This window comes from Drosophila obscura, unplaced genomic scaffold (genome assembly GCF_018151105.1).
Source record: "Drosophila obscura isolate BZ-5 IFL unplaced genomic scaffold, ASM1815110v1 contig_46, whole genome shotgun sequence".
Lineage (NCBI taxonomy): Eukaryota > Metazoa > Arthropoda > Insecta > Diptera > Drosophilidae > Drosophila > Drosophila obscura.
Window position 1 is genome coordinate 2,096,401 of NW_024542835.1, and position 243,800 is coordinate 2,340,200.

The window sequence follows — 243,800 nt, forward strand, 5'->3', positions numbered from 1 at the left end:
GAAGTTGTAGGTGTTTCAGTGGATGTTGTCTCTTCAGAAGTTGTAGGTGTTTCAGTGGATGTTGTCTCTTCAGAAGTTGTAGGTGTTTCAGTGGATGTTGTCTCTTCAGAAGTTGTAGGTGTTTCGGTGGATGTTGTTTCTTCAGAAGTTGTAGGTGTTTCAGTGGATGTTGTCTCTTCAGAAGTTGTAGGTGTTTCAGTGGATGTTGTCTCTTCAGAAGTTGTAGGTGTTTCAGTGGATGTTGTCTCTTCAGAAGTTGTAGGTGTTTCAGTGGATGTTGTCTCTTCAGAAGTTGTAGGTGTTTCAGTGGATGTTGTCTCTTCAGAAGTTGTAGGTGTTTCAGTGGATGTTGTCTCTTCAGAAGTTGTAGGTGTTTCGGTGGTGGTTTTCATTGGTAAGTGTGGAATAAATGTAAGCCTCCTCGAGTTGTAGGTTCAGTGGTTGTTTGAGTTGTAGGTGCTTCAGTGGTTGTTGTCTCTTCAGAAGTTGTAGGTGTTTCAGTGGATGTTGTATCTTCAGAAGTTGTAGGTGTTTTAGTGGATGTTGTCTCTTCAGAAGTTGTAGGTGTTTCAGTGGATGTTGTCTCTTCAGAAGTTGTAGGTGTTTCAGTGGATGTTGTCTCTTCAGAAGTTGTAGGTGTTTCAGTGGATGTTGTCTCTTCAGAAGTTGTAGGTGTTTCAGTGGATGTTGTCTCTTCAGAAGTTTTAGGTGTTTCAGTGGATGTTGTCTCTTCAGAAGTTGTAGGTGTTTCAGTGGATGTTGTCTCTTCAGAAGTTGTAGGTGTTTCAGTGGATGTTGTCTCTTCAGAAGTTGTAGGTGTTTCAGTGGATGTTGTCTCTTCAGAAGTTGTAGGTGTTTCAGTGGATGTTGTCTCTTCGGTAGTTGTGGGGGCTTCAGTGCTGAAAGTTACAGCCGTTTCTGTGCTAATCGGTTCTGTAGTAGTTATTTCTGAAGTTACGGTAGTGGTTTTGCATATTGGTAAGTGTGGAAATATAATGCATAAGCCTGATGCTTCTGTTGTTTGCGTTCTTATGGTGGTAGCCAGAAGTACAATCCACAACGCAACAATCACAAAGAAACGCCAGATCTGAAATAAGAAATTCGTTAAGTATAAAAAGAACTTCCCGACCATTCAGCTCCTACCATCTTGGCCTTCCAGAACGCACTGATGCAACATCGATGGGGAAATTATTTAAGTACTTTCTTTCTCGATATTTCTTTTGTATAATTTGGAGTAAAGGCACGAAAAACCACCTTAATTTACGTAAAAAGCTTTTAGATAAGGAATATACATTTTGGGTTGAAATATTTCTGCACTTTGTTTGATGGGTCTGAAATTGTTGTTCAAAAGAACACACAAATGCTGAAACTATACTTATGGTGATAACATTCAACTTTGTTTGGAACTTTGAACCCAAAGATACAAATCCATGGGGAAACTTTTTTACCTGCAGATGTTTCACAGTTGATCGCAATAGTCTGCTGTAAACCAAAGTGCTGTCAGTCGTTTTTCTAAATGCCCACCTCAATCCCGTAAAATTGTCCGCGCAGATAAGCATAGGGGAGCTGCTGAGGAACTCTGCTTGTAAATAAGTTTGGTGCGTTCAGGAAACTCATTAGTGTAATAACAAGAAGGTTAAGAAAATAAATTGAAAAACTCTAAACAAAACATTTTATAGCTGTCGATAAGCTCACATTCTTTACGCTTTGAAGTGAAGCTAAACTTCTAACGATAGAATCTCGGAATCAAGAAAAGCCAACTACGAGTACAACGACTACGACTTCGAGAACAAGCTATAATTAGAATCTAGAGGATCGTTTTGGTGGTTAGCGTGTTTGCACATGACACAAATTAAATTGTTGTGCAACAGTTACATTTTATTTTGAAATTAAACTATCATGGACCAACCAACCCAAAACCAACCCAAGACCACATGAAACATATTTTATGCGTCATGCAAATCATTGCTAATTCAATGGTGTTTGAGGCTACTTACATTTGCATCTAATCAATAATTTGTTTAAACAAAAAGAGTATCCATTTTTGTACTTAACTATATTTTGTTTATTTTACAGAATTTTGTAAATTAATTTGCATTTAATGTAATGCCAAAATAATAAATTAGATATGAACTTAGATTAGATCCCATTCTGTTTCCATACTCTTGGTTTTTACACATTTTTTCTCTTCTCTTAAATTGAACTATTTGTAATGACTGTTTTATGAAGGCGAAAAAGAAAAATACAGGAAAGTTCATGGAAGCACCAAATCTTTGTGTACATCTTCTTTGTCTCTTTGTGGATTTGCACCAGTTTTCGAAAGACGGCAATTTTTTCGGTCCTCCCAAGGCGTTGGCAAGATTTCACTAACAATTTTTGATGTGGTTGATGAAGACTCCTTCTCTTCCTCGCTTAATCTAACTCTTAAGGCTAAACGAAAAACTGCTATAACAAGGCCGATATAATCTCCTTAGACAGTTTTTAATCTCTTCACGCAAGAACGCCGTCCAGGGCATGGATCACTCCATTGGTGGCGGGGATGTTCGATGTGACCATCTGGGCATCGTTGACCTTGATCTTGCCAGCAGACGTCTTCTGCAGAATCACGGTCTTGCCCGTGTACAGCGAGTCCTTAACCTGGTAGAAGCGCATACCGGCGGAGAAGAGAGCTCCAGGCACTATGTGCTTCATGGCAAACTGCTCAGCGGCTTCCTTGTCGTTGTAGAGCTTCTCCAGCGTGTCCGAGTCCAATTCGCTGAAGCTCTTGTCCACAGGAGCGAAAACAGTGTACGTTTTTACACCTTGAGTTGAAGATGATATTCAATGTCAATTATGGATTAAATTCAATAATCCTTACCCTTGCTCTGCAGCTTCTCGGATAGCCCAGAGGTGTATAGGATCTTGAGGAAGTTGCTAAAGCGACCCTCGCGATCAGATTGCAGAGTCTGCAGAAGATCCCCCACCGGCAGTGGGAACATAACACGATCCACGGCATGCGCCACTCCCTGTGGGATCTTGATATCCTTTTTGTTCAGCACAACCATGGCCCCATTGATGGTAGTGAGCTGCATTGGGCGAAATAATCGTTACAGCTAACCAGCTTGGGGAAAGGCATTTAGGGTTCTCTTACAGTGACATCGTTCCACTCCTGGTCGTGCATGTTATACTGATTGACGCGGAGCTGCGTTCCAGCCAGAGACACGCCCGTCATCTCGTCTTGCAGCGTGGCAATTTCAAAGGCTCCGGGGATCACATGGTGCAGCAATAGCTACAAAAGGGCAAATGAGTGACTTGTCTCGGCATGAAGTGTAGTCTTCCCCCACTTACCCCACTCAGCAGCCTTGGATTGGACTGGAATTTCTCCTCGGCGCGCTCGGGTCCACCCAATTGTACTAGGAGATTTTTAAAGGCCTTGTCAGTGGGCACAAAGATGGTGTATGGTCCGGTCTCGTTCAGAATGCTGTCCAAGCCCGACTGGCGGAGGTACTTGGCCATGGCGAAGAGGCCATTCGACTTCAATATCTGCAGCAGATCCTCACTCGGATTGGACAGGACGGAGGACACACCCGGACCAGCCTGGGCTGCCTTCTCTGTGTTCTCGGTCTCCTGGACAAGGGCGTCCGCATACTGAGGCACAGGTGGCAGCAGATCCTGTGTGTGGGCCAGATCCGAGAGACGTTCGGTGACCACCGGCAGGTGGGTGGAGACGGAGCCGCCTCCCAGGTACGAAGAAGCAGTCACCGGCAAGTGGGTGGAGACCGAGCCACCTCCCAGGTACGAAGCAGCGGTCACCGGCGAAGAGCTGTACACTGGAGCGGGCGTGGTGCGGATCAGGCTCGCAGCTGCCGCATTGGCGGTGCTGCTCTCATAAATGGGGCTGTGGCGGGGTGTGTAGGGTGCACTGGTGGTTGTGCTGGTGGTCGATGTCCTGGAGGGATGGTACTGACGATGATTGCTGGGCGTGCCGCGGGATACGAATGGAGCCGGTGTGGTCGTTGTGGTGGTAGTTGTGCTGCTGCTCGTTGTGAGTGGGGCACGGGTGGTCTGGATGATCTTTCCGCTCTTGATCTCCACCAGCTCGTCGTTGGGCAGCGTCAGGCGGGACACAGAAGGTGGCAGCTTGATCTCACCGCTCCTGATCCTCTCCAAAATGCTCTCGACTTCCGCTCCAGTCTGCTTGGTCTCCTTCTCGCCATTGGCCTTGACTCCCTGGATCTTGAAGCTGCCGTCGGCCTGCTCCTCGAGGTACACGTAGGTGGCCTTCTTCTTGGCCGGCAATGCCGCCGGTGCAGGCGTTGCCTTGGGCTCGGACTTTGGGCTCAGACCCTCGATCTCATAGCCATCGGGGATGAGTCCGCGCTGGGCCAGCTCCGCCAAGGAGGGTGGCTCATCCGAATCTGAAGTGATAACGGCCGAGCTGGCGATGCTGTTGGCTCCACTGCTAATTCCCTGTATGTCCCCGGCACCACCACCATATAGAGCTGCCAGACTGGACAGATCCACACCTCCGGGCAGCGATCCGGTTGGGAGGGTGTCGGACTCCTGGGGATCTGGAGAACGCAGGATTTGCACCTTACCACCACCGGGCAGTTCCAGATCCTTACTCTTGCTGGGCGCCACATCGCTGAGGCTCAGCTTGGCCTCAGATCCGAGCGCCTGTTGGGCCAGCAGAGTCTGCAGCTGCTCCTGGGAATATGCTTTCTGGCCCTGCACGAGGTTGGGGTCCGTGGTGCGGATCACCTGGACTCTCTGGCCGTTGGGCAGCAAAAGATCCATTTCGTCGTAGGTATTATTGCCGGTCAGGGGTTGCTGCGGGGCCTCTGAGAGGGCTGCCTTCAGCTGCTTCAACAGATCATCCCGGGCAAAGGTCTTGACTGGCTTCTTGGCAGTTCCCTTCTGGCTGGGAAACTTTCCGAGCTCCGACTTGACCTGGGCGTAGATGTTCTTCTTGGGCGTGGTGGTGGCCTCGGTGGTTGTTGTCGTTGTCGTGGTCGTTGTCGTGGTTGGATGCTCCTTGTAGTACTGCTGGAGGGCGCTGCTGAACTGGTTGTAATCGGTGGGATGGGCCACCGGACGTCCACGTGGCGGTCCGCCGCCATAGGGCGAGTGCTGATAGTTGCCGTTATGCTGGGTGATGATCGTCGGCAGGATGTGCTGCTTGATCTGGTGCTGCTTGTTGAGGAAGTCCTCATGCTGTTGGCGCACCTTGTGCTGCGACTTCTCGTACTGCTTGGCCACAAACTGCTCGTGCTTCTGGATGAGCTTTTGCTTGTACTCCTGATCTGCTGGCTGGGGCTGAGCGGGAGCATTCACAAATTGGTGCTGGAATTGCTGACCTTGGGGCTGCTGCTGCTGCTGCTGCGGCTGCTGTTGGAAGGCTTCTCTCGTGGGCTGCGCTGGGAAGGGTGTGGATTGCAAGGTGCTGAAGAGAGGTGGTACAGGCAGACCCAGCTGGGGTGTCAACTGGTACTGCGGCAGGGCTGGCTGTTGCTGATAGTTGAACTGGCCAGCTGCTGCTGCTGTTGCTGAATGGGATGTGGTGTCTGTTGTGGAATGGTCTGGAAGGTGGGGACGGGCGCCTGGCTGGGCAGCTTCTGTGTGGTCTGAGGCAGAACTTGGGATCCGAACTGCTGGGGCTGCTGGAAGGCAAACTGCTGTTGGGTTTGCTGTTGCTGCAACTGCTGTTGCTGGTAGGTCTCCCTCGAGGGCTGTGGTGGAAAGGCTGTGGACTGCAAGCGGGAATCTGAAAGATAGAGCATAAGATTCGCCAAGGTTTAATTAGGGAAAACTTTGAAACAGTCCTGTAGTTCTATTCTCGATAGATCTTACCAAATTGCTTGTGGCGTTGGGGCAACTGTTGTTGTTGTTGGTGTTGCTGTTGCTGCTGTTGATGGGGGTGCTGTTGCTGCTGGGAACCAGCGTAGTTACGCAAGTCCAAGAAGTTCTGATGATGCAGATCCAGATTGCTGGAAGCCGAGGGAAGCTGCTGCTGCGTCTGTTGCTGTTGCTGCTGCTGCTGCTGAGGGAATTGAGGAGCCGTTTGCAGTTGGCTTTGAGTGGACCGTTGGAACTGTTGATTGCCATGGGGCTGCTGCTGGGTGGGGGACGGTGGCTGCTGCTGCTGGTGCTGCTGCTGTGGGAACTGGCCGAAACGATGCTGCTGCGGTGCCTGGTGGTGCAGATGGGTGTGTTGCTGCTGCTGCTGCTGCTGCTGGCGGTGGGGAATGGGCAACTCGACGCCCGCCTGGACAAAGTTTTGCTGATTGTACTGCTGCAGATTCAGCTGGCGGCGATGCGAGTTGTGAAAGGGCGGCTGCAATGGGAGCAAGAGAAGGCAAAATGTGAGATTACTCGTACAACTTTCCATCACCATTGCATCATCGTGCACTGCTGAAAACCAGCTTCAGATCCATCATCAGCTGGTTTCTCCTTCGCGGGCATGCAATGAAAACTGACACAGAAAAAAGTAAAAGCCCCTCGACTCGCCCCAAAATAGACATGAACCAGTTTCAAGCGGCTGTAACAGCAATCTCTGCTCCATTTTTTTGATGCCAAAAACGAGATAATGCGTCTCCGGATTGGTTGGAGGCTAATGCTCTGGGGTCCTTTTTGGGGGCCACTCGGTCAAGTTGAAGTCCACACGAATGGCACAGTGGCGGAACTTGTTTGCAAAGAGATCACGTAATGATAGACCACAGATCAGGATAACCTAAATTTGCGAACATGCCCCTGCAACCCATCGTGTTTATGGCTAATTTAAAGTTAAATCATCTTTGATTTGTCCTCATATGTAAGTTTTCTTCCTCCCAATTGAACTCTTCCCCATTCGCATGGTAGCCCATTTCCATTGTCTGCCATCTGCAATTGTCATTAGCGAATATCTCCCATAGGGCAAGCCGCTTATACAATCATCCAGGCAAGCACGCCCCTTGAACTGCCTGTCATACAGTACGTATACGCATTGCGCTTGGCCAAGAGAAGACCCAGTCGGACATCGGACAATGATTATCCAACACAGCAGAAGGAGGAGCAGAGATGCGTTGCACAGCGGCGGGCTTAGATCTTGTTTGTTTTGTCGCTTTTTGGCTTATGGCTAAACTGCTGTATGTACAAATTAATTGCACGGGTCATAAATCTTCTGTTTTTGCTGGGCTCCCTCTCCGTCGATGCGAGATTGAGGCGCTATCGGGCTCTCCCCAGACCATCCACAGCTCTTTCTTTTCGCATGGTAATTATGTTGTTGCCGCTAATGCCGCGCCTCATCATGCCGCGGCTGATGTTGTGGATGATGATGATGATGCTGCTGCTGTCAGTGGGGCGGCGTTTGATTATGCAATCTAATCGCAGTCCAATGATGAGCTTGGAGAAAAGTTCAATGTGTTTGGTGGAGGACACAGGTGAACGGGAGAGTTTGGCTGCCTAACATGATTGTATTACTTATATATTTTATCTATAGCTGGCCAGCAAGTATTTTCTGTGCTTGTGGCTTTGGCTTGTCCCATCCAACCTTCGTTGGCGAGTTTTTCAGCTCGTACAATGGCTTGTCATGCATCTGTATCATCAATTTTTGTTTTTCTGAATTCACAATTTTCTTTCTCCTTAAACATGACTTTTCTTTACAAATTGCTCGTCTGGTGAAAACCTCAATCAATCATCCATCAACTGCCAATGGCGATGCCCAGGCAATCAACATCCCAGCCCCAAAGCCACCGAACCCTGTCCTCATAGGGTTTGTCATATTTCTTTTCCCTTTCTTTCAATCCCAGCCTCTCTTTGTGGGTCCGCATGTGTTCGACATGTCAATTTCATGGTTTAGCGTAATCATTCAACATTTTCACGGCACTTGTACTCGTAGGCAAAGCGCTTTCGTTTTTAAATGCCAGTGCGAGCCAAGCCACCAATCAATGACCAGCTAATGCGCTGCGCATGCCCAGTCCCATCGAAGGCACTGGCTGGCTGGCAGGCTGGCAGTTTTTGTGGTTGTTGCTGTCACCAAATGCCACCACAACCCACGCTGGTGATGCCTCACTGTTCACTACTGGAGTTGAATGTGTCAAGTGATTGACGACTAGAGTGTTGGCGTTGTAGCAACTGAGTGTCGGATATCAAAGAGACTATCCAAACATTGGGAAAAACTATAAATCACCATAGCCAAATTATGTTGTATGTATGCATCTTTGGGGGTTTGTCTTCTCGGGGGTTTGTCTAGGATCAAATGGAAATGACTCATTGATAAGACAATATTTTTGCATTTCTTATTGATTGAATATCAGAAGCGAGGGTCACACGCAGTCGAATCTGTTCAAAACTTGCATTAAAATCCGTGGAATGGCCTTCATTGATTAACAACTCATAGTTTTCTTTGGTTGTACAAAGAAAGTCCGTTCCCAAGATGCAGCCAGAAGGGGTTTGGTCAATAGTCATTTAGCCGTCTACAAACACTAATTCATGTCAAATACGTTTTCATTGGAGGGCCGTCAAGTCGAATGGGCATTATGCTAATGAGAGAAGATACGGCGTGCGATTGCCGGCAACAGGTAGAAGAAGTAGTGATGGCAAACCAGTTTATAGATCCCGCCGAAAGCAACATTTTTCACAAGTTTGATGGGGCGTTGTGATCCGTGATGTACCTGTCAGTTACATGACTCGAACTCCCAGCTAATTTGTTAATAATTCATAATTGATTTCACATCACACATCGGGTCCATAGCCTCCTCTGGATGGGATACAAAATGAAAGCGAATTTTGGAAATTTCTTTTCGTTTTCAGTCTCGGTGTTGGTTTTGGTTTTGGTTTTGTTTTTGGTTTCAGTTTCGTTTCGTTTCGCAGTGAAAGTGATTTGTTAGACATTTAGTCAGCAGTTAAGTTGTTTATGCTAATTAGAATTTAATAGTTTAAATCAGAAGATCTGCCACACGCGCCCCAAGAGATATTTCGCTCAATTAAGAGTTACCCAAAAGCCGATGCCGTAAATTCTTCAAGTCCCCAGTTGCGCAACGGCATCGCGGCCTCTTACAACTCGCAAGTTTTCCAGTTTTTTCGGTCATGTCGATGGCGAATGGCCTCCGATTTGGCCCCGTTTCCCCATTGCCTCTCGGATTTCCTGACTGCCCCGCATCCAACCAAGAAACGCATGCCCCAGCTGCATTTGCCTTTACGTTCTGCGCTGAACTGAATTTGAGCTTGTAGAGTTTTTCCCGCTGGCTGTTTGTCTTCTTTGAGATGTTTTTTGGTGGCCTGTGAAGTTTCAAGGTTGTTTTTGGTCAGTCGGCTCTAAAGATCTGAGAATCATTTTGGAGGCGCTTGCAGACGTGTTTTGCAATTTGTGTTCTGGCCATAAAAAGAGATGCACATGTCAGATGTCAGTTTTGGCATCAATTCCAGCTGCTGGCTAATGGGGCACTACTCCACTCGTATGCCGTTGTGGGCTGCTCTTGTATTTTGTTTGTTTGTTTGTCTGTTTGAACAACTGGGCCAATTAAAATTAACTTTTTGTTCTCGGGCTAGTCGAAAAATAAGAATCTGTTTTATGCTTAGTATTTGTCACTGCAGCACCATGAATACACTGTAATTGAATTGATTCGTGCCTGCCTTTGGATTCTCTGCCACATTTCAACATCTGCATAAGTAGGCAATCGTTTACCAAATCTAGGCTAGATCGTTTCCCGAAAATTGATTTATTATTGTGCTGCAATCGGCATTTAACGGCTCATTAAATTGTCTTGCCTATCATCGCAGGGCATCATCTCAATCTAAGTCTGATCTGCGAGATCGTGCTCACATCATTTCAACATCAACATCAGCGTTAGCTATAGCGTTAGCTTCAGCATCGCATCGATCCCATCTGAATACAGTTCAGAACTGACTGTGCATTTTGGGTATGGGTACACGACCACAGCTTCGGTCTTCTATCAACTGCCAGAACTGGTTAGCCCCTCGACAGTGACTGTTGACAGTTTCCACACGGCATAAAATGTGCATAATAAGCTTTTGATGGCATTTGATGGCTTAGTTTTTTGAGAGTTGCTGCCTCATTTCGGGTTCCATTCAGACTGTTGGTCAATCCGAATATTTGGCAATTCCCTTTCACTTTTCCCGACTATCGACAAATGACTGCAGTTGGCACAGAGATCCCCCCAAAAAAGAAACAAATATTTTTGTGGATTTCCTAAAGGCATTTTAATTGCCAACAAAATTGCTTAGCGGCTAAGCAAATAAGTAATTAATTTGCGGCCGCACAAAAGAATGCCCAGCAACAATAGCCCCAGAAGAAGCAGCAGCAACAGCAACAGCAATAGCAAAAAGTGAAATTTACATAAAATTGTGTAATTAACTGAGGTAAGTAAGAAATTGCCTCAAGCGAGGCTTTGGCCAACACCTACAACTACGAGTAGTAGCTACCCAGGGAAAGGGAAAGGGGTATGCTATGGCATGTATCCACTGGCCGCATGGAAGCAAAAGAAGCCGCCCGACAGCAACAATGAAAGGTTCCAGGCAAATGCCGCCAGCACTACAATAAAAGCAGAAACAAGCACAAATGTTATTTAACAATCGCTTTGCACAAAACAAGAAGGGGCCAAAAGAAACTTGGTCAGCTCCGTACTCGTACTCGTACTCGTACTCGCACTCCTCGTTTTTACTGGAGATGCTATCGCTGCCCCAACTCCCAACCTAGCTCACAAAAAGAGAGGGAAACTGCTTGTAAAACTGTTTATAAATTAGCGCGATTTGTCTGCCAGACCCCGAAATCGGCCGAGTATGAGGCTGATGGGGGCTGTATGATTGTGCCTGCCATTTTGGTCAGCTTAAAAGCTTTAAGATCTCCGATACTCCACAAATGTGGGCTAATAAAATAATAGTAGTTATGTTGTATAATGTTTTTGGCAGCGCTTGAAGGAACTCAAATGGAGTATTTTATGAAGATGGTCTCATAAAATTACTATTGGTGTGATGTAACATTGTTTTGAACATAATCTATAGATTAGGCACTATTTTAAGGTATTTATTTTTAGGCTCAGGAATGTAAATTACTGTTAGGAAAGCATTGTGTCTAGGAATACAAATTATGATGTTATAAAATATAATATAAAATATTTATCCAGCCTGAAAATAAAGAACTGGATTCGAGTCTTGTGGAAACTTGTTTAATCATTGCCATATTTTTGTTTCCCAACTTGTGCCACTGTTAATTACATCTCTTGCATCCACAAATCTCCACAAAGATTGCATAATCACATGCATATCCAACTGAGTGGAGAGTTGGTGCAATCTTGACTGTTTTAGCACTTCAAACTGGAGTGACACACAAACTCAACGTGCGGGTAATTGAGTTCGCGAATTAAGCAGAGTGCCAATGGCAAAAGTTGCACAAACTGACTTCCTGGCAGATGCACTTCCACCTACATACATACATGTACATGTATCACAACACCCACGCGACCCACACAGGTAGCTGCTATTTGGCCCACGGAGTGTGGAGCACCTGCAGCGGGCTGTCGACTCTCGAGAAGATTTGTGCATGGAAGCTGCTCTCATATACGTTTAATTTGACACACTCTGACACTTTTTACGAGCCTCGAAGATTTATTGTATCATTAGCACTGTCAGGGGCAGGCGCCTGCTGATGAGCAGCCATGATGCTGTGTCTCGCAGATGCTCGTACTAAACTGATTCGAGCAATTGTAATTTGAATAAACCCACTTCTTTTTTCGGCTTTGGCTTGGTTTTGGGCATGAGAAATTTGGGTTTATGGGCCAGTTGTTTTTTGGACAATTAACATGTTCATATGGCTAATTGCAAATGGTTTTTTAAGTCAATACTTAAACAGAGCTTCGTTGTGCTTTTCGGATGTTAGTCTCGAGGGTAATGGACAAGATGAGAAATCTGTCCGAAAAGGGGAAGGTCAGCACTAGACTAGAGAACTTCAAATAGAAAGTGAGTGAAGAAAAGAAGTCCGATGGGAAATTCAGACAAAGATGCGAACAATACATACGAGTGTGCATGAGCACTCGCACCTATGCCCCTCTCGACCATTATTTCCAGTGATTAGGTGCGTCAATCCATCACCACCAAGACCTTAATCATCTTCCCAAACAAACGACTCAATTTTCAACCTCAACACACTTTCAATTTCCAAACCACGTTAAGCGTATCAGCCAAACAATATCATAACACAATTATTATTTCGCCGACAATCGTCTGAAAGATCCTCATAATTATTAAACCCGAATTGCGTGTCAGTACAACATAAAATACAAACCTCTAAAAATTATATTATTGCTGGAAATAAATTTAAATACGCTGCAATTTTACTTTCCAATTCAATAAATTTGGCGCACGCAGCTAAGCGAATTGCGTGCCACAATATATCTTTGTACGAGTATCTCTGCCTTGTCTGGGCTTCGGCTTCTCCCCGATCCGGGGATTTATTTGCTTGGGTCGGTCTGTTGATGGACAGTAGTAAACAATCGGGAGAACCATCAAAAGTATTGTAGTTTCGCTTTCATTGCAATTTTGGCTTGCTCAAGAGATGAGTGCCCGAGAGATTTGCATTCATCGGATTTCGTAACTCAATTTCGCCGTGAAACTCCATTGACGGAGCCCCGACACGCCCAGTCCTTTCCACGCTCATCAACATCAACCCGCCGCCGTTTTTAACGGCCAAGTTTCGGACCTTTGTTACACGAGTGCCCATCATCCCAGTCGCTTGTCGCTTGTAGCTTGTAATTTCTGTGTGCAATTTTTTTCTCCATTCATCCAACTGCCTGCCTTGTCACTGGGAATTTCAATGGCGCGATATGCGGAGCACAACATCTTAGATATTTCTCCAAAACCAAAACCAAGACCAACTCGAACGCGTATTTACTTTAGTGACTTCGGAGCCATTGAGTTGGGACTGTTTGTCTTCTCATTTTCATGGGCTGTCACTTGAATTGATGCCCCTCGATTGCAATTGATGCGAAGTATTAAGCTTTTGTCGCGTTCGGCGTTCCGAGATATGTACGAGTATGTGGGTCAGGCAGTTGTTTCGTTAGGGGTCTACGTTTATGTGGGTTTCGACCTTGGCTAACATTTCGACTTGGCGAATTGTGGGAAAAGTGTGAAGGTGTAAGGTCGAGGTGTGTGTGATCATGGTGGCAGTTCTCCTACGAGTTAAGTATTTGTCTGTGAGTTTGGCTCGTCCTACAACGTCTGGCCTAAGCTCTAAGATACTCATCCTTCTTGGCTATCTCAACTCGAATAAACCCATTTGGGCATTCCTCGATGCAACAGTTTCACCCACTCACCGCTGTCTGTACCCCACTGTTCGTATCAGATCTTTCTTGGGAGTCCGTTTTAGAGTCTGTCTAGTGCATTAATTACATATTAGCAATTCCTCGGCAATGCTGATGCATTGGAAGCTCTCAGGCATGCAACTGCATTTGGAAATGTGCCCCCTCCGGGCATATCATTTGTCAAATGGGCCGCCGCCATTGTTCGGAGTGGAGCGGAATGAAAAACCTTTTCATATTCAGCTGGAATTCATAATTTATGGGTTAGCAGTGCGCCACCGCCAGCGCTAACTGACTCGGATTCGAAAGTGAAGTTCTTTTAATTATACCTACTCCGCCCCGCTCCCTGAATTTCATAGGAACCAATTAAGTCGTTTTTGAGATTATATCCGCTGCCCCATCGGAGCTGAGCTGAGCTGCCTCGTTGGTCTTGATTCGCCAAATGCTCACATTGCTGGCTTCCAGGCTGGTCTCGTGCCCGTTTCTGTGTCTGGTCACGCAAGCTCTGCGCCAGGTCCGCCGTTCCGCGAAAGAAGTCTCTCAGAGGTCTGTACATGCAAATTACGGAGGGTCTCTGGCCTCCGGCCTCCGGTCTCCGGTCTCAGGTCCCTGGTCTAAGGTCTTGGGGTCTATGGTCTGACAAATGTTTCGAGTTGCCACCGCGGTACCCAGAGCTCGGAACGGGAGTCAGTCGGAGTCAGTAAACTGTTTTGCTGCAGTTCGTGACAGTTTTAAGCAATTACCCGCATAGGACGGAACGCGACAATGTCGTTAGACCCATCTGGCCGGCTCGCTGACCATTGTTCAGCGGTTACTAACCCCAGCCGGCGCTGGAACTTGAGGTTGGACGCCAGTTAGCCGTCGGATGGGAGCCCCATACATATGTCAGTAATCTGAGAATATTGCTAAGCGTTTATCGGTTTCTGAAATCTCCGTAGCTAGTTCTCCGGCTGATCAACTCTTGCGGAGCGCTGCTCCGCTCACTAGATCGATACACATTCGAGATTTCTTCACCCCAGACTCATTTGAGTTTATGAAATCGAAAGCCGAATGCATCTTGCCTCGCATGCCCAAGTGATGCACTCAAATGCGCAGCCGAAGCCGCAGCGAAATGAGAAGAAGAGGAGAACCGCACAGCAAATTAAATTTTATTATTTGCAACAAAACGAAACACTTTGGGGTGCCGAAGAAGACGAATAAGACGCCGCCAGCGAATGGAAAATGCAACTGAAATGCCAGCTCTGGAACTTCTGCGGTGCTCAAAATCAGCGAAGCTTGCGAAAAGTGTTTTTCTTTTTCTTTTGATTTTGATGTTGCTTTTGTTTTTGTTGTGTTTTCTTCAATCCACTCCAATCCACTCCAGTGCAGTGCAGTGCAGTGCAACAATAAACTGAAAGTGGCAGACTGAGGCTGCGGGAGTGGGGCCAAAGTTTTGGGGTATTCGGTCGGCCGCTGGCGATAATGTGCCATGAAGGAGCCGCGAGGGCGGACGGACGCTGGCTGCACCAGAGTGTGAAGTGGGTTGCAGCTTGTTGCAAGTTGGGGGCGTGTTTGGACCTGACAGGTACTAACCAGAGTATCTCCTCTCGAGGGCTTTGACTTCCCCGATGCGGAGTTGCATCAGCACTGCTGCATCCACTGTTGCTATGATCTTTCACTTTGCCCTATAATTTTTGTCTTTTTTCCTCACCAAAGAAAGTCCTGCGATTATCAAGCATGCTAAAATATAACGTAATTCCAATAATATTTTTCATATGCAATGACCCAACCCGAATTTGAAATGCGATCCTTGTTCAATTAATTTTTGCACAATTCACAGACGAAAGTTAGTGCTGCTTTTCAACAGTAATCCGTTGCACCACGAAAACCACAAAAATGCCATTAAATAATTTCTTTTGTAAATTTTCTACGCTCAAAACAGAAATAAAGTGCAAATCAATGGACAAGTTTTTAGTTGTTTTAGGCACGGCGAACGAACCCCACAAAACTTTGACTCCCACCAAACAGCCAAGAGGAAAACAAACAAATTATGCAACTCGTCGTCGACTTGCAACATCTCTCGGCAGACCAGGCCAGACCAGACCCAACCAGACCCAACCAGGCCCCAGCAGCAGTTGCAGATGCCATTGCAGTTGGAGGCTGCCACTGCCACACCACCACCACCATCATCATCAGCAGCATCATCAGCATCATCAGCAGCAGCGGGCTATTTGAAATCTTGTTTTGGAACTCTGTGCCAGCAACAAACGCTTCTTCATTTTCGCGCAATAAACTTTTCACCCAGACAAAAGGCAGAGCCACAATAAGAAAAACGAAAGTGCAACAGCATCGGGCAATAACGGGTTGCCCAGCTTGAGCTGCCTCGGGAGGCTCGGAGGCTCGGGACGATCCCGGTCCCTGTCCGGGCAAGATCTTTGGGCTTGGCTATTGCATTACGTGTGGGGTAAGCGAAGCCTCGACGAGGATCGTTTGACTTTTGGCCATATTCGTGTTGAGTTATGGCGAGAAAGAAGATGCAGCTGAGGCTGCCACCGCCGCCAAACCCGTTTCACGTGTCGTATGAGTAATGCGGAAGTTGACACTTGCTGCACTGGGTACTGGGTATTGGATACTGCTGCCTGTTGCCTGCTGCATGGTGGGTGAAAATTGCCTTGATATATTTACTGCGCATAGCACATCCAATTGCGGCATTCATCGGGTGACTCCGATTTCCAATTCCTATTTGTCGTAATTCGTAATTAGGCAACAATAACTATGAGAAAACCGATTTTGCTTGAACATTATCTGACATTGCTGCTTTTGGGAAATCCAAGCGACTTTTAATGACCCCAAAGAAGAGAAGCTGCTCGGCCGCCTGTCAATAACAGGCGATGAGTTATGTCGCCGAGCCCTTTTACTTTCTTTTCCCTTCCCTTCCCTTCCCTTCCCGTCCCGTCCCATCTGACAGATGCTGTGCTTCATTTTAATGGCAGAAAGGTTTGCCCGCAATTGGCATGTGAAATTATTGTTTCCCCAGATAATGCCACCGATCGTTTCCATTAAATTACGCGGAACAGACGCTCCGTTTGGGAGAGATCACAGTTCATGTTAATGACTTAATAATTGAGAAGTCGGAAGAGTAATGGGGAACCATACACGTGTCCCCCAGTCTGCGGGAGATCCGCGATTCGCCTTCAAAGTTTTCCCAGCCAATGTTGCGACGTTCTATTTAGGCTCCCCTGTAGGTCACGGACTGGTGAAACTCATTTGAACATAAAGGATTTCATAATCAAAGTTATATCACAATTCCAATTACATTTTACATTCGTTTCCTGGGCAGCCCATTCCCCTTTCCGCTTGCTCCTCTGCCCAATCAGGCATGACATTCACTATTCGAACCATTTTCCTCTCATTCAAAAGCGAAATTGATTTAATTCTCAATCAGTTGGAAACCAGTTGGAAGCACAGCAAATCAAATTAAATCAGACCGCACGGCGTCCAACGAAAATAAATAAAATTGAGAAAGAAGTAACTAATGGTGGGGCAGACCCAGACCCAAACCCACCAGACCCCAATTGGGCCTCCTCTCAGTGTGTGATTAGCGTTCAATTATTTTATTTGTTTGTGGTTGGCAGCTGAAAGGCGATCTCAATGGGATTTGTTTGATGCGAATCGATTTAGTGTGGCGCCTGGCTAATGGCAGCTTGTTACTTTCCTCAAGTGGAAAACTGCAGAGACGCCATCAAAGGCGATTGAGGTGCGATGATTGGGCCCTAAGCGTGATTAGCTCTCGAGCCCTGGCAAGTGCCATCATCCTCTCTCTTTCGATCGGACACCTTCCTGTGCCCCAACAAAACAACTTTCATTTTTCAAGCCAAATCCATTAACAGTTTGTCACTTTACCGAAATATCTTTCAGATAAATATGCAACCGAACCACAATATTTATAAAGATCTCTCGATTGACCCACTTTCCATGCCATGAAAACGACCAGAACCAAACTCGCAAAAAGAAATTACAATGAAATGCGGCGACTTGTTATGATTGTTACTGTGGATGTGGCTGTGGCTGTGGCTGTTGCTGTTGCTGGTGGTGCTGCGACAACAAAAGCGAACCGACAATGAACAGGTTGTAGGGCCGGACCGAGGGCCTGTCAGATATATAAAATGATTGCCAACCAGTTTCCGTGAATGCCATGCCCCCAAGTAAATCAATGGGAAATGTCTGTCATATTTTTGGCTTCAGGCCACATTTAATCGAAATTGATAAGCTATCCCATTAATAGGTAAAATTTTAAATGTAAGATCGGTTGTATAATATAATGTATGCCAATATTGGCTCATTTGGATCGGTTATCTATTAAAGATAACGAATCATGATTGTTGCACTATATAGTTTAAAGCGTTTTTAAAGAAATATTTTGTATCCATGTTAGACTATGTGCAGCTAATGGAATCTTTCTTTTCTGCTTTGAATTTTTTTATCTTCTAGTCAAGCATTTATCTCTTGCTTCTGTTTATATGTGTTTATATGTGTACTCCACAAAAGTGAAAGCCCAAGAAGAAATAAATAAAAAAATCTGTTAAATAAACGCAAAATATACGACGAAACAAAAAACTTTTGCAAACAATTTGGCAGGCGGGCAGAGGCAGGCCCAGCAAAACATGTTCGGCGACAGCAAATTGTTGTATCTGTCTGGATGCGGATTTCTGTATTGGGGACCGCGACTGGGACTGGGACTGGGACTGGCACTGGCACTGGAGCGCATGCGCAGTGAACTCTGGACTGAATGGACATGGACGCTGGGCAACAGATGTTGCTGAGCAGACGATTGCCATGGCCTGGCTGCCAAGTTGGCGGCAATTTCTGTTTACACGACACAGCAGCCCAACTGCAAATGCTACGTGAGGCAATATAAATGTACAAAATAATAAAAGTTAAAATAAAATTAAGCAATAGCAAAAACAAAAACCGAATCGCATAAAGGAAATTGCAGAGCCACCGAAAAGATTCCAAGTCCCAAAAGCAAAACAAAGCAAAACAAAAGCTCTTAAGACAGGCAATGCAGCTTCGAATCCAACTTTGGCTTCGACCAGTTCCTGTTCACTGCCAGACTGCCAGACAAAAGGAAGATGATGATACGGCTGAAAAGCACTTTTTCCCTCTTTGTATTCGGCTAAGCCTTTGCTGCTGTTGCAACCGCAATCGCAATCGCAGGCCATTGGCATAGCAAACTTATGTCAATGGTGAGAGATGATGCTGGCAGCTATCTGGTCCAAGACACGTTTTTCCAACGCTTTGGAAAAATTTTAAAGTTATTGAAAAGGAAATCGGCAAGTCAATGGCTGCGTCGAAAGGTTAAGGACAATTCAGTCCGGGATGGGATTCATCTGAAGAAATTTGTGGAGGGTTAAAGAAATTCAAGGGATACAAAAGAGAGTCTGAATTAAAATGATACACGTATTTGTCTTCTTTTGTTTATCGTACATGCAGTCAAAAGCCACCTCAGCCCTGATGATCAATGTCTCTTCATCTTTCTTTACTTTTACCTTCAGCTCCAGCTCCAGCCCATCATAATCGCGTATCAAAATATTGCCTGCAGCTTCAACGATATCGAAATTAATCTTTTTATGTAATCCAAGTCTCAATTATAGGCATTAGTTCATCCTAACATAAAACTTAGGCAACCAAAAAAAAGAGGAGACAACAAAACTGATGATTTCACATCGTAAATTGTTGTGGCTTTTGGCCAAAAGTTTTCGGACTAAGCCATGAAAGTGAAACTGTAGCAGCGGATGCCAAACATGATCGGCTTACATCAACATGAGCTTGAAGCCGAGATCAACTCCCAATCAAACTTAAAGATAATCAATTATCTAGGTGATAACATAAATATCTTCAGAGACCTTCAACTTTGCTCAGCCCCCAGAGTTACTCCATAGGAAATTCTCAAACATTCACATGACTGTGCAGTTTGCGGTTCATCCGCTGTCGAAAGAGGGTTTTCTTTTTGTATTCAGTTTCTTGACCACTCCAAGCGAACAGGTTTACTCAGGTCTACACCGGCGATGCCTTAAACGTTGTCTCATGCCTTTATGGCTCTTACTCTCAGCCAGCCCGATTCGTGGCGCTTTGCTTCCTTTGCATCTTCATTTAATCAAGATCCGTACCCCCCGTACATCTCGCCAGGCCGATCAAAATATTTTTGTGAAAAGGGAAAGTTCATTGAGGCGTTGAAAATCGTTTTCGTTTTCGTTTACAATGCTGCCAGCACACATTCTTCCACAATTAATATTGAAATCTGAATACAAATATTTGAATAATTGAATTGTTAAATAGCCGCTTAAGATCGGACCTCAAACTGGGCCTCAGTTGGGCTGCGTCTCGTCTATTGATAGAAAGTCTTATGCAAGTCTGTGGAATTTTTAGACTGGGATTTAGGCGCAGTCTCTGAAAACTTGTCCCACCGAAAAAGTGTTTGGTGTTTGACATATTTATGTACGTATGAGTACTACCCAGCGGCAGGGCAGGAAACTTTCTTTGGGATTCCATTTTGGCCAAGAGTCTGAGCGAACAAAATAAAAACTGTGTCAATTTGGTGTCCACAATAAATATTTGCATAACATTCAATGGATATGCAAATTCTGTGTTAAATATTTCTTTCTTTTATTTATATGATTGCTTGGCACACATTTGGCCTGGGTTGTTTGGGATGAATGACGTTTATGAAGCACAGCCATTGTCAGTGGCAGCCAATGTGGAACATCGTCTGAACTGACACAGATTTGATAGATTAACGAGACTCGAAAACTGATAAATAATGTTGAATTTTAACGTTACATAAACAAGGATGTATTTGTTCCGAATGCAAGACTTACCGCATTATGAAGCCCCGCATTGGGTGGCGGAATAAATCCCTGTGCATTCGCCGTGACCACCCACAGGCACAGAGTGCCCCACAGTGCCAATGAGACTCGCATGATTCACCGAAACACCGAGTCCAATATATTTTATGTTGGATCAATCCAATATCGTTGCACTATTTTCTTATAAAACAAACACGATGGAAGGGCGCGCGAGAAATGTCTGTCTGATATGCGACAGGGAAACGACAAGACAACCAAACGAAACACAAAATCAAAATCCAATTCAACTTTTGCCAGAGTTATTTTCGTTTCGAATCGTTTTCTATTTGCTTTATGCAAATGATGCAGTTTCTGTTTCTTTTTTCGGATCTGTTTAAAATTCCGTTAACGTTTGAGGCGCGCTGAGGAACTGGGAGCTGCAGGTGGAAGCCACAGACACGACTGGTCCGGTAAAAGTTCGAAGACTAACTGAAGATCATTAAACGTTTGGTAACAATTTAAGCCAAGCTCGCGACGAAGATGCCAAAACGAAGACTGCGACTCAGACGCTGACGCTGACGATGGGGCTGGCGCATCGATCGCACACCGGCAACATGTTGCCAGAGTCGAAGAGGGAATGAGCCTCGGCCTCGGCTACGTTTTGGCCTGGCAAATACCGAAGAGAAAGCAAAGAGCGCAGATGAGCGCTCGAAAGAGAAAGTGTTGCCGAGCAGAGTCGGCAACATGAGGAAATGCCATGCAGAGAGCTTGGATTTTTCGCGTGAATCATTGTCGGAGCGTCGGAGCGCTTATCGAACCCAGAAGTGGCCCATCCACATCTAAAAGCCATCTTCTGCGATTGCCATTGCCAGCCATCACGTAGCCGACTCGGAAGTGCAGTTAAGCACTCGGATGGGGGCGTCCGAGAATTCGAGTTCGCGCCAAAAAAATTGTGTACTTACACCGTTTAAAGCAGCATCGTGGCCCACAGACGTGTGTCTATCAGCTCTGCCCTGTCGCCGTCCACAGTAGCCCCTGAAAGCTGAATTCCATGCTCATTGCCGCATTAATTATGACTTTATGGCACTTTTGTTGAACAAACAATTCATCTGCAGACTGATTCATATATTTATGATGTGGCCATGATTAATGCTCTGTTTCCAGTTCGGTTGTGTGTGGCTCCGGGTATCCCGCTGCGAACGCAGAAGGCGATCACTACCTACTTACATCACAGCACATCAAATCTGGTTGGAAGGGGATCAGCATGTCATTATGCTTGATTTGATCACTTAATGGATGGTCACGCCATGAGTAGTTCGGGGATTTGTTTGCGGATGGAATTGATTGAGCAGGAACTAAAAGTATTAAATTTTGTATCAGAAATAGCCCTGACTATTACCTGCTCATCCTCCTATTCAAGCTCTTAAGAATATTTCAGTTTTCCCATATGATATTTAACCATCCAAACCAACGTTGAATGTCTCTTTCGTTTGCACTTATATTTTTCCCTTTGACTCGGGAATTCGGTCATTTTCCCTCGCGATAATCTCTGTAAAACTTTCCCAATTCTTCTGACCTAGCCAACCGATCGAGTAAGTTTAATTATTAAATTGATTTCCTCTTGTATAACAAGTCATTCACAGTTTCAGACACAGAAAAACGCATTTCTTATCAGAAAACATCGTTCAACAAATTATTGCATTTCCAGCTTTCCACCCAATTACCGCAGCAATTTTCCCAGATCCCCAAACATTTCAGTGGCGGGTACAACGTCTAATCAACTAATCCATCAATCAGTTTATCAAATGCCCATTTCATCGCCGGCTTCAAAAATAACATTTCACTTTCCGACCCCAAACGGCCAATTATCTGAAGCCCCAAATGCAATTCTAGAAAATACTCGTAGTCGAGCTCCATTCAAGTAGCGATTGCATAATCAGCAAGCGCCAGAGAGCTTATCAGGTTCGGCTTTGTGCCCAAACAGACAATGATAATGGCCCATGATGATACTGGGGTTTCGATTCGGGTCCCTCTCGCCGGTCGGTTGTCCAAGTCATTGACTGACTGCCGTCCGGCTCTCCTCGGGTCTTTTGTAGCTTTTGTGTGCTTAAACTTTATTTGATGGCTTTCTTTGTTGACCGATCGGGCTGTGAGAAAAACCTTTACACAATATCCAAATCGGTGGAAAATATTTTCACCTGCTAGCGGGCTGGATTGAATTGTTTGCACAATCCCAAGAGATGTACGGGTATTCAGGAAGTTAACCCCTTGTCAAATCAATTTCTAATTACTCGATTTTTAATTTCTTTTTTCATAGTTTCTTCGTGTTTATTTATCCCTCTCTCTCTGTCTTTCCCACTTTGTATATTCAGGTTCGGGTTTTTGTAATTACTTCCCACACACAGCGCCAGTTTTGATTGATAATTGCCAATTTCGCTGTTTTTTTAATGGGATGCCATCAACATTGGCTCCCAGGGTCACACGCAAATAGATACAAATGTCCAGTGGCAGTTGGGATGTTGTCTGCCATCAATTACATCCATCCGAGGGTAACTGTGTTGCGGCTCCAAATTGGTAGTGCCTCCCAGCATCTGTCTGCCCTTGTGGACAGTCATCTAAGTTTCTTTATATGATCTGCAAAGCCTTGCCCTCACTACATACTAAGCAGCCGGGCTGGCCTCTGGCAAAGACATTTATGTCTAGCTGCAATTTATTTTACGGCAAACGATATAAAATATTTTTCGAGCCGCCGCTCCCTCTCACAAAAAGTGAGGGTAGGTGCCATGAATGACCTCATGGATAATTCCACGAAAGAAAGGAAATATCATAAATGTAACCCACTGAAAAGCCATACGCGAAGATCAGCGAGAAAAGTTCTCAAGCTGCGAATAAATGACCTTAGATTAGAGCATGAATAATTTGCACTTTCGAAGACTAGCTCCAAATAATGATGAATGGGTAACCAATGGACAGTCATATATCTGCCGAAGATTAACCGAACAACAAAAGCCAGTTGGCACTGGCCAGATAGCCAGATAGCCAGACAGCCAGACAACAAAAACTGAAACACCGAAAAAGACTAAATGCTTTACAAATAGCAACAACAAACTGCTTGAGGGAGAAAGACTTTCACCTTGCGACGAATAATCACAAGAAGAAAGAAAAAATATAAAAACACAAGCCGCAGAGAAGAGGCAGACGAAGTCGAAGCAGAAGCGGCCTTCGAGAGAGGAGAGCCTCCATCTCCATGCCACGGACCCGAAACTCCCAACCAAACCGAACACAGCCGAGCCGATTCGAGCCCGGCCTGCGATGGCCTCACCTGGCAACAAGTGGGCAGGCAGGCAGGCAGGCAGGCACCAGTCGACGACAACTGTGAGGGAGGGGATCATGATCGCCGGCAGAAGACGAAGAAGGCGCTGAAGAAGCCACCGCAGCCGTACGTCAATAAACCTTTGACTCAATGACGCTTACGGCCTGGGCTTATCACTCGCGCGGCCCGAGCCCCTCATGGGGAATCGGTTCGGTGTGAACGATCATCGCGGGATCGTGAGCTGGCAACTTTTACTTTTCATTCAAGAATGAGGCGGGCTCTTCGACGCATCTGGGGATTAAGTCATATGGCGGATCCGAAGCGCGTACTTAGAATTCTACTTTCCCCGACATCTTGCGCCTTTTTAAGCCCCACGCAGCACTTAGGAGTCAAAAGTGAAAACAAAACGCTGCGCATTTGAAGCTGTCAAGCTGATGACAGGCCGAAGATTTTCTGGTACGCCACAGTACAGTAGGTCTGTGTGTTTCTAGCTGGTCTCCAGCCGATTGCTCCGAGTTCGAAGTCATTTTGGATAATTGTCTAATCGTTAAAGTTTATTGAATATCTTGTCAAATGATCCCCAAAAGTAATTACTAAGTCCAAACCAAAACATAAGAAATATACAAGTCTTAACTTCACACTGAAACTGGCAACTCTGTTTAGACCCTGTCGGAAATTGCATAATAATTCACGCAAACATCAAAAAAGATACAACAAATATCAGCAAACCAATAACAGCTTTTTCCCCCCCCCCCCCCCCCCCCCCGCGGGTTTTTTTCCCCCCCCCCCCCCGGGCGGGCGGGGGGGCTCCCTTTCCCCCCCCCCCCCCCCCCCCCCCCCCCCCCCCCCCCCCCCCCCCCCCCCCCCTTTTTTTTTTTTTTTTTTTTTTTCTTTTCCCCCCCCCCCCTTCCCCCCCAAAAAAAACTAAATGAGCCAACGCGAAGAGCCCTCCCGGGCATCCCAAATGGTGTCACGTGGAATCATTATTACCGACACCATCGTTGGGAAAGAAGAAGCGGCGCTGACACAATGGAAGAAAAATGAATAATAATTTGTGATAACCTATTATTGCTTCCGTTTGAATTAGATTGATTGCGTAGATGGAGATTTAACAAACAATGCACGAAATAAATGTAGCCAGGGTACCCTACATCAGGTACTTACTGGAGGTAAATAGGAATCGATTAATGTTTATTTAAAAAGTATGGAAAATTACTTTGTTCATTATTGTTTTCAGTTTTAGTGGAAAACTTTTCTTTACACTGAGAAGCCGACTGTTAGTTGCATCTGTAAAGTATTCGTTTGGCAGAAGATTTCCTACATGCGCAAGCCAGAAAGTATGCAAACGGAATGGATGTATTTTATATGTAGAGTACGTGTACTCCTACATCGACATCTACATCTGTACACAACACAGTGCACTGTGGGCGGAAATGCCGTTTCTTTTGGCATATCCCTCAAAATTTGTGGACAAGAATGTTCTGGGTTTTACCACAGTTTTGAAATTTTAGCTATTACCCTCTTTTGCTGGCAATTTCAATCAATATCAATTTCAAGTGGATCATTAATTGTTTATCCGTATACCTACCTAATATGTGGGTATAAAGCCGTTTCCCGGCATTCCATTAAAACTTGATATTTTGAGTACATAATTTTTTCATTTATTCCTTTTTTTGTTGTAATTGTAATTGATTACATGTCGCTTTCTCGATTTATACAATTAATATGCTTCATTAATTTAAAATTGATATTTATGTACGTATGTATATGTGTATTTTGTAATTATAAGTAAGTTTCCATTCGCATGGTCTGCTTCATTTAGTTTAAATTTAATACTAAACGTTAAATTCGAACACACTTTGTAAATCAAGTTTTGCTGTTGGTTTTGCTGCTGTCAAAATCCATAATAAAACACATAATACATTGAAGAAAGTTCATATCGGATATACATACGAGTTACGACGAGTGGCAGAGAAAACATTTATAAATAATACGAAACAAGCTCCAGGGATCGCAGCTCTGTGTATGGGGGGGTATGGTATGGGCATGGGGTATGGGTATACATACTATACGAGTCGGGTGAGTACATGCTAGTATATTGTAAATATTAGATATTGGAGTCTAGTGCATTATATATCCAAAAGTCATGAGCAAAAGTTGCAATTTGTTTACAGTGTTATCTAAACTTACGGTAGTTTTTACGGATTACAAACATCGCTCTGGCGACAGTCTAGACTCGGTTAACACACTTTTAGCCAGCTTTTAGCCAGCTGGCTGCCGTTTACCGTTCACTTTGTTGAGTGTCTATTTTAAAATGAACAAACTGTAATTTGAATAAAATTGTATTTATTTGCTCGATTTGCATCCACTAATACGGTTTACATATATGTAAAGGTGGCGCTCTATAATTATTGTACGGGTATTCGTTTCTGTTCTGTTCTGTTTGTTATATTCTTCTGAATTCTCTAATTATTGTGATATTGGCCAGTTTTGTTGGTTTATCTGCACAAAATGATTCTATGCCTAGAGTTATAGTAAATCTAAGGTTTATTTAATATGCGTTTTCGTTAAATTATGACATGTATTCCGTGCGGATGGGCCAGACTCCTTGTGTACATACTCGTACATAGGTAGTGGTAGTGGTACTTCATTCATTCTCATGCACAAGTTTATCATGCAACTGCATGCTGATTGGGGGTTCGCTGTGATGTGTGGGTTTTCCATCGAACCCACCCCCGAGCTCCTAACTTACGAATACAATTACAGTTAAAGATATATAGATACATTTCTGTTTTGCATATGTAACTAATAACAGCCTTGATACTGTTGCAAAAGACATGGAAGCTGTATGAAATTGTTACACATTTGAGTCGCACGCAAGTGACCCTAAAAATACGAGTATGTTATGTATGTGTGTTAATGTATGTATGTATGTATGCATATCTGTGTGGGGTGGGGGATTGGGAGATTGGGAGATTAGGGGATGCGTTGGGTGAATCGTTACTTCTATGTTTAGTATATGCCATATCTTATACACTATATCTAGGGTATGTTGTTCCTTTGAGCTGGCTTCTGATTTCGTTTTCTGTCCGAAGGTTTGTTTTGTTCATGTTGAACACACTTTTCGTGTGTAGCAGACACCTGGCAACACCTTGCCGCGGGTCTGTTCTAAAATGGAGGGAAGAGAATACTTTCGGGGGAGGTTTGGAGAATACGATTGGTGTTGTGTGGTAGGGTGGGGTGGGGGGAATACATTTGGCTATGGCAGTAGCGAAATAAGATAGTTTGGGGAAACTTAGAGAATACTGCAAAGTGCTGCAAGGACCGCAAGGGGACGACTATCCTAGATGTACCTACATACGTATTTCGAGTGGGGGATGGTGTTTGGGAGGAAGTGGGAGTACAACAGCATTGCGCTCACAGACAAATACAATACGCACAATTACATCTTCCTATGTGGCTTATATGACAGATACTATAACTAGCTAGGCCAGGACTGGATCTTAGTCCCTTTCCTGCTCCTGCTCCTGCTCCCGCTCCTGCTATTGCTACTGCTCCTGCTCCTCCTCGCGCTCCTTGACAGCAGCGCACTGCTGCGGACGCCACTTCTAGCTCCAGAAGTCCATCATGTTGACCAGCTTGCACTTTTTGAGCTCCAGCTTGGTGGGGCGGGCTCGGAGTCAAGCCCTCCCAAAGATGGCTCTGTCGGAGACATCGCCAGTGGACTGAGAGTGCGACATGGCGCCACTGGCCGTTCCGTTGATCACCGGCTGATTGACGCCCGTGTGGTGGTGGTGATGGTGAGTGGCCGTGGCAATCGTGGCCGTCGACGCGTTGTGGTGGCTCACATTGTGATGATTGTGCGCCAGTGTCGAGCTGCCGTACTTGGAAGACGCGCCCACATTGCTGACTCCGTTCAGATGCTTCCTGGTGGCCGCCGAGGAGACGTGGTGGGTGCTGCCGCTGCCCACGCCCCCGTAGATGCGGTGCAGCGAGTACTGTTGCACGGACTCCAGGTCGGAGACGCTCGAGGTGATCTTGGAGCGCACCGCCACCTTCTGCATGCTGTTGTACTTATCGCCGGCGCTCAGCTTGATGTCGGGCAGGTGCCCGTTCGACTGGGCGTGACTGTGGCTCGTGTGGTTGATGTGGTTGCTGTGGCTGTGACTCTGCTGCTGCTGCTGCTGCAGCTGCGGCTGTCTCGACTTGGTGGTGGTGATGGCCGCATTGCTCACTGCTGTGGTGCTGGTGATGGAGGCCACCACGGGCCCACCGCTGCCCGGCGAGATCTCTGCAAAGTTGTAGCAGGAGGACTTCTGGGAGACGCTGTTCAGGCCCGAGCTGGAGGAGCTGCTCGACATGCGGCAGCTGCGATGGCGACTGGAGGTGGAGGGCTGTAGGAATTCGTGGTGGGCCGCCTCGTCGGGCGTCATCCGCTCCGCGGGATCCCACTCCAGGCAGCGCTGCAGGAAGTCAATGAAGTACCTATCCTGGCAGTGCAAGATCTGGGCCAGCGACTTGCTGCCCGGCGCCCTCTTCCGCCCCTTGGTGTTTGTGATGCAGCGCGGCGCGTCCCTCGAGTCAAAGAACAATCGCCGACGCCTGGCCACCGAGATGAGCACCTTGGGCGGCAACCCCAGCACTTCCATGATGCAGGCCAGCTGCTCCACCTCGTTCTCGCCGGGGAAGAGCGGGAATCCCGTGTACAGCTCGGCCAGAATGCAGCCTGCAAGAGGGAAAGAGAGTCCAATTAGTATTGATTTTGGGTGCGGGCCATTCTCTGGGGTGGGTCTGCCGCAGTTCGCAGTTTTCGGGCGGTCAGACAAGCGCATTGACCTTGACTCTGTGCCGGACACGTGTCCTGTCCCTGTCCCTGTCCCCTATTCATGTGCCCCCACTGACATTATTTATTTCCACTGCACTTTCTAATGGACTGCCTCGACCGACACTCATTGACGGAGGCTGCGGAGGCTGACTCATGGGGCGAGATGTCACACAGCAAAATTGCTAAATGAATGAGTTTGGTTCTTTCTGTACCTTCTGACTCAACCATTTTATTTGGAACGCTATTGCCAGTCAATCCATTGAAGATGTAATTGATGTCGATTGCCTTTCGAGCTATTTTCATGGCTGCGCAAGACAAGAGGGAATCATTTTCTGCTTTAGTCAGTAAACTGGCTTTGAGGGCAGACCTACTGAAGCTCTTCCCTGTGCAAACAGAGCGGCATAGTCTGTGAGTTTACCTCAGCCTGCGACCTCATTTATCTAATGAAGCTGAAAGCAATCAAAACCCACACGGACGCTCGCTTCACTCTGTTACAGTTGCTTCAATGGACCCAGAGACCAGATAAAAGAGGAGCTCAGAACTGAGACCACTTGGAATTTGTTAAGAGCTGACATTATTCAACACGTAACCCATTTCCCTTCGCCACTCCGCTGGACACGGGTGTATGCTCAGTGCACAGCAACTCAAATAAGTAAGCAGACGGCCACACCACACACGTGAAGAAGCCCAAGACAGTGGATAAAAATAAACCGAGCTGGCTTTTATTAGGCCCCGGCTTCAGCCGTTCAACCTCTAGCCAACCTCGCTGCCCACGTCCAACGTCCCACGTCCTGCGCACATTTAATGAGTCTTTTGTTCTCTCTCTCTCTCTCTCTCTCACTTGCTCTCTGGCAGGAGTCCACGATGTTCTCTAACGCTGACCGGACGTGGTTGTGGTCGGAAATGGGCGCTAAAAGGATGTGCGGGGTGGCCAGGAAGTGCCATTCGAAGTGGCCAAGAGCGGGGCTGGGCTGGTGAAAATTATTGTATACATAAACTTCAAGTGGGGCACTTGTTGAGTGTCCATGCGGCCCTTTCTGCCGCCACCTTTGCCGATATCTCTTTGTTCCGTCTGGAGGTCCTTTACAGCCGTTGCCTGTTGCTGCTAATTGGCATAGTGCGTGTTTCTACACTCGACTCAGCTCTGAGCGGGTTTCGGCCGGCCAGGTCGATTGAACGGACGGAAATTCGTAGTGGGAGTGGGAGCCACCTCGTGACCCATAAACCCACAGCCATAGAAGCGCTCAGCCACGTGCAGTGGCAATGGGACCATGGAATGCTTAATATTTAATCCGTTTGCCACAATATCCACGGATATTTATAGGGCCAGAGTGTGTGCAATAAATTTGACTGCCAAATGCCGAACAGCGCTTAAAATTTCATGACGTTTCTCCCCCGAAGCAGAATGTTTTTAATTAAAAGTGGACCCAGGTCCCGTCCACGGTCCCACACACTCACCCAAGCTCCACATGTCAATGGCCGTGCCATATTGCAGGCCCAGAATCACCTCCGGGGAGCGATAGAACCTCGATTGGATGTACGTATAGATTTTGCGATCCACATAGCAGGAGCTGCCAAAGTCGATGACTTTGATGGAGCTGCTGCCGCGCTGTTTGAGCAAGATGTTTTCCTACAGAATGAAAAGGATTTTTCGTCAGTCCGGGGACATCCAAAGATTACCCAGTGATTGTATACTTACCGGCTTGAGATCACAGTGAATGATGTTTTCCTTGTAGAGCAGTCGCAGGCACTTCACAATCGAATTGCAGAAGCGTCGGATCAGACTCATGCTGAATCCATTGTAGTTGTTCTTCTTGATCAGCTCGTACAGGTTCAAGCTGCAAAGACAGAGCGAAGCGAAAGGGAGAGAGAGAGATTGGGAGTTAGTGGAGTCCGTCCCTTGTTATGGTGCAATCTCCTCTCCCCGACCGAGCATGGAGGCAAGTGAAATGCCGGCTGTGCCGCTTAAAGCCCGCCCCGGAGCACCGACGACACGGGGCAACATGCATTGAATTAATTTCCATTGCATGTCGGGCACAAATTTAGGCATTCAACGTTTAGCCGTTCAGCGTCAGCAGGTGAGGCAGGAACAACCTTATGGACAATGTCGGAGCAGCCGGTACACAACGACAGAACCCACGACAGATATGGTGGCAATCGAGCCAAAAAGAGCTGCCACAATACTGACGGCTAACGCACACTGGCACAAGCCATCGATTGCAGATTTAATTCCACGTAAATTGGGCAAAAAAAAAAAGATTAGGAAATCGCAAATTAAACATATCCTCCAGCAATAAATTATTGACAGAATAATGATATCCCCCGATTATGTGCAAAGAATTCCATTTGTAAGACGTTTCAACCACGGTGCCTGCCCTCCCGTCTGGGCCGAAATGTATCTTGTTTTGTCAACCCATTTGCTGTGTTTTCTGAATGGGTTTTGCATTCGCAGTTACTGCGATTTCTGGCGATTAATTAACTGATAACAAAGGAGTTTCTTTCGGCTCCCCCCAATGTCAATGCAACCACCAAATAGACAACCAACCCACCACTCACCACCCACCTGGGTGGGATAACCAAAGTTGATCAATGGGAAAGTTTGGTCAATTTATGGCATATAATAAGGCAAGGGCCAAGGATGATTGATGAGTTTCTGTGGCAACCACAGAACTCATCTCCTTTCCCACAAACACCAAATATTGCTACAGATTTCCCTTCATTCGTCCTGTCCCCCTGCTAATCTGAACTCTTGAAGTCGCCTTCATTTCCGATTCCCCTCGAGCTGCGCATCTTATCCGAGTGACTGAAACTGCCATCAATAAGTTCATCGCCTGTTCGTGAGTGCTCCTTTGACAGGCTTGACCCATATACTGTGTGCAGAGAGATTGCGAATGCCGAAAGTAATAACTGGCGATGGCATGAAAGGCGGATGTGTGTGGGTGGGAGGTCAAAGTTGATGAATGCGAAAGGTTAAAGTTGCTGTTAAAGAGAACACACTGAACATCCCACGCAAATATACTCGTATATTTGTTACACATGTATTGCAGACATTGAGGCTTAAAGCCCTGTTCTACAACTGGTTCATGGGGTAATCCAATTAAAATTTATGTCAGCCGACACTCAGCACTTTTCCTTTCCCCCCACCCCCCGCCTCACACAGCACACATGTGTATCTACATACGAGCTGCTAAGTGCGCCTAAAAGCCTGCTAAGCTGATTGGGTTTAAAAGAGGCGTCAAGGCCGTGAGTCGTCCCCCTTAAGCCACATAATGGCATGGCATGGATGGCTGCCGAGAGTTTGAGGGGGGAAATAGAGTAACGGGAGCGCACCCCAGACCGCAAAGGTCACGGGGCTTTTAATTTGAAAACTTTCCCCAATGCACTGGCGCCTGAAAGTAGGCAATGCGAAATGCCAAAATGGCAAGGCTTAAAGTGCCGCCCGGCCGGCTTTAAAGCATGGACTTGGACTTGCCATTGATTTTACGAGGAGCGGAGCGGTTATTGCCGGCCCCACTATTGGCAGACAGACAGACAGGTAGGTTCGGCTCGGCTCGGGTCGGGCCTATAACAAACCAATAAGAAAATCATCAAAATGTCATAATTTCAATCGGCAAATCGGGGTCCCAGTACATGCTCGTATGTGGGCGGACTGCTCGGTGGAATGCACCTTATTACTGCATTATGACATGCCACATAGAACCAATGTCAAAAGTCCGTGAGTCTGCCATGAACTTGAGAATTGCTGGGGCCCCAACTGGGGCGGGCTGGGCGCTTTTTTTCGTGCCGAAATTCCGTTGGTAATTTGATTGATTTGCTCGAGCGCCCTGCCCCCTGCCGCGATGCTACTGCAGCTGCAACATGCAACTGTAACGAGCCACTAATGCCTGCATTTAGCACACACCAGGGGGGGGGAACAGAGAGGAAGCCCCCACATGAGGGGCGGAGAGAGTGAAAGTGAGCAGAATGGATAATACGCCCACCATAAACAACATCAAGTTCGAAGGTCTATCCAATATCTCTTCCCCAATCTGCACGGCGAGTATCTGTGTATCTGTGTATATGTCACCGTCGCGCCGGTTTGGGTCTGACTGCGGATACTCGTGGGAGCATAACACATTTTTCATGGCTCATGGCTCATGGCTCAGGGCTGTCAATTGGCCACAAATGAACTTGTCGCCGCACCGAGAACTGTGTCACCTTTTGTGCGGTTCGGCAGGGAAAGGAAAACTTTTTGGCAAGTTTCAGCATAAATTCGAAATTGGTTTTCTTGGGGAAAGTGAAAAGATTGCCTTGAAATTGATTGACAAGCGAAGACTGGGACCGGACGGGGCGCCTCAATCTCTGCTGTTGTCCTGATTTGCATAGCAAATTCCAGCGCCTGAATGGAGCAGTAGGTGGAATACATTAGGGGATACGTCCATGTCCTCAGGACGGGCCATATCGATTGCCAGCGAAATTTCATTAAATATTAAGGAATTTTTCTGCAAAAAGATTGAAAATAAATCCTATTTCAATTCATTTCCACTTAAATATCCATAAATATTCGAGTTAAGCAGCTTAAAAACGGAACCACTGGCAAAAAGCCTCCTGAATTAATGATGCTCTGTCCCTGAGACTGTGCGACTGTGGGACTCTGTGCCGTGGCTCGACCTTGGCTCGGCGGCCCAAGGCCTTAATCCCAAACAAAATATCTCTCGTTTCTATTCGTTGTGTGGCATTTTAATTAGTCGACGGTCCTGTGACAGTCGGGCGAACCGAACCATTAATAATCACAGAACTGTAAGAAACATTCCACCAGAGAGAGAAAGAGAGAGAGAGCAGGGGAAAGGGAAGAAGAGTCTACTTTACCTTTCATCAGATGGCAGATAGCTTGGCCTTGGCCCTGCTCCTGTTCCTGTTCCTGCGCCCCTCCCGACGGACGCGCAAACAAACAGAAACAAACCCTATGCTCGGGAAATGTCAATTAGCAGTAATTACTGTGCCATGGCACGGCATAATAATAACCTACATCAACATCTGCGTATACAGCCGTGCTGGCCGGCAGGAAGAGTGCGACGAGCATGTTTACTCTCTTGGTAACTCAATACACAGGATCCCTGTCTCTCTCTGTCCTCAGTCTCCTCTAATTGCAATTTACACGCGTACTAAGTGCAAAAATTAATTTAAAAAAGAGACTTGCAGGACTCTGCTTATTTGCATGACCACGCCCCAGCACAGGCCGGGCACACCGACACACGCTGCACGCTGCACGCCCCACGCCAAACGCCCTACGCCGCATGTTGCATTTTAATTAAAAATCATTTCAGTTGGTGCATTTCGTTATCCCTTGGCTGGATCCGTAGTGCCAGCGATGACGCGTCCTCGTCTCCCGTCAGTTGTGGATGTCACTGCCACACGCAGTGAGGCAGGCTGTCAGAACTAGTCAATTACATGGGCGACGACAGGACCACAACCAGGACCAGGGTTAGGGCAGCATGTGGCTGCATCTGTTTGCTATTGATCGGCTCTGAGGCTTATGGACTGCTAGTGCCATTGGCAGTGACAGTGGGTGTGCGGCACCCATAAAATGGGTCACAAAACGCAAAAAAAAAAAAGGAAAGGAAATTTTCAATTTAATTTAAATGTTCACTTTGATTCTGCATATGGTGCAGATGCATTCAATACGAGTACAAGCGCAGGTGTTGTCAGCACTTTGGAACCACAGGAGGCCCATTCCGAGGCTGCTGAAAGCCTTTCAATCGTTTAATTAACTTTGAATTATGCCACGAATTTAAAAAGACTTTTCGAGGAATTTATAATTTAATTGCCATTTCCATTTAATGGCAAATGTTTCATTGCATTGAAAAACTCATAAATAAGAGCAAAATGTAAGGCTTTAGTTTTCATACGGGGAAACCTGAAGGATTGTTTCTGGACTTAAGGGCACACTGAGCAGAGATTTATTCACCTTTAAAATGGCAATTCTTGGGCATTATCTTTTGTAGCATTCGCTTGTGCGGATCTTAGGGCTGTATCCACCGTTTAACAAGGAATATTCTCCTACAGAATGGGTACCCACAAGGGAGCCATCTGCCAAAATACCTTTCGCTGTATTTATATTTAATTTCGTAGCTAAAACGGTTTTCGAAAGCAAACAAAATTAATTCCCCGATGATTATCCCTCTCCCGATCTCGTTATGGTTCATAAAATGGAAATTAAATCTTGACACATGACATGGCCAACAACCAACGAACAACAACCGCCAGGAGCGCCGAGAGCGGGTATGGGCTCTTCTCTCGTTTCGCCCCTCCCCCAGGCAACATTAGGCTGCAATTTATGTGCCTTCAGGCACACACCCACACACCCACACAGTGTCAGGGCCAGAAACTTGGCCACATCCACAGGGCAGCAGAGGCATGTTCTTGGCCAGAAACACAAACGAGTGAGCTGCGTCATCGTCATTGGGACAATATGCTGCATAGTTATGGGCGCTCCGTGGGGTGTGTGGTGTCTGCCGCCCTCTGCTCGCTGTCTTTGGCACTTTGGCAGCTCCTATTTTATCGCTGTCGCTGTGAATTATGTGGCTCATAATGCTAAAACAAGTCCCAGACGGGCCTGAAACTGCCACCTGCCAGGGTCGAATGGAAGGAAAACCATCCAAATGTTTCCCAGACATTGTGTGTGTGCGAAAATGTGTCACTTGGCGTCAATTTAGTTTTTACCATCTTCTCCTCTCCTCTCCTCTCCGCTGCGCTGTGCTGCGCTACGGTGCGCTGCGGTACGGTGCTGCTGCTTATGACACTCACTGTCCTTTTTGCGAAATTAAGTCCTTGAATGAGTGGGCGTGTGTGTGTCACTTTGGGGCCACAGTCACAGATTAGGTTTCATATTTGCAGAGACCCTCTGCACAGACCTCGTGTAAGGGCCGTCAGCTAATTAGCTAATCAGCTTGGAGGAGCTTCCTTGCCATTTAGGGATTTCCACAAAACGTGAATTAGCTTTTGTTAGCCGAAAAACAATGCCTACACCCGGTATTCACAGAGTACAGGGGGGTTATATTACACTCGTGTAGATCAGAGCTGGGCAGTCAAGCATCAACTCAACTCAGTGAGTCTCGAATTAAGCACTTTGTGCATTCTCCTGCATTCTCTTCTTAACTTTTCGCTTGTGCGTCTGCCTGGTGCCTGTATAGAGCAGCCATTGGCTCTGAGAGAGCCAATAACAAAAGGAGAGATCAGCTATTGAGTTCTAAGCTTAGCTAGCTTAGAGCTAAGCTTCATTTAGTTCAACAAACTCATAAATAACTGTTAATAAATTGCCATGAAGCAAATAAAAGTAACACATCAATGCCAGAGGAACGCGCTCTCCAGTGCATACTTTTAGGCAGCATACGCAGAAAGAGCTTCGACGTATGTACATAAAGTAGTTCCTGCATATACATACATAGTATCTGAGTGCCAAGTACCTACTATTCTAGTGTCAAGGCACGCCTGCCGCTACTGCAAGCGTTGATTTTTCTTCTTTTTTACCCAGAGCTCCGAAAATATGTTGCTCATGCTGTAGCATTTTGAATGATTCATTGCTTGGATTTATTTTCATTTACATTCCTTAGCTCAGGTGCGCCTTGAACATTTGTAGCCTTTCCTATCCAAGAATTGTTTCTTGTGTCCTAAACCACTAATCCAATAACCCAAACTCAATCCCTTTGGCTATGGGAATTTTCCGTGAGGGGCATGCAAATTAAATTGCGTGCACGTAAATTTAATTACGTAAAACTTACGATACAATTTGTTTACTCGTTCAAAACAAACTTTAAAACTTGCCGCCGGGTTGTCAATGCGGTTCCCTCTACCCAACTCCTGTATTGCCGCTCGGACGTCACTCGGACAAAGTTTTCCCATTGCGGGAAAACTTCTTTAGGGCAAAAGTAGACAAAAAAAAAAAAAAGAACAAGTGCGCCCTCGAAGAAACAAACAAAAACAGCGATTTTGCGGCTAATTAGTCGCAAGGCAAATAATTAATTAAATTTCCGTCCAGGGAATGGATGATGGGTAAACGATTCAATTCGGTTGCCCCATCGATGTGCCGAGTGTTGTCTGCAATTAGGAGAAGATGTAGCGGGGAAGGGAAGGGGGGGGGGGGGGGGGGCCACTATCTCCGATGGCGTGCCACTAACCCATTCGAATTTAGAGACCCCCCAAAATCCCCCAAATCAGTGCTCTAAAATGTCAACTGGATGGAGCCTCAAAATGCAAAAAGCGAAAAACTTTCGTAGGCTGGCAATTAAGACAAATTAGTCACCGGCGACTGACGGAAATGTCAGAGGCTCCGGAGAGGGAAACACAACAGCAACAACAACAAAAACAAGAAAAACAGGACGACCTTCGACGTTCGCTTTGCACCAACTATGGCTGTTGCATCGCGTGCTGCTCACAATGTATTTGCAACGAGCATTATTTTTACCATATTTGCGTTGCTCGCTGTCTAAACTTTGACATGCCCGTGTGTGCAGTGGGTTCCGGTGCCAGTACTAGGGCTCAGTTCCAGTCCTGCTACAATATCAACACCTGAGGTTCCCCGTTCAGGTTCAGGCATGCCAATCAATTAGATTTCTACGCCACGCCAGCAGGGATATACATATACGTATACGTATACCCCTGCTGATCCATCTGATCCATCAAAGAACATACCCACTGCAAGGGTGCAACAACAGGTCGGACCTACATGTGGCACACACACTCGTATGCCCGAAGGAGGCGTGCCACACGTTCCTGCGCCTGCAAGTAGGCCACACACAGCACACAGCACACAACATTCAACACTCAAATTGAAATTGATAGCCGAGCGACGCCTGCGGTGGGTGCACCACTTGATTCAGATTGTGTCTGCGTCTGGCGCTTGTTTGCGCTTTTGTGGCATGTAAAATTACGAGGCAGGAGCAGGGGCAGGAGCAGGAAATTAAATAGAAATGTATATTGTTTACACGGAAAATGATGAAAATGGTGGGAGGAAAGCGCATTAGTGCGGAAATTGCGATCTGAGGTAAAGCCAAATCTGGTGACTCCCAATAATTCTGTAAATGAGTTGAATACACTCGTAAAACAAATTATGAATGCCACTTGTGAGCATTTATACGGTGACCATAAACAAACAGTCAAAATTTATGGGCCAAACAAACCAAACCTAAACAGAACCGAACCGTATGGTACGTATACGACACGTATACGTATACGATACCAATAAAACTTAACTGGAGAACAATGAAGCTGAGGAGACATCGGTTATACACATGTGAATATGCTGCAGGCAAAAGGACTTTGTTCAAGTTGGAGCCAACATCCATTCGACTGCGTGCTAGGCACTTGGAAGCATGGAAATTAATAATAGCCACAATTTTATGGCCAGCCAACACGCAACGAAAGTTGCCACAAATAATTGGCAGAATGTTAATAGAAATGCGAGTTATACGCGCTTTTAATTGAAGACTCAACCAGAGTCGTAAGCGACTCTGATATACGAGTATTGTGTAGTGTTTCGTGACTGGCAGCCGAAAAGCCGAATGCAAAGGCTAATCTGCATTGACGTCAGACATGGATGGTCTGTCCCCAGATGGTCTTGACAATGGGGAAGGAGCGTGTCTGGCACTCGACTCACCTCATCAGCTCGAAGGTAATGCACAAATGTTTGCGGAAATATGTGTAGTCCAGCATGTGGATGACATTGTGAGATCCATCCGCATCCTTCTCGCGCAGCTCATCGAGGATGTTCAGCTCGACGACGGCCTGGTTGAGGAAGCGCTTCTTGTTCCTAATGATCTTGATGGCCACGTGTGTGTTGGTCTTGTGGTCCAGGGCCCGGATCACCTGCCCGAAGCTGCCCTTGCCGATCACCTCCAGAATCTCGTAACGAAAGGCTATGTGATCGTGTTCGATCTGTGAATAAAGAAAAATCTAGTCAGTAATTGAATAATTGTAGTTGTGGAACCCACTTACGATCTTGTAGTTGCCATTATCATCGTCATAGCCCAGATTCGTGGTGTTGGCTGTGGGGGCGGGCTTGTTGTAGTTCTTGCTGGCGTGCTGTCCGAAGTACCAGACCTCCTTGTACACCTTGAGCTCCTCGAACTCCAGATCCGTAAGGTAGTTGCGGAACTTCTTCACCAGCTCTGTGTTCCCCACGCAATCCATCAAGTAATGAAAGAAATATATACAAATATTAGAAATATGTTTGTTTGTTTTGTGGCACAGGCCAAGCCTGATCGATCAATGACGAAAATTAAAATAATGCCAGAACTATATACGCGCAAAATGAGCTTTAGTTAAGTGAAACTTTCCCTGCTTTTCCATGCATTTTTCTGCCGAAATGCCATTCCCTTTTCGCACTTGCGACTAAGTGAAAAGAAAAAGGTAATTGAGAATTTTCCCATGTGGCAAACGCCGCACTCCAAAATCCCCCATTGACCCTGACCTCAATGCCAGTTTTATTTTCTAAAAAATTATATAAAATTAATTAGTGAGCAGAAGAGGAGAGGCGGGTGGAGCAGAGCGTATCAAATGGCTGTAGGGCATCCTCATCCTTTACTAATTGGCATTGAGCTTCAGCCAGGCATTCGGAGACCCCCGAGTCCCATCCCCAGATGGCTTCTTCCGCACTCCCCATTGGAGGTTATCCTCCCACACTCTGGCACTCCCCATTTGGGGGTTTTTGCTTTACTTACCAGATGGCGTCATGGGCGTGTTGCACTTGAGCTCGGCGCTGCCAGTGCTGCTGGCCGAGTTGCCGGAGCTGCCGCTGCCGCTGCTGCTGTTGGACTTGGTGGAGGAGCCGCGCTCGTTGCCACCGTTGCTGCTGTTGGTGGTCGACGAGGAGACGGGGGAGCCAATGTTGTTGTTGTTGTTGTTGTTGTTGCTGTTGCCATTGAGGGACGTCGTTGTGGTGACCGCCTCATTCACTGCCACATGGTTGTTGTGGCCATCCAGGCCACGCCGCGACCCATTGCAGAGCTGAGGCAGGTCCAGGCGGGAGCTCGAGAGCCGCACATCGCGTCGCAGCTTCTCGTTGTCCAGCTGGATCTGTGGAGCACACGAAGCGAGTCTCATGAAACATTTGCATTCTCTCGAACAGCAGGTATTAAGATCTTCCTCTTGCAGCAAATCGTAGCCCGAGAATCGATGCCACAAATGGAGGCGCATAAAGCGTTTCCTTTTCATACGCTTTCGATTCGATTTCCACTTCATTTTACAATTGAAATGAATATATTTATTGTACATATGAAAGAAAATTCAAATTTTGTCCCTGATCCGAGTTTTATTCTACAATTGTTTTTGAATGGCAAGTTTGATCTGTTGCAGAGGAAGTTTTAGCTCGAATGTGAACTGGGGATACACAGGGAACACATTTTACATTTTATTCTTGGATATTTAACATTTCAGAAGCTTTTAGATGGAGGAGATCTGTTATACCGGATGCTGAATATGAGTAAAATCCACTCACCGGCATTTCGCATCGATCCAACATTGTGGTGACTTTTGTGTGTGGTCGATTCTATCCAGAAGAAGATACTTATCCAAGTATTGTAGCCCGCTTAACCGCTTAACCGGTTGAGTTCGCTCCACTCTCCACTTCGCCACTCCTCCAATGTTCTACGATTGATAACTTTCGGGGTGATACGTCTCTGGGGCGCACATTTGCATTTGTTTTGGTTGTTGGGGCCAACTGCAAAGAAGAAGAACAAAAGAAGAAAATTTATTAAAATACGGTCTCAAAACAAAAGATTGTTGAATGGACGGAATCCGGAGGCACGATTTAAGCCCTTGACTCTTAACCCTTAAAGCGCCGCGGGGGGTGCACCGGTAACCAGCCAACCAACCAGCCACAACGGGAAGTCAGAGAAATATCATTATAATAAATAATAAAGCATCGGCGAGCAGTGCGCATTCCAAGTGCACACCATAAGTAAAACCCAAAGCACTGTTCGATAAATGGCAGCGAGAAACGCCCCCGAAATATCAATGACATGTCAGGGCACAGCACAGACCATAAAACGAACCCAGCCCAAACACCACACCAGACAAGACCAGACCAGTCTGTCAGTCGGAGCGACAGCCAGAGTCCATGGCAGTTAGCAGATTTCATTGTCAAGGCAGTGGGTTGTGGGTTGTGGGAAACGCGACGCGACGAAAAGCGGCGTCATCAAAAGCCCAACAACTTTGTTCATATTTTCTTCAAAGGGGTCGTATAGAGTCTTCCAGGTGTAACCCCTCTGGAACAAGAACCAATTGTAGACCCCCAAAAAAGACCCACAAACCATGCCGTTCCCTGTTCCCATTCCTGCAAGTGCAACGGCTGACAGGCATAAAAACTTGGAAACCAAAGTCATGGCCAATTATGAACCCTTTTACGTCCCCTCACCCCTGCTCACCTGCCTGCCTCGTTGTGCATTTGCCTGTCGACTCGCACTCGCACTGCACTCCCGCTCCCACTCGCATTCAATATGCATAATAATCCTCCCTAAACCCTTTCGACAGACTACACTCGTGGAGCCACCCCTGCGGGAGGGTAAGTGCAGCAGAAAGTTAAGTTTGTTTGATAAGTTCCCTCATGAATAGAGGCATAATGAAAGCGTACACTGTACGGTACTGTACAGTGTGGATGGATAGTAGGCAGACTCGTAGATGGATCGCTCGCAATTAGTCGATGGTTGAATAGTTTCTCTCAGTGCACCGCGAACAGGTTCCCACATTTCAAGGTACGAGCACCATCGACAGTTGTAAACCACTCGCCTAGTTCCTATATTGCTATATTCCTATACCATTTTCTTTTCCATTACTTTTTCTTCATGTTTCTTGGCTGGCCTGGGGTTTTCCACCCGCAGTTAAATTTATTGGCTTTTAAAACTTTTCTGTCATAAAATGATAATTTACAGCATTCGCTTTCCTCATCAAGCTCGACAGTTGCCGGTTCACGGCAGTGGGAGTGGAGTGGAGTTTGGCTCCGTTCAAGTTAGAGTTCAGTTTGGGGCTTTTTTAGAGTTTTCCCATATTTCATAAAGTATTTCGGCGTTGTCTGCTTGTTAAGTCGTTAGCTTTGCCCTTCTTTTTGCTGCAGACTCGGGCAAAGTTAGCTCTTAACTCGGTTTCAGAGTTGTGTTGTCGCTGGTTGGTTTCTGTCACTCAGTCAGTCAGTCAGTCAGTCAGTCAGTCAGTCAGCCTGTCTGACTGTCATTTAATGCACTTTTTGGGTTTGCCATTTCTCTGTCTGTTTGACTCTTGCAATTTGCGTAGAAAGCCAAGAGAGTTGAGAGACAGAGGACCCAATGAGTCGGGCCACGTCTCGGGTTAGGTCTGGGTTTGGGCGTAATTTGATAAGCGAAAGTTTTTTGAACCCACCAAAGCCCCCTGCAAGGCTGTGACTAAATTTAGACCTTAGCGTTGCAAAGGTGTCGCTGCTGACGGCCACCATTCCGTATTGTTCTCTTTCAGATTTAAATGACAAATCAATTGAGACGCAGATTCAGATACAATTGGCGACTGTGCGCTTGGCGTCAATTGTATTGTAATTCATTCCAACAATTACACGCCTCGGAAAGCGATTGCTTGGTTTTGCATTGATTTCAATTGAAAAAACCCCCAAGATCTTTTGGATCGTTTGTCATTGCTGTGACACCCACCCGATATCTTAGATATAAATATATCTGCAATTTCTATTAATGACATTGAAACACAAATGTCAGACTCAATGCTGTGTGTGTCTTTTGGCTCTCAAGTTTACGAAGATGTCTTTGGCCGAGCTCTGTTTGGGTTGCTCTGGCCTCGAGATGGCTTTCGTGATTTTGCCCTGAATAATTGTGCTGTGGGTAAGGCAAGTATCGTACTGGAAAACCTCCAAATAGCAGCTCAATATCATATCACATTTCAAATCGAAGTAGCTGTCTGAATCGCACTGACTCACAGAGGCGCAAACTAGAGAGGATTGTTTGGCAATGCCAAGGGAATCATTCTCACCGTTCCAAGAACATACAAACACCTATTTATTGTATAGGAAATAATTGTCAGTGTACACTCAGATAAAGAGGACCTTCACCGAGAGTTAAAATTGTAAAAAGAAGAAGGTTTTCGTTTAAATTGTTCCATTAATATCAAAATAATTGATTTAAAATTTAAATATATATTTTAGATTTAAGATAAATATATTTAAAATTAAAATTAATTATTTGCATACTTAGATAAATAATATTTCCTAGAATTGTAGTAAAAATATTATATTTAATTAAAAAACAAATATTTTATTTCTAGTTATCTGCTTTGGGCTCCATTACTTTGCGGACAATTATTTTTGTCATTTGCCTTTCCTTTGTTATGCCGGACTCCGGCTGGGTGGAAAAAAGTGCGAATTGAGATACTCTCTCAGAGAGGATCGATCGTAAGAGGCGTTAAGAGCGAACTATCGTCGAATGTGGTCCTTGGTGTTGCTAAGTGCAAGTGAGAGGGAAAATGTATGCCCGTGGATTGCGTTGCTTACAAATTTGGCGGAAGAAGGTGTAAAGGGAAGGGAGTAATGGATGATTATGAGTTATAGAAACCCGACACACATACACTGAGCACAAAAGGTATGTATTTAAGTGCGAGTGTGTTCTGCTGTCGCCATGTAATCAAATTAATTCGCATTACGTCCGAGGTCCGGTCCGAATGAAAGTCGACCCCAGTGAACTTTAAAAACCAGTAATTTAGTTACCGTTTTTTATTGCTCGCCATTGCATAATCCAACCCACTCGAGCTGACTGCTCTGCTGACCCTCCGCATTAAAACACAAAATATGAAGCCATTAATTTGAAATTTCTACGTCAAGTGTCGGCAGACCCCCAAACCTACTACAGAAGAAGGAGAAGAAAATTGGCCACTCAAAGTAATTGAGTTGCACTAAACAGAAATTTCGTTGCTTGTCTTCGGAATTAATGATCCCCAGATGAGAGGAGCAGAGGAGGGAGATGCGATGCGATGGCAATGGCAATAAAAGTGTCGAGAAATTTATGGGAATAATTTGTCAATTTATGGGCCAGTGTCTTATTTTGACAAGCGCGAGAGAATTATTTCAATCTACAGCAACAATAGCAACAACAACAACAACAAAAAGCGTCCGAAATAGTATCCAAATTTGTGCATTTATTCCGTCAAGTGCACTCCTCCAAAAGTTTTTTAAGGTCTGTCTCTCTGTCTGTCTTTTTTGTTGTTTAATAAATGTCAATTGCTTACTGAGGCGGCGAATTTGTTTGTGCTTCTCTTTTCGTTATTGAAGAGGGAGGGTTGGCGGGGGGAAACTCAGAAATAAATAAAATAAAATAAAAACAAAACAACAAAACGTGACATTTGGTTGTTGACTTTTGACACTTGCCATCATTTTGGGCAGACCCGATGCAAGATTTATGTGCGAGTACGTACGAGAGCCGCTGACTCGACAGATCTTCGTGTAAATAAACTTATTTTTTCCGCTTTTTGTTTATTTGCATTATACTTATTTTGCATAGGAAAATGCACCCTCGACTACATCTGCAAAATGTCAGACATTGTCGGATGAAGGAGTGCTGCTGTTGCTGCTGCTGCTGCTGTTGCCATTTGTACGTGTCGTCGGTCTGCAGGGAAGTGTCATCTCCGAGCCCCAAATTTGGGCATTCACCAGCAGCGAAATGCCAAGAGGAGAGATTCCATTTGGTATTCTCGATGGCCTCAACGTGTCAATAAGCTGTCCAGAACTCGATTGGGCATCTCATTGTCCGGCTTGATTTATTATTGAAATGTTTCCTTTTGATTTCTTGACGCCTCAAGTGCCGTCGGCCTGCCAACAGTCCGAAACTCCGAAATCGTACATTACTCGTTAAAATTATTCATATTTTTCGATCGCACGTCTAGGGTTTTTATTCAATAGATTTACAAGCGGCACATGCATGAAATTGAAAACGTTTCCAGCCTATTGTTTGATCGGTTTTATTGATATGCCTGCCCGCGGCCCAAAAATGCCAAACAATTTTTGACACTTTGATGCGTTTGGGGGTAGAAAAACACTTAACAGAACTTTGAGCTTTTTTTTGATTTTATGATTTTGAGGAATGCCAGACAGAATCGGAATTTGATGGGGGATCGACAGAAACAGACGAGAACCTGGCTAGGGTCCTTTTTGATACCAATCGAATTCCATTCCTCCGTATTTTGCATTGTTCTGCCATCCGTGAGATGCAATTCCACTTGCAATGGCACCTCTGTGGCACACTCCACCTCCGCGCGACACGAGTGTCTACCCAGCCATAACCAATTTCATAATCGCTTAACACATAAAGAGCCCCAACCATTTGCATGCTTTCTTTGCCCTCCCCGCCACCACCCACCATAATATGCAGTAATTTTTGAGCACTGACAGTGATATGCATGTTGGGGGCAAATTTCTCATGCAAATGGCACCATTCCGATTCGCGGGGGGAGGGACATTTGGCACACGTGACCCACTTTCAGAGCTCCGGCCAAGGAGGGGGGGGGAGCGGGTTACTCCATTTAATTATAGGGCATGGCACACCCGAGAAAGGGGCAAATAAAGCATCATTTGTCACAAAATTTCGGTTAACTATTAGCTCGCGTGGCCCAGAAGCGAGCGAGCCCCCCACGAAAATAGAAAATAAATAGAAAATGAGCACAAAGAGAGTGCCAGCCATGAGCCAAGCCGAACCGGGCCAGGCGACATGCTATAAACATTTTTGCTACATTTAATTTCGCGCAGACATGAAACATAAGTGAAATTCATTTATTTTTCATTATTACGATTATTTTCGTATGCCAACAGCAGGCCGAGTCAGAGGCAGAAGCAGAAGCAGGCCAGCACCAATCGACGGGGCATTAACCAGCTAACTAAATGCACGATCCGGCCAGAGCCCCCGCCGCCCCTCAAAGGTGACCCCATAAACCATTGACCCACTAACCCCAACCCTAAGTAATGACCCCAGGCACAAAATGTCAGCTAATCCCCCCATACATATGTATATATTCCAGCATGAGGGAAGCCCAAAATGGGGAGCGGAAGTAAGCAACGTTCGGCTGTGGATTCGAGTGCCGCTGACCGCTGACCGCTGCCCACCGCGAAAATTGTTGAGCTGTGGCATGCTACAGTTGGGCTAGGTCGATGCCAGATGGCATTTTATGTGCTCCAGTACTTCCAGCCAAAGCAAATATGAATGCAGGAGCACTCCCTGAAAGCTATAGATCCCAAATGCCCCATCACCCATGGAAGAGAATCTAGAGAGCCGCCAACAGGCAACAGATGTCACTCGGTCGTCGCCTGACATAGAAACCCTAATACCGAAACACCGACAAAATACCGTGGCGCGAAAAGCGTTTTCCATCCCCAGCCGTGGCATGGGGCAACGGTGCGTATGTGTAATGGTGGTCAATGCACTGCTTAAGTCCGAATACGAGTAGTAGCTTCCCCTGCCGAAAGCTAGGAAAAAACAATAACAATTTTAATAACTTCCGTTCTAGAAACACTTTTCACTGCCTATCGAGCGTTTGTTCGGTTCGGCTGCACAAAGACAATGGGGAGAGATGGTTCGGATGGGGAGGGAGGGTGCCTTTGCCTGTAACAAGTGCAGCAGGTTAGCGGTTGCTGTTGCAGGGGCAACTACGAGTGCTAGTACGAGTACTGGAACTGGAACTGGATCTGGTAATGGAACTCTCGTATATGCATTATAAATCGCATAAAAATCGTAAAATACGTACCCCGCCGTTTTGGGATGAAATGAAGTGCAGTTGAGTTGTCGCTTTTGTTGTCGGAAAATGACAATTAGCTGTCTCTTCCCCTGCTTCGGCTCACGGCTCACTCATTTGACAGTTGACTGCATTTCTCTTTGCCCCCACAAACACAGACACAAATGAAAATTACAAATGAAAAACACACAAATGTAAGTGGAAATGGAACACACAAAGGAAACAACAAGCTCGAATATAGATGCAATGCATCGTCGCGGAAGTCTTCCACTGTGATTTCAGATTGAGTAATAAATACCCAAAGTACTCGCAGTCGTAGTATCTGTGCAACAGCTGCAGGCAGGCAGGCGCATTGTATTGCAAATTTTGGTTAATGGGTCTGTCGACTGTCTGTCTGGGGGAAATGCAGGAAGCGAACCCAAACGAAACTGTTACGATCTGCATCGAAATTAGCCCCCGGCCTCCTATTTGTTTTCAAAATAGAGTCAACGACAATGATGAGAGTGAACCCGCAGTACGACGGGCGAGACGCGGAGGGAAACGCTTAGATGGCAGAATGGGGGTGGAGATCCCAAGTAAACTTTCGACTTTGATTGATACGAGTACAGGTGAGAGGTGCAGTCGGCCTCTCTTCTCTCTCTCTCTCTCTCTTTTGCTTCGATGAACGTCCAGCGTTGGCTGATATTTATTTTTCTATCTGCTGTCTCTGTATACTCTCTCTGATATGTGCTATCTGCTCTCTCTACTGGCTATTTCAGGATAAGGAAGAGCATCCGCATGTCATCCGCAATTTCTTTTTACATACAAATGTACTTATTTGAAAAGCCACCCTTTTCTGCTAAGTCACACTGGGAGAGAGAGGCAGAGAGAGAGAGAGAGAGATGTTCCAGTACTTATAAAAACTTCTAAACCGCAAACTTCGTTAAATTTAAATCAATTTATATAGCAGCTGAACTAAATACATAAGTATGATAGGTTATGGTGATCTTACATAAATACAAGAAGCCTATCAGAGATGTGCGATAGAACTTCTGTACAATTTTAAAATACCCTCTGGAAGGGTATAATACTCGTATAGTAGACCGAAGTTCAAGGGAACCCACTTGAAACCCAAAGTAAGTAAATTGACTCAATTCTTGTCATATCACAATATTTTTATAGCCCTTTGATGGCCATAAAAGCACACACACACACACACACTCTTTATTACATTCTTCAGTTACATTGTATGTACATACCCACATACCCATGTATGGGTTGAAAACAAAATCTTTGCCACTTATTCAATTGGCGGTTAATAGTCTGCGCAACCTTGATGTTCATTAACCCACCGCTAGAGCGCCTCAAGTTCAATCACAAAAGTCTCAGGGAACAGCAACCACTACGAAAAAGTATCAACTAATCAAAATGTCACACTTTCCATACAGAAAGTGGAGAAAAAACACCCGACAAAATCTGCTGACAGCTGACAAAACCAAAGCATCCAAAACCAAACAAGAAATAAAAAGTAAACTTCGTGAGCCGAATCGTGGAATACTCTCACAGGTCGATGAAACCATAAAAGTTTTTACAACTGGAGGACTCGACAGAGATGACTATATCATAGACGCCTGTTGATTATTCACATTTGTTTATCCGTAGCTAAAACAGAGTTGTAGCCTCTTCGAGGGTATAGCAAACGGGGCCTGGAAGGGGCGTTGGCACTTTACAATAAGCCATGGAATACGTATGTATACCCGGAGCAGTTGCCAGCTACAACATGAGACAGCCACAACGCTCAGATTACAGCAGAAAGCGGAGGAGGAGAGCAGGCAGGCGCAGAGCGACGTTGACGACTCGCGCGACAATTGCCTCAACTTTGGCGTTAATGAACATGAGCACACTTTGCCACAGCCACAGACAAGATGAGAGCTTTTCACGGCTCAAGCCCCATCTCCCATCCCCATTCCAGCCCGATTCCAAAGCGGCATAATGAATTGATGTGGCCACTGATGGGAAGCGATGCTGGGGGATGGAGGAAGTCGTACATAAATTGTGAAGGAAGCGAACAAAAAACATTTTAACATATAATAATATGAAAATAATTGAAGCAATTAACAAAAGAGCGGCACAGTCTGGCGCAGAGTGTCAGAGTGCCAGAGTGAACGCACGATCAATGCAATTAATGATATTATATTTTCTTTATGACCATCTGAGCATATGTGTGACAATAGTTATATAAAGCCAAGCAACACAGTGACAGAGACGGAGAGAGTTAAGCAGAGAGGGATTGTAAAAGGAATTAGATACCAAAGACACTAAAGACCGCTGAAAGTGAGCTTCATTGGTTTATGCATCTTGAGTATGTTTGTATTAATTTTGTTAGGTATATTTTTGGTGGGTATATTTCTAAATTTGGAATATATGTACTATATTTTCGGTATATTGTGGTATATTTCTTTCAGTATTATTGTTATCTGAGTTATCCATTATCACTATTGAAATTCTCAGTTTTCAGATAGAAATTTAACCCTTACTTATTTTTTATTATTGATTATTCCCTTTCTGTAATTGATATCCCAGTACCCCATAGTTCCAGCTCAACTTTCCATTTCTGTTCGGTTAATACTACTCTTGGCTCTTCTTGGCACTTGTTCTTGCGGTCGATTAGTTACCCGACTCGTCTTACCTTTCCATAACTACGAATATAGTAGGTTGCTGGCTGCCAGACTGTTGCCCTTTGGCGTCTTTACCGCAGAACAAGCAGTGGAAGAGAGGAGAAAACCAACAGCTGAGTAAAACAATTGACATTTGATTGACTGACAGTTGTTTGTCAGTTTTTTGACAATGAGGCGCCAAAGTGAAATTGCTTTCGATTTCATACGAATACGAGTACGAGTATGAGACCCATTGATTGAGGAAGAGACAAATGCCCTACAATTGCCTTGAAAATTGATTGGGAAATTGTGGAGGGGGACAACAAAAAGACGAGCATTCAATGGCCATGGAACTATTTTTAACAGGAGACGAGACAGTTTAATACTATTTTTGCTTCAAGCTTGCTCCGAGCCGAACCAAACCGAAGCCGATGGAGAAAGACATTTCAGAGAGAATGCTTGCCGAAATTGGGTCAAAACTCTCCCACTTGGCATGGGAAATGATGGGGCAGAAACCCCAGCGAAGAAGAGGGAACAAATGCTTTAAATTTGAATATGAAACTTATTAGAGGGTTGCGCAAAATAATTTCTAATGATATTATCAAGTGGTAGCAGTGGCATGGCATCCCTTCCGTCATCATCATCATCATCATTGCAGATCACTTTTTGTGGATGTGGATGCCCCATGTTTGATAGCTCAGCGGGCGACGAACGGCAGGCAGCAGGGGCTCTCGGGAGACCACTTTTCATGTAAATTTCTATGGCTTTGAACCAGTTTTTGTTGCTGTATCGTGGATGGAAGATAAACACATCAATTGGCCAAGTTTTATGGCGTTTATTTGGTCATCGCATACATATTTTTATTGCTAATTTTCACAGCTTGTGCTTGGATGACACACAACAATTTGCGGTTCACTGAACTCCCACATACAGAGAGGGCTAATTAGTGATGGATGATGCGATTATGGGTTGTAGAATGAATCGATCTAGATGTCCCCCCCTTCTATCCATCCATCCAATCAAGCTAGGAGCCTCACTCAATAAATGAGATACAGATACAGATCCCCACATGAGATTTAACTTCAAATCCATTGACTACGTGCCTGGCACACAATCCACAGTCAAAGTGGAAGCCACAAATTGCACTAAAACCCATTCACTGCACACTGCGCCCGGCACAGAGAAACTCTCAAGTGGTTTTGGGTGGTTTCGGTGGGTGTTGCGGTGCAGCATCAGCGCAAAACATCTTCTCAAGTGTTGCTCGTACCTGAATAAAATCCCCCCACATGAAAAAACTATTTGGAAATGTATTTTATTACACTCTTCAAGGCACACACACCACTCCACACCGCACCGCACCGCTCCTTCCAGTAAGCTCAGGGACAAATAAAATTGCTTTTAAGGGTCTTTATTTCGGGGGCTTCTTGGGGCATGGCATAGCATCCATTGTTTCAGATGTGTATTTTCTCCGTAAACATTTGCCACCATTAAAAATGCTCTTTTTATCGCGCTTTTTATGGCTTGGTTTGGTTTGGTTTGGTTTGCTTTAGCCTGGCGTTTGAATATCTGGTCCATTGCGAGAGGCTTTTTTCGTTGAGGCTGGGCAAGGTTTCTGCTAAGTTTTTTTTTTTGGGAGAGAACAAGCGAATTTCTTTGTTTGCATTTTGTGTGCACAAGCTAAAGGAATCATTAAAAACTTGACCCACTTTGGGGCGAGTCGAACGCGTGCCAATTTCTTGAACTTTGGCTATTGCATAACCCGCACCTGGCGTGCACCATTCACCCGCCCCGATTACGATGCCGATAACCGCCATTTGCCATTGCGATGGCGATTTCTATTCCGATTCCGATGACCAAGCCCCCAAGTGCTGGGTCGTACATGCTGCAGCTGGAAAAACGTTAGCCAAAACGTTAGCCAAGGCTGTAACAAATCCATTCACTCGTCTTACCCTCAGTGCCAGCACCAAACCAACTCCAGTTGCAGTTTCGATTTCGGTTTCGCCTTTTGGTTCATCTCTTGAACAATGAAAAATTGCCAATAGTCATGAAAACTAAAAGCTAAAAGCCGAAAGCCGAACGTTGAACACCGAAAGCACCGCGAAGCGCACAGCAATTAGACATGCAATTCTCGAAAGTATTGTACAAGTAATGTCAAAGTTGTAATTAAAACACGTCGTCCATAAAGCTGTTCACTTTTCAACAGTTCAGCCATCGCGGCCATCGCAGGAGGAGGTTCATCTTCGTTACACAACTCCATCGCAAAGTGACGGTCATATGCCGCATTATGTATGCAAACTATCCATCCATTTATCCATTTTGCGCCCATACATATATCATTTTAAGCGACTCAACAGCATCATCAGCATCAAAAACCAAAGCACCGACAAACCAAAAGTCACAAAAGAAATGGGAAAACTCGTAAATAAGAAATGTCACACAGCATTTCCATATGAAAGGCTTTCCTGGCGCAAGCAGAAAGTGGAAGTCAAGGTCTGTCTCTGTCTCTGTCTATCTGGGCTTTTGGGGGAACAACTCTTGCGAGTGAAATAAATAAATTATAAACCAATTGAAAGAAAAGCTAGACGAAAATGGAAAGTAAATGACTCAGAAATGACAGTCGACTCCAAGGAAAGTGCAAGTCTTTCCCCCGCTCGATCAATATTGATGCAGTCAAGATCTATCAAAATCTTTCCACATTTCTTCCAACGAAATCTCATTATGAAGTTGTCAATCAATGCGGGGGGTATGCGGCATGCAGTATTGGGGAATTTGGTATTTGGTATGGGGTATTGGGCATGGGGTATTGGGCATGGGGTACACGGAAAGTAACAGAGAGAAACCTTTCCAAACTTGGTAAATCAGCTATGGCTCCACTAATTGTACTTGAGACACGGCTAAAAACCCTAACAAGCCGCCAAGTCGGTCCCCGACTTGAGGCTGGTGCTGTCTGGGGTCCGAAACTTGCTAAACTGGCTTTCGAGGCTTTTGCTTCTTTCACATGGAATGGACATGGCCTGGACCTGGACCTGGGACCTGGACCTGAGCACTCTTCGGTTGCAGGTTTTTGAAGATCATGGTCCATGGTCCAACTTGTTGCTGTTGCTGCTGTTGCTGTCGCCAAACGCAATGCCTAGTTTCTGGTGTTGGCGATGCACTTAGCCTGGCTAAAGATTGCCAGGGTTAATGCACTTGAGTTCGTTGTCGCTTCTTTCCTGACCAAACATGGTTGCACGACGCTGTTTCTGTTGCTGCTGCTTTTGTTGCTGTTGACTTGCTTTTGGCTTGTTTTTGTTGTTGTTTGCTGCTACTCCTATCGTGATCTTGTCGCAATTTACATTTTCATGCACCAATAAATGCGTAAATAATAATTACCCGTTAGGCTCTGCTCTGCACATAAATTGCCATCAATTTTCTTTGGTTTCTTTTGCGGTTTTCACTTTGCTCTCCCTCTCTCTCTCTGCATCTGTCTCTGTGTCTCTGCATCTCTCATTTTTTAGATGTTTATTTGTTGATTTTGACAAATATTACGCATACGCAGCGATGCACGCCGCGACATCTGCAGCTTGCAGCTTGCAGTCTGGCACTTTCACTTTCCCCACTTCGGATGCTTAATTTAGGAGACAGATTACCTAACCGACTAATTCGTTACGGCTCTCTGGACAGCGGGCGCTGGAAAGTTAAGCAAAGTTTATCGACTTGTCTGCATTTTGATGCAGAAAAAAAACGGCAGGGCATCTAAAAAATGGGAGAACTCCCTTCTTGAATGTCAATCCAATGTTGAATGCATGCGACTGTGCCACTGATCGATAAGGAAGCATCTCCACAGCCTACGCATTTTGATAGGAAGCCAGTCGGAAAATTTTATAAACTCCAAATACATTTCATTGATTTTTCGTGTAAAGTTTATAATTTAAATATATATTCCTGCACAATTTCATTTTATAGACCCCATTTGACCTCATCGCTATCTAGAGGGATTATTCATGATGTCAAATAGAAAACTTTCGTCTGAATTCTGCATGATTTCCGTTTGTTTATTCATACATATCTTTTAGATTCAAAAACCACCAAAACGTGAATAAAAATGTGTTGAATTTTTAGTGGTCGATTGGCCAAATGGGTCAGTGTTGTCGTCGTTTACCGATTTGGGTCAAATGTGCCCAGAATACAAACAACCCAAAGAACGAATAAAAAAAAAAAAAAAACAGAAATAATGATGATAATAATTATTACCATTCGCATGGCAATAAAAAGCAAAACACAAGAAGTGTAGAAGCAGAAACGGGGCCCGAGAGGATGTCGTTAATTAATACCCGAGACAAGAGAGCTGGAAAAACTTCTGGGGATCGAGTCTGGTTTTTTTTTCTAATTAAAAACTGGTAGCCGTAGCCATAGCCGTAGCCATAGCCGTAGCCATAGCCGTAGCCATCCGTTCTGTCTGGGCCACAATTTTTTTTATGCACGAGTGAGATTCGGTTACTGCTCCGTCGAGGGTCATTTTGGGGGCTGGAAGTGGCTTACCCTAGGCTGCCCCTAAAAAAAGCGCGGGATCCCCAAAAATATATGTATAAAAATCTGGTTGGAATGGCACGTGCATTTTATCATCTATTACTTACAGCTTAGGAAATCATTCAAGTCTCATTCCTTTTGCCCGATTTGCTTACCTGCAAAAGAAGATAAATAATTTGGATTAATTTAAGTGTTTTATTTCAATCGAAAGACTTTCTTTTACAATGGGAAATAAGATGCAGAATCTGCCAACTTCTTGTCTTGAACGAATCATTAGGAAGTTGTTTTTCGAGATACTTTCTATTGATTAACCCGATCTGCGGGAAACTTCCGCCCATTTCCTGTCTTGTGGCATCGTTTATCTGGCAAGTGTCTCCCCATCGCGATGGTCTGTCCGTCTGTGTGCCGATTAGGGGCCTGTCCCGCTGCCTGCCCAACAGTCTGGCCGCATAACTCGAACACCTCCGAGAAGCCAACCAGAGCGTACTGCCGGCAGCATTTTAAGGGCACCCAGGGTCGTCTTGGCTATTTATAAGAATCTGTGGCTGTGCCGAGCTGTGCGTACGCGTCCACTTTTTTGTGTGCTCTTTTGTTTGAATTGGGTTTTTGGCATGCAATAAATTTTGTGTGTGTTTTCTGGTCACTTGTAGAGCACCGCACTGAGACCTGACAGCTGTCACTGTCTGTATCTGTATCTCAAAGATAGCCAGTCGAAGCGTGAGATTCGCACTTAAAGCAGCAGATACAAGCAAACATTGATTTTCCTGCTCTTCCAGCGAATGCGACAAATGTTTTCACTTTCCATTTCACAGAAGAAACATTTAACAGGCACGCCCCTTTCCTTGCCAATCAACTTCAGCTTCAATCTCAATTGATTGATTGCCTGGGACCGGGATAATCAATTACCTTTTAACTGCCATTGTCAATCAGTCGCACTTACATCATCGTACACATCGTACATCGGACATCGGGACAGAGCTGCATTAATTAGCAAGACGAGCCGTCAATCAGGTTGCAGCCTGATGCAACAAGCAACCATCAGTACGCCCAAAGTCAATGAACCAGCAGCAAACCCCCAACCGGGACCCCCCCCCCACCCAATGACAGACCCAATTTCCCATCAATTGGTTGGCTCTGACTGTTTTCCTACGACAAGAAACTCTTTTAATATACAACGAACCAGAGATCGATCGGCTTGGAAAAACAACAAACCCAATGAAAAAAAAATTGATGCTTTTGACTTAACAATCGCCTGCAGGCCACAACAAAACACAACACACAACAGCCATGGCCAATCAATTTAAGTTTCTTGTTTGAAGCTGAAACTGAAGCTAGAGCTGGGACTGGGGCTGGGGCTGGGGCTGACCATTGACCAGCACCTCGACATTATCGATTTGGAGTCGCTGCTTAATCATAGTGGAGCACAGTCCAAGGCGAAGGAGGCCAGACCCCTTTCCCCATAATCCGCCACTATACATCCATCTTTCTCTCTTTGTTTCTATGCATCTTGTATCTGTTTGTGGTGTGCCGCTTTCAGTTCGATTCGCTGTCTCTGACCTACGATAAGTCGCGCTCTCCGCCTGATTATACCCGCAAGACCCAAGAGAAGGCATTTTGGGTAGAAGAAAAAGGTCTCTGTTTTCTGTGGAGGTCGCTATGGTTCAGTGCTTCGGATGTGGCTGATATTTTCAGAATTTATAATTGCAATTGAATGCAAAACGTTGTTAGAGCGGCGATCGTTCAACTAAAAAGTCTCATGTTCGAGGGATATTGCTACTATTCGAATTTCCCATTCCATCGCACTGCAGTTGTGGCACACACCTCTAAAACCGTCATCAGCATACTCAATTGGCCCACTTAGGCGCTGCCACCTGTTGGCCACAAGCCACACAAACATTTCCCAATAATCTAGGAGGTGAGGCATCTCCGGATAAGCACAAACAGATACAAATCAGGGGCGGACTGGATTTTTCAGCGAGAAAAGCAAGCAAATTAGGCAACAATCAGAGAGGTGGTGGGGGAAAGTGGACGTGGGGTTACCTGATGTCTAAGTAAATAAACAAAAAATCAGGAGAAATGCGGCAACAAGAACAGCAGGGAATCGCAGCAGTCTGGGATCGTGCGGTGGTGGCCCCCAAAAGATCAGATCGGAGATCCAGACAGAACCAGACGCCAGCGAGACCGACCCAGTGACCAAGATATGGCAGACAACCAGTGGATGATGATGATGATGGTGATGGGGAAGAACATGTGGAGAAAGGAATTCACATTCCCCGCAGAGGAAGCGAGGCTGGAATTCATGAGAAATGTATTTCTTCGTTTTGTGTGCCAGAACACGTAACGCGAATATAATGGAACGATCATCGCTCATACCAGAGGCGGGGAGAGTGATATAGATATAGCTGGATAGATAGATATAACAGATTTAGATACTGCGAGAATCCTCCAACTAGAACGATCGCTTGGGGTTTGGGGTCTGGGCTTTGTGGCATGAGGAGGTATGGGGGCCTGGGCCTGGGGACCTGGGGCCGAATTGTCATTGCATTGAAAATGAAAAGCGCAGAAGCGCGCGAACCAGTTTCCACCACGGCTTTTCCGCTGCGGAGCTGTTGCTTTCCTATTTTCGCAGTGAAATCGATATCATCGATGGGGATATGTGTGTGCACGTTTTATATATTTTTGCTTTGGTTTGTATTTTCCCAGTGAAATTTCGCTCGCTGCAGATACGAATACAAGTAGCAGATGCATCTTCGAATCGTTCATATTTCGCTTTGTTTTCGCTCTGTTCGTTAATTAGCGCTTCTACTGTCTAACCCGTGCCTCTGTCTGTCTGTCCGTGTGTCTGTATCTGAACTGCTTTCCAATTGAATCTTATTTCGCTATTTTTTCTCTTCATCAAACGAAACAATTTTCACGCGCCAATTCCTGGCATATCTTCGGTTCGTTTCGAATCGTTTTAATCGGCACGTAAGTAAAAAAGTGATTTTTATTTTTAGAAAATAAAAACAAATACTGAAGAAGTATTCAGGCACTTAAGGGATTGCAGGAGACGCGACACTACACCCATACACCCAATTTAGTAGATGGCAATTCGTGGTATTGTGACGCTCGATTCAAGCAGCGATCGCACACTGCATGTACAGTTTTTTTTTCGAAAGATAACTCCCTGAACAGTGGGAGAAATGGAAGCAGAGTCGTGGGCCCCACCGCTACTTTAGAGGATGTTCTGTTTCGCTTCAAACATTAAACATCAGCAGCACCGCCTTCTTTGGGGGGAGTCGTCCGAACATCTGGTCTTTATGTTTCCCCAAAATGTTCAACACGAGTTCAATCCATCAGCAAGTCGTTCCATCAATTTACAACGAATTTGTCCAAAATGCCATTAAATTATTTAAGACACCCGAAACACATTCACATCTGAAGTGAGAGTAGACCAAAAAGCAAAAGAAATCTCCGAGATGGGGGCCACACAGCAGCAGCAGCAGCCGAAACATTCGAGTAAACAAAACCGCCGCCAATTTATGACACTCCACAGAACAAACAAAAAAAAACGGAGAAAAAAGCAGAGAACCCCCAAACTAATTGCATTTCCTGTCGTCAGTGGAGGCGGGGAGCAAAACGCATAAATTAACAGAAAAAAAAAAAAACACAACTTCCGATCGGCAATAGAATACAGCATAACATGGAATAAAACGGAACAAATGAAGCGTACGAGGAGCATACAATGGAAATGGCAGGGGCATGGTTCGAGGTGGGGGACAGGGTAGGGTTGTCAAAGGGTCCAACTTGAATTTCATTTATCCCATTTATACTGTACAGGAGGGGTAGTGGGGGTACTGGAGAGTTCTATTTGGAACAAATTCCATTCTTTTCGAGAGTAGAGTGGAGGAGCCGTCAAAGCGTAGCGAAACTGCAGTTCCCATTCCCTCACTGACCGTCAGTCAGTGGTGTAGTCAGGGGGGAAACCACGGGGGTTTGGGTTTGGCTTCCCCAGAAGTGAGTGTTGGGTCCGGTTGATTTTGGAGATGAGATTAACCAGAAACTGTCCCATTTGAAATCTTCTAAACCCCCTTCCGCGGATAATTCTGCCTACGCTCCAGCACAGAATCGTCAACTCCTCTGGACTCCATCGCGTGAGGGGACGGGACTCGAGGAGGGGAGGGAATGTTAATTAGTTCTGCTGGCTGCTGGCTGCTGTGGCTTGTTTATGCTGCTGCTGTCAGTTGCCTGTTGTCTGCAGTTTATGTTCCCTAATTTTTATGCCCAGTGTAATTAAATTCCTGGACACTGCAGTGTGGAACCTCTGGCAGCTGGCCTCCTCCTTCGCAGCAATAAAAAGAAAGTCGAAAGTCTCAGGAAAACTCCATCAAACATACATTATTTTATGGCCCTGGCGACATGGCTAATCAACGACATGGCATCCAGGAAGCCCTTAAGGGGATGCTTTTCCAGTTAAAAATCCATAAAGTGGAATATCATTTCGAGTTAGAAGCTAGAAAGTCGCTGAAGCGTACCAAACTCAGAATTTTGCATAAATTACAACTATTAGTTGGGGGAGTGCGAGGGAGATTCATTAAGATCTGGTTATGCGCTTACTCAACCGCATCCCACGATGGCGGGAGGAGGGGACTGTTGACTTTTCGTCTTTATGGCAGTATTTAATATATAAACATCACTTTGTGGCATTCAACAATAAGTATTGTAGTTATTGCAAGTACTTATGATTTTCCTTATGTAGTTTTCCATTTAGTACGCAAACATATCCGCAGTATAATTTTCAATCGCTACGAATCGGACGCCACCACTTGCCACCGCGCAAGACCTTCGAATGCAATTGCAACGTCACTTTTTCAACTATTAGCTAACAATTGCAAATCTCTCTGTCTTCCTCTCTCTTTCTGTATCTTCTGCTCTGCGATTACCTAATCTCGGGTCGGTCCCTCCCATCTGTTCTATATAGAATTACGCGTGCCACAGATCCACAGCAGACGTAACGTACGAGTACGAGTATTTCGTATTTCGTAATCTTCTGACAATAGACCCAGCCATCAGTGGGGCGGTGGGTTGGGAGGAGATTGAGTAGTACTGTTGGTCCGCCTTCTGCCTTCTATCTTCTATCTTTTGTTCAGTGTGTCAGTCTAAATATACAATATATTCGCCCGTTCCTTCATTGTTTCGTTGCATTTCAATTGTAAATTTCATTAGAGCATTACAATCTCAAGAGATCTATGCCAATTGATCAAGTGTTGGCGTTGGCGTTGTCGCTGTCACTGTCGTTGGTGCAACCAGTGCCTCAAACAAACGTCGAACTCTTTGAGTAATGTGTCTATGGGGGGGAGATGGTCCCATGTGGATTTAGATCAACTTGTGGGAATAAAACTGAATAGAGTGAATCCATTTCGATCCATTCCGATCCATCCTATCCCTCATGATCTTTACAGCTTCCACGAGTACCCACACACACATAACCCCCACAGAAATGAAGATAGTTTCCATGTGGATATCTTTAGCTTAATTGTTGCTACGTGTATTTTTAGATAAATGTTTGCTGTCTTGAAGATAATTGTTGCTTATTTGCCTGCCTGCCTGCCTGACTGCTCGACTGCCTGCCTGCTCGTTTGACCGATTCTCTGAAGCACACGGCCGTTCCGTTGTATAATGTCAATTACTTGTGATTTACGACAGTTTAATGATAGACGGCGATGCCTTTAGGTTGATTTGACTGTCTTCTGGCATGCATGCGTTGTGCGGGATCTCGATGTCGGGGAGCACTGCATTCACATAATAGTCGGCACATGATGCGGACTTCGCATGTGATGGATGTGATATTTGAAGCTCAATGTTCTCGGGCCCACTCTTGCATGTAATTGGCTCATAAAACTTTTCCAATTTGCCAAACCAAAGAGGAGGGCATATCCTCTTCTACTAATTCAGAAAAGGGCAGATGAACATCGATTCTCAAGAACTATGCTCATTAACTGCCAGTCAAAGTGCCTGTGTGTGACGTAACCTGAACCTGAACCTCAACTTTCAACTTTTAGGTAGATATGGTCCATAATTTGATTATTCATGAGAGAGGTCCAAAAGTGCAGGTGTTTGGAGTTGGTGGCTCTTTCGGGCGCACTAAATAACAATTAGCTATAAAAGGAAAAATGAGTTCGGTGGCTTTTTCTTCTTTCTTCTTTGTTTTACTCGAGTTTTCTTTTTGTGTTTTTTACCCTTGGGCTGAGAGCTAAGCCAAGCCATTCATTTGGATAACGAGTTTTTGAACTGGTGAAGAGGTGCGAGACATGAATGGATAGGTCAAGTCGATAAATAATCGAAAAAGTTTAGTTGCTAATCAAGTGGAAAATTAAATGCCATTTTGTGGAATAGGAAATTAAAAGAGTAAGGCTCTCATATCGAGTTATCGAAAATTAAAAAATCGATAGCATTAATATCGATTAGACATGCGTAAAAAACATAGACGTTTCAAAGAAAATAGGTAAAACACTATTTATGAGAACAGGATAAAATCGATTAATAATCGATATTCTTTCGATTTATATATTTGTTATATATATGTATATATATTTGTCATTTTATTTGGTAAAATAAATCTGATGCTTTTACCAAAGATGAACCGATTCTTTGCCAACAATTCTTCAGTTTTCGCCCATTGTGCGAGATTTAAAGCTCCATTTTTTTAGATCACAACAGAATGAGTAACCCAACAGGTTCTGCTTTAAATGCCTGCATGATATTCCCACTCTTCTGTGTGTCTTTCTTGTCTAAGCTGAGACACCGACACCGCCACCGCCACCGAAAGAGCGAACAAACCACCGAATGACTACCGAAAGGGAAACGAACTCATTGAAATTCTTGACAGGTTAGGCCCGCGAATTGTGTGGAATAACAAAAGAAATACATAAAATAGAGATAGAATAGATAGGAAAGAGAGGCGAAGAAAGACGTCAGTTGTTCCCTGTTTTGGGATGAGTTCTGGGGGGTAGGCAGACCACATGTGGCGAGTTCTACGTTGAGCCCCTACGCTGCCACACTTCCAGGGCTTTCCCTCTTTTCCATTTAAGACGGCGCCAAGCGGAAAAACTCGCTAAACCAAGTTCATTTCCAACTGCCCTCACAGTGGGCGACTAATAATCACAGGCGAGAAAAGGCTTTAAGAAGCAACGGAGGACAAGGACCTGCAACAAAGGCAAGGGCTCAATGGCAGCGGCCATAGAAGCAAGCGAGTACGAGTATCTACAGTTAGGAGACAATAAGGTTGACACATATTGGAGTGCATCCATTGTTTATCGCATACAGGAAGCCGGGAACTCGTCTCGTCTCGGGGTTATTACACTCCCCAGCAGACAGCTTCTGTCAGGGAGGGCACTGATTTGTAATTGTTTCCACTTCAATCTGCAATCTGTTTGGTTTTATTTGTTTTCTCGTGCATTTAGCATTTATCAAGCCGCAAAGTTTATGTCTGATTAGAGAGTCGCGTCGCGTTGTCGCTGCGGCGGTGCCACTGCTGTGCAAGTGGGTCACAGAGCTGTTGTTGACTCAAAAGCGGCACTATACAGAGTCTCTGTTCGAGGCACATATTGATAAGTTTCTGTTTCGTTTCTGTTGCAGTTGCATTATGCATTTGCCGAACGATTGAGTGTTGGCGGATGGTTTTGTGAAAGAATTTACGATAGCTGTGGGTGCGGCGGCGGCCACTATCAATCAGTAGTTTTGGGTTAGAAAAATGTAGGTTAGTGGCGCACTTCAGGTGATATATTCCCCGATAAAGTTCGCTTCGAATGGGGCTAACAGACAAATCTCTGAGCAGCTATCCGTCCAATGACCTGTGGCTGCTGGTCATTGCTGGTCATTTCGAAACACGCTCTTGCATAAGAACACTTATCCGGAATTCGATACGCCCCGCAACCAAAGTCAATTAATTATTTTGTTCGATGTTACCTTTCAGGTGGCAACATGAGACGGAGCTCGACTCACCTTTTCCAAAACAGAAATGTTTACGCAACTCTTGGGACGTCTGCAAAGACCAGAGACAATGGTTAGATAAATGCCAGACAGTACTCGTTTACGTACATATAAAACTCGTAATAATTATTAATTATCAATTATTGCCAGGGAGACAGACACAACTTGTTCTGGGGGCAGGAAGGCTATTAAAATTAATCAAAGTCGTTGCATTACAACCCATAGCCATGTAGGAGCTAATAAATTGTGGTACTTATTGTACCTGAACCACATAAATACTCGCAAACAGCCGCGGAACTCCCACTACCCTACCCTACCCAGCAGAACCAGAACCAGAACTTGTCAACTGTAACGCAGACAATCAACCAAAAATGCATAAATTAATAAGAGAAAATGTTGCAAAGCAAAGCAAAGCAAAGTAAAGTAAAGCAAAAGTAACAAGCTGTAATGATATCCAAATGCGATGACGGGCACAACAACTGAACGAACGTCAGGGTTAGTCCACAAGAGGGGGATGGTGGTGGTGTGCGCACATGTGCGTCGAGAGAGGGAGCCCAGAGACAGGGCCAGGGAAGACTTTTGTCTGCTGCACGCAGCTAATTTCATGCCCAGTGGCGCAGTACCTCTCATAATTGATAGTCCCTGCCCTGAAGTGGTTACACGATATGACAACAAAGCAAACTAAAGCCGACTCTGTCCAAGGACAAAGGAATAATCACGAAGAGGCAGGAGCAAGAACCAAGAACAAAGTTTGAAAACTTCTACCAATTAACTTTGAAACTGCAAACGCGAACATTAGAGAAGGTTAACACGACATGGGTTGGTGGCTCTGTCGGACCGCGAGATTATGCTCAATGTACTGCGAAATTATTCTCAGTGTATGATATTCGGTTCTGCTTTTGGGCTCCGTTCATTTGCTGGCCGTTCTTTGTGTCATTTGCCTATTTCATTGTTGTGGCTGCACTTGCTTCGGTAAGAGAGTGCTTAAGTCAGAGACTCGCCTCAGAGAGGATCGAAGGAGCGAAGCGATAAGTGCGCCAAGGTGCTCCTGAGTGCGAGTGAGAGTGCAAAATCAAGTAGAAAGGAGGTGTCAAGGGATAAATTGATGAGAACCTATCAGATGATAATCTAAACCGGACAAATACCCTGGGAAATCCAAATAAAATCAAAACCTGAGTAGTAAATCATTCTTCATTGACACATTTAGTTTGGTTGAAAAACCCGTCTTAAGTTATATCTTTATGGCGAATATAAAACAATCTATGGGCTAGTTTATACACTTTCATGATGCCTGAGTACATTTTTAATAGCCGGAATTTTTTATGGAAAAACCAAACCAGGAATACCTTGATAAAATACCCAATATGCATCATAGTTTACCCTTTCATTTGTTCTCTCTTTGTGCAGAACACACCCAAAGCCCACTCCCATCAAGATATCTATTTTATGGACTCCATAACAATTTCTTGCGCATTATCACTCCCCTACCCACACGCCTTCCTTGGTACCTATAACCATCCGTATCCTCAAGTTCATTAGCACCCATAGACTCGTAGAGGGGTCTACCCTTATTCAACTACTCGAAATGCTCTGGTAGTTACTACAACAAATTGCCAATCAACATTCAGTCTTTGTCGTTTGTCGTCTGTGACGTTGTAGTTGTCCTCGTCCTAGTCGTAGTCGTTCGTTGGCCCCACCCAGGCGGGGGCATAACCTCTGGTCCCTGTCTCCTTGCGTCCCTGGTGTAACAGCTGATGACACGCACTTTGCGTGTTTATTTAATAAATAAAAATTTGCATAAATTTGCCAATGTGCGCGGCACAAATTGAAGAAACTCTCTTCAGCTCTGTTGATATTTCCTCCCGCTCTGCCGCCCAGCAGAATCTGCGCTTGAGAGGCGTTGAGGCGCTATGTAGAGTGGAAATGCAAACAAATTTATTCAGCCATTTGTTACGGTGGCCCTGGAAAAGGGATTCGTTGTGGCAGAAAATAAAAGGGATTATAAATTGCGATAAATGGAAAATTTTGTCATCCTTTGTGTAATAGTCAACGTCTTCTACTTGAACTACTCATTCTCCAGGCATTCTCCAAAGTACATAATGTGGAATTATCCATTATCTCAGCTTAGTGTAGAGCACTTCCCACAAAATCTAAGCTGTTCTCGAGCACTCCCCGAAAGCACGCGGCAGTTGCCTTGAACCTAATCCTCAGTCCAATCCACAGCCCAGCCTTATGTCAGACACTCATCATGTAAGCCATCCATCCATCCATCCATCCATCCATCCATTCCACTGTTTTGCATCATAACTCTGGCAAACTAATAACCCAACATCAGATTTCTGGGCGCCCCGCTAAAGTGTAACTAATATGCGAGCGGAGCACCCGAGAGAGCTGGTGGAGTGCCTTTTGATTAATGGATGCCGCTACTGTTTTGGAGGGGCAGCAGCCGTAGGGAGAGGAGATTAACAAAAGCATAGAAATTTATGCGCGTTTTGATTCGAGACGCACGACGATCGGATAGCATCGAATAGCATCGAATAGCATGAGATGGGATCGGATGGGATCGGATGGGATCGGATAGCATCGAAATAAGAGTCACAGAGCTAGAGGCGCCAAGTACGAAATTATAGAAGTCGCGATCTTCGGCTCTCGGGGCTCGGTGTGGGCTTTCGCATGGCTATGGAGTTAATCGACTTTAAGTGATTGGTCAGCGGTCTATTGGCTTCAACATTGAGCATATCATTTATCTTTTCTCGATATCTAAACATAGAACCAGAACAAAGCGGGTTGGTTTCCTTCTCTGCCTCTCCTACTCCATTCTCTCCGACCAGTCGCCAGCAATTAGCGGCAATCATTTTTCATTTGTCAGCCATAACATACACCGAACACACACATCTGTATCAGTATCTGTGTCTGTGTCTGTGTCTGCGTCTTATGTGCAACTGGTTATCCGCGTTCATTATCCGCGACTCTCAATGTCAGCTCTCGGTCCGAACTTCGAGCCACTTCCCAAGTTTCAGTTCTGCTTTTTTGGGGCCGATTCTCAGTGCATTCTCGTACTACAAGTAATAATTTGCGTTTGTCCGCTTGTGAAATATTCGTTATTATAAAAAAAGGGGCGAGGGGACATAATTATGCCAAATATTCAAATAAATTATCAAGCAGAACAAAAACGACTGCGGAGTGCAGCGTCGAACAGCTGCACAGTAGCCGCGACTTTCAGGCTTTTGTTGTTCGCATTGTTGCACAAAAGTTTTACATGATAATAAATTTGTGTGTTCTATTGCCAGAGAGAAAGAGGGAGATAGATAGAGAGAGAGAGAGAGATAGAGGGCGTATGTATCTGTATCTATGTGCTGCTTCTGGAGGGGGCTTGAGATTCTTTTGTTTGGATGCTTTGGCTTACAACAGAGTTAGACTGCACATTGCGGAGGGTGTTCCAGTGCCTGTCAACCCAAACAAAAGCGAACAGTGTATGTAAGTAGTAATGGATATAAATTGGATTCTATCAAAGGAATGGCAAAGCCTTAGAAAGATGCATTTCTTTCAGTTTTTAGTCAGTTTTATACACTACCTCTCTCGCAGTGTGGCTTAGCAGTCGAGAGTGAGGTGTACGCGAAGACAGCGCAGCAACTGTCTTGCTTTTATCTATCTATACAAATATTAATATCTCAACTTTGGAAAAGTTAACAAGTAGCTCAGATTAAATGAATGAATATAGTCTTAAGAGGCTTAAGGGAAGCTCTCTTTTATGAAAACACCATGTTAACTTTTCTAATTATTTCTCATGTGCATAACAAACCCAAAACAAACCCGTCTAAAGATGTTCAACCCATCGCCATTTCCGCACAATATCTTTTGCCTTCAAGCCTGGGGCATAAGCGTAGATAATTATGCATATTCATTATGGACATTAGCCATAATGCTGGGTGAATGGAATAGTTTGCTCTTGCCGTGTCTATCCTTCGATTTCCCCATTTGCGGCCAGGCATTTTCCGAGTGTGACCAAAAGAAAATGCAACGCGTTTGAATGCAAATGCCAGCCTTGAGATGGGAATTGTGGACTGGGAGACTTGGCGACTGGGGAATTGTTGTCTTGGCACTAATTTAATATGCAAAGTATAGCCATAAGTACGGCTGCAACTACGATTAATCAGTGCTATACTTGTGATATATCTTAAAGCAAACTTGTGCGGAAGTTTCACTTTATTTAACACTCCGCTTGGCGGAGAGCGGAGGGTGTGGTCCACTGTCACAGCTCTGAGATATCCACGCCATATTGCAGCCATGTTCCTACCTTTCGCAAACCTCACTCTGTGGTCCTGCTTTTTGTAGATTGCCGACCAGCTGACATATCAAATATTTAATCATCGCATGCTGTTTTTTCTACCTTAAAATGATTATTCTTTTGCGGTTTGTTTTGTGAGTCTGCGGGCACTTCTCGTGTGCAATAACCTTGCCAGAGCAAAAGCTCAACAAACTTGACATGGCAGCCTTTTACATACGACCAAAAATACATACATATGCATGTATCTCCCTCCACATCATACAAAAACGGAGCGCAACATCTTAGATAAGTCGAAACTGACGGCTTTTTTTGGGCAGTCTTCGCGTCAGGCATTAAAAGTGGCTCATTGAATGCGCTGTTTTGGCTTGGCTTGTTTTATGTATCGTATACTCGCACATGTCGTATATATCGCATATACATATCGTATATAGTATGTGCAAATGTACTTTATGATGTTTACATTTCACTTTGTTTGCTCGCTTGTGATTTATTTCACTTCCTTCCTTCCCCGCAGCCCAAGGCTGAGGCTGAGGTCGACTTTCACGCATCATGACGGCACGGCGTCTCCAGTTGGAATCACTTCCCCTCCATTCGCAGCTCTGTAATATTTTGTAATTGGAAATCGATTTCGATTTGCGATTCGCGATGTTTGTGCAAGTGGCGGAGCAGCAGCAAGGTTGTCTGTCCGTCCACTCATCGGGTGGTTTTTCAGCTTTGTTTTCTACCACAAAAGTATCTTATCGCGCAGGGGTATCAACTGACACAAACGGGAAATTTCAAAATGTTGGCAAAGGTTGCAGATAATTTAGAGTCTCTCAGTGCGATTCTCAGGGAATGGATTTCAGATTGGAGCAAAAGTCTGGGTTGAGGCATTGGATTCGCCTCATCATGCACATGACATGTATTGCATTTTTGTATTCTTGGGACCGAAACTATGTCCCAGTCTCGAGTCGAGCTGCAATTTTCCTGGTCATGCACAAGACATGTATTTTGTTTTTTTATTATCTTTTCGCTTGTACGTATGGCTTCACTCGGATGTGGAAGAATAAATCTCGGAGTAATGTGAGCAGTTGCCCACCTCTGGATCAGAGAATGATTAGATGCGATGCTAAGATTGCTCAAGTGGAGAATCTTGTAGGCTGCAAGAGCCATTTAATGTAGCGTATTTTTTAGGGTTTTTTACAATTTGAATGTTTAAACACTTATTATTATTCCTGCGAACTTACATTTGTTCCATCTTGCAACACTTTATGGAAATTGTATAAAACACTTCCAACAAATAGATTTCCGCTTCAGTGGACAGCACGCTTATCAAAGCGACACCCAATGAAACACTGCCCTGTGTGATATCCAGAAATAGTCGCAGTAGAAAAGCATTTACAAAGCTGTGATTCAACCTCCTCCAAGGGTGCTATCATCCGAGAACCGAGAGAACCGCAGTTCCCTAACTGCGACGCAGTCGAATAAACCAGCGAAATGCGTCTCTAATTTAATATTCCTACGGATTATTCATAAACATTTGAATGACTGAGATGAATGAGTGTAGAAGGGGACTGAATTTTCACTTGTTATTCAATTCGAAAGCTGTTTGCATTTCATTATGGAGTGCATCTTAATGGGTTGCTCAGGAATTTGCATAAAGAATGTGGATACGCACCAGAAACATTTAGAAATTCCATTGGAATGGTAAACAAATTGGAATTCTCTACTGAATCATTAGGTCTACGATAGAACACTCAAGGCAGAAACTTACCTAGAAATCCTTGATGTTTAAGAGCTCTAGTTTCTTCGATTTGTTTTGATAACAAACGTACAGATCTCTGCAATGAAATAAATTGATAAAAAATATAATTAGAGCTGTCAAATGTTGAGACCTCCTTCCATTTATCGATAATTCCATCGATAGTTTAACAGAGCGAGCCACTTGATATTACAAAATCAATCAAATCGAAATCTCTATTAATTCCTCTCGAAGTAGTAGCCTCAATATTTGACCCACATTTCAAACCACCCACAAGATGACCCATTTCCCACATTACGAACCGCTCCATCTTATCTGTAATTTACACAATTTACGCGGTATTGTCCCTCATCTAGCCGAAAGTAAACAACAGCCGAAGGAATCCTAACATTCAGAGCGTAAATATCGGTCGAATTTCCACATTCTCGCACTCTGGATCCATCTCCTTATCGCGGTGCGTGTCTGCAACAGCGTAAATAAAATAATATTCCACTGATAAGCCACCCAACATTCCTAATCAGCAATTTGGGGGCGTCTGTGAGTCAGTGCCTGATGATAAAATGGTGGGAATCCAGTAAGGTCTTGTCCATAAAAGTGCTTTATTTTCGGATACATTTTTGTGTGCGGAATGAGTTTGATTTGAGCTATATTTATCTACAATAAATCACGTTGATTAGGAAACTATGTTGTAGAACATAGCAGATATTTAATTCTAAGCAACACTGCGAGAGAATAAAGCAAGGAAGAGAAAACCTAGGGGTCCTGCATGTGGCATTGAGCAGAAAGAATTCTGAAGTGCAGAAATGATTTTATTTGCCTTCAGTATTACGAGTATGCTGATATATTCCTATCATAACATTCGATCCATTCACAATGCCTCAATATGAACTGATATCTTAGAGATGATGTATCCGTCGAATAAACACTTCTTCTCACATATTTCATCTTTTGAACATTCAAATCGATTCATAAATTCAGCGAAAACAAAAGCTAATGACAAAGCGATATATTAAGAGATTAACTGCAGATATGGCCCCTCCTTATGCGTCGCAGAAATCGAAAGGTTCGCAGGTCTTGGGATCGTGTTTTCTTAGCCGTGAATCACGTCCCAGATGCAATAAATACATTTTGCTTTGTTTCGTTTAATAATTTGCATGGTTGGGCAATTTTTCACTGAGTATCGAATGGGGGCTTCCTGGGTTTCTTCGTTTCCGCGAACAATCCCCCGAAAACGGGGCTCTAGCCATTTAATTTATGATCTCCTGAAAGTATTTATGCTTTTCCTCAGTTTAATATACTTTTAAATTGCATAAAACAATTAAGACTCTTTTGGTTTCCACTCGTCAAGTAAACAGACAGCAGGCAAAAGAAAATCACAAAATGTTGGCAAGTGAAAGCGTCAGAGAAATAAAAAAAATAAAAAAACTTTAATGCTGTTCTGCTGGTCAAACATTTTGCAGCTGTTTCGTAGCTTTTATTGATTCCCGAATGGTTTTTTGGAGACTTAAGTGGGCCACGAAAACAAATTCAATGTTTGTGGAGCATCAAAATAATAATAATAATAAAACCATCGGCATCCATCGTAGACGTAACCAAAGACACTTTTTAAAGTAGCCTGGATCATTAAATTAATATTATTATTGGGGATTTCAATTAGTTGCCGTCACACCCGCACTTCGCCCCCCACCTCACCACCTTTTCCCATAAATATCTGTTACGAAGCAGTTCTCAAATCCAATTGACACTATTGACAATGCCCGAATCAGAGCGTGGACGGGAAAACAATGTGTGCTAGACGGAAAATCCAATTAGGAGCGACCCCCACAATGCCCCTAGAAGAGGCGGCTATTCGACTTATCTGCAGCCCCACAGGCGGCATGGCACCAAACCAAAAGCTGGCGAAAATCTCCTTCATCCTGAGAGCAAGAGCCACAAAAAAGATTGCTATGTGCAGCTGCTAATTTAACTGAGAGACAGACAGACGGCCGAGACGACAGCGAAATATGATTAACCGCACGAGTAACGAGCCAACGGGCCAGCGAAAGATACAAAATGGGTGTTGCAACCCGGCAATCCGCGTATCCAAGTGTGCAACTGTCAGATGCAAGCCGAGGCCTAAGCCAGGCTGCCGTTGCATGATTTTCCACTCATAATGAAACCGAAAGCAGACAACGGCACCACCACAGCGAAATCTACGAGTATTCAACAGTTTTGGCGTAAATTAACGTAAATACTCGAAAACAGTTACCCCAAACAGTCCCAGCACCAGCCACAGCCCCAGCCAGACACCCGAATGGAGAGTGGAGATAGGTCCAATGGTCCACCCGTCCGAGCGCACCTTGATTTACCTGCACAGCGCACAGTAGTCAGGCATGCGCTGATCTCAGTCTTCATCTGAGGCTCAGGCTCACAGCCAATCCCCCAAATCTGTGCAACACGATCATTATGAGGCATATGGGACAGCACCTAAACGGTTATGGTTATGGCCTATGGCTATGCCACTGGGGTATCTATAAGGCTTCCTTAGGTGTTTCCTATACGAATTTCACAAAGATGGAGATTGATCTTTATGGAGGATGAGAAGTATAAGTTACTTTGAAAAAAAAACTCCCGTTTTCTGGCATAAATATTTATTATTTCCCTTTAAAAATATTATCAATAATATTTTTATGATCTTTCAGAGTGAACTAATTTAGCGTGTCGATAGACGGTAACGTGAACGTCAGATGGAACAGATTTTAGCTAAATCAGATGTCTATTATTCATTGAATCGTCTCTCTGCTCATGAGAGGAAGTACCTTTAACGTTTTGCAACCCATCTCTTGCATAATTGTGGCTGAAAAATGCCTGAAAGCTACCATGCTTACCATATAAAAAATATATAACATACGGAGTGGTTGGATGCTCATTAGTCGAGTATTTGATTCCTCATTACTGACCGACCAGCAAACCCGAAAGAAAAAAAGATTGCCGAAAAGAGTTTCGAAACACATTATCAGCAAATAAAAGTGTAATATTTTGTGTAATTATTTTATAGTTTGAATTTCTCTTCCACTCCAGTCCAGACCTCCACTCCACTCTTCGCCCACTCTCCACCCACTTCGACGCCTTTCGATCGGTGGCGGGGGCGGTGCGGGGCCTACTTTTTACATCATTTATTATGTGGGCAATCGAATAATGGACCTACGCTTCGACCTGAGGACAGGAGGGGGAGCAGGAGGAGGAGGAGGCGGCATGTGTTGCATGTGGCTGGTGTGGCACGCTCCGTTGAGTGCTCCCTGCGTTTGTCGAATCACTCGGCTGCAACCGAATATTAAAATGCTGGCCCAAGCAGCCATAGATATTCGCACACAGCATAGCATTCTTCTTGCAGATACCTTTGTATCTGGCCGTGGGCGTTGCGCTTGCGCCCCCTCTGCCCATTCCACTCACACTGCGAGTGAGTGTCAAGAACTTGTCTTGGCCATAAAGAGAAACCGGCAGAAATGTGCACCAAATGCAGCAGACAGTCAAACATTTTGATTTGAGAGTTTTTTTTTAACCAGTTTCCACCACCGCCTGCCGCCGACAGTGGCAGGTCCACTTGCAAGTCTTTTTATGGCAACCTGCAGAATGAGTAGTAATCTCAGAGGCCACCAGAGAAAGAGAGAGAGAGAGAAGGAGAGATCATGGACAATGCATCCATGAGATACTCTTGAAGACAAAGTCAATAAACTCTTGATCGTCAGGGGTTAGGGTTAGCCATCCCACAATCAAAACAGGTCCAAACAAGTTTAATTTATAACTGATTCTGTTCCATACTGTTCCGAGAGATAACTAACCCTCACAATGCCACAAACTGCAAGTAAAGTAAGTTCTAAAACAAGAAGTGCAACAAAATACGCGAGAGACCAGAGAGAGAGAGAGAGAGAGGGAGAGAGGAATCGCCTATGAACCTGGCAACCGGTTTCCTCCTCTACGACAAACAAATATCAACCTCTCAGGCCATAAACCAAACAAGTCTCAAAGGGCAGTCAGCAGAGAGATACTCGCACTCGCACTCGCACTTTTGGGGTAGATACAAAATCAAGTTTCCAGCCAAAGTCTTCTTCGAAATCATCGAGAATATCCAGGAGCCAGAAGCCAGTAGACAGTAGGAAGGCGCTTTTTGGTCAATGACTGTCTCTGCGGAGGGAGCACTCTCCAGTCGCCACTCGCCACTCTCCACTATCCCCTCCCCTCTGACTGAAACATCATCATCATCATTCATTTTTCATGGCTGAGTGCCTGGCAGGCAGTTGGCTCTGATTGTTTACAGCTGCCGTAGGTACAAGTTGAGATCTAAACGGGTTTCGTACCTCCAGACGCAGACGCAGGCACACAGCTGTTTGCTGTAGATCCAGAAACTTAATATTCCCCACAACACAGGATGCAGACGACAGACGACAAGCGACTGACCGACAGACACTCAAGTGGCTTGGCCAGTCCAAGGAGTCACTGAGCCCAGGCACAGACCAGGGCACAGACCAGGTCCCAGGCGGGTGCGGTTTGACCTAAAACGTTCCTCGAAGAACACGTCTGCCGCCTGACAGACGCGACGCGACGCTTCGTATCCGATAAAATGATGAAATTCTCTCTTGGCCCAAAGCTTGTCTTTGGTCTTTGTTTTTTTTTTTTTTTTTTTTTCGCCAGAGTTCTCTTTCTTCTTGGGGCCTGGTTTTTTAGTACTGTTGCAACTCATTATTTTGCGGTTGAGGCAACAACTTTTGTTGTGGCTTTCAAGTGCATAAATATCTCCTCCTTTTTAAACGGTAAATGATATACGCTGTTGTTGGGGCTGCAGTTGTTACTGATGCTGTTGTCATGGGCATAATCTCTGAGGCATTAATACCACTCCAGTCCAGTCTCAATACGAAGAAGTCTGAGTCTCAGATCTCTCCCGCGATAAGCGCTGAAAGGCGGTTGCTGGTGGGAGGGGGTTCTTGTGCGGGTGGGTGATGAAATGCGATGATTCTTTTTGCGGTCAGCGCAGAAGAAGGAGAACGAGGAGTAGGAGAATCGGAAGACTAACGGAACACCCGCTTCGTGTATAATTTATGGATAAGGATACGTGTGCAAGAAGAGGAACGGAAGAAGACACAGTGCCTGTCAGAACTAGCAATCAGACAGGGGAAAGTGGGAAGCGATAAACGATGTAACTGTTATCGTTTCTATTTACCACTAACTTATCACTAACTGTATATATCAGTTGTCGAAGGCAATCGGCCATTAACTGCGATAAACTATCGATTACTTCGAGCGATATTTGATCGATTTTTTACGCAAGAAGTAAATTTAATTCGATTTATTTTAGATGTTTGGAATTTCCGATTTTTAGTGTTTCACCAAATTATCGATTTGAGTCATTTATCTAAGCATAAAGAGGAATACGATTGGTTTATACTCTTCCAATCCTCTCAGTTTTCATTTCAATCTGTGGCTGCAACAGCTTTATCATTTTGAAACGTACTGTACTTCAATTATATTCTCATATATTCCAGGGGAATGGAGTTTCTTTTCAATTGAAGTTTGGGTCAAGCCAGGAATCGCTTGTGCAGCATCATCACATTATAACCATAATGCCCATTTCCATTTCTGTCAGTTTCAATTAAATTTAATTTCACTACCAACCACACGAAATATCAAGAAGAGAGGTTAATTAATTATGAAACGTGTGGATAGTGAATCAGAATGAATGTGTAATTTCCCAATCAAGCCATCCACTCACAACGCCGAGTCATGGAGGAGGAGTTTCTCCATCGTTTGGGAAATACTAATTAAATTTCTTGAAGAAATCTCGCTGTGTAAATCAAATCCAGACCGGGCGCTCACTCGTATCGAGTCAAGCCCACGAACTTTGTAAAAATATGCAATTTTTCAATTTGTTTTCTGCACTTTCCATATTCTCTGGGTCTCTGTGTGCCTCTGTGGCAAAGGCAAAGCCTCAGTCTCAGCTGCAACGACATGCACAAAACTTAATTAGGCGTCTCTCTTGCGTCTCTGGTGCGCGAATGCAGGTGGGCTGGCAGCCCCTCCATCGATAACGCCTCGTTGAGTGTTTGTTGGCCCGGCTATCAGCCCCCGGCCAGGTTGTGTAATCTTCTGAGCCAAACTAAAAACGAACTTGGGCCTGACACTGCACTTTTGTTTGTCTGCCACTAATGCCAATTTGCACAGACAGGACAGAAAAGCAGCAAAAAAACCAAGGAAAATCAATACAAAAAAATCAACAATATTTCTAACTACATATCTGAGAGCTTCGTGAAACCTCTACTCTGGGAATCTAACAATGGATGTGATTTAAAATTTCTATAACTATAAATAATACTGAATTCTCGTTCTCTCCCAGTGTGGCTGAGCAGAAAAAAAGTTCCCTGACTGACTCTTCCGCTCTCTCTCTCTCTCTTCCAGAGTGCCTTAGCAGCAAGGAGGAAGTGGTTTTCGTGCAGGGAATGCACTCGGAACACAACACAAACACCCAGTGAGAATAAATATTTTGGAATCAAATAATATTAGTTGAAATCAGATGCGTACACATTTCCGAAATATTCACATCTTCAAAAGGCATTCGTAGCTCTTTTATCAAAGCCAAAATCAAAGTTTCTACCCAGTCATTGAGTAGGTATTCCTCGCCTGCCGTCTAGACAGATCGCCCCAATGCCAATATCTCCATTAGCCACTTGTCAAGGTGTTAGCACTCGTGATAGAGAGAAACAACTTATAAATATAAATAATTAAACTCTAATTACGACATCCGATGGAGCGACGGGGAATGACAGAAACATAAACAGAAAATGCAAATGACAGATGGAGGAAAAATGCTGGCTAATTGCACAGAATCTTGCGACAAAAGTGCAAGTGATAATTCGAGAGGGAGATGCAAAAGAGAGAGAGAGAGAGATGCCAACACGAATCAAAGAAGAACGAACAAAACGCCGATGATTAAGAGTTAATTACAGCTTTTAAATTAAAATAAAAAAGACTTTGCGATTTCACTTTTTCTAAGGCAGAAAAAGAAACAGAAGTTGCCTTCCAATTTGGACTTGACCCACATATCAAGAGAGCGGCAGAGCGACAGAGAATTGAGAATTTTTGAAAATTTGAAAACGAAAATAACGAAAGAGATTGCTCATCAAGTGCGTTACGCCCCCGTGCGTGGCGTGTGGCTGTCTATGGTCTCACGACCAAGACCCAATTCGCGATGACAAAAGGAAAACGAATTCTCATTGAGGCAGCAGCGTATTGAATGTCTTTTGAATGCGTGGTCTCCATTACCGGAGGCAGATACAAAGATACAGAGATACAAAGCTGCAGAACAGAAATCTAGCCACGACAGTTATAGCCACATGCTCGCTGGCTGTGGGCAGTGCACTTGTCACTGTCTTGGCGGCGGCACCCACGAAAAGCGGAAAGTCCGATAGCCAAAGCGAAGGTCTCCTTTCTCTGACAGGGAAATTCCTACAAACCCATTCAGCATTGAGATTTGTATGCCCGAAGCTCTGCTCCAAACATAATTGGTCGTCAAGTGAAGATCTCTGCTTGTTTCGGCCTTGTTTTACCCGTACTCAAAAAGAGTTAAGGGGTATATTAGATTTGTGGTAAAAGTGGATGTGTGTAACGCACAGAAGGAAACGTTTCCGACCCCATCACCCCCACCCAGCATCAATAGCCGAGTCAAAATAGCTATGTCTCTCAGTCCGTCTGTCCGTCTTGGTGAGCGCCTAGTTCTCAGGGACTATAAAAGCTGGAGCAACCAAATTTTGTTTCCAGACCCAGACCCTCTACATTGTGAATGTAGAATCTGCATTTTAAATGTAAAATATTTTAAAATTCTACATTAATCATAAGCTAACAAATTTATATACTGACTGAGTACGGGTATAAAAGTACAGTCGCGTCCAAAGAAGCGACTCACACGTTCCTTTTCGTGTTTTCGTACAAAAGTATATCGCGTTAATTAAGGCAGTGCGTGGATGAGATGATGTCGTCTCCATAATCAATTTCAATTGAAGGTGTCATGCTTAATTGTTTAACAGCTCGAAGAGGCTGAGTGCAGAAGATTGTGTTGTCCCCCAAGAGGTTAAGCCATAGAGTGGATCAATGGATATCGGAGACCTTGTGAAAAACTCCTTTCTATTGTAATTGTAATCGTATCTGGATTGTTATTTAAACAGAAATTCGATTATGCACTGATTCTGTTACCATTTTTAAAACAAATAACGAAAAAAATAAACAGAACCTTTTCCAGCACATCCCTCGGATAAACATTCGCCTGCTGTGACTGGATAAAACCTCATAGAAAATATAATTAGTTGACCAAATAACTCTTACATTTAAATCCTCGATGAATATTCCAATGCCAAAAATTATATCTGATCAGCGTAGTATCTATGTATCTCATTTACGTATCTAAACATGCTCAGAAATCAGAAATCTCATGTTGATTAAACGTTTCATTTGCATAGCCAGTTCCCAAATGGGGGTCGGGCCTCTATCTAATATATTCGCAGCGAAACTTCCCAGCGACACATGCCGCCAGAAATTAGCTAATTTCCGAGTGTCTTTTATCAGTGCCACAAGCAAAAAGATAAAGGGAACATTCTGGCTGATAAGAATAATGAATGGTCAAGAGAGAGAGGAGATAGGGGCAGCACCTCGTATCAGCTGATATTTCCAGCTGTAGTTTCGTTGATTCGCAGCTTAGGCTAGATCAAGAAACCCTACAAATACCCGCGCACTCATACGAGTACTCGTGCTCGTGCGACGTATCTCTAGACGTATCTGTAGAGAGACAATGTGACGCACTTGACGGCTTTAGCCTATAGATCTGTCGCTCTCTATAGCATTGCCTGATCTGATGCTAAATTTAACAATACAAAAAACCACATTTGGCGGGCATCAATTATTGTCTAGCTGGAGAGTATTTGTTGCTGAGACAGATACTATACTCTACTCTCTACTCTCACAGAAGCACCTGCTCTTTCTGTCTTTTTGTCTCCATCTTCGTGGGGTCTCAGTGGGGACTCTCACCTGGCATTTCGTTGGAAGCGCAGTATTTGTCATCATATTTAGGAGGAAGTTATTCACGACTTTACCATCGCAGCATAGCTATCATTTTATTTCGCGATAATACACAAACTTGATTCCTCATCAATGACGTAGAGATCCGTCGTAATCGGAGGTTTCATTGCGGCTGATAAGCACCGCTGTATGCCTATCTACCCAGCGTATCTTTCCACACAAAGTTGTACGAGTAGTTCTATAACACGATGTTAGCTAGAACTTTGGCACTCGAGTTCAGTCTTGGGTTTTCGTTCCGTTCTGATAATTCTGATAATACTCGGAAAAGAGTAGACAATCATTTACTGGAGGACTGCTGTTCGATTTGAACTTGAGTCTAACTATAGAATATTCTCTTCTGTTTATTTTAGGGGATACAAAATACTCAAGTGTTTCGATCAGGTGAAGGCAATGACCTTAGTGTTGAGTGGCAGGGAAGGGGGAAAAGTAATTATATTCTTTGGGTAGGTCTGTTTGTGTAAAGAATAAGATTGTGGGAATAGTTTCAGCCACACAAAAACACAATTTAATACAAGCGTAAAATTCTGAAAATTATAAAAATTAAAACAAAAATTATCTTAAATAAAAAGAGGGCCCTCGGCAGCTAACTATTGAAATCTCTTATGTTGATACTACGATACTACAGGGTAGGTTTGATCCGAGAGATGTTCTGATAGTTGCCACATTTCATGCAAATTGAATGGGTGGTGGGGGGCTCATCTAACGGCGCTTTTATTGCTGTTTATTTACTCGGACCGACCCACCGAAAAAAACTCCACTCCACACGACGAACGACTCCCCTGACGACTCCTCTCGAGACGAGGCCGCACCAACACAAAACTTTTGCACACTTCATAGAAAGATTGCGCAAAGCAGAGCAAACAAATGAGAAAACTACAAAATAAATACTTATAGTAATAACTTTTCGGGTCCGTTAGGAAAGCCAAAGCCCCCAAACCTAACCCCAAGTGGGGGCCAATGTGGGTTACTCTTTTACGACTCTTCACCCGAAGCCCGCGAGCGGGGTATGAGAGATACTTTTTGTATGAAGATCCCATATGCAAATTACGAGCCGAGCCGAGCCAAGCCAGCTACACCTGAGGGCATCGCATAATTGTGTCACTGTGAGTGAATTTCATTAGAATTTTATTTGTTGGAGCAGCAGCAGGAATGTAGACTGAAACAGCCAGCTGGCGCTGTTTTCCTAGATATATTATTTCGTTAATATTTTACTGATCTGTAGTTTCATAGTTTTAAAAGTGAGTAGATCCCATAGTTCCACAGTTAGTCAGAGGTTTGAGACTTAATTAATTGCATTTCATAACCCAATTAACACCCAAAACAAACTTTCGAATGTTGAAATGCCCAAGATTGCTCCTCGATGGATACCCTTCTCATGGATATGAGAGCTGAAATGGAAGCCCCCAGGGGGGAGGATGAGGCAGAACACGAGTCAATCGAGTGAAATGGAAAGCGGACGAAAGACACAAAAGACAAGACAAAAAACGTGTTGCAAATTGTATGCAGGCCAGAAAAAAAAAACGACAACAGAAAACTCAAAGATTAACCGAAAGCCGAAAAGATTAATAACAATAGGGGCAAACGGCTGGAGGGACAACCTCGCGTTGATTAGAGCCGGCCCTGAGGCCCCGAGGCAGATCTGTAGAGAAAAGTATCTTCGAAATACATTGTCTTTCGTTTATCTGCGGCTGTGAGTGCAAAGAAATTCGATTCATCGTTCATTGGAATTGATTTTGGCAATCGAATCGATACGTAACATTTTCCCTCAGTTTCATTCACTCATTAGCTATTATTTTTCTCTTTTTTCTATGGATTGTTCTTGAAACATGTTCGACTTTGAAAAGAAGAAACAACAAACTACAAATCGGTTTATGTCTGTCCTCGGAACAATATCATTGAGTGGATGGATGGTCAGGGCAATAAAAAGCCATGCAAATTCATCTTCTGTCTTGTTTTGGGTCGATACAGAAAGAATTCATATGTTAAGAAATAAAACCTAATCGGTATTCAATCAAAAATATCATAGATTCTTCCTATACATGCCTCCTGTTCTACATATGTACATATATACCTAATCTCTATCTACCATTCAATAAACTATGAATAATCTCATTCGCCGGTTCTATGCCTGAAACAATTGGTATTTGTTTATAAACAAATGAGAGAAATCCTCACATGGGAGAAAGAGAGAGAGAGAGAGAGAGAGTTTGTGTGTGACAAAGTGTCTAAAAGTGTGATATAATACATGATTATACAATGTTTTCAGGCGATTATTCGTACAAAAAGTCATTGTACTCGACTGACACTCACTCGTACAACAGAATTAATTGAGAGAATAAAATGAAATAAATCAAAACAGAATCAGCTGAGATTCTTCCTGATAACGAAATATAAATTACAAAACGGATTGTAATTGTAGTCCTATACAAAACAAAAATAGTAAAAAAATAAAAGAATTATACGAAATTTTCTCATGTGTGTGGGAATTCTGAGGAATACTGCGGACCTAATACTTTGTGGTACAATTAATTCGGGCTAGTGGAATACTTTGTACTTTGGCTGGAATAGGAAATAAAAATCTCAATCTACTACTTAAAGATCAGTGGGTTACATTTCTGTAAGAGGTAGATCCATCTTTACTACCACTCGTACATATGTAAATATGATTTTTTGAAGGCGATTTATACAGCTAGGTATCCACATTTAATGGAATAAGTAAAATAAAATAAAAATATCTGTTAATCCTACTACACATTTACGTAAATCTTTTGAATTATTTGGCATTTTATATTTATTTATCACTGTAATCGCGTTCAAATCCAAACGATCTATCTGTTCCATTGATATAATGATTTATCTATAATTCGTGATCTACAAATAATTTTATTTTATACCTCTCTCAGTTTTCTATCCACACAAATCCATCGTATTCATTTCAACCAGTAACCTCTCTACCTGGCCTATAAAAGAGGTAGATCTTTACATGGTACTCATTCAATTGAAACTCAATATTTTATCCACTCACTCCATCGCCTTTCCTCCTGTACTCTCTCACACAACTTCAGTTGAGAAGGACAAGGAAGGAAGGATGGCAAAATTTCTGCAAAAACACACACACACACACAGGCAGGCACATGGGATGCTGCACAAAAACAACTTCTAACTTCTGCTCAACTCTGGCTCTCACGTACTCTCATTCTCTCTTCCAGCAACAACAGACTTCGTTTTGGGAGTTTTGGCTCATGGAAATATCTCTCTCTCTCTCTCTCTCTCACTCTGTCTCTGTCTTTTTGTTGTTGCATACAAGCCCCACTGCTGCAGCATCATGGGGGGGATTGTGAGTGGGGGCAGCGACGAATGTGTATACCTTTATGCCAGACCAAAAATTTACACCGTTTTGCGTACCTTGATTCAACAATATTGAATGTTTTCCGGCTCTCAATAGTATTGCACACCGAATCACCTGGATTCTTGATTATGATTAATTCTTTAGGGTTGTTGTTAAACTGTTAAACACTTTAGCATCGATATAATACTAATTATGAATTGCCTTTAATTGGTAGATTGATTTGTGATTGGATTGAATTTGTTTCTCTTTTACTTTACTTCTCCATTCAAAAAATCACCTTGCACGTCGTCGCGTTGTGTTTGGTTCACCGTTCCACGAATTTCACTTTCGATTTTGAGCGTGGATTGGATTCGATTTCTATATCCGATTATTCCGACTCTTTGGATAACATAACCCGTCGTCGTCCCGAATATTCAACAAAACGCCAAGAACGCGGAAAACAAAAACTGAGTTTTGCCTCGAATTTGGATAATTTGAATTTATATCGAATCAAAACGGGCACGGCGTCCGCTACACAACCGCTCTGCGTGAACAAATTTGTGTTTTTGCTTTTTCTGGACAAGTCTCGACATGTTCGTGCTCATGTCGGTGCTCATTTTTGCGTTACACTGCTGAGTTTCGCGTAAATATTCGTTGAATATTCTCAGCAAAGTTGAACACCCTTAATAATTGTCGAGTGCACTATTATTTATGTAAACTATTATATTATATTTATTTAAATTATATCAATGTACCTATAAGGGTAGACTCAGTGCAGTTTATCATCTCCCATGAGCGAAAGCAAAGCAACTCCACCTTGCTGCGCTAACATACCCTGCAAATCCAAGTAAAACCAGAAAACAAACGCACCACAGGAACAACAATGGCTGGAGAGAGAGAGAGCAAAGTAAATAACAGAGCAGACAACATAATTGAGCTGGTCGTAAAAAGCAAAAGAAACGAGGGAGGAAGACAGAGAGAGAAGGCGAATATGAGAGACAGAGAGAGCAGCAGAGTTTAGAGCTGTTGCAGGCACAGTGGTTCGGAAAGGGCAAATAATTGAAATTTTTTTTTCGTACAAAATATAAACCAAACATAGGCCAGGATTAAAAAAAAAAAGTGTTATCTTTGATGACATGAAATTACTGAATCGATTTAGGTACACCAAAAAAATAACATCGATAACTTATTATTGATTTATTCAAATTAACTTTATTACATTATAAAATAATATTAATATTAATTATGTTGATCGTTGGCATCTGGGACTTCGGCTCCATCGATAACTAAATTCCATAGTGAAAAAGAAAACTCTGGAGCATAAAATAATAACTAACATAAATGAAAAAATACCCTAATAAAATCAAATCACCAAAAATGTTCCATAATAACCCACCATTTATCATGAATTTCATCTGTGAAAGTTCTCACAAGCTAATATTCCACCCCGAGTCGAAATTTATTTCGATTGCTGCCAACAACAAGCCCAAGCCCACATTAAATACACATTACCATTATACAGATCGATCATGTTGCATGCTACAATAAAAGCACCCTCAAGGGCTCGTTATGAGACATCTGGCGAGTGCGAAACATGAAACACTTCAAACAAGGCCCGCATATGACCGATGGCCATCGAGACTGCATTGGCGGTCCTTATTTTACAGGGGTACCATCTCGGTAGAATTCAACACCCTCCAACTGATGACAAATTGGCAGTTTCCACTGACGATCAATGATCTTGGCATATTCATGGAGTGCACCAGTCTGGCAGAAGAAAAGAAAGAAAAGAAAATGAATGCAAGAAAGGTACTTATTAAGAATCAACACTCCGACTATAAAATACCCTCTATTAATAATGACAATAAATTCTGAATAAATGTTAATTGAAGTTCGACAGGGGCATAGCTAAACAGTTTTGTTTGATATGTGCCTGCGTGTGCTGATGATATTTCCAAGTGTTCGTGTTACATACATCTACAATTCTAAAATATATACTCAATACGAGCACTAGTACCCAGTACTGAGTTTCTTCTGCACACGTGCGCCTCTTTATATTTGGCTCTCGTGCAGCTGGCTGGCGCTCTTTTCACTTCCAAAAACAAACACAAAAGTAAAAGCAAACTCATTCGCTCTCTCGGTGCCGCTCTTGTGTTTGCCGTTTACGCTGCGTGTGGTTGTCTGTCATAACAGAGCACTGTTAACTTAACATTAGCCTAGGCACAATAAAGCATAATTTAATTAAGGAATTAAGAGTACTTTACTCTGACTTTAGCAATCGCCTCCATAATGGTGATAATGTGTCAACCAGACAAAGACGCAGTCCGACTCTGAGGCAATCTTCTGCGGGCACATTCCACCAGCTCTTATCAGCCCACAAAAGGCACAGCAGAAACAACAAAAAGCAACACATGCCACAGCTGTGGCCACACAGCAAAGACAACAACAAAGCCAGCAAAAACAAAAGTAAAAGAGCAAAGCCCCAAGAAAACAAGAAATGAAAACAAGCTCAGAAATCCAGAGGAAATAAAGAGGCCAGACCAGACCCGCTTCGATCCGATGGAAATTGTCGTTTGGGGCTGTGTCTGGAATATTTATCGATGATAATACGCGATGGAGACACACGGGCTCCGGCGACTCCCAAATGGTGTCGACATGGGTGGAACGCCCACCAACAAACGCAAGATCTGCCTGGGGAGAAGAGAGACTGAAGATCGCTTACCATAGTGGTTGTGCAAGAAGAAATGGTTGCAGATTTCATGAGGGAGGGATATGGGGAAGAAAATATAAGAGTCATTTCTGATATATTTCATACCCACTAATTTCTTTGATACTTCCACAATTTATTAGTTCCAAATACATCTACAGATGCACAGTTGAATGGCTATGTCCCGAGAAGATACACAAATGGCAATAGATTTGATTTATTTAAATTTCTTAACTTAACTGATGTGCCGGATCTAAAAGAACAATCCAGCTATGACTTGACCTAACTAAATCATTTCAGATGACACATTTCTCACGCATTTTTCCTGCTCCGAAAGCAACCCACATCCCCAATAGAGCCGCATTCTTTCCAGAACTCTCCCACACTGCATATACCGCCTCGCCACCACGATTTTCCGATTTGCTTATCCACAACCCAGCATCTATTTTACCACATTCACCCGGACCGAAAACGCATCTTGAATGATAAGTCAAAGCTGCGAAAAACCAGAAAAACTTCCATTACGGAGACAGAGTCGGGGGCCGGCTCCGGCCCCTACAGCAATGCTGAACGTTTTGGACATATCTTTTGCTTACAACATTTACGACAGGAAGAAATCCATCAACACGATTCTTTGGGCCGGGCCGGGCCGCGCCGGGTTGGGCCAAGCGGGCCAGGCCAGCCTAGGCCTGCCTTCGGGCCAAAAGACTTTCCAACAGAAAAAAACAGCGAGGCGGAGAGGGAAAAACATGGAAAAAGTTGCATTCAACACTCGCTTTCTTTGCGAGTCATGTCGTAATGGTCGCCCGCGGCCGTGTAGACGACTAGCCAGTCGACCCTTCAGCATTAGTTGGATGGTGTAAGTCCCTGCTCTCCCCCATTCTCCACGCCACGGTTCCCTTCCCCATCTTTAAACACATTTTACACTGTCACGGGAAATTGTTTGTTTAACATGCGCGGCGCGTTTAAAATTACATGATGAGCAGCATTTATCAAAAACCATAAAGAAATCAAAACAGCCACATACATGGGACGAAGGCGATAGCTGCTTTGTCTGGGCTCTCGATCTTGCAGATCCTACGCAAGTCTCTTCTGTTGCTACTTCTGCTGCAATATTTTCATTTTCTTTTCTGTTTTCTTGATTGCAAGTAAGTATATTTAGCTGCCTGTCTCTGAGGTCGTCGACGGGGTCTTGATTCAATCGAACGAAACGACGAGACAACGACCACCAGCTCCAGCTCCAGGTCCAGCTCCCTCTTCCAAGAGCAGCCCCTCCTCGGTGTCTGGGCAATCATTGGGCTTTGGTCGCTGGTCTCTTGTCTGCCTGATCTGTCTGGCGACCTATGCTGATTTCTTGGAAAGAAATTATGATATTTCTTGTGGTCATCCGATGATGAGTGGCCGTTGTCTCATCTTTGTTGAAGAAAAGAACTTCTGGTTTCTTCTGGCTCTACCACCCACACCACACTCGCTGAAATGCTGGTAGCCATGGGAATGATTACTTAATTGGACCGATTCGGGCGTGCATTTTGCTTATGGGAGTGAGAACACAATGTATAATTGACTAGAACGAACTGACGTCGGAAATAATTGGAAAGGAAGCTCAAGGTTCGGCCAGATATAGTAGAGCATGAGGCAAGACTGATCTTTGAACTGTGCAACGAAAGAATATACCCTTATATGTTTCCTAAATTGATTCGTACCAGTTCAAAAATGTATTCCCTAAAGATCTTCAGATTTCATAATCTGAATGTGTGGTGCGTCATAATGGGGCTTAAACAATTCCTAATTGAAGGCATAGTCTTAGCACTTATCGTTTTAATTGTAGCTTTATATATTTTAATACATTTTTTAAATAAAATATATATAATAAATATTTCTTTTGGTTCAAAAAAGTTTTAAATATCAATACAGTGCTAAGACTCGTACACATTTTATTGTGAGTTATGCGAAATGAAATGTACATTTTTAAATTTTAAACGATCATAACCTAAAACGAATGTAAAACGGAAAATATTTTATCTTGTTAAGTGTGGCCGAATCTACGCATTTTATTCTATTTTTGATTTAAGATAAGTTGGCAGTCATGATCAGTCAATGAAAAGAAAAGACTAGAATAAAAAGTTTCATAAAAATAACTTGTCGATATACAATTAGATTTACTGATCGCTGAAAGGTGTAACATGCCCCATTTTAGAAAAAAAAAAAATTTTTTTTTTTTTTTTTTTTTTTTCTTTTCTTTTCTTCTTCTTTTTTTTTTTTTTTTTTTTTTTTTTTTTTTTTTTTTTTTTTTTTTTTTTTTACCCCCCGGCCCCCCGCCCCACGCCCCGCCCCCCCCCCCCCCCCCCCCCCCCCCCCCCGCCCCCCACACTGATGGCCGGACGTTCGTACCGGATAACTAACCCACTGCCTCTGCAGTAGGTGAATAAATATAATATAAAACAAACATGAACAGTGATAATTACGAAAAAGCAAAAGAGAATGAGTTTGCCAAAAGAGTCCGCCTGTGGTCCACTTCCTTGGACGTGGGTCCATAAATATCCATGCCATGCCGGTCGCCAGCTTAAGCTGTAAATCTTCATTTGGAATCGTTTGTTCCCAACTTTCCCTTTCCTCTTCCTCATTCGAAAAGCTACGCCCCACGTGAACGGATAGTTGCTTGGGCAGACAGAAGTGCAGTGCTACCCGTGCCAATCCACAAATGTTGACAATTAATCACAATGAGTACCGAGTATTGTAATATGTGCAGATAAAGTGCGTTTCATAGGTTTAAGCGAGATTGATTTTATAACTCCATTACAAAAACAAATAACAAAACAATTTACAAATACGATTTTGTTTTTTTTTTTTTTAGCAAATCATTCAATACTCTGTTTAATAATACATATATGAACTGTTAATTCCGCAATTTCGCAATTCCACAATTTTTTACCTTCGATTATTGATATGTATCGTTTGTGTAAGAAGATTTCGTGATCTTCATCTGTTTTCAATCTACGGATGGTATTTTTCGAATAATATTCGACAAATGTGCTTGAAGCTGCCTTAGTGGGAAAGGAGTATAAATTTATTCATATATGATAGTTAATAACCTGAACTCAAAATTTATATAGTCGAAAACTGATCGATTAATTCGCGAACACTTCCTTATATTCATTTGATACCTTTGATTGCAATTGCAGTTTGAGGTTTAGTGGTTTTATATATCTGCACCGCACTGTACAGTTTCTGGGGCTCAGACCAGACCATAATTACCAGACTGGACTGGCTCCCATTCCCCCTTCACACTTTGCCCTCCATCCACACAATCCCTTGCTATCCCCCACCCCACGCTGCCACACCCTGCCTCCAGGCCCGCGCACTTGAAGACTCAAAGTTAATCGGCTTTCACAGACCCCCAAAGATAAGAGTTGCCAATGCAGCACACCACACCACACTCCGCGCCCGCACTGCCTGCCGGGCCCCCGCTGGCTCATTATCAAGTAACGGTTGATGCACGCATAAATTAATTACTGCACAGGGCGATCCACGAATCGAACTCGAAACCCGAACGCGGACAGAATGTTAATTACGAGTCCAGAACCAAGACCAAAATAGAAGTTGGAATGGAAATGGAAAGAAATGTTGTGGGCAATGTAAGCAACTGATCAACTACTAAACGATAAGATTTTCGACTCTTGAATCTGGGTTCGGTCCCCTCCGCTTCTCAAGTACTCGGAACCGGTTCTGAGTCCGCGGTTCGTAAGAGCAACCCAACCCATCAAACCCCCACCAGAATTCGGTCAAAGTCCATCCATCTAGCCAGCCGTCCATCCGGCAGTGTGAAATTAGTCGAATAAATCAAATTGGAAAATGGTTTTTAGGTTGATATATGGAATTGCTCTGTGGGGTAATGAGTAGGCTCCCCCCTACGTCAAAGTGGTGTGAACTCTCTCAAGTGGAAGACCGGGGTAGACTCCGTTATGTGTGGCAGGGGGCTGATTAGTACGGAGTCAAGTCTGTGGCATGGCCCCTCTTAAGAAACAGCAATCAAAACGCTCCAACTCTGTCTTTGTCTGCTGTTCAAGAGCTATGCAACAAGTAATTCGATATGACGCCTTGCCACACACAACGTGGGGAAGCAATTGTGGCAGAGGGAAAGGGGAAGGCCATGCGCTAGAATCCCTAAATGAAAATTGTTCTTCAGCTTCTAGTCAGCGTTGATATGATTTTCTTACGACTCGTTGCCATTTTAAATTGAGCGAAATAAGAATAAGAAATGTAAAAGTTGTTATGTGCAAAAATGAGTTAATGGATGTCCAGAAGTGTGGGGCTACAAGGGAGTGGGATAAGAGGTGTGCCAGCTAGTTGGAGATGAAGCAATGAAGATGATAGCATGAGTAACCAAAAATCTCCTCAAACTAGACTGAATATAGGGACACAAATGTTTACTTGCAGGCAAAAGTAGTAGGAACAGATTTAATACTTGCTCAGACAAGTTGAATTCATCCTTACAATGAATGAGAGTGCTGTTAGGGACAACTACATACGAAAGAAATTGATGTAAGAGTACGTTTAATAAATACTTTAGAAAGTCAATGTCAAAGAATGTTTTTTAAAAATGCGGAAGCTAATTTATTTATATTTTCAAAATAATTTTGGAATAATATGTAAATAATTTGCATCTTTTTCGAAAAAAAGATCAGCTACAAAAAATGGTCTATAGTAAACATTTGCTTATCTTAAGCTATGTATAAGTAACTACGTACAGATAGGAAGTTGCCTAAGAAAACTATAAAAATCCCAATAGCTTTATTAATCAGGAATGATTGAAATTCACAAGTGGAACTCCCAACAATAATTTAGTAATATACACATTAACTTTAAAAATAGATTTGAATGCAATTTTCTGTAATGGAATTTCCATCGCAAATCGCAGATCGCAGACCTTGAAATCGTTCCTGATCTTGACTAATACAGAAATTCGTGCACATGTATACTCGTATGGGAAAATAGAAAAACCAGCTTCCCCCACTTGACCTACTCTCCATGCAATTGCCGTAATTAAAACCTTCAAATAGAGGTCTTCGCATTGCCGTACTCATAGTTTACAGTCCAGAAGGCACGAACAACCAATGTGAGCGAGTGGAAATAGCGACCCAGGCATAGACCTTGCACAACCACCGAACCAACGGCGAGATCAACCAACCGATCCCCAGCGACGACCCACATGCCACATAAAAGGCCGAAAATATGAAAATGGGAAAAATTACTACATTTTTGCCGGCACAAGTACTGTAATCGCGAGGTAAGTGAAATTTTTTAGTCTGCCCAAGACGATTTGCGTCATATAAAGGTCGCTTTCTGCACACCCTAATGGGTTAATTACTCGTACAGTGCAAGGGCTAAGCTCGAAAAGGTTTTTGTTGGCCTATGTTGATGGAAATTTGTTCACTTACTTGGAAATTGTTCAATCCTTACAGCTTCAACGGACTGCATTCCCCCGTCTGACTGGCATAAACAAACGCAAAATAGAACGCCAGTCATAAATATCCACACTTTTTGTTTGCGTTCTCTTGCGCTGGAGAAAACAGCATGAAATTTGCCCAAAAGTGCAGGGAAGTCTTTTCTTACTCGGCAACTGAAAAACTATAAAATGCACGAGCTGCAATCCACCCAAAGCGGAAAAAGGGAAACGAATTTTCCTTTCGCTGCTCGGGGAGGGGGAGTGAAAACAGTGAAGGCAAAATACAATTTTGAGGCACGCACTGGTCTATGCCAGATGGTTCGGGAAAAGTTTTCCCAAGCAGGAAAAGTGAGAAACTAATGGCGCCATATATGGGGAGGGACTGCAAAGATCTACACAATCTCTGCGGAAAATTTATTTAGGGGCTAAAACGTACCAAACATATAAATAAAGAAATGCTTCTTTTTAATTTTAAATTTTTTGAACTGTTAATAAGAGAAAATCCAGGACTTTTTACAATAAGGGCTTAGTTAGATCTAACAATTTGTTGCTCGCGTATTCCAGGCAGAAGTGTAAATCGGGCGAGGTGCGCTGCCGCATGACGCGAGAAACATATAACCGAGCATATTCTGAAAAGGATAGAAATTAGGCTAACAAGAAAATCAAGAAAAATTATAGCTAAATTGATCTAAAAGAGGATATATATGAATTACAAATATTTACGGTGTAGGTGCGTATGTATCAGTATTTTAAGAACAGAAAGATATTTTGTAGAATTAAAGGGGGCAAATTGAAGAGCAGACAGCGGCGATGGCTGCGACTTCCCTTGGGCTTCATCTGTCCAAAGGAGTCCTAGGCGGGGATTTCAAAATGTGCTAAGATATGTCAAGTCACATGTTAAATGATTGATGCGAAAGTAAAGAAGGATTATCTTAAATGTAGGCGAAAACTGGTTTAATCCCTAGGATTCGTATCCCAATTCAGTGCCGATTCAATTAAAAGAATGTCTTGTATATGGAAGCCATCGACTTGGAATATTTAAAGTATAATACATTCCATTTCCATAGCACCACAGCCTTAATTGAAACGAGAAGGAACGTGTGAGTCGCTTCTGGGGACGCGACTCTACTTATACCCGTACTCAGTCAGCATATACATTTTTGAGCATATAATTATTTAGAATTTAAAAAACAAAATTTTACATTTTACATTTTTTTGCTACATCTGTTATCTACATCTACATATACTATTTATATTATACATCTAACATGTATATTCTATATGTACCATTTAGATTCTACATCTCCTCCGCTAGGGGTTGCTCGTGCACTGAACGCGGCAGAGTGTGCGAGCGAGAAGGAAAATGAGTTGCGTTGTTGTTTCCCGGAGGGGGCAGGGAAAGCATCTAAAAATTAATTTCTTCATTCTGGCTATAATTATGATCCGATCTGATTCAGATTCGGCAGTCTGGTAGATATGGATATTCTCTACGATACTGCGTTTTTGGTTTTATCGTATCTTAAAAATTGTGCCTGCCACAGATTTTCGTCCTTTGTGGGGGCGAAAGGGGGCGGGGCGAAATTTTGAAATACACTTGTAGCAGTGTGATATCACATGAGTCTGAGAAACCAAATTTGGTTACCCTAACTCTTATAGTCTCGGAGATCCAGGCGCTCAACAAGACGGTCAGACGGACAGACGGACGGACGGACGGAAGGACAGACAGACATGGCTATATCGACTCGGCTATTGATGCTGATCAAGAATATATATACTTTATGGGGTCGGAAACGTTTCCTTCTCTGCGTTACACACATCCACTTTTACCACAAATCTAATATACCCCTTAACTCTTTTTTGAGTACGGGTATACAAATAATTCCGCTGTTAACATCCGTGTAATGTTACATTATCCACAAATTATAAGAAATTAGCATTGATATGGATTGGTGACTGTTGACAGTTGACTGGAGGGCATAAGTGTGATCAGATATGGAAATGTTGCAGCCCCGACTTTGGCTGGTTGCCTTGGGGACTATCTATATGCCAGTCCTAGTACACGGCGGTGCTAATCGATGCTTTCCAGTTGTAACAACCGAATGCCAGGATACAAAAATTGACAATGAGAATGGTATACCCCCAGAGGATAATCATGTTGTGCCCCCGTCAGAGGATGTATTCTATGAACAACCCCAAGAGGATCAGCATGGTGTACACCCATCAGAGAATATAAATCATTTACAGCCACCAAACGATAAACAGTGTGTTATTGCGAAATTCCAAAATAACTTTAAAGATCCACCAAATTATCCGGAATATTATATGTCCTCTGATGAAAGAGCCAACTATGGCAAACCTGTTCAGATGCCAATGCCACTCTACCCTTCGATTGGGCAGCCAATACGCCATTCAAATGTGAAAAGGCCAAAGCGAGACCAAAGAAGGCACACCATCGGCAAAAGGAAACTTAGGAAAAGAAAGATAACCCATAGACTAAGAAGCACGAAGTCACAAAGAAAATCCAAACTAAGCAAGCTTCTAGTAAGATAGGTTGATCCCACGGAAATATATTATCTAGCTACGCTGATCAATAAAATAAAAAACACAAAGAAACACAAACAGAATGGTAAAGCATCACTTTTTGGCAACGGGGCGAATAAAGACCTCAAAATATTCTGAACTATTTATTCTTGGTCTGTTTGCCCCGCCGGGGGGGGTTTACGTTTTTGTATATGTATCATAATGAAAATAAATACATATTTACATGTATATGCAAATATTTTAACAACTATCAGTTCTTCGAAAATGTTTAAGGGACATCCACATCTTCCCATATATAATATATTTTCCACTGAATTTTAAGACACGCATTTATTTCAACGTCTCATTTCTGTGGAAATCTCCTGTATGTTTAATTTTCAGCGAATTTATATATTGACAAATTGTTTTAACAGTCTCTTAATTGAGTCACTTTCAGTGCGGCAAAGAGTATTTCGTGGAATGCCCCTTACACCTGAAAAACTGTGAGAGCAACGAAAATACAACAAATCCATTGTGAAATAAATGAAAAGCCGAAAGAAATTTCTATAAATTTGTGCAAATATTGCCTTTTGTTTGCGTTCAGTATACCGGAAGCCGGTTTCAGATGGAAATAGCCAACAGAGAATGATATCGGACGGGTATATTTGGCATGAAATAATTCGCATTACCCAATTAATTTGGCGGAGAACTGTACAGGGGGAACGGTACAGAGTCGGAGACAAAGCACGAGGAAATGGGAAAATACGGGAAGGTCAGCAACCTGAACCGGGTGCTGGAGAGAGACTTCTCTCTCGCCTATTAATCAACAAGTGTCTGTGACAGGTCCAGACAGGCGTGGCCTGGCCTACACATTGCGAATCGACAGCATTGTGAGTAATATGCTATATATTACATATTTCACTCCATGTAAGTACAACTCTCACATGAGATTTCTCAAGTCACGCAAATGGTTTGTTCAAGGCGGAAATCGCACAGAGCTCGATGCAAAACGGAAGTCCCCGCGTAGCAAAGGATAGCAAGTAAAAGTCTCTTATGTACAGATTGCATGCTAGGCAACTACTGCAAGAAAAATGCCTTGTCCAGGAGTAAGAAATGAGGATTGGATAATGGGATGATCGGACGATGGCGTAGACTTGCGTGTTCGATTTTCACAGCAAAATTAAATTATTAAACGAAAGGAGCTCGCTTGTGGAATATTAAACATAAACACACGCCGAAGAGGGGATGCACTTTTTGAATATATTTACAATTACTTGGCACTTGTGCAGTAACATAACTTGACATATATTCCAGACAATAGATGGGGTTAAATTGATGTCTTATAGTGTCATTTCTAATCTCAGACTGAAAAGGGTTACAATTGTAATCGAGAAATATATTGAACAGAGGTTCAATGAAAATTTATCTACCCAAAACTGCTGATCAGCTTTATTAAATCACTTGTAACAAAGTCAACATACTCGAAAGTCTTCCCTGAAAAATGTTAACTAACTTTTGGTTTTAATTGTCCGGCAGCCAAATATATTTAATGGCCAAAATTGCCCGAACAGCGTTTATAAAAGTTATTAGAGTGCGTCAACGCCAACAAACGCAAACGCAAGCCCGAACCAAAACAACAACAAAAAACCCAAATGATTGCTGGCTGTGGGACGGACCCGATAGATGATCAAATTTGCTGTTGCCGCCGCAGTCGTTGCCCAAAAGTGATCATTGACCGTCACGCCTAACGCCCGAAAGCGCTTTCCAAATTCGTGGGCCGCCAGATGAGTGGGTGGGTGGGTGAGTCCAAAGTGGTGCACGGACAGGGGGTGATACACGAGATGATCGCTTTCATCGAATGATATGTACATGCATGTGTATGTACTATGAGCGGGTTACACAGAGACTGAAACGGATAGAAACGTTCGCCCGATGGGAGTGCGCCGTGGAAAATTAGATTATGGAACAAGAACAAGAACGAAACCGAACAAAATCGGCCGTGGTGTGAATAAACTTTTGCTTTGCATGGGTGGTGGAGCAGCAGCAGCACACGGCACGGGGCAGGGGGCCTATGAGTGACGATGCTGCTCGGCTATGTTTAGATTAAAATAAATTGTTGGAGGTCGGCGTTGGGGAACACGCTTCCGAATGGTTGCCATGTGTGTGAATTTACGGCCACGTTAATAGATTGCCTTCAAAATATATCACGAAAATACGCGCAACGGTGTTTAGTGTATTCGATTTTGATGGATTACAATAGGAATATACGGCAATGGGTAATGATTTCAGTGTGGATCATAATTGAGATACAGTTACTACTCAAATAGAACTACATAGTATCCGATTATCGTTAGGTATCGAATAAAGTAATAAACTAATGGAGATAATTAACAAACAAAATATGGCACCAATGCGAAGTATATAGTATATCCTATAGATTGTAGATTGTTAAATAGCTATTGAATATATGACAATTTAAGCCCACAATTGAGAATTCTTGGCGTATGTGTTTGGATTGTGAGCAGATGATTTACTGATTTAATCAGTTGTTCTTTCAAAGCACTTCTTTGTACTGTTTATCATTATCTCTTCTTATCAGTTATTTTCCTAGATAATTCAACAGTTTAAAGTCCTTACTTTTAGTTCGAAAAGTAACCCTCATATATTTGTAACATTTGCACTCCAAAAAGTTGAATAGACTGTTGCCACGCATCAAGCAATTACCCCAGGCTCAACTCAACCAAACCAAAGTCCTGCACAGTCAGAAGCCATTCCAGAAATATATATATATATATGCATGTATTACTTATGTGCCTATAAACTGGTGTTTTATGTATCACTTTCTCTTGCTTGAGACTGAGTCTCTTTCTATGTATCCACAGGCACAGCCAGCACATAAACGGGCAACAGGAAAGGGAGGAAAAGCCTGTCGGAAAGCCTCCGTCAACAGCATCCAGGCAGACAGACAGACAGACGGGTGCCTGAATGAGTCATCATCACCGCCATTCGTTTTCAAACAGGATAAAGAAACAGTCCCAGACAAGTCATCCTCCAAAATGTGCTTTGCCTTTCGCTTGTGATACAACATTTTAGCCTAATTATGCACTTACTTGGCAACACTCTCCGGTTTACCATGCAACATCTAGCTAAAGAAATGAGAAACGGAAACGGGAAGGCCATTTTCAATGTTTCCATTTGGCCAAAACCACAAATTCGTTGCCTTTTCCCTTTTGCATTTTAGCTGTTGATGCTTTTTCGAGGTTTTCCCTCTGTCTCTTTCTCTCTCCCTCTGCCTGTTTGCATGGACTCCCTTTGGTATCCTCTGTGGACTGCAGTCTCTTAATTTTATCGATTTCCATCTGCCGAAATGTTGTTCTTGCTTCGCTCGTTTGGCGGCCGTTGCCAAATGGGTTTGGCGAGAGGTTGAGGTAGGGAGAGGCTGTTAGACCATACAATGTGTTTTTTATTGGTCAGGCGTGGTAAGAAAGAGAGATAGGGAGAGAGTGCGGAATATCCTTGACAACGTGCAGATGATGGTGGAAGGGATACTCGACTGAGGCTGTTCAGGTTTGGCATTTTATGTAGAGATTTTCCAAAGACCAAAATATGTGTTTAAATGGATTCTGTTTGATTGGATGGGATTGAAATTATTACAAAATTCTACTGCATCCTTGGAATGTTTTTTACTTAACTTATTCCGTTAAGATGAACACTTTTAGCTATCCCAAGTCCATTTCCTAAAGCTTATCATTTAAGAAAGTATTCGTTGGTAAGTTGGGCCAGCTGATGCAGAGCAGTTGGCCACGTGCAGAGGCTTGACCTTTAGTGGGTTGGTAAATATTTAAGCATTAACGAACGAAGGAAAGCGCAGAGCGTCAGCCGACATAGTGGGTGGGCAGGGACAGACAAACCATGATAAAAGAACCATTTCTATAGTCCACAGACGAGTAGAGTGGGAGCATGGAATAGCACACAAATATGTACATACAAGTATGTACATATGTTTGTATACTGTATACAGACAGGATGCCTGTATCTATGTATCTGCCATTCTCTCTGTCCAATGGCGAACAGCATTGGCCACGATGGCCTCCACAAATGTTGAGTTCAAGGAGACGTCACCGATGGAGTTGTAGCGGCAGCAGCATCCACATAACAGCTGTTGGCCAAGAGCGAAAGACACCAGCGCCTCTCACTGACAATGCGCAGTACTGACTCTCCATCTCAATTTATCTCTACGCGTACATCTCTATGGGAGCTGCATCTGCAACACTCAACAGTTATGCAATGCTACCCGGATTTGGGGCTGCTAAGAACCGAAACTCTGTAGCAGTCATCAACAGTCCCCGCTCTTATATTCACCTCACCTCCTCGACGATGACGTCAAATGGAGACTGTTATACGAGTAGACTGTTGTACACAACACAATGACGTCAATATGAGGCGACGCCACTGTTGGTGCTTTCCTTCCTGAGTAGAGGTGCCACCCCAGCATCAGTTGGCCAGGACTTGGATGGGAAGTTTATGGCAGCCCTTAGTGTGGCAGGGGTTTTGATGAGGCTGAAAGAGCCTCGAAGCGAAATTGAAATAGTATAATAAGAAGTGAAACCGATTGAGCAACTCTTGATGGGAATCACCCATAGAAAAAAGCTATGAAATTTTAATATTTTCACTTAGATTTAAATATTTATGCCATTGATTTTCATCCAAGAGTGGTTGTATTAAAATTGATAATTTTTTACTTACGTTTTGATATTATTATGAAAATATTTAAATTTAATATATTTCATATTTCAATTTAATATATTTCCTACGTGCATACGGGTTTAATAAATAATGTTAGATTTAATATATTTCATATTTAATTTTTAAATTAATTAGTTATTATTTTTCCTAAGCGGACCACATTTCATGTCCTCTTGGAGTGAATTGGCTAAAGTTTGCAACTAGCAATAATGTGCAAAAATAACTTCACTGCCCCTGGAAAACTGGAGGGACATCAAATATAATATGGTAATAATGTAATATTTAAATTAAACAGTTTTTCCATTTGATTTCAAAATAAAAATGTTCAAGTTAAGTCCTAATAATATTCAATATGAATATGAAACATATTAAACTACAAATTTTAAATATTATAGTTATTTTAAAGTTTTTTATGTAGATTAAATATGACCGTATTAAAAAATACATGTATGTATATTTGAATCAAAGTGAATTGTTTTTAATTTTACTCTATTTGCATTTAAAAATCACTTTTTAAATTCAAATATAGTGTAGTTTTTTTCTATCTATTTTTTTTTTAAATCAGTGATTAAGCATTTTCAAAACTAAAATAATATTCAATGCCCTTAACGAAATATCTTTTTTCTAATAATAGCCACAGAAGGTACATACATACATATATTCCTGTTTCCCTTATAAGCATCCTTCTGTGCTTTTATTATGCCTCTATGCAACCGAGTTCCTAGCATTAAAGATATTTGCCATTGCACAGAATCATCTTTATGCTATGAACTGGTAAATAGTTTGAAATCTGTTTGGGGGATTTTCATCAGCCTAGGAGATACGGATGTACGACAAGTTACCCTATAAATAGTGATATTATTATGACCCGTCAAAATTTTCCGCATTTAATCATTATCGGTAAGGGTTAGGGGGAAAATCAATAATCCGTTTCTGATTATGCAGGCTTGTATGACTTCCACTTTCATTTCGATCTGCTTCGTGAGCGCGCTGTTCCGCTCCCAAATCGAAAAGAGATTTCGCTGCGTTATGTTTATTTGTTGTTTAGACTTTCCTGGGGCTGGTTTCGTTCGAATCAAATCAAATCGTTAAAATACAAAAATATATTTTTGGATGTCTTTATCGCTGGATCTGTAGATAGGCGCCATTTCGGAGTCGATTTTATTTTCGATCGTGTAAACAAAAAACGCATGCAACACAGCGAGATCGAAATTCAATTTAAACTGAAGTAGCAGCCTTGTTTCAGAGTTCAGCCATAGACATAGACTAGTCGAAGCGATTGTATAGTGGCAAAGGTTCATGAATATCTAAATATTCATGCAATCGTTATACTGAAGATGTGGGCGGCTTCTGATAGGGCGATTTGAATTGCAAGGCAGTGCCTGAGGTTGGAGCTATGTGAAGCTCATGGACTGGTTTGATCGGGTCAAATAATCACAAGCTAATGAGGGCATTGAAATGCAGTTCAATCTGTCTATAAGAGATTCGATAAGATAACGTTTTCGATTTGGTAAACACATAAACAGATACGTGAATATCTATTATTACTATCATATTACATAATACATAAATGTATGCATTAAAGCTTCCAGATACTAACGAATGAGCAAAGCTCTTCCCATATGTATTTACGGGGGAAGCACGTAGGAGGTATGGGGACTAGAGCTGCACATTATTATTTACCTTAAATTATATATCTGATTATAATAATTAATGCCTACCCCTCATATGTAAATGAAGTCGAGAACCAATCATTTCTTGGATTATTTGCTGTTGAATAGTTCTTCTGTTCACTTTATTATTATATTATACTAGTAGAACCGCGCGCTTCGCTGTTTACTAAATGCATAAAATATTTAGGAATTTATCGAAATTAAAAAATCATAGTCCAAAGTAGCAAGTGTACTAACACAAATTGCTATTTTTTTTAGAAAACAATTTTTCATACAAAATGGTATAAAAACAAAATTTATCATAAAGTGTTCCGTTCTACAGAATGGCACAAAATGAAATTAAATAGGCGTTCAAACACACATTTTTTGACCAAATTGGGTATATTTTTGACTAATTTTTAATATTTGAGGAACCTATTTATAAGTCCACACACCTCGTCCACGCAAGGCGAGGCACACACACACAAGCGGAGCTGCTGCATAAATCCGAAGCAATTTGCCATGGGATGGGTTGCCTTTATTTCTGTTTATTGCATTACTGGTTAAACAATAATAAATACAAGTCAGGGCTCACAGCAGCGTGTACATGGAAAAGAAACCTTGCAAATGGAATATAAATTTCACAGTGCAATCAACATGTTCTGCCATTCCACACTCACATGGGATGGATGCCGATGTCGTGCGGCAGGAGTATTAGTATGTGCATCCATTTGAGCATCTGTGCGCCACATGCCGCTACCTTGGCCCCCGTTGGCCAACTGGCGGCATCTGCATCCGAATGTCAGCGCAATGAAGTCAAATGGCTTTAAATGCAAATCTCTCAGATTTTTTTCTGACAGCCTCCTCCTTGATTATTAGCCAATCTATTTATTAACTACGAGTATATAGAAACATTTCCAGTATATTTGCGAAATCTTTTCTCCCAGCTCAATAATCAATTTTTGTCCAAATGCAAGTGCAACCTCCCCTCATGGACAGCCGAAGAGCACTCCAAGTGTTTCTGTCAGGTCGGAATTGACTAATGGGCTGCTCTACGCATCGGGGCTAACGATTTATGTGGGGGCGTGGCAGCTGTCAAACGGCAGCGTGTGAAATTTGTTAACAAATTGCGGCGTCGAAAAGTTTTAGGAACCGAAATTTCATTGATTTTATATTTAGAAAATATTTATAAATATTTTTGTTTCGTTTTTCTTTTGCTTTGGGATGCATTGGGTCGGTGCACTCAAAAGTGAAATGTGTGAAAAATTGGTGTTAATTTTTCAAAATTTTTGTTGCTGCTGCTGCTTTTTTAGCCTTTTTCACTTGGGTTTTTCAGTGTGGGTGGAAATGGGGATTTAATTGACAATTTACTTGGCTCCGATTGACTAATGGGCTGTGTTCCTGATATTCTAAATAAGTGCAGATGGAATAAGCGCATTTTGTGTGAGTTTATCAGAGCGACAGCGATAGTAAAAAATAATATTATAATATATTATTTTCAATATAAAATGTTTAATTGAGGATAAGCAAGCTAGGTGTGCTAGGTGATGTAACTTCTTTCATTTCCATTCTATCGCAATGACAAAATATGTAAATATCAACTTTGGCGAGAGCCGCTGGAGTCATGCCTCATCACCATAATCATTAACGCGATTAATGATGGATCAGCAAACGAATTCTGCCTGCTCATTGAGCCGCATTTGGGTCACCCTCTGCCGAAAATTGATTGCAATTCACACCTGAATCTGAATATGGAACACATTTCGAGCAATTAACCCACTTTGGAGGCAGCTATCTCTGTGCCTGGAGGAGCCATCCTCCTGCAAATCATTGCCAATTGGGATAATTTCTTTAAATTACTGCCCCATCAGTCGAGTCATTTTATTGTCGTCGCTTTTGGTATTACGAGTACATATATTGTAGTAATACTTTCGCTTTGCTGTGCTCTCTTTTTGTGTGTTTCCCAGCATGGCTTTGTGTTTAATTTCGCATTCTACTCACACGCACTTTCTTTTATGGCAAGAGCAAACCACATTAAGAAGTCAACACCGTTGCTTTACATACCCTTACAGATTGGTCTTTGGCATTTATTTATTTCAGCTAAATCTTTGTTTATTGGGTTCCCTTCTGTCAGCTCCAAAGAAGGAATAAGCTGCAGCTGGGGAATGCAGATTAGTATCCCCCCATTAGCTGCCCCTACTTAACCTACTTCTCTCCTGTTCAAGCATCTGAACAAAATCAAAACACCCAATGCCAGTGTATGGCAACAATCTTGACTTGGATTCAAGTGCAGAAACGAGACCCATTACAAGACATGCGCCACTTCACTCCGCCTCGCACCACAATCATCTTCCGCTCTCTCCCCCTGTGGGGTGTGCTGTAATTTCGCAAGATTTTGTAATTTGTGCGCATGCGTCAGGGCGCTGGGACCAGTCCGTCCGTCCGAACCGAACTGAGCCGTTAGGCGGCTGAATGTGCTGCTAAATTCAAAAATAAACAGCAAATGCGCACACGGTTTGCGTAAAGCATTTCGCGCCCAATGAGTAATGGCAAACTGATTCATAAGGCCACAGTGGCCTGTCAATTTTGACAGCTTGGCCCATTGTTTGGCTCTCTGTCTCTGTCGCTCGACCGCTTTGTGGAGCAAGGACGTAAAAGCCTCCGATTTGGCCAGACCTTGTATTTCCTGCTTTCACCCGCCTTCGGGCCCACGCCCACGACCACGACCACCCCCACGTGCGCAAGACGCCCAAATACGGTTAGGCAACGCGAGAGTGGTTCGCGGGTCTGACCAAAAGAAAGCTCCATTAAAATAAATCACCTCTTTTATATGCCCATGCCCGTGAGGTGTGTCTGTCTGGCTGGCAACAGACGGGAGGTGTCGTGTGGGGAGGGGGATAGGTTGGCGCCCATGGCTGGTAGTTGGGGCTGCCAAAATCAATTTGCATTGAAATGCAGCGAACCAATCTGGTGATCTCTCATGGAAGGAACTGTAACAGATTTCAGGGTCAATAACTTCTACCGTATAATTATAATGGCAATGTATTCTAATTCCAGCAAATAGACGGAAAGCATTCTTGGGTACAATAGCCTATCGATTTCGTCAGGGCGGCGGGCGAAAACAGTTTCCAGACAAAGACACTTGGACGAAGCCTCCGACTGCAAACTCGAAATAATCCGCTTAAGAGACTCGATTTCCAGCCAGAAGCAGGAACAGAGACCAGTCAAACAGAACCAGAAACAGACACTAAAACTGAGCCCAGACGACAATTTAAACGTCGCCCAGTCATTTGCCGTTGAGAACTAAGCTGCAGCCATGTGGGATTTGAATAGATATTGATTTTCACCTGTGCAAATAGACGAAAGCCACTAAGATAAGAAGATGGAAAAGGGGCTGCAGACAGGGCCGGGACGAGACGGACACGTGACAAGGCAGGTGCCAGACATGTGATTGCAGCTGAGTGGCTGAGGCCTAATGTGACTATTTTTATCCCCACAGCGGGTACACAGCGGGTACACAGCGGGTACACAGTAGCCTGGCCAAAGTGGCCAAAGACACCGGCTAATCAAGCCCAAAGCCAAGTGAAGTGCAGTGTAGTAACCGTGCCCCACCCATCTGTCCAGCCCACCCTACAGAGGTGACCCACTTGAACATGCACCGCTCGTGACATTCGACTGGAAAACGTGCAGAAGCGACGGGAAATCGACAAACGCGAAACAAAGCTGCAGCAGAGACAAACAAAACGTCGAAACGTGCAGAACGTCACTTTTGGCCACCTCAGAGCGACAACAGTCGGGCCCGAACGGAGATGCGTCACAGCGGAAAAGCAGCGTCAGCCAACAACCGACAACCGACAGCAACCAGCAACCGACAACGGCGAAAAGTGTTAAGAAAGAAATGCACTGCACAGAAATAATATGGGAAATCAGGAAATGTAACTAGCGAGAAATGCGCATCGAGGCAACCGGCAACACGCACCACAGACAACACCAAAGGCACCACCAACAACAACAAACTGTACACGAAACAAGCGCAAACTTTTGGGTCGAAGCTCCAAATACCCTTGCGATAAAACTTGCCAGTTATACATATGATATTTAGATCTATCACTCCACGTAGCGATTGCACCGGGCCTGTTTTTAATCACAAGCAATAAAATAATGCACATCGACGGACGTATAGAATAAAGTAGCTCTATAGAAGAAAGAGCTGCTTGAAGAGCTGTTCTTTGGTTGGCAAACATATCGTAGAAAACGTAATCCCCTATGGGTGTACAGTGTACACAGGGTATACATTCAAATAACAATGTTGACAGCTGCTGAAACTGACAGTTTGACGTTTCGACTCACGCGCCAAACGTCATTCAGCAGCAGCAGCAGAAATCCAAGCGATTCCCGCTGCCGCAAACAATAGACAACTCAATGATGACTTTTGATAGACGACAAATAAATAATATCTGACATATGCTTGCTTAATATGCTTGATTTCTTCAGCGTTAACAAATCGGAGACGAAATCATTTGTGAGACTTTCAACATATAATAATCGCAGAAATCAGAGGTCATCTACATATGTTAAGCTGTCAACTGGAATCGGAAATAGTTGTAAATATTTGATATAAGTATTTTAAGCTTATATTTTGCCTTCTAAAGAAATCTTCTGACAAAAGATTCTATTATAATTAAGTTACTGTACATCCAAGAGTATAATAAATATATGATGGCAGAATCTGGTAGATTGGCTAAGATAAGTAGATCATGGGGAACTTTTGGGACTTTCCATTTTCGGGTGGTCTCGTATCTTACAAATGATGTGAACTCCAAAAGAAAGTTCGAAGTTTGAGCTCTGTCTGTTATAGAATAAGTGGGTCCCAGAAGACTACTTTACAAGTGCAAGACGTACCCCATTTCGCCCAGTCACACAGAATCATAAAGAACTAGCAGACCAGCGCGCTTCACTGCTTACAAAATAAATTGAATGTTGAGGAATTCATCGAAATTAAAAAATTAAATTAAACAATTAAACAACACTTTTGGACCAAATTTATAATTTTTTTGATTAATTTTTAGTTCTTAAGGAACCTATTTATAGAAAAGTACAAATTCGTTTGGACAAACCAAGCTACATTCTCTGGCTACGCTCAGATTTTTTTCTACAAATTTATAGTATGGATAACCATATCTAACAGATTGCATAATCTGTATCAGATCGGATCATTATAATGGCCAGAACGAATAAATTAATTTGCCATGGTTAACCTACCCCTTCCCCTACCCTTCAAATCATACGCACACAACCTCTGAACTAGGGTGTTGGTGTGAAAAGAGAGATGTATAATAAGATGAAAAATGTAGCAAAAAAACGGAAACAGATAAAATACTTTTAAGCTCCACATAAAACATAAGCTCAGATACAATATATACTGACTGAGTACCGGGTATAAGAGGAGAGGCGCGGCCACTGCAGCGGCTCACAGCGTTCCTGTTTGTTTTCAATTAAATTGGGAAAACTGGAAAGTCACGCGTAAATGTAACGTCCATGTGAAACGAAATTCATTATCAAATTCGGACATGGTGCCAATCGCCAGATTTTACAGTTTTCTGTGCTTTAGTTTAAATTCAATATTATACATTGTACATCTATTAATTTAGAATATGCTGAAATTTCTTGTTTCATGTCCTTTATTGGCACAAGGCTATATTGTAAAAGTTTTTAATTTCATTTTATAACCATAAAATTTAAGCCGAAGACGTATTCTGATCTACTTCCATACAACGATCGAAATTGTCTCTGGATTCGGTGTCTCACATATAAACTGAAATAAACTGCGATTATCCTCGTTGGCGCAGGGACGATCACCCAGTTCAAACCCTATGGAGTCTTTAAATATGTATCCCAAGTGAATGCAATGCTCTCTTCGCCTAAAGTTGTCGGGCTGTCCTCGGGCCCATCTCAGACTGTTTATCCGCTGGGCATTGGTGAACCATTTGTGGGTACCAGTCATGACCAGATCATTCCCTGAGGTCCAGTAGTCGCCACGCTCCTGATTGGAATTTAGATAGTTGGCAATTTCATCGATTTCTTCGTCTGTCTCGAAGGTAATCAATTCCGCGTCCAGCTCCCGGCATTTCTCGTAGGCCACATACCAGTTTACTCTCTCGCTACCAAAGAAGTAGTATCCTTTGTTGATCTTGGTAAATGGTTCCAACTTTAGGGCATCACCGATGAGATTACCTGGTGATTAGCACAAAAATGAATTATTTCACTCCGTTTTCGTAGTTTACTTTAGGTCCATTACCATCATTCACCTTAAATGTAAACTTATCCCGGCACCAGCCTTCTCTTGAACTGAATATTAAAACGATGAATAGAACCGTATACTTCAGCATTTCTCTGAACAATGATTCAAAACGTGACATGAAGGCTGCTTTTAAGAATTTCTGTTGAATGTATTTGTTTGCTCTAGCCGGTAATAGAAGAGTTTAGGGATATATTACATTTTTAGTCAAAGTGGATGTGTGTAATGTATAAAATGAAACGTTTTCGACCCCATAAAGTATACATATATAACGAACGTTTTGGTGTAAGAAGAGAAATGTAGATGACAGATGTAGCGATCAAATGGAAACAGATAAAACATAAAATTCTTCATGAATCATGAACTCATGCAATGCCCTCTTCGCCTAAAGTTGTCGCGCTGTCCTCGGGCCCATCTCAGACTGTTTATCCGCTGGGCATTGGTAAACCATTTGTGATACCTCGTAATGGCATCGAATTCCTGGTCTGTCTCGAACGTAGCTAGTTCGGCGTCCAATTCACGACTCTCGTAGGCCACATACCAGTTTACTTTTTCCCTACCATTGTTGATATTGGTGAATGGATCTGATTTTAGGACAGCACCGGTGCGATTACCTGGTGATTAGCATAGAGATTTATTATTTCTCTCCGTTTTGGTAGTTTACTTAAGGAATTTACGATAATTCACCTTAATTGTGAACCTTTCCCGGCCCCAGCCTTCTCTTGAACTGGATATCAAAACTATGAATAAAAACGTATACTTTAGCATTTTTCTAAGCAATAATTCACCCGAGACATGCTTATAAGCTTTTACAAATTTATTTTCTATCTATTTTTAATAATTGCAAAAGATCTTATTGACACACGCATTATCACGGAAACTCAAGATATGCAATCTCGGGTTTTATACCATTGGCCTTGGTTAAATTCAGTACACATTACTGAAAGAGTACGTATTCTGGAAGATAAACTCTGGGTTGTCGTAAACTCTACAAAAGTATTCCCGGACCTTAAAGGTAATTAATTCCAGTTCAAGTATAAATTGTAAACTATTACAAGAAAAATTTGCCATATTTTGAACGTACAAAAATCAAATTTTGTAAATGTCTATTTAGTGTTCGGCTGTACCGATAGTCTTTCCCCTGAACCCTCTTGACAGCGAGAATATCGAACTATTAGCATTAAAGGGAAATGCATTTGGAATGCAGTACTGCCCAGTTGACCCAGCTTTGATCATCAATAAGTGAGCCACCACCAGGAATGGGGCAGAAGCATGCAAGTATCTTGTACGAAGAATTTGACATCAGGCGCGTGCGATTCATGTTGCTGATGTGCAGTAGGTTTTTATCTTTATATACATACGTATGTATGTATGAGGTTGGCAGGCAACTGACACTCTCAGCCCAGAGCCCACAAATTAATAGCAATTGGCGCAATATGCAGCTGTAAATTGCTGTTGACCAGCAGAGAAAAGATCGAAAGAAAGAAAGATGCAACGACCCGATCTCTGTGTGGGTTGGCTGACTGTCGCGTCCCCATAAATAGAGGAATGACATGGGATAGAAAGGCATGCGCTTCAGCACTTGAATACACATACTCGTACATTCATATAAGTAGTTAGAAAGAAAGTCGAGTGCAAATTAGTTGGACAATAAATGTCCCGAGTGTGTGTGTGTGTGTGTGTAAGTGTGACCAGGAAGAAAAGTCTAGCACTTTGTCATGCTCGGGGCTTAAATTATTTAATGGGTTCTATGGCTAGAGTCGGAACGTTTTGCGATGTGCAGAGGAAACTTTCCTTATTGCCGTATCTGAGGCAATTTAATGTCTAATTACTCGTACCTTTTGGTTGTTGTATTTCAAAGATGACTCTTTAATGTAGATTTTTGACAAAGACAAAGAAAAAAACTGAACAAAATTTTACTAGCCTCCTTTTGGCTTGCCTACGCGCATGACACTGAAGTTGAAGCAACTGGAGACCAGACCACAATTAGCTGCATAAATATATAGACACAGTTATGCACTACTGTTATGCGAATTTTTTGGGTTCGTAGGGCTATGACGACAGCAGCGACCTAGAACAAAACAAACATATTCCATGTTACTTTGCAAGCGTGTTATTTATTACATCACACAACAAAATTTGCATACGAAAGGAAGGTGGTACAGCATGGTAGAAGGAACAACAAGTTTCCCAAGTACATATTTCTCGTACCATCCTATGGGGATATTCCAGGCAGCGCTGATGGAAAAGAGCAAAGAAAATGTTGTGCGTGCGCCAGCAAAATTTAATTTGATTTATTTTTCATAGCGTGGAGGTGTGCTCAACGTCGCAGAAGAATATTTTCCAATAACCTGAATCAACGCAGAGCCCAAAGGAGGGAAAACTCGGACTACAATTTGGTGACAATTCCTTTGTCCACCGATGACAGCACGGGGATTTGGAGTGCCGAAGCCAGATCCGGGTTTAATGCAGAGGGGAAGAGGAAGCCACATGACTCCGGACTCTGAAGCTTCTACATATAGTAGTCTTGAGGAATTGGTTTTACAAATTCAATCGTGTCTCTGACAAGGGCAGACCATGCCGGTGGCTACAGGTGGCACACACACGCTAAGATATCGTTTCCTTTATGTGTGGTTTTTCCAGACGTTTTTCCCCACACCCCCACCCACAAGCAACATTCAAACACAACACTCAGTTTGGAACGCAGTCGTTTGCCGGCAGGTGGCTCAATTTGACCAGTTTGGAACAGTTTAATTTGTGGCATACTTTTGGGGCTATTGAAAAATGTATTTTTATGTAGAATGTGTGTACAAATATCAAAATTTCATATACGTTTAAATTAATTTTTAATGAAATTATTATTATTTTTAATTAATATAATAAAATTTAAATTTTATATTTTTTAAGTTTCAAATTTTGTACTACTCTTTTTGGTCAAATGTCTCTGCTCCTTATTTCTTAAGCGTGCCATGATTCTTTCTGGGTCGAAAGGATCTCTATGATGCATTTTGTATAGTGTATCCATATTGCAATAATTGTTGGAGTTTAAATGGAAAGTTATCTTTGCTTCATGGCGCTATCAGCTCTAGTAGTAAGTATCTTCGTCCAGTGGCTTTCAAACTGTATACGTTGACGTAATCGACTCTTTTCTACTATTTATTTATTCATTTTTTCCTACAATCACTTGCGTCATGGAGTACACAAAAAGTAACAGTCATTTTCTCACCTAATTTGCATGTAATTTGTTGTGGTGGCATCCCAGCCCAGCCCTCGGTCCCCTCTTATGCATATTTCACTGCATCCATAAGAGACCGAAGCACAGTCAATATTTCGTAGCCTGCCCTGTGCCTGAAAGATGCTTATCGAGGTGACAACAACAACTGAGCCAAATTGGGCTGCGACTGGTGTTGGTGGTTGGAACGGGGATCCTGGACAACACTTTGCATACACACGTACACATACGAGTATTCCTGTACTCCTGCACAAACAAATACATATCATGTTCATGCTGTGCTCTGTTTTGGGTAAGGTAACCCGATCAGCATTGTTGTTGCTGCTGGTCTCTGGGATCATGTCTTCTTTTGGGCAAGCCAAATGCAAGATCATTGGCCCAGTTGGCAACTGTTTGACTCGTTTGCCAGAGCTTCTGGGATGAGCCTGAGCTCGTCTTGGCTCTTGCAGTGCCCCGATCTGGTTTTTGTAACGCGGAAGCTTCTCTTGGCTTCTGCCTGTGGAGGTGTCATTGTTTGCATTTTGGCCATGATTGATTGGATGCTGTCAGAAGCTGTTTATTTGTGTTTTCCTTTGTCCCAACTAATGCGAAATCTTTGTTGTTTGTTAGGGTAATGAGGATAGAACTTGTGGGAGCAGCTATGCAGCAGAAGAATGATGTGTCGGGGATCTGTAATCTGTCATCTATCAGCTGCAGAAAGCCTTTATTTCCATGGCCTTCTATTTGAGTAAGAAAAGCTCCAACCACTTTTGAGTAGCTTTTGCACCAATTTCTCTCGGACTTCTTTCTTATCGATGGCAACACTCTCCGCTTTCTCCACCTACTTCACACTAGTCGAACCGTTCGATCACACCAGCCCACGTCTTAAGTCTCGGCTCGGAGAGTAAACGGCCTCGCTTTCGGCCGACACTTTAATACCTTTAATTACGCCCCAAAATATTACGGTTCAGACTGCAGCTACAGACTGCAGCTCTTCATACCCGACACACGATATGATCTGGTGTTTAATCAGAAATGTAAAGAAAATAAAGTGTGCCCAACGGGAGAGGAGGATACGGGAGCCCCTGCGAAGAAGACTGGAATGTTATCAGAGGCGAGGGATCAGTGGCCAGCATGCAGCAGCCACTGCAAAAGCAATTACTTGCCACATATGTACACCAGTTTAGCCAGCTTGTGCCCGCATTACACCTGACAATGTTGCATGCTACACACCCTCCGTTACCCTCCCCCACCCCCACCTGCTGTGTCTCAGCTTACCTTGAACTTCTGCCAGCGACTGCTTCTGTTTCGACAAACTCAGCGCCGCATGCAAATTGTTTGGTTAATAGGCGATAATGTACGAGTACGCATACTTAGTGATAATTTACGGCTTACATTTCGCAGCTACTTACAAATGCTGTCCCCGGTACCCAATCATAACCAAACCCCAGCCATATCGAATATATTTTTACGCTTTTGTAATGGTTCACTTTATGGGCAGCTGGGCTGTAATTTGTTTTTCCTCTGATACGTGCGTTGCCTGTAAATATTTAACATACTGCTGACTACACTGCCCATATGCATGTCTGAAGAACTAAAGAAATGACAAAACCATTAAATTCAAACCATAATCGTCTTTACATGTTGCCACCTTTGAGTATAAATTATGCAACTGGTCGTACTGAGAGATCTCCTATTGAATTTCGTATTCTTACAATGGAATTCTGTTGCTCAAACATCTCCACTCTCATCGCTCCCTCAGCTATAAATGATCTCTCAATTACTATTTGCATCTCGCTGTCTTCCCATCCAACTGCAGTCTCAGATATTCGAACCGTGCAAAAGCGAGAAATGGGGAAAAGCAAATGTTAACCCATTTATGACCCCCTTTCTTTATTGGTGTGTCTAACAATGGCAATTAATGGACATGCAATACAGCGAGCAACATTTTCTATGGCATACCGAACAGCACACAGTACAGAGCACAGAGCAGACTCAGAACAGAGAACAGACAACTTTATTAGCTTAATTAAAACTCTTCAAAAGGTTCATCAAAGCCTAGGGGGCCAGAACCGAACCAAAACGAACCGATCCAAGCTGAACGGAGGTCCATTGGTTGCGCTTCTCTTGGAAAGAAAATGTGCGTTGAATGCTGGCAATTTAGCAAGTTTACAGCTGTCCCGCTCTCCGACCAGACCTTGCAGCAAATAATGGAAGCCAATCCCCAGCACCCCAGCACCAATCCAGTCCCAACTCCCCAGTTGAATGACGTTTTACTTGATTGCAGTTAATTTTTTTCTCTCTTTCTCAGCGGTCTGCTGTCCCCCGGTCCGAATGCAAATTCCCCATTTCTAGGCTCCCTTCCAAGTGGCTTTGTGGTCGGTCTTGGTCTTGTGGCGCTGAAGCATCTCAAATCCAATTGAAGCCACAAACTTTTGATTGTTTGTCCCTGGCCAAGTTGGACCGTGGATTAGAGGGAAGTCGTAATAAAAAAGAATTAAGTTGTAAAACGTTGGGAAAAGCGTGTTGAAAGATGTTTGGGTCTAAACGAATTCCTTGGTTTGCTACAATTTGCATGTGTTTCTGTGGGGTATGGAAATTGTATGGATTTTTAATGGGGAATTTGTTAAATCATGGCTAATGGAATTTTTATCGTTTGCGTCTGAGTCAGTATCTGTTCCTAGGTTTCTTTATAATTGGATTACGTAGAGATTAAATGGAGAAAATTAAGTAAAATATTGATTTTATGGAGAAGGAACGTGGTAGTCGCTTCTTTGCACGCGACTCTACTTTTATATCCGTAATCAGTCGGTATATAAATTTATGAGCTAGTGTTTTATGTAGAATTTTAACATTTTTTTTCTACGTCTGTTATCTACATCTACAATGTCGATTACACATATAAAATGTAGATTCTACATACACGTTCTCTGCGAAAGGTCGCGCACTGCATAGGGCAGAGTGTGTGCGAGCGAGAAAGAGAATGCGTAGCATCAGCAGCGCCGGAGGAAGTGGGGGAAGCAATTGAAAATTAATTTCTTTATTCTGGCTGTAATAATGAGAAACGATTCCTTCTTCCTTTTACCAAAAATACAATATACCCCTTAACTCTTTTTGAGTACGGGTATAAAAATGCATTCGGTCCTTTCAGAACAAACGAATAAACCCAAAGTTGCATAGGGCAATGGGAAATGTAACTCTCATGACTCTTCTATTGTGGCCTCCTTCACCGTTCACAGTTCACCGTTGAACTGTTGACCTGAATAGTTTCACAAACTGCCCACGAAGTCGTCATTTGAATGACGTCGATGCTGACGATGCGGTTGATGATGACTTGTGTTTGATTTGGGCAGTCCCAATCGCCTTCCCCCGGCATGCCTGTGGATTGAAACATTTCGCCAATTGCCAGGGGCAAAGGTTGCAGTAAAGGTCAGCCAGGCGAATGAATGGAGTATGAAAATTGCTCGCTGATAAACCAGCCAGTCTCAGAGTCTCTTAGCCATTGAATACGGCAATTAGATGGAATGACAACTTCCGCGCAGAGGAGCCAACTCGTTCGCTGGGGCCATGACAAAAGGAAAACTTGTTCTTTCCGACCAAAATCAATTACACAATGTGTGGGCTTGTTTAAAATGTTGTTCAATATCGGTGGCATGGAGGAGCAAATGGGCCGAGTCGCTTATCTAATAGAGTCATAAAATACCCACACATATGTGTCATGAGTGACTTTTCCAGCTCTTTTTCACAGATTTAATAATAATGCTAAAGGGGAAAAATAAAAACTTGAGTGCCATTTATGGACGACAGCATTTTTGTGGCAATTAACAGCGTCAGTTTGGTGCACAATTAAACGAAACTGTCAACAATTTATCTTCAACGACGTGACTTCCCAGGAAGACTTTTGCGCCTCCTTAACGGGGCCTAGACGCGGTGGCAATGAGTCGCTTCGACTCGAATGGAGGTGGACTGCATCTGCAACTGCAATTGGAACTGCAACTGGAACTGCAACTGGCACTGCCACTGTCACTGCCACTGCCACTGAAAAGTAAAAGGGTCTCTGTCGTCTCGTCTCTTGCCATCTCTCTAATTGGCACCAAATAAGGTGCCAGGGAGCTTGGAACTAAATGTCGGCTCAAGGCTGAAGGAATTTCCCTTGTCCATATGAGTTATGTCAAAATGTGACAAAATGCGTGTAGTTGAGCCTTTCTCCTTTCCCGATAAATCCGCAGCACATTCCGACGAGTCCGGGGCACTGATCACCATTTAAGGTGTTCATTAGTCGCAGGTCGCGCTCGAGAAGGGACCTAGAGGCCAAAAATGGTTATAAAATCTCATCAGCTGAAGATCACAAGGCAAAGATCATCATTATCTTCGCCATCGGGATCATCACGATGGGGCACAATGATGAACGCATTGATAATGTCTGGGTCTGGAGCATCGACCGACCATCCATCCATTCCATCCATCGATCAGAGAGGCCAATCAACTGGATCTATATGTACATATGTGCATACATATGTATGTATGGTTCTTTGTCTCCTTTTGTTGTCGCTTTCGGTGAGCATAACTGTAACTTTTTGTGTACCTTTAAATGCCAAAAGTAGCCCGAAACTTGTCCTGTTTTGGGAACAAAAATGAAGCGATTTTCGCGCAACATTTAAATTTTGAACTGAATTTCGATTATTGTCTCTCGATTGGGTATTCCTGGAGGTGTTATGCCCAAAAAGAAATCCGATAACCGACAAGCAACTTTCACTTGTCTGGCAGTTGACATGGGGCCAGGAATGGCCCAAGGAGCTGCTCCCAGAGCTGCTGGTATCTTCTACTCTGGTACTCTGGAATTAAGTGATTTGTCTGTAATTAAAGATACATATCCAAAGGTATATTGATTGCCAAAGCTCCAAATGAAACTGAGAAATTAATGATCTTTCGGTAGCCAAAAGGAGGGAGGCGCATGTCCATGCGTCGGTGTAGGAGATGCACACTCGCGTTGCAAGTGGCGTCTGGTTAATCAAAATATTCAAAACAGCTTCCCTTGGGGCACAAGACTGGACGTATAAACAAGTCGAAGGCTATAAATAGCTAGCAAAGGCAACGGCAAAGGCAAAGGCAAAGGATGAGCCGCGGCGTCCAGCTGGCTTCATCAATTATGAACAGAGAAGAAACTCGAATGGGTTCTACTCCTCCGCTCACTCCTCTGCATTGCATTCTCCTTCTCTCTCTCTCTTGTGACCATTTCATAATATTGCATTAAACAATATGCAACTTAACGAATGCGCTTAATCATTGCAAGTAGGGGGAGAGCCCTGGGGAGAGGGAGTGGGAATGGCTTTGTAATTGCGCATGCGCGACATGCCCCAAGCGGCGACAACAACGAGATGGCGGCCCCTTTATATCTGACTCGAGCTCGCATTATTCGTATTGATAATGCCTTTTACGCGAGCTGCATTGATTGGCCTCCAATCACAGCTCCCCTCAGACACATCTCGGACCAGAGCTGGGCGACGGTGACCTACTAAACGCAAAAAGGTTGCCCGCTCTCGTCACGCAACGGCGAACAGTTCTGGGCGTGATCTGGCATTTCCCTTTCGTTGGACGGAGTGGAGCCGAAGCAAGCAGGAAAGTGTATCTTGGCTACAAAGAATATATATACACATATATTTCTGGAATTAATGGCTGTGCTAGAGTGTGCTAATCTCTGTGTTTAGCGGGAAGATTAGCTGAACCAATGAAATCATGGGGTAATTGAATGGCCAAGGCACAGACCCGACAACGGACAACAGACAACAGACAACCGACGACCTGAGATGGCAGCCTTGCGGATACTGTAATTGAATTTTAATGAAATGATATTAGAAATAACTGTTTGTACGATGTGGAAAAGGATCTGAGGAATTCTAAATGAAATTAATATGTTCTTTTGTCTGCATTCTCTCCAAATGTTCCTTGTTATATCACTCGCTGAGTCCGAAAGAAACATTCTCAATACGAGAATGCGTGACCTCAGAAGAAAATATTTAAAAATCCACTACCAAATCTCCGACTTCAGGCACTTGTGCCCCGCCACATGACTGTGCATACCAAGCATCTCTTACGATGTTGTAACCCCATAAAAAACGAATAACGAAACTCCTTCAATCCAGTTCAATGTATTATGCGCAGACGCAACCTGCCCCAAAACTTCTTCTCAGAATTTCCTTCGAAATGACAAAATTATGCGAACCGAATTCCTAATCAACTGGGGGAAGACGCAGACACTTCTTAAGCAGACACTCGAGTCGTCAGGCTCTGGAACAACAGAAAACCCCGACCACCCTGTGAGATGAAAATGTATTTACTAATTTCTCACTGCCTCCACAATAAGAAGATGTTAACGCCCCTTTTTACCCAACCGAAAAAGGGTTCAGTTCATCCAAAGTTTATGACCTTTTAAGTGTTATGCAGCGCATTTGGATATTGACACTTGGCTCAGTGCGGTTCTGTTTGGTGCGGCGGGGAATGGACTTATAGCCACCAGCTGTGCCCCCAAGCGGCGCTTTGAATGGAGCTACTAATTAGGGAATTTTATGGGAAATTAATTTGACTACGCCCCTTGAAAAATGTTGTAAAATTAAGTTATAATTGTGGGTTTGTTTTCTGGTTTCCAGGGGTTTTCGGACAGCCGGAGACAGAGCGCACAGTCGGGAAATCAGAGTCAGGGGCGTCACTTAAGGTAATTTAATTAGGCAATCCAATTCGAAGGGGAAGAAGTTCGAAACGATGCATGTTCAGCATGGGTAAGGATAGGATAATGCTAAGGAAGCAAACATTTGGGAAATGGGAGAAACCATCTACAAATTTAAAGTCTTTCAAAGGCATTTCTTTCTTTTAACATATTTATTTTATGTTTATTCATTAAGAAACTACCACAAATGTGCATTTTTGTGTTTAATAGATACATCATCTCCGAAGCAAAACAATTAATTGCCCCCAAAGGATATGTTCCCACGCCGTAACCATTAATTTTCAGAGAAAATGCATAAAAAATCCTGCCAAGCATTTCCATTTAACCAAAACCACCGGCAGCACTAGGCTATGGTCTTGATCGTACTTGACTTGCCTTGTTAGCACTTGGACAACACTTCACCCACGAGACCGAGACCGAAACTCGTCGGCAATTTACATAACAAGACCAGTTCCCAAGGCAGTCCCAGCCAGATAGACAGACAGACAGACAGACACACAACGGGGAAAGACAATCAGTGGCGCTCCACAAAACTCCCGAAGCCTGTCAACGCATAATCCATCAAAAACACAAACAATCCGAGGGACATGTGAGAGTTAACAAACCGGGAATTGTGTGGTGGCAACTACTAGAAATAAACATTAAGAGGGGGCTGCGGCTGGGGCTGGGGCCGGGACGAGAGAAGACCCCCTCTGGGCGATCGAAATCAATTTGGCGCTTTACCACACGAACATGCCCCACACATGACACGCCCACCCGTCCGTCCGTACGTCCGCCTGTTCGTCTGTCCAACTCCACTCGGAGTTAGTCGCACAAATGCCCCACAGGAATTGCTCGAACCAGGCCTAGTCGAGACTGAAAAGCGTATCCCCAGCTACATTCACAGCTACAGCTACAGCTGCAGCTACAGAGCCCCAGTCCGATTGAGAGTCAGAGACAGAGCAAGCACCTAGCTCTAATTGGGCATAATTTAAATTCCGCTCGTGAGCGCCATGAATTGTATTTAACGTTTTGGCGCTTCCCCAACTTGGACTGCGACTCTCTTCGGGCTTTTGGCATTGGCGGTAAATTTCATTTGATTTTATTTGGTTTTGCTCAGTGTGGCTACCGGCGCAACGCGCACAGCGTAAGGAGCAGAGATCGCAGACGATGATCCTCATGAATACTTCCTTATTTGTTTCCAGCTTCTTGTGGCCTGGCTCAATGTGTGTTTGTTTTCAGCTCTCTGCTTAATTGGTTTTGCGCCTCGAGCTGCCCGAGACACACACAGACACAGTAACAGACACAGACACAGACAGAGAAACAAGAACAGAACCAGAGAAGATATAGAGAAAACGTTTTGGATAAAGTTTCGATGCCTTAGTTTTGATTAGGAGGCGGCTATTAGAAAATTGAATATATAAATGTGTGTGGGCTTGGTTCTGTTCTGTGCTTGCAGTGTGTGAAAGGTTGGGAATGCGATTTTATCCAGTGAATGGTATGCCAGCCAGCAGAAACTGGCCATGGTCGTGCAGCTCTCGCAGTGGGTCGTGTGGGGAGTGGATGGGTGGGTCATTCATTGGAAAACAATTACCGAGCATGCCGCTAGTACTTGTAATTTTCGCTGTATTCGACATTTTCTTAGGAAGAGTTTAATTGCAGACTGATAAGACTTAAATTGCAGACCCGTTAAAATAAACTGAGCTCTGAATATGAGAAGAAGGACGAGCAAGGATCAATGAAAACCTACCACACACTTAAATAAAATTCGAATTTCTTTGATTCACATGTCCTCCATTTAACAGATTATTTCTCAATAATTCGTACAACATTCCAACACTTAAGGAGCAATTTCATTGGAACTGCCAGCAGGAAGTCCTGCTCCACTCTTTGAAAGCCCAAGACAACCCTTTCATTCGAAGATATCCTCCTCTATTGGCATCCCAAGGCCAGAAGTGTCCTCTCACCATCTCTTTCGGGGGCTGCCTCTTCGTGTCCGTCTCTTCCTGTTGCGCACTTGCGCCAAACAATTTGTAAGCCATCATTTCAATTAAGATGCATAAATCACGCCGAAATCAGCAGCCTCATCCGCGGCAACAGCAACAGCAACAGCAACAGGAACAGCAACATCATCATCCCCGTCATGGCTATCCTCTGCGTACACATCGTTATCCTCAAGTACGTTGGGCACTTAAACCAGCGCTGGGCATGCGCACAGCCTCCAGAAACCCATACATGCTGAGAGACCTTTTTCCTTCTCTGCAATCGCGTTCGAGCTCGTTTCATTTGATGCCGCCTTGGGTTTGGTTCTCGTTTTTGGTAAACGAACCAATTTAAACGGCGCAACGACAACGGATGAGTGAGGCAAGGAGTGGGCGGCAGGTTAGTTCAATCCTTGTCATGGGCCAAGGGATTGGGATTGGGATTGGGACTGGGACTGGGCTTGCCGATCCCCGGCATTTCCAATTGCAGCTCTTTTAGCGGGCTCGTGAAACTGCTGTTTCACGCTTCGACAAATGCCCTTTGTGCCGAAGTGCAGCAGGCAGCGGCAACAACAAATTGCATCAGATACAAAAGGGCCTCTGCTCCGCTCTGCTCCGTTCACTTGCAGATAATCGTACATTCGACAAGGAATGGAACGTTAACTTATTAGGAGCAACGAGGTATTTATGTAAGTGCCACACGATTGGGCTGCAAATAGCCGCGGGCAACATGAAACGTGCGCCACCGTAAAACGGCGCAGGATGAGCCCTGGCATGAGTGCAGCAGTCGGCATTTGTATCTTTCAGATACGAGTACGAGTGCATTCGAGCTGGCGTTAAGTGCCGCAATTCGATGCGCACCTTGAGGGCCTGGCTCTTCACCTGCTGCTACGCCGACGAAGACAACAGAATCACCGCAAGGATAATCAGAAATGACCGTGCCACATGCAGAGTCGAGGCAGCTCCAGGGCCGTTCAGACCCTCGAACTCCGCTAAACTGTCAAATCGCAATGCCCGACAAACAATACATTGTACAAGAAGTGACGAAGGCAGGCAGAGAAAACAAGGAGCCGACAACAAAGACAAGGGCTTCAAGGACCACAAATATTTTCTTTAACGCACCGGGAGTTTCCCCACGGTTGAGTGCCGGATTTGTTCCCTAGTTAGCCGACACCATACCCCGGGTAAATTCAAACGAATTGGTCATAATTTCTCGAAGAAACAGGTAAAAAAATTGAAAGACCAGAACTTAAGAGAACTGGCACTGACTCTCTGAAGAGAGTGTGACGGCTTTGAAAGAGAATGAAAATATGAGTGGATCTTAGGCTGGTTTTAAATGTTTGCAAATGGAAAGACGAACCCAAAGCTGAAAATAAAGAATAAGTAGATTAATTTAAATCATTTAAGTAACTTATTCCAAAGTTGGTGTTTTTCGTTTATCATTATTTGTATAGCTTAGTCCCCAGCTATGTTCTTTCCCAGCAGTTCTGCGGACTAGCCCTTGCCTAGCTATCTGACTAGCCCAGCCGGTCCATCACTGGCCCAAAGACTAGCCCGACTCCATGTAAAATCCTATACCATTTTCTCATTGCATGTCATTGGGGTTGATGTGTCGGCAGGCATTGCATCAGCGTAGTCTAGACCACTGGCTAGGCTGGGTAGACCGACCATGGACTGGACCACCTGGCCTAGACACCGGGCTAGGCTGAGTATACCAGACCATTGACTGGCCCACGTTGCCTAGACACCGGGCTAGGCTGAGTATACCAGACCATGGACTGGTCCACGTTACCTAGACCACGGCTAGGCTGGCTGGGCAGCGAATGGTCTAGGCTCAATAAAACACCTTTTTTATTTTATTTTCTTTTCATTTTATATTTATAATAAGACAACTTAAAAAAAAAAACAAAACATTCAGTGGCATTAAACTTAAATTTAAATTAAAGAAAGAAAGAAACAAAAAAAACCTTCAGTGGCGAAAAAAAACAACAAATTCCTTCCTGGCTTAAATCTAAATCTTAATAACTATTGACAATTATTCGTATCTTTATTTTTATTATTTTTGGAATCACCCGCTTCTTTTGAAGGTGTAAAGCATGGCGCAGGTGTGTGACCCCTGGTCCAGGCTCTCCCATTTCAAGTGATGCTGAAAATATAGTTAAAGAAATATTTTAAATATTGTTATTTAAAATTGGATTTTGCTTATTACTTACCGATGACGGCCTGCCGCTCAAAAAAAGGCGCAAAGGCACAAAATGTACAGCGGAGCCTCAAAAATATTTCACTCCTTTTTATTTAGCTGAGCACTGTTTTTTAATATGCCCTACATGTATATACATATGCATTTTATAAATAAACACTTTGTCTATGCATTAGCATGCTAATAATTAATTTAGATTAGATTTATGAATATTTTTGATTACCTAGCTCCAGAAACTTCCACTCGCGACAACGAAAAAATTTGTATGCACGCGCTCGAATAAGAAGATGGCAGAAGAATGGAGAGAAAAAGAAGAAAAATTACACTAGTAAAATGCACAAGGCCTCAATTTTTTTTTTGCATTTTCTTTGTCTCTTTTTTGTTTTTCAGTTGAGTCCGAAGCTGTTCCTTCTTTTTCTCTCTTTTCTGCTTATGCATCAGTCCATGCATCAGCGTAGGCCAACCATGGGCTAGCAGTGGCATGACTTTGCATCAGCTTGGGTCAACCATGGGCTAGGCAAACCAGCAAAGTGCTGCAGGCAGTGGCATTTCTTTGCATCAACCTTTTCTGACCCTTTGACTAAACCGTGAGAGCTAGGCATGGGCTACGTGTGTCCCTTGCCGTGTATTTCTTTGCACCAGCTTCGCCTAGCCCGCGACTAGTCCAGCGGGACTAGACAGTAGTCAAGCCCGTATGGGACACTGGCCCGCACCAGAACTGCTGGGTTGTTCACTGTTTTAAATCCTGGGTTCCTGGGTTCCTATTATAATTTTTATCCGCGAGAAAACAACATGTATCCGTGCATCTATCCGTATTTCCATTTTCAGTTAGCAGCAGATCACATTATAACACTTCTTCGGGAAGATCAATGGCCTACCCAATTATGATCAGAGGTGTAAGATTTCTCAAAACCTTTCGATGTGTGTTTATTCTTTCGAATTAGAACTAAAGATACCAGTCACAAAAATAGAGGTTAAAGTCCGCTGCACTCACTACAATTCGACATTCTGGCAATCTTGTTAAATAAATAAAAAAAAGTCGTAGGATCTCTGTCGTTGCGGATCCGCTATCCTCGGAGAATACAGTGGCAAAGGACTCTCAGACAAATCACCAGTATTTACTCTCTACTCTGTAGCATGGCTGGCCATCCGACTCGCCGTCTGTTTCGTCTTCTCTCCTCCAGTAAGTACGGTGCATTTCGAGTGCAACTCTTCCCGAATGCGATCGTGTCGATCCCCTGCAGTACGGGTAAGCGATGTGTAAGCAACCACACATCGATGGCAACGTCATGCAGCTCGATGACATAAGCGATGACCTGCCATACGATGGGCTGTTTACTTTAACACAGGGATGTCCTAGGAGCATAATCGATGACATAGTAAGCGAGAATTAGCCGAAAGTCAGGCCTTAATAAGCGATGAATTTCCTTTAAAAAGTAAGGCCTTAATAAGTGATGAATTTCCCTTGAAAAGTAAGGCCTTAATAAGCGATGAATTTCCCTTGAAAAGTAAGGCCTTAATAAGCGATGAATTTCCCTTAAAAAGTAAGGCCCTAATAAGTGATGTATTTAAGTAAAAAATTTTGATATTTTGATGAAAAAGGCATGGGTAAATTCTGTTTTAAAATATTAAATTTCTTTTATTTATTGCTTTCTTATAAAATTGTATGCATATTCACATTTTTGTGCTGTGTGTTCTTTTTTCCACAGAACCTTTTTAGTTTTTTTGATTTGCTCATGTTCGTAAGGCCGTCGTGGTCATTCCGGGCACTTCAACTGAATCGCCTTTAAAATAAGATGGGTTAATTAAAATATATTTCAATATGTTAACAATGCTCTCAGTAGATCAGCAGTGCATTTGCGCAAAAAACAAAACACCCGCTTAGATATGTACCTGTTCGACTCAAGACTCGTTTTTTTTCTGTTTTCGTTGTTGTAAATGAAAAATTTCGTCCAAAACGCGTTAATTTCGCAATATCACATTTTCTTCATTTTTTACAACGCACAATAGACTATTTTTAATTAAATGAAACACTGCACTTACCTGATAATAATTTTCCCAAAATAAACAAAACCTGCGTCTCACTTTTCACCGCACAATTCTAACAACGTTGTCGACGCCGACGGCAAAACCGAATTCTGTTACGGCACGCGTCGTAAAAGAAAGAAACAAAGAAAAAAAGAGTGGGAGTTTGGTCTGAACGATCGCGACGTCGACGTCATATTCTACTCCTCTGTTGCAGCGGCAGAGACAAAATCCTGAATGACGCGTAGTTGACATTTGTCATCGCTCACTTCTGGTACTGCAGGGTCTTCACGAGACACACACACAAGCACACTCGCGCAGAAACGAGCGAGCGATCGTTTCGTTCGGCCCGAAGTGCAAGCATTCGAATGAACGAACGGCATCAGTTCGAATTTGACGGTCGTTTGCGTAGGACGGAGAGACACGCGCCGGCTGCGCCTACTTATGGTTACGTTCCGTTCCGGTTGTGATTGGTTAATTCTGTTTGATAGTGCTGAGAGCTCTGTGCCATATATGAGAGTGCAATAAAGTAAAATGTAAATAGGGCGATAAGCCACTGCAAATAATCATAAAGTAATGAATGCAAAAGTAATTTATGCAATTTCCGAGGGCCTGCCACAAGATCGAAAGTGCTGCTGTTGAGTTTCGTTTCGTTTCGATTAGTTTCGCTTTTTTTCCGCCGCGCCCGACCATCGAGGAGCAGAGGAGGAGAGGATACCGAAATAGCTGCAGAAGAAATTTGTGCCTGTCGCCGAGCAGGAAAGTGTAAATGTGTCTGAAACCAAAATAAAATTAAATAGCGCAAAAATGTTCAAGTAGCGAAGTTGCAGCAAAATAAAAGTGAGAAATTCGCAAGAGCAAATGTGCCAGAAAAATCGAAACACAAAAAAAAATCAAGCGGAAATCGTAAATGAGTTGCAAGCAAATAATACAACAAAATTACAATCAGTGTGGTGCGGTGCATATGTACATACTGGCAAATCAGATTATGAATGAAAAGATCAAGCAATGTGAAGCTTGAGGCTGAATAGCTTTCTGTCGAAGAAGGAAAAATCAAATTGAAATAATTGAAAATAGTTCCAAGTTCAAAGTCGAAAGTGGTGAAATGTGTTGTTAGCTCGTCGAGAGTAGAGTGTTGTGCCTTCAAAAGATTTAACATGCAAATCAGACGTCACCATATCCGGGGGTCGCTGGGCTTGGTCCTGATCCTGATCCTGGTCCTGTTGGCCATCGACTGCCAGGCCAAGCGTCCGGGCAAGCGACTGCATGGCCTGTCGCCCGCCCAAATGCTCAAGGAATACGATCTGCCACTCAACGACAGCTCCCAGGAGCTGCCGCAGAGCATTGTCTCCTGGACAGGAGCGCGCATCCAGCAGAGGAGCCAGAGGAAGCAATCGACGCAATCACTGCGGCGGCGGAAAACCAAGAGTGGCCTCCTCATAGAAAGTAACATTACAGAGGAGGAGTCTACGGTGACTTCATCTTCATCATCCTCATCGGAGTCCCTCGCCAAGAAAAAGTCATCGCAGCGTCGCCGCAACGGGCGACTGCAGAGGCCAGGAGGAGCCGCCAGGCCGAATGCCAATGGTAAGTGCCCATAACTATGGTCAAGTCTTCTAAATATGGTTCTCTGATCGATTTGCTCGAGTTGCTCGCGTTTGGCTTCCTGGTCTCCGATCTCCGATCTCCGATCTGGTCGTGTGCAGCGTGTCTCGGCTCCATATTTGGTCGCTCAAGTTGAAAGAACTTTCATGTGAAAGTTGTGACAGGAGGAGGAAGAGATTCTTTAATTTTTTGCTTTTTTGCTTTTTGTCTTTCTTTATACTTTTTGTAATTCTATACGTTATTACGTGAGAGGTCCAGTTATGGTCCAGCAATGTTGTTGTCGTCGTCGTCGTCGCCCCGGTCTTGGCTTGTTAACTGCCCCGGCCCTGTGTTGTCTTTGCCTTTGCCGTTGCCGTTGCCAATGCCGCTCGCAGCAGCTCCATGGAACGGAGGAGCTTTGCTTTGCTTTGTGCTATGTGCTATGTGAACTTTGCCTATTAGGCGGTAATATGAAATGCATGCTCTGGCCTGGCTTGGCCTGGCCAACAACTGGGGATGGGATGCAGATCGATCTCTGGTCATGGCACTGTGAACTCTGTAACCGTTTGAGGGTTCGAGGGTAACAGTTGTGGTCTAGGGAAGATGTTTCTAAGAGCAATATTCCGAAATGCGCTCAAATGTGGATAGAAAATATTAAAATACTCGTTTCACATCCCATTAAGGCGGTTCAAAATCCCAGCAGATTCCAGCAGTCAAAACAATTTACAGTCCTACCTCCGTACAACAATTGGTATGGCAATTGAATGGCAATTCCAGTACAAAAGCGATCCACAAAGATGAATAGAGGAACATTCTACAGACGAGTAGATTGAACAACGGACAAAATGTGTACTCTGACGATTAGATGTTCTATGCAGCCGCCCTTGGAGACTGTCTGCGAGACCGAGACGAGCCTGTGTGGGTTTTGAGCACTTTCAGCCAGCATTTGTTGTGTTGCACACATGACCCCGTGCTGCAGGAGGAGGAGGAGGAGGAGGAGGAGTGAGAGAACAGATTGAGGACAACAATAGCGCCAGGGACCACAGTTGTTGTCGCCGTAATTGTGGTCGGGAGAGTCTGAGAGGTGGAGGCGCTGGGAGACGCCGTAACTAGGCAGCAACAACAATGGACAATTGTTAGGTAGGTCGTCTCTGGAGAGCCTCTAGAGAGGATAATTGATGGAGGCATGCGTATCGCATACGGGAAAACCTCACGCGCTAATAGGAACATATGTTCTCAGGCCCCTTTCCGACGCGTCGGAGCGGGGATGGCGGGAGGGATCGACCATAACATAACCCACACACATGCATGCACATGGCCTGAGAAAGGGTTTATTAAAATATCTTCCCTTCTCGACGACGTATGTGAATGGTTATAAAAACTAAGTGGCTTATCGTGTCTGCTGCGGAAAAGTTTTGTCATAAAAATTTAGTTTAGAATCGAAAATTTGTTCCGCCTTGAATGTTGGTATTCCTAACGAATAAAAGTAGGGAGCTTCCAGGTTGCGTGTCGAAATATTTGGAGAAATTTCATTGTTGGGTTATTATGATAATCACTCTTTAATGCCAGAGTCTGCCAGAGTTAATACAAATGGCTGATGGTTAGCCCACAAAGATGGGAATTAATATTATGAGAGAAAGAGCTTAAGAAGTCAAAGCACCTCTGGTACGGAATAGTATTCACAAGCATTCCAAAATTCATGCAGCTACTCTCGAGTATTATGCATTCACATCCATAGACTAACACAACTCCTGGAAAAGTGTTTATGAAGTGGCAAAATACCTCCACACTGGGGCAACTTTTTAATTCCGATTGATTTCCGATTCGATAATGATTGCAAATCAATTCCAAATCATTAAACGGTAAGTCGATTCAACGTTCATCGTTCATCGTTTAAGCCTTGAAGACATGAATGCGAATCGATAGAGCAAATTACGAGTATTGGCGATTACTTCGAGCTGCGTTGAAACGCATTTATAACGCCCAAACGAGACTACTTATTGGCATTAATTGATTGATTGATTGGCCCGCTCCGTCTGGTGCTTGGAGTTGGATTAGAGAGAAAACGAAAGTTTCCCCATGACGAAATGGGTCACAGATACAGATACAGATACCCGCCCGAACAGACGAGATAGATACAAAAGATACGAGTGGATTGACCCACGCTGCATTTCCGCTCTGCTCCGCACATATCGGTTCGGGTGTTGTTTGGTTGTGCTGTCCATTAAGCCATGCCCAATCAAGCACACAGATAGATGCCGCACACACACACACTTTATCAGCTCATTAAGCATCTTGTGGATACATTCTTAACACTGGCAGCCATAAGTCATGGCCATGTGCATACATACTCGGACATAGTTATGTACATATGGCCAGCCAGAGGCTGTTGGCTGTTGGCTGTTGGCTGTTCGCTTGGAGAAGAAGTTTGAAGAGTGTTTGGGAAGAGTGCATTCTTCATTGATTTTCCCTCATTTCGCTTCGCTTCGCTTTGCCATGTTTCTGTTTGTTTCTTGTTAACTGCATTACACAATGCCCAGCGCTGGAGGCAGAGCTCCTTCTGTTGCTGCTGCTTCTGGAAATTTAGATTTGTGGGAAAAATGTTCGGCGGTAGAGCTCGTCCCCCCTCCCTCCCCCTGCAGGGGCCTGGTGACTGACCCCTGCTTGTCATTCAGTTTTATTTGCTTTTAATGTTTTATTGACATGTGAAGTTCGTAAAAGTTGAGTGAACTCAGCTTTATGGTCGCTTTTCTATTGCTTCTTTCCAATGCGGATTCGGCCAGTGCGTGAAAAACAAAAGTTTTTAACCTGAAGAGGCTTCCCATAGCTCAAATCGATGGCAAAAGATGCATCAGTGTGTTTATGATGGAATTAATGGAAATGATGTGCTAAGATGGGAGAGTGTTTCACCGAATTGCGGCTGCTTCTGACCATGATCAATGGCTCATATACGCGCATCGCTCCCTTTGTAACTCGGTCTTGTTTATCGCTTATAAATCTCTCATCTCTCACCTGCCCAGGCCCCGACACTAGCCCTTTGTTGTAATCATTTATTTAAATGCACTTTATAGATCTGTCGAGTGAGCCACACCTGGCGGCCTGGTTCCCGTTCCCGTTCCCCCCTGCACACCCCAGCGGATGTGCACAGAATGATGGATGCCGAAGACAGCTGGCAAGCAAAATAAATGCAACAGTTGATGGAAAAAGTGCACTGGAAGAAATTCCATATCCTTTCATATCCAAGTCCCCGACGTCCCCGGAACACATGTCAAAACTTGCCCCAGAACAAAAGGGCAGATTCCCATGATGGGAAAACAATTCAATTGCCGAACTCATTAAAAACAAACAATAGGCCCTGCTCTTGGATTGTTCTTGTTCCTCGGGTAATTCGATATCGAAACTCAATATATCTCTGAACTGAAACGGTTCTGACAAAGCCTTTTGAAGTCCCTCTGTAAATCAAGCACTCCCGCCGCCACATAAAACTAGAATTGAGGAGCATTAAAATATTTTTATAGACCACAAAACCGAACAGAATAGAACCAGAATGGAACAGAACAGAACAGAAGGCTAAGGCTAGGGCTAGGGCTAAGAAGCACAAAACTCCACATGTACTCGTAAATATCCAAAACAAAATATCAACGGGGGGAGTGGCTGAGGGCGTTTGTAAACAAACAGTTCTGCTCTGTGGACCAAACAATAGCAACTTTAACACTAACTTCGGCTGACCAACAGACGCCACAAATGATCTATGGAAATTCCTCAACATCAACATCAACATCAGCAATAGCAACAGCAACAGCATTAGCAACAGGCGAAACAAAACGAATCGGAGTTTACACAAATGAGAACATTTGCCCCGTTTTATGCTTAATTGCGGGACCGAGGTTTTTGATGGTGGCTGGCCCATGCATCCCATGGGATACCAGGTATCCCCGAAGGGACTGGACTTACTTTGAAGTGGCCTGGAAACGACTCTCCACTACTAGAACCCCAACTCTTCTGCCGACCAGCTGGTCCCTGGTTTCGTTCGTCCGTCCGTCCGTCCGTCCACGTGTGTGTGTGTTTGCATTGGCTATAAATTAATGTTATAGACCAAGTTTTGATAAGACATTGACGCCGTCTGCTCGGCGGCGACGACAACCGCCACAGCAACAACAACAGCAACAACCACGATGACGGCCACCGGAACATTTAACGGGTCAGCGGCTGTTGATGTGCAGTCAGAGTCGGAGTCGGAGTCGTTGGTGGGTTAAACGTACGGGTAATGCTGGGGGGCATTCTACAGCACGGACGGACGGACGGACGGACGGGCCCAGAGAGTGTATAACAAATTCGAAGCTCGTTAGTGCAGACACTTGAGATAAGAGATGGGAGAGCGAATAAATTGTTTCTAGTTTCCAGATTGTTTTCTTCCCAAGAAGTGGGTCACCATTTGGGAAAGAAACCATTGTGCGGGGAGCAGCTGTCGCTGGTGGAGTTTATATAGAAAGGAAAGGTTTTGACAGAGATACCAATTGAATAAATGTGGAATGAAAAGCTCATAGAGATGGGCAATTGGAATTGATTTTGTTCTCCTTTGGATTTGCAGATCATATCCCCTAAAAACTTCAATATTCTTCACTTTTGTCACCTTTTCCACGCATTTTTCCGCCACTTACTCCGAAATTCTCTCAATTAAGCTGAGTATTTTTTGTGTTAATATAACAAGATACATTCAAAAAGTGATCCTTAATTATCTAAATATATTAATTTGCAACTAGGGGGTTCGTGTCTGCCATGCAGCTATAAATACTGACAGCTCTTTGATGACTAGCCCTACGGTGTCCCCTTCCCCCCCCCCCCCCCGCGGGGGCCCGGCCCCACCCGGTAGTATACCCATCCTCCTGATACTGACACTGAGTGTCGGGCTCAGCTGGAAGTCCTTCGAGTCGAGTCGACGTAATAAATATAAATATAAAATATAAATCAATGATATCCAGCAAAATACTTGCAATGCTTGCACACATTTTAGTGTATAACTTCGATCACCGTTCGATTTCATCGTACGAGTTGTATGCCGACAACTTCTTTGCGTTTATCATTCACAAATAAACTTCTCAGCGCCTCAGCCGTATCGCAGTGTCACCCAATCCCACAATATATCCCCACATGATCAACAGGTTGAATGGAACATTTTCATGTTCCACTTGCTACGATATCTCGTAACCTCTGCCAAGAGCGGTCGTTGTCTTTATCAGGCAGTTTGTCAATATTCTTCGGTCTGATAAACGATCGTTGATCGAATGCCTCGACAACTGTCATTGAACTTCATTGATAAATGCCCGAGGACTGGAGGACTGGAATGGACTGCTTTGGAGAGAGACCAATCAACTGCCGAAAAATATCGACTTGCGATCCAAGTGATAAACTAAACACATACAATCCCTCCAGTCCAGCCCCAGCCCCAGTGTCGGTGTCGGGTTACAGTTTCTACCTGTTGTGGCCATTGGGATCGGGGATCGACACTGTGTCTGTTGTCAGTCGTCAGTCGTCGGACGTAATGACCTTAAATCGTGGCAAATATATCAACATCACAAGCCTCTGCATGTCAGCACATCCAACTCCTGCACTCCCCCCCCCACTATGGAAGATAAAACGCTTTGGTTTTCTTGAAAGGGAAATTCATGATTTCTTTCGCCGGAATCGGTTCTCCACGAACGGCGGAAAGCACTCGAAAGTGTTGTGTAAATATTATAGGAAGTAAATCGAGGGAGCTGTCAGGGCCGTGGACTAATTATGCTTTATGTTCGCGCTGAAAGAAGTTCTTCCGTTCTTCCGTTGAGGTGTGGAATGCTCTTTGGTGATTTCCTTAGCTGTGGGGTCTTTAAAGCGATTTTCCACAAACTAATCAAACTGATGAAAGCTTTCTATGCAGAATAGCGGCCTGCTTGATCTTCCTGATCTTTTTCTAGGAATTGTGGCACAGGATGTGGTAGCCATCTGATTTATGAAGATGCAGTGGAAGTTTTGGTGTTCCCAAGACAGCTATTGATACTCATACTCCTCTGCCCAGATCAAGGCTAGTGATGAAAGTGTTGTGCTGATCATTCTTGTCGATATATTACCGCACTGACTCATCCGTCCCTCAGGCAGACCCAGACGACCTCCACACGATTGTGTTGCAAGTTGCAACATCTTCCTTGTCACTTGTCTGTGTGCGAGTATCTTTTACCCACTTACGAGGCGAGTACAAGAGCGCCGACAATCAGCGACAACTTTTGGCCAATCTATTTTGAATGTGGTAGACGACATGCGAGTGAAGGCGCAACGGTGGCTCATCCATCAACAGACAATGCCCAGGGGCTGGAGATAGTGGTACATGGAGGATGGAAGATGGTGGCTGCAGGATGGGGAGAGGGGAGAAGACTGGCTGGCAGACCAACTGACAGACAGCTGCCGAAACGTGCCTCCGAACATGAGTCACGCATAGAGTGTGAAAATCTGGAGGCCTCTCCTGACGATGCCCACTTGGCCCACAAGGGAGGGAATGATGTACCCCCTGGAAATTGCGGTGACGCCCACGCGGAGTTGGTGCAAAATGTTTTCAGCGGACATGAGTAATGGAAAAGTGCTGCCTGGAAAATAGGTTTGCACAAACACAAGCAAACACACACACACACACGCACAGTTTTCCCCATTAAAATGCCAAAATCAAGTTGGAGTCTGAAAAGTAATGAAACGACAAAACAAATTGTCGGCAGACACGCGTTCCCAACACGCTGAAGGCCGGTAGAACCGAAAGCCGTCCGGGAACGGAGTGGACCCCAGAAGATCAGGTTCAGGCTCTGGCTCAGGCTCTGGCTCAGGCTCAAGCTCCGGGTTCAGGTTCAAGTCTAGCTGTCGCCTGCCGTTGGCGGCCTGTCTTCTGGCTTACGGCCTCCTGACAGCTCTGGGCAGCATCTCCGCTGGCATCGATTGAAACATTTGGTATTGCCAGTGATTAGTGTTCTAAATAACGCAACTGTCGTGTAGCCGTGGCGAATTGACACGGCGCATGCAAAGTGATCGGGAGATGAGATTTGAGGGTTGGGGTCCGATTTGGTGGGGATTGGGATCAGAGAGACGACCGACGCTACTCCGCTCGACACGACGCCTGACAAATTGCTTAATTAATACGACTCGAAGGCTATTTGTTGCCAAAACCAGTTATTGACATTTCTTTAATGAACATTCAAGTTCCCCAGAAAATACTTTTTGTGCTTTTTTTTTGCAAGAATTACTCTTAACTTATCTGCCTGTCTCGCCTAATGATTTTGCGGTTTTTTGAGGCATCCTTGAAATATTTACATTTGTTTTTGTGAGATGCTGGAAAGGTTTACCCAACAATTTTTGGAATAAGTTCATTGGCAAGTCAATCAAAATGGTGCTTAGATTCCCATTAACTCCATCAAGTTTTCGTGAGCAAAACTGTTGACTTTTATAGCCAACGTCTCATTGGCTTAACAGTTAGCCCGCTCAATTTGGCTTGGAAATGCTTCAAGCATTTTCGTATTCAACTTAGGAGATAATTCCCCCACAGCTTGTTCAATAAAATCGTTAATTGCCACTCAAATGGACAACATTTCTGTGACGCGGACGCGACAGGATAAAGGCTTATCAAATTGCAATAACAAAAACCAACAGCATTGGGGTGGAGTGGGGGCAAAACTGGTTAGACAGGGCGATAAAAAAGAGAGATACGAATCATCAACAGCGTCAGGCGACATGCGACAGGCGACGTAAACAAGCCAAATTAATGCAATTTCTTCAATGTATGCAGTTTGAACAATTAACCAACTCCTTAGTGGCGGTGATGGTGGCAGAGAAGGAGTTGCCTGCCTGGTGGTGTGGGGGGCCCGGCCCGGACAATTGGCCAACATTTGGCGGCGCCATCAAATGGTTCAAATGGCGCCTACAGCGCGATCGTGGGCCAACTCCCCGGCTTCGTCGGCGCCTTTTTACAACCAAAACTAACGCGCTTACGGACCATGTGCTAATTAAATAGTTTACAAGTCAACTCTGATTGCGGGAGGTTTGAGTGCACAGGCACTGGCACAGGCACAGGCCCAGGCAAACACCGCCAAGATTTATTGAAGTCTGCCCGAAAGTCGGAAAGTTACGGGGCGGGCCAATGGGTTTATAAACTTGTCCCCGACAACTCTCTTGCGGGTAAATGATTTGTTTATTGCCGATCGCATATAGCGTGTGCCAGTAATGGCTGCCGTTTCGGATTAACAGCAGTTCCAGTCCCAGTCCCAGTTGCAGTCCCAGTTGCAGTCCCAGTGGCAGTCCCAGCGGCAGTGGCAGTCGGAGATGACCGAGCGACCCAGTTAATGTTGACTGAATTGCCGGTTAACTCGTTAAAAACCCCACAAAACATCGAACACACTCGTAAATGTAATGCTTTTATGGAGCAATTTAAGATTCGGTTAAGGAATACTAAAGATTGTTGTGTCCGTTTGTACACACTCGTAGTTTCGCGGAAGTTCAGGCTTCCTTTGGATCTCTTTTATTTCAATTGAAATTCGATTATGAATACAGATTTGGATAGATTTGATTATGGTGGTAATTCTGGTGGGCCACCAAGTGGTTCGTTCATACGAGTATACCCATCACATATTCTACCTCACATAAAGCACATACATAGCTGAAGATTTTTATAATAATCTTACGTCATCTTGCAGTCAGACTTATGTGTGTGTGTGTGGTGTGTGTGTGTGTGTGTGTGTGTGTGAGTATCATATCTCGTTTCGTTTCCTTTCTGCGCGACCAAGAAATTCCTTCACTTCGCTTCAATCTCTTTTAGTTTCCCTTTCTTCTTATGGCTTTTCCTGTGACTGTGACCCATCCGCAGACATAATCTCAGCCTGTCTAGACAGACCACAATGTCGGCGACACAACTTGTCAGCCCCTGTCCGGGCCTCAGACCGGGGGAGATGACTCAGATTTTATAAATTTAATTATGACATTACTTATTATGCGACACTCGCCTTGACTCGCCCCACGAGGGGATTAGGGGGAATACTCGAATAATGTAGAGAAGTATATGGCATATATGCAGTATAAAAGTCGAGTTATTAATAAAATCTGACAGCTTTTGACAAATTAACAGTGCACCGAAATCTTGGAGAGGGACACGGATACCCCCCGCACAAGAAGTGTGGGCGACTCGTGTCTCTCTCCTTCAGAGGCTTAAGCGTGTTCTCCTGTAGATATCGAGTATCACAAAGCTCGGAGCCAGAGCCAGACCCAGACCCAGACCAACACCGAACCCACTCGGGCGAAACTAATGACTGCGATACGAGTATGAGATGGATCTCAGAGACCCCAAAATGAGACCTCGTTTGCGGCTGCGCAGTGCAGTGTTGGTAAACACAAGACAAATGCATTTCGAGTGATTGGCAAACACTGCCAGGCCGGCGGGCCATCCATTCAGCCATTCCCCACTCCCCACTCCCCATTCATGCCCCTTTCCTTTCCCCATGTGCTGGCAGCAATGCTCCGTATGGATATGGATAATGGCTGAATGGACACTTCGACGCCTTTTCGTGCACTTTAAGACGATTGCAAGTGGCCGATAAGAGCTTTTGGCTCATAAATCGTGATAATTATCGCAGTACAAGTGCACCGAAGGTTGCATTTCCCCCTCGCCACCTACCCTACCCCCATCGACAAGTATCTGTGCATTTTCATGATTTCGTGGCGCTTATTAAATTATTAAATGAACCGCTACACGAAAAGATTTTGCCGGTGGCTTACACAATTCCGATGGGCGATTAGATAAAAGTCTCGCCAGCCGTTGGAGCTCGAGCGAAACAAGTCGCTTAATTAAGCGCCGACAGCTTATTAGATGAGTGGAAAAGCCACCAATTTGGAGGGGGATGTCGTGCTCATTGGGGCATTAAGAACGTTTTGACAAAATATTTTATTAGCTTAAGAAGCAGGTAGGATGGATAGGGGGACGAAATTTGGTATATCAGGGCAGAGAATCCATGGAGTCATCCGTATACTAGAGGAATACTTCAGTAAAGATATGTCTGCACGTGTCTGTTTTAAAATCAAATCAGATCAGAAACTAAGGCGACAAATTCCACACTTCATTAGGAATGACATTTTCCTATCCTTTCGCAACCAAAGCAAAGTCCAAATCAAACATCCGCATGGTGGGAAATACTGTAAAGAACTTTTCTGCGCCTGCGGCTCTGCGGTGACAACTGCAGCAAAAGTTTTACGATGCCCGAGGGATAGGCGGGTTCTGGAACGCAGCTGGGAGAGAGGGCGGGGCGCTGCCAGTCTGGGTACAGGTACTTGAAAAATTAATGTACCCGGTCGGTGTTGGCAGCCAAACGCTTGACTTGTCCTCGAGGCTCGGGAAAAATGCATAGACAAATGTCAAATATTTATTGAAAATAAACAAAACTGGCTAACAAATAAACAAACTGACAAACAAGACGCCGATGACGACGATGACTACGACTACGACGACGTCGACGACACGACACGACAAAGATGGGTTTTGCGGATGGGGAAGTCAACAGATTTCCAAGAAAAGAAATAAAATGAAGGAAAGAACAACATGGGCATCAAACTGACCAGAACTGAAGATGTTTGGTCATGCATCGGTGCGTCGCCGCGTTAAAAGCCGGGAAACAGTGGGAACCCGAACGGGTTAGGATTGGAGTTGCAGTTGCATCCAAGTGGATGGTCGGATGGATGGTTGGATGGATGGATGGATGGATGGGATGTATTCTAGACGGATGCTGCTGCATAGTTCGGTTCTTGTTGGGTCTCGTCAGTGGGTGCTTCAAAAGCCGCTGACCGATGGTGAGAAGAACACATGCTCTGTGCACCACATCCACATCCACCACCACCACCATCAACATCTCCAGACTCCCCAGCAAACCAACTCCAACCGAAATGTCTTCCCCTCAATGGGCTACCGGCATTTTGTGACGCGTTGAAGTGGCATCCAGTCCAGGTTCTGGGTTCCAGCTCCATGTTCGCTTGTCTTGGGCTCTGTCCGAGTTGTGCTTTAGAAAAATATTTATCCATGCCCGGTCTGGTCTGGGTCTGGGTCTGGGGCCCGTTGATCGCAATGCAGATGCAGATGATGATGATGATGATGATGATGATGATGTTCATCATGATGCCAAGCAATGACTACGGACTGGTCCATGTCGATGTCGATGTCGATGACTCTGTCTGTCGGGTTATGCAAGTAATGCTTGATTTGGTATGGAAGACTGGTAGCTGCCACTCGATTGCACTTACTGTTGATGCGATTGTTGTGTCCATGACTCACAAGAAGCATATCAATGTGTGGGGGTGATGCACTGGTCTCCACTGGGTATCCGAAGGGGGACTCCAAGGGGAGCCTGTTAAAGCAAGTGGCATAACTTGAATCAACTTTGAATTGAGTTTACCTTTGGTAATATTTGAAGATCAGATTGATTGGCAACGGGTTGTGTAGTTTACACTATCTGTTTCATATCAGTCCTGAATAATTACTAACCATTAAAGGCCCACGTGACTGAGAGGTCGAGGAGTGGGAGGAGCTGGAGGAAGTTTGTCGAACCGATCCGATTTAAGTCCAGCTGCTGCCGCCACCTCAAGAAGTTGAAAGCATTTCACTGTTTTGCAGCATTTCAGTCGTATCAGCATCAACATGGCGCAAGAGATACAGAAATATTTTACTATTTTTGGAAAGACTGCTTTGGATTTGGCTATCATCCTCCGACTGGTCCAGAGTCCACACGGCGGCAGTGCTTGTTTTCCTTGTGGCCAATTATACATACAAACAGACAGACGGAGAGACAGGCAGACAGACGGTGGTAAAAATTATAGGGGAATTACAGGGGTGTGCAGCCTGTGCTTCTCTCTCCTTTCTCTCATTTCCATTTTCATGGTGATGCTGCTTATTAAGTCGTTCGAATTGCGTTCCAACTTCAAAGATTGCACTGCAATCCAATCCCAATTGTGGGGCAGGGACAGACAGATGGACATACAGACAAGTAGACAAGCTGCTGTTAGGGTAATCTTCAGTTAGTTAGCACTGGCACTAGCACTAGCACTGGCACTGGCAATGGAGTGGAATGGAATGCTTCCTGTCAGGGCACAGTTCTCGTGTCCAATCAATTTTGCACCACTCTTTTGCATAACTAAATTGCGTTCAGTCTGCATATAAATAATGACTTCCAGTAGCCAAAAAGCAGCATACATACATACATACATAAATATATCGCATCGTAAACTTAATAAAGAGGAGTCCAAAAATGGCAAATCAAAGTTGCCCCGCTCTGAGGCGGCGTGACGCAAGCAAACTGATGCATTTTGACAGCCAGTCCCGGCTACCGAAAACGAGAATGAAGGATGCATGGTTGATGGATGGATGGATGGGTCGATGGAGAAGTAATCAAAATTGTGGCCATAAATAGGCTTCACTGGAGACTGAGTTTGTGGCTGTGGCTTTGCTTGTGTCTGGGTAGTGAGAAGGTTTTCGGCAAACGGCTCAATTACTTACAAAAATGTGGACAAAGTCCACATCATCACGAGGGTGATGATGATGAAGGACGAGGGTAAAATTAATGGAATATTTGCAGCATAAACATTTATCGAAAGCAATTAAAATTCAAGGACTTTTCTCCATATCAAATAACTGACCCCAAGTGTTGGGACAGTAAAGATTGAAGAGCAGCCATGCGGCTGAGAAAAGACGTATACTAAGGTGCCAATGCAACCTCTTGGCATCCCAGCTTCAAAGTTATCAATAATTGACACAAAACACGCAAGCCAATAAGCCGCAACAAAGTTGTATCACTTTCACTTCGAATTCGATCTCTGAAAACTAGGCTTTAAAGCCCCCAAAACTATTTATAAGCGATCCAAACAAATGTCTTTTGGTGGAGATAAATGGGAAAAGCCTGCCCTGGGCAAAGTTCAGGCATAAAGTGTTAAAAGCGTGAAAGAAAAAACTTATCGACAGCTGTCAAAATCACCGCCCAACTCGAGAGGAAACCGCCAAATGGCATTTAAATGTTTTGACAAATGACAAATTTGCGGTAGCCAAAAAAAAATCAAAAAAAAAAAAGAGAAGTTAAATAACTGCTGAGTGGACGGTGTGGACGGAGTAGAGTGGAGTGAAGTGGTGGCTGCGGGATGCGGGATGCGGTATGCGGGCTGAAGGTGGCCTTTTCAACGTGTCTGCACGACACCCAAACATTCGTATATTCAAAGACCTGCATTTCCTTTGCCATTCCCCCCGACTCAATCCTCTCCATGAATATACCACCTGAATGTACGAATGTATTCAAGTTTTCCAGGCGCTGACAGCTTAAGTGAGAAAAGTTTTGCTGATTAAATGTTTTGACAAATTGAATGCGCCACAAAAAATGAAAATATTTATAAATTTGCAATGAAACCTTAGCAAAGCTGAGCAGAAAAGCAACAAAATGTGAACGTTTCGATATGGATCCAAGGAAAATGCATTAAAAACAGTGTGTTTGTTTTCTTTGGCCGATTTCCTGGTCTCGCAAACAATATTTCTTGACTTGGTTTCTTGGTTTCGAACCCATTTAAGTGGGTGAAGTGACCCAGAGGAACTTTTCCCATCCATCCAACCAAGTTGGCTCGTAGTCCTTCCACATAGCTGACGAGTGTATGCAATTTTAAAGCAATTACGTCAACAACTTTGTGTTGCTCGAAAAACTTTTGGTTGACAATTGCCAAAACAGCAGCAGACTGCAATTTGGAGCCAGCAAACATGCAAATGGCATACCAGGTCAACATTTGGGTCCGCTCCCAACATCGCCACTGCAACAGAGCGCTCGCTGGCCCAGCTGCTGGATGGTGGCTGGTCAGCGATAAAGTTTATCTCGAAAGTTTTGGCCTTTATTGGTACCAGCTACGAGTATCTGTGCACACCGTGAGATACTTACTGGTTCATTCTGCAGGCAGGCCGAATCAATAACGCTTCTGGTGCAAAGTTCAGAGCAGCCTGGACTGGTCTGGCTGCCCCCTGGCTTGCCACTGATTTATTGGCAATGGTTTCTTGAGGGCTTGCTTGTTCTCGACTTGTTCGCTGGTTCAATTTAATTGATTGGCATGGGAAAAACTGTCAAAATTTGAATAATCTACAGGAGTGCATGAACCTGTTTTTGCTTACCCGATTGGATTCCAAGACGAAATTCGGACACCCTCCGAGACCCCAATTGAAGTTTGATTATCTCTTATTAACTTGATCGCTTTACTTTCAGCACTCCGCTTGCTCAACAGCCAGCAAGCCGATGACGTATCCGCTGGCGTCGGATCATCATCCAGTTCGGGAGGCCTCTATCCAGCGCTCTTTAATGTGGCACCTCGGGCTTCGATCACTGTGAATGCCACGTGTGGTCAGAACGGGGCCGAGGAGTACTGCAAGCTGGTCGACGCCTATCCCCACAGGAACTGGGCCAAGCAGTGCGGCACCTGCAATGCCCACTCCTCGGATCGGGCCAAGCAGCGACCCATCGAGTCGCTTATCTCGGCCGGCTCCGGCTTCGAGGAGATCTGGTGGCAGTCCCCGACGCTTCAGGGTGGCCGTCACTTTGAGTATGTGACCATCACACTGGATCTCAAGCAGGTGAGTCTGATCAGAGATCAGAGATCATAGATCATTTAGAAAAAACGCCAGATCGGAGGCTTACTCGAGCTGTCATCCTACAACCCGTCGATAGGGGCCGAGGAGCCAAGCCTAAGCTCTTGTGACAGACGAGAGATGTGATCCAGTTTGTAATTAAGCCGCTGAGTTGTCACTCATTTACAAGCGATTTAACGCCAGCTCCATGATCCATCTATGTATGTGTCATGGGCCTGTCCCATTGGGACTTTGAAATATGATCATCGCGACCAGTACGGGAACTGGAACTGGAACTGAAGCTGCAGCTGAGACCAGTCCCAATGCCCATTCAATTCTAATGCTTGAAATGGCCAACATAAATTGCTTTTGATGGAGTTTTGATTGGGCCATATTAGTTTACATATAATCCACAAGACTTTCTCTAGTTATGGAAGCGGGAATATATGTACATTGATTTCCGGGGTGGGTGATTGACTAGTATTGAATGCAGAGATGAAAGCCTATCTGAATTTCAGGGAAGAAGAATGATACATGAAGGAATTACCTTGGTCTACTCAATACATTTTAATGGAGGAATCGGAGGCACTCTTCCTCTCCGATTTTTGGAATACACATTAGAACTACTCCTCGCTACCCAATCAAGATCAGCCCACCCAGAAAATATCGGTCGGGGCCCATCGGTTTCTCACACTTCCAATGGATATTTAAAATTCGATCGAGTGCTAATAGTTCTTCGATTGTGTTAACTGCAACTCACTCACAACGACTCGCTCTGCCACCCTGCCACAATCATTCTCAACGGGCTGAGCATCCCCACCCATAAAACGATAATGTGCTGAAAAGAAAGGAAAATAAAAGAAAACGAAAGAGAAAGAGAAGAGTGAAGAGTGCAGGAAAAAATGTACATCTGTTTAACATCAGCCGACACAAAGTTGACATTTCAAGTGCAGCTTGCACTCGAGTCTTCCGAGAGATACATATTTCAATGTTTTGATATAATTCTTTCACTGCCATATGCCCCGGATAGGCATCGGCATCGGATCGTATCGGGTATACCGAGGCAGACAAAGACGCTAGCTGGAGAGGCAGAGAAAGAGAGAGAGAGGCCAAGGCAGAGGCATCGAGTGTATACTTAATTAAAACGAGAAGCAGCCAAGAAGGAGGAACATCCACATCCACAGACTGGAAGTGATTTAAAATTAAAAACATTGTTTTTGCATATGACTCAAAGTATGAAAGATTTATGACAGCCATGCGTTCCGTTCCCCCCCAAGATTATTAATAAATTCCTGCACTCACTCACTCTCCCCTTGCAAAGCGGGAACGGAACTCTGACAACAGCCTCAGTAACATTTAATTTCAGCCCTTCACTTAATTAATTGTGCCTAGCAATGCTTTTGGATGGAGAGACCCAGCTTAAATTTACTAACCTTTTATGGTTCCAACACGACTGTATGTAGATGTCAAGAGTTTGGCAATTTTTAAGCGCAATTGTCGCATGTTGAACTACGTATTTGGTCGACAGCAGCCGATAGATTTATGGGTTCCCATGATTTTCTCGTATGTGCGGAGAGGAAGCTGAGAAAACGGAGTCAAATGAGGGGCATGTGTCAAAATTTACACGCTCTCATTACGTTGATTTGCTTGAGCGACTGCAACAAAAATGCTCACCCTGTCAGAGGGCTTAGCATAAAATTCATAATTTGTATTCTCTGTCGACTAGACAGAAAGATCGAAGTCGAGTCAATGCAGCCATTTATGTACGTCCATTAGTATACAAGTTCGACTTGTTCTATGGCCTTGTTTATGGGCTTTATTTGTATGCAGATCATGGGAGCAATATAACATTACTTATTTAAATGGTTTAGTACATACAAATAATAGATAATAATAGATAATAGATACAGATAATATTAACAAAGCATATACATATGTATAAAAGGAAGATACGTATCTTCGAATCTACTAGCTAATCGAGCACCTCGAAAAAGAATTTTTTACCTCTTCGATCCAAGCTTGAATGTATACGCCAGTTATGCTGGCGGCAATCACTTCGCCAGAGCACATTGTTCCATGTTCCCCTGGTCTAAGTGCTCTGCTTACCACACCAACTAAACACTGGTCTGACTGTAGAACACTGGTTCTACAGGACACGATCAGCCCGGCTCCACTGTCGCCGGGACAGAGTTTTCCATTGGATGATAGGTTAATTGTTACATCGCCAGTTTTATTTATTGGCTCAGTGATCGCGCCGGTAACGCTCATCAAATATCCATCGGCCGACCAGGATAGCACATTTGAAAACGACTGGTCCAAATTTAGTGGTGTTGGCGAGTAGTATGGCAGACAAACAACGTGCAGATCTTGTCTGAGCCTTATACGCTTATCCAATATGATAATTCCCACATCATGGTAAGGGTGGGTTGGGTAATACCCTCTAAAATCAAAGCATTTTGAAAGAAATATATAACATGATGAAAACTCAAGTACTTACTGGTACGATTCAGCATGTTTAACCACATAAAAACTTTCATGAATTGTCTGGGATCTGTTGCCGGTGTGTCCCACGCGTATTTGACCTGCTTTCAGACCATATACGCAATGGCCTGCAGTCAGTACAATGTTGAGTTCAATCAAATTTCCAGCACATGCGAAGCTGTATTGTGTATCATTTGGATTCGTATAAATGGGAACGACCCACGAAGCATGATGTGAATTTGTTGAAACGCCATTTGCGCTGAACATGGTGGCTTCATTCCTACCGCACTCATATGTGCACAGTTTATCCTGCTTCAAGCACAGCTCCTGCAAGCCCTCCCATATGCCATTTTCGTTGCATGTTACAGAATATTCGTTATCGGTCAGGCGCTTAAAACCCTCGGTGCACCCGAATTTCACGGTGGTATAAGGAATCAGAGAGTATTCGTCATCACAATTGAACTTTGATCCATCCTTGCTATTTAAGCACGTGGGAGTCAAAGAATTAATTATATTCAGATCCTCTAGTCGGCAAAGCTCTGCAAGGGTGAAGGGAAGAGCTGATACTGTGGAGAAGACACATCAAAAGACGAGATACTTACTGGTACAGCGCGGATTAAAGTTCTCCTGTGACCAATTCCACGTTTCTTCGAAATCGCAGAACAAGGAAGAGCCCTCGTAGATGTGTGGCAGAAAGGTGTTTCCATACTCGCAGCCGAACCGCACTTCTCCAACTGTGATTGGGGGTACGATTGGTTTGGTCTGGTCGCTTTCTTGGAGTCTATAGATAATCATGGTCTCATTGTTGTACCAGTCCATTCGACAGCCGTTTGTGCCATTCGTGTCCGGGTTTCTGTTCACAATTTTAGGCATGGTCGTGCACGAGGGAAGTTCGCGGTTCCAGGACCCGTCCTTCATGCACACATTCCAAGCTGTTTGATTGTTGCTCTGGCATTGCAGCTCGGCAGGTTGATTGGGATAAACAAAGCGTGTTTCTTTTCGCATATGGAATATTGTATTGTCGGTAAATCTGTGCTTCCCGTCTGGCGGCTCTATGCAGATCGCTGGCAGGGTCTCTATCCAGCTTTTCGAATTTCCTTGGCAGACATTGCGCAACTCGTCGGATCCGTCCAAGCAGTCTATTTTGTTATCGCAGACGAGTTCCGAATTGATTGCTACGCCATTGGCACACTTAAAACAGTCTCGGCAGCTATCCAAGCAGAGTTCCAGGGACTCATCCCGACCATTGCTGCAGTCGATTCTGCCATCGCATTTCTTATTTTTAGGGACGCACTCCCCAGGTAGGCATTCGATTTCTGAACTTCGACATTTGCCCTGAATGTTCAAGTCCTTAAACTTTAGTCCAAAAGGCTCGTATTCACATAATTGTGGCAGCTCATCAGATCCATCAGGGCAATCCCTTACATTGTTGCAAAGTTGTTCATCGATCATTAGTATGCCAGAGGCACAGTAGAACATGTCTGCCACCGAGTCATTCAGGTGGGCCTTGCACTCTGCAAAGGATTCGTCGCTCCCGTACTTACAATCTGGTGTCCCATTGCAACGATCCATGATTGGGATACACTTTCCATATTCTTCACACTGATATTGTGAATTTTCATCGCAGACTTCCGCTGAAGCGAGCCCAACTATCAGCAGCGGCCACACGAAACTCTTCCAATACAAGTAGAGCCCATGAAACATTATTATGCGGTGTTTTATTTCGAAACGCGCTCGAGATCCGCGCTTCAGATCCGTACTTCTTTAATGTCGCTGATGAACTGAGCAGCGACTCGCGACTAAATCTGAATATGAACTCGCAAATAAAAGATAAATCACAAATTGCCAGCTTTGGAGCTTTTAATATAATATAATATAATATAATATAACATAATATAATTTATTATCAGCGTTTTCTTCTCTTAAACAAGAACGAAAGGGAAAAGCCAAATCAACATGCGTTGCTCTCCCGTACCATGCTGCTCTTATTATCATTACCCAGAAATTTATTTATGTACATGGATAAATTAATGGGCTGAAACCATTTGGTCTGAGTTAATTATTCAATCCATTTTTGTGGGAACCTATTAAATGCCGATCTGCGTTACAGTTCCACCAGCAGCATAGATTAAATTTTAGTTTGTTGAATGAAGTGTTTTGTTTGTTTGCGTGCTTGGGTTGTGGAAATATCTTAAACATTTGTCACAGCTATTTAGAAACGCCTTAGAGAAGAGATCTCCGTTGTTCTGCTGTTCCCCGCAAAACTCCAACCCGAACGAGACGAGAAAAGAAACACAATTTATGACCTCTGACGAACGTTTGACATTGACGTTGGTGTCTCTGTTTGTCTATTCTCGGGCGACAAATCCGTTGGGACCTGCCGCCCATGAGTAGATTTTAACAATTAGACTAATCGAGTGATTTACAACAACAACAGCGGGCAGAAGGCAGAAGAAACGACAGCATGTGTCAACGATTTGACAGCTTAAAATATTTTCCGTCGCTGGAAACAGGCGACAGTCTCTGACAGTCCTCAAAAGACCGGCCGGTCGGAGCTACAGCTATATATGACCAGACCAGAGAATTCCGCCTGTCTGCCAGTCAGTCAGGCATTCATTCAGGCATTCAGTCAAGCAGTCATTCAGTCAGTGTGGCAGTTAAACATTCTGTCAGGCTGTCTGTTCCTACAACAATGTCTACAATCTAGATTTATGCTTGAATTGCTCTGGGGCGCGCGTGTCTAATTGAAAGTCTAGCGAGAACTCAGGGATTCGCGTTTATAGGAACAGCCCGAAGGCAGGGAGGGACTCTCAAAATGTTGGTGAAGAATTCCATCATATTTAAAAAGAAGGAAAGTAATGACGCGGTGGGCAACGCCTCCAAATCTGGGGGCATACGATCGTTCAATAATTCAAATTTCTGTATTCACAGTTTCTTTATTCTATTAAACTTTACTGAAAAGGCTGAAAATTACTGATGGTTGTATGGGTTAAAGCATGAAATCCTATATCTCAGCTGCTTATGGGAAGTTGGACCAGCAACGTACCGGACAGTATGTTTTCAGGAAAAATTAGTTTTGAGTCGCTTTGGTCAAACGGCTGCAACTTGGCCATTTATCCATCGATTCTTACAAACGATACCTTAAACGACGCCTAATTATTGCGTATATCTAAAACCAAAAATGCATACCAAGAAATATTTTTTTTCGACTTATCCTGAGTTCTAAAAGTCAAAATTTCGGGAAAAAATAACGCAAAAAAATTATCAAATTTGAATTTGAAAGCTTAATATCTTCCAGACGTTAAGCTTCAGCTACAAAAACTCTGTGTCTGCATTTAGCTGCATTTGTAAGCTGTTCAGAGCTGTAAAATTCTTTGCGACCAGATATAAGATACTTAAGTTATGTGAAAAATATAAGTACTAAGTCTGAAAAAAACATGAAAGAAATAGCAGATTTTAAAAAATTCTTAAAAAAACTAAACTATAAAAAAAACTATAATTCTTTGAAAAAAATTAGAATCTCGAAATCTACCAGAAAAAGTAATTTTGGGCCACAGAGAAAATGTCTGGTCGACTACTGTAATTAAAATGAATATTAATACATAATATTGCAAAAGCTGTGAATGTGATTCAGCACCAAAATATATTCTTGCACAAACTTATAATGTTGCTAGACACTAGATATTAGAATGGATATCTGTTTTGAAAACACTGCAGCGTGATCATTTGTGACTGCTTCTACTAAATCCAATCAATGTTTTACATACAAATACAAGTGCTATGTTTTTTTAGAAGCGGTTCGGTTTGGGGAGAGAGATGTACCCAAAAACAACGAGGCGTTTGTGAAGGATAGTTTTGTATCGCCATAGCATTGTATACTTCGGGCTCTTTTTCCGAGTGCAGAACAGTCGGAAGATTGTCAGCCAACAGCGTGTGCAATACCCTGCATGAATTTTGCAGAGCATTCATAAAAGAACTCACAGAGTATAGTCCAAAAACCGAGTATTTGTATTTGTGCTTGAGACAGTTCTGACATATTAGATGTTTTTTTGTTGCTTTTTCACATTTTCCTGTCTGTCAATGTTTACATTTTCGCAGTGAATTGCACTTTTTCGTTTTGAATGTCAAATATTTATGGTTGCATATGAAAATTATCAAATAATTATCGCATAGAAACGTTCGACTTAGGAACATCCCAGATGGACGGTGGAATAACTGGGAAATTTTCGGAACGGTAAATCCTTACGGACCATCCCCGAAATGGATGGTGGTTGGTTGCCTGTGGGAATAGGCCATTAGAATTGGTCAATTAAGTGGATATGATTATGCTTTATGGCTCCACCTTTTCGGATGTATACGATCTTTACAAATATGGAATGAAGAAAGGCAAGTACGAGCTTTAGACTTATCGTTCAAATTGATACATTAACGACGGGATAAAATAACATCACAATTGAATATTTTGTTGTCTTCATTAGAAAGTCTTGGAACAAATCGATTCTGATGACCACAATTCTTTGGAACTCTTATACGAACTTATGTATATAAAAAAAAAAAAACCACATAAATAACCGTTTCGAATACTTACACAAACTGTTTGTCGGCAAACATCTGACCAAGCTCAGAAGTACGAGTATTTCCCATTTTCAATGTTTGATGTTAGTCGTTTGTTGTTGAGTGTGTATCTTTTTCTACAGACATTTAATTGCTTCATTAAATTTAGCCAAATTTGGGTGGAAAAAAAAATACAAAATACGAGTAGTTGGCGGGTACTCGAGGGGCCGGTCATTTGGCATCGGTATTGGTTTCGTAACTGTAATTCAAATGTTTGACAAGTTGTTGCAACATTCGCTGCACCAGCAGCAAAAAACAACAACAGCAGCAACAAATGCAATTTCAGCAAATCCAACTGCCGCCACAGCTACGACAACAACAAGCAAACCGTGATACAAGCCACGTACGCGACGCATTTTAGGCGCAGCAATTATTTTAATGGTCAATTTATTTATTTGTTTTGGCTGTGATTTTCGTTTTCTTTCTTTTTCTTTTACGAATTTACCTGTGAATTTTTAAAGCCTTTTAAAGAACGCTTGCGTTTGTCGTCGTGCCTTGCTTCTGCTGCTGCATCAAAAGTCTGTTGCATTTACATACTTTGCGTGATTGAAGAATCGCTTGAAATATTTTCATGTTATTTACCAGGAAGCGTACCCCGGGGGGCCGTCGGTTTGTGGAAGTGTCCAGAGCTCGCAGAGTGCACTGCGAAATTCATTAGAGCTATTTAAGGCCTTTAGTTTTATCAATTTATTAATGTTCAGCTACTTCAATCATTGGATTTGTCTCCAAAACAAAAACATGTAATCAAAATTATTCAAAACCACATTCCTTACCATTTGAAGCAGCCCGCTTGGCCCCACCAAAAGTGCAGCTACTTGTTCAATTCGGATGATAAAAGTATGCTTTTTGGTGGAAGCCCAAGCCAGTTATACAAAACTTTGCTCATTCTTGAGCCGCATTAATGCGCCAATTTTCAGAGATAAAAACTGGCAGCTGACAGAAAACTTTTCGATTACTTCAGACCGAACACTGAGCATGTCGAAAAGTACGAGCATGGGAGGGAGATAGGAAGAGACAGAAGAATATGCACGAACACACACGGGATAAGAAACATGTCTGCCATGTGGGTTCATTCACCATCGCGTTGGGTGTTATCTAAAAACGTGCGGGCCCAAAAAAAAAGGGCCACAAAATAACGGATTCTATGTAGTATTTCTTCAAATGGGCCAGAAAACTTTATAATTTGGCAAAAAAAAAATATGCCGAGATAGGCCGAGAATGGTGTCTAGCAGGCAAAAATAAAACTAAGACCAAAGCCCCAAATTTGTTGTCTTTTATTTGTGGGGTTTCAGTCTGTCTACTTCAATTTTTCGCCCGTTTATTTTTAAAATTTGACGATGTCATGAGTTTTCCGTTTGCCTCCCTTTCTTTTGGCAATTAACTGAGCAGCAGACGAGTCTAGTGGGGTGGGTCCTACGGGTAGGCAGAGGAAGTTTGCTGTCGGTTATGCCTGATGGCTTTTCCACATTGAGCGATAAATATTTGATTGCCATAAATGTTAATTTGGGTAATTTACGACATGCAATACAATATTCTCTCTCCTCTCCCAATTACTGACCGACTCCCCTCTGTCTGACCCTGTCCCATTCCCAATTAAGTTGTCTCGGCTGAATAATTTAACAATTTCGTTAGACTCTCTTTGACTTGGCCTTATCAGTGGACAAGCAATCACACACTCCCCTCCCCGACCAAATATTCATACTACTACTAGTGATCTTCATCGGTCCGCCCGTCCATTGGTCTAAACTGATAAAAACGTCAGAGCGTTACCCTTGAGGCCGTCAGCTTCACCTGCCACCTGCCGCCGATTGCAATCTACAACGATTTTCACATCTCCACATGGCAGGAGCAGAAGGAGTCCATGTTCTCCGTCTCTCTGTTATCTGGAACTTGTTTCTGTTCGACAGGCAGCAGGAAGTTGGTTCGCAGTCCCAGAAGGCCAGGCTCTCAAGTTCTCAAGCTGATTGCGATCAAGGTCTTGGGCAGCAATTTGAGTTGGACAACATAATTAATTCAGTGCAGATAACTGTTCGATTTAGTTGCATTGTGTCAGAGCAGCAAGGCATTTTCTGGGAGTGCATTATGCAATGAACTGTTCGAGGTGGATATATTTGAGGGATGTTTACTGAAGCTGAAAAGCCACTGAGAGATTAAAGTAATAATTAATGTTGATCCAATGAACTCTATTTATTGGCATACGAGAAGGGGATTCTCAATTGAATAAAGTAAGTTTGCAGTTTAAGTTTATGAGCTAAGCTACTTCGTTATTCTGTAATGAAAACAATGCATTTTTCACACACCTTAAACTGTTTCCATTTCCACAACCAACAACAATTTCTCACTTTTCGAGTATTTTTACGATACCAGATATATGTATAGTTTATGCCTGTATTGTGCGACTACTAAAATTTTAGGCCGACGTTTCTCTCGGCTGTTTACCCATTTCAATAATCTTATCAGCCGGACAGCTGCTGTTGTTGCTGTAATCGAATACTCGTACAGGCGGCAATCCAATGGAGAACGCACGCATGCGCGCACTGGCTACCCACTCGACTCCTTGGGTTTTTCTGCACCTTATCTATCGCCTGGTCACATCTGCTGGAAAAGTGTGACGAGAAAAACGCTGTTGGCGATGCCATTAGCTACTTAGTGAGTTGGGGCAAAAAAGAGGCGTTGAAATTTGATAAAGCTGTTGGGAGCTTGGGATTATTGCTGGCTGCCGCTCTTAGATATCATTGAATTTGGAATGGCATTTGGTGCCTAGTGCCTGGTGGCTGGTGCCTGGTGGCTGGTGCCTGGTGGCTGGTGCCTGGTGGCTGGTGCCTGGTGGCTGGCTTATGATGACTAGCGAAAAGCCGATAGAGAAAAGATAGATCGAAATATCTCGTTAAATGGCGCCATGTGGACAAAGTCAGTGAGTCGCAATCAATTATACACCTTGCCACACCTTCGCCACAAGTCGCCCGTCGAAAAATTCAATTGCATGCCTTTTATTGATTTCGTTTCCCTCTTTTCGGCCTGGGCCTGTGTGTCTCTTTTTTTTGGTCACTGATCCTCGATAGGCGCAACATTTTCAGCGTCTCGCACACGCGACGTTTTTGGCATTTCGCTTTTTGTTTAACAATTTTCCGAATATCGTTTGAAAGAGCCAGGAGGGTCGGCGGTATCGGCCTGGCTTTTGCTCCCTGGGGCCTGCGGTTGGTGGGTTGACAGTTTGGGAAATTTATGACACGACGATGCCAATGGCGGGTTAAGAGATTTCGCTAGCACTGGCAGCACTGGCAAAGATATAGACGCAGTTTGTTGGTAGTCGCAGATGCAAAGATATATGTACTTGTACACAACACAGCCGAATAGAAACATCAGCCATCAGCCAGTGACAGAAGCAGTGACATTTGGGTGCGTAGATAATTTATAGTCCATTTGCTCAGTGGCTGTAAAACTACAAGGCGGGGCTGGGTGGCGGGCCTTGGTGGTGGAGAAATAAGTTAATGTTAATTCAAATATGTGAGTGAATATGCGAATATATGTATGTACATGGAAGTAGCGGCTTGTATTTATTGGGTATTTTGCTAGTGTAGAGAACCGCGTTGGTCCCTGTACGAAATTGATCTATATTGATTTTTTCCTTCACCGTTTCTATTTGCAGACCTATCAAATCTTCTTTGTGATGCTCAAGTCGGCGAACTCGCCCCGACCAGCCTCGTGGATACTCGAAAAGTCCCTGGACGGCATCGACTACGAGCCCTGGCAGTACTTTGGACTGAGTGACGCGGACTGCAGGCGTCGCTGGAATCTATCCGGACAGAACGGCAAATACGTCTTCCAGAACGATACCGAGGTGATTTGCTCGACGCAGTTCTCGAAGCCTCTGCCCCTGGAGAATGGAGAGCTGCATGTTTCACTCCTGAAGAACCGTCCCGGGGCCATGGACCAGAGCCCACAACTCATGCAGTTCATTACCGCTCGCTATATGAGGATTCGACTGCAGGGAATGCACTCCACCGCCAATCTGGACAACAGCGTGGACTGGCTGCTCGACTCGCTGTCGTTGGAGAAGCGCAGCTTCTACTCCCTCAAGCAGCTGCGGGTGAGCGCGCGACTGGACTGCCACGGGCACTCGGACCGAACGCACGAGGTGGCGGGGAGCCCAGTGGTGCAGTGCGTCTGCCAGCACAACGCCTGTGGAGTGCAGTGCGAGGAGTGCTGCCCCCTTTTCCAGGATCGACCCCATCGACTGGGCGAAGAGTGCGAGATCTGCCAGTGCCATGGCCACGCCGAAAGCTGCTCATACGACTCCTTCCTGGACACGGGCATCTGCCAGGGCTGCTCGAACCACACGGCCGGCAACGAGTGTGAGTTCTGCGAGAGTGGATATTACAGGGACCTAGGCTCTGGCCTCACGGAACCCTGTGTGGCGTGCAGCTGCGATCCCATGCGCTCCACCGGCAGGTGCCATCCCGAGGGCGGCCATTGCCATTGCCTGGAGGGATTCCAGGGCAAGCAGTGCGAGGAGTGCGCTCCAGGCTACTACGGAGAAGAGTGCAAGCCCTGCGAGTGCGATGAGAGGGGAACCCTCTCATCCGACGGCTCCTGCTCCGGTAAATGTGAGTGCAAGCTCAATGTGGAGGGGGAGGCCTGCTCCGAGTGCGCCCCCGGATACTTTGATCTGAGCGAAGGGAACCCACTCGGCTGTTCCAGCTGCTGGTGCTCCGGTGTCTCCGATACCTGTCACAGTGCCAAGCTCCAGACACTGGCCTTCGAGACACTCAACGATTGGAAGCTCACGGACATACAGAGGAAGCAGTGGTTTCCCATATCGGTCGATGCGGAGAAGGGCCTGACCTTTGGCAATGAACCGGACGAACTGGAGGCCATCTACTGGCAGGCACCCTTGGGATACTTGGGCAATCGGCTGACCAGCTACGGGGCCAGACTACAGCTGCTGCTGTCGTGGGTGGTGATGCGGGGCGACACCTCGGGCAAGTCCTCCACAGGACCCAATGTGATATTGTGCGGCAAGAACGGACTGAAGATTGGCTATGCCGATGACTCGTTCGTGGGTCTGGAGGCCAGCCTGAATGTGACACTAACGGAGGAGGGCTGGTACCAAGTGCCGCCCGCCATCAAAGACATCAAGACCAGACTCAGGCGAACCGAGGGCGGGGAGTATCATGGGGAGTCGGTGACCCGGTCCCAGTTCCTCTCGGTTCTCGTTTCCCTTGACGCCATGCTCATCCGCGCCGCCTTCCACACCGACCAGGTGGAGACCTCGCTTGTGCGGGCCGTCATCTACTCCGGCGGAGTGGAGCTGGGCGCCCAGGCTTCTACGCAGGTGGAGCAGTGTCTGTGCCCGGCCGGCTACACGGGCCTCTCCTGCGAGGGCTGCGCCTTCGGCTACAAACGCATCTACGAGAACTCCACGGAGCACCAGCTCCTGAGCAAGTGCATCCCCTGTCCCTGCAACGGCCACTCGAACTCTTGTGATCTGCAGAGCGGCAACTGTGGCGATTGCATGCACAACACATTTGGCGAACGGTGAGTTTTTAAATCGATTTTCCACCTTTAGCCAGGGCACGCACCGTGGAAGGTTTGCAAACTCGCTAACCCACCACGAAAGTTCTTTATAAAAAGCTCTTTGAAACGATTTCCAATGATGTGGCAGCGCTGTCTTTCCAACGCTGTTCAATGATGTGGCAACGCTTGGCCATAGAAATTAATTTTAAGAATAATGATAAACCTCTGTGCTTGCGACAAGAAGAACTTTAGCACGGGGCAGGAATGTATTTATTTATACGTATATATTTGGATTTTCTTCTAGCTGCGAGCGTTGTCAGCTTGGATTTTATGGGAACCCTCTGCAGGGAACGCCCCACGACTGCAAGCGTTGTGCCTGTCCCCTGCCCGAGGAGTCGAACAACTTCTCGCCCAGCTGCCAGCTGAAGAGCTACAACTACATGGATCTGAATCCGCAGTTCGAGCTGATCGAGCACGCCGAGTACATTTGCACTCAGTGCCCGGAGGGATTCACCGGCGACCACTGCCAGATGTGCGACGACGGCTACTTTGGCGATCCGCTTCAGATCGGCAGCAGCTGCCAGCGGTGCGACTGCGCCGGCGGACCGTGCAACGTGACAAGCGGCGCCTGCATCACCTGCAAGGGCAACACCGAGGGCTGGCACTGCGAGCGATGCAAGTTGGGCTACTGGGGAGATCCTGCCGTCGGGTGCGAGCCCTGCCTCTGCCATGCCGAGGGGTCGGAGAGCGGACTCTGCGATAGCACGGATGGGCAGTGCCTGTGCAAGCCGCGATTCGCCGGACAGAAGTGCGACGAATGCGATTCAGGCTTCGCCCATGTGGACCTCCGGTGTCCGCCGTGCAGCTGCGATCCCCTGGGCACGGCTGTCCCCGACACGTGCGACCAACGGACGGGTCAGTGCCAGTGCAAGGTGGGCGTCCTTGGTGTCAAGTGCCATGAGTGCCAGGATGGATACTTTGGCATGAACGTGGATGCCCAGCAGCTGGAGGATCTGACTGCCTTGCGACTGGCCGAAGACGACGCCGACTGGGAGCTGGTGGCAGAGACCGATGATCCAACGGATGCCCCCACGGTGGCCTGCGAGGGTAAGTACCTAAGATTATTACGCTTCCCAGCAAAGCGCCTGAGAACAAAGAAATTACTCAAAATGATAAATCGGGCGCACCTATGAAAAACAGATGTGGAAAGTGGGCGGCCAGTGCGGGTCGGGGTTCGGGGTTCGGGGTTCGGGTCCATCAATAACTTGGAAAACATAATTGAATTTCTGCTCTACATTCGATGGCAAAGTGAAACGCGCTCTGGTGCTCTTTATTGGCCCCAATTTAAAGAGCCTAATGCACAAATCAGTCAAGTTCTCGGTGGGATCGATGCATCTGGTTGTACGGCCCAAAGTGGAAGGAGAATACAGACACCCAGATCTCGAAGACTTTTTGTGTTCTGAGACTTATTTCGGCAGAATTAAATGGAATATGGGATAGTGAATTACTATTCAAACACACATTTCCCAATTGCTTCAAACGAACACAGTACGAGTATCATCTGGAAACATTTTGTTGTATACGAAAATCAAATATCTCACTTTTGCATAATCCAAGCATTAAGCAACCAAATTACCATTTTAACTCAAGTCTTCATTGCTTCAAATTCAACTCATCTATCATTCGAAATGCATTACAGGCCCATTACTCGTACAAGCCCATTGTAATGGGATACTTTATGGTAGCTGGTTCTCCTTGGAGTCGGCTTTTTCATCATTTTTAACACCATTTACAGAACGGACAATGGGCAAAAAGCCGTCTCCACCGCCATGGAAGACGACTCTTCTCGAATAACCATTTGGTGCTTTGGTTTGGTGTTTTGTGAGCCAAACGCGGCAGCCCATTCTGAAGTAACGCCATGGAGATGGCTTAGTGTTTTCATTGAGTTGTACTTGAACAAGAACTCGGATTGCATAACCTTTTTCTCTCTTATTCAATTTTACGTTTGTAAGCGAGTGCTTCTGTGGTTTTTCCCCAGGCTTTTCTGTTTTTCTAATTGTTTGTCTGTCATATCTTCATGCTTCAGGTAAGCTCCCTCCCATGCACAAATCTTGTAGCCTCGGCCTGTTGCTGTATTTTCATTTGTCGGCAGTCACTCTGCTGATTTTACGAGTATGTGCAACCAACTAAGATTTAAGTTGTGTTCAGCTACTTGCCTTTTTTGTGGACCATCTGAACTGTGTGTGGGGGGTTTGAACATAATTGATTTTCGAAGGAAGTTGGACACTTCAGGAATAGCCAGAATAATTGCAATTTTCTAGAACCAATTTTATTTAGATCTATTCCATGATCAAATAAGTTCATTGCCTTACAGATAACAGTGCACGATCCAAGGATCATTCATATCTTACGCTTTAAAATTAGTCAGGCTTAAAGCCGCCATAACTCCAGCCAAAACATACAATCTATGAAATGGGCGGCTTTCGAGCGACAACAACAAATTGATTTATAGCCAATGGCCAAGAAATCTAAGTTATGACAGAGCATAAATGTCAAAAAGTTATGCAAATGGCCTGGCCACAGCCCCACAGCAGCCATCTCCAGCCGCCATCCACACTCCACCCAGCCCCACCCCACGCCCCACCCGATCGGACCAAATGAATAACGAGACTTCCCTGGAACAGGTCAAAAAGTGTCGAAAGACACGCCAAGATCTTGGGAGGAGACCCCCACAGATTTTTGTTGCCGTATTTTGCAACATTTTGCAGGCTGTCGTTGCCGTTTGTCTACAATGGCCGAACGTTTTGGGTCAAAACATCAAGACTCTTACGTGGAAAAACCTCACGTAACACTTAGTGGCAATATATTTCAGCGATGTGGATTTTCATGGCACAGTTTGACAGCCATTGGCAGCACCACTCAACTGGTTCCGGCAGTGACGGGGGTCATAAATCTTGGACTTCTGTGCGGGTCCGTCCACCAGATACTCAGATCACTGAGAAACCACCAGGAAAATGGCAAATGGCAGACAAAGCTAAAGCCAAAGCCAGTTTCCAGTCTTTCTCTCTCTGTCGATGTCTCTTATCGATGCATCGAAAAATCTACCAAAAGGAAAGACAAGAAGCTGGAGACCGAGACCCTGACAGTGAAGGCCAGAAAGAACAGTCAATGGTTAAGGATAAGGCCAAGTCGCCCACGCTGAGAAAGAGCTAGAGCTGGAGCTGGCTGGAGCTCTCAGCTGCAGGTGGGAAAGCTCGTTTCTTATAATTAGAAAGTACATTTTTGGGGGAAGAAACAGAATTCTCCAGTCGCTGCCTTATAAACATTCCTGCAACTGGCAAACCACTGCTACTACTACACCTACTAGTATATTTTTGCATTGCCAACTCTGACAGGCACTTGGTCATTAGCCAAAAACAAAAAGCTCTCGAGGAACAGCAACAATTACCATTACCAACAGTAGCACGTGCGTTCGGGTCTTAGCCTGGTGCAAATTTATAGCCCACGCATAAAATTGTGCAGCTATCTGAGAAATTAAGCAGCAAGCTACGAGATACATTTAGCCGCTGGTCATATTTTGTAATCAGTTCCATTTGCCGCTCACCGAGCCACATCGAAAACAGACACACTTCTGTGTCGGACTCTGTCTGTGGGGAGTCTGTCCACACAAACTCAGACTCAAAGACTCAGAGACTCAGAGTCAGAGTCCGACTCAGTCCGAGTCTGGATCAGACTGCATGGAGCCACTATGGTGCGGTGTCCAGTTTTAAGATCAAGCCCAGCCCGGCCGGGCCTAGCCACTTTGGCAATTCGAGCCAAGCGGCATATTTTCATGTGGCTGTTGTTGTTGCTGCGTTGACATTTTTATGGACATCGGAATGCTATCGGGCCCCAGACTCCTAAACAGACCCACAAAAAAAAAAAACAAAAAAAAAAAAAAAAAACAGAAAAACGGAAAAAATTTCAAACAAAATCCACTTCGGTTTCCACTTTGACTTTGCCCCCTTTCCGTTGCCGCAAACTGATTAGCGAAACAATTTCAAATATTTGTGTTAAATAACTTGACAATTAATTGCATTTTGTGGATGCGGTTGCGTTTGTTGTGGTTTCGCTGCTCCCGTGGAGGTGGTTCAACTGGAGTCTGGCCCCAAACAATCGCAGCCAAATTAAGTTATACTCGTTCAATTTGAGAGTGAATTTTGTGGTGGCATTGGCGGTGCCTTAAAGAGATCTGAAGGCTATTTTGGGGAGATAATCAGATTAAGGGAAGATGAATTGTAAGTGACTTTGGGAGAAAAATTGCAAAGCCACAATGAAACTACTCCAACATCTGCAAACAATTTGAAATGCCATGCCTCGCTTCTCAACTAGGCCAGACAATTGCAACAAAATTATACTCGCACTCACAAACAAAAAATGGCAACTGGCGCAGTATCTTTTTCATGATGAGGCTGAAAAACTGGCAGAGAAAAAGCTGCTTTATAGCCAAGACAGGCCAAGACGGACTCCAAGGTAATCAAGAAGCGTCTAAATGGACAAAATGGAGCAGCAACTGCTGCTGCTGCTGCTGCTGCTGTTGCTTCTGGCGCTCCACTCTCGTTGCAGTTGGATCTGTCAACGCATCACTCGAAATGGGGCAAGAGGATCCTCGAGGCAATAAATCTCAAATAATTTCCAAACAAATGTGACATAAATCGTCTGGCTAACGGTAGCGGCAGCATGCAAACCAAAACATCGACACTAATGAATGTGGCCAACAGAGTGTAATTGTCAAATGACAATTTGTTAACAATTGCCAATTTGAAGCCACTTCGAAGCCAGGCTACAACCAAATTTGTTGTCACTAAAAAGCAGGAGAATATCTTGAGGAAAGAGCGAAAGCACTAAATACCCTTTCAGATCTTCAGATGTGCAGGAAAGCGCAGGGAACTAGTTGACTGAAGAATAAACTTATGAGGAATTCGGCATATATCGTAGTACCCTCTGCCAATCAGGCAATGCATTGGCTCTGAAACTGCAGCTAGGTCATTATCGCAAACACTTTTCTGGCAATGCGGGGGACCGGGACAAGGCAGACTGGCATTTTGATTTTCTAATTTATGGCCCAGACTTTCGCCTCCTGTGTATCTATATCTTCTAGTGGCCCGGTGCCATGTTTTCGCTATCGCCAACGTCCATGTCCATGCTGTCGCAGTCGTCGTCGTCGTTGTCGTCGTCTGCTTCTCCATTTTGGTCGTGGTGTGATTTTAATTGCTCTTACAAATGTTCTTCGTCGCGCATGCTTCGCAGACTTTTCGAGTGCAAATCTATGTAGCCCGGCTCCGGGCTGGAATTGGGAATTGGGTAACGTAACACAAAGGCAGAGATTTATAGCCGGCCACATGTTTGGGAGGGAATTTTTGCCTTTTATTTTTGAGCGGGTACTCGTGGAGCATGCAATGTTTTCATTTCAGCTTTATGTGTGGGTGGAAGACCGAAATAGAGGCTCCACTTATCGTTGGAGTATCATTAGGGGCATACTTTTTAGTAGTCTAACTTATAGTTAGATGTTTGCATAGAAAGCACTCTACTAACCGGGCCGATCGGGCCGATCGGGCACTATCAATCTACTCATTCACTCATTCACTGATGGCGATTGTCTGCCTTGTCACTTGACACTTCGCATCATTTGCATTCAACTCAACATATGAAATATATTGTTTTCCTGATAGCCAGGAGAGCTTACTCCGCTCCATACGATTACAAAAGAATCGCTCGAGTCCCACAATCTATTCGAAAATGCCACCCAGCTGAGCCATAAAAACATAATCTTTCAAGCTTTCGGGAAAATATTAATTAGAAAATAATATTTCCAACAACAACAAATATGTGAATGCTATGTGAATGAAACTCAAGTCAGGCGCAGGCATATGCCATTAAAAGGCACAAAATAATTAATAAATTATTTCCAGTCAATAAAGTTTTCAAGAGTTTGTATTGCAACATATATTACGAGTATTTTTTAAGCTTCCCAGGGGCTGGGGCGTCCCGCGGATGGGCAAGCGCCGCACCGATCGACTGGAGTCGATGTGGCAGTCGGCAGTCTGCAGTCTGCAGTCGCCCCATGTCGGTTCATTAGGGTCAGGCCCGGAGACTGTGCGCAGAGACCGTGGGCCGAGTCTCTGCCTTGGCGGTTCATAAAAATTAGTTGGCTATAAAATTAGCCTGACGCTAGAGGAGAGGGGAAAAATCCACACAAATTGAATTGCACTCCATTCATGGAAATCAAATTCCGTTCGCTGTCCATTTTAATTGTCCAATATTTAGATACTTTATGGCATACAGATTCTCTCAATGGGAATCAGAAGAACCCTGGTCCGCGCACCCGAAACTCAGTTCGCTTCTATTAACACAACACTTCTGAGGTGCCTGAGAGTACGAGTGAGTTTAAGCAAGCAAGGAAGTGAGAGGCCGGTGCGAGACTTCTCTGAATACTCGTAGAACTCCACCAGCAGGTGAGTTGCGGGCTGGTGTGACTTTTAGCTGCTCGTAAACAGCCCACTCTCCAGAAGGTGGAAATGTTCTGGCCGTTGAGCGGGAGTTTGGATGGCTGAGCAAAATTGAGTGTCAGTGACATGACAAAGCGATTCATTGGGTGTGTGAGGGCTCTTTATGGATTTCAAACTGCGCCTTGGGAAATTTGGAAAAGTGTTAATGACGGGTTGTATACCATATATGACCTTATGGAAGCTACAATATGTTTCAGCTTCGGCTCTATATTGTCCAGTTCTAGCTTACGTTTTATTGAACATATCCTTGCCCTTCGTCCATATCCAAATCAACGCACATCCAGACTCTTCTTGACTGAGCATCGACATTCACCATACCCATACACACACGAATAAATCCAAGTCTTCCCGACAGCGACACCATTATACACAGTACATTATTCCTCCTTGCTTTCCAACTCAAAACTTTCCTTGTCGGATCAGCCAAATGTTCAATACTTTCTCCAACTTCAACCTGGCCTTTTTCCCGCCTCGTTCTGATGTTTGCTCAGTGGTATCATATGTGGGGTCCGTGTTCAACCTTCTCTAATCTAAATGACAACTCGTTGGATTTTTCGGGCTTTTCGCCCAAAAACATTGCTGAAAATATTTTCGTCTTGCTTTTGGTTTTTGTGGCTTCTAACAGCACATTGATTGATTACAAAACGTGCGCCGAGCATTTTCACGGCAGCAACTCAAGCTGCAACAAGGCCTGGCAATTGTTTTTCGCGCAGAGACTTTTCCACAATGGCATTTTCTTCATTTGCGCCTAACAATGGCAGCACTTTGTCACGATTTTTGCCGCACAACTAACAAGACACCGGTAACATGTTGCTAGCGGTGGATATTCACTGTTGCTGCTACCATTTAATGTTGCCCCTGATGCTGTTGCCACGGTGCGCCGTGTTGAATTATCACCGCGCATGTGTGACTAACCTCCCGAGGCGGTGCACAACAAAAAGCGACCCATCGCACCGCACCGCAGTCGGAGCCATAAAAAGCGCCACATTGCCTCGACCGCTCGCTTTTTCGGCTTTCCCTCCTCCAGAGCCTCAACCTGTTGCTAATGCTTTCCTCGACCCTGCCTGCTGGAGCTTCAGTCATAATTTCTGCTGCCAACCGCTGAGTCCCAAAGCAGTCGACAAGAGATTCCTTTTTTATTTATGGAGCCACCAGATTCTCCTTCTCCCTTTGCTGCCGCTTCGCCTGCTCTTGCTCCAGCTGCTGCAGCTGTAGCCGTAGCCGTAGCCGCTGTGGCTACTGTAGCGTCTTTGAATTTTGACCGTCGGCGGCATGTGGCACGTTAATGATCTTGTTACCCTGGAGACTCAGTCGGGCCCTTTTGCATAGTCCCATGAATGAGGTGTGCAACTAACGAGCGTTGGCCCCTTTTCTTCGCCTCCAATTGTCTGACTCTGAGTGTGTATCTGTGAATCAGACGGGTATCTGTGAGTCGGAGACTGAGCCTGTGCATGTGTATGTGATGATAGATCTGTGAATCATTAATAGCTGGCAGAGAAACGGAATTGCGCAGAACACTGATTGGTGGAGCCATGAACAAAGCGTCGTTGAACTTCTTAAAATAAAATGAGTGTTTTATTCTCGAATAGAGGGAATCCCTTCTCTTCCAGTGGAAAGTTCTCCAACATTACAATCTATGCATACAAAACGAACATCTCCAAAATGGGAGCTGCAAAATCAGAGCCCATGGAACTCACTAGACATAAATAGAATAATATTCAGCAACATTTCCCTTTCCTTCCAACCTACTCCCCTTCTAAATGAGCTGCCTCCCTTTGGGCATTCGATGCATTTTGTTCGTGTTCCGTGCTCTGGACGATTAGCACTTCCACTTCCAATGCACTCGCCGTCGCTGTTCGATTTGAATTTGTTTAGACTGCTGCACTTCCGTTTCGTGGCTCCGACTGGGTCTTTTATGCCAGCTGCTGCTCCAGTAATCTGTATTTGCAACACCAGCAACAACATCTCCACGTACAGATCCACAGGCAGAGACAGAGCCACAGCCACAGCGACAACGCCAACCTCCTGGAGACAAACAGACACGACACGTCATCAACTTGACATTTAAATTGTGCTCTTGATAAAGTTGCCAACATTTTTTATGAGAGAGAAGGAGGAGGACGAGATGGAGGCCAGGTTTGGACTGTGACTGAGACTGAGACTGGAGCTCAAGCTGAGGCTGGAGCTACCCAGAGTCCAAAAGCCGGCTACATTGTTGCGGAAACACACAATGCATATCTCGTGGTCAGCTGTCATATTCCCAAAGAGTTTCTCAGATCTCGGTGTGGTCCCCAGAAAATATGTCACGCCAGGCAATTAATGTCCAGTCAGAGGAAAGCTTTTTTCTATCAGCATTAAGTTTACATAGACGTGTGTAGTACTTTCGACATCAGCGGTAAATAATATTCGAAAAATGTAGAAAATAATCCCAAAATTTGGAACATGGGATCAATGTGCAAGTGGCTCGAATTAGCTATTTTATGGAGAAGATCCATGCCAGTTTAGTCGCTATAAGAAGTGGAGAATGGGTTTTGATATATTCTATTCATATGAGTGTTCGAGCGTGGATCCTTTTTACATGTATTTTTACTCAATTACTGTGTAGAGTTTCCAAAGTTCCAAGAGTGAACTATATTTTAGGATCTATCTTTAAAGATTGCAAATTTGTTTTTAAAACTGAATAGATTCGAAACAAAGAGTCTCTGAGATGCATTTCCCTTGGTGTAAAGTTAGGCTATTGAGGAAAGATCACCGAAACCATCTCCGCATCACCGTTAGAATTCCTTGATTAAGACTTGAACACCTCGTGAATAGAGCTTGAGTCATCCAACTCGTTTCCAGCTCACATTTTACGGTTATTACAAGGCACCCCGCACCATTTGCTTTCCACGCATGCCACACACATTAAAATATCGTAAAATTGGACCGAAAATAGTGGGGTAATTACTTTTGGTACACAGCTCGAAAGAGTTGAAAGTTTTGCTGTGCCATTAGCTTTATGCTCGTTAAATGGCTGCGTCGGGACAGGGACAGTTCTCTGGTGACCGTTGAACATGTCAAGTCCATTTAGATAGTGAATGCATTTTGGGCACATCGGAGCATCGTTGTTTTTTGTGGGCGTTCCCACCTCACGGACTTTCCCCAAATGCGTTCAATCAATCACCATTTCTCATGACTAGCAGAAGGAAGGCTCATCCATCGGTTCGGTCAGGCAGGCTGCACGCAAGCCCCACTCAATCCGCGGCGTTTAATCAATGTGGGTATGTAAGTGGTACTCGTACTCCTCCCCGGATCCACGAACCACTCCCCCTTGCGTGCAATTGACACTCGACAACGTAAATCACAGGTGCAATTAACAACGCAAACGGCGAAGATCATCAGGCAATTCATTTAACAGTTGGCACCGCCAGCGGAAATTGTTGTTTGCCCAATAAAAGTAAATTGCAATTAAACAAAATTGCTAATTCCAATGATGACAGTCGCCATAAATACTTGGGGCGGGGTGGGAAAGAAGGGCGGCAATATCGTTAATTTATGGAAATGGATTCGTCGCCCTGTGGGAGCTGCAAAGGCTTTCAGCTTCAGTTGAATATAATGTGGTTGGACTATACAATACTCCCACAAAGATCCTTAATATAAATGTTTGTTTTGCTTGAGGTATCCAATGGATATTAATGAATCTAAGTGATTCCGTGGCCACCCACCACGTGTTATCCTTAGCCATCACCTTGGCCTTGTACCAGCAGCTCCTCCGACAAACTTTCCCCAATAACCTCACGGTCTCCTCGCTCTGCCAAAAACAAAGATTTTGCCGCCAATTGCAACAGGCTGAAAAAAATCAATTAAAATCAAGACGACAGCTGCCCCAGCTGGGGCAACACCAGCACAACGGCAGCCAGGGAGAGAGGTAACAGCCAACAACAACATTTGGTCAACGTCAAAATTTAATGCATTTGCACTTGACACGCAAAGGAAGTTGCAACAGTTGCTGCAGTTGCTGCAGTTGCAGCAGTTGCAGCCCGGCAGTGCAACAGTTGCAACCAGCAAAAAGCAAAAAGTGTAGCCTGCCCATGGCCAAAAAACACCAAGAGAGGAAGGGGAAAAAAAAGGAAAACGCTTGGTGCAGAAACAAGATCAAAAGGTCGAAGATTGCGCTAACCTGAGGACGCCCACTTTTTCGCACGCTCCACGCCGGATACGGGGATACGGGGATACGCGGATACGTGTGTCCAGATAAACATGGGAGTACGAGTGCTGCACACGAGTGCAATCTATAATAGTGCCTGTTGGGGCCTAGCGCACCTTGAACAAAGAGATCTCCGCTGGGGCAGCTGGCCGTAAAGTTAGAAATTGAAAAAAGGAAAAAAACGTGGCAACGACAGCCGCTGGTGAAATTCTTTCATCAGTAAGCGCTTTGAGCTTTGAGCAGAATGGAAATAGGACTATGGAGGTATTTGGAATGGCGCTGAAGATGAGATAACACCCAGAAGGTACACCTAGAAGAAGAGTTTGAACCAACTCGAACGCGAATATATTGCTCGTCTCTTATTCGAACCACTTGACAACCCTGAGCCATGCGTACGAGCAGTCCATGCCCATTCAGCTGGCGTAGCCAAAACAACCAATAAATAGTATCAATCACAAGTGATCGCAAACGAGGAGGCTTCGGCTGCACCCAGAGGGTCGGGTCCCAAGTGGCCAAACTTGCAGCTGTCTGGCCGGCGATCAGCCCGACCGAAATCCTCCCGGGCCTGTCGCCCCGCTCCCCTGTGCTCACCCCGCTTTGGCCAGGCTCCAGCTTGGGCTTAGCTCAACAAATAATGATTCATGCGAGAAAAGTAGCGGCAAGAACAGGTTCTAAGTGGCCAAACACCAAACAACGAAACGTGACTGGCCGAGAGTACGAGTGCGAGGATGGCAGAGAGAAAAGAAAGGGTTACTCAAAGCGGTGGTCGGTGGTCGGTGTCGGTCGCCGATCCTTGTGCGGCACATGTGCAATTGCAACTGCAACGACGACGTTCCCCATGCGCTCCGGCATTATGGTTCAATAGGTCAACGATGCGTTGAATGACGGCCGAGAGCCCGAGAGTCGCAGAGACGCCATAAAAGAAAAGAAAAGATCATTGCATGAAAAATTACAGCGAGGCACGTCAATCGTCAAACTGATCTCCCAAACGAGCCATGTAATGGACCCGAAACTCTCTGCGCAGGACCGCAGGTAACTGGAACGTACTGCACTCTCGCGTATTCGCCTATATGCGAGGTGGTTCTACCCCAGCTCCATCGCATCCCATCACATCCCATCACATCCCCAACCCCATGCCAACCCATCCAGTCGAACTCCATGGACGATTGCGATCGCAACAAATCAGAGAAAAGTTGTCTTAAACGCGACTCCTCGTCCGCTCTTCTCCAATAAGCAATGGGAAATGTGTGGCGGACCACCAGGGGGATCTTGGGCGATCGACGGGATAGCGGCGGCCCGGACGGGGCTCAGCTTGCAGTTTGTCAAAAAGATGTTGGCGTTTTGATAATTTGCTGCACAGCTCAGAAATCGGTGTGTAGGATTTCCTGTTTCTAACTAAATTTTTTTCCATTTTCCATTTTCCTCTTCGTTTTCCTCTTTTTCTGTGGCTTTTCTTTAACCATTTCTGCGAGTCCGCAACAAATCTGTGGCTGATTTAAATCTCTGCATTTACTTATTGTTTCTTTAGTGTTAGAGGCTTATGGGACTTACTGTACGTATACTTATGCATGCGAGTGTCAGAGTGTCGGAGAGGAATTTTGTGGGCCCGTGGGTTTGACTTTGACGACACAGCCCAGAGAAGTGCCAGGAGGTGCCAAGATGCTAAGGCGACAGAAAGTCTCTTAAGTGGTTTCTTCTTCCTAATGAAACACACAAACTTGTTACTCTTTTTTAAAAATGTAATCCCAGGGGAATCCTGCAAGTGCCCTTTAATAGACAATCATTATAGATTTTGGATTGCCATGAGTTTTTATTTTCCCCAATGTATATTCCACTTTGCTCATAAAGAGCGCTATATTAAGATACATGATCCACTTTATTGAAACGTATTCGAATGCAACACATGACCTTGTTTCTTTGAAATATCCCCCCAACCCAGACCAACCCAGACCAACCCAAACCAAGCCAAACCAACCCATTCTATGGCAATGATTTCAGATCTCAGTCCCTTGTCCCTATTTATGGGCATTTCTTATGGATTTTAATTGTTTCCATTGTAATTTTGGTTTGGTGGCGATAAGATCTACAAAGAGCTTTATTTTCGTCTGCACTTCAGCACGTGTTGCCATGTACTACACATACATATGTATAGCCCGCTACCATTCCCTTTCCACTTCTGGAAGCACCGTACAAGGCCCCACCACCCCACCCTAACAATGCAGTCCCAGTCTCGGGGGTGCCGTGCCTGTCTGTGGGGTCTGCCTCGTAGGTGCATTGTGCATACGTGATTTTGTTCATGCCTAATTAAGTTTTCTGCGTTGTCTGCAGCAATTCGATGGAATAGAAATCGGAAAATTTGAATCCCAAGCTTTTCATTATGCGACACTCGTCGATTATGGGCCATAATTTAGAGCGGGTCTGCGGGTTTTTCGGTATTTCGGTATGCATTCTGCTTTTGACACTTTTATAGCTCACTTAGACTGGCCTAACTAATTGCTGACAAAAAGGTTACGAAACTCAACGGGCCACATGTGAACCACTTTGGAGCCGCCGAACAGCTCGGATCGATCGGCTTTTAAAATGCCTGGCACGTTGGCAAGACGATTTGCTTTATTGGAAAAAGTAGCCAACGCCAGCCAGCAGAAGATCCAAGCACCAGTCGGAGAAGGAGAAGAAAGGAAAGAGAAATAATTTTCCTGCTGCTCTCTGCGCACAGAATGCGGACACACGCAGCGGACTGACTCGACTCGACTCGACTCGAAGTCGGACTCGGACTCGGACTGGGACTCTCGAACCGGCTGCATATTTTTTGCCCAGAGTCTTGGCAATTAAAATATTGACAGTTGCGTCCGTAGAGAAGAATAATAAGTTTTGTGTTAGATTTCACATGCATAAAGCTCATAGCTCTCTATAGACCGGCCCCCTGCTGCTTGTTTTGGGTTTTGGCGAACGAAAGGTTAACGCGACATGTTCATGTGACAATGTCAGCAAAACTGCCGGCAGTCCGGCAGTCCGGCTGTCTGTCCACTCTGTACCGTCTGAAGCGCATAAATAACTGCGTCTGTGACATGGAATGTTTCTTTCGTCCAAGTGTAAAAGGCCCAGCCAGTCGTAGGCCAGATCTCACTGCCCGCCAGTCTGGCCATGTCTGGCGCGGATTGCTATGAGTCTTGGTCTCGGTCTCGGAGTCGCAGTCGCAGTCGGAGTCGGAGTAGCAGCCGCTAAGCCACCGCTGCTGGTAGCAAGGTGCGGTGCCCATATGCAGACAACCCAAAAGCTATTTGTGGCTCACCTCACTGGCTGATTATGGAAAAATTGCAAGATGTTTTCCTTGTGTCGGTTTCTTGTTAGAGTTTTGCAGCCACAGCCTTAGATTCTTCTGCTTTTCCTTTTCTCTTTCCATTGCATCACATCGCGGAGGGGGAAACAGCGATCTGCCTCATACGATAAGAAATTAGGTGGGATGCAGGTGCAGACATCATATTTTGAGGGCGATGTACGGCATGAGGCTGAGATGATATATAAAAGATTAAACGTGGGGGCTTAAAAAAGTTCCTTACGAAAAATACTGTCTTTAGCATACCAACCAATTGTTCCCGTGGAATACCCTTCCTCAGGGAATGATGTATATGTGCATTGATATTAGATTGAAAATCCTATAAAGAATAGAGAGTCTTACTATGTCTCAACAAGAACCGATATCAGTGCATAATAAATCAAAATTAATAAACTAAGAAAATCATTTTTTTTATTTTTTCCATCTTCATGAAAATTGTTTTAATGTAGTCCGGCTGGAAGATATCCCCATCCCCGTTTAAGTCCCCATAAAATTCAATATTTACTGTTTGTTTTTGTTTGTATGAAACTAATTTGCGACTTTCCAGCACACCCAAACACAGGCCAATTAACATTGATCCTCCACCATGGGTTTACTTATGGCAGGACTGTCGTGGCTGGCGTGGTTTCTGCCGTGCCAATCATTTTGGGCGTCCAAGCTAAACTATTTTTCGTCCGAGGGTATAAGTACTAATTTGTAGAAATTTTCGGACTAAAATTTGTATTTTTGGTGTTTTAAAGCGCACTGAATCTGGCACTAATATAATTAATACTATTGTCCGTACCTTTACCTTAAAATGCACATGCAAAATGCACATATACTTCCTTCCCTTAGGATTAATATGTGGATTCGATATTGGCGACTTCACTGACTTCTTGGTACTATGTATGATTATTCTCTTTTCCCAAAAGGAATGGAATAGAAAAATTCTTGAAAATAACACTGAATTCTGAATACTCTGAATTATTAATCTTCCTACCAGTATATGCCAAATAAATGTGTAAAAAAATGCCATGAGTTCTGAGAAACTTTTGATAAATCATGAAGCATGCGCCAAAATATTATGCCCAGATTTTGAAGTGGTGGTTTAACCATTCTGCACTTCAGGATAAAGACAACAATAAAGCACCTGACATCAAAAATCAAACCCAATCAAAAGTAGTGCGTAAGAAAGAACCGCAACAAATGTTGCTTCATCCACAAACACAATGATACCAGCGCCAGGTTGGACAGCGTTGGGGCCCAAAGTGATCCCGCTTCGAACATGTTGCAAGTGGTTGTGGGGCCGGCCCCAAGTTAGTTGGCACTGGCAGCCAGTTCAGTTGCAACGAGACGAGGCGGCTGGATTCATGGAAATCGCTCGCGATCGCGATCGTATAACGGGCTTGTGTGGGAAACTGTCGAAGTCGAGTGCAGAAATAAACGAAAGGCGGCAGGCCAGAGAGGAGAAAAAGCATATTTCTTCTTATTGTGTTGTGTTTTCTGTGTGGTATGCAGTTCTGAGGAAATGCAATGCAAGAATCGTATCAGCAATAAAATGTCGACATTGATTTGGGCGAATTTCGATTGATTTCCCCGGTTCGCGTCGCACGTACGGGAAGCAGAACCGCCGACAAAAACCTTTTCATTTGCCACGGGGACTCGAGAGCCATTGGTTGGATTGATTGCTTGATTGATCTATTTTTGCACTTGATTTGCGACGCACGCGCCGCGGACGCTACGTGACGGCGCTTCGGCGCTCCATTCCACTTGGAGTCGCAGTCAGAGTCGAAGTCGAGTCGGGGGCAATTATGTTGATTTGTGCAACGCGATCGTGGCGCGTAGTCCTCGTCGTCGTCGATCTACCAATGTTGATAACGAAAAATTTGCAATGCAAAGAGAGAAAATTGATTTGATGATCGCTGGTCGCTGATCTCAGCGCGAGATCTACTCGATCTTGACACGCCCACTATTTGATTACAGAATGTGTATTTCGAAGTAAAGAAAGGTGTTTGTTATCCACAAAACAAATATATTTAGTTTGTTCGTGTGACAGTGAAAAAATCAGCATGTGAAATATCTGAAAAAAAAAAAACGACTTAGTAGTGTGAGAAAATATTCCCAAAATTAAATGTTTACAACAAAATTATTCTTGATAGTTGCAATATTTGTGGGCAAAAATAATCTGATAATTCAACAGGCAACAATTTGCTGACCAACTTTAAATAATACATTTTTGTAGATTTCCAAGCCTCTTTGACTTTGAATTTTTTTGTAGAAAAAATACGAACTCAAATTATTTTTCCAACTAAACCTTTAAACTTTAAAGTGCCCTTTAAGTGTCTCGTTTTGTGGGGTTTTATTTGGCTTGAAGGTTCAAGGCAGTGATTTGTGGCTGCCCAGGGGCCCATCGCTTTACATAAGACGCCTCTGCCCATGTGGATTTACATATGTAATTACCAGCAGATGGCTTTCCATGGGTCCAGCCTCCTGCCCTCCGAATAGACGCCTCCAATAAAAGCTGCCTAATTAAAAGTACAAAATCAGTGAGTGGACTGCTAATAGCCGAAATGATTGCGCAAAGCCACAGAGCCGTAGAGCCCCATAACTCATTAGCAGACGCCCAAGAGGTCCATTTAGTGGTAGCCGCTGGACTAGCAAGTGATGATTGGAGCTGGACATCATGATGATTAATGGTCTGCAGTGCTAGGCAGCCAACAGATTTATGGGATGAGCCGATGAGCTCCGACTTTCTTGTTTCTGGTTCTGGGAATGCTAATAGAGTTGCAACCTGGAGCCATGCCATGCCATGCCATGCAGCTGAGCTGCAGCTGGCCCCCTTTGGCTTGGGTTTGGGGTTGGGTTTGGGAACGGGTACGGGTCTGCTCTTCTTTCCCCGGAAATCTGTACAGTAGTTGCCTTTTGTCTCTGACACTCTGGCACTCTGTTTGCCCAAGTCGCAGATAACATTTACAAGACACCAGCGACTTACAAGATGAGTTTTTCCATTAGAAGAATTACATTTCACACTGCCAGCGACAGAGTAAGATAGGCAGTGAGAAGACCTCACAATGTTTGCTCTCCGATAAGCGAGGAATTCGTGTATGTGCCTTCTACAAATAGAGGTTGGCCCTCGACCAATAGCGCATTCAAATGAGTCTAGGTCTGGGGTCTATAATTGCAAAACTCACGCCCAGTTTTATTTACGATCACTCAATGATGACTCAACTCTGACGAACAGGCGCGTGTTGCCAAAAAGTTAACTGAAACGGAGAGAGACAGAGGGACAGAGAAACATAATCAAAAGGCGGTAATCCAATTAAATGGCTCTGTATCCAGGCAGACCGGCTGACCCAATTAGGCCCGCTTCCCGATCGATCTGGAGAATAGTCGTCATCCTCATCGTCGTCGTCATCGTTTCGCATCGCATTGAACTTGAAAGCGGCGCCTGGCCATTGTTTTCCTACGTAGTCCCAGTCCCAGTCTCAGGCCCAGTCCCGATCCCATCTCTCAGTCAGTTTGTTGTGCCGCTCGAAAAAAAAAAACAAGTTCTAACTCCCTAAGTAAAAGATCGCATCGGTTTCGATCTAACGGCCGCCCTGCAAAACTCTGGCTCGGCGTTTCAAATTGTAGATCAAAGATCAAGCAAAAACTCCAGAGAGAAACCACAAACGAACCACAGAACCACAGAAAAGAACAGCCCAAATTGGCATACCAAACGCAGAGTAGAGAGAAGCCTGCGGGAGTTCGAAGTTTGACTACCCTATGATTTCGTTCTGCGGGAAAAACGATCATAAATGTGATCGTATCGCGACTGTGATCATGAGTTGAGTGATGATCAATGATCATTGGGCCTCGCTCTGTCCGCCTAAACGGACACCCAAATAAATAAAACAAACTGTGGAATATGGCAACAAGTACGATGGGAGAGGGTCATTAAAATATTGAATGGACTTTGACCTCACCTAACTACATAATCATCAAAGCCATTGTTTGCAACAATTCTTCCTTGCTGAACCCACAGCTGAATTGATGTACTCCTGATGTACTGCAGATCCCAAGTCGATGTTCTGTGTATTCCAATACAAGCCATCGCTTAAAATTCCGCGATCATATCACACTCGAATCGATCAGAGGACCTCCCACAAATGCTGGGCCAGGCACATAAATCTTAATTGCTGATCAGTCGGGTCATCTTGAATTTGTCACTCGCAAAGATCATTTGGGATTCTTATTCTGAATTGTTTGTTCAAGTGCTTGGACCACAACCAGATCGGGAAGATTTTAGTTTGAAAGTCTACAGCTGTGGATCGGATGGGATCGGCTCAGTCAGCCGAGACAAGAGTGCAAGTCAAGCAGTACAAGTGCGGAGAGGAGGAGATGGACTTGGTCGGTTGGTTGGGCTGGTCAGACTGATTCATATGCATATGAGTGCCACTTTCTACGCTCCACACACTCTGAAGCTGGTAAGGGTAAGGGTAAGGTAGCCCTTTTCCTTTTCCCATGGCCCACGACACACACGATTAATCAAATGACACACAAACACACTCGCAGCGAGAGCGAGAGCGAGAGGCAGCCACGATCTCTGATTGTTATCCAAAGAGGCATAAACTGACACAAAGTCAAAGTCAAAGTTAAACAATGCAACTTGCTTGCTTGAACTCCCGACTAGACGGAGTCAGCCAGTCTTAGAGCTGGCTCCCCGAGCAAGCTGTGTGCGATCTTGACAATCAAGATCAATATCATGCAGTTACAATGTACAAATATTGCCTTCTCTTCTGTCTGGTCTGCCGGAGACGGAGACGGAGACAGAGACTCTTAAACGGTGCCAGCCTTGGGGTAGAAAACGGAAAAAACAAGCCAGAGAAAATCTGTCTTTCTGATGATGAAAATCAAATACTCTGGACACGGATAAATAAATTCAAACCTGTACTTAATATTCAATAGAAACAGAGAACCAAGTGGTTCAAATTTGGAAATATTCAGTTAGGGAAATCCACTCCGTACCTTATTCTGATTCTTAGAGTACACTCTTCAGGGACCCACACAGAACCCCAGCTTATACATATTTTCCCAGAGTATTCCCCAGACTATATGCAAACAATCGATGTCTTTATGGCAGGGGCATGGAGAATGTTAAGCAAATTAGATGGAGCCTAGGCCAGCCGACGTGAATGTGGATGAAGCAGTCACTGGGCGGCTGGAAAATGCTATAATTATGCAATTCCTCAAAGGCACTGACGGTGGTCCCCTACATCCTTCCATAGACAGTCTTCACTTCACCGCCGCGCTCTGCAAGCCAAGTCAGACATATAATCTGCAAACGATTCGCGATTTGGGGGCCTCGGAAATTATTGGCTAGCAGTCATGGGTTGAGGCCTTCAAGTAAATTGCCGTAAATCTTTATTTGTGCAGCTACTTAAAGACCGCATACCCAGACCCGTACCCGTACCCGTATCCCAAGACTCTGCCCACTTGCATCGCTAGAGTCGCGCCTGAGGCCGGGGTTAACAAGCCGCCAGCGATTAAGTCATTTCTTGTGTCGGTTCATTATTCTCCTCACTATTTTCCTTATATTTTTCTTACGCCTAGGCATGCGTAGCTACTGGGCTTGTCTGGTTCCTGTCCCTGTCCTGTCCTGTCCCCACTTCCACTGCCACTGCAATCTGCAGTGCAATTTTCCTCATTTTTCTTAGTCTAAGCCCGAAATTTAATGGAATGTGTGCTGCAAACTCGTTTTTACACGTCTTTTGCCTCTGTCCTGCCTGCCAGTTTGTGGCTAAAATACGAGAATTCCCCTTTTCGCATTTATCTTGACAATGCGTGTCTGGAGAGTGTCGCTCGAGCCGCTTGAATTTGTTTTAATTAGATGTGACAATTCTACGTAATTAGCTGGCGGCTCGTCCTCACACTTGACTGACTCTCGAGAAGGAAGGTCGCAGGAGGGATTGCAGGATCCGGAATGAGATATCAAATTTCCGCCACTCCATCCATTTGGATGCTTAGCTAATTTCGGTAATGGAATGTGACAGATTTGCTTCTGTTTTTATCCGGGTTTGAGCTCAGAAGCTTCAGAAGGAAGACTTCTGCTGAAAAATGAGCTGGGCTCCTTCCTAAAACTCTGCCGGATTCAATCTTGAAAGCATCTACATGGCATATATATGTATATTTTCTACCTAAGAGTTCAACTTATCCCCAATCTATCTGTATGGCTATCCGAAACTAATATTCCGCATCCTCCTCAAGACAACTAAGATTCTCCACCTGCGGGCACCTTTATTTTCGACTCTTACCACTTGCAGCACACACAAACACACACACACATACACAGCTTCATTAAATGTAACCCACTTAGAGAAACTGTTGTACATTTCGCACATTTCCCAGTGTGCACAATTCACACCAGCAGCAGCCGAACAACTGGGGGAAACTCATCACTTAACGCCTTCATCATTCGAATGTAGAAAGCAAGCTTGGGGGGGCAGAGAGGAAAACTGCCATAAAGTATTTGAATATCTTCCAGTGCACCACCAGAGCAACCACCCGCTGACCCGTTTGATCAGTCTCTCAACTGGACACGGCCACATGTGGATTCGCATATAGAAATGGTTTCGTTTCGTTTCGTTTCTTTCGGTTCGGCTTTTCCAATCTTTATTGCATAATTGCAATTGAATTGTTTGTCGAGTTTCGATTTTGATTTCGATTTCGTTTCATACTCTGTAAATTGGAAGTTGTGTTAATGATTTGATGTAGAGCGTCGTAGGCTGCCCGATCAGCACACACATTAGGTTCCAGTGCGCCGTCATAAATTTCCTTTATGAAAACATTAATATTTTACAACTAGCGCGCAGCGAAATGAGGAAGCATTCAAGAAGCCTATTTGGTTTGTTGTTGATGAGCTACATTTAATGGGAGGCAGTGGCTGTGGCAGTGTGTTTTCTCTCTAACTGATTCGATAGTGAAATGATCTAGGACATACGAGTATCTCCACTCAGTGGGGGACTTGGAGAAAGGTTCGTATGGACCGAAAATGAGGCCATGGAAATGGGGTTAATGCTGTTGGTGGTAGCTAATGAAGTTCTTCGATCAACTGATTTATTTTCTTTGATCTATCTGGAGGTAGATCAACAAATGCCTTTGTAGCAATAATCAAAATTGATAGAGGTTGGGAAAATGCCTTAATCACTTGATCTTTGGGCTAAACAAAAATTCTTGATTGCATTTGAAGGATAGATGAAAGTAGGCAATCTAAGCAAATTAATGATTTCATGAAGAAATCAAACTTTGTGCATTTTTCTACGAAGATGAGGATTTCAAAGATATTTTAAATATTCTGGCGTTCTTTTGATCACTGATGGATGTGGATTACGAAAAGTTACATTAATAAATAAATGGCATGCAGAAATAATCATCCCAAATAATCTGAACAGAGCTTTCAGTGAGCAGTGAACACTTTCTCTCACACATGTAACCCATGTAACCCATGCATCCCTGCTTGTCTACAACCCAAGGACCCACCCATGTCAAAAGTATTCCAGAGTCGTTGCTCACCCCTTCAAAACCTGTTGGGTCCCGTCTCCCGTCCCCCCACATCACATTCAATTAGGTCCAATTTAATAAATAATTATATACGCACACAGTTCTGACATTTTCTCGAAAAATGTTACATTAATTTGGCCCTAAACTGTCAGATGGGGAATGCCGAGGCAGGCCCTCACAGTTACACCGAGAGGTAAACGGCCAGGTGAAGCGGTGGTCCACTGGGCGAATCTCTTGAATCTCTTGAATGCCCCGACAAGTTTTCTTCAAATTTAATTGTAATGTGAGAAATTTAAATTAGGTAGCCGGAGAAGCAGCCTCTTGAGCGTCTCAAAAGGTGGACAGCCACAGCAACGACCACAAAAGAGCCAAAGCAAATAAAAATACCCAGACACTGACAATGACTGAGAAACGGACGGACAGAACAGACAGAAAGCGGAAGATGTCCAAAGAAAACGAAAATTATGAAAAAATGTTTCTCTTTTTTTCAGTGTTTCAGGGTTTGTTGGGCAAAAGAAGAGAAAAAAGATCAAATAACCGAAAGCCGCCGAATTTCAAAGGAAAACAAAAGCTCGCTCGTTCACTTATTTGAAATTTTGTTGCTCTTTTTTAACTAATTTTCCACTTGTGAATACACTCATAAAGTGAATAGAATATGGTTGCTCTCAGCTCACTCTACGGATTGTCCATTTTGCCTATTTGTCAGTCGATACGATTTTGGATTATTTACGATGCTCCGTTCATCAGTGGATCGCCCCGATCACCGTTTGCGTCATAGGCGTACGGGAATGTATTGCCTTTTTATGGACTAACAATACTCGTTCCAAACAAATCTCCAAGTATTTTGTTGTTCACAGCTTTACTTTTTTAAATGTATTTCGCTTTGATATTTATTACATCACGATTTCGGATTTCAGATTTTGGATTGGTTCGATTCAAGTAAACTTGAATGTACGAGTATCTGCGATTCTCGAGATCGTTCGTTCGTTTCGCTTGTACTTTTGGGGCTCGTTCCGTCGGTGTCCGTCGTTCTGTGTGCGAATTTGTTTGCAGCTGCGCTTCCTGGAAGATACTCGTATTTATTTTATCTAGCGGATGCTTCAATTCCCAAGCAAGCGGATCCCTTTATAATGAAGTTTTCAAAAACAAGTTTATGGGATTTGCCCAGCAAATTTATGCCATCTGTCCCGCCATACATTGTTTGGGTTAATACTTCCCTGTTTATCTAGTATTTTGGATCATCTTTAAGGAACCGACCCGACCCATTTCGGCATGGATCTCCCACTGGGGCATGAACTCCACCCGCGTGCCCGGGGCTGAATAAACAGGCCCGAAACTCAACCAATTGTAACACATTTGCTTACGACTCTGCTATTTTGTATGCCTACACTACACTAATTAGCTCGCAGACAGACCCCACATTACTCGAAATACATCTGATCTGTGAATGAACCAAAGGCGTAGATAATTCCTTGTTTATTTACGAATTGTCAAATGTTGTTTTTTCGTCTTGCTTTTTGTTGGCCAACTTGTTGATTCATTAAAGAAATGGGGCTAGAATATTGTTCTATAAACAAATTACCCGAATTGTTGAAGAAAATAGGAATTGTTAACCTCTTCTTACCCCAAAATGCTGCAACTATCAAGAGGAAAAAGTCTCCACTCCCGCAATAAATAACAAAAAAACCCAACAATAATTTTTCTTTAGAAAGAACATGTTTTTCGAGCCAGTGAAACCCACAAACAAAATGCGACACAAGAATTGAAAAGTAGTTCGGGAAAATCGCTCAAAACCCACCAAAAAAAGCAACGGAAAATGTCAGCGTCTGACAAACGAACTGTCAAGATGACAGACGCGTTAATAGGGCCACGAAAATTACAAAAACAAACGATAGCAGCCACAAAGCCACATCGAAATACATCATCAAAGTGGCTGCTGCACTTATGCGTCTTTCTAGTCTGCATAGCAGAAACGTTGCAGCAGCAGCAGCAGCAGCAACTTGCTTCGCCCCAGGGCAACATGCTGCAGCAACATGCGCAAACCAGTGTAAATAGCAGTGTAAATATCAATATAAGCAGCAAATTCAATGAAATTATACAAACGGCCACGGCCAGTGCAACAGCCACAGCAACTGCCACAGCAACTGCTACGGGAACAGGATTGGGGGTAGGAGCAGCCGCATTCACTTCGGTTACAGCAGCAACAACAATTACCCCAGGACGCCGAAAGTTACGTCGGAAATTTCCCTCTCAACCCAATCGAAACTCGACCATAACTAGGAGGAGAAAGTTCCGGCCACATCTGTATCCCCGGAATGCCACACATGCCACAAGAACAACCACAGTGGCAACTGTTTCTGCCACGGCTACAACATTGATGCCAAAGATACCCCAACAGCCGTTGCAGCCCTTCAGCTATCACTCGCGTGTGCACTCGAGCTTTCAGCAGCAGCAACAGCAACAGCATTATGTGGCAGGACTGCAGGTTAGCCAACAGAAGGAGCAACAAAATGTGGCTGGAGTGCAGCTGAACAAGCAACAACAGCAACATGAGCATATTGTTGCAGTTACACCGCGCTTACACCTACAGCAACAGCCACAGCCACATGGCTTTGCCATAGTGCCAGGCTACTACCAACAGCAGCAACAGCAGCAGCAACACAATCTCCTGGGTAACCTTACCCAGAAGCAGCAGCAACATCTCGTAATACAGCCCGGTAGCAGCAACTTTCTGCTCTACAGCAATCTGGGCCCAATACCGCCCTGCCCGCCAGGCCTGTTGGCAGGCCCAGGAGTACGTCTCTATCCGCAACAGCAGCACTTCATTCCCCTGCGATCGACCACGTCCCAGCGCCCAAGGCATCGCGGTAAGCAAATCTTCCCAAGCGGAGAGCTATAGCAATCACGATTCCTTATTCATTTAATTGTCATTGCTCCTGAGAGAGAAAGAAAAAAGAGCATCTGTCCGGCTGAAAAAGGTGTTAATTACGCTAATAAAAATTGCATTCACAGCAGTTTATGGCATTTAATGTGGTTGAATGAATGCCTAGATGGACCGTGGACCGTGGACCGTAGACCGGGCACCGGCGCCTTCATCGCCTTGTCCAAGTGCAATAATTACCCCCAGCGGCGTCTCGCGTAGAAAGCCTGCCTAATTGGTCGGGGCAATCGACTCCTTTTTCTGTAACCGGGGGAATTTGAAAGGTGCCAGAGAGGTGTTTTACTATACGAGTAAGCGTAAGCTCAAGCTATCCCAAAACGCATACGCAATTCCATTAAATTTCAGAGATAGAAAACAAGAGATTGAATAAGACAATAATTTAATAATTAGCCAAAATAAAACATAGTATTAAAATATTCAGAGCAAATATAATTTTAATAAGACTTATTAGTCAATACTAATCTGAATCTAAATCTTGAGCAATCCCTGCCCAACATCCAATTAAATTTCCACTTTTACCAAATCTCCATACATTGATCAACAAGTTGTCAAACATTTTCCTTATCAACTCAAAGTGTCAATAATTCAAATGGGTACACAAATATTTTGATTGGAGGTTATTCGTGGCTGTGGCTGTGGTGGTTTTAATGGTCAAGTATTAGGCAAGTTTGTGTCTCGCATTGGTTGACAGGCCTCTAAATGGAAGAAGAAAATAGTTCAGAAACTTGCTCTGTTTCGAATAAAAATAATAAAAATAAACTTCGCAAATGCCGCTGGATGCTGAAAATGTGAATAAAAATCAATCGGGGAAAATGTATAAATTGCCTGCTCGCAATATTTTTGGCGGCTGCTGTTGCAATTTATTGATTTTTTCTTCCCACTGATTTCTCTTTAGTTCGCTTATGTAATCGAATCAGTCAACAAATTTGCAAGCAAATCAAATTACACACACATTAAAGTGCAGAAAAACTAGGTACGAGTACGAGTACGAGTATAGTAGGAAGACATTACGCAGAGGCTCTTGGCCAGGCTACCGCACATTGATAGATTGTCCCTGGCGCTGGACCTGGACCTGGAACTGGAACCCCATTTGGCGCCTGGCAGCTCGGCCCGACGCTCAATTAGCATTTCGGGGAGCACAGCCTCTCAGACATGGCCCCAAACCAGCACGAACCCGGCATTATGTGTAGCAAAAGAGGGGGAGAGAGCCAGTTGTGGTCGCCTTTAGGCCATTTTTGGTTATTGGTGTGTAAAGTGGCGCCCAGCAGGGGGCCGCTGATGACATTCTCTGCCATCTGTGAGAGTGGGACCGCTGCAGCGCCGGGATTGTTCCATTTGGCCAGGGAATGCCACAACAGAGTATCGGATCGGAGTCTCTGATTGGAGTCACAGTGGATGCAGGCCCCAATAAACTATGCAAATTGTTCCGATTTGATGGTTCATCAATCTTTGGTTCGTTGATGAATGATCCATTCAAGCAACCAAAATTTAATTCGTGAATGCCCAATCTTTGATTAAAGCTAATCAATCAAATGATTTAATATTACTCAAAATATTTGACATTATCTCAGTTTTCATTCATTTGGCAGAGGCAAAAAAGATCAGCACATTATTTATGTGCCATAAGACACAATTAAGCTGGAAACACAATGAAGATTGGGAAAAATCCTTAGTAACTTCATTCAAGTAAATCTCTTTTTCTGTCGTAATTGCTCGAGTTGCCCCTTCATCAAGTTGGTCAATTAGTGTGTTAGGAACTTTATATCGGTTGCATTTTATTCAGTCCTGAGCCAATGTAATGAGCAGATATCGACCAATTAAGAGACAAATACACATGTATGGAGCCATATGACTCTCCCCACACAACGAAGATCATCGACCCACACTCCTGCAGTGCATTTTCTTTAGGTCAGTGGTTTTTTTTGCAGCCAGACACCCAGACACCCAGAACTCCCCTCCAGGGGTAGCCGGCCACAAGAAAATCCCATGGAGCTGGCTACCACTAACATTAATGCACGCCATGAACAACGAACAACGAACAACCATAAACCGAGACCGAATTCATCGACTGGTTAAGCAGCGGCAAATATTGACATTTCCAGTGTCCCCGATCTCTGCGGACGGGACGCGAGACAGAAACAGAAACGGAGAGATAGAGACGGCAAGACAGGGGAGACACCTACATACATGGCGTTCCAGTCCGAGTCCGAGTGCCAGAGACAGGCCAAGTCAAATCTCGGGGCACACAACATGTTTCGGGCAAAACGGCGATTTTTTAATTACAATGAAACGTGCCACCAAAACAAACAAACAATGCGCTCGCTAATTGCACACAAAACCGAAAATCACAAAAAAAAAAAAGAGAAACAAAATAAAAAACGAAAACCAACAACAAAAACAGGAAAAATAAAGCCTCTGATGGGGAGGCCGAGGCCGGGAAGAGCTTGAGCCAGAGCTAGAGAAATACTCGTACTGTGGCAAACTTGATGTAAGCGGAGCAAATGGACGGGCAAACAAAGCCACACAACAAACAAATGAATAAACAAATAAGCAAACAAACGAGCCCGAATGACAAATGCAACTGCCAGAGTCAGAGTGGCCCGAGCCCATTTTCCCAGTTTGACAGTAATCTGCAGTGGCTCAGAAACTGTAAGGTTAGCGGAACTCGATTGTTGATACTTATGGATAAAAGACATTTGTCTGCCTGTGTGTGGCACTTGGAAGTGGAATTGTGTTGTTGTTTTGCAATGGTTTGAGGATTACGTTACATTTTTTTAAAGTATGGAGAAAGTCGGGAACATAAGTATACGTATTTCCAGAACTAAATATTTCTGTCTTAATATGTTGTTGTTTTTGTAAATACTCAGATCTAAAATAAATATAATAATCTACCATTGTCACAGGTAGATTAATATTAAATCATCCAAAGATTATCTTTATCCGTAAATGCTCAAAACATGCCAAAAAAAATACCAAGAAATCACGAAAAATTTCACTATTTGAAAACCTCCTACAACATCAAGTATTTTGTTTCATACACAGTTCATGTGTAGCGTAAATACCTCCAATCGAAGATACCATTTATCTGCAAGTATTCATCTACTCGTATAACTTAAAGGAAAATATTAGTTCCGCAAGAGTTTGGCTGCCTTTCTTGGCTTCGTTGGTAGCCAGCTTCTGGGTGTTAGAAACCATTAAGACAAAATATTGCGGCAATTTTCAGCAATCTTTTTCTTCTCGCCTGCTCGCCTGATAATATTTATTATTCAATTTTCATTAAATCTGATTATGTGGAACCCGTTTCGGGCCTCCCTGGCATGGGAGTGCGGAGAGCCAAAAAATGCAGGCAAATTATTTTTCTGACGCTTAAATTAAGCATTAATTTTGCAACGGCAAAGACTATCATAAATATCTGTGCAGCCGTTTTTGAAGGTGTTGCTGAAGCCTGTTGCAACAACAGAAAATGAAAAATTCAACACATTGTTGAGTGATTTATTGCGTAAAATATGAAATGAGTGTCGAGTTTGTGGACAAAAGAAATGGAAAACACAATAAATCCATTTCCAATTAAAAGCGAACACAAAATGTGAGGCCAAAGACCGGAAACACGAAACCCTAGCAGCAATCATTTGTGGTCTCGAATGGGGATTGAGGTTAATCAGAGAGAAAATTGATAATATGACACATGGAAATTTCACTTTTCAATCTATAGGGGAAAGGGGGATATCTGAGGTATTATAGTTTACATACTAGTAGTTTCAGGGGTTCAACTGGTTCAGGAATGTGCCCGTAAAGTATTTCTTTCGACTGCGTCTCCCACTCTGACTCAGAGTCACGTTTTCATATTTATTTGGTAATTTTGCTTTGAGTCCACATCCCAGAAAACAGAGCCCCCACAACGTGTGCCAGGTTGTCTGAGGTCAGAGACGATGGACCTACGAACGGAACCGGGAACCGGGACCCGGCCTGCCCCTGGGGCCAAGAGCGAAGTCAGCAACAAACAGAGAAATCCAATAATAACAACACCCTTGCCCTGGCGCCTCCTCGGTCACTTTGATCTATGCACTTCAAATGATTTTGCTGGCGTTGCCGTGTCTGTATCTGTATCTGTCTCTCCGTCTCTGCATCTGTGTCTGTACCTTTGTGCGCTGTATGTCTGTGCTGTTGTTTGTGCCGATGCGTAAACAACGAAGCGGCAGTTTAAATGAAACGGCAACTTTTTCCCGTCGCGACTCTCCGATGTTGAAGCAGCAAAGAAGTTGGCATATGTATACCCGTAACATGTGCTTAACTCTGTGGATTTGGACGAGTGGGGATGGGACTGACTGATGGTCGTCGGAGGGCAGACTGGAGGCTGAAGGTACTGCTGGAGGAGGGGACTGTCGGCTTGCGAAAATGTTGCGGCATGGCTCCCATCGAAATGGAGCGAAAGGTGCCTTGAAGTTTTTTCGGTTCATGTGGGTTTCTGTGCACATTTAAGATGTTAAATGGCTCAAAAGCATTTTGGGCAGCATACCGACTTCTTTTAGATTAAAGAGTTTATTGAGAAATGAATCAATTGCCTTTTCAGCCCAGTTTAATTCATAGAGAGTTCATGCAGAATCAATAGAAACTGCAACTATGGTGGTACCGAAACAATTTCAAGCTCCAATTAGTACTGACATGTTCACTTCCAATTTGGTTCCATCAGTCTCTGGTCCCCAGTCACCTTTATGTCCCCCACAAAATAAACGGCTATTAATGCCTCGAAACAAATTTTCCCGCTTAATTAAGCAATTCCAATTAAAATCAAAGATATTTCACTTGGATTACGCCCACCGAGGGGCAACACCCACCAAAATAGAGAACCCAACACCCATGTGTGTACATATGTAGTCCCGATAGACATAGACATAGACCCGAGTACCCGTGTACTCGTACTTTCGCCTATCAAAAGCTAAACGCAGTCAAAAGTTTAGCGCACTCAAATTGCATTTCCTGTCACTTGGTCGAGATCGCTTGACTGCTCCTCCGCCTCGCCTTCGCCTCCTTCGGCTGCTGCTGCGGCTGCTCCTGCTCCTGCCCAGCTCTTGGCAATGGGTGTGTTCACGTCTGTGGGTCTCCAGATTGGATCGGACGGAGAGACAGGGCTCTGGGTTGCCATTGCCGTTGCCGTTGCCGTTGCCGGGCTGTCTGGGGCGGCCGGCTCGCACACCCGAGACATGCAAAGTTACCTGTATGTCAGCCCCAGCCTCTGCGATGCCGAACACTCGATGTGGGAGTGTCCCATGGGTGTAGGTAATGTGTGTTTCTATCCATAGGCCGGCGATACAACATCCAACATCAACATCAGCATCAACACCAACACCGAAACCGACCATAAACTGGGGCCAGTTACTGTTACATGACATATGATGTCAAAATATGAACAGTAAGCCAAATGATACAAAGTGGGTTTCTATGAGCCGATTAAACACCCTTGAAATGGATAATATGATCAGACCCAGGGACCTAGACTTTACAGGGCATACATACATTTTGAAGAAGAACAAGCTAAAACTAGCACATGGCCATTGCCCATCCGCTCTCTGTAAACTTGTGACGCACTAGAGACAATATTCCATATAGATACATAGATGTGTCGATCAATCAGTTAGAGTATTTTTTACCCATATCTAATGTTCTATTTTTATAAAACTTAATCATAGAAATATTACTCTTCGGAAACCAACAAGAGATTTCTAAAATTCTCAAAGAATATATTGAATACAATTTCATAGAACTAAAATAAAAAGTTCTCTGATAGGAAATAAATCGTTCCCATGATCGATCAGCTAAGTGTTTATGTGTAGAATATATTTATGTTTACCATTCTTCCGATTGGAATCGATTTAATATTTTAAAATGGAAAATGGAAAATGGAAATGGAAATCGAGTGGAAAGCCATTAAAAGTTTATTTTTTTTATTTTTAATCGAGTTTTTAAAACTTTTACCCCTGAACCTTTAATTTCTGACTGCAATATTCATATTTTGCCTCCTGACCATCGTTAAAATTCTCACTGTTTTCACTTAAACACCTCTCACTTCAGATTGCAGTCAAATAAATTGAAATTTTTGAATACTCTAACGAAAAGAGCAAACAATTTTTAATTACACAACTTTAACAAAGAGGTTTCCTCCTACTTCAGAAGCCAGTAAGCCAAAGAAGTGTATGCAGCCACGTTAATGTGTTTTTGCCTAATTGCAGTTGAGTTTTAATTACAACGGGGCCGCACTTTTGGCCATTTTTAATTAACTTTTAAGGCCCGTATTTGAACCACCCTCGCAGGGGCGGACCCCTGTCCGAGGGAGGGACAGTCGCCCCGCCAATCCTTATCTTTATTAGCGACATGTATTTCCAATTTTAAAAGCAGCGGCTATCAAATATTTAAGCCGCATTCAACTGCCTCCTCAGGCTCTGGCTCCCTCCCACCACAGTCGGTGGGAATAGTTTTCGGTCGCCCAATTTGAAATTGCTGTCGGCAAAAAAAAAGCAATCTGAAAAACGAAACAATTTTCGATAGCGTGCAAAATTCATTGAGTGTACGGGTGGACGGGTATCTGGTTTTATTTCTATCAGTGTGGTGTGGGGGTCGAATAGTTTTGTTAATTGAAATAAAATTCAATTTGACGTTTTTATGGCATGTGGAGATAGTTTGGCTAAATACGTGAGAAGCTGCAGCCGCAGATCTGGAGTGTGAAAGTTGTTAGAAAGATGCAACCAGTTCCCTGCTTCATTTACGATGTGCGAGGGCAAAACGAGCTCCGGGAAATCGGGAAACCATAATCATTGATGTTTAATGGCTTTTTTTTATCCATCTTCACGGCTTAATCCTTATGGTCCCATAATTCTGCTGGCCAAATCCCAAATGATATAGTTTATGCGGCCATATCTAGCGACAGGCGAGCCATCGAGCATATGAATGGTATCCATTTTGTATCCATTTTTCAGTTTTCCTCGCACAATTTCATGGCATTTTATTTTTAGACCTGCCGTCTGGCACTTGGAGTCACTTGGAAATGCAGTTTCACGGGGTTTTGGCCATGGGGAGGTCTTAAGACAAGTGGCAAGTGTGGCCGTAAAATGCCTCCTATACATATTTAATCCGCATATGCAAATTCGATTCTGCCGATGCGGGCACAATTTTCCATGCCATAAACTTTGGTATTACCCACATGAGGTTTTCCTCCACGCGAATGGAGATTCGGTGTGGCAATCGAACAGCAGTTGAGGCGCTGTGACCTTTTCCAATTCTTGTCAAACTGTACGGCCCGCATGATGGATTGCAGCCGGCGTTAATGAATGGCACATTAATTTGCATTTAAATGTGCCAAAAATACTTCGCGCTCTTTTCTGCCTGTCATTGACTAATGAGCGGGCCACGAAAATATTTTACTTAAATTGCAAACCGAAAAATGGAAACATTTTCGCAGAGGCAGGAAACATAAATTACATGGCCCAGGCCAAATAGATTGGATTGGTTGGTACGAGTACACGCTAAGGAATATGAAAAATATGAAAAACATTTTGTAAATGTCACATTCGCATGGCTAGGAAAACGATCTCCGTGCCAAATTTCAGGCGCACCCCATTTCAAACACTATGATTTTTTGTTGTTGTTTTTTATGTTTTTTTTTTGTGTGAAGCGTTGGCGGCATTTTGTTATACCCTGACATAGGGTACTGTTCGGAAATACTACCCAACAATTAACACCAATAATTTTGAATATATTAAATATCAATCTCTCAATGTTTATTTGTTGTATAGTTGATATGTTTCCAAAGGCAATTTCTATGAAGGATTACATTAAATGTTACCCTCCTTCATTGTCTTTAGTGTATGCAGGTTCGGTGTTACTTTTTCTTTCGTTCTTTTTCATATTTCGTGTAATTTTCTGTTGACAGTTTTGTGCGTGCAAATTTATGCACATTAGTTTTTGAGTCTGAGACTCAAATCGGCTTTCGGCACATCATTTGAAGAGTCTTCTGTTCATAATGTTGGCAAATTATTTGCGCAAACACTTTGCAAGTGTTTGCCTTGAGTGATTTTATTCTTGTCTCTCTCAATGTCTTTCATTTTGTCGGTAGTTTCTTTGTATGGCTTTAAATGTAGCCTTCGTGAGTCGTTTAGATGCGAATTGATAATAAAAGAGTAGGAGGTAGCTGGGGTAAACTGTTATGTGTACAGAAATGGTTCTTAACAGATCTATACCTTAAAACTATATGTTGTAGTTCGTTGTACTTCGTCGCACTCTACTAATCAGAAATATCCAGCAAAGATCTTATTTCTTTATGGAGATTATGTATCCCCATTGACCTATTCTAGTCCAGATTCTGTTTCAATTCTCTCGTATTTTTTTGACATTATAATCAGACTCTCCCCCAATCTCTGGCCTCCAGATATAATCTGACACACGATTTCCTCATCGGGCCAACTCAATCCGCACTGAAATGTATAAATTGCATACAAGATCGGACTTAATGTGGCCACTTTCAGAGACGCCGCCACTTATCGGGCGCCGTTGATCCAACACCGACACCAACACCGAAACACCGGGGAACCATTTATTATAGCAAACAAAATGCTATAATTAATTTTTCTATTATTTTCTCAAATACTCCCCGCCATTAGGAGGAGTAAGTGGAGGAGCCAGAACGGAGCCGGCGAGGAGTCAGACGCAATTTCCTGGCCAGCTTAATAGTCGATTAATTTACGAGGGGCACGAAAACAATTGAGATGCAGTGCCGACCGGGGAGCAGATTGGGACTGCGACCACGACTATGGCTACGACTACGAGTGATATGACGTGCCGGGGCAGGTTCGATCAAAGAAAGCATAAATAACGTCCCGACAGCCAGGCGGAGGAGCAGGCGAACCGAGGCGAACTGGAACTGGTTCAAGATTTAGCTGTTTCTTCCGCTGGTGGCCGCGCCGAAATTTATGCAAACGGGTTAATTAACTAAGGCAGAAAAAAGGAGGAAAAACGAAATTTGGAACGCTGGCTACGTGAGGCTGTTAGGAGACAGATTTCAGCCGGGTGGTCCGCTCCCACTCCCTCTACCACTCTCTCCTGCTCTCCCTCAATGGCTTTAAATGTGGGTCAACAGTGGGCGGCTAACGAGCCAATGGCCAACAGTAACCGCTGTTACCAAATGCCCAACCAACTGCATTGGTGCTCGTATTCATCATTTCAGACAGTTCGGATGTCAACCTATGTACATATGTATGTTCGAGTATGTATGTGAGTATATAGTAAGTTCGTGCAGTGCCGGTCAGTGAGTCAATCACTCAGTTCAGACCCACTCACTACTTACTCATTCACTCACTCACTCACTCACTCATTCACTCACTCACTCATTGATTCATTTATTTCGGCCGTCTGTCAGCCAGCGTGTTGCCACAAGATTGTTATCGCGGTTGCCTACAGACTCTTAATTGCCGCTTGATTACTCGTGGAAATATCGAACAGCAATCGCTACTAAAATGTATACATATATTCATATGCCCTATGTGAGACTGACAGCATCAGCTGTCTAACACTATCTATGGAATATTATAGGAGTTTATTTAGAATAATTAGATATAAACAAACACAATTACATACAAATTGAACTGCTTTTCAGCTGTTTGCAAAGTATGAAAATACATATGTACATATACATATGTGTTTAGTAGCAGAGTATCTGATGTTTCCCATATTTCACCAATAATTTATCTTTACATTTTTTTGTACAAGTATTTCTTCTGTTCAGTTGAGATTTACGATAATTGATTGTCATGCGTTGGTGCATTTTTTCGTGGCAAACTGCATTTCGCATTGCGCATACGCAGCGTTGGCCGAGTACGCAGTGAGCGAATACATAAATCATTTAATCAATATTTTGTCATGTCGATAGTAACAAAAGTTATGTTGCCCACAAAACACGTGCTCCAAATTAAAGTGAGCAAAGAATTCGAACATATTTCTTCCATTCGCTGCTGTTTTTTGTTGCTATTCTTTGGTGCGGGCCAAACGCAAGCGACTGTGCAATTAAACTGTCAATTCATGGGTTTTGCTTTTCACAAATATTAGTATTTTATTGTTAATTTATTGCATTGCATTTGATTTGGTGGTCGTTTGGAAATGTCAGTCAGGTTGGCTCTTGGCAGTCGCATTGTGTATACGCCATGTTGTGCCGTGCAAATGACATGGTCCAAGGCCAGACTGAAGGCATATGTTGAATTTGAGGCACTTTGATTGATTATTTCCCCAGAGCTGACCAGCGGTAAGCCTCTATTGCAATTTCAACTGATTTCTGGATCTTCATTGGCTTGCTTTCCATTCAGAAACCTAACATCTAAGTGCACGCACACTTCAGCCCACAAGGCAAAAGGCAATCCATCAACTGCAATTTTCGCCCATGCAAAGGCAGGGAAACCTTCAGGTTGTACGCACATTCAAAACGAGAACCGTTGAACGAACGGAAGTACACTTAGGACTGCCCACACACACGGGATCCCTGACCACGGACTAGATGGAGCGAAATAGCGCCGAAGAGCCAAAATAAAGCACGGAAAACAGAAAACAAACAAAACGTGCTCATTAATAAAAATTCAAACAAAACGGAATTGTCAATAAACGAAAAATTGAGAGACTAGCAGTCAAATGCAAAAGATTCATGCCCACGCACCAGACGGTTGACCGTGGGTGTGCGAGTGACTCCCAAACTGTTGCATGACAGACGCTTTTCCAAGCAAAGCACCAGCCACAGCTACAGCTACAGTTAAGACTAGTTATATACATATATCTTAAAAGATTTACGATACATACATATATACATATTGTATGTATTGGCAGAAGGCGAAGAGTCGTGATACTCATTGTACGTTTTAATGACATCATTTGCTCAGACGAAACATCTGAATGGCGTCGGTGATTGAACTTTTTATTGGTGGCCCGTTGTCTGAAGAAGTTGTAGCCTTTCTCTGCCGACTCTTTCATTCATGGAAATGCAAATCTCCGAACGCCGGCAACCACTTGACAGCTGTGCTGCAGTCTGGGCAAGTCTTGTCAGGTCCCGGTCCCTGCAACATGCCAAGTGCCTCGAGGCGCAGCTTCCTTCCTCCCCCCCATCATCATCATATACCCCCTCCCTCCAGCGCCATCGACCACGACATCAGCGACGGAGTGGAACCACTATCACCTCTCCCATCGTGTCGCGTGCTATGCTTGTTCATAATTTCATATGTACATCCATTTGGCATACTCTATCGACGAGTGAGAGTTTATTGCCTTGACTGAAGTCCCAATGAATATAAAATTGCACATAAAATCTTTAGCGATTACTTGAAGATATTTTTCCATTTTTTTTAAATAGTAAAACTTGCTTGCAATTAATTATTTAACTTTCCCTTTGTGTAAACTTCACTTACACACTCAATTTAATATATCGACTTTTATTTTTCCACTTAAACATATATCACATATCCCTTATACAAGCCATGTCACGCCTTCCCTGTCCTTCCATAAAGTATTAAGGATATTCCTTAAAAAGTATCCCTATTAGAGCACTCAAACTTCGTTATTTCCGATCCCAACTCTCTTCGAATTTTGCATGCATTTTTCGCCTATTTTTCAGTTTTTTTTATAGATCGTGCAATCAATTTTGAACATTTTCTACATATACTCGTATGCATATTCATACATATATATATTTTGTATGCGCTTTGCGTTGGTTTTACCGGATTTATGAATGAATTTATTTTCGTATGTGCCTCCTCCTTGTCCACATACGAGAGTGGAGACTTGTCTGGCTTGTTCCGTTGTCGTTGTCTCCCACAGTTTTTTTTTTTTTGGTGTCCATCGTCTATCGTCCGCCGTCCACTTGGGCCGTCGTCGCATTTGTCGTTTGTCGCCCGAATAGGAAACTCTATGCATATGTGGGCGGGCTTCGAGGTGCTGCCTACGCGCAACCCACAAACCAACTGGCTGGATGACTGCCTGCTGGCTGGGGGATGCGGGATGCGGGATGGTGGGTCGTCTGGTTGGTCTGGGGCAGCAGTTGGTTGCTGTTAAGGTGCAGTTAGTTGGCTGCCACTGACAATGGTGGTGCTTGTGGCCCAGTAACCCAAGAAGGGGAAAGCTCGAGAAATTCGATTTATTGGAGCTGACTCGTACCTTGGGTACCAGTTGGGAGTAAGGCCTTGCGTCCTAGATCTGTTCTATGTATATTCCAGCGCCCCCAAATACTAATCTTCCTTCCTCTCTTCTCTTTCAGAATGTCACTGCAGCAGCGTGGGTTCCGTGTCCGCGGCCTGTGATAAGCGATCCGGACAATGCGCCTGTCTGGCCAATGTGACGGGCAGACGCTGCGACAAGTGCCGGGCGGGCCACTGGAACCTCACGCAAGGCGTGGGATGTCACGACTGCCACTGCGACCCGCACGGATCCCGGGGTGACGAGTGCAACCCGTGGACGGGTCAGTGCGACTGCAAGATCGGCGTGGGTGGCCAGCACTGCAATGAGTGCACCGAGGGCTTCTTCGGCTTCAGCACCGAGGGCTGCCAGCGCTGCTCGGCGTGCACGGCGGAGGGTCAGGTGTGCGACTCCCACAACGGACGCTGCATCTGCCCCAAGTTCACCCGGGGATTGGGCTGTGGGCAGTGTGTGCCCGGCACCTGGGGCTGGCAGGCGCGCCTGGGCTGTCGGGAGTGCGAGTGCGATCACATCGGCTCCATTGGGCAGCTGTGCGCTCCGGGAGACGGACAGTGCCAGTGCCGGGAGGGGTATGCGGGCAGGAGCTGCGACTCCTGTGCCGCGGGCTACTTTGGCTATCCGGAGTGCAGGCGCTGCGGCTGCGATGCGGACGGCTCCTTCACCCGCTCGGATGGCTTGATTGCCTGCGACTCGAACGGCCAGTGTCCGTGCAAGAGTCTCGTGGTGGGTCTCAAGTGCGACACCTGCATGCAGAGCACTTTCGGGCTGTCCGCCCTCAATCCGGAGGGATGCACGCGCTGCTTCTGCTTCGGTCGCTCCGGCGAGTGCCAGCAGAGCGACCTATCCTGGGGCCACATACGCATGTCCGAGTCGCGGAACCTCAGTGTCCAGCAGATACGGCCCCAGCACGTGCCGAGCGGCGAGTACGAGTACATTGTGGTGGTCCAGATGGAGGGTACCGTCTTCCATCGCGAGGATGCGGAGATTCAGCGCATGAACGACCTTAGCCTGGTGCCGCGATCGACGGGCAATGTCTCCATCGGTGCCTACGGGCAGTTCTACCATCCGCTGTACTTCCAGTTGCCTCCTCAGTTCTACGGGGATCGCACCAGCAGCTACGGGGGCTATCTGTACTTCTCCCTCATCACCGAGGGAGCGCACACTCCCCTCGAGCGAAAGGTCCTGTCCCAGTATCCGCTGGTGCAGCTGCACGCCCACTCCAAGCTGCTGTTGGACTTCTACGAGTACGAGGAGTTCGAGTACTCCCTGAATGTGACGCATCGCGTGCCGCTCCACGAGTCCCTTTGGAAGTATCACCACAATAATCAGGCCGTGGATCGGGGCACTCTCATGGCTGCGCTCCAAAACATTCGCCACATTTTCATCCGAGCCTTTGCCTTTGCAGATTTCCAGGAAGTTGTGTAAGTCCTGGGGTCCAGCCTCCCATTGGATACGTCTCTAGTTCTTCTCTCTCTTGCTTAGCCTTCAGAATGTCCACATGGATGCGGCCATCTTTGTGGAGGGCTCCACCAACCTCATAGCCAAGGGAGTGGAGCGCTGCAAGTGTCCCAAGCGCTTTGATGGTCTCTCCTGTCAGGACCCTGGACGGTCCTTCTATCGTTGGCGCAACACCAGCGACGTGGACAGTGTCTTCATTGAGGACCTGATTGGACGGGCGGCTCCCTGCCATTGCAACGGACGCAGCAGCGACTGTGACAAGGAGTCGGGCTTCTGTCAGGTAAAGGAAGACAACACAAATGAATCCTTTTCCAATGTCTAATATCTGTCGCCATCTAGAACTGTCGGGCGAACAGTGGCGGCGATCATTGCCAGCAATGTGCCGAGGGCTTCTATGGCGATCCCAACTCCCCGCACGGCTGCCAGGCCTGTCCGTGCCCCGAAACCAATCGCAACTTTGCCCGCGGCTGCAATGTCTGGGACGGCGAAGTGAGTTGCGTCTGCAAGCCCGGCTACACGGGCAGGTTGTGCGAGCGCTGCCATCCCGGCTACTTCGGCAATCCCGCGATGTATCCCAACAGCAGCTGCCAGGCCTGCAACTGCAACCCGGACGGAATCCGGGCCGAGGGCTGCGATTCGGAGACGGGTCAGTGCTACTGCCGGGAGGGTGTCACGGGCCTCAAATGCAGCAAATGTCTGGCGGAGCGACATCATGTGGTGGACAATGGATGCAAAGGTGAGTCGTCTCCTCAAACTAGATGTGTGGCCCAAGCAATGGGATCATGATCCGAAATGGCAATCATCTGACAAAAAAAAAGAGCGTGCTTCTATGCCGATAGTTGTGATTAGAAAGCGCATGGACTGAAATTTTTCAGCACGACCTGGACCGGAAAAAAGACTAGAATTTCCGATACGTAGAGTTAAAAATGTTCCGAACTTGGTCTAAAACGAAATATTGCCATTTTTTTATCCTACTTTTATTAATTAAATTCAGTTTCAATCCCTTCCAAATGCGACTCCGCACTATTGTAGGGTTTATAGTTGAAGTTATTGTGAAAACTAACAGCCTTGGACTTTTTGTGATTTTGTATATCCTTTGAGAATGAGCCATAAATACATTCTACGATTAGCTAAAAACGAGAATCAAATCATCTCTTCTTGCGCGAATTCGTCGTGTCTTTTCGTGCCTATTTTTCGGTGAATGCAACACATAATTTTAGTACATTTGATAAACTGACTAACTGTAAAGATAGACAGCTAAAAATCCGTCTCCAGTCACCTTTCCCGGCTATCAATTCAAGCACTGTGGCAAGGGCGGTTTATGCCAAAACAGGAACACCTGATAAGAGCAGCAAAACTTTATCTGAAATCGATAATCTATAATTATCTTGTTCTCACTGTATATGACCTTAGACTTGGCTGCGAAAAGAGGGATAGCATGAGAGACAAAATGCAGCATCATTGTTCGAAGCCGTCTCTAGACACGTCCAATAATTTTTAGTCGAACAACTGAGGCACTATTTGATACAAAATGATGTTTTCAAGCAAAACACAGCCCCAAGCCAGCCACTGCCACTTTGTATCCGCAAAGTAAAACAATCGATTAATCGCTGTTCTCTTGCTCTGACTGCAGGCATTTGCCATAAGGCCATCTCTCTTTTTCCAGCTAGTCAGTTAGCCTAATAGCTAATAGCTATCATATAGCTATAAGGCTATCTTTGTTATCGGCGGATTTCATAGATTTGGTCTTACCTAAATAATTCCGTTTTCTTCGTTGTGTTTATTAGTTCTTTTCTTATGGGAATAGTTCTGTAGTTAGTTACCAAAAGTTGTCATTTTTGTGATCATTGTTCAGGTGTAATGTTATCGTATTCTGGTGAAACCCTCCATGGACTGCACGGTCTTTGTGATTAATCTGCAGTTGATTGTTGTATTTTTCCTTACTTACCTTTAAATTGAAAATTTCTGCACAGTTTGCGACAATTGTACTCTGTTGCTGCTGGACTATGTGGAGCTGGTGGGACACAAGCTGCGACGTGGCCTCCACAACATGGATCTGACTGGTATACCAGCGCCCTATCTCAAGTTGTCCGAGTACGAGCGGGCCCACGAGACTTGGCGGGGGCGGCAGCAGGACTTCAGCCAGGCGAGGCAACTGCTGCAGGACTATGACACCGCCGGCGTCCTCAAGCTGGATGCCCACGCAGAGAATATGAAGTTCCAGTCGCGCAAGGCGCTGTCCACGATTGGGAAGAGGCAGTTCGCTCTGAGGGCCATGCAGGATGACGCTTTGATGCAGAAACACAATGTGGGCCTGGTTCGGGCGGAGATTATCCAGACACTGCTCGATCTGAGGAGCTACGGGAAGAGTGCCCAGCACCTCAGTCTGCCGACGGCCCTAAAGCAGGCCCGCTTCTATCTGCAGGCCATCCAGGAGCATCACCAGGGAATCCAGGGCATCCGCAGCACCAACGATTGTGCCTGGCGTCACTTCTACGTCTCGGGCAACGCCTCGGATGCCGCTTTCGACGAGCGGGCCCGGCTGGAGATGCTCTGGCGAGACCTGAACCAGACCAACCATCGTGTGGTGGACATGCGACTGCAGCTCGATCGCACCCTGGAGGTGGAGAGCGAGGCGGAGGACATAGTGGAGCATGTACGCAACCTGAGTGGCCATACGGCCGAGGCGCACCAGGAGCTGAATGAGCTGGGCCAGCTCATTGGAAAGCATCTCAACCAGAGCTATCTCGACCGGGGCGAAGACCTAGCGAGGCTCACCCTCGAGCGGCAGTCTCTGCTGAGCGATCACCTGAGCCAGCTGGACGGTGCGGCAGCCCTCCTGAATGCCACCCTCGGAGTCAAGTCCGAGCAGCAGCGGGAGGTGCGCAAGCACTGGCTGCCGAAGGCGGAGAAACATGCCGATCGCTTGCTAGAGAGGTCGAACGAGTACGCTCGGCAGTTCCAGCCCACGAGGAACGGGGCACGCATTGCCATGCTGGCCAGCTCGGCACACAGCAACATAACCAAGGCGATCAACGATGCTCGTCAGGGCTCGAGCCTGGCCAAGGAGCGCGTCTACGATGCCCAGAGAACGCTTTATCCCAGCGATGGCAGCTCGATGATTGAGCGAGCCAAGCACTCGCTGCACCGCTCCAGGCAGCTCCAGCAGGAGGCCCTCAAGCAGATGCACAAGTCCAACGTGCTCAAGGAGAAGCTGCACCAGCAGCAGGAGCAGGTGGAGGGCATCAAGGCGACCATCTTCGAGTCGGGGCTGCGCACCAACAACATCTCCGGCCAGCTGCAGACGCTCACCGACAGTTCGGCCCGTCGTCACGCCAAGGATAGCCTGGACCTGGCCCGGAGAACCGGCGAGCAGATGCGTGCCGAGCTACGAAAGGCCAAGGAGATGCAGGAGTCCATTCAGAACATGCGAAAATCCTTCACCAAGCTGGCGCCCGACTGGGACATCAAGCTCGGCATGGCGCAGGAGAACATATCCCTGACCAAGACCAACCTCCGACTGGCCAACGTCTCGCTCAGCTACCTGGAGCAGCAGGCGTCCAAGGAGCAGCAAGTGTTCGAGGCCTGGAACAACAGTATGGCCAGGCAGTTGCAGCAGCTCCGCGACCAGATAGCCAAGGCCAAGCATGCCGCCCAAGCGGTGAGTAGGGCAATGGGATGGGACACCCTCTGAGTGGGTAAGCCACTGCCATTACATATTCTGTTCATTCCACTTGCAGATCGACGTCTCACTGGAGTCGTTGGGCCCAAAGTGCATCCGCACTTATCTGCCCGCATCGTACGGCCTGAGTACCTCCAACAACTTGCGCCTGAGCTTCGCGTTGGCCAACCACATCGAGAGCTCGCCCCTGATCCAAGTGGAAGGCAGTGAGGGACGCCACATCTCCCTGGAGCTGCACAAGCGACGGGTGCGCCTCGTGTGGAATCTGGGCGGAACGACGGCGACCGTCACCCATCCCATGGTGGTGCAGACGCGGGACCCCAAGTACGACGATGCCTGGTACCACGTGGAGGCCAATCGGACGCTCAATCTGGGCAGCCTGGTGGTGCGACGGATGAACAACTATGGGGTGCTGACGCCCAGCAATCCGGTCACCATCACTGGCTCCACAGACACGGAGCACACGCGCTTCTATCAGTCGCGAAACGATCGCATATCCCTTGGTGGCTTCGCTTCCAGGGACTTGCAGCTGACGCCCGGCCTCAGTGTGGTCGTGCACCAGGTGGAGGTGGACAACAAGCCCCTAGGACTGTGGAACTTTGTGGACAGCGAGGGGCGGTGCGGTGGTTCCATGATCGGTGCCCGCGAATCCTCCGCCTCATCGACGGCGCGTCACTTCAACGGACTGGGCTATGCCCAGCTAATGAAGACCCGTCCCCGGCCCTATCGCAAGAACCTGTTCTCCGTGCAGATGACCTTCCGTACTCTGGACGAGAATGCGTTGCTCTTCCTGGCGGTTGATGACAAGAACGTAAGTCCCCAAATGGCACCCCTGAATGCTGATTAACTTATCTTTTCCCTTCTTTCGGTGGCCCTAGAACCGCTCGGTGTCGGTAACATTGAGCCGTGGCCGCATCATGTTCCGCATTGACTACGGCGACGAGTCTAAGCTGGAGATCAACACGACCAAGAAGTACAATGTGGGTCAGTGGATCAAAATCGAGGCCGCTCGCGAGTTCTCGGCCAAGCGCAGCACAGAGAACGGGATGCTCCGGGTGAACAACGATCGCCCCATCTCCGGGGCACCCACACTGCCCGTGAACGCACACCTGCTCCCGGATTTGTCCAAGGCTGTTTATTACTTGGGTGGAGTGCCGCCAGGTGAGCACTGTAAACTATTGATCCCTGGGGAACCCTTCCTCCTAACGTTCCTGTCTTTTGTGTCTAATCAAAGGCTTCACATCGGGCACGACGAAAGCTCCGGGCGCCGATAATCCCTTCCTTGGCTGCATGACGGACGTGCAGGTGAACGGCGAGACATACGATCCCCTCGAGAGCTCCAGCTACTTTGGCGTAGAGCCCTCCTGCAAGGACATGATCACAAAGTGAGTAATAAATCGGACCTCTAGGAGATCGGCTCTGCTGAAATCATTCATTTGGTATCCATCCATCAGGGCTGGATTCTCGGGCAATGGGTATCTGGAGCTGCCGTCCCAGTCGCTCAGGAAGCGCTCGAATACTGCCCTGGTCTTCCGCACCCTACAGCCGGACTGTCTCCTGCTCCTGGCCGCCTACCCGCCCGAGGTGCTAGCCGACTACGATGACAAGGACATCAAGGGCAACTACTCAATGAGCCTGGTGGATGGCCAGCTGCACGTGTGGGTCAACTCCGGGCGCAGCTTTGTCAAGATGTCCTCGAATATCAGTCAGCTGAACGATGGCGAGCTGCACGTGATCAACCTGATAAAGACGGGTCGCAAGCTGGAGCTGATGCTGGACGATGAGCTGCAGGATGTGCGCAGCCTGAGCGGCAGCCCAACGGTCATAAGTCTGCCCCGGGAGGCGGGAGGTCTCTACATCGGCGGGGCTCCGTCGCACGAGAGCTTCACGCCGCTGGCGCCCACCTTCGTCAACCTGGAGGGCGCCATTCGGGACGTTGTGTTCAACAACCGGACCGTGAACTTCAACGACGCCCTGACCTTCTCCAATGTCCAGATCGGACGCAATGGGCCCCTGATGGGCAGTCTGAAGGGTGGACTCTACGATGTGTTCCTCAAGACGGAACCGATGATCGGCAAGAGTTTCACGGCCTCGCCGGAGGGTTGCAAGCGGGTGAGTTGCTAAGGCTGATTCCTCTATTTGTTTGGCTTGGTATGGGCAATGGGGAAGGAGATTGGAGAGACTATTCGGATGGGACTGAGACTGGTCCATCCGCGACACTGCATGTACATTTCGTGGCTGCCTAACTCTATCTTAAACTGAAACGTTTCTCTTTGTTCTTATAGGATTTTAGTTGCTAAGCAATTATGTCAAAAGCTGCTACGCTAAAAGCATCAAGCGCTGCGCTTCAAGAAAGCTCATTTGTATACTAATTTCGCCTAAACACACACACACAAACACACACACACCCACAAAAAACAAAAACCAAAACAAAAAGCTAACCAAAACAAAGCTACTCTATGTGGTCTCTATGTGGATTAATGATTAATATAACCAATCATCATCAAAGTTACATGCATACTATCACTATAACCTCAGTCGCAGGCGAGGAAGTTGTCCCACCTGATCATGATCATGATCATCATCATGATTCTGATTCTGGTGGGACAACTGGGCTAGCTTTAAGTACGGAAGAAGATTGGTTCAAGCTGCTGGGCTAACACACAAAATAAAGGCGAGAAAAAGAAGCGCCATAATCGTAGTTAATAATCATCTTTTATACGACATACATCTAGTACATACATATATAGTTTTTGTAAATATATTTCATACGAGTTAAGTACGGCTCCGAAGCTCGGTCTAGTCGCTAAGATCCGCACCACTCATATCAACGCTTTGTGTACGTTTTTGCTTTCATAAATGTATCATACAATTAACATTTGAGTTGCTTACCCACTGCGCGACCACAACACGGACATTTGATTGTTATCACATCTCTTTTTTAAATCACGTTTCAAATAAAACATTTTTTATAACAACAAAAACAACAACGAAACCGAACAAATATCATGGCAAAGTTTTTATTCTTAACCCAAAATCTCACCGAGTGTTCTCTCTGGGAGATCGCTACGCTTTGAGCTCAGAAACTAACACAAAGTCGTCGGGGTGAGTTGAGTTCCTCGATAGATCAAGCAGGACCTGGGACTAATCGGGGGCTCTTTCTTGCAGATCGGCAGCTACTCCTACGAGCCGAATGCCTTCAAGTTCGGGGACGAGTTCTACAGCTACTCGCAGCTGAAGCTGCCCGAGCGCCACTTCTGGCAGCGCAACTTCCGCCTGAGCTTCGACTTCCGCTCCTTCTACCCTAACGGCATGCTCTTCCTGTCCCCCGGCAGCAAGGAGAAGCCCAAGCACTACGTTGTGCTCCTGCTCAAAGATGGACAGCTGGTCCTGGTCGTGCGGGGTCGTCGTCGCGAGGAGCTCCAGCTGACCGCGAAGCTCAACGACGGCGAGTGGCATCGGGTGACTGTCAGCTGCCATGAGCGCAAGGTCACCATGTCGGTGGAGATAGGCCGAACGGACCAGAAGACCTCCGCCCAAATGAAGCTGCCCAAGAAGATCGGGGCCTCGCAGCTGCTGCTGGTCGGCGGCCTGCCCCAGGCCCCAGTCAAGGTGGCATCGGAGCTCTACATGCGCCTGGACCATTTCAAGGGCTGCCTGCGACGAGTAACCATCAACAATAGCACCCAGGACCTGGCACGTCCCGGCAAGCACTCCAATGTGGGGCAGTGCTTTCCCACCGTCGAAAGGGGCAGCTACTTCCCCGGCGATGCCTATGCCATATACAGTGAGACACCGACACCTACTGTGCTGCAATCAAAGATCCTGGTGACCCAACGAATGTTTTTTGTTATGTTTACAGAGAAAAACTTTCATGTGGGTAAATACCTGGACCTGGAAACGGAATTTCGAACCTCGGAACTGTCGGGAATATTGCTGAGTGTGTCCGAGCCGAGTGGATTCCCAGCCCTATCGTTGGAGCTGCACAACGGCAATGTAAGAGGAATGCAAATGCGATCTGTGATTGCATCTAATTGTCTTTGTCGTTTGGCAGATCGTTTTCTCCTGCGACCTGGGAGATGGAATGCCGCTGCGTCTGGAGGCGGCGTTGCCTGGAAAGTATGCCCTGTGCGACAACAAGTGGCATAACATTTCGGGCCTCTACGATGGCGAGCAGATTATCCTTCGAATCGATCAGCTGCCAGCCGTCATCAGTGCCGGAAACCCACGGAACGCGGGCAAGGTGCAAACCCGTTCTCCCCTCTACATAGGCGGGCTGCCAGGTATAGGAAAAGACATCTACTTTTTGGCGGAAATCAAACAATAATACTGACACCTCTCACCTTTCAGATGAGGCTCCCAGCGGCTCGCTGCTGTCGAGGGAGAACTTCAAGGGCTGCATCCGAAACGTGTCCATTCGCAACGAGAAGCGCGACTGGATCGATATGGACGAGCTGCGCAATGTGCTGCTCAGCGAGTGCCTCGTGGCCAGCGATGATAGCTGAAGAACTGTCCGGCCGCCGTCCGGGGCGTTTCTGGTTCCTGTTGACGACACACCAAAACTTTTTCCAAATGTATTGTGATCAATAACGAGTTTTATAGCCTATCACTGCCATATAAGTTAGCCTAGCCTAGGATTAGCTTCGGATATACATATCTCAACTCAACTAACTTGGAACCATCATTGCCAGTGTCTGCATTTTCAAATCCGCAATCTGACTTCTATTTATTTCGCTTATTTATCCCAGTTCAAGTTCCCATTCTCATTTATTTATTTTATGTTTTAAAGAGGCTTTAAGTTTGTATTTCTTTTCATTCGACTTAACCGAATCTCCTGTTTGTACAGTCCACCACGAGATACCTACCACTAAGTAGCATTAGGTTATAGGACTTTCATTTGTACATAGAAGCGGCCATTTACCTATTAAGCATCATAACACTTACACGTAGTACTTACCATTGGCATCTACATACACATATGCATACATAGGTATAAATTAAATAAAAAATCATTTATTAAATCAATATAAAATGCGTCGTTGGTTTTACATGTTCGATGGAAAATAAAAATAATGGCATTTAATGTTGGTATTTACATACATGTAGATCGATTGGCTTCCAGAGAAAGAGATCAACGCCGGATTTGGGATTTCGGATCCTCTGTGGGGATGTAATTTGATTCTTGTGCTGCCTTTTGATATTAAGCAGTGCAAGAGAGTGAAAGTTTCACAGCTCCAAAAACCATTAAACCTTTTATGGCTTCGTACATTTTAGTTGGCTCTGGAAATTTTAAAAGCTCCCCTGGGAGATTTGTGTCGCATGTCTGGATCATTAATTATATTTTATCAACAGTCTGTAAATCGTAGCACATACTCAGACATATTCTGTAGTACTTCACACAATGAACACGGATAGGAGCAACAGACGAGGCAACAGGCAATCCACACTGACTGATAGCTCGTATCACATCTACTGCATTAACTTCTACGACAATGGGCTGAATGCGCTTCGGGACGAGTTTATAAGCCGAATCAAGTGCGGTCTGCGTCGACCCCTTTTCGTTATAGATGTGGAGAGCGAGGTGCAGCTGGCCATGCAGCAGAACGATCTGCGTATGTCAAAGGCCTATGCCAAGAGGTCGGGTAAGTGAATACGTAAGTGCACCATCAGCAGGCCCGACACTCACCACAAATTTGCAGTAGTGGCAAATGAACTAAAGTCCACGGATCCCCTCACCATTACCCTGCAACGAATCCGGGAGAGTGTGGCCGAGTACGATAGTATCAGCAGGAATATCGAGAAGGAGCTGAACTTCGATCTCTACGAGTATTGGCAAAAGAACTATCCGGCCGAGCTGAAGAATATTTCGAAGGAGCCCAAGAAGGCACGCAAGCCGAAGAATGGACTGGACACCATGCGCACCACCGCCACTACCTCCGTGAAGACAGCCAAATCCAAGACCGACAAGGGATCTGGCGAAAGCCCGAAAATGGAAAAACTTGAGTGCGTGTCTCTGACGGCCAAGGACCACCACAAAGTTGGCAAGGGGCAGCCGCTGTCCAAGCGCATTGTAAGTAAAGCCGAATGGTAGAGGGATGCTGTGGATCCCAAGCTTTCTTCTTAATTCCTGCCCTACTCTGCTCTGCTCTGTAGTACATCAAGGATAACCCTCTGACGACGAAGATAATGATCCTGGTCATTGGCAACTTGGACAATGATTTCTACAAGACTCTGCTGGCCAACCATCAGCCACTTCGAGCAATAATTCACTTCCTGCCCGAGGAGTGCGCGTACGATTTGCTGGTGCCGCGTCCGCGACGTGAGAGGTATCTGCAGGAAACCATTGCCAACATCCAGACGGACATTCACTCGCTGCGCAAGAGAACGGCCACCAAGTCCGTGGGCATATTCCAACAGAAGCTGCCACAGATGTCCGCCTGCCTGGCCACGAAATTCACCGACGATATCTTCAATCAGCTGAGCTGGTTCGTGTACGATGTGGAGACGCTGAGGGAGCAGTACATATCGTACTACCTAGCGCCCTACCAGGAGACCAATGTGAAGATGAGCCCGGACGCCAGCATGCAGGACAGCTTCCACATGGCCGAGTCGCTCAGCATTCAGGGGCACTACCTGAAGGCCCAGATGCCAGCAGCCAGGTCTGACGTTGGGTCCATCTACCTGTACGTTGAGTCCCTAATGAGCATATTCGGCCATCCCCGGGAGCTGATGACCGAGGTGGAGGTCCTTCTGCTGGCAAACCCCACCTCTGCGGCGCAGACACGGATGCTTGACAAGGTCAAGGTCTATGCGAACGCCTTCAAGAGCATTGTGAAGCTGTCCAAGAACGAGCGACTGTTCGTGGAGCAGGGCAATTCTCTGCTGAGCAGCATGCTCTCCTACATGGATCAGTCGTTGATGAGCAATGTCTACCACGGCTGTCTGGAGTACAACCTGATGCGACGCTACTTCACCACTGGCTACATCACCGAATCCCTTCCGTACTGCCCCTACAACGGGGAGTTGGAGCCCATCTTCCTGCCGAAGTATGCCCAGCTCTACCTCACGGACGATGCGGTGACGCAGCGCGTCATAGAGCTGGTCAACGACTACGACGACTTCACCGTGGACGAAGTCTTCCCCAGTGTGAAGCTCTACACCTTCCGGCGGGCTCTCAACGAGGTCTTCGAGCAGCAGAAGCAGACTGTGCTCCCCACGCGCCTGTGCTTCAGGGACTTCACCCTCTTTGAGATGGAGCAGTTCCTGAAGGACCTGGTGACCCCCCAGATGTTCGATGAGGCCATGGAGCAAAACGAGAATTTGGTTATGGCCCACAGCATTGCCACCATGCACGGCATGGAGCAGGAGCCCATGACCATTAGGTGCAAGGAGGGTCAGCGTCTCACCATCGATCCAAAACTCTTCGTTCGGCCCAAGTCCCTGAAGGCACAGAAAATGGCCAACGACAAGGAGGAGCAGGCTCCAGCGACCGCAGCTAATGCAGAAAGTGCGAGGAGCACAAACAAGAGTCTGCGGCTCGCCTCAAAGACTAGTCTTCTGCGCTACGGTTCCTCGCAACTGCACGCGAAGATCAATGTGACGGGGAACGAGCAACCAGAGGCGCCCTTCATTGGACTGGGACCCAATCATCCCATGCTCAAGGGATACAACCTGGACGACACACAGCAGAAGATCAAGTCCAAGACCTCCAAGTACTTCTTCGAGGAGGGTCGGGTCACGCTGTACGAGGAAAAGTGGAATTTCCGGCAGATGAACAAGTGCCTCTCGCTGGACCTCGACGGCCAGCATGTGCACTTCAGGGACGCTGCCAGCGTTGTGGGTGCCACGGATGCAAATATCCGCGTTGAGACGAAGAACGGAATCAGCCTCAGGGTGCTGCTCTCGGAGGCGGAGTGTGCCAAGGCTGTGGTCAACTACCCAAACGGACTGAGCACCTACTGCCATGACACGCATGCCGAGCACCAGTGGTCCATTCAGGAGAACGAGCTGGACGAGAGCCGGCGAATCTGTACCCCCTACGGCTGCGTCATTGTCTTCTACAACAACAGCTCCACAGTGCTGATAATGCGGTACAACGGAGAGGTTTATCGCCTGTTCAGCCACACCGAAGCGGAGGTCGAGGAGGAGGAAGGCGTTTCGGAGTTCATCAACGCCTGCTCCACCCAGTCCACCTTCAGCAGCTACCATCCGCTTTCCAGCGCACCCAAGAAGAAGAAAGCTCGCGATGGAATCTCTTCGCTGATTAGTCGCTCGTCGGGCGGCGCCGACACCAACCCCCGTTCCTCAATGCAAAGCAACACCTCCAAGGGATCCTCCGCAGCGCGCAAGCAGAAACTGGCCAAGACCAAGCAGGCGACAGCTCTGTTCGCCAGCATCGACTTTGAGCTCAAGTACCTCAAGTTCATCATGGGCCTGTATAGCCTCAGCTACAGGCATCTCAAGCTGACCACCTCGATGGGCAGTGTGGTGCACGTGCAGACGGACGGGAAGATCTGGTGCGGGAAGCCCTTCAGGAACACCGAATGGCACGACTACTATGCCAACGAGTCGTATGCGCTGCGGAATGATGGCGTCAAGACCGTATGGACGATAGCGGAAACGAGATGCTACCACAGCGACGGCACGATCATCAGGACTGGCACCCTTGAGGGCTGGGACCCGGGCGTAATGGTGGACGAGATCGATGCCGAGATAAGTTCCAGTAGCTCGCATCGCCCAGTAGTGCAGAGTAGACTCTCCCAGACGGTAGGTGTATCCATCCATGAAGGTTTCTGTGTTGTTTCTACTTCTGTTTCTATAGCCCGCCACCCTGTATATCAATGCTCCGGAGGGTACGCCTTTCGAACCATCTGGTCAGCTATCGCAGAGCTCTCTGACCAGCGCTGTGGGCATGGAAACAGAGGTGCGAAAGCCAAAGAGTATGAGTGACTATCTTGTAGAGGAGGAGGGAGAGGAATTCTTCATCCACGACATGAGCTTCATAACCTTCACTCCGGATAGTTACTTCATTCAGCACCATCTCTATGCCGGCATCCACTTCACCTTCACACACATCACGGACGTGGATCTGAAGATCGAGACAGAGCTCTATATGTCGGACAACCTCAAGGTTCGGTTGTACAAGGAGGGGCCGCCGGACGAAGAGCTGAATCCACCTGAAGCGAAAAGGGTGTCTACCCTTGTGGATGAGAATGCAGAAAACCAATTGTCTGCCTTTGAAGCAAGACAATCCTCCGAGGCAGATGCAGATGAGTGGGTGAAGGGCAGAAATCTGGCTCCCATCAGTGCGGAGGGGTCGTTGGCATCACCGCCGCGTCCGCCGCCGCCGCCTTTCGAAACCCCCATGGTGGATATCGAAGGCATCAACCTGAGCATAACTGTCAACGAGAAGCAGGCCGTTCTCACGACTCGATTGCGTAAGTTTGGCTGCGACGAGAATGCCCTGATCGTGCGGTAAGTGCTTACCGTAGAGTGCTCGACCAATTCACGTTCCACAATATTTCGTTCAGTGAGGATGTAACGCTGCAGGTGGACTTTGACAAAAATCTGTCGACCACGTTTCGCACTTGGGTCGAAATACTAACAAGGTTCATCAACTGCTTCTGTCCCAAGTGGAGGACTGTATACTTCCTGGAATCCAGCTCGCCAGAGTGTAAAAGGAAGGGTATGTAAACTGATCGATGGTGAGGATCAGTATCCACTACTGAGGAGCTCTTTTGCAGGCTTTGAGCTGGTCAAATCGATTCCCCCCCTGGGCAAGTACAACTTCTGTGCGGGCAACTACTTCATCGATGTGAATGAGCTAATGTCGGTGAACAAACGTATGAAAAACCAGTTGGATTTTTATGACAGCGATATGGCTAAATTTCCACGTTTTCCACTCTATAAGCGCGTGCCCCAACCCGTGGAATTTCCCATGGTTCTCAATGCCAAGTACGTATCGAGCAGAGCATGGAATTGTTTCTAATACGAATACGTTCATTTAGGATCTTTGTGGAGATACCCGCACAGCTGGCCAACACGGATCAGATACATCACTTCATCAATCCCTTTGACCGGATCAAGTTCAGAAAGCTGCGGCATCGCTTCAACGAGTGAGCGCTGGAGAGCAGACATTTCGGTGTACATTTTTTATTGAAAGCATTATTTTCAGGTCGGTTCTGTTCCATCTGCATCCGCGTCTGCGGCAATTGGTGCAGCAGGAGATCAGCAAACGCAGCTGGCGCAACCATCACCAGGAGCAGCAGCGACGCAACTTCTCAGAGCAGCAGCGCCTGACCCTCTACATGGCCATGCTGAAGCACAAGGTGTATCCAAATTACTTCCAGTTCAAGGACCAGTTCTACTACCATGTTCGCAACATTGACTTCTTCGAGTTCATGGCCGTCAAGTGCAGCGAGAAGGCCAATCCCGAACACTACCATGAGCACATCGAGGAAACGGAGGAACCCGCTGCACCGAAGCCAGTCCCCGCCAAGATGAAGAAGAAATGCTTGTGCCCCAAGTACATTAAGTCGATGATATAACGAATACGAGTAGGAGTACCATGCCTACTACGCCTACACCATTCCAAATAAAGCTTCTTATTACTATGTGTTCATTCAAACATTTATATGTATATTTTATTTACAATTTGGGGTATCTTCATACCCGAACTCGAAGATTTCAGAAAGGATTTGTGGTCTGATTATTCTGTTTTTGAGGACCTATGTACGTACATATATACGTATCATGTTTCTTTCCATAGCACTGCCCTAAAATGCAATGCATACCTGCAGGCAGGCGATATAATTTCCAGGTTCGTATGTACATTTTTGTTGTTGTTTATTGCTTAAGCTTAAACAATGTGCAATTGAACAAATGAAAGAACAATTTAAATGTATACAAATCTTAGCCTTAAGCTGACCCAACGATGTATCCGACAATGAATCCACAAAATCACGATGAGCAGATGGGAACCTCAATTTAGAGTCTACAGAAGGAGACCAAGAGATATTTGGTAGGTTTCTGCTTTATGATCTTCGACAAGTTAAGCTGGTGTTTTCAGGCGGTCCTGACGGAGTTTCCGGCTGTGTACTCATGTACTGTGCCGACGCTCTGTGTGGAGCCCTGCTTAGACTATTCACCCTATCCATTGACTCTTCAAGCTTCCCCCCGATCTGGAAGGAAACAAATTTATTAAAGTTCACTTCTTTCATCATTAAAGGCTTCCAAGGTAACTTGCAGACGGATGTTATTTACACCGATTTCAGTAAAGCATTCGACTCTATAAACCATTCCCTTCTAGCACAAAAACTTGACCTTTTAGGGTTTCCGCCTATTCTTTTGAGATGGATTTCTAGCTACCTTCGTTCTAGGTCTCAAAGAGTCCTCTTCAAAAACTCCTTCTCTTCACCTGTTAAAGTTACTTCTGGAGTACCACAGGGCAGCCATCTAGGCCCCCTACTATTCACACTCTTTATTAATGATCTGCCTTCAGTATTAACAAACTCTCCAGTACTCATGTATGCGGATTATATTAAACTCTGTGTCCAGTATAAGCACATTTCATTTCACTCTCGCCTGAAATCCGATCTCAATAACTTTCAGTCATGGTGGGTCCCTGCAGAGGCTCCACCAAGTGGGTAAAGTCCGATGGCCTGTTGATGGAAAAATTGGAAAAGGTTGCCGGCAAAAATAAGTGGATTCGTATCAGGGATCAGCTGCCCCTACTCATGAGCCATTTCCGCATGCACGAGCATCTGTACTGCGACATGCGAAGGCCGCGTCCCGGTGAGATTTTTCAACCGCCACGTACGTACACCCAAGAGGAGCGCGACGTCGTGTGGCGGTTGGCCAAAATAAGGTTTCCTGATGGTAAGTTGGTTTTCCGTTCCCCCATATAAAATACCCTGTTTGCGGTGTGTGCCTTCCAGTTGATCATCAGGAAGTTTGGTACACGTTTAAGATGATTTTTCAAACGTACATGGACGATCTGGAGATGGGCATTGAGAATCCGTGGCCGCGCCTTTGGTGGTTGGCCTTGGAAAAGCTCAGATTCCTTGTGAATGTGCGCTATCATCCGCTGGAGCCATACTACTACATAGTCCACACCAAGATCAGAGAGGAAGTGCAGCGATGCAGTATTTTCGTGACGATGATGACTCGCCATACCGCCGATAAGACTCAAAAGTCCAATGCGTGGGGCAACCAGGTCCGCATAGATAGCGAGCCATTGCCCTGGGACACTGAGGAGGCCAAGCGTCTGCTGACGGGAAACTGAGAGCCGACATAGTCCTACCCACCGCTCCTGCTCCACTTCCGAGTGCGGCCGCGGCTCCACCTGCCACTCTTCTTGGTACTTGTCACCAGCAGCAGTGCCCGACCAGTGCAGTCCAGAACTGTCCAAAATTGACTTGCACAACGGAGCAACACCTGCCCATTATACCTGCCTTCGAGGTGACCAAAATTCTACGACGGTTTCCCAACACCTACGCTTCTGTCTCCTCCGTCGAAAAGCGCTCCGCCTGGGTGGAGCTGAATGCCACAGGTGTGTAAACACAATTGAATCCCTTGATACTCCAAATAATCAAACTATTGTGCTATGCCCCGCAGTGACTGATTGTCGCTTGAGCTTGCAGTACGCCCTGCGTCAGTCACTCATCCTGAAAATCGCTGATCCATCTAGCCAGTGCCAAATGGGGCAAAACTATTATCGCCACATGAACGAAATCTACAAGCAGGTGAAGCTGACTATCGATGCCGATCAGCAGTTGGTGCGGACGTCCCAGCAACTCAACCAAACGCTTTTGCCGAAACGCTTTATGTCTGAAATCACCATGAGCAACAGCAAGCCAGCTTTGGTTCTCAAGAACTGGGCCCATGCCGTTGGCAGTTTTAGTCCTGTAAGCCAAAAGGCACTGATCCAAAAGCTGACCGAAATTTTCTCCAAGCATGCGGAAGCATCGGAAGAAGCAAAAGCCAAAAACAAGCAAGCGAAAAGAAACGAACCAAACGCGCCTTGACAATCGCAATCACAAATACTTCATAATTTAATTACTTTATATGCGTTTTGGCTTAAGTATAATAAGACTACAGTTTTGCAAAATAAATGTAAAATTTTGCATAGGTAAGAAAGCAACAATACAGTTGAGAATACTAGGAGTACGCAGGGTATACTAGTCAATTTTAATTTAATTAACCTTAGGACAAATGATGCCTAAAAGGAACTTTGAATGCCAGCTTAAATGTATACAAAATGGAATATAGTACCTATGTATGTAGTTATAAGGATTAAGATTAATTATTAAGTATTAAGATACTGCTGTGAAGATCTAAAAAATAATTTTCAATTGGGCTTATGGAATGAGATGAATTTAAACTGTCAAATTTTTTTAGTTTCAAAATTAAATTTAAAAATAATTCGAAAGAATGCTCTTAAGTAAAGAAAATTATTTATATGGACTAAAAGGACTAAAGGACTGTTTGCTGCAGAGTGATGAAAGTAAAACTCGAGAAAAATATCAACAGAATTTTATTTTATTAGTTTTACGTTTTAATATATGTACATACATATGTATTTATTAATAGAGCTAAAACTAAAAAAATAATAACAAATAATAATTTTATAAGCATCTAAAGAAGAATTTTCCAATTTTTTGTTCGCTTTTAAAATTATATGACCGGTTTTGAACATTTTAACTGGATCAGAAATTAAAATATAAAAGATTAGTACAATGTAATAATAACATTCTCAAAAGGATATTTCAGAATTGAGGAAATGTTTGTAATCTCAGGCTCCAATCAATGCAGAAACTAGTCACTATTTGTTTTTAAACTGTCTCAACGAAATATTTCAGTTTCAAATACCGAGAATATGTGCGAGAAATATATACAGAAAAATATGAATAGGTTAAAAACATGTCAGTCTAAGATAAAGTCATTATTAATGTTTAGAAGCAGCTTTGAAAACGGAATTATAGCATTAATTAAAGGAAATAGGGTATATGAACGCACCACATACTACCGTATAACTAACAACAAGTGGTCAAATGACGTAACGTTCCATCCCCACTACATTACATTTCATTCCCACTTACGTTTTATGGTCCGGTCGTAACCGGTCGTGTACAAAATAAATTTATCTACTGGATAAAATTAAATTTTCAGTGCTGAGAGTCCTAGCTGGCTGGTAATATGAAACCGAATTTCAGAATCGGTCAATATGATCATGAACATACAACGATTAGCCCATTGTCGACCAGAGGGATATCGATTAACGCACGAATATTATGAAACTTGAAAAAATTGTTACGCATTTCAGGTGAAAGACCTCGCGGTAAAATTTGCTTTTAATTAAAGAGGAAGTATGTATCTACAAGAAGAATATACAAAACAGTATTATTTACCGCGGCTTGATTGAAGAGTTTTCACTGTTTAAATAAAGGGGGTTAAGTTGGCCAAGTCCTTTTTTTCTTCGGTATATTTACGGTATATTTTGAACATCATAATGTAGTTTTTGGTATTTTTCTGAGGGTCAGCCGGTATATTTTATGGGAAGGACCTCGGTCACACTGATTACTAGTCTTTACTAATTTTAATCGCATTGACTAACTAGAACGGCACCGGGCTCAGAGCGAAGCACACGCGTTTCCAATTTCGTTGTGTTTTTGTAAATAAACAAAATTAAAAAATACGAAAGCGCAACGAACGGGGAGGGCGGTACATAAAGAGAGCAGAGCTAAAACAGAATCTTCTCTGCCCAGCTGAGTGTTTTCGTTGCGCGAGTGCTCTCCAACTAATTCAATTTAATCATAATATGCAGTGCATGGTACTTAATTAAAGCTACTGAGGAACTAACCTGTCGCAGGCGTACTAGTCGAGTCACAAGCAATGGCAGCAACCGGCGGAACAGCAGAAGCAGCGCCACAAACGCTGGGCAATGGAAATGCGGGTGGACATGTAGCTGGAGGTGGCATCGCCGCCGATTCCGCCAGCGCCGTTTTCGAGGAGAAGCTCAAGCAGGAGGAGAAGGCGTGTGCTGACGAGCCCAACGAGATCACGGCTGTGCCGCGCTACGGCCTAAAGCTGAAGTTCGGTCATGTGTGGCCGGAGCGGAGGATCCAGAATGTCCGCGCATCCATCCGGCAAACGCTGCCCATGGTGCCCCTTGTCTGCAGGTGCGATATATGTGTACACTTTTATCGGATTCTGATTGTGATGCTGATGATGGTGGGTGGTGGATGAGTAGAGGAAGGGGTGGAGAGACACGTTCATACATAATTAATGGAGGCACAATAATTCGAAATCAATAACCGGTCCCAAGAATAACCCAACAGGAGTGACACCGAGCAGGGCAGCTCCCTCTACCGCGGGCCTGTGCGTGCCAAATATAGCGCCAGGACCTGGCCAACACACAGATACACAGTAGGCTCGACTCGTAAATTGGATTCCATTGTGGCCGGTCGGCCCCGTTGCCAGCTTAATGACATTAAAAGCGGCAGCAGGACAGGCTAAGAGGAGACCAGCACGCAAGGGACTGATGTGGCGGGTGTGGGGATAGATGGAGCTTATGTTTCTAAAGATAATGAAAAGGGAATTCCATATTGGAGTCCAGGGGGGAGGTTCATAGACAAATAAAATCCTAGCAAAAGCTACAAAGTGGATCATCTCTTAATCCAAAGGGAATCATCTTGTTTAGACTGCTTTTCGAGCACTCCTCATACATATACATACTTCATCTTTGAATATCAAATAATTATGAATGGCTACAGCTCGTACCATTACCAATCCGTTGGACTGTAGGCCATACCCCACTCGGTGTATCTTGGGGAAAAGGTCCCGCATCGTAGTTTGGCGCCACAATGTAACCAATGTTGGCGTTAGCCTCCAAACCTCCCCACCTTCTGTCTGCCCGCATTGGCGCCAAGTTGGGCGTCCTGTTTGCGTGTCCTAGCCACATTTTCGGAGCCATGAACAAACAAAAAAGAACCAACCCGCACACCCATAAGAGTTAACTTTTTGAGCTGCCTTTTCACAGAGAGCGTGATAGGGTTGACAGAAGTTTCTTCAGCATACCCAGCATATTGTTTTTGCCGGTAATCACAGCACTAACTGACCTAACAAACTATTCCATACTGAACAGAGTGCCATGAACTCATCTTCCTATAAATATGGGTCGTCGTTTAGCAAAGTATGTATGTACATGATTCACGGAGTTCGGAAAGGTATTCAAAAATTACACAACCGATTTGGCTTGTGACTAAGGCAGTGCAATCACTTGTGTGACGTGTTCGGGGAACTCGAATTGATTGTGCCCCTGCCTATGCTCATGCATAGGTATTTTATTTTATAATCTCCAAATATGCCAACAGCTGGCTTATCAGTTAATATTGATAGGTGCCTGTGGGGCTGCTGATTGATAGACCCAATAATCCCCTAACAACAGAAATGTATCGCCTATTTTTAGTATAAACAATACTCGTATATGCCGCACAGAAGTCATGTGAATATATCGACACTACTCCACTACCTGCTTTGAAAATAAATATTTTATTATTTAAGCATTTCGCTCTTCAAGTGCTTACTCGTAGCTAATTTCTTTACCAAACAATACCCCTCGTCACTCCCCGACTGAAAAAGGTTCTCAGATGGATGGCCATAAAAGCTCATATTGGAGAAACACTTTGTACTTCTAAATATCAACATTCAGAGGCGAAATTCTGTTCTTTAGGCACTCCACCAACCGCCTGCTTATCTGTGGGCATTTCTGGGTATTCACTTTTGATTTCCATGACGTTGCACAATGGCTTACCCTCGCAGAGAGAGATACGAGTAGCATAACACACTTGTTCCCCAGTGTAGCGAGGGAGTCATAAAACATTTGGCTACTACGAGCTTCATGCCCGCAGATATCAGGCCATGTCTGATATTATAGACTTATCAGGAGGTGTGGAAATTAATCTGTGTTGATAGTAATTTTTAGCTCTTATAATCTAATATTTTGGATACCTTTGAAGCATATCAGGCTATCAGGCTATAAACCTATGACAGCATCAATGAGATCACCATAAAAGTCTTACCTATTCCCTACGATTTAGTGCACAAAACTCCAACCCTGACCTGTCTAATAAGTATTGTAATTCAAGAGATCTACTTCTGCGCTGATTAAATATACTCGAAAAAACATTCTTACAATTCAAGGAGCGATTAGAGCAGCCCCATCAAGGTTTACTAAGCGGTTTTCCAGCCTCGTATTATTCTGATAAGGCTGTACTACATTCCGACCCATTGAGAGTAATATTTATGATCGTGTTCGTGCCCGTTCCGTTTTGAAAATTCCACCAGATATAATCATGTTCAGACTCTTCAATTATAAATTGTACCTAGAAATGTCTAGATTGAAATTGGTTCCATAAGCTAAGGTCTAAAATCTTGTTTACTTTAATAAGTCCCCTATATTAACTAGGAACCACAAATACTTTGTAGCAAAAGTCCTTTAGTTTATAAGGGGAATATTGAAGGATGTTTGAGGCTTTACAGGCTTTCAAATTGAATGCCCCGAGCTCTTGCTCGAGTTCAATGTAACTTTGATGACCCAGTTCCTGCAATTTCCGTTTCCTGATTGCCAACTACTTTTCACTCAATTCCAATCCGAGTCAGCATCAGCAGCATCTTTGCCCCAAAACAAATTATGTGAAAGCAGAGCAGAATGCCTGGCGCCAGCCCGGAAGAGCACAAACCCAACTCCCAGTCCCACTCCCGCTCTCTAGACCCCATCCAGCAGGTCTGTCACACATCAAACGCTTTTGGCACAGCTCCCAACGAGAAGTATGCATATATGTACAATGTACATACATATATACCCCCTTTGAGCTCCTCCTTGAGCTAACCGATAAGCAAGGAGCATCTTCTAAGAGCCTTCAGAGCGTCCTCCATTTTTCAGCGTCTGCGGAAAGAAATCTGTGAGTGGGAATGGGAACAGAAAGCTCCCAACCTGGATGGTTCCCCCTGCCATGTGCATCTGCAAATGTAAAATAAAACATTTCATTTTCTTTTACGTATTTTCCCTCTCCATGCATTCGAGTCCGAGTATGCCTACTCAGACGGAGCACTTTTCCTTATTGTTTTCCATGTTCAGGCATTGAAATGCTCAGTTTCTGTGACGGGAGGGGAAAATCTTCTACATGTTGGGATAAAAGTGAGTTCCTTAGGGGAAAATTTGTAGTTCGAGGAGTTTAAAGAGGAGTCGGAGTCGGAGTCCCTCTTGGCCCTAGCTCTCAACTTGTCGCATTTTGTTTATTTTTGATTTGTGCTCTGAATTTTGTTATTTTTTGGTTGGTTAGATGGAAGTCTGCGACTTTAGGTTGGAGATTTGATATTTATAGAATTTTCCCGTGCGGCTCCAGCGCTGAATGGTGGAGTCTTGCCCAGAGGCGAGGAATGAAAATACATTTACTGTGACCAACTCTGTTGCTCAGAGGTTCTGCGCCGATAGAGGGCATGAAGATGCTCCTCTTGTTACGGTCTGATAAAATGTGAAATGTGCACTCGGAATTCTTTCCAAAGATAGCTGCACATCATGGGACAAACTTCCGTAATCTTCTGCATCAGCTATGGACAAACTTTGTCTTATTTACCACCTTTGCTTCTTGACAATGCTTGGTGCAAGTTCCTTCAACAAATTGGACCCCAACCCGCAAGAACTTATCCAATTCCACAGACGACAACAAAGTTGTGTATTAATTTGAGACGTAATAGTTGTAGTAGTAGTCCGACCAACTTCATTTGTTACTTGCCACAAGCAATTTGTGTGCCTCACCCTCTCTCTCTCTTTCTCACTCTGTCCAGCACTCCCCATCCTGCCCCATTTGCACCTTGACGTCACTTGACCCACGCTGACCCCAGTGCCAACTCCTCTCCGACAATTTCACAAATTGTGTGGAACAGAAAAGTTTTTTTCACCAGTAAAAAAAATATAAAAGTACATGGCAGCGAAATGTAGTTAGATTCGGGACAGGCTGGCCCTTCTGGCTGGGTTGTAACTCAATTAAAAACTATTTTCGTGTCATGGCAGGGGCCTTGGGCAGGCTAAGATTGAAGCATCTGGCCTGCGAAACTTTGGATGATTAAACACACAGAAACCAGTGACTTTCAAATGCAGTGAAGAATGTTTAGCCTTTAGTTTAATAACGGTTATTCAGCTAGTAAGGTATCCGTTTTTTTTACTAGCTTTTCCGTAAAATAATTAATAAGGCGAGTTTTTGGTTTTAATATATGTACACAGATGTACAGTTTATTTTTTGTTTATTAATAACAAAAGGTTCGAGATATAACCTACATATGTTTACGAAGAGTCAGTTAAAGAATAATTTACGATAAATTGAAACGGCCGAGGCGGGGAATTATGTCCGTGCCGTAGGCTAGCGAAGCTTAGAACGAAAGTGATAAATCAAGAAAGAGAGAGAATTCCGTGATCGGAATATCAAAATCATCCCACATAAATTTATTGATAACAGTTTGGAGCTCCCTTTAAAGAAGAATCAAAAGCGCCTACGAAGGGATTGTCAGGCCTAATTTTTGACTGCCATTTCGGCACAAGAGTTTCTGGGCAAAAAATAATCGAAACATATGTACATATGCTTCGGATTCTGCTATAAAGTCAGCCTTTAAATATATATCATAGTCGAGAGTCGAGAGTCACATGCTCTGGTGAGCCCTCCTGAAATCAGTCAGTCTCAGTAATTCTCAGTTTGTATTTGAAGCACTCGAAGGCAAGCGAACGTTTTTCATTGTTGATACAAGGGAGCCCCCGAAGAGTAAGTTGTGGTGTCCTACCACAGCCAGCACTGATCCGGGGATCCATCCATCACGTAGGAAGATGAGTCGCCACGACAATGTCGTATGCCGGGGATGCAGCAAGGTGGGGTTCTCAGGTCGCTGCTACCGCTGCTTGAGCTGCCCGAACTTCGACATCTGTGCGGACTGCTATGACCTGGACTTCACCACAGAGAGCCATCTGTTCGACCATCCGGTGAAGTGTGTGTACACCCCGGCCGATGTGGAGCTCTACTTCGAGGGGGAGTACATCAGCAGCGACCCCCCGCAGAGCTACAGGTGCCCCTACTGCAAGCTCTGGGGCTTCAACGAGGCCACCTTCCTGGAGCACATCTCGGGGATGCACCCCACCGCCAGCCCCCTGCTGGTCTCCACCATGATCACCTTGTTCGAGCAGCAACAGGCCTCCCGCATGTTCCTCGAGAACGAGCAGCTGGCCTCCATGGCGGCGGCGGCGAACTCGCGCAACGAGCAGATGAACCACACTGAGGGCACCCTGGTCCTCCGCCTGGTACCGCTCAATCCCGATGGCAGCTACCCGAGGGCGCTGTCATCCAAAACACAGACGTTCATTGGCGCTGCGGCCAGGGATGGACCGCTCCTGCTACGCCGGCCCGCACCTGCGTCAGAGGAGTCCCCAGATGTGACCACTCGTGGAGGAGTGTCCGTCAGACGGCGAAGCGGTCCCAGTGCCAGTGCAGGATTGCGCTTCAATATGCGCACTGTCGATCACGTGAATCTGGCCCAGCCAAGCTACGCATTACGGTCCCCAGCGAATGGATCCCATCCGGTCCCGGCCCCACCCACCTCGCCGTCTACAGGCCAACATCGCATGACGAGCGACATGACGCGCTACAATGGGACCACCCCGCTGCCAACCAGCCGATCCAGTCGGGCCAGGAACCCATCTTCTTCCCATAGCCCTATGTTTCAGAGCGGCATCGCCATCGCTGGCCACCGCCCAACCACCGACCAGTCACATGGCGCGCGATTCTTTGGCCGACCATCAGCTCGGGACTTCTTCCTTGCCGATCCCCCTATGATGGATCAGTTCCGTGGGTCCGGGTTCGGCGTGTCCCACGAGACGACTGCTTGGCCAGCTTTCAGCGCAGCATCACCGATGTTCGGCAACCACGGTCCACTCGTTCCGGCGCCACGTGACTTGGGGGCCAACACACTGCCCCCCGAGGACCGTGACGTCCTCACCCAGAGCTTGAACGAAGCCCTGATCCATAGCCTGATAGCCTCTATGGAGAAGCCGCCCCCACAGGAGAAGCGGGACACCCGGTACCTCTGCAGTCGATTTTTTTCGCACGCCACGCTGGAGTCCCCCGCGCAGAACGCGTTCCTTGCCCATCGGGCCGAGTTTGTGTCCCAGCTCCTGGCCTCGACACTGCACGAGGAGGAGCCGCCTGAGGAGCTTAGTACCGACGAAGCCGACGCACAGGAGCCTGCCACACACGCACCACAGATGAAAGCTCACCCGAGTAGCGATCTCGCTGCAGCCGTAGCCGATGCGGACATATCCCCGCGCTGAGCGGTCTCAGCTCCGATCTGTCCAGTGCAGCAGTTTTATATTTTTAAGATTTTTAAATTTCCAGTTTTGTTTTCGTGTTAACTCCACGCCCCGAGCCGAGGCCAGTAAATTTGTACCGTTTTAAAGTGCTTTTAGGATCAAGTAATTGCTGTCTTTGTACTTGGAAAGTGCTGTAGGTTGAACTGCCATCAGAATTGTACTCCAGAGCTTCCTCTTGGCACTCAGCCAAACACGAAAATGTTATTGTATTGGTGACGACTACTGCTCTATAATATAGCTCTAAAAAGCCCGCTAGCCCTGGTTCCCATGGGTACATATTTATGTATGAATAATTATACACTACAGATGCAATTTTTGGGACTGTTAAAATAATTTGAAATTTTTAATCTGAGGTGAAAATCTTTCGTTGAGTCACAAATCATTCTTATTATGTTCATTATGCATAGCCAAATCATCAGAAATTATTACGGGGCTATTAAGTCTCTCCATCGAGTCTGCACAATGCCTTTGGCATAATTAAAAGAACAACAGACGCGCGCGGGGCGGCCTCCCACTCAGATGGATTATGGCTGCTGGGAAGCCATCAGCCATCTTCATAAATTTCCTTGTTGCTCAGCAATTTTCCCATCTTCATATTTTCTTAATTATTTTAAATGGGAAAACATGCGGCGAGCAGAAACTGTCTGTGGGATGCGAGCAAAGAAATTCGTTTTTAATTGAATACTCGTATAATTGAATAAATGACATTAAAGTGCACCTTTGCGTCGCTTATCCAGTTGGGCTTTTGCTGCGTGTGTGAAAGTCGAGCATCCTCTTTGGGTTGCCTCGGGAAATGTAACATGAACATGACAGGCAGACCCTCGTCACCCTCGTTATTAATAATATTTTCCCTTTCTGCAATCAAAGGAAAATATGAAAAAGAATTTAAAGGTAGTAAATCTCTGTTTATAATTTTAATTGCCATTTTAACACACAATAAAAATCAAATTAAGCCATATAGTATATGTGGTATATATGTATCCACTGTATGTATACACGAGTATTTTGTTGCTCGTCCCATTAACATTCTAAGCAGTTGACGAAAAAGGTGTGTCTGGCTTTTTAAAGCTTTTGCCAAAGGTGCGTTTGGCATGGCATACAGAAAGAACTAATGCCAAAGCCCCGATGAACCATGCCAGAAGCGCAAAACCACAAAAAACAGTGTACACTCTGAACAAAGATTGGGTTGGGTTTTACCATACTCCAATATAGTTGTTAAAAGTTTAAAACTAGAGAGATACACGGTTATACATTTCCGGAAAATACTTAAAGTAATTAAGTCCCTTTGAAATCCCTAAGGGCGTAGCTTTAACACGCTCTACATATTAGAGATCTGCGTGGAATTCACGGAATGAACTCGAATTGAGTTGAAGGAAATTAGTTTCTATTAATGTAAGTCTGTTCTGAGTTGGGCAGCTTTCGGCGTTCTGTGCTATGAATTTGAATAGTATGCAAAACGAAATGGATTCGAATGTGCCAAAGACATTCGGATTTCTCGAAATATTTTATGACACTTTGTGAAGACCTTCATTATTTATTTATTTCTTTACGAATATTGACTATGCTCTATATATTGACTATAATCAATTCGAAAACAATCTCTCATTTGTACCTCTTCTTTTAAAAGTTGTGCGATCGAGTCTTAAGTGCTCAAGCACTGTTGTACACCTCTCAATTCACTCTGATCATCAACTTTTCGGTCTTCCCAATGGCAACGTTTTACTTTCCGTTGACATACCCAACCAAATCAAACCATAGGGAACCTTAGGAATTCCATTGCAGGTGCAGGTGATACGAAAGGAGGCTACTCCTCGTGAGTACCTCCCTGACGAGTGTTCATCTTCGGTCCAGAGTTTCGCAAATAATGAATTAATGGGAAAAGTATCGCTTTGCATAGACCGTAAACATTTTTGTGACTATTCGGCATTGAAACATTTCCGTATGGTGGCTAACGCCGTTGCCCCCAGCCCCCAGCCCTCAGCTCGGTCACTGGTGCCTTGCACTTGACTTTGTCAACCACTGAGACGTTTGCTGACCTTCACAAAACCCCAGCGCCCCATGAAGGGGAGGAAGAATCGCTAAGCTGTGACAGCCCCTACATTCGATGTGATGTGCGTGTGTGGGTCGACTCCCCAAACGGAAAGCTCACACAATTATGACATCATCGGGGTCAGGGGCAGGCAATTGGATTGGGATGGCGATGGGGCACGGAAATGGAAATGAAATGGAAATGGGGAAAACTTTAGTAGCTGAAATCTGATTTTTGTCCCTGTCTCCTGCTCTCATCCCAATAGATATGCGGCCTACTACTGGAAAGTGTCGCGTGAAGGTCGTCGAGTGTACATGGACTACTATTACATGGAGAACGGAAAGCAGATTTATGGCGTGCCCATCGGCGGGATAGGCGGAGGCACCATCGGACGGGGCTATGCGGGCGAGTTCTGTCGCTTCCAGATGCGTCCCGGCATCTACGAGTACAATGTGGTGCAGGCCAATCAGTTTATAGTGACCATCAAGGATCAGAAGGGCTGCACCATCTTTCAGAGTCTACTCTCCAAGGGCAGGTAAGAATAACTTTATCATTACATCTGTGTTCCTCTGTCGCTCCATCTGTACCATATGATTTCCCAACCAGCCCAAAGGCCTTCAAAATGTACATACTTTTCACTTTACATACTATAGCTAAATGCTTATTGCAACTTTCTATTCATTTGTGTGTTGTTATGCCTGATTCGTGTTGCTTGCATGCCTTGAATTTGCAATTGATTCGCTTTCTGGGGATCTTTTATTCTTCATTGAGTGAGGGATAGAAGCGTTACTTTTATTATTATTATTTATTGCACATCTAAAGGTGTTTTGGGAAAACAATGAACTCCCTGCACTCGCACGAGTACTCGTTCGCAGCGTGCCGGAATCATTTGGGTAGCTTTTGTATACGTTTTATACTAAATGTCCAATTGGATGTGCACGACAGGTCGGGCTCTCTCATTTTTTGGATATTTTAAATAGCTTTTAAATAATTTAATTTAATATGTAATTCCAAGAGTTATTTTTCTTGACGAACCAATAGGAAAAGAAGTGTCAGGAGTATTATTTTTTGGGGAAAATATGTGTCACTCGTTTATACACCTTTAACCATACCCCAAAAATCTCTTTTTGTATTTGCATCAAACATGGGCGCTACTTTCCCACACCCAACTTAAAATACAAAGCAATCACTCTTTATATACATAAAAACACATTACAGAAATGGTATTTCGTTACAATTACTTCTCATCGAATCTATACTGTGTCTGTATGTAGCTCATTTCTGAAAACCCACAGTTGTCTCCCCCAAAACTCATGGTGAAGTGCGAGCTAACAATCTATTCTGTAAAGCACTATGACATTTTAAACACTAACCCTAGCTAATCCCTCCAAGTGGCGATGGTTCTTCTCTATGAAAATCTGAAGCGAATAATTACAATAATTTGGAAATTAAATATTTTTCTCTCATTCTGGATGCACACCACATACTCGTAAATACGAATTATTAAACACGCAACCTATCGACAACACCAACAACAACATCATCACTGGGATATGCAATGTATGGTCTGGATATACATATGTACATATATCCAAATCCGATGTGGGGTATTTTCTGATACGACTAATGTCGGCATGGGGTTGGGTGGGGGCTGCTTTTTGGCTTTTTGGCTTTGTTGCATTTTGCACTTTGGTTCCGATTTGGTTTTGCTTACGCCTTGCCACATGCGCTTCCAATCCACACATCTAGCACCATGTCCAAGGGCAACGGCAGCGATCCGGATGCCGATGGGGAGAAAACTAAATGTCAACTGCCCAATTGCAGCAGCCGCCCCAAGCAGCCGCTGAGTGCCTGGCACTCCAACATCGACGACGCCCGCTGCAGCTACACGGGCCTGTACCCGCGCTCCTGGACCGAGTACGATCTCTCCCACTATGGTGTTCGACTGGTGTGTCGCCAGGTCTCGCCGGTCATTCCGCACGAGTACCGGGACTCCAGCCTGCCGTGTGCCGTCTTTGTGTGGAGTGTGGAGAACGTGTGCGACCAGGAGCGCATAGTCTCCATCACGTTCACCTTCAAGAACGGCACGGGCAACAAGAAGCAGGACGCCGAGGGCGGGGCCGAGTCGCAGCTGATCAGCGCTGGCAATGCCAAGGGCGTCGCCATTCGCCAGAAGATCGCCGACATGCCGTGCAGCTACAACCTGGCCTGTCGCGTCCTCCCAGAGATCAGCATCACGCGCTGTCCCCAGTTCGACCCGGCTGGCAGCGGAGAGCAGTTGTGGGCTCAGCTGAAGGAGAACGGCCAGCTCAGTGAGCAGCCCACCGGGGAAACCCTGAAAAGTGAGTGACTGCCACTGCCAAGCGAACCTCTTTATTAATCTGTGTCTCTCTCTCTCTCCCCCTCTCAGCCAAAGACATTGGCGTCGCTGTCTGCGCCCAACTAGCCCTCAAGCCCCAGGCCTCGCATGAGCTAGAGTTTGTACTGGCTTGGGACATGCCCAGGATTCAGTTCCCCAGGAAGATGCAGACACACACTCGCTACTACACCAAATACTTTGACGACAGCGGCGAGTCGGGGCCCATGATCTGCGAGTATGCCCTGAAGCAGTACCCCAGCTGGGAGCGACTGATTGATGCCTGGCAGCGGCCCATACTTAACGATGAGTGGGTATCGATTGGGTCCCATTCGAGTATATTGTGACTGGCATCTGTTTCCTTCTAGGACTCTGCCCGACTGGTACAAGTGCGCCATATTCAATCAGCTCTACTTTATCTCGGACGGAGGAACCATCTGGCTGAAGTGCGACTCTTCGCTGGGCAAGGAGCTGGCCTACGACGATCCCCGGCTGGCCTATGGACGCTTTGGCTACCTGGAGGGGCACGAGTATCGCATGTACAACACCTACGATGTCCACTTCTATGCCTCGCCAGCACTGGCCCATCTCTGGCCGAACCTGCAGGTGAGCCTGCAGTACGACTTCAAGGATGCCATTGCAGCAGAGCTGAGCGACACCCGAAAGATGCTCTACGACGGCAAAGTGATGCCTCGCAAGGTCAAGAACTGTGTGCCCCACGATCTGGGCGACCCCGATGAAGGTAGGTCCCAGACGCTGACACTCTTCAAACGAAGAAATTAATGCGACATTTCGTTTGTTTCAGAGCCCTTTACACTGATCAATTGCTACAACATTCACGACGTCAACGATTGGAAGGATCTCAATACCAAGTTTGTGCTGCAGGTCTACAGGGACTACTATGTCCTCAATGAGCTGGCCCAGTCCCAAGCGGACAATGCCAGCAAGTTTAGCTCCATTGAGTTCATCGACAAAGGAAAGCCTCTACGAAATGTACACGCAGGACAACAAGCGCAAGAACTCGTCGGACGAGAAGCAGCGTAAGTCCCTCGGCGATTCCAATACTTGATGGACTGACTGCTAAAGCTCTCCATTTCGCTTCGAATTCTTTCCCTGCAGAGAACCGCAAGTCTGCCTCCATGTACATCAACGAGACCAATGGCAAGGTGTATCTCATGGATGCGATTGGCTATCTGAAGGCTATGTACGGGCCCTGCAAGGACATAATGGAGCGAACCATTGAGTATGACAAGGACAACGATGGCCTGATCGAGAACACCAAAATGCCCGACCAGACATACGACTCTTGGGTGATGGACGGGCCCAGTGCGTACTGCTCGGGACTGTGGCTGGCCGCTCTGCAGGCAATGTCGGCCATGGCCACCATTATGGACCAGCCGAACGATTGCCTCCGCTATCAGGACATCCTCGAGAAGGGCAAGCGATCTCTGGAGGAGAAGCTCTGGAACGGCAGCTACTATCGCTTCGATCTCTCGCCCAGCCATCGGGACACGATTATGGCGGATCAGCTGTGCGGCCATTGGTATTTAAAGTCGTGCGGCTTTGACTACGAAATCTATCCCAAGGAGAATGTGCGCACAGCTCTCAAGAGTATCTACGACAACAATGTGATGGGCTTCCACGAGGGCAACATTGGGGCGGCCAACGGCTTCATAGCCAATGCGGCTGACCCCTCCAAGCCGGGACATGTGGACAACAGCAATATCCAAGCGGAGGAGGTGTGGCCCGGAGTGGTCTATGCGCTTGCAGCCACTATGATACAGGAGGGCATGTTCGAGGAGGCCTTCCAGACGGCCGGCGGAATGTACAAAACCCTCTCGGAGCGCATCGGCATGAACTTCGAGACCCCCGAGGCCCTGTACGGCGAGAAGCGATATCGCTCCATTGGCTACATGCGGCCATTGAGCATCTGGTCGATGCAGGTGGCATTGGAGCGGCGCCGGGCGCTGCGCGACTAAGTCGAGAGCAAAATCTAAACACCAGTCTATTCACGTGCTACACAACCAAAGATATTTCTAAGCGAGCACAAAGAGGTTCTTAGCTTTTAGTATAATCTTTTTCGAGGTGGGGAACGTAACGAGCTTAGCGACGGCCACACAGAAAGATGGAAGGTAGGCTATCTGTCGGCGGTAGTGGAATGGCAATTGCAATGGCGAAGATGGTATTCCAGTTCATAAACAATAGCTTTACATATATGAATTTCCAAGCTGCGATCCGTTGGCTGCTCACTCCATGTCTTCTCTAGCTATAAATCCACACACCATTCAATCTGCTACCCTCTGTTGAAGTACAACTACGAAATGGTATTCAAATAGAGCACAAAACGTATTTAAATGTTAGCTAAGCAAAATATTTAAATCCATTATATGTATGTATGTCTGTTTCAATTAATTATACATGTCTTGAGCCAGCCTGTCTTTCAGTGTGTAAATCGCTGCTGTCGCAGTATTAAACTTATCACGGCATTATTTATTATTGATCTAAACTGATCCAAATGACTTTCAAACTTAAAGAACACAATATTCTGCCTGCTCATGGGTCAGCAGGTGTTTGCTGATATCTCACTTGGCTCAGCCAATGCTGTAGGAACTTTTCATACTCTCTCCTGCTGCGACAAACGATGACCAGGGAGGAGGGTCGGCACCCATGGCTCTTGAGCTCCTCCACACGGGCCTGGGTGGTCTTTAGGCTGTGGCACAGAATTCGAGGATTTTGGGCTATCTCAAAACGCGTGAATTTTGCCTCATCGAGCAAATAGTCCAGCACCTCCTTGATCTGTAAAATAGAAAGCCAACCTGTTGAATTATCTGTGTGTCAGGCATATGGATGTGCTGCTTGCCTTTGTCACCCGCACAGTGTGCACCTGCGGGTGTCTGTCCATGATCCCTTTGGTTTCAACCACGCTAAAGCCCAAGCGATGGCCCAAGTACTCCACCACGGAGGAGTGCTTGCCAAGCACTTGGAGCTCATCCAGGGACAGCTTGAGGGATCGTTGCAGTATGGGCTCGGGACAACGAACCATCCACGGCATGATCTTGTCCTTCTTTGCCCGCTTCGCCCTCTCTAAACGCACCTGCACAGACCGCGGGGTATACCGAAAGGCCCACAGATCCTTCAGTATGTTAATGGGCGACACATTGTAGTCGATCATGTGCTGCAGGTTCTTCTCAAACATTTCGTATGGCATCTCCAGAATAAAGAGGCGCTTGGACAGGTATTTGGTTACTATTTCCGGGCTAACCTGCAAACTCTCGCTGATGTAGTAGACGCGATTCTGCTGCGGTATCGTCTTCATCTCTGTGTTGAGGGCGGTGACCAGCTTGCGGAGGCGTGGCACAGTGAGACGCAGGAAGGGAACAAAGTGATTGATGTCCCGTATGTTCATTGACTTTATTAGCTGCAGTTTCAGATGCAGCCGCTCTGTGGGAAAACACCTGTAGACATAAGCAACTCGCTCAACAGAAGGAGATGTACTCACTGTTGTCCAGCGACAGCAGCCAGGGATACTCCACAAAGCTGCGTTTGCTAACACCCTCCAGCTCCAGCTGGTCCAGCGTCATTGTCAGGGAGCGACTACGATAGTTGCGGTGCACCGAATCATCGCCCATAATCCGCTGGAGCTCGGCTTCGGTGAGCCGGAACCGTTCCTTCAGTGTGTCGATCAGAACGCTGGCTTTTGTCCCCGTTTCCTGCTCCAGGCGATACGGCACGTAATCATTGTCCGCCTCGTTGCCGGGACTCGCTGTGGTGGTCGCTGTTGCTGTCAGTAGGGACTTCTTTGCCCTGGCGTGGCTTTCGTACTCGTACGTGAAGAGCGTGCGTCTGGCGCAGCCAACTGTTGCTGCTGTAGCCAGGACTGGAGCTATGGCCGTGGTTGAGTGAAGTCTGAGCGTAATCTCAAAACTTCGCATCAAATTTCGCAACATTCCAAATACCTGAGACTGAAAAATGTGCAGTGAAACGGTTTAATCCAAAATTACAAAACAACAGAGGTGTCAAACCATCGAGGGCACTATCGATAGTATCGATATTTTACTGATGGCCTCTACTATCGACGGTTCTGAGACTATCATGATAGTATCGATTGTTTTTTTCAAAACATTCAATGCTATCGATGGCTCAACTATCAATCGTTTGACAGCTCTAAGTGAAACGGCTTAATCCAAATTAATTACAAAACAACATTGAGTTTCAGCGTGACCGCGCCGATAATAATAAAAAATACCATCCGGCCACAAAATAAATACCATTTCAGTTTCGAGAAATACCATTTAAATACCATACCATTTAAAAACCAGGGCCTCCGGCGATTAAACGAGACTTAACCCACTTAACACGTCTCTATTTAAAAAGTTGAGCACCCTTTGTTGAAGCGCGGAAAATATTACTGTTTGTAAAGGCTCCTTGTAGCTCCATCGACACCGACATCTTTCACCTGTAATGCGTAAAATATGTTAAATTCTGACACTAACCATACAGTATACTGTATGGTTAGTGATTCTGATCAATGCTGAAAGCTGACTTGGATGGAATACAATACAATACAATAATAGAATATCGATAGCTCAACCGTTTTCATTAACTCTTGACTTTATTCCAAAAAATACTTGGTTCCAATTTAGCTTGGAGCAGTAACGGTCAACACCGTTATAGATTTACAAAAATAAGCATGAAATATCTATCACAAATACTGAATACAGCTGCATTTACTCCACGTCGATGTCTTTGGTGACACGGCCCACCCAGTAAACGAAACTAGTTTGCACAACGGTAGCCATGAACTTAACGTTGCCCTTGTAGCCCGCTGGTGGGATCCAATCGAAGGTGACGCCGGTCAGTGGGCTTCCCTTGGTGGCCTTCAGGTGAGTCAACGTGTCCTGCTTGCCGGAACAGTCCAGTGTCTGGGAATGGGTGTCATCGACCACCTGGAATTGGCCAACCACCCGGTTCTGTCCGTCGCGGGCCTGGATCATGAAGCCAAGGAAGTTATCACCGCCGAGGGTAAGCCTCAGCTTCTGGTCGCTTCGGACATGTGAGGGGCCGGCTAAACTGTACGGGGGCTTCTCCGTCTGCAGCTTTGCGCCGTGCTGGGGCGTCAGATCCCGGCACGCGACCTTAGGACCGCCCTCCGAGTAGGCGTGGACACTGATGGCCAGGCAGGCAGCGATCGCAAGGAATCGGAACATTGTCGCTGAGCAGGAAGAAAGGAGGAGAAATTATAGTCAAAAACTAACATTTATTTATTTGTATTTTTCAATAAATCAGTTCTTCTGGGGCTGCTGCTGATGTTTTCCCATTCGCATGGCGCTTAACTGCATTTACTTGATTTTCATTAATTCATTAATTAATTAACATCTGCACTGAAGTGAGACTTTTTGCCGTGAGGCCTTGGCCAGCTTGACTTTGTAGTGGTTTTTTTTTTCTTTAAATATGTACATATGTATATGTACTTTGTTGATAGGTTTTTACATATACATACATATATTTACATATATGTACATGTGCATGTATGAAATTATAAATGCATCCGAAACCAGCCCCGATTATGCAGTTTGTTTAGCTTATATCACGAGACATGCCATATACATACATACATATATACATACATTTTTATGTATATTTCATAATATAGCCTTGACAGTTGGGGCTCCAAATCTAAGATCTGAGAGTGGGCTGGAGCCTTTTTGTAACGGCCAGAGAATGAACTCACTGGGTAAACGAACCAAAACCCATTCACAGTTCAAGCACGCTTTTCTCATAAATCTTCCGTTCGCAAAAATTCGACGAAGAGGGAGACAAACAGAGATCTGATCTGTATATACTGTGTGTATAAAGAAACAATTATAGACTTGGCCAACTTGCATGCTGATTAAAACAAATTTGTTAAAATCAATAAACTCGTTTTTCGGCCAAACACGAAAACTTTAAAAACCAGTTTTGAGTACATTATTTCCATACGATTTGAACGAGACTTTATAATTATTTCTGAATTGTCACTACTCTTTGATAACAATCAAGCAAATGTGTTTGACAATTCGAGAATCGTGCTCAACAAAGATAGCTAAGCAAGTACTTCCTCAGACACACTTCAGGTTCAAGGTGGAAATGAGTGGAGTGGAGTCTGATCTGATTGAGGGGCAAAGCTCTTGTCACAGCTCTTGGACCCCAGTTTGAACAGTTCGAACAGTTCGAATAGACCTTGTCAACGCCTAAAGACCCCAAGCCATTAGACGAAGACAAGCCGCAATTTGTCGTCTTGCAATATGCTAAAGTTCAGCATTGGACAAGTTGGTGTCTGCGCCAAGTCTCTAACTCGAGTTACTTTGTCTTCTGTTTTTCTCGTTTCTCTATTCGTATATTTATGGGCCTTTGTCCAACCGGTTGCCAGATTTGTTTAGATAAAATCTAATTTTTGTTGTTGTTTTGCGTATTTCTGTATTATTATTATTATCAAATGGCTGGGATAGAGTTGCTGAAGCTTGAAGTTCCCATAGAATTAAAAACTATGGAAGCTAATTTTTGAACGGCAGACCAAACGTTAAATGTAAATGCAGTAATTAAGGGAAAATATAGTTTTTAAGCTAAATACTATGTAGCAAAGTTATTATATGGTAGAAGGTCTCACGGTTAAATTTATAGATTCTTGAGTGGCCTTACAGAGCACATTATGAGCACATTGCATAATTTAAATGGCATTGAAAGGATACTATCACAGGAATACTATCACAGTTCAACAATCTAGGACAACGAATGTTTCCATTGTTGTCCCCTGAACAGTAGCACTACAGAACTTTCCAGACTTCCACTGATCGCTTAGGACCATCAAGAGTTTTATCCATTTATCCACTTTGGTACTCGCATTACCTACCACTCTTAGACAAAGACTAGCACAAACGATACACAAGAAATACTTAAAATGAGCTGAAAATTCTACAACAGCTTCGTATTTATACGAAAATTGGGATCTACACTACGTGCTGCGGAGCTTTGCACAGTAAGCTCAGTCAATGGACTAAACAGACAGCTTCGGAGTAAGTCAAAAGCTCAGCATGTAAATGACAGACAGTATAAAATTCAGTTCATGGGGACCTACCTGGGAATGGAAGTGCTCTAATGGATCCAATGGATGGAAGCAGTCAGTGACTAAGGTGTTTACTTCGGACTAGAAAACAAATCGGACTAGAAAACAAATGCCAGGTTAATTAGCAATTCGATCACAGAGAAACTCGCAAACTAGAATTCGCTAATAAATGTCACATCTCGGCAGTAGAAAGCTGGAATCGAGAAGTATGAATATTCAGCTTCCGGACTTCATTTTCGAACAGATCATGTGGCAACATAGTTATAATATCTGTTTCCTGCTCTAGTCTTACATTTTGGAAAGCCATTACGGGGACAATATTTACAGGATTGCTACGAATAACTAACGCACCACCCTTCTTATCGGGAACTCCGTCAACAATTTTTTTCAATTGGCGGTTAAATTACTGCAACTCATGTTTTTTAGTATATTCCCAGCATGAAACCCCATAAGCAGACGTTTAATTGATTCAGATCCCCAAAGGAAAGAGGCCAGTTTTTTTGATAAAAAAAAACGATTTAAAATAAAGCCAAAAATGTGTTTTCCTTATAACGTACATGGCCCCAAACCATAACAGATATCGTATTTTGATACCTCTCAATTGCTTTTTTATTAGTTCGAATATTTACCATGCTTTTTGGTAAGAATTCACAATGGGTGCAAGTGCGACAGCTATTAATAGCCACCCCGTACTTGGTTCAATGGAATTTCAAGTAGTGGAATAATAAAGTTATTGACTAAAATAAAAAAATAAAATATTTACAGTACATTTTACTGAATGAGTACTTAGCACTTAAGTAATGAGGATAGAACTAGTCCACTGACAATAAGTTTAGCACAAGTGCAGGCTACGTTATAACTTATATTGATCCTTACATGTGGTGTCTGTAGAGCTAAAGAGCTTATGACTATTCCAAAATATCCTATAAATAAAGCTATCGATATTTTGCAGAATGAGTACTTAACACTTATTTAGTGTATAACTTGACAGATCTAAGGACACTCCTTAGCGATCACTTGGGAGGCTGTTAAGTTTGGTAGTGTTGTTTTGCTTACCAAGAAACTAATCGGCTTGCATCCCTGATTTAAATAGCTTGACAGTGAGGGAATGTAGATACTAGTACATGATTCTTTCGTCAATCTAGTAGGCCATTTGTCGGTTTCTCAATCTTTGTCTACTACAACGTATTGTTTCTCAATGAAAAGTATGGGGGCAGAACAGTCGGCTTTATTGGCTTCCACTCAATTTGGACAGCCCGAAGGTACCTTGGAACTGGTAAATTCTGAATTGTTTTTTAATTTGTATTTCGAGAAAATGCCCGAGCCCAAGACGGGTCCTGTTACACAAGCCCTACTGCGTTTGGTGGAAAACATGCCCGAAAAAGACGAAACTTTTGTGAGTAAGTAACTATCCCGTTATGAAAGGATGAGGTATTCAGATCTAACCAAGCAGAAGATCCAGCTTCAACGCAAACGAATAGGAGTCCAGGCAAAAATGGGGAGGAGGATGGGGATCTCCACCACAGTGATAGCAGCGAGGGCGGCTTCGTTATGGATTCCCTTGCAACCGTAAATGGCTACGAGGATCGCATTGAGTTGGAGCCCCTGCAGATAGCCGAATTCGAGTCCATGAATGAGTATGATTTAATCGCCGAGCCAGTTGACCCTTGTCCATTGCAAGATGTCCTCCCTATTTTCGAGGTGGATGTGGAGGACTTTTGAGCAAAGGAACAAAATATTAATACAAAATATGAATTTATTTACAAAACTAATTGCAATTTGTTGAACGTTTCTACTTAAAGTTAACCTTCTTTAGCCTCAGCGATTTGATGGGTCTGACGATACTTCTCCTCTCGTCGCGATGCTTCTTCAGCTCCGCCTCGCGTTTCTTGGCGTGGTACTGTGACTTCTTCTGCTTGTTCACCTCGAAGGTCATTTGTCGATTGCCGAGCGAGCGACCCACATTGGTCACCTGACTTTCCAGCTGGGACATGACGCGCACTCGATCCTGCAGGCTGGCCTGCTTTATACGCTGCTGCATAAGACTGTTTCCTTGGTGCTGGTCCAGCGGGGTCATGGTAAAGCGTTTTCCAATCCCATTTGTGGGCGGATTAAGGTAATTTCCATTTTGCAAGGGTCTTGCTTGGTCATTAGCAGCTCCTCTCTGCAGCTGATCGTTATTTTTCGCTTGTTCCATCTCCTCATCTTCCTCGTCCTCATCCTCGCGTTGTCGCTTCACCTGTTTGTACGCCTGTTTCATTTCCTTGACATATTCTCGCCTGTCATCGTCATCCGAAGAGGCCTCATCTCCACTTTCCTCTTCCTTCTCGCCATCGCTCTTTTCAAAACCGAACAGATCCTCGTCATTGTCGCTGTCGTCACGCTGCTCAGCCTCCTCGGCATGCAGCTCGGCCACTCTAGCCACCTCCACACGCTGCTTCAACTCCTTGGCCTTGGACTTATCCAAGCGGTTGAGAACAGGAGCCAGAAGACGATACTCTTCCGCCTCTTTGTTGACAGCAAAGTCTGAATTTTCAAACATGGCCTTGAAACGTGAATCCTCCAGAAGATTGGGCACATTGCGCTCCTTGGCATTGTTTGAGGGATTGGCCTGCTCGTCCATAATTTTGAGAGCCAACTCCTTGTTGACTTTTGGCAGTTTTGAATCGATCTGCAGGCGCGACTTTCTCTCACTTTCGATCTCCTGCCGGACCTTGTCCTTGCGGAACCGGTCAAAGGCGAAGGGTTCGACCACAGCCTTGGCCTTATTATATAAACGAGCATCCATGAAGTAGCTAAAAAATAAATATACAATTCATTCCCAAACTGGTCAATCAAACGTTTAGTTCTGGCTTGCACTTACCCATGCATGTAGCCCTTGAGCAGATTGGTGCCAACAAGATGCTCCATGCCCAATTCTGCCAGCTCCTTAGCCGTAACGAACTGATAGTCATCGTAGACATTCTCCAGAACCTCCGATTCGATCTCCTCGGTGAGATTGTCCAGGAACGAGCACCAACGGGGAGCCGGTCCCATTGCGGGGACGTAGTAGGTCAACATTTTCACATCTTCCTGGGCCAGGAAGAACATGCCCGTATCGGGTATGGTACAGAAATCGTTAAACGAGCTGGTTGACTCCACATAGGCGATCTGCTTGCCCGTCTGTTCATCCCACAGCTTCAGAGTCGCCTCGTCCAAGCTGTAAACGGCATTCTGGGCAGGGTTAAAGGCCAACCGCTTGATAGGCAGTCGATTCAAGTGATTCTTTACTAGCAGCGGCTGCTTGGCACGTATATCGTAGATAAGTACATGGCCAGATGCTGTGCCCACAGCCATATGTAATCCACTGCGGTACTTTAGAGCTGTGACTGAGGGAAACTCCTTGACTCCGGGCAATTTCATGGCCACATCCAAGGTGGAGCAGCGTTGCTTTGTTCGCGGGTCCCATGCCTCAACTGTGCCCTCTTTGGTGCCAGCAACGAGCAGATGATGCTCGGGGTTAACATCGCAGGCATTCACACAGCTGGCGTCCGTCTCAAAGGGCTGTAGGAACTGACCCCGCTCAAGATTCAGTCGATAAATGTCCTGGAACGGATGGAAAATATCAGAATGGAAAAGGGACCGATTGTGTCCTATGCTCACCTTGCCCACTCCCACTATGTACATATCACAGCTGGGCTTGTGGTACTTCATGTCACGTCCAAAGCGTGGAATCCTCAACCTATAGTGGCGTCCGTGGGCCGCGTGAATCTCGACATAGCGGTCGCATTGCAGGAACACCATTTTACAATAGTCGTCGCTAATAACCTCGAAAGTGGTCACCTCAGAATCAAAGCAGCGCTCAAATTTTATGGAGAGATTGGAGACTTCAAAACATTTGACACGCGGCTTGTACGTTCCTGTGGCTAGGATGTACTGCTGATCGGGACTCATGCGAATGCTTGTGCATACGCCGGGCATGTCAAAGTCTTGGATTAGCTCGATCTGCCGCCGCGAGTCCACCTTCTTCATCAACTTTGATTTCTTTCGCCGGTCCGTCAGCCACTGAAAGGGAGAATTTTCATTTGGCTGCTTCAACTAGTGGAAAAGGTTTCACTTACATCCGGCACCGACTTTCCGGCGCTCAGATTGTATATTTTCACATCGTTGACTTCGTTGACGAACATGTTTTCGGCAATATATTAAAACATAAACAAACGAAGAAGTCCGCAACACGTGCGCTCCGCTAGAGCTGCAAGAAACACTCGATAGTACTATCAAAACCATCGGTTGTGGAGATGGATTGATCAGCCAGGTCCGCATTTTCAATGCGTAATGTGCCCTTTTTATTTGTTGTGCACTTAAATTTTGTGGTTTTCCATCTATATGTTTTACATTTTACGTGAGAAACCGCACAATTATATGGCTATTTTCTTTAGTCGCGCATCTATCGACAGTAAAGTCTAGTACTCAGATCCGAAAAAACACCTCGCGAACAAAATCAGGGTTGATATTCGTATGAAACCGATAAGAAATTTGTTCGAATAAAACTGTTTTCTAGGCTCTGTACGGAAGGCAGTACTCAAGGACAATTATATGGATATTATAATATATTATTTTTATTAATTTTCATAAATATAAAACAAATATTGCTTTCAAAACAGTTTGTCTTCACGGTGGTGGGCACGGGAGTCGTCGCCATCTGCTGCTGCTGATAGTCAGACACATTACCTTGCCAATAAAATATTGGGGAGCCCAGGATATGCCTGGAAAAGAGCGACCCCAGCCGAAGAAGTGCATTTTATTAACTTTAAACAAAACCACTAACCATACAGTATATACTGTATGGTTAGTGACAAAACCAAGCAGATGTCTGAGCAGTGTAACCGTACGGAATGCAGTGCACACCTCTGGTCACACACTGGCCGCTCGAAGAATATACATATGACATTTGTTTGCTGGCAAACAGTTTTTGGATCTGGGTACTAGGGATTACGTTTTATGCTTTGGCCGCTTTTGTTTGAGCCTTTTTATGTAAACAATCCAATGAAAAGGAGTTCTGAAAACTAGCCAATCCTGAACAAAATTTATTGAGGAATTGGATTAAATTATATGTTAAGGGCTGAATGGGCCAACTAGCTAGTAATATTAAACGGAATATCAAAATCGAGGAATATCAACGCTCCGGTCGTGTCCGTCATTATATTTACGGTATATTTTGATAATGGCATGGTATATTTGGGTATATTTCTGTGGGTCAGGCGGTATATTTTATTGCATGCAAAAAAAAAACAAGAAAACGCAAAAGAAAAGTGTCTACTGATTTACATTAATTTGGCGATTAACAATAATTAAATCAATAACCTTTTTGGTGGCCTTGCCCAAGCCCAAGCCCATCACACCAGTGTGTGTAATAGCACAGTGCTGTGCTGCAGTTTGCATTCGAAGATATCTGATAGAAAAATCTGCTTGCCTGAAAACAACAATACACACACACAGACGCACTGGTACACTGGTACACAGGCACACGCACCCCCGCCAGCGCTTCGTAACCGCCCTACATTCCATCCGCTCCCTAAGTTGAACTAAAACGGTGAGTAATACTAGTGCAGTATACTCGTGTCTAAGCCAATTATAAGCGCTGTGTTTGTGTTTAAGTTATTTAAAATGGAAAACTGTCTTAATGAAGAGTGGTGGGTGGGGGGTTGGTGGTTTTTGAGGCGTCAGACTTTCCCTTGTACTAAAAGTGTACTCTCTCTCTATCTCTCTCTCCTCTTCCGCTCTTAATATTTCTGTATTTAGCTGAGTACTCATTTCCCCGCCCTACCCGTATCGCCTGTAACTGTATCCACCCCCCGAATGTTTTTTGCCGTTGTTTGGGTGCGCCTTTGTGCTTCTCGTCGGGTGTGCTGCACCGATCCATTCTACGCATTTTAGACCTCACAGTTTCCGCCCCTCCCGACACCAGCCACTCAGCGCTCCATTGGCTGGGTGGCCTTTTGTGTGTTGACTGATAAGACACGAGACCAGCGACACGGACAAATCTAAATTTCATGTCGCGGGGTGCCAGGGAGTCTATAAAATTGATTATTACTGTGCCGTTTCACAAGCCATTAACCAGTCATCGGTAACCGACGAAGGGGATGAGGATCCCAGGGGGGTCGCGTATCACATCCAAGTATTGGAAATAGGTCAGGAGTGTCTGAGAAACAGTGTACCCACTTTTTCACTTTTCTAGCAATTGGCTGCCTAGTTAAGGGGACAGCTCCCTTTGGCAAAAACCAGTCCCATTAATAGTAATCGCTTAAGATTCGTAATTATGAGCCTTTATACTATGATAAGAGTATGAGAGACTGTTTTGTGTTGGTTGAACAGAACTCACATGTCAGGCAGATAAACAGCAACATGCCAATGCAAGTATTACTAGGGTTTGCAGTGTAGGGACTAAATTAACGCATTCGCATATCGAACAGCTGCTGCAATACTATTCCCAATAATGTTCAATTTCATGATCTGATTCACTTCCCGCGCTGGCCCGCGACCTTGAGACCAATCTCGATTCACTTCAGTCAATGGTATGCCCCATTCACTGCGAGGTGATACTCACACTTCAGCAACTTGACGTCAAGTGTCATGCGTGCAGCCCGCCGGAGGGTTTTGCCCGCCGCAACATCAGTTGGGTTCGACTCTGTGAGCAAAGAAACCTGGTCGGCTGTTCAAACACAGGCATGCCTAGAAAAATATCGGGGGCAGCTGACAAAAAAAAAGGGGGAGCAAAATGTTGGAAGTTGGAGCCACCTCGACGTCGCAGAACAAATTGATGTAGCGCGGCAATATCTTGATAAGCACTCTGTGGTGGTTCTCGTGCATATACATACCTGCATAAATAAAGCGCAAACCTCTTCGTTGACGGCTTGCTTGGGTTGGAGGGTCAGCACAATGAATGTCAAGATGAGCAAAGTGCGGGGCATTGCGAACAAACTGCACGACCGCATCGACTGTCTCATTGAAAAATGTGTGGATGTCACCGAAGAAGCTGATTTTGATTTCGGGACCTGACTAATTTTATGTGTCCTCTTGCAGGTCCCAATATGACGGCAGCCCCGTACAACTATAACTACATCTTCAAATACATTATCATCGGGGACATGGGCGTGGGCAAGTCCTGCCTACTGCATCAGTTTACCGAAAAAAAATGTAAGTAGATCTGCAGCGAAATAACGTGCCTTGCACTAAACTAAACTGGTCGTTTGTCTCCAGTCATGGCCAATTGTCCGCACACCATTGGCGTAGAGTTTGGCACGCGCATCATCGAGGTGGACGACAAAAAAATCAAGCTACAGATCTGGGACACTGCGGGCCAGGAGCGATTCCGTGCAGTCACACGTTCTTACTATAGAGGAGCCGCCGGGGCCCTCATGGTTTATGATATAACGAGACGGTGAGCAGATGCTAAGAAAGATCCTATAAGATCTATAAGAACGGATCTTAATCATTATGAAATTATTTTAGCTCGACGTACAATCACTTGAGCAGCTGGCTCACCGACACGCGCAATCTCACAAACCCCAGCACTGTGATCTTTTTGATTGGTAACAAGTCCGACCTGGAAAGCACTCGTGAAGTGACCTACGAGGAGGCCAAAGAGTTTGCTGACGAGAATGGCCTCATGTTTCTTGAAGCGAGTGCAATGACGTAAGTGTAAACAAGCAATTAATTAGGTGCATTTCCGAACTAAACCTTCTTCAAACAGTGGACAAAATGTGGAGGAAGCGTTTCTCGAAACCGCACGCAAGATCTATCAGAACATCCAGGAAGGACGGCTCGATTTGAATGCGTCCGAGTCAGGAGTGCAGCACCGACCTTCGCAGCCGTCACGAACCTCCCTGAGTAGCGAGGCCGCGAATGCCAAGGATCAGTGCTCGTGCTAAATGGATAAACATTAACTTTACACACTCCTAGCTATACAAATCTATCTTAATTTTTAGCCCAACTCGTAATCATAATGATTTCCGATCTATCGAAACGCAAGCAAGAAACCAATGTATCTAGTTGAATGATTCGATTAGGCCTGGACGTGTGAACAAAACAACTAAACCAAAATATAAATGCCCTCCCCCGTAAATAAGAACACATTTAACATTTGTATTATCGAGTAAGCATAATTATTAGAAAATTGATACAATTGTTGGTTAGCGCGAATATTTCTCACGGATCGTTAGAGGAATCAAAGTTTTGACTATGAAATTTCGAAACATTTTTAGCTCTATACCATACGCCGAAGTGTTTGGTACACACCTTAGGTACTCTCGTTCTATAAACCCTGTGTTTTGTTGGCTCTATCTCTGTATATATATGAATTTTGTATCTCCTTTATAAACACTTTTTTGTTGAGTATTTGTTGTAGACGCGTGCAAAGTAATAAGTAAACGAACAATGTTATATGAATATTAACGACGTATTAATGGCATAATGCAATAGGAAATAAAGAATTGGTATTTATAAAGCCCCCCATATGAATGCATTTCAATCTTTAATTAAAATGTGGAACATAACAACTGCCATGGGTGTGGAAAGCAGAGCGCGAGAAGAATCAATAAAATCATCAAATCAAATACTGCTTGAGGAGGTGGCGTTAACCCGTGTCAGACGTGGAGGCCAAATAAAGTAACTTAATATCAAAAAAAAAAATACTGCTTGCGCCGCAGGCTGTGTGTCCGTTCATTTGTACAATACTTCCCCGCCCCGGAACCGCCGGCGGCCCCCCCGCCCCCCCCCCCCCCGGCCCTGGCGGGGCCGCCCCCCCCCCGGGTCGCCCCCCCCCGGCGGTCCCGCCCCCCCCTCCCCCCGTCTGCGTCCCCCCGGCCCCCCCCCCCCCCGGTCCCGCCTGGGGCGGCCGCGCCCCCCCCCCCCGGGCCGCGCCCCCCGGGCGGGGCCCCCCCGGGCGTGGCGGGTGGCCTCCCCCCCCCCCGGGGGGCCCCCCCCGGCCCCCCGGCCCCCCGCCCCCCCCCCCCCGGCGGGGGCCCCCCCCGCCCCGGGCCCCCCCCCCCCCCCCGGCCCCCGGCCCCCCCCCCCCCCCCCCCCCCCCCCCCGTGGGGGCCCGTGCCCCTAGCTGGAAACCCCCCCCCCCCCCCCCCCCCCCCCCCCTGGGGGCCCCCCCCCCCCCCCCCCCCCCCCCCCCCCCGTGGCCCTCCGGTGGCCCCCCCCCCCGGCTTGGTGCGCCCCCGGCGCCGCCCCCCCCCCCCCCCCCCGCCCGCCCCCCCCCCCCCCCCCCCCCGCCCCCCCCCCCCCCCCCGCCCCCCCCCGGCCGCCGGCGCGGGCCGGCGTCCGCGGCGCGGCGCTCCCCGCCCCCCCCCCCCCCCCCGCCCGTCCCCCCCTGGGTCCTCCCCCCGTTTTACTGGTGGTGCCTCCCCCCTCCCCGTGGTCTCCCCTCGTGGTCCCGGGGCGGCCCCGTTCCGGGGGGCCCTCCCCCTCTCGCCCTCCCGCCCGTGGCCGCGGCATCGGTCTGCGCCCGTGCCTTCCCCCCCCTCCCGTCCTCCCCCCCCCGCCCCCCCCCCCCTGGCGGCTCCTCCCGGGCCCTTACTCCCCCCCGGTGGTGGGGGTAACTTACATATGATTGCCGTTTTGCTTATATATTAGCATTAAGTTATTCCAGTTATCGCACATAAAAAATCCATTTATTAATGATGAACTTTAATAGTATTACAAAACTAAACCCGTAAAAGTTAATATTTTGACAAGAATTTTGTACTCAGCAAGAGACAAAAATTAGGTTTTAGGTCTGGATGAGTAAATCACATCCTCATACTCAGGAGGTGCAATAAACTCATAAAATATTGCTTAAACGAGAGGGAAAGTTAAGAGTCGCTCCGGTGGCCGCTAATCTTCTTTTATACCCGTACTCAGTCAGTATACATTCTACATTTCTACATATATTCTACATTTTTGATGAAGAATCCACATCATCTCTGCGAAAGATCAAGAATATACATATATATACTTTATGGGGTCGGAAACGTTTCCTTCTCTGTGTTGCACACATCCACTTTTACCACAAATCTAATATACCTCTTAACTCTTCGAGTACGGGTATAATTACACTTTCATGACCCAAAACAATGCTTGTTTTAACATTTCGAAATCATGTGTACAGGTGAACGAATTGAGGGCTTTAAGTTTTTCCGTTTATTCTAGGTATAATAATGATGCGATGGCAAATGTCTACAATCAAAAATTTATGAGCATTAATGTGAGGGAATTTCGCGATTCGAAAAGGCGAAAGATGGCGTGCAAAAATTGGAAATATACTTATTTTAATGCGAATTATATCATAACAAAATCTATCTCTTATAGTATCTCAGAACTAGGTGTTCAAAAGGACGGCCAGTCCCACAGACATGGCTTAATTGATGCTGATCAAGCATTTACATATACTACAGACTACGAGAACAAATTAAAATTGTTAAGTTTTGTGAACTTTCATGTCAATATTAAATTTCTTTAATATGTCTATTTACACACTGGTATCAATATTGAAACACAAAACCCCCACGAATGTAGAACCCCCAATTTTCATCTTATTGTAAGACAAATTAAAAAAAATATTCTTGTTATGCTATCTTTTTGTACCACTTTGTAGCCTACTTATACGCTGCGTATGAACATTCAAACCAATAATTTTTTTCAACTACCCTGGTAAAAGCTTTTAATGAATATTTTATATTGAGGACGTCCAATTTTTGCCGCAGGCCTATATTTGACTAATATAAAATTCTCTTTCAAATGTCGTATACATTTAGAAAATTAATCAGATATAAAAGTGCTATCGGTGAGTTCATTGCAGTGATAAAGCACTGGTACGTCGAGAAGTCATGTTTAACCTACAACAATACACAGATATCACCTTTCGTTTACCAGTTCAATGTGTCTGGCTAAAGCTGAATGGCTCTTGGCCATTTTGGCCTTCCTCCAGGAAGGATAGCAACTCAATGTATTATTTAATTTACACCGCATGGGCTTGGTACGTCATATCATCCGTTGGCATAACGATCGGGTTTCAAACCGCATATTTGGTAACTCATTTTTCGGATATTATTATGACTACGGAAAATTGTTGCACCACATTCATGGGCGCCCTAAACTTTGTGAGATTGCTTCATTTACGTCTCAACCAGCGAAAATTTCGGAAATTAATTGATCAATTTGGCCGCGATATTTGGATTTCAGAAAACACCCACTCCAGTGTTAACGCCGAGTGCCATAGGCGTATGTTCACCTTTAGCATCATGACAGGTCTGCTTTCTTGTCTAATATGCATGTACTGCGCCCTTCCGTTGGTGGAACTTTTCTTTCGTACAGGAGTAGATGCAGTTGAGAAACCATTTCCCTATAAAATGCTGTTCCCGTTCGATCCGTACAGCAGTTGGATGCGTTATGTGCTCACCTACATGTTTACATCGTATGCCGGAATATGTGTGGTGACCACATTGTTTGCCGAAGATTCACTTTTTGGTTTTTTCATAACTTACACCTGTGGACAGTTTCGATTGCTGCATGAGCGTGTCGACAACGTATGGACTGCGGCTAAAGAAAGAGCTGAAATCACCGATAACGAGCAACATTTGCAGCTTCAGCGACTGCACAAAATTGTTCAACAGCACAACAAAATAATCAGATTCGCCAAGTGTTTGGAGGACTTTTTTAATCCCATACTCTTGGTGAATCTAATGATTTCATCGCTTTTAATTTGCATGGTTGGCTTTCAAATAATTACTGGAAAGAATATGTTCATTGGAGAGTACGTAAAATTTATTGTATACATATCCTCCGCGATTTCTCAGTTATATGTGCTTTGTGAAAATGGAGATGCGTTAATTATACACTCCACAACTACAGCATGGCACCTTTATGGTTGTGAATGGGAGGATCCAAACAAGACCAATTTTTATTCATACGCTGCCATTAGTCAGCAGTTCCGTAATGACTTAAGATTTATGATACTCTGTAGTCAACGACCAGTCAGAATAACGGCGTTTAAATTTTCCACTCTGTCTCTTCAAAGCTTCACGGCGATTTTAAGTACATCAATGAGCTATTTCACATTATTGCGGTCGCTTTACTACGAAGACCAATTGTAAATGATTTTTCTTACGCAAATAATATAATAAATAACACTGTGCTACAAATTAATACCTTTTGAATGTGTCCATGTGTAATTTTGACTTGATAATATGGATTATACACCTAATCGAGTATATACTTAGTTTAAATCTATACTATAAATTTGTAGAAAAAATCGGTGTGTAAGCGGCCATCTTCGAAACAAATTGCATGCTGTTTAAATGTTTAAATGATAGCCAGAGAATGTGGCATGGTTTGTACAAACAAATTTGTACTTTTCTATAAATAGGCTAGTCGAAAATTAAAAATTAATTCAAATAAATATCTAAAATTTGGTCTAAAAAGGTGTTTTTAAACGCCTATTTCATTTCATTTAATTTCACTTTGTGCCGTTCTATAGAACAGAACATTTTATGTTAGATTTTGTTGTATACCTTTTTTTTATGAAAAATTGTTTTCTGAAAAAATGCAATTTGTGTAAGTATATTTGTTGCTTTTGATAATCATTGTTTAATTTCGATGAATTCCTAAACATAAAATGCATTAAGTAAGCAGCAAAACGGGTGGGTCTGCTAGTGTTCCAAAATTTTCAATTAATCAGCATCACATAATACTGTTAAAAAAGTGTGGGGTTGGTCGGAATGGGTTGAGACTTATGCAGTTTATGCACATAAATATGGAATGGTTAAATTTCCCCACACGATATGGGCTAGTACAAAATCTTTTTATACCCTTTCACTGCTACCTCCCTTTTACATAAAAATGTAGCATACGAGTTTCTTTTGGTGTTGCCAGACAGGTGCGAACATAATATTTTACTGATTGTTAAACTTGAAGGCTATGTCTGATCATCCGATTTTTTTCCGTGTACAAGTGTATTTCAAAATTTCGCCACGAGAAAAAACTTAAAGCGCAGTATCGTAGAAAATTACCATTTCTACCAGATTGCCGAATCTGGATCAGATCGGACTATTATTGTGGCCAGAATGAAGAAATTAATTTTCAGTTGCTACTTACAGCGCTACTCATTCTCTTTCGCGCTCACACACAGTTTGCCCTGTGCTGTGTGCGTGCGCCCTCTGGCGGATGAAATGTATAATCTTCATTGTAGATGTAGATGACAGATGAAAAAATTGGAACATAAAATATTTAAAATTCCACATAAATCATTGTAAAGGCCAGTGAATAGGCACAAGCATGAATTCTCTAATAATTTACCCATTCGATTAGTAAGCTTTGGGTTGGTCTCTCTCTCTCTTTCTCATATTATAATTCGTCTCTCGAGACCGAACTTCAATGGAAGAGTCCCGTTAAAGCTCGTATGTGCGCTTAACACAAACGACGACGGCCACGCTGATCAATTACATTTCTATCGGCAAACGCTACAGTTGTTCTCTGGCTTTTGATGTGCAACACCCACGTGGCCCTGTATTACATAAAACCTAACCAATTACACAACTCTACACGTGTGCAGAATTCTAATACATACCTTCACTAAGACTAATCAGCAAAACTAAAGCGGTGTTGTGAAACTTCATAGTGCCTAAACAAATACATACACATAATGTAAATGAGGTGATTATTTGGGCAATTAATTCTGTTCATAAGCTGACCTTGGAATTCGTTACAGAATTTCTTGGTCACTGGAGGTCTGCCGTGCATTGGCGCTCTCACACCTAAAACCCCCTGCCGCAACAACCAGTGTATTACGGCTGGCTTTTCGTCGACTAGTCCCTATAAACCTTAAGCAGGATTCCAACTGTACATCAATACCGCTGAGGCGAAGTCGCTTGAAAATCGACGCAGCTTAAGAGGGCTGGAATTTTGATCAGGATGTGAACAGCAACAGGAGTGGAGATGTTGAAGCTTGTTGAAGGTTGTTGAAGGTTGTTGAAACCATCGAGTCGTGAGTACGAGCATACTCGAGCAAATGCATTGTAGAGTAGCGGAGCAGCGCAAAGAAAGATAGAGTGATAACTCGCTCTCCCAAAGAGGGAGCTTTCGAAAGAAGAGAAGTGTGGCTGTACATATGTAAGCACAGTCATATAAAGGGCACAGTTGGATCGCGTATTTTCGCATTTAATTTTCTCAATTTTCTTTTCTTTTGCGTTTCCAATTTAATCTGGATATCCGAAATTAATTTGTAAAGAAAAATCATTATCATGCAGAACCCTTGAATTATTTTCGTTTCCTTTTTTTATGTTAAGTAGATTAATCTCATAAACAATAATGTTAAGCCTGGACTGACTCTAGCAATGTCGGCTACAATATCATTCTTTATTTCCTATCATCTGTATAACATTAATCTTGTTTCACAGCTACCGAAGCAGTTCATTGGGCCCAACGAGCTCGTTAAGGAAAGTGTGTGTGTACTGAAAATGATAATGATGCATTATTTTAGTACCGAAATGAGTATGTTGACATTCGTGAGTAGAAAGGCTCTGTTGTACGTTGAATTATGTTTTATATTCTTATGTTAAGAAAAGTTGTATTAAGGAACAAATGGAAATCGTTGTTAGTAGCAATGTACATAGCAATTTTTTAATCATCATATATTTCTTGCCATCTATACCGCTCGGTATTTTTTTTTTTTTTGATTAAAGTAAAGTAAAGTGCAGCTAATCTTTTTATATTATGGCGACCGCAAGGAATTATAGAGATAGGAAAGACCCCGACCCCATCCGGCGAGCTGAAGCCCAGAGCGCTGAAGCTGTAGAGAAAATCAGCGAACCTAGCCGTGCCAGTAGACTGACTGATTACGGTTATAAAAAAAACAGTCGCGGCGATAGAAGCGACTCACAAAGTTCCCTCTCGTTTTTTTATAATATTAATTGCATAAATTAGCATAAATTGAATTTGGATAGTTATAATCGTTTTTCAGCTTAAACTTAACTATTTAAATATCATAAAAAGTACTCATTTTATAACAGTTTTGGTCTTGTCATCATTTGAGAAAATGTAAGCGAGATGGTGTAGTTAATTTCGCGCAATTAAAGTTCTCATACATGTCATGTTTAGATGGTAAGTTAGTGAATCTCCTGCTGTTCCTGAATACTCTCCTAGCGATTTCTTCGGAGGCTTCATTTTCGCTTCCCACTTTAAAATCATAGTAGCGAGCATAGCTGGTGGTCCCGTTCACATTTAAAATGAAAATTGTATTTTTCTTAAGAGAGGAAATGAGAAAATTTTCGCAGAGAGAAAACAAAGCAAAAAATTATTCTTAAAAATTACTTGAAAGATTACATTCCACTTTTGTTTATATTCGGTTGCAAGTATTTCCAAGAAATTAAATAAATATTGAAATTAGAGCGAATAATAATGATAATAACGATAATAATGTAATACGGTGTTGCAAGGGAAATACTCGAATACTTGAATTTTGTTTCTCAGTTCTAAAGGCATTCCTCTATCATTTACTACAGTTTAAAGTGGTAGCAGATGACAATAATGAAATGAATGACAAAATACACTCATTGGAGCTCACCATCAACCATTTTTAGAGTCTAAAAATGATTCAGAAATAAAATGTATATAAAATCAAGGTTAAAGAGGAACAAATCAAGGTGAAAGACGAGCAAATCAAGAAAAAAGACCAGCAAATCAACGCAAAGACAAACAAATTAAGGACAAAGATGACCAAATCTAGTATCTCAGAGACCAAATTAAGGGCAAAGACAAACAAATCAAGTAAAAATACGGGAAAATCAACGGCAACGACAAACAAATCAAGGTGAAAGACGAATAAATTAAGCATCTCAGAGAGAAGGTGAAGATGATTTCTTGTGACAATGACATCCAAAATGGTATTTTCCTGATAAGGGTCAGGGGAATGGAGCCGTTCCAATGTGCCTGCGATTCGTCTGAGTGGACGGTCATGGTCGGATTTAGCAATTTTTCCAATTTTTGAAGGATTTAGATAGGATAATTCTGACGACCACACTTATATTTATATATATTATATTTATATTGCCTGTTTGTTGCCTGTTAACATAACTTGGAGCTGTAGCTACTGGGGCTACTTAAGCTCAATATAGTGATGAGTGGTTAAATTTGTGTATATTTACAGAATAGTTACAGTTTTAGTAATATACTAGCAGACCCGAGCTCTTCGCTGCTTACTAAATGCATAAAATATTTAGGAATTCATCGAAATTAAACAATAATAATCAAAAGCAACAAATATACTTACACAAATTGCATTTTTTCAGAAAACAATCATTCATAAAAAAAGGTATAAAAACAAAATCTATCATAAAATTTTCCATTCTACAGAATGACACAAAATGAAATGAAATAGGCGTATAAACACACAATTTTTGACCAAATTTAAGATTTTTTTTGATTAATTTTTAGTTTTCGAGTAACCTATTTATAGAAAAGTACAAATTTGTTTGTGCAAACCATGCCACATTTTTTGGCTATCATTTAAAAAAACAGCATGCAATTTGTTGCACGCGCTGCGAAGATGGCCGCTTACACACAGATTTTATAGATTGTGTAGGATTTTTGAATCTATTAAGATAGACAATAGAAATAAAACTAATTTGATAGGAAAATGTCTTAACAGCCTTCCGGTGAAGTGATTTAAAATTAATTGCAAAAAAATAATTTGTACAGCAGCGGCAAAAAGGTGAAATTTCAATATTCAGGCTTATGCTAAACAGTTTTCAAATATTTACGAATTTCGAAATTTGTTCATCGAAATCTTTGTTTGCTGTAAGCCTGACTGTTAAATGGAAATGACGTTCTAATGTTTCAAATATTTTAGATTACAGCAGCATATTGATACCATACCATTTGAGCCGCCATTGCGACAAGAAATCATCTTCACCTCCTCTCTGAGATCCTTGATTTGTTCGTCTTTCACCTTGATTTGTTTGTCTTTGCCGTTGATTTTCCCGTATCTTTACTTGATTTGCTTGTCTTTGCCCTTAATTTGGTCTCTGAGATCCTTGATTTGGTCGTCTTTGTCCTTGATTTGTTTGTCTTTGCCTTGATTTGCTCGTCTTTTTTCTTGATTCGCTCGTCTTTTACCTTGATTTGTTCCTCTTTCACCTTGATTCGATGGAAATATTTTTTATTTCTAACTAATTTTTTAGTAACTGTCTCTAAAAATGGTTGATAGTGAGCTCCAATGAGTGTATTTTGTCTTTCATTTTATTATTGTCATCTCCTACCACTTTAAACTGGAGTAAATGATCGATGAATGCGTTGAGAACTGCAAACCCCTAGAAGAACCCTGACATATGTATGTAGATCTACCACCGTCATTTAAATGGAATCGAATTAAAATTAAAAATACTTTTAGTTTTGCGTGCCCTTAACTGGGATGCAGGTGTGAGACTGCCTTCTTACCCTCGTAGATTGCTTTTAATAAACCTTTCAACCTAAGTTAGTCGTAGAAAAATGCTTGTTGTGACTTGTTGAGCCGCATAAACTTTACGATTCCTATTAGATCTACTAGAAACTTTATTCCTTTGTTTCTTCCGCTTTGTAGATCAAATTATTCCTTGCACGAACCGTTCCCCCCCCCCTACCCCCCCACCTACTCCCCCTTTCAGCCGCGTGCCTGTCCCCGGCGTCGGTTCGGGCCGCGTGCGGCGCCGGTGGGCGGGAGGAGAGGCTGCGTTTTTGCCTGGGTTCCGCGCGTAACACGCTTCGGCTTGGTGTCGCATGGTCCACTTGATGGTGTAGTCCTTGCATATCAACGTCCAGACCAGGATGCAATTATATGAGGTGGTCTCGCCTGCTGCCGACAAGTGTACAAGTGTATTTCAAAATTTCGCCACGCCCCCTTCCCACCCCACAAGGGACGAATATCTGTAGCTTCCGCAACCTCCAGTGTTCTAATTTTGGGAGTTTTGGTTCAGTTCAGCAGCTTCAGTTGTACGGCTGGCTTCTTGTCGACTAGGCCCTATAAACCTTAAGCAGGATTCAATACTTCACATCAATACCGCTGAGGCGAAGTCGCTTGAAAATCGACGCAGCTTAAGACGGCTGGAATTTTGATCAGGATGTGAACAGCAGCAGGAGTGGAGATGTTGAAGCTTGTTGAAGGTTGTTGAAGGTTGTTGAAGGTTGTTGAAGGTTGTTGAAGGTTGTTGAAACCATCAAGTCGTGAGTACGAGCATACTCGAGCAAATGCATTGTAGGTGGGAGCAGGAAAGAAAGATAGAGTGATAACTCGCAAAGAGGGAGCTTTCGAAAGGAAGAGAAGTGTGGCTGTACATATGTAAGCACATTCATGTAAAGGGCACAGTTGGATCGCGTATTTTCGCATTTAATTTTCTCAATTTTCTTTTCTTTTGCGTTTGCAATTTAATCTGGACATCCGAAATTAATTTCTAAAGAAAAATCATTATCATGCAGGACCCTTGAATTATTTTCGTTTCCTTTTTTTTGTTAAGTATATTAATCTCATAAACAATAATGTTAAGCCTGGACTGACTCTAGCAATGTCGGCTACAATATCATTCTTTATTTCCTATCATCTGTATAACATTAATCTTGTTTCACAGCACCGAAGCAGTTCATTGGGCCCAACGAGCTCGTTAAGGAAAGTGTGTGTGTGTACTGAAAATGATAATGATGCATTATTTTAGTACCGAAATGAGTATGTTGACATTCGTGAGTAGAAAGGCTCTGTTGTATGTTGAATAATGTTTTATATTCTTATGTTAAGAAAAGTTGTATTAAGAACAAATGGAAATCGTTGTTAGTAGCAATGTACATAGTAATTTTTTAATCATCATATATTTCTTGCCATCTATACCGCTCGGTTTATTTTTTTGTTTTGATTAAAGTAAACTAAAGTGCAGTTAATCTTTTTATATTATGGCGAACGTAAGGAATTATAGAGATAGGAAAGACCCCGACCCTATCCGGCGAGCTGAGCCCAGAGCGCCGCAGCTGTAGCGAACCTAGCCGTGCCAGTAGACTGACTGATTATGGGTCTAAAAATACAGTCGTGGCGAGAGAAGCGACTCACAAAGTTCCCTCTCGTTTTTTTATAATATTAATTGTATAAATTAGAAAAATTGAATTTGGATAGTTATAATCGTTTTTCAGCTTTAATTTAACTAGAAAAATATTAAGAATAATTTTTTGCTTTGCTCAATGCGAACATTTTCTCATTTCCTCTCTTAAGAAATATAAAATTTTGATTTTAAAGTTTTTAAACATTCGTGTTTTGTATTTTTTGTTATATTCTTCACATGTGCGGGTTCCAAATGTTATAATTTCAGTGATAATTCTTGCTCAACTAGGACAAAGATGGATTACACTACTCGAAAAAATCATACTTTTTTTTCTAGGAACCGACATTTTTTTTATAGTTGCACTTATCAGCTTTTCAGAATGGCAAAGCTCATTACTACCAGATGTAAGAAACTAAAGTTATGTGAAAAAAGGGCTAGCGCTGTAAAAAAGCTTTAAAAATAACAGTTTTCAATAATTCTGCAAAAAAAGTTCTGTACTAGGAAAAAAAGAAAATAATCAAAAAATTTCAAAGCTCCAAATCTATCAGAAAAAGTTGGTTTGGTTCCTTGATTAAAAATCATGTCGGGTAGTGTAATTTGACTTAGAAACAAAATTTTGACTGCGACAAATGGTTTGCCAGGTCAGTGATCTGGTTGTTGGCAAACGAGCAAAGCGATTGCGCAGGGGGCGTGCCCCTAGGGTATATATTTTCGACAAATATAAGTAAATATAAGTGATGATAAAAGCAGCAAAGTAACGAAAGAGCAACACAGATTCACTTGACTCTTCCCTTCTGACCTTGTTCAACGGAAAGAGACGCAGATAAGCGGCAGAGTTTCTCGCTCGAAGGCCTAAGCTGTTTTAATTATTCTTAGTTGTTTTTTTTTCATTTTCTGTTCGATTCGGTTTGAGAAAATAAAGTTTTTTTCGTCAAACAGTAGGGGTATTTAAGATTCTGGCAATTTGTGATTTTTCTTTTATTTGCAAATTCATATTCATATTTTACCCGGGAAATACAGATTTAGTCGCGAATCACATTAAAGAAGTACGGATCCGAAGTGCGGGTCTCGAGCCGATTTGTTTTAGCGTTTCGAAATAAAACACATAATAATGCTTCATGGGCTCTCCTCGTATTGAAAGACTTACGTGTGGCTGCTGCTGATATTTGTAGATATCCTGCTTGTAGACTGCTTGGACGGATGCGACGAGTTGCGCAATTGTTTCCTACGGAAATTCGGATAGCTGGATAGATAGACCGCCTATCTTTTTAAACAGAACCCCGGAAACGAATGGCACAAACGGCTGTCGAATGGACTGGTAAAACAGTAAGACCATGATTATCTATAAACTTCAAGAAACCTTCAAGAAACTTCTTCATTGTTGTGAGGTTTCAAAGTCCTTGAGGATCGAGGTGTTTTTCGCGAAGGCAAGTAGTTCCCCTGGTGTCCTCATAGAGGTCTCTTCCAGTGATGCCATCACCGGGGTAACCAGGTATTTTCTCCTTGCCCTTGATAGCGCCGGGCAGCTCCATAAGGTGTTCCAGGGTTTCGATAGCCCCTTCCTCATCGCATTTCCTGCAGTTACCACTGTTGGTGATGCCTAGTGTAACTGCGTGTGTTGCATTCAGACAGTGACCAGTGAGTATTCCCACTAACATTTATTTATTTATTTATTGAAGATTAGCAGCTATTTGCTAACATAAATTATGATTAAAATTAAAGGAAAAAAAAGGGGATATAGGAAATAATTAAAAATTAGAGGATTGTAAGAACAGGTATATCTTACTGGCTATAATTTTAAGGAATAATTCAGGGGATAGGGTATGATAAAGATTATTATAATTAGAGCATAAGATTCGAAAAGGGTCGTGTTGAGCGTAATTAGACCTTCAGAAGGGTAAACGAAAAGGACGAAAGGTACGTGTAGGTCTAAGGGGAACAGAAAAGTCAAGCAGGCCAAGAAGTGCTTCTGAATCAACAAGCCCAACTAGGAGCTTGTGTACAAACATAGCGCCGTTACAAATTCTGCGATGGCGCAATGAAGGGAGGTCTAAAAGTTGTAGCCTCGATTGATAAGGTGGCAAGATTCTAT

At 44.5% G+C, this 243,800-nt stretch overlaps 15 protein-coding genes and 2 long non-coding RNA genes across 26 annotated transcripts; 9 read left to right on the forward strand and 8 right to left on the reverse strand.

Annotated features, from left to right (window-relative positions):
- Window positions 1-2,055: 2,055 nt before the first annotated feature.
- On the reverse strand, window positions 2,056-20,601 carry LOC111079818 (polyhomeotic-proximal chromatin protein). Its single transcript, XM_041595219.1, has 7 exons — window positions 20,129-20,601; window positions 5,830-6,313; window positions 5,545-5,743; window positions 3,328-5,512; window positions 3,131-3,268; window positions 2,858-3,065; window positions 2,056-2,801 (listed from the first exon to the last, which is right to left on the reverse strand). Exons 1-7 carry the CDS (start codon window positions 20,228-20,230, stop codon window positions 2,491-2,493), a joined length of 3,627 nt encoding a protein of 1,208 aa, XP_041451153.1. The 5' UTR covers window positions 20,231-20,601; the 3' UTR covers window positions 2,056-2,490.
- A 4,459-nt stretch (window positions 20,602-25,060) lies between these two features.
- LOC111079817 (dual specificity tyrosine-phosphorylation-regulated kinase 2) lies at window positions 25,061-80,091 on the reverse strand. 3 transcript variants are annotated; one of them, XM_022375126.2, is made up of 10 exons: window positions 79,607-80,091; window positions 67,115-67,181; window positions 61,086-61,125; window positions 39,707-39,928; window positions 38,931-39,285; window positions 38,206-38,378; window positions 37,868-38,145; window positions 29,933-30,071; window positions 29,692-29,863; window positions 25,061-28,134 (listed from the first exon to the last, which is right to left on the reverse strand). In XM_022375126.2, exons 4-10 carry the CDS (start codon window positions 39,728-39,730, stop codon window positions 27,089-27,091), a joined length of 2,187 nt encoding a protein of 728 aa, XP_022230818.2. In that variant the 5' UTR covers window positions 39,731-39,928; window positions 61,086-61,125; window positions 67,115-67,181; window positions 79,607-80,091; the 3' UTR covers window positions 25,061-27,088. The 3 variants fall into 3 exon arrangements, with proteins under 3 accessions (XP_022230818.2, XP_022230821.2, XP_022230822.2); XM_022375129.2 differs by lacking the exon at window positions 61,086-61,125; XM_022375130.2 differs by lacking the exons at window positions 61,086-61,125; window positions 67,115-67,181; window positions 79,607-80,091 and adding exons at window positions 53,210-53,257; window positions 57,821-57,895.
- An 8,035-nt stretch (window positions 80,092-88,126) lies between these two features.
- On the reverse strand, window positions 88,127-88,701 carry LOC111074743. The gene is made up of 2 exons (XR_002607852.2): window positions 88,406-88,701; window positions 88,127-88,311 (listed from the first exon to the last, which is right to left on the reverse strand). It is a non-coding gene; the product is annotated as an uncharacterized LOC111074743 (long non-coding RNA).
- Window positions 88,702-102,267: 13,566 nt separating this feature from the next.
- Window positions 102,268-103,000, reverse strand: LOC111074737 (C-type lectin 37Da-like). Its single transcript, XM_022367653.2, has 2 exons — window positions 102,899-103,000; window positions 102,268-102,834 (listed from the first exon to the last, which is right to left on the reverse strand). The coding sequence occupies exons 1-2, from the start codon at window positions 102,987-102,989 to the stop codon at window positions 102,362-102,364; spliced, it is 564 nt and encodes a 187-aa protein (XP_022223345.2). The 5' UTR covers window positions 102,990-103,000; the 3' UTR covers window positions 102,268-102,361.
- Window positions 103,001-119,422: 16,422 nt separating this feature from the next.
- On the forward strand, window positions 119,423-194,752 carry LOC111074722 (laminin subunit alpha-1). Of its 3 annotated transcripts, XM_041595201.1 has the most exons (16): window positions 119,428-120,606; window positions 134,877-135,241; window positions 145,980-147,868; window positions 148,152-148,954; window positions 184,655-186,014; window positions 186,076-186,331; window positions 186,391-186,787; window positions 188,025-189,712; window positions 189,792-190,544; window positions 190,612-190,894; window positions 190,968-191,118; window positions 191,188-191,845; window positions 192,902-193,520; window positions 193,596-193,729; window positions 193,788-194,016; window positions 194,084-194,752. In XM_041595201.1, the coding sequence occupies exons 1-16, from the start codon at window positions 120,177-120,179 to the stop codon at window positions 194,236-194,238; spliced, it is 10,170 nt and encodes a 3,389-aa protein (XP_041451135.1). In that variant the 5' UTR covers window positions 119,428-120,176; the 3' UTR covers window positions 194,239-194,752. The 3 variants fall into 3 exon arrangements, with proteins under 3 accessions (XP_041451136.1, XP_041451135.1, XP_041451137.1); XM_041595202.1 differs by lacking the exons at window positions 192,902-193,520; window positions 193,596-193,729; window positions 193,788-194,016; window positions 194,084-194,752 and adding an exon at window positions 192,019-192,136 and having other exon boundaries at window positions 119,423-120,606; XM_041595203.1 differs by lacking the exons at window positions 119,428-120,606; window positions 134,877-135,241; window positions 145,980-147,868; window positions 148,152-148,954 and adding an exon at window positions 171,157-172,303 and having other exon boundaries at window positions 194,084-194,751.
- LOC111074723 (modular serine protease-like) lies at window positions 137,126-139,492 on the reverse strand. Its single transcript, XM_022367623.2, has 3 exons — window positions 138,319-139,492; window positions 137,733-138,255; window positions 137,126-137,675 (listed from the first exon to the last, which is right to left on the reverse strand). Exons 1-3 carry the CDS (start codon window positions 139,418-139,420, stop codon window positions 137,204-137,206), a joined length of 2,097 nt encoding a protein of 698 aa, XP_022223315.2. The 5' UTR covers window positions 139,421-139,492; the 3' UTR covers window positions 137,126-137,203.
- A 295-nt stretch (window positions 194,753-195,047) lies between the features above and the next one.
- Window positions 195,048-200,360, forward strand: LOC111074740. The gene is made up of 8 exons (XM_022367655.2): window positions 195,048-195,375; window positions 195,433-195,803; window positions 195,887-198,499; window positions 198,555-199,207; window positions 199,264-199,418; window positions 199,477-199,687; window positions 199,741-199,848; window positions 199,908-200,360. The coding sequence occupies exons 1-8, from the start codon at window positions 195,135-195,137 to the stop codon at window positions 200,278-200,280; spliced, it is 4,725 nt and encodes a 1,574-aa protein (XP_022223347.2). The 5' UTR covers window positions 195,048-195,134; the 3' UTR covers window positions 200,281-200,360.
- Window positions 200,361-201,345: 985 nt separating this feature from the next.
- Window positions 201,346-203,242, forward strand: LOC111074735. Its single transcript, XM_041595274.1, has 3 exons — window positions 201,346-201,610; window positions 201,670-202,283; window positions 202,349-203,242. Exons 1-2 carry the CDS (start codon window positions 201,346-201,348, stop codon window positions 202,014-202,016), a joined length of 612 nt encoding a protein of 203 aa, XP_041451208.1. The 3' UTR covers window positions 202,017-202,283; window positions 202,349-203,242.
- A 1,097-nt stretch (window positions 203,243-204,339) lies between these two features.
- LOC111074727 (non-lysosomal glucosylceramidase) lies at window positions 204,340-218,040 on the forward strand. Its single transcript, XM_022367639.2, is given in 8 exon segments — window positions 204,340-204,912; window positions 213,440-213,709; window positions 214,924-215,516; window positions 215,585-215,840; window positions 215,899-216,272; window positions 216,336-216,502; window positions 216,504-216,570; window positions 216,650-218,040. Coding segments are annotated over 8 exon segments (2,874 nt in total). The 5' UTR covers window positions 204,340-204,625; the 3' UTR covers window positions 217,510-218,040.
- Window positions 209,411-211,245, forward strand: LOC111074728. Its single transcript, XM_041595214.1, has 2 exons — window positions 209,411-209,550; window positions 209,609-211,245. The coding sequence occupies exon 2, from the start codon at window positions 209,613-209,615 to the stop codon at window positions 211,104-211,106; it is 1,494 nt and encodes a 497-aa protein (XP_041451148.1). The 5' UTR covers window positions 209,411-209,550; window positions 209,609-209,612; the 3' UTR covers window positions 211,107-211,245.
- LOC111074729 (transcription termination factor, mitochondrial) lies at window positions 217,941-219,955 on the reverse strand. Of its 2 annotated transcripts, none has more exons than XM_022367643.2 (4): window positions 219,836-219,955; window positions 219,030-219,492; window positions 218,391-218,971; window positions 217,941-218,326 (listed from the first exon to the last, which is right to left on the reverse strand). In XM_022367643.2, exons 1-4 carry the CDS (start codon window positions 219,836-219,838, stop codon window positions 218,084-218,086), a joined length of 1,290 nt encoding a protein of 429 aa, XP_022223335.2. In that variant the 5' UTR covers window positions 219,839-219,955; the 3' UTR covers window positions 217,941-218,083. The 2 variants fall into 2 exon arrangements, with proteins under 2 accessions (XP_022223335.2, XP_022223336.2); XM_022367644.2 differs by lacking the exon at window positions 219,836-219,955 and adding an exon at window positions 219,553-219,572.
- Window positions 219,956-220,123: 168 nt separating this feature from the next.
- On the reverse strand, window positions 220,124-222,508 carry LOC111074733 (defense protein l(2)34Fc). 2 transcript variants are annotated; one of them, XM_022367645.2, is made up of 2 exons: window positions 222,420-222,508; window positions 220,124-220,742 (listed from the first exon to the last, which is right to left on the reverse strand). In XM_022367645.2, exon 2 carries the CDS (start codon window positions 220,735-220,737, stop codon window positions 220,258-220,260), a length of 480 nt encoding a protein of 159 aa, XP_022223337.1. In that variant the 5' UTR covers window positions 220,738-220,742; window positions 222,420-222,508; the 3' UTR covers window positions 220,124-220,257. The 2 variants fall into 2 exon arrangements, with proteins under 2 accessions (XP_022223337.1, XP_022223338.1); XM_022367646.2 differs by having other exon boundaries at window positions 222,416-222,469.
- Window positions 222,509-223,777: 1,269 nt separating this feature from the next.
- On the forward strand, window positions 223,778-224,401 carry LOC111074725. Of its 3 annotated transcripts, none has more exons than XM_022367626.2 (2): window positions 223,778-224,032; window positions 224,089-224,401. In XM_022367626.2, exons 1-2 carry the CDS (start codon window positions 223,831-223,833, stop codon window positions 224,352-224,354), a joined length of 468 nt encoding a protein of 155 aa, XP_022223318.2. In that variant the 5' UTR covers window positions 223,778-223,830; the 3' UTR covers window positions 224,355-224,401. The 3 variants fall into 3 exon arrangements, with proteins under 3 accessions (XP_022223318.2, XP_022223319.2, XP_022223317.2); XM_022367627.2 differs by having other exon boundaries at window positions 224,095-224,401; XM_022367625.2 differs by having other exon boundaries at window positions 223,783-224,032; window positions 224,086-224,401.
- LOC111074724 (nucleolar protein 10) lies at window positions 224,390-226,944 on the reverse strand. Its single transcript, XM_022367624.2, has 4 exons — window positions 226,733-226,944; window positions 226,275-226,676; window positions 225,496-226,217; window positions 224,390-225,427 (listed from the first exon to the last, which is right to left on the reverse strand). Exons 1-4 carry the CDS (start codon window positions 226,796-226,798, stop codon window positions 224,425-224,427), a joined length of 2,193 nt encoding a protein of 730 aa, XP_022223316.2. The 5' UTR covers window positions 226,799-226,944; the 3' UTR covers window positions 224,390-224,424.
- A 1,177-nt stretch (window positions 226,945-228,121) lies between these two features.
- Window positions 228,122-231,125, forward strand: LOC111074720 (ras-related protein Rab-14). Of its 2 annotated transcripts, none has more exons than XM_022367620.2 (5): window positions 228,122-228,204; window positions 229,695-229,808; window positions 229,872-230,052; window positions 230,124-230,306; window positions 230,365-231,125. In XM_022367620.2, the coding sequence occupies exons 2-5, from the start codon at window positions 229,703-229,705 to the stop codon at window positions 230,540-230,542; spliced, it is 648 nt and encodes a 215-aa protein (XP_022223312.1). In that variant the 5' UTR covers window positions 228,122-228,204; window positions 229,695-229,702; the 3' UTR covers window positions 230,543-231,125. The 2 variants fall into 2 exon arrangements, with proteins under 2 accessions (XP_022223312.1, XP_022223311.2); XM_022367619.2 differs by lacking the exon at window positions 228,122-228,204 and adding an exon at window positions 229,345-229,626.
- A 2,357-nt stretch (window positions 231,126-233,482) lies between these two features.
- On the forward strand, window positions 233,483-234,748 carry LOC111074719 (odorant receptor 13a). The gene has a single exon (XM_022367618.2). The coding sequence runs from the start codon at window positions 233,483-233,485 to the stop codon at window positions 234,746-234,748; it is 1,266 nt and encodes a 421-aa protein (XP_022223310.2).
- A 1,298-nt stretch (window positions 234,749-236,046) lies between these two features.
- Window positions 236,047-238,482, forward strand: LOC111074721. Its single transcript, XR_002607846.2, has 2 exons — window positions 236,047-236,306; window positions 236,362-238,482. It is a non-coding gene; the product is annotated as an uncharacterized LOC111074721 (long non-coding RNA).
- Window positions 238,483-243,800: the final 5,318 nt, after the last annotated feature.

Coding starts and splice junctions, on each gene's coding strand:
- LOC111079818 (XM_041595219.1), bottom strand. CDS start 20,230: ATGCGAGTCTCATTGGCACTGTGGGGCACTCTGTGCCTGTGGGTGGTC. Junction 5,744..5,829: donor CCAACGCCACAAGCAATTTG/GTAAGATCTATC, acceptor TCTATCTTTCAG/ATTCCCGCTTGCAGTCCACA. Junction 2,802..2,857: donor CGAGAAGCTGCAGAGCAAGG/GTAAGGATTATT, acceptor CTTCAACTCAAG/GTGTAAAAACGTACACTGTT.
- LOC111079817 (XM_022375129.2), bottom strand. CDS start 39,730: ATGTTGGATCGATGCGAAATGCCG. Junction 38,379..38,930: donor CACGCCCATGACGCCATCTG/GTAAGTAAAGCA, acceptor TGGGGAACACAG/AGCTGGTGAAGAAGTTCCGC. Junction 30,072..37,867: donor ATTACCTTCGAGCTGATGAG/GTGAGTCGAGTG, acceptor CTGTCTTTGCAG/CTTGAACCTGTACGAGCTGA.
- LOC111074737 (XM_022367653.2), bottom strand. CDS start 102,989: ATGCTGAAGTATACGGTTCTATTCATCGTTTTAATATTCAGTTCAAGA. Junction 102,835..102,898: donor TACATTTAAGGTGAATGATG/GTAATGGACCTA, acceptor GCTAATCACCAG/GTAATCTCATCGGTGATGCC.
- LOC111074722 (XM_041595201.1), top strand. CDS start 120,177: ATGCAAATCAGACGTCACCATATCCGGGGGTCGCTGGGCTTGGTCCTG. Junction 148,955..184,654: donor CCCCACGGTGGCCTGCGAGG/GTAAGTACCTAA, acceptor CTTCTCTTTCAG/AATGTCACTGCAGCAGCGTG. Junction 191,846..192,901: donor CGCCGGAGGGTTGCAAGCGG/GTGAGTTGCTAA, acceptor TCTTTCTTGCAG/ATCGGCAGCTACTCCTACGA.
- LOC111074723 (XM_022367623.2), bottom strand. CDS start 139,420: ATGTTTCATGGGCTCTACTTGTATTGGAAGAGTTTCGTGTGGCCGCTG. Junction 138,256..138,318: donor CTTTAATCCGCGCTGTACCA/GTAAGTATCTCG, acceptor TCACCCTTGCAG/AGCTTTGCCGACTAGAGGAT. Junction 137,676..137,732: donor AAACATGCTGAATCGTACCA/GTAAGTACTTGA, acceptor CTTTGATTTTAG/AGGGTATTACCCAACCCACC.
- LOC111074740 (XM_022367655.2), top strand. CDS start 195,135: ATGAACACGGATAGGAGCAACAGACGAGGCAACAGGCAATCCACACTG. Junction 198,500..198,554: donor AGAGTAGACTCTCCCAGACG/GTAGGTGTATCC, acceptor CTGTTTCTATAG/CCCGCCACCCTGTATATCAA. Junction 199,208..199,263: donor GAGAATGCCCTGATCGTGCG/GTAAGTGCTTAC, acceptor TATTTCGTTCAG/TGAGGATGTAACGCTGCAGG.
- LOC111074735 (XM_041595274.1), top strand. CDS start 201,346: ATGGTGGGTCCCTGCAGAGGCTCCACCAAGTGGGTAAAGTCCGATGGC. Junction 201,611..201,669: donor CAAAATAAGGTTTCCTGATG/GTAAGTTGGTTT, acceptor TGTGCCTTCCAG/TTGATCATCAGGAAGTTTGG.
- LOC111074728 (XM_041595214.1), top strand. CDS start 209,613: ATGAGTCGCCACGACAATGTCGTATGCCGGGGATGCAGCAAGGTGGGG.
- LOC111074729 (XM_022367643.2), bottom strand. Junction 218,972..219,029: donor GCTGCTGTCGCTGGACAACA/GTGAGTACATCT, acceptor GTTTTCCCACAG/AGCGGCTGCATCTGAAACTG. Junction 218,327..218,390: donor ACACTGTGCGGGTGACAAAG/GCAAGCAGCACA, acceptor TCTATTTTACAG/ATCAAGGAGGTGCTGGACTA.
- LOC111074733 (XM_022367645.2), bottom strand. CDS start 220,737: ATGTTCCGATTCCTTGCGATCGCTGCCTGCCTGGCCATCAGTGTCCAC.
- LOC111074725 (XM_022367625.2), top strand. CDS start 223,831: ATGAAAAGTATGGGGGCAGAACAGTCGGCTTTATTGGCTTCCACTCAA. Junction 224,033..224,085: donor AAAAGACGAAACTTTTGTGA/GTAAGTAACTAT, acceptor CTAACCAAGCAG/AAGATCCAGCTTCAACGCAA.
- LOC111074724 (XM_022367624.2), bottom strand. CDS start 226,798: ATGTTCGTCAACGAAGTCAACGATGTGAAAATATACAATCTGAGCGCC. Junction 226,677..226,732: donor CCGGAAAGTCGGTGCCGGAT/GTAAGTGAAACC, acceptor TCTCCCTTTCAG/TGGCTGACGGACCGGCGAAA. Junction 225,428..225,495: donor CTCAAGGGCTACATGCATGG/GTAAGTGCAAGC, acceptor TTTATTTTTTAG/CTACTTCATGGATGCTCGTT.
- LOC111074720 (XM_022367619.2), top strand. CDS start 229,551: ATGAATGTCAAGATGAGCAAAGTGCGGGGCATTGCGAACAAACTGCAC. Junction 230,053..230,123: donor GTTTATGATATAACGAGACG/GTGAGCAGATGC, acceptor AAATTATTTTAG/CTCGACGTACAATCACTTGA. Junction 230,307..230,364: donor CTTGAAGCGAGTGCAATGAC/GTAAGTGTAAAC, acceptor TTCTTCAAACAG/TGGACAAAATGTGGAGGAAG.
- LOC111074719 (XM_022367618.2), top strand. CDS start 233,483: ATGTTTAACCTACAACAATACACAGATATCACCTTTCGTTTACCAGTT.